General features: G+C 37.7%; 19 protein-coding genes, 5 long non-coding RNA genes and 8 other non-coding genes across 39 annotated transcripts; 19 read left to right on the forward strand and 13 right to left on the reverse strand.

Annotated features, from left to right (window-relative positions):
* Window positions 1-10,542: 10,542 nt before the first annotated feature.
* Window positions 10,543-11,791, forward strand: LOC115562587 (uncharacterized). Its single transcript, XM_030384382.2, has 2 exons — window positions 10,543-11,028; window positions 11,090-11,791. The coding sequence occupies exons 1-2, from the start codon at window positions 10,605-10,607 to the stop codon at window positions 11,668-11,670; spliced, it is 1,005 nt and encodes a 334-aa protein (XP_030240242.1). The 5' UTR covers window positions 10,543-10,604; the 3' UTR covers window positions 11,671-11,791.
* Window positions 11,792-13,265: 1,474 nt separating this feature from the next.
* LOC115562583 (uncharacterized) lies at window positions 13,266-20,120 on the forward strand. 2 transcript variants are annotated; one of them, XM_089258580.1, is made up of 3 exons: window positions 13,266-13,401; window positions 17,795-18,867; window positions 18,955-20,120. In XM_089258580.1, the coding sequence occupies exons 2-3, from the start codon at window positions 17,796-17,798 to the stop codon at window positions 19,881-19,883; spliced, it is 2,001 nt and encodes a 666-aa protein (XP_089114706.1). In that variant the 5' UTR covers window positions 13,266-13,401; window position 17,795; the 3' UTR covers window positions 19,884-20,120. The 2 variants fall into 2 exon arrangements, with proteins under 2 accessions (XP_089114706.1, XP_089114707.1); XM_089258581.1 differs by lacking the exon at window positions 13,266-13,401 and having other exon boundaries at window positions 17,796-18,595; window positions 18,632-18,867.
* A 1,043-nt stretch (window positions 20,121-21,163) lies between these two features.
* On the reverse strand, window positions 21,164-23,906 carry LOC115562590 (adhesion G protein-coupled receptor G2). The gene is made up of 2 exons (XM_030384386.1): window positions 22,835-23,906; window positions 21,164-22,251 (listed from the first exon to the last, which is right to left on the reverse strand). Exons 1-2 carry the CDS (start codon window positions 23,904-23,906, stop codon window positions 21,164-21,166), a joined length of 2,160 nt encoding a protein of 719 aa, XP_030240246.1.
* A 5,209-nt stretch (window positions 23,907-29,115) lies between these two features.
* TRNAD-GUC (transfer RNA aspartic acid (anticodon GUC)) lies at window positions 29,116-29,187 on the forward strand. The gene has a single exon. It is a non-coding gene; the product is annotated as a tRNA-Asp (tRNA).
* A 279-nt stretch (window positions 29,188-29,466) lies between these two features.
* Window positions 29,467-29,538, forward strand: TRNAD-GUC (transfer RNA aspartic acid (anticodon GUC)). Its single transcript has one exon. It is a non-coding gene; the product is annotated as a tRNA-Asp (tRNA).
* Window positions 29,539-29,802: 264 nt separating this feature from the next.
* TRNAD-GUC (transfer RNA aspartic acid (anticodon GUC)) lies at window positions 29,803-29,874 on the reverse strand. Its single transcript has one exon. It is a non-coding gene; the product is annotated as a tRNA-Asp (tRNA).
* Window positions 29,875-30,135: 261 nt separating this feature from the next.
* On the forward strand, window positions 30,136-30,207 carry TRNAD-GUC (transfer RNA aspartic acid (anticodon GUC)). Its single transcript has one exon. It is a non-coding gene; the product is annotated as a tRNA-Asp (tRNA).
* A 5,532-nt stretch (window positions 30,208-35,739) lies between these two features.
* Window positions 35,740-58,369, reverse strand: LOC115562591 (uncharacterized). 2 transcript variants are annotated; one of them, XM_089258579.1, is made up of 12 exons: window positions 58,107-58,369; window positions 51,867-52,542; window positions 51,699-51,779; window positions 51,507-51,620; window positions 50,367-50,563; window positions 50,175-50,295; window positions 49,980-50,114; window positions 48,881-49,012; window positions 48,318-48,461; window positions 46,173-46,774; window positions 44,788-44,954; window positions 35,740-36,175 (listed from the first exon to the last, which is right to left on the reverse strand). In XM_089258579.1, exons 2-12 carry the CDS (start codon window positions 52,275-52,277, stop codon window positions 36,105-36,107), a joined length of 2,175 nt encoding a protein of 724 aa, XP_089114705.1. In that variant the 5' UTR covers window positions 52,278-52,542; window positions 58,107-58,369; the 3' UTR covers window positions 35,740-36,104. The 2 variants fall into 2 exon arrangements, with proteins under 2 accessions (XP_089114705.1, XP_089114704.1); XM_089258578.1 differs by having other exon boundaries at window positions 51,867-52,546.
* A 2,636-nt stretch (window positions 58,370-61,005) lies between these two features.
* Window positions 61,006-61,499, forward strand: LOC115562592 (uncharacterized). Its single transcript, XM_030384388.2, has 2 exons — window positions 61,006-61,307; window positions 61,367-61,499. The coding sequence occupies exons 1-2, from the start codon at window positions 61,044-61,046 to the stop codon at window positions 61,475-61,477; spliced, it is 375 nt and encodes a 124-aa protein (XP_030240248.1). The 5' UTR covers window positions 61,006-61,043; the 3' UTR covers window positions 61,478-61,499.
* An 11,405-nt stretch (window positions 61,500-72,904) lies between these two features.
* On the forward strand, window positions 72,905-73,751 carry LOC115562584 (uncharacterized). Its single transcript, XM_030384378.2, has 2 exons — window positions 72,905-73,415; window positions 73,481-73,751. The coding sequence occupies exons 1-2, from the start codon at window positions 72,996-72,998 to the stop codon at window positions 73,613-73,615; spliced, it is 555 nt and encodes a 184-aa protein (XP_030240238.1). The 5' UTR covers window positions 72,905-72,995; the 3' UTR covers window positions 73,616-73,751.
* Window positions 73,752-89,503: 15,752 nt separating this feature from the next.
* LOC115562593 (uncharacterized) lies at window positions 89,504-90,094 on the forward strand. Its single transcript, XM_030384389.2, has one exon. It carries the CDS (start codon window positions 89,526-89,528, stop codon window positions 90,090-90,092), a length of 567 nt encoding a protein of 188 aa, XP_030240249.1. The 5' UTR covers window positions 89,504-89,525; the 3' UTR covers window positions 90,093-90,094.
* Window positions 90,095-104,987: 14,893 nt separating this feature from the next.
* On the forward strand, window positions 104,988-106,262 carry LOC115563632 (uncharacterized). Of its 2 annotated transcripts, none has more exons than XM_089258262.1 (2): window positions 104,988-105,345; window positions 105,389-106,262. In XM_089258262.1, the coding sequence occupies exons 1-2, from the start codon at window positions 105,071-105,073 to the stop codon at window positions 106,098-106,100; spliced, it is 987 nt and encodes a 328-aa protein (XP_089114388.1). In that variant the 5' UTR covers window positions 104,988-105,070; the 3' UTR covers window positions 106,101-106,262. The 2 variants fall into 2 exon arrangements, with proteins under 2 accessions (XP_089114388.1, XP_030242791.1); XM_030386931.2 differs by having other exon boundaries at window positions 104,990-105,345; window positions 105,398-106,262.
* An 8,062-nt stretch (window positions 106,263-114,324) lies between these two features.
* Window positions 114,325-115,787, forward strand: LOC108658079 (fibrinogen-like protein 1). The gene is made up of 2 exons (XM_030386930.2): window positions 114,325-115,448; window positions 115,531-115,787. Exons 1-2 carry the CDS (start codon window positions 114,400-114,402, stop codon window positions 115,673-115,675), a joined length of 1,194 nt encoding a protein of 397 aa, XP_030242790.1. The 5' UTR covers window positions 114,325-114,399; the 3' UTR covers window positions 115,676-115,787.
* A 2,239-nt stretch (window positions 115,788-118,026) lies between these two features.
* Window positions 118,027-118,098, forward strand: TRNAM-CAU (transfer RNA methionine (anticodon CAU)). Its single transcript has one exon. It is a non-coding gene; the product is annotated as a tRNA-Met (tRNA).
* Window positions 118,099-120,219: 2,121 nt separating this feature from the next.
* On the forward strand, window positions 120,220-120,291 carry TRNAD-GUC (transfer RNA aspartic acid (anticodon GUC)). The gene has a single exon. It is a non-coding gene; the product is annotated as a tRNA-Asp (tRNA).
* Window positions 120,292-144,676: 24,385 nt separating this feature from the next.
* Window positions 144,677-146,835, forward strand: LOC115563637 (uncharacterized). The gene is made up of 2 exons (XM_030386937.2): window positions 144,677-145,430; window positions 145,492-146,835. Exons 1-2 carry the CDS (start codon window positions 144,821-144,823, stop codon window positions 146,595-146,597), a joined length of 1,716 nt encoding a protein of 571 aa, XP_030242797.2. The 5' UTR covers window positions 144,677-144,820; the 3' UTR covers window positions 146,598-146,835.
* Window positions 146,836-149,126: 2,291 nt separating this feature from the next.
* Window positions 149,127-153,001, reverse strand: LOC115563634 (uncharacterized). 2 transcript variants are annotated; one of them, XR_003980420.2, is made up of 3 exons: window positions 152,638-152,749; window positions 151,294-151,829; window positions 149,127-149,245 (listed from the first exon to the last, which is right to left on the reverse strand). It is a non-coding gene; the product is annotated as an uncharacterized LOC115563634 (long non-coding RNA). The 2 variants fall into 2 exon arrangements; XR_016196603.1 differs by lacking the exon at window positions 149,127-149,245 and adding an exon at window positions 152,913-153,001 and having other exon boundaries at window positions 151,227-151,829; window positions 152,638-152,681.
* A 1,471-nt stretch (window positions 153,002-154,472) lies between these two features.
* LOC149091810 (uncharacterized) lies at window positions 154,473-179,616 on the forward strand. The gene is made up of 4 exons (XR_016196570.1): window positions 154,473-154,618; window positions 160,897-161,099; window positions 161,219-161,357; window positions 178,744-179,616. It is a non-coding gene; the product is annotated as an uncharacterized LOC149091810 (long non-coding RNA).
* LOC149091811 (uncharacterized) lies at window positions 159,110-159,366 on the reverse strand. Its single transcript, XR_016196597.1, has 2 exons — window positions 159,302-159,366; window positions 159,110-159,221 (listed from the first exon to the last, which is right to left on the reverse strand). It is a non-coding gene; the product is annotated as an uncharacterized LOC149091811 (long non-coding RNA).
* On the reverse strand, window positions 171,840-173,738 carry LOC115563630 (alpha-1,6-mannosyl-glycoprotein 2-beta-N-acetylglucosaminyltransferase). Its single transcript, XM_030386928.2, has 8 exons — window positions 173,451-173,738; window positions 173,335-173,394; window positions 173,166-173,269; window positions 172,869-173,110; window positions 172,658-172,803; window positions 172,409-172,584; window positions 172,141-172,355; window positions 171,840-172,081 (listed from the first exon to the last, which is right to left on the reverse strand). Exons 1-8 carry the CDS (start codon window positions 173,539-173,541, stop codon window positions 171,886-171,888), a joined length of 1,230 nt encoding a protein of 409 aa, XP_030242788.2. The 5' UTR covers window positions 173,542-173,738; the 3' UTR covers window positions 171,840-171,885.
* LOC115563633 (uncharacterized) lies at window positions 174,682-175,315 on the reverse strand. The gene is made up of 2 exons (XR_016196534.1): window positions 175,068-175,315; window positions 174,682-174,995 (listed from the first exon to the last, which is right to left on the reverse strand). It is a non-coding gene; the product is annotated as an uncharacterized LOC115563633 (long non-coding RNA).
* Window positions 179,617-186,665: 7,049 nt separating the features above from the next.
* LOC115563635 (TBC1 domain family member 19) lies at window positions 186,666-189,089 on the reverse strand. Its single transcript, XM_030386933.2, has 7 exons — window positions 188,664-189,089; window positions 188,404-188,590; window positions 188,248-188,341; window positions 187,947-188,196; window positions 187,261-187,730; window positions 187,116-187,197; window positions 186,666-187,052 (listed from the first exon to the last, which is right to left on the reverse strand). The coding sequence occupies exons 1-7, from the start codon at window positions 188,925-188,927 to the stop codon at window positions 186,879-186,881; spliced, it is 1,521 nt and encodes a 506-aa protein (XP_030242793.1). The 5' UTR covers window positions 188,928-189,089; the 3' UTR covers window positions 186,666-186,878.
* A 758-nt stretch (window positions 189,090-189,847) lies between these two features.
* On the reverse strand, window positions 189,848-190,268 carry LOC149091812 (uncharacterized). Its single transcript, XR_016196341.1, has 2 exons — window positions 190,076-190,268; window positions 189,848-190,013 (listed from the first exon to the last, which is right to left on the reverse strand). It is a non-coding gene; the product is annotated as an uncharacterized LOC149091812 (long non-coding RNA).
* Window positions 190,269-200,872: 10,604 nt separating this feature from the next.
* On the reverse strand, window positions 200,873-206,739 carry Hydr2 (abhydrolase domain-containing protein 2). The gene is made up of 6 exons (XM_030386943.2): window positions 206,542-206,739; window positions 206,127-206,494; window positions 202,488-202,657; window positions 202,071-202,425; window positions 201,653-202,002; window positions 200,873-201,197 (listed from the first exon to the last, which is right to left on the reverse strand). The coding sequence occupies exons 2-6, from the start codon at window positions 206,279-206,281 to the stop codon at window positions 201,028-201,030; spliced, it is 1,200 nt and encodes a 399-aa protein (XP_030242803.1). The 5' UTR covers window positions 206,282-206,494; window positions 206,542-206,739; the 3' UTR covers window positions 200,873-201,027.
* Window positions 201,338-201,419, reverse strand: TRNAS-AGA (transfer RNA serine (anticodon AGA)). The gene has a single exon. It is a non-coding gene; the product is annotated as a tRNA-Ser (tRNA).
* TRNAG-GCC (transfer RNA glycine (anticodon GCC)) lies at window positions 202,857-202,927 on the forward strand. Its single transcript has one exon. It is a non-coding gene; the product is annotated as a tRNA-Gly (tRNA).
* Window positions 206,740-207,233: 494 nt separating the features above from the next.
* Window positions 207,234-208,909, forward strand: Tango14 (transport and golgi organization 14). The gene is made up of 3 exons (XM_030386944.2): window positions 207,234-207,392; window positions 207,456-208,081; window positions 208,261-208,909. The coding sequence occupies exons 2-3, from the start codon at window positions 207,584-207,586 to the stop codon at window positions 208,600-208,602; spliced, it is 840 nt and encodes a 279-aa protein (XP_030242804.1). The 5' UTR covers window positions 207,234-207,392; window positions 207,456-207,583; the 3' UTR covers window positions 208,603-208,909.
* On the reverse strand, window positions 208,805-213,881 carry LOC115563638 (uncharacterized). Of its 4 annotated transcripts, none has more exons than XM_089258693.1 (5): window positions 213,691-213,881; window positions 212,839-212,951; window positions 210,492-210,711; window positions 209,831-210,422; window positions 208,805-209,773 (listed from the first exon to the last, which is right to left on the reverse strand). In XM_089258693.1, exons 2-5 carry the CDS (start codon window positions 212,931-212,933, stop codon window positions 208,995-208,997), a joined length of 1,686 nt encoding a protein of 561 aa, XP_089114819.1. In that variant the 5' UTR covers window positions 212,934-212,951; window positions 213,691-213,881; the 3' UTR covers window positions 208,805-208,994. The 4 variants fall into 4 exon arrangements, with proteins under 4 accessions (XP_089114819.1, XP_089114818.1, XP_030242801.1 ...); XM_089258692.1 differs by having other exon boundaries at window positions 212,839-212,957; window positions 213,691-213,880; XM_030386941.2 differs by having other exon boundaries at window positions 212,839-212,985; window positions 213,691-213,880.
* Window positions 213,882-214,411: 530 nt separating this feature from the next.
* On the forward strand, window positions 214,412-216,306 carry IntS14 (integrator complex subunit 14). The gene has a single exon (XM_030386939.2). It carries the CDS (start codon window positions 214,514-214,516, stop codon window positions 216,257-216,259), a length of 1,746 nt encoding a protein of 581 aa, XP_030242799.1. The 5' UTR covers window positions 214,412-214,513; the 3' UTR covers window positions 216,260-216,306.
* A 337-nt stretch (window positions 216,307-216,643) lies between these two features.
* On the forward strand, window positions 216,644-217,360 carry LOC115563642 (uncharacterized). Its single transcript, XM_030386946.2, has 2 exons — window positions 216,644-217,031; window positions 217,087-217,360. Exons 1-2 carry the CDS (start codon window positions 216,681-216,683, stop codon window positions 217,258-217,260), a joined length of 525 nt encoding a protein of 174 aa, XP_030242806.1. The 5' UTR covers window positions 216,644-216,680; the 3' UTR covers window positions 217,261-217,360.
* Window positions 217,294-220,141, reverse strand: Plap (phospholipase A2 activator protein). Its single transcript, XM_030386938.2, has 5 exons — window positions 219,864-220,141; window positions 218,928-219,794; window positions 218,477-218,866; window positions 218,169-218,408; window positions 217,294-218,098 (listed from the first exon to the last, which is right to left on the reverse strand). Exons 1-5 carry the CDS (start codon window positions 220,022-220,024, stop codon window positions 217,387-217,389), a joined length of 2,370 nt encoding a protein of 789 aa, XP_030242798.1. The 5' UTR covers window positions 220,025-220,141; the 3' UTR covers window positions 217,294-217,386.
* A 374-nt stretch (window positions 220,142-220,515) lies between these two features.
* On the forward strand, window positions 220,516-222,067 carry LOC115563639 (NAD(P)H oxidoreductase RTN4IP1, mitochondrial). Its single transcript, XM_030386942.2, has 3 exons — window positions 220,516-221,165; window positions 221,226-221,831; window positions 221,897-222,067. Exons 1-3 carry the CDS (start codon window positions 220,650-220,652, stop codon window positions 222,008-222,010), a joined length of 1,236 nt encoding a protein of 411 aa, XP_030242802.1. The 5' UTR covers window positions 220,516-220,649; the 3' UTR covers window positions 222,011-222,067.
* The last annotated feature ends 21,726 nt before the right edge of the window (window positions 222,068-243,793 follow it).

A 243,793-nucleotide genomic window follows, 5' to 3' on the forward strand; every position in this document is an offset into this window, starting at 1 on the left:
AAGTTCTCCGGTAATTAGTTGCCCGGCTATGCAAATCCGTTTGTCGGCTCCAGATTCATGCCCGCGATCTTCGGCTACGCACCCGCAGCCCACTGGCATCGCGTGCCAATGCACGTAAACGTTTACCTATAATTTTATGACTTTCTGAGCGACGGCATTGGCGGTAAACAAACTTTTTCTTTAGCCGTTGTTGCTGTTTCCACTGTTGTTGTTGTTGTTGTTTTGCCACCATTCCCCAGCAGAAAGGAACTTTTCTAATTATAATCTACATAACTTAAAATGCGAACAGAGGACGAGAGGGCAAAGTTTAACGCCAGCAACGCATGTGAAATTAAATTATAGCCTTATGTATCTGTGTGTGCGTGTGTGCGAGTGTTTGTTTGTTTCTGAATGGAAAAGTACAACAAAAAACGGAGAAAAAGAGAAAAAAAAAAAAAAGCAGCTGTTGAAATGAAAAATAAATACGAGCAATGGCAAAAGTCTAGCAAATGGCAACAAATGCAGCCAAACAAACTGCAAAACTTGAACGGTTGCTTGGCGACCGTCTAAATTAAATTCAAAATTTTTATTGATGGCTTCATTTGCATGGCAAAGGCACAAATACACAAGCAGACAAACACACACACATACAAAAGTACGTGCTCAGTTTGCACCACATACGCATTCATGTGTGCGTGTGTGTGTGTGCTGCCAAGCAAAGTGCCCCACAACTTGCCGCGTTTATCCTGAAAAATCATCTAATCTGAGCTAGACTTCATATTTTTCTTGTTGCTAAGCTGCCTGCCATATGAATATGTATTGTATTACAAGCATTCCGCAATCGGATATCTCTGGTATTTCGCCACTTGAGAAAATGTCATTTCCATTATGCATACAGAATATATCAATGAACATTTTCTTTAATATATACGTATATTATGATTGATAAATTCTAAATTCTCTGTATTACACATAAGAATGTTAATTATTTATTTCTTCGTTCAATGCGATATCTTCTCATTCGTTTGTTATCTCTAGTTTCATTCTTTTACTCATGGCAGCCTATAATATCCTCCACACACAATTTATATTTTTGTTAAGTATCGTCCTAACAATTATATTCGTAAGTATGTTTTAAAGTTTCTTTGTTAAAAAATTTAAAAAAAAATTAAGTAAATAACATTTTTTAAAATTTATTTATTAACAAATAAAGACAATCAAAATTTTTAATTTTTGTAATTTATAAATATTTTGTATTAAAAAATATTATTACAAAATTATTACTGTAAACAAATATTAAAAATTTTTATTTATATCCCCATAAAATTTTATCTCTAAATATTACAATTTTATAATTGTGTTTTATATATAATTTTATTAATTTTTTAATATTATTTTTTTTATAATTATAACACATATAAACGTAAAATTTGATAAATAAAATAGAAATATATTTTTCTTATGAATTTTTATAAATGTGCATAAGACTTGTATATAATTTAAAGTATTTAAATAGTTAACAAACTATATTCAAATAATTTATTTCTAATATTTTTTTTATTATTTCTATGTATTTATTTTATATCTATAATTTTTAGACTTGTATTTTCTCCTTATGAATATCTTTGTATCATATTGTGACGTTATCGAGGCGAATGATATTTGTAGAGCACGTGCATGTGGGCGATGGCGTGTAGAGCTAATGCTTTTTCACTTTGGTCCGGAGGCTGTGTGTCAAGTTTTTGGCCAAACACCCAGGGGCATATTTTAGAGGCTCATGTGACAAATTGCTGGGGCACGTGTATTGCATGCTTATTGCGATGTATTTCGCTATGCCTCTCTGATATTTTCTTGCTGCTCTTTTTGCTTTTGTTGTTTTTGTTCTTCCATTTCATGTTGCCTGTCCGTGTAGTTGCCGTTTGCCGCGATGACAAATCCAATTCATTTCGCAGCTGGCTTACGTGGCGTATGCGTAATGTGTCTCAACTAAAGCTAATGGGCACAGCATGCCTGCCTGCCTGCCTACCTGCCTACCTGGCGCTGATTTCCGCTCATAATGAGCACCGAGATCGAGTAGCGTGCATGCCTAGAAATTGAAGCGCAATTCAATCATTTTTTATGGCCATTTCCATGCCGCGCTCAAGTGAAAGCCAATCAAAAACTTGCGCTTCACAACAAACAGCTCAATGAAAAGGCCCCACACACACACACACACGCACTTCTGATGTTGATGCTCTGTTTTTTTTTTCTCTCTCTCTCTCTCTCTCTCTGCCCTTTGCTGCTGTTGCCATTGTATTGTTGTGCATGCGATAGAGCATCAATATCATCTGCAACTGGCAACAATTACGCGTTGCCTTAATTGCCAGACACACACACGCACGCACACACACAAACACACGCACACAAGCGACCGTTAACAAGCAGCAGCAAGTGACCTGTTCGGTCGTCAGCTGCTGCAACTGGGGCTGAAATCAAAATCATTGGTGTGAAAATAAACTAATTGAAGAAAAATTTCATTTGCAGCTGCAGCAGGCAACAGCAACACGGCAACACGGCAACGGCAACAGCCACACGGACCACGACATGGCGGCGAGTGCGAGCCATGTTGACCCATCTTGTTGCATTTGACCCGAGGTCAAGTTGCAGCAGCGCTGTAAACGGAGACATGCGTACCGGAGCCCGTTCGTGCTTGTTTATCAGTTAAGCCCATGCCGTTGCCCCAAGTGCAGCAGCAACACAACAGCAGCTGGAGCTGGAAGTTGGAGCTGGGAGCTGGGAGTTGGAGCTGGAGTCGATGCTGGCAATATTTTGCATGAACTGCCGACGGGCCGGCCATCAAAATGAATGCATGAAAAACTACAAAATGGTAATGTGCCGTTGCCATGCAGCACAAAAGCAACACCAACAGTGACACCAACAGCAGCAGCAATGGCAGCAACGGCAGCAGCAGCAGCAGCTCGCTGGAGCGCATAGTTGTAGGCAACAGTTTTTGTGAGCCCTTTGGGCTTATCCTTGTCTGTTTATCTACCGTTTGGTGCCCGCCTCGAGAGCCGCTTACGCGTTTTCATTGCTGTTGCCAGCAGCAACAGCAGCAACAACAGCAGCAACAACAGCAGCAACAACAGCAACTGCAACAGCAACTGTTGCTGCCATCGTTGTAGCTGCTGTTGCGTGTAAAAAATTGATGGACATGTGTACAGGCCGCAGACAGCGACAGCTGCTGCCGGAGGGGACATGGCATGCAGCGGCAGCTGCTGCACGAGTTTTCAATTTCCCACCTAATTGGCAGCAAGTCAATTGCATTGCAAGTGCAGCAACAAAGCAGCTCAATGAATTCGTTGGCAACATACGTGGCTCAAGTAGAGCAACGATTTCCTCTTTTATTTTCTTTCAACTAGCTTCAATTGTATTTTCCCACAGACTTTAATATAATGCACTTGATGTAAGATTATAAATTCGCCATAATAAGCTATAGGTGGAAAAACGAGAATTGAATTGATTCCCATAAAATATTATTATAAATGCTTTGATAATAATTATTATTTTTATTTTAAGCTTTTCAATTTATTTTTATTTTATTTTATTTTGTTTTTTTTTTTTGTAATTGTAATCCAAATTTTTTTTTTTTTTTAATTAAGGAATACATTTTTTGTTTGAGATCATTAAACATATATTTTTTAAATATACCTATATATTTTTTAGTTTATTATTTGGCTAAGTCTGCTTAAATGTCTCTCTCTATATATGTCCCTCGCTGTCTCTTTCATTATGCCTCTCTATTCACATATATACATATCTCTCTCTGTGTGTCTGTATATGTCTTTTTTTCTCTCTCTCTCCATTTCTCTCTCTTTCTCTCTTTCCCTCCCCCCCTCTCTCTCTTTATCTCTCTCTCTCTCTCTGTCTCTCCCTGGACCGCTTTTATCAGTATCTCTGTCTGTCTGTGTCTCTAACTTAATTCTCCCAGTCTCCGTATCTTCTCTCCCTCTCTTTATCTCTTTCTCACTCTCGCACCGTCCTTCCTACTCCTTTAGTCAATTTGGTGCAGTCCTAAAGCAATTTCTCTTTCGCTTTGGCTTAAATTATGTTACTTTAATTGGCAACCAAAATGAGACCAGGCGCACGATTTACATGAATCTCGATGTTCCTCTGTCTCTCCATCTCTCTCTCATCTCTGCCCACAACTGGGTCGCCATGGAATGGCAACAGCATCCATACACACACACACACACACAGGCAAAGTGCGGCTTTTTATTAAAATCTAAAAACATAAATCTTAAAACTGAAAACCAAACGCAGTGGCAGCGCGAAGGCAGACAACAGATGAGAGCAGTTCGTGGTTTCGATGCTGGGATCGTGGCTTGCCTAGGCGGGCAGGGCAGGCAAGCAAGCCTAATTGAATTCTGAAACTCAAGTCGAAATTAAAAAATTACGAGCAACAGCAGAAGCCATTGCTGTTGCCGCCTGCCGCAGTCTTGGCCAGGCCCTAAATAAACAGTAAAACGGAAATGTATTCGACAGGTGGAAATTGAAACTGATTGAATTGTAAAATGTGGCATAAAATATTATTGTGCTTATTAATGTTTGTGTGGCGCAGCTGCTGGAACGCCCACACAAAACAAAGGCCCCTTCAAAACAGCAACAGCAACAGCAACAACAACAACAACAACAACAAACAGAAACAACAACTGTAAAAGGCAATGCCAATGCTAACGCCAGCGCATTCAGATAATTTATGCTTTTCGATTTTAATTGGCGCCATTTTGGAGCGTGTTTTATGGGCCACTTTTTTGCATAATTCCCGGCCGGCAATATTTTTGTCACTAAAAAGGCGAAAATTATTGCTGCCAGGCGAGGGGTGTTCCAGAAAGTATTAAGATTAGATGTTTCATGTGATGTTCTAAGCGATTCATAGTAAATTTATTACATTTGTCTGTGAAGAGTATTAAGGAAATTTTATATAATTAATATACTAGACTTTACTATATTATACATAAGTCATTGAAGAAATTTTAAATACAATACTATATTATATAGTCACGTTCTCACTTCTCATTCGTATATTAATCGATTTATGAGAAGTTTACATTAATATATATTTATATATTTAAATCTGATTAATCTTAAGTTAAAAAGCTGCCAAATCGCAAGCTTTTTAAAAATGAATTGCTTAAGAAAGCAGTAAGTTTCCTTTTCAAATCCTTCTAAAGTTGATCTATCCAATGAATTTAAATATTTGTGTCAGGGATCTTTGATGATAATTTTTCAGCTAACAGAATGAATCGCGTTATATGTATTTTATCTATTCCCCCCTCTATCTATCTCTCTGTCTGTCTCTCTCTATCCATACCTCTCTATATAAATCTCTCTATACATATCTGTCTTGTATTGCTCTCTCTCTCTCTCCCTCTGTCCATATATCGCTACCTTTCTGCACATCTATTTCTGCCTATCTCTATCTATGTCTATCTCTATCTCTATCCGTCTAGTCTCTCGATCTCTCTGCCCATCCTTTTCTCTTCTCCTTTTTCCAAGCTGTTTTCTATCTTAATACATATTCTATTTATATATATATAAATATATAACTTATAGAGAACCCAATATACATATATTCTATGCTTTACCTACAAATTATATATCCTAGATATCCAAGATTATGTAATTTCTCTCAATATATCATTTGCATTAAAAACGTATACTTTAATTTGCGTAATTTGCATTTCTGTAGACCCAGAGCCCTAGGATTTGCACTCCAGCCTCGGCTCTGCAGAGTTTATTGATTTATTTGTCTAAGCTGTGGATGCAACACATTAAGCGCTGACATATGTACGCAATATATGCTTGGGGCTGTAATATATGATTGGGCTTTCTGTATTGTGTGTCGCCATAGACTCCTCCTCCCCCAGCCCCGCTCTACTTTTGGGGCATATGTATTTTTATTAGAGCTATAATTGAAGTTTAACTGCGCATGTAATAAAGGCAATTTTAGCTATTTTCAACGCATTAGCGGCATAAATAATACAAGTCGAATGTGAATGTGAATGTGAATGTGCGACATAAAGACACGCTATATGGCTGGCCATTTCTCTCAGCAGCGAAAGTGGACGAAATGCGATATATAGGCAAAGGCGCAAAGCATTACCAATTGCTACGCAGTACAGTTACATATAAATATGTACATGTGTGTGTGTGTGTATGTGTATGTCTAGCATTTGCCACACCCATCAAGTAGCTGGTTGGCCATGTATTGCCCGCAGCTCGACGCCCACAAACAAACGATGGCGACTTATTCATTGCGCTTGCCATTAAGGTGGCTCTGATGCGGTTACTTTTGCCGCTCTGGCTGCTACGGCTGTGATATATAACACGCTCATAATTGGTCATAAATCTGACAAATGTAATTTGTCATCACTCAGGCTGCAGCCAGGCGAGCGTGGCGGCGGCGTGTGGGATGGGCCCAGAGTCCGACTTGGCCACGCTTTGCTGAGTGCCAAAATGAAAAAGGTGCTTGACACAAAATGTCAGCTGGATATTTTTTATTACACAATCACAACACACACACTCACGCACACGAGCACACACACAGACACCAGCACAGACACACAAACACCCAGAGCAATGCTTTTCTATGAGCGCCTAAAAGTATGCTCAAGCTCTTGAGTTCCACACACACAGACACAGAGAGAGTGAAAGAGAGAGATATATATACACACACACACAAGCTGCTTGGCTATAGCACCACACGTAAGCCACAAAGTAGTTACTTTTTATGCTTTTCGCTTTTGGCCATTGTTTTTGCAATAGCTTTGGTCACTTCAGCTCGTAAATATTTTACAAGTTCTCCATTGCGCCAGAGGGTTCTGTGTGCCGTCCGCCATTTGCCTTTCGCCCTCCCTCGCCCACTGCTTGTCGCCTAACTAACTAATTTTTGCTTTTATAGATGACGTACGACTTATTCGGGTGCAGGTTCAGCATCTACATTTCATTATAAATGACTTTCAAAATGGCCTAAACGTTCCAAATGAAGTGACTGCGTGTGGCTAGCCCAGCCGCACCCCCCTTTCCGCCCCTCCCACGACAATAGCCGCCCGTGCCCACCCGCATTCGATTTTAATGATGATGCCACTTGGGCGGCAATCAATAAACCGTTGCAAATTTATGGGAATTAGGCTGCCGCATAATGAGTAAATAAGACTGCTGCTGGGTAAGAAATATTTATGTACATATATACGTTAAATAGTCTATGTAGATATATGTATATATCCTAAGTCTATTGTCTCTGTGGAAGTAAAAGTTTGTATATACCAAATTTATATGCATAGTAATATGATAATATTTATGTGGGATTCTTTCGCCATATTATATTTCCCTAACCATAAATAGATGAATTATTTTTCCTTACACATACATAAATAGATCTCCTTTAATAGCCAGCCAAGTTCAATAGAAATTGTTGTCCCCAAATAATAACAATGCTTTGTGGTACGTCCTCTTCTTCAACAGAAAAATGTTATTTTTACTCACACAAACGCATATATGTCTTACTAATTATTGTGAGAACTGCAGAGAGAGAACCAAAGTTCTTCGATAAGATAAAGTCCATTAAAGGTCAAGGCATACAGGTGTAGCTAGCTCGCAAAAGTTGAAAGGTCAGAGACACTTGACCTTTGGCTCTTATGAAACTTTTCTCTTTTATGATTTATTTATTACACAGAAAAATTGAATTATGAAATGTACGCATTCCACAACTTGTTAGGAATTAAGCAGGTTATTCGGAAAAAATATTTTGTACATACCCTGTAATAATTAAAAATGGGAATACGGGGTATATTACCTCTGAGAACATTTATGTAACATGCAGTAGGAGGACACAGTAGTTCCCACTTCTGGCTTAGAATGACGAGCTAGGTCAATAGAGTCTATTCGTTGTTATGAACGAAGGAATCTCTTAAACTAAGAGAACTACAGAGTGGAAACTTTGAGTATATATTCTTTTGAATCAGTCACAGCGCAGACTTATTTTCTTTTTTCTTTTTTATTTATTCATTTTTTTTTTTTTTATACGTTTTGTTTTCTAGGTAACGAAAAGAACAAAGCATCATAAAATTATTCATAATATTGTTATATATAAGATTGATACTATTTATTACCTTTGTAGAAATACGATGAGTAATACACAAACAATATATTGAATTTTTACATTATGTTCAATTTTATTTATAATATATTTAACAATAATAATTATGCTATAATATTATTTGATAATACTCAAATTTATAATAAATTCGTCTGGAAAATACGAATTTAAATTGTCGCACTCGCCACACAAGGCTCAAGGGGATGCCTATTCAAAAGAAGAAGAAGCCAGACATGTAACATAAACTCAACTGAAAGGGAGGAGGTCCATTGCGTGCGAATGGTATTTAGCAGAAACAAATTTTGTTTTTATCAATGAAATAAAAGAAATGCGAAGGTGTAAAAGAAATGTAAAGCAAAGTTGAATTAAAATTTGAAACTGAGCAGCAGATCTGAGTCAGCAATACAAGCGTCATAGCGCTCTAGAACAATCCAATTCTTGATTATAGTTCGAGTGACTATGTTGCATGCTTTGCAAATTCAATAAAGAAATAATTAATAGCTTATGCTAAGGAAAAGTATGTACAAAAAAGCACCGCCAGCCCCATTAAAACAGTTTAAGTTACTGGATCAACAATGAAGCGACTATATACAAAGTATTTTTATATATATCAAGAGTACCAGCTCTATTACGTTTTATCTAGGTTAAAGATCAACAAAAGGCCTTAACAGACTTGCTCCAATGTCGAAAGATAAAGTACGCATTTGCAGCCTTTCATTTATTTATACATTACTCCGAGAACTTTCTTCGCTTTCTAAATCTCTTATTGAAGATTATGCAATTTGATCTTGAAATTTTAAATTGATGGCATAATCAATTTTACCCAAATGCGAGGGGCTACGTGCTAGATAGCAGAGCTCAGGCAGATGCAAAACAATCATTCCAGGCTTTTATTTAAGCAATTTTGTATTGATTGCCTGTAATGAACCCCAAACGCCTCGAGTTTGTTATTCTCTGTTGTTGTTTTCTTTTTCAAGGCGGCGCTGGCAATGCATTCTCATAGTAGTTGACTCGAGGCCTTTGCTACGTGCTTAGACATGCCCGGCAAATGGGTCAGCGCATTCGCATCTTCAGTCAGATCTATGGATCACGTTGTACGTGACCCTGCCTACTGTATATAGTATGCATATACATATATGTACATATGTATATATAGTATTGTACGTCAAGCAGAGATCGCGTATGCTGGAAATTTTTTTTATAAATTTAGTTAGCCGTGCGGGGCAAATGAAATTTGATGCGACACATTTGGCAAATTGGCTCTGAGATACATGGGGAATCAACACACATATACATATATGTATTTGTATATACATATTGATAAGTGTATGTATCTTTTGCTCCTGCTTTTTATGCTGCCTGGGCTCGAGAAAATCCGAGAATTTGAGTGCGACTCAATTGGTGGCAATTGAATTATTACACGACGACACTCATTCAATTTTCTCTGATATGGAGCAGGAGGCGGCTTGAGGCAGGACGGGTGCACACTATATACACGCTACACACACACACATACACACATACATGCACACACACATGGTTGTATTTCAGTCCCTCGCAGTGCTGTCAAATCCCAAATTGTGTGACACGTAAAATGGTCTGACATCTGACATGACTGCAGCTATTCACCTGATGCCCTACTCAGATTGTCAATTTTATTTACCAATTCGCAATCGATTCGAAACGGATCAAGTTCTTTGAAATGTGTATTGTTCATTGTATTTGTTTACTTAAATGATAGATTGCATTTATTATGTATTTTTTTCCTGGCAGTTTTATTAGGTTTCATCGCCTTGTATGCAAAGATTTAAAATCTAAAAAGTTCTTCTTATATCAAGTAATATATACCTATATAGAAGAATGTATTTTTACTATTTTATAGTCTCTACATTTTAATATATTATTCTTTTTATTTTTTGTCGTGTGATATTATTAAATATAATAATAATAATATATCATTGATGTACGTATTCTTTGTCTTCTACAATTTTTTCTCAATTACATATGTACGTATTTTCTTATGGTAGTACCGAAGTTAACGCTTAAGGGAACTGCTATTTTTGGGAATACAGCTACATGTATATCATATGATAGGAATATTTATATATAGATTTCTTGACTAACCCTTTAGCTTAACTCTATTAACCTACACTTTATATAATAAAATAAATCCCAGGACATAAATCTCTTACTACTTATTATAGATCAAAACATAAAGTTCTATAGCTCAAAGAAATTCTTTAAATAGAGCAAACACTGGTCGTAAAAAAGAAGAGTTTTAAGATTACAGAAATATCAAAAGAGCTAACATTTCAGCAGAAATACCCAGAAAGAAGTCCCGCCTATTTATATGCCCCACACGTGGCCGTGCAGCGCATCTGCCCACGCATTCGATGATTTGCCGTAGATATAGGCGCCTAGCTGCTGCCTTCATGCCTCCAGTTTGATTGTGCCTATTGCCAGGTGCAGTTGCGATTCTCCGAAAAGCATGAAACAGGCGTACTCTCTGCTCTGTGTGGTGCTCTTGACAGCCAGCCTGGCGGTGCCCAGTGCGGCACGTGGCGGCCGTGGACGCGGCGGTGGCTCATTCGGTGGCCTCTTTGGCGGCTGGCGCAGCAAGTACGGCAGCAAGTCGTCGTCGTCCGGCGGCGGACGTCGCGTGGTCAGCGGCTCGCCAGTGCACACGGCGATGACGGTGCCAAAGCTGCCGCCACCGCCACCGCCGCCGGTGTCGTCAAAGGTCAAACCACATGTGGCCAGCTATCCGCGTCAACAGCCGCCGCCACCGCCACCGCCGGGCTATGGCTATGCACCAGCTGCGGGCCAGGGCACGTACTATGCCAACGCCCAGGCACTGCCCGCCGGCGCCTTCTACTACGCCCAGCCGCCCACGTCCATGGGCATAGGTCCAGGTGAGTGGGGCTGCTCTGCAGCTCTTTAATGGCCGTCGCTAACGGCTCTGTCTGCCTTCAGGCACTGGTTTCCTGACTGGCCTACTGGCTGGCCGATTGATGGACAACGTGCTCTTCGGCCATCACCAGCATGTGTCGCATGTCTACCATCCGAATCAAGAGGGTCAAGCAGCTTCCGGCAATGGGCGTGAGATCATAATTATCAACAATGGGCAGCAACAGACCGAGGGCGAAACGCAGCAGCCGCCCAATGACTCGCTCAGCCCAGTGGACGCAGCAAATCCACTCGAGAATAAAGATGAGCAGCAGGAGGGAGAGCCCAGTGAGGCAGTTACTTCCACGGCAATGCCCGTGGCTCCCGCTGGCGGCATCATCTGCTTTCCCATCATGATAAATGAAACGGATCCACAGAATCCGGAGCTGGTGAATGAGGTGCAGCGCGTGGTCTGCTTTCCAGCGCCGACCGCAGATCCACAATCCGCAGACTGTCAAAATGATCCCATCTGCGTGCTGCAGCATGGCGGCAGCACCACCAGCACAGTGCCACCGATTGTTGCAGGCGATATTGGTGGTGCAGCCGAAGCCAGTGATTCCCTGGAATTATCCACTCCCGCGGCGGCTGACGATGCTCCACAAGATTAGTCATTAAATTAGGCTTTAAGCAAAACTAAAAATAAATTTGCAATCAATTGCGGATTAAGTTAGGGGATCTTCTTGTTGTCTTCGAATTTAGTTTTAGAGAAATATAATCATTTAAATTAAATTATAATATTTCAATTGGCCATGGTACCAAATAAATACTGAGTATTTAATTCATAAACACTTTGCAAAGCAGCTGAGCTTTCATTAACTGGCAAAAGCTTACTTGCGAAAGCGCGGTCAAGCTTTAAAAGCTATAAAATCATAGCTTCAAAGTAGTTCGCGCGGCAGCGTTACAAATGATGACAGTTGTTCCTGCAGGCACGCCAACAAAAACAACAACAACAACAACAAGAGCAAAACCAGCAGCCACAACATCAACAATAACAGCAACAACAGCAAGGCCGCAAACAATTGTAATGCTAGCAAAAACAACAAAAGCGAAGGCGCAGCGCGCAAAACCAGAAAGACAAACACTGCGACGTCAGCCATGGCAGCGACGTCGGCAGCGACGCGTCAGCTACGACAGACGTTGCGTCGACCGCAGTCATAAACTGTTCAGCACGACCACCAATACAAAAGCAATTACATCCTAAACGTGTGTGTGTGTGTGCGTGAGTGTGTTTGTGTTTGTGGATGTGGGTGATGATCCAAGAACACGAATAAAGCTCACTTGCGTTCATTAATCCCGCAATAACAAGGGGGAACTGTAATAAACAAAGTTACGTCGCGCACACTGAGCATCAGCGGCTGGACGCAACTGTGCTAATCATTCACATTTTTAAAACTCGGCAAATTTTTATTCAATTGGATAAAAATTTTAAAAATATATGCATACATATATTAATAAGAATTCAAATAATAATTTTAATTTTAAAATAATTTGAATAGAAATATGTTAGTTTATGTTACACCCAAATTTATATATTTTATATTATTTAAAAAAAATTTTTATATATGTTCCACTCAGCTTAATATTTAATTTTCAAAATAAAAATAAATCACTTTGATTAGTACACACATACATACGTAAATGCATGCAGTCTTGCGTGTGTATTTAGCATTTAAGATTCTTATCAATCAAGCTTAATCACGCGCAACTAAAATATATATATATATTTGTATACATACGTATAAACGTATGTATGTGACTACGTAAGGGTCGTTAACTAAAATGCGTGAATGATATCATGGCACAGCGAATGCAATAGCAGCAGAGCTGTCTGACACCTCTTTAACGCGCCTCTCTCTCTCCTTCTCTGTCTCACTCGCTCCTAAACACTTAAATTAAATAAAAACGGTAAAACTAAACAACTACCATGGGACATAAAATTCACATACACACACACACACACGCAATCAAAATATTCGCGAGAGAGATACTGAGAGAGAGAGAGAGAGCGGGAGTGAGAGCAATCAGTGATGACAAATACAGCAAACGAAATAAAAATAACAAAAACAACAGCTATAGCAGCAGAGGCAACAGCTGAGGCAGCAACAGCCGCATCGACAACAACAACAAACAAACGAAAGCCCACCAACAAGTTGCGGCCGCTGCCGCTGTCGCCGCCGCTGCCGCTGCCATGCGACGCTCGCGGTCCGCGGCGAACTGAACAACAAAACACACGTCAAATAAAAAATGCTCAACCGCATTTCAGTTGTTTGAGAAACTTTGCACGGAACTAAGCTCGAGCGCGTCAACCAAACAAAAGAATTAAACAAATATTAAATCAAGTAAATACATGGCATTTTAATAATACGTATAGATATAAGTAAACTGCTGCAAGAACATAAATATAAATACACAAGTAAATAAGTTGTGCACTTGTTGCGTGGAATTGTGCTGAAACCAGTTTTGTGAAATGAACTGATGTATATATGTATATTTATATACATATGTATATATGTACAATTGTGCATATGTGTATAAAATTATGTGTATACTCTTCAGCAAGTGCATCGGATAACTAGAGTTTTTTATTTTTTACGTTGCGTTCCAATAAACAAAATGAAAATTCAAGGTCGACAATGCGAAATTTATGCAAAATTGAATTGATATACATATGTATGTATGTATATATGTTTGTATGTATATGAGTAATGCTTATTAGGACTTGGCAGTGCGGACAAAGCAAAAGCCCAAGCAAACCAATTAAGCAAAAAAGAAAACACAAAACAAAACACAAATGCAAAAACAAATCAATTTAAGCTTTTTGTCAGTTTACATATATTTATGTATATACATACATACATACAGACATACATACATAACTCAACAATGAGTTAACTGTATGCTTTAAAATAATTGCCTAAGCATTATTTTATATAGAAATACTTTGAAAACACTTCAATTTTCGCAAGTGTTGAGTTCTTATCATTCATCATTTCCTTATCATTTTAGATAGTATTTATCTAAGATAGTACCTTCTAGCTGTAAAAACAAAGTATAGTGTGACACTATTTTTTAAGCATTCACAAAGCCTTTTGTTCATTTTGATTATTCCAAATAGCTTTACAAGCTTTGAGAGATCTGCATAAGATATTCTTCTAGAAGAATTCGCTTACAAAGCTTTTGCTACATAGCTTATAGCGGTAAATGATAAATTTCCAGCTTTGACATATATTAATATTCTTAATCCGACTTTTGATATATTAGCACCTTTCAAGAGAGTTTCTAAAATAGATTTTATAATGTAGACCAAATATTTTCCCTCTTTTTTTCCATTGATGCAGTAATTCGAATAAAAACGTCAACAGCTGAAACCAAAATATTTCTCATTTATTTATTTATGGCAATATTTTCGTGCACTCAAATGTTTGTTTGATCCGTTTCGTGCATTCAACAGGTATGTCTAAATTTAGACAGTTCGTATTTAGACATATTTACAAGGGGGAATTTCAGCGAAACGATCTACCTAATGGATTTATACCAACTTTTGAGAGATTTTAGATCTTTTTTGACAAATACAAATGAGCGGTTTAAGTGGTAAAAGAGGTACATATATAAACTGAATGAGTCTTGACATATTAATATATATATATATGTATATTTTATGTAGGCTGATGTATATATGTTTACCCTTGTATTCTTAATAGTAACAGCTGCTTCTAATTTAATTCGAAATGTACAGTCATGCATACCCGTTCCATATGCTGACAACAGCTGACTAAACAAACTGAGCCATGAGCGCAAAGAAAAAATAAAAACAGTTTCTTTTGCTTCACCCGCGCATTACGAACCGGTTAGTAATCCACTTTTGGCAGTCCAATTAATTTTACTTCTCTTTTTTAACGTTTTTTTTTTTATATATATAAATATATTTATAGTTGCTTTTGATTCGCTGATTTGGCCACATTTAAAGTTTGTATAACATTTGATTTTCTCCCGAAATTTAGACAATCTTACGTAACACTGCAATTTCCCCAGCTCCACAAAAGCTTTGAAAAATATTTGAAAATCAATGGAGACTATATGAAAAGAAAAGTAAATAAAAACTTTTAATTCATATAAATTTATTAGTAACTGAAATCTTTTGGTTCATAATATTTACGATTAGCGCAGACCCATTGAAATAAATTAAATAAAGCCATGCTTGACCTTTTGAAATCCCAACAGTGATAAGCCCAGAAATTTTCGCTATGTTCTATAGAAAATATATAGATAATATAATAATATATACCTACTTAGCGATAAGATTGTAGAATTCCAAGAACTTTATATTTCAAATACGTAAAAGTGGAAAAGACAATTGCGAGATTTTTCGATTGCATCCGCTGACATCACAAAACAGCTTTCTGGTTCCATATCTCGCTCTGGATGAGTCATAATAATAATACACTTTATAAACACTGCTATAAACAAATGCACTTTATTATAAACAATTGCCTATTGTGGCTGGGGTACAGACTGCAAAAAAGATTTTTGCTTACATATTGGAAATGTGTATATACAGAGTATAGATGTAGTATAGATTACAATAGCAATGGTGCATTGTATATATGGTATATCAGTTGAATATATAAATATATAGATTTTGACACAACCGCAAAGGTTCAGCTTGCTACAGATTTATTTACTTTTATTTTTCAATTTTGTGGAATACTAGACCATGACAAATCAGTGAAACTCATGAACCAGGATTATATATACATACATATATGTATATGTATATGGATCATACAAGAACTCATTTGTTATAAGTTCCTTTGTTTGATTTTACTATTTTCTATAATACGACGTTACAAAAATAGGCCGTATTCCATACATATATATTTTCAATATATGTATGTATAATTACATAGCTGATCTGTAATACACATAACCCGAATTGATATAATTGATTATCGCAGAGATCATAAAGCCAAAGAATGCTACGCTATTCAGAGCTTTCATCAAGCAATTAGATTTCAATCAATTTAGATTTTTTTTATAAGTTGGAACTTTTTTCGACGCTTTCAATTAAGATAGTAAATTTTGTCTATATATAAAGTTCGATTAATTGGAATTTATGAGAACTTAATATTTTAATTTCAAATTAACTTAACTGGAATATCTCTTCTAATTGTATTAGCCAATCGAATATTTTACGAAGCATAAACAGATTTAGAGCACGATCAAAATAGGCAATCCATAAATTGCCCACCTTATGAGATTTCAGCCATATTTAGCTCAGCTCAAGGCTGAAAACCTGAGCTCGTGTAACGTCTTTAAATGCTAGGGCGTGTGAGGCCTGTGAGGTAATTAGCGGAAAACCCGAGCACTCTGACCCAATATGGATTTCAATTGTGTATAACGCTTATAAGTCTGCCAGCTAATGCTTGACCTAAGACCTATGGAGTATGCCTGAAGGTGAGCAAAGCCAATGGAGTGTGGCCACGCGACAAGCCAAGCAAATCGCCAAGTTCGTCAATTATTGTCATGGATAACGCGCCCCGAAATTGGGGCAGACGCCCAGGGCGTCACATTGCGTCAGCGTCAAATAATGGGCTGTGCCCTCCCCCCAAAACAGTGACGCAAATACCACTAGGAATATATGCTAGAATATATATATTTTTATATATATAGCATAGTATATGTATGTAGAACAATCAACTCTTAGCTCTAATAATAATACCCCAATGTGAACTAAGCGTGAATTTATAATCGAGTGGCAAATGTCAGAGGTATTGGATCGTAGTACAGCCACTATTATGCCCACTGGGCAACTAGAGGGACTATCACAAGCGCAAATTGAATCAATTGTTTATGCAAACAGCAAATTAAAGCGCACGGGGACAAATGAAGACTGACACCGGGGGGAAATCGCGATGCGCAAAAGTTATTTTTATTTGTATATATATATTTTTGTAATATAGATGTAAATAGTGATGGGTAGGCAAACGAGTTAACACTCGATGAGTAATCATCGATTGAATGTTGAATAGATTAATGCAATTAGACTTGGGAATATCACTAACCAGGGAACTCAGGATCTACTAGACAGATTTGTTCTACATATCTGGTCTATGTGTGCTCTGGTTAGTGGGAATATGCCTACAATTAAATAGTAAAATATTTAGCCGTGCTCAAATATGACTAAATAATAACTTGATAGACATATTTAAGAGATTTTCAAGTGACATAAATTTCGATTTATCGATAACATATGTATGATAACATATGATCCTTGAATTCGTCCGCGTTCACCAAAACATACTTTAAACCATTATTAATATTTTTAACAAGTTAATTTGAATATTAACATAAAATTATTGAACTATTCATCGATTCATCGGCATTAACATATATGTATGTATATATCTAAAAAAAAAGAACACATACACACATACATACATATGTATGTTATATTTTTGCCATCCCTAGATTCCTAATCGTACATCTCTGCGCACAGGCAAATCTGTGCAGTTCTAGTGGGATTTTTTTGTATTATATGTATGTGCATATTTTACTCTCGTTCCTCGGTCGGACTAGAATCAGTGGATAATCAGGGAAAACTATTTAAGCGTTCCAGGCAGGCAACTGCCGCTTAGTCAAAGTCAAGCGGCCAAGCAGCAAATAGAGATTGTTTTACAAGCGAGACTTCTCACTCTCTCTCTCTCTCTTTCTCTCTCTCTGTCGTTCTCTCAGCATGTCGCAGAATCATCCCTGGCGACTTAGCAGTTGGACTCTGCTATTGGGTCTGCTGATCCTGTTGCTGGTCAGTCCAGATGCCCAGGCGAAGCGCTGGTTCGGCGGCAGCAGCAGCAAGAGTCGCTCCTCCAGCTCCAGCAGCTACTCGGCCCGTCGGCCCTCCTCGTCGTCCTCCTCATCGCACTCCGGCTCGTACAGTCATGCGGATAACACGAAGCTCAGCTACGGCCCTGGCAGCCATGCAGCGCCCAGCCACACGCAACATTCGATGTCACGACCCGCGACGGCCTCGCCCATAGGCTGGAATGTGCCGCCCAAGGCGCAGGGCCCGCCGCCCTCCTATACGGCCCACAATCCGGCTGGCGGTGCTCACACCAACATACATGAGCCGCCGCCGGCTTACAACCCGTCGTACAAGGCCAATGCCCCGCCGCCAAGCTACTCGGCGGCCAACAGCAATGCGCGACCCGCAGGAGGCAGCTCCGGCAGCAGCAATCCCCACTACACGCCCGCCAGCGTCTACAGGCCACGCATGAACGCCACTGGCGGTGGCGGTGGCTTCCACACCCCCATCACGGCCACCAATACGCACGGCGTGCAGTCGAGCTATCCGGGCGCCACGTACCACAGTCCTGGACATTTGCCCGCCGGTGCCACTTACCATCCGTCTGGACAGCTGCCCGCTGGAGCAACCTATCACAGTCCTGGCGCGCTGCCCGCCGGAGCTACCTATCACAGCTCATTGCCGGCTGGAGCCACCTATCACCACAGTCCTGGAGCGCTGCCCGCTGGAGCCACCTATCACAGTCCTGGAGCGCTGCCCGCTGGAGCCACCTATCACAGTCCCGGAGCGCTGCCCGCTGGAGCCACCTATCATCCCGGAGGCTATGCACCGCCTGGCGCCAGTTTTCATCCGGCTGGACAGATGCCACCTGGCGCCACCTATTATCCCCAGGCGCCGGTGGCAGCAGTGCCTGCCGGTGCTACCTTCTTGCCAGCAGGAGCTGGACTGCCGCCCGGCGCCACCTACTATCCGCAGGCGCCCAAGTCGTCATCTGGTTTGGGTCTGGGTAAGTGCTACTCTATGTGATTCAGCTTGAATTTGCCTAACATCTACCTCACTCTTTCTCTCCCTCTCTCTTTCACTCTGTGTGCAGGCACTGGTCTCATTGCTGGCGCTTTGGGTGGTGCCATTTTGGGCCACGCCCTCACGCCCACGCAGACGCGCGTCGTTGAGCATGCGCCCATGCCGAGCGGCGGAGCTGGCGGCTCTGGCGGCGGCGACGACAAGATCATCATCATTAACAATGGACCACCTGGCTCGGTGACCACTACGGATGCTGGCTCCGGCACCACAGTCATCAACACGGGCGCCGCACAGCCCGCCGTGGCACCAGCAGCCGCACCTCAACCCGCTGCAGGTGTTCCAGCAGCGGCTCCCGCAGCTGTGCCAGGCCAAACTCCACTCGCTCCGCTGACACCGCCCGCTGCTGAAGCCGCCGTGCCACCAGCTGCAGGCGCAGCAGTTGCTAATGCTGCAGCTCCGGTTGCTCCTGCTGCTCCTGGTGTACCCGCTGCTCCAGCTGCAGCTCCAGCGGATCCGAATGCTGCACCACCCGCACCCGGCGGCATCATCTGTGTGCCTGTGCGTGTGCCCGAGCCCGACCCGAACGATGCCACCAAGACGATTGAAGTGGAGAAGATTGCGTGCTATCCGGCACCACCACCAGAGGCAGCAGCACCTGCAGCAGCAGCGAATGGAACAGCTGCCGCTGCTGCACCCGCTACTGCTGCACCTGCTGCTGCTGCTGCCGCTGCTGTGCCCGCCTCGACGCCCGCATCGGATGCGGCGCAGCTTGCGCCCTTCCAGTCGACCACGCCCCTGACCGTGCCGGAGGGATCGGTGCCACTGGCGCCGCTGTCGCCCGGCGGCCAGCCGGATGTGATGCGCATGCCCGGCATGACGTCTGCGCGTCTATCCGCCGAATCGGGACTCCATGATGCGCGCAATGGAGAGAAGCGAATGTCCGAATTGAGTACGCTCTCCGCCCTGCTGACAGTGCTCGTGGCCTACTGTCTGCACTAAGCAGCCAGCAGCCAGCAGCCAGCGGCCAGTGGGCCAGAACGGGTATTTAAAGCCAAATGGTAGCCAGTCAGCAGAGCGGAATCTGCACTTGAACAAGTTTCATACAAAGTCGCTGAATTGATATTTTCCATATTTTGTAAAGTAAGCGAATTTCTGGATATTCATTTATGCATATTTGTACTCATATTTTCTCTATTAGATTTACATAAAATTAAATAAACCGTAATTAATAATTAATCAATTAAAAATTAATCAATTAAATATTTCCATATATCATTTATTGATCATTTTAGCTATTAGCAAATTTTGTGTACTTATGTCTTAGCGGTAGCCATCTACCGTAGGCTATACACAGTTTAAAGCAAAGCCATCTGTCGGCTGAAATTTTAACATAAAAGCATATTCGTTAAGTTTCTTATTGTATTGGCGATAACAACTTTAGTTTGTGCAACAACCTTTCTGAGCTAACTTCACGAGTGTATAGCTGAATATCTTATATATAGCCAATACACAAACCATAACTCCCATACTTTGTGTACAAGCTTAACGATATTATTTGGACATAGTTCGCATCAATAGTCTGTACACGAACCATTTCTCTTATTTGATTGCTGCGTTACATTCACGTAGTTCTTATTAGACTTATTAGATAATTTTATTATATAAATAATTCATTTGAGTAAATCGAAGTTGTTAAGGGCAATTAGAAATATATATTTACACTTTTAACAGCAGGCTAATCTCTCTCACACTCCCTAGCTTTTATCTATTTTCCCACTACATTTTCTGTTATTTCTTCTGCTCCATAGATATTAACGATATTTAAATGTTGTTTACAAAAAAGTTCTATTTGTGCCTTCGCCCATGCCGATAATGTACAATCAATAGCAGAACAGTCTTCCAACACTTTCCTTTATAAACGCCAAGTGTGGGCGTGAGAAGAGTTTTCCTTTGGCAGCAAAACAAGCTTGATTGAAATATTAAATTAATTTAGGTGAAAATGCAGTATAGAAATTTTTATATTTTGATTAAAAATGTGAACGATTTGAAATATTTCTAAAAGAAAAAAATTGTATTTCATAATATTACATATAAATAAATATATATTTAGAATATAAATCGAAAAAGTAGAGAAAACGCAAAAACTTGTTTAAGTTTGTATAAAAGTGTAAAAAATTTAACAAATATTTTTAAAATTGACAAACTTTTATAAGTAAAAATATTTTTCAAGACCTTTTAATTGATTTCTGTGCATTCCATTGATATCTACTCTTATATTTTCATCTGAAATCAACATTAGCTGTCGGCTGTCCCATCAGCAGCTGTACCCATGCAGCTCTTGCGTATCTATCAAATACCACAAAGTAAACAAAGACAACAAAGCCCTGAACTGTCGCCAACAGGCAGAAGAGAAACTTTAGCGAAAAGCCCAAGTTGAAGTAGGCACAGAGGCCGAAGATCCAGGTCAGGCCGAGCAGAAAGAAGAGCAGCAGAAAGAGCCGGAATTGCTGCCAGATCAGTTGGCCGTTGCGATGCCGCAGCCGAGATACCCGAAAGAGGATGCAGCCGAAGGTGAAGACATTGGCGCCCAGCACCAGGCCAATGGGCAGCAGGATGCCGTAGATCAGACCCGCACCGGCCGGATAGCAGACCGATGCGAATTCCCCGGACAGGACGGGCGAATACGCCTCGGGATCGACGAGTAGCAATGCGAGAGTGGGCAGCAATGGCATCGTCCACGCAATCGCAGCCAGGCGCCCCACAATGTTCTCCGTGGGAGCGACGAGCACTGTGACGTGCTTGCGGTACTGCAGGTGGCCGACGAGCAGCATCCAGCTGAAGAGGAACAGTACGGCGTACTGGAACACGGCGCCCAGGGCAATGCAAGCCCAAGAGCCCCGATCGAAGGAGTAGCGAATGGCCCACTCATTCACGTACAGCAGCAGCATGAGCAGGAAGAGCAGAGTCAGGGCCACGCACATGTTGAGCAGCAGCTTGGTGGACTGCAGCGAACGCCATCTCTTCGAGATGGCCGCCGTCAGCCAGATCATCAGCAAGCCGAACAGCGACAGGCTGCAGCCGACGGCTGTTGTCGTATCCAGCAGGCATTCCAGGCGATCCAGCCCGTACCTACAGTTCCGGTGCTTGTTGCTGGCACCCACCAGGAAGGCAAACTGCGTCAAGTGATGCGTGAAGCAAGCTACGATCGGACTGCTGGACAAATTCATTGTGTCGGTAGTTATGCCTTGCTGCGTCCAGTTGCCGTAGTTCCAGTAGGCGCAGTAGCCATCGAATCGTTTCCTCTTCCTAAATGCCTCATCAAAGTCCTCGTTGCGCAGCAGAAAAGCCAAGGGATAAGGCAAGTGTGCTAGAATGAACGGAGATGCCAGAGTTGGATTTAATTTAGGAACTAACTTTAGTTAGGGCATCTTAAATGTTGGATAAGTAAACATAGATTTACTACTAGTGAATAGTTTTACGAATAGTGAAGAGAATTTTGGCTTATGTTATTTTTGTTGTCTTCTGTCATCTATGCTATCTGGCTATACATCTCCAGTATCTTTCCATTCATCCATCCGTCAGCTATCCATGCGCCGTTTGTCTACTTTTCGGTTCTTCTCTCCGATCGTCCGTTCGTGCTCTATTTGCGTTTACCTCTAATCTCCAGTCCGTCCATCCGTCCGTCTGTTCGTCTGATCGTTCCTTCATCTGTTCCCTCATCTGTGCTTTCCTCTGATCTCCCGCTCGTACGTGCGCCTTCTATCCATCCGTACAACAAGTCGTTTATCTGATCTTATATCAGTTCACCCGACCATTCGTCCGTCTATTATCCCTAACTGTCCTCGTCCGTCCATTGGCTTACCAGTCTTTTATGTGCTCTCCCTTCGCCTGTCCGTTTGTTCTTGTAATAAAGCGCACAATGTTCGATATTTAATCATATATATACTCACGGGAAACTTGAGGTATATTAATAGAGAGCACATGACTCGCTGGCTTTGCGCCTGTGTTGCTCGCTGATAGATCCACAAAGAGGGCATTATTCGCATAGATCTTGAAAACCATATAGGTAGCTCCGGCAACTTGGAGAGCTTCCCACAGCTCTCTAGTTAAGTAGCTGGCCGTTAGGAGATCGGGCTCCTCTCTGAGCGCGTTCAGACTCTGATTGGAATAGAGAAAACGATACCAGAAGCCATGATGTGGACAACCCTCACGTCCCGGACCTGGCTTCGTGTAAATGGCAATGCCCGTGAATGCATTGCACTCGGGAAACAGATAGAACACACTCAGCACTTTGCCAATCAGGGCCTGGACACCATTGTGCATCTTGACATCGACCAGCTCCTGCGTCGGATCGACTGCGATGGGCTCGTTGCAGCTCTTCAGCTGCGGCGCCAGGCCATTCGTGTAGTCCTCGAACTTATAGAGCAGATCGTTGGTGGCGTTCAGCCGAGCGGAGAGCTCCAGCACGGAACTATTCGCGCCCATGAGATCACTGTAGACACGAATCATTTGGATGCAGGCAGCCATATCCTTCGGCTCGTTCACCACTCGATCGATTATTTTGTTGATAGACAAGACATCGACAGGCTCAATTTTGGCATCCATCTGAGCGATCAGATCGCTGACGTTTCTCATAACAGCTAGCGGATAGTCGATGAAGGAGGAACGCTCCGATATGCCCATGCTCAGCTCGTACTGCAATTCGCTTAGGCTCTGGCTCTCCACGGCCATTCCCTGGCTCGGCCGGCAGCCGATGTTCCTGTCCAACTGCGCCCACTGCTGATTCGCAAGGCATTTTCGCACCAAAGGCAGGCCATCGCTCTGCACGCACAGCTCCCTCGTCAGGGCAAACTCATTGATCGGCGTTAGGGGAAAGGAATAGCTGTAGTTCTTCCGACTGTTGCTGCCATTCTCGTTCTGGCTCTCATAGTAATCGATAATTTCGATGGGTGGACAGTAAGATAACGCTGCGATGCCCGCGACGAGGCTGAAAGCGAACAAAACGAAGCGATGCGAATACATCTTGAGCTGCCAGCGATCGATGCAAACTGAGCCCACGAAACGAGAACCACAGCCACTGCACAGCCGCAATTCAACTGAATTTAGTATGTGAAACCAAAGTCATATTTGTGATTAATACTAAATGAATATATATTTAGAGCTATGAGTTGACTTTATACATATATTGAAGAAATCCATAATTCTGTTTTAACGCAGACAAATCTATAATAATAATCTATTAAAGATTTCTATTAAAAATTTAAATGGATGATATCTAAAATGTGTTTATCTAGATTGTATTTATAGAGATTGTTTTAGAATATTTATTCATTTTGTATACAAGGTATTTATATGAAAACTCAGGGTATTGCAGAGTCTGTCATTTCATTATTTAATATTTGATTGTTGGAAAAACTTAAACATTAATCATAGAATTGGAATCAAATATTTAAATAAATCATCTTTTGCACTTTATAATGCCAAAGAAGCTTTGGGAAGTCTGCAATACGAACTATGTATGTAACTAACATCCGAAATGGAAAACTTAGCAAATTATCGCTGCTATTGATCATATAGATATTCAATACATAAATACAAAAACAGAACTTCTAAAAAAAAATCAAACAAGCAAAAAAACACAGCTCTTAGTAAAATTTTGTCTGCTCAGAAACCAACTGAGAGAAGCTTAAGAACTTATTCAAAATCCATTTTATGTTTGTTTTCTTCAGCGGCTTAAGTTTTCTCTTGTGATACTATCTACACATACACACACACAGACATCTATAGCTAGCTGTACTTGTAATGGCATCTGTCTACATATTCTCTAGATTTTTTTTTTTGCTTGCTAACTAAACCCACACGACTTAGACTTAAAACTTTGTGACAACATCAGCTAGGCAAAAGATGGGCAAAAATAAGAGGAAGAAGAATGTCAAGAATTTACTCAGTCAAAAAAGCGTCAATAAAACGCAGTTACTCCTAATGGAAAATCTGAGCAGAAGTTTTTAGCTAAACTTTTTGCTACTTTTCCATGCACTTGCAATGCTAACGACGTTGAATTCGAACTTTTTGGGCTCTGGACACAGATTTGCAAGTTTATGAAATAAATACTAAAAAAAGGAAGAAGAAATAAATAAAGGGATTTAGATTTTTGAATGACAATTTGACTTGTTTTGCGGGCGCTTGAAGTATTTACAGTTATAATTTAAATCCAAGTTGATTGTGATTGAATTGAGTTTTTTTTTATTAAGTTAAAAATGTATTTATATGAATTTCATATTCTTTATGAATATATGTATTTATACAAATAAATATTTTCATAAATTTATAAACGTATTTTATATAAATATATTTTATAATTATATAAATTATATAAATACAAAAAATGAAATATTTACATATGTGCATTTATTAAAATAAAAAATAAATATATACAAAAGTAATTAAATTAAAATATTAATTTAAATATATATTTATATTTCAACAAAAATATATAGAAAAACAGAAAATAATATAAATATATTTCTTATTTATTTTTTATTATATTTAAAAATATTTGTATTTATTTGAATCTATCAAAAACATATTTTTGTTTGTTAATTAAAATAAAATAAATATGTATATCTTTTATATATTTAATATTTACTCAAATAACATTTTTAAACATTATTCCCCATATATATGTATTCTCTATTCCATAGACCTTCGCTTGTTAGTCCAATAACAAGGTTCGGCCGTAACTTTATCAGCCATTCACATAAATCCATAAATGTTCCCTGCTATATTGTATATTGATGGGAAACTGAGTGTATTGCAACTACTATTCCCGCAGGTAATACGCATGCATGCATAATATTTCAAGCAATCATAGCAGAGGGGGCAAAACTCAGTAGCAAGCGGCGTATAAGTAATTGGCAACAATTGGCTGCCAAAAGTTGACTTGTCGAAGCCATCAAATGGCAACAGCATGAAATAGTCGCAATTCATAAAAATAAATAATAAATATATGTATGTACATATATGTATGTGTATATATGATATGGGCAATAGAGCAGCAGCTGGCTATGAGCGCTGTTTGATGGAACTGTTAAAGATTTTATGCAGCTGAAGCCAGAGATAACGCAGTGAATCAAATAAATTAATCGGATCAAAAAAGTGGAATAAGTATATATGTATATGAATAAATGTATATATGAATAAGTAGAAAGATTATGTGATAGACAAATACACATACCCCAATTCAAAGATAAACAGAGAGAAATGGATGATTTCGAGGTCAGATGAGTTTTATAGCATAAAAATAACAATAGAAAATATAATTAAAACAAGTAAGAAAGCTCTAGTCGAGACTGCTCGACTACGAGATCCCCTGAACCCTACAAGGAACTGATATTTCAATAATAATTAGCACACACACGCGCACACACACACACACACACACACGCATACAAACAACACACACGCACACACATACACATACAAACAAACACACGCACACACACACGCATATATAGGCGATTGCGCTTGGGTTGCGCTGCAGTGTTGGCAATAAATGAAAACTTATTTGTTGAATAATTTAATTTCTAGACGTACGATCGTAATGAAACTTTCAGAACATAATTATAATGTTTAAATGTATGTGTATACCGAAGGACAAGTCTATAGTATTTGATATACGACTTTTACAAAGATGAGGGTGAGGGGGTGGATTTAGGAGTGGGGGGTAAATTTTAACAAAAACCGAAATTGTATAAAATTCATCTTAATATACATTTTAAATTTGGAGACTCTATCTTGAAAGATGTAGGAGATATAATTTTTAAACTGATCTTCGATAAGGTTTTTTATCGATAAAAAAGTATCGGAATGAGTTATCGTTTTTTAGTGATAAACTCGATATGCGCGTGATATATACGGACATTTTAAAAAAAAGTTGAAGTCTCTAGCTTTTATATCTTCTGAAATCGACGCGTTCATACATACGGACGGACGGACGGACGGACGGACGGACGGACGGACGGACAGACAGACGGACAGGGCTAAATCAACTCAGCTCGTCGCCCTGATCAAGAATATATATACTTTGTGGGGTCTGCCACGCCTCCTTCTGCCTGTTACATACTTTTAACAAAACCATTATACCCTGATTTCCCATTTTCAATGGGTTCAGGGTATAAAAAAAAAATTATTTGTTATTTTTGCGTAACTCAATAATGGGTAAGTTTTTGATGATTTTTTGTTTTTAATTTATTTATTTAATTATTATTATTTTTTTTTTTTAATTTAGAAGATGTTTACAAAACTAGAGTCAACTAAAACTATAGTTAAATAGCCTACAAAAAGTGCAGAAAATTATTAAAATAGTATCACCAACCGGATGGGGCTACAATAAAAAATAAATTAATTAATCAAATTAAACTTTACAAACTAATATAAAATAAATTTAATTTAATATATATTTCAGTTACTCAAAGCGTAACTTTTGAGCCTGGCAAAAATCAAATGAAATTATTAACCAAGTCTCGTCGGAGTGCAGCCTGTGCCACAATTCAAATTACTTTTGGGTCATAGCGATAAATGCTTATAATGTCATATGCTGGCAACAGTAAATAGAAACAACAACAATAGCAGCATGCAACAACAGAATGCTGCATGTGATATAAACTTTGTTATGCGGGCTTCTGTTCCAAAGAGGCGAAGGAACTGCTGCAGACGCGACCTCCGTCCTGCAGCTACAAAGTATCCCAATTTGCATCCTAATGAATGGTGTGAAGCTGTTTGGGCTTGTGCTCCCATGTATATGTGGGTCTCCGTGTGTGTGTGTGTGTGTGTGTGTGTGTATGTGTGTGAGACTAGGACAAATTCTCAACAAATTGCAGAGGGAAAAATTCAAATGGTTGAAGCTAAAATGGCATCACAAATTAGTTGCATTAATTGCATTCAGAACTTTGGGTGGTTTCTCTATCGTTAACAAGGAGCAAATAGCTGAGATGTTTCAGTGCAGCCAAAGACGATTAATGATTGACGAGTATATACCCTAGGCAATAAGTATTTAAGAAATAGTGAAGAATTAGATCTAAAGTCTTTCTGTTTCATTGAAAACTCAACATCACGTTCAAGAAACTCTGCAACAATTCTCTACGCCCTACAGGGTATATTAGGTTTATCATTCAGTTTTCGGAATTGGTTGCATTTACTGACAGTTGACCACATCTAGTAGCTGACTAGTTAGCTCGCTTGGTCTGACGTTTTACTTTTAGCAGAGTCGGTAGACAGTCAGACGAGCTAATTGAATTTGGCTGGGAAGGACAACAAATATGTACGTACATATAAATAGTAGATATGTATCTATGTATGCCTATTTAGAATCAATTCATCTAGGTGCAACAACCAGTGGCTTTGGCGAAGGACAATGGCTTACGGCCTACTGCTTGCCTGCCAAAACTTGCCTTATAGAGGCACTTGTTCATCAAGCCGCCTGCTCACTGCTCGCTCATTCACTTTGGCCTCCATGCTGCACTTTCCGATGCATTCAGTTGAACACGTTGCATTTGCATTCTACTCGAAACGCAGTCAGGCGTTGCGCAAAGCAACTTTTAACCAAAGTCAAGGCAGCCGATACGATGCCTGACCAAAGTGGTCTAGCAGCCGTCACAGAACAGAGCAGAGTTCGATTTTAATGGGAGTAGGTGTTCATTGTTAAAGTTTTTGGCTCAACAGGAGCAAAGTCAATTGTTTGTGTTTGTTTGCAAGGTACTGTGCATAAATATTTCGCAATATTCTGCCCAATTTAAATGAAAAGCGACGGACGTAAGCAGGGTGCAGATGGATATTAACAAGTAAATGATGCGCAACAAATATATCTGCTAGCAGTCGATGACGCAAAACAACGAGAAACGAGGTGAATGAGAAGGTCAGTGTGTAGAAGTAATAAATATAATTAAATTAATTTAAGAATAAAAACACACATATAACACAATATCAAACTGATTTATTGTTAACATTTATATGGTAATGAATAACAAATTGACATGCCATTATGTAAAACTCTGCGTCACACTCCCTGAACACTCATAATTATTATATTATTCGAGCTTGATATTATTAAAAGGTGATAGCGATAATGCATTTATAATATATATGTATATTCTTTTACTTTGCAGTTTATCACTGCATAGCAATTCACATGAGCCTAACTTCATAATCAGTGTTTGACAGACAGCAAACAACATCCTCGATAGTATAGTGGTTAGTATCCCCGCCTGTCACGCGGGAGACCGGGGTTCAATTCCCCGTCGGGGAGAGATGTGAAATTTTTATTTTTAATTTAAAAATATTTTTTTAAATAGGTCAATAATAATATAAATCCAAAAAATCATGTTATACCTTGTAAATATGCCTTCAAATAAAGCTATCAATAAATTTTAATAATTTATATGTGTAGTACAAAATGTTAATTTAACTATATTTTATATGCTTCACTTTAAAATAGAGAATAAGATTGCTAATGAATTTAGATTTGAACTCAATGGTAACAATGTGCTCAACCTTATAAACAGCTTTTGTCAGACAGTGTACAACATCCTCGATAGTATAGTGGTTAGTATCCCCGCCTGTCACGCGGGAGACCGGGGTTCAATTCCCCGTCGGGGAGATCTGTTGAAGTAATTCATTTTTATTAATATTTTATTGTAGCTTAAAGTAAAATACATACTTTTCCACACTTATATGTAAATATTTCTGTATCTGAGAATATTGTGCTTCTTTTTAAATATTGTGACCTATTTAAAGACACATGTGTTAAAAATACAAATTTATATTTTTAATTTTTTGAGTTTGCAGAAGGAATATATGAATTTGTTATTACTTATTGAACGGGACGAAATTTAGAAATTAAAAAAAAAAAATTCTTACACATCTCCCCGACGGGGAATTGAACCCCGGTCTCCCGCGTGACAGGCGGGGATACTAACCACTATACTATCGAGGATGCTGACAGCTGCTTGCCAAATGTGCTATTTGTGATTCACTATAATGATAGTTAGTAAAACTTGTATCAAAACGATGAAGCAATCGTGTTCATCAATAAAATAAAAAAACATACATATTTTACTTTTAGATTTTTTCAGGCTGCAGTTTTATATTGAAGTAAACAAAAATTCGTTTTTTGATTAGGGTGGGTATGTTACAAATAAAATAGTTCTAATAAGATCATTCACAAAAATGAAAACTGGCGAGAACAAACACAACATCCTCGATAGTATAGTGGTTAGTATCCCCGCCTGTCACGCGGGAGACCGGGGTTCAATTCCCCGTCGGGGAGGACTGTAGATCATTTATTTTTATTTATTTAATTTTGTGCTATTGTGGAATGAGTCATTACTAATGACTAACTTATTTGATTATTATATATTTTATTCAGTGTTTTTTTTTTTTTTATTGACAAATTTTAGATATATAAATCCATATAGCCTTAATAAGCTTACCGCTGCGAAGTCACAACTTTTTGCTTGCTTTCAATATTAAATTAGAGCAAGAAGTCAAAAGAGCAGCAACAACAAACAAGAGTTTCTTAGAATTTATAAGTTTCTAGCCACGAAGTACACAAGTTGAATATATTCTTGGCTGCTCACTCGCCTTAACAATCTTGATGCGAAAATAGTAAATAGTCAGCGATGCAAGGGAATCAAGAAGTTATGGCAACTTAGTTAGTGTGCATGCTAATTAGTTGACACAAGTCAATTTAAACTACACAGCAGTAGCACGGAGTAGGCATGCCTGCACATGAAAGAAAAGTTTTGGGCAAAGCTAATGCACTTACTACAAAGATGATGCAAGGAACTGCAAATGATATTGGATAATTCTGCAATAAGTTTTCATATCCATATAGCTGAAATTGAAGAAAAATATGATATCACATATTGAGAAGTAATAAATAGTCCAGGCATACATGTGTTCCCAAAAACTCCCCTTGCTTACAAATAGATTGGCCTGGTTCGCATTTTGACCATCAATTAGTTGGTTAAAAGTTTCGCTGCTTTTGGCAACCCTTTCAATGCGGTTTCATTAGTGGCCAACTGAAATGGATCGAGAGCTGTGTAGCTGGTACTTTTATTTTTTTATTCAATCTTCGTTTTTAGCGGTTTTCTTTTAGCACTGCACTGGAAAAACTTGGCCGGTGCCAATTTTCTGTAGAAAAACTTTTCCGTCGCATTCTTCCTTTTGTTGCGTATAAATTGCTGTCAATTAGTTTAATTGTTTTTCTTGGTGTTTTTTGTTGCGTCTCCTTATGTTCTCTTCTCGATTTTGCTATTTTTCTGCTCTATTTGCTTGATTTCTTTTGATGACTATTATTGATAAGTTGTGCAATTGTTTTGCAACTGTTGTTAATTGCAATCAGCCCGAGACCAATAAATACCGACTGACCATGAGTTTTTAATCATCATTCATTCTTAATGTTTCGATTGCAAAGATGCAATCAACAATATTTGTATTGCACAAAAGAATTTTATTTGCAAATAAATATTTGTATAAAATGCTTTAAAATTGCGAGTAAATCGAATGTGAATTTGTTGCTCGAAACTCATGTGGAAATGCCATTTGAAAGCATTGTAGCAGCAATTATTTTTATTAATATTGATGATGTGCTCCGCACGGCGGCGTCTTGTGGAAGCTGTGCTCCGCAATATATCTTTGTCAACTCTGGCAAGCAGGAAAAAATAAATAGCTAAAGCAACTACTAATGATGCGACCACAAAGCTCTCCGCTAGACGTAGAGGTAGAGCAGACATAATGTCATCAAGACTGAGAAGATAAATTAATTATTAATTTACAAATACATATGCTTAAAAAATAATAATAATTTTAAGAAATTAAAAAAAATTGTCTAAAAAAGAATATATGTATATATAATCAAAATAATTTCATAGCTTTAACTTAAAAAAAAAAAAAAAAAAAAATAAATAAATTAAAAAAAAATAACTTTAAGGATAAATCATAAATTAAAAAAATAATTAAAAATTAATAATAATCAAAATAAAGAAATAAATTTACTGAAAGATCTGTATTTATTTTGCGATAAATGTATTTAAAGCAAATAAATTGATAAAAAAAAAACATAAATATTTGGTAAAAATTATAAATACCACAAATCGTTATAAAGTCATAAGCAAACAGAAAAAAAGCGAACATATTTCTGACTGTGAAATACTCTCTACGTAAATCCCCAGCTTAAAATTTGGTCCACGCTCTTGATGGGCTAAAGAGCCAGAGCAACCAACAGGACGTAAGCTCAAGTACTTAGTGACACACAATAATAGCATAAATCCTAATTAAATCCCAGCCAAAAAGATTTAAAGAATTTATGTGCTACCTTGAAATTTATTTTTTGTTTTCCTCCAGTGATATACTTATAGCAGATTATGCAACATTTTGTCTTTAGGCATATTATAAACAACTTTTTCCTTTGCGCTAGTCCTCCTAACGCTAATTAGAAAAGTTTTGTAAGTAACGCTTAGCTCAACTCTGACCAAGTTGATTGATGGAAAATATGAATAAGTTAACAAAATAAGAGGGAAGCAAATATGGATCAGGCAGCTGCAACAATTTCGAATCGCCTTGAGTTACATTAATTGGATTAATAATATGCCTTGACTGACTCCTGTGCATATAGAGTTTCCCATTTGCAAGTCGGATGCGAACACAATCTTTGGTTGTTTTACTAGTTTGAAGCAAACTATCCACTTAACATTTTCACTGGCTGCAATTTCCATTGTGCAATTGGGATATGTGTGGGAATACATGTTGTGTGAGTGTGTGTGTGTGTGTGAACTTTGTCCTGCCCTGCAGACATTTTCTTATTCCTGCCCTCTCTCTCTCTCGTTCGCTCTCTCATATTAACATAATATAACCCTCAACGAGGGCCTCGAGCTAGAGCGCAATAAAAGTAAATACAATGAAACTAAACACTGTCCACGTCGCGTCGTCCGTCCGTCCACGATAACTGTATAACTGCGCGAAATTCCACAGCTTGTGTGTTCATAAAAGGGGCATAAACGTTTTTATGGCCTTTGGCCCTACGTTTATTTGAGTATGTATGCATTCATATTACATACACACATATATACTTACGTATACACATAGTACAGAAAAAAATGTTTATCTGAATTAGAGCAGTGGGAAATGCTCAGAAATTATTGTGCATTAGACAAGCTTAAAAATATGTAAAAGAAATGCATATTTGATTCGGGCTGAGCGAACGCAAAAATATTTCAAGTGACTTTAACACCATATACATGTATATATGTATGTATGTATGTATGTTTTATATATATTTGAATTAAAATTCCTTAACAAGTACTCGAAATTTCAAAGTATTTTGCACATATCTATTAAATTTACAAGTACAAACATATAAAGTTTTCATTTAGAAAGGATAGTTTGCATAGCTGGTTACTAGATTCTAATTTTTTTTAAAATAATTTATTATGCGTTTAGTTATGATTTTATATTTATTTATTCTTTTTTCTTAATCTAAAATATTTATTTATAAAATATTTAATATCACATTTGGCTATATCTCAAATTAAGAAGTTAAACTGTGACAATGACAAAAATATTTGAATTATTATCCAAGAAAATTAATATTATAAAAAATCAATTAATTCTGTTTCGTACCGATGTACTATAGACATTGCTTTAATTATAAAAATAAAATATATTACTGTAAAGTGTTTGTTCAGCTTTCAGGGTATTTTGTAGTCAATCTGTTCCCTCTGGATTGCTTGGAGATACATTTCTTTTATTTTATAGGTATAATATGCACTTCATGTATTTCGTTTAGAAGAGTAGAACTTAGCTAAGAGTTTTATCCAACTGAAAAGTTCGCCTAAACGATAACGCACGACAGTTCCGTCAAATGCAGAACAAAGCCACAAAAAGTTGAATGCAAACTTTAGCATATGGAAGCCGCTCTGTGATTATGTCAATATAACTAAATGCAAGAAAATAAAGTTGCTTAAAATGTGAGCTATGTGTGTACATATATAAAATATATAATAGGTATGTATATTTAAATAGTAGAAATAAATATGATATATGTATGCTTAACATAGAATGTAAAATACATACAAAAACTGAAGTAAATAAGATTTATAGTTTAGATAAAATAATTTAATTCATTTAATTACTCTCTATGTTTGATAAATTCTCTTCATTTCATAGCCAAATTATTCTATCCTGTATTCTTATACTTTTTCACGAATGTTCACACAGCAGTGCTGCATAAATTCAAGTTGAACTCAGATATAAATTTCTCCGGTTTGTTATCTAAAACAAATGCATTATTTGCTATCTGTGTTCGAGTTAAATGTTTATGTTCGGCCAGCAAATTGCTTTAAATTTGTTGGTCAAGTGCATTTAGTCGAGCCGAACAACTAAAATAAACCCGCTGCTGCTGCTCCTGCTGCTGCTGCTCCTGTGAAACTTTACAACTGAAACTTCTGCGTTTTATTTAGTTTGTGGTTGCTTGGCAAGTGTTGCAACCGGCTACCGAATTTATGTGCAACACTTGCAACACTTGCCACACTTGTTACACACACACACACATGTATACACACATGAGACATGTGGAACGTGTGCGCGGAGTTGAAGACAAATCGTTTGCTCTTACAGTGCCACATCTCATGCTGCACAATCAAGACCTTTCACATAATTTATTGATCCTTTTGTGCCCAGCCAGGTGAATGCTCTTCAATTTAATCAACGGCACGTGTTTGTGTTTACTAAGCAATCAGAGAGACAGAAAAAACCCAAAGAATTCGATAATTAAAACTGTTTGTAAGAATTTGAAAAAAAAAAAAAACAAAATTATATGAAACTAAAAATCTGACATTTAGTAATAAGAAAAAAATGAAGAATTTTATAGCTGTTAAGAATTTTGTTGTGATGAAATTGAAAGTAGATATAAATATTATTACATTCTAATATAAATATTCATTTCTTATTCATTATACATTTCCTTTAAAACTATATTCCATTTCTAGAAGCACTTAAAATATCAAGTATCAACGCATACAAAGAGCAAATCACTTAAATTATTCATGTTTCAGTATCACATTTAAGTGAATTAATTAATTCTCTAATATTTTTCCACTTGCAACTTTCAATTAAGCTCTTAGGCAAACTAATGCATTCAGTTCGCTGACTTCGTTAACTATCCGCGCCACGCAGCTCATCTTAGCCACATTTGTTCACGTGGCTGGCAGAGCTCTAAATCTTTAAAACCTATTACATGGAATGCATTAGGCTGCATAAATATCTGCTGACTGTAACATAATTCAGAGCCTGGCAAAAGACATTACTGGCACACACGAGAACAGACAAAGCGAGCGAGTGAGAAAAAGAGAGAGAGAGAGAGAGGGGAGAGAAAGAGGGAGATTCATTCGAGTCCTTGGGAACTATGGCTGATTTTGTGCTGCTATCTTTTTGCTTTCAGAATCTTCGACACTTGGTGCTTTGTTGCGAAATGCGCTTGGCTTTCATTTTAGGCTCTAAATTCACACACACACACACACACACACACATACATACATATGCACACATAGGAAATGTGGCAGGCTTCTTGGCACAGCTCTAAGTTTACAAAGCGACTGCAGCTGAAGCGTGTGTGTGTATGTGTGAGGCTGTGTGTGTATGTAATGTGTAAGTAATGTAAATTCCGGCTTTAACTTTACAGTGAGAAACGAAAATTTGTCGATTGTCAGAATTTAAAATATATATTTATTTGTAATATATTTATTTATAGAAACTTAACAATAATTTCGACCTATAACAATCAAGAGAACTAATATACATATATATTTATATAATTCACATATATATTTATACAAATTGTTATTGGTTTTTACACTTTATTCACATTGAGCTGTAGTCAAATCAAATAAAATTAGATGAATGCCTCTTCATCCAGGACACCGACATCAACATCTGTGCAGATCTGATCGCCGCTCACTTTGGCCGCTTTGGAGGCATTGGGAATGCTCGTCAAAACGTTACCGGAGGCCCCCACGGGGAGGAAGTGAGTCGACTTGAGACGCCTGAACAATAAGGATCGCGCTGGGTATACCCTGTAGAAGCAGTCAGCAGCTGTGCCCTATGAGGTACGCCTCCATGGCCTCCATGCGATGGTATTGCGTTATATTACATTAGTTAGTAGTTCATTTAATTCAAATCATACATTAGCTTCTCAGCATTGTTTGGTTCCTCGCAATCGAATGAAGCCATCATGAGCTCTGGAAGAACAAAAGGTATTTTTTTTTTATTAAATATATAATAGGAGGATTCAGATAAATATTAATAAGAATTTGAATTTCATTACGATTAAATAATAAGTTTTTTTATTTTTAAGTTATCTTTTTATTATTTATTATTATTAAAATAAAATTAAATTCCTAGAATTTAATTAGAATTATAAAACTGAATTATATTTTAAGTCAATTCAAATATGAATATAATATGGATAGTTCAGCTACATTTTAGACCATTTTTGACTTTCATTAAAAATGATGTGAATTAAAATTCAGGGTTATTTCAGGATATTATTATTATTATTATTATTATTATATAATATAATTATTATATTATATTTGATTATTATATAATATAATTATTATATTATATTGTATTATATTATATTATATTACATTATTTTATATTAAATATATATAATATTTTGTTTTATTATATTACCATAAACGTGACTTATTTTTTGCCAAATAATGCAGAATGTGTGAAAATAATAATAAATTCAGAATAAATCAGTTTGGCTTATATGAGCACATTTTGCCTCGATTCAGATTGAAGAAATGAAGCAGAAGCTACCTGAAAGTGACTTGCAGATATTTTAGCCCACTCACGCACTGTGTCGAGGCAGGTGTTGAGGTATGGAATAACACATTAGTTAAATATATATAATCATTTCTTTTTCAATAAGACAGAGCTGAAGACATTCTAGATCTATATAGAAAATCTGTAGACATTTTAGTGCCCTACAACTCAGCTTATAAGATATCTATAGATCTGCATTCATTGACTCTCTGATGCGCTATATATATGTAGCTCTGGATACTCTAAGCCAATGTAGAGTAAGCAGAGGTAATGTACAATAAGAAGAAGTTACATTATTGCCTATTAGAAACTGTTTCGAGACAAATCCTTCACCTATATTAAATCTAGACTTCTTTCTTTAACCAATCCCTGTAAGACTTTCGGCTAGTAAGCTCAAAGTGTTTCTCGTCAAGTGCATGACAGGGTATACAAAGCAATTTCATACACACTTCAGAACTTGTCTAATCGTCCCAAATATATGTATTTAGTTTTAGTAAACGGCCAACAAGCGCCGCTTGACCCGAGCTGACTGTGGGTCGCCCCGTGCCTTGTTGACTTGCGGTCAAGTGTTTTAGAGCAGTGGCCAAAGAAACCGGGCTTGTAACATTTTAATAGAAAAACAAAAGAACGCCAAAAAAACATGGTTTAATAAAGTTACAACAAACTGGCAACGGGCCAAAATATATATGTATATATATAAAAAAAAAAAAACGATGAGAGATTGAAAGATATGTGCCTCGAGTGCGTTGAGTGTGTGTGTGTGTGTGTTGGCTGAGTGTTATGCGGCAAAATGTGGCAGCCATGTCCAATTCACACCATGAGACCATTAGAATACTGCAAAGCGCCTGCTTGTTGGTCAGCGTTGGTCAACAGATGTGTTCTTGACTTGCCACAGAATGCCAGAGCCGCTCGCCTTCCTCCTCTCTCCACTCTACTCTCCCTCAAGCCTCTCCCCTTTGGCCACCATGACTCTTTACGATTTGAGCCCGCATTTTTAGTATGCTACAGCACAATACGCACATGCTACGAACAATACAAAAAAAATTGAGAGAGAGAGAGGGAGAGAGGGAGGGAGGGCAGGAGAGTGCGAGAGCGAGAGAAAAAAAGGGCTGCCCTTGTTTGTGAAAGGATTAAAGCGTTGGTTATGCTATCTACTACTTTTTCCTTGTTCAGTTTTAATAGAGTCGTGTGGGTAAATATTTGTGCACCTCCTTCGTGCGTTGAGGATTTTGTGAAGCGTTTTGTATTGTAGCCGCTCTGGTTTTTGCACACACACACACACACAGAGATACATATCCCCTATGTATGTGTGTACTCTTCACGAATATTTTGAGTGTTGGGCCTAACAAGCGGCTCTCCGAATGGTCAACAGCAAGTCGAACAAAAAAAGTAACACAATTTTCCTGTTGTTCAGGTTTTTTTGTTTTGCCTTTTTTTTTTGTCACTAGCTTCTCTTAGCTGGTCGTAGGAAAGACCACAGCCTGATTGCACTACGGCTGCAAATGAAACCACTTTTGATTAAGAATTGTCCCAATAAATTTGGCTACTGATTGGCTAGCCAATGCACTGTTGATTTTCTGTTGAATTCGAAAGACATAAAACTGCATAATTAAAGTGTTAATTTGTTGATTGTTTACTCATAGTGCAGAATGCAATTGTTGTGCCAGCAGCTGCCTGCCATTTATTTTGCATAAATTAAATTAAGCTTAGCCGTTTTAATAACCAGGTTTGATTGCTCTTAGATGACTTGACGTATGCCAGGCTTAATTCATCAGATTGCAGCTGAAGCTTATCATAAATAACAGAGCATTGAGTAGCTCAAAGGCGTCACATGCACTCTCTACATAAAGGCGTTTAGCTTGTAAGTAATTAAAGCAATTGTATTATTAAAGTATAATATGAGTGAACAGATTCCACACACTTTACAGTAGACACAAATTAATGATTTAAAATTACACATACAACGATAGACATACATATGTATGTATGTATATTCAATGAGGCGAGTGTTTCAAGTGAAGTGATGCAGCCCTTTAATATTCACAAACATACATATATAAATGTATATTCAGATACATCTACATACCTACAATTATGGAAACATTTATGTATGCATATACATACATACATATATGTACATATACTATAAATATATATATGGCATACATACATATCCGTACATAAGTGTTTTTCACCTGATTTTCCGTTCTTAAAGTTTATTTACAATATAATACAAAGTACATCTATTCAATGAAAAGTGAATTTGCTTTATTTATTTCTGTTTACCAGACTAGGTGTAGTTATAAAAAATTTCAAGATGCTGAATGGCTCAATTAATAGAGGTTAAATATTTTCAAATATTTTATCTTTAGTATATTCTGCCTTATGGCCACTAATATCAAGTGTACGTCTCGGTAAACTATCGAAATACATATATGCATATATGTACATTTATATATACCTATGTACATAAATATATATAATATGTATGTAAACACTGGTAGACATACATATACCCTTACATGTACATATACATTCAGATATACATATTCATATGCACCCATACATATAAGTGAATACATTCATGCCTACAAATACATACAGATGTATGTATATATGTGTAATATGTATGTGTGTAATATGTATTACACCTACATCTACACACACACACACATACATGCTCACACATTCATATAACACCATTTATACCTCGCTCTATGCTAGGCTGCCTAATGACATAACCGAAACACACGCACTCACACACACACACACACCTGCTCCTCTATGGAACTGTATAAATTAGTTGAATTTAACTAGAATCTAGTTTTCTGCTCTGTTCAGTTCTCCTTTTGCGGTTAGTGAGCAGGCAATTTGCTGTTGTTGCTATTGTTACTATTGTTGTTGTTGTTGTTGTCTGGTCTGTGGCTTGTTTGTATGCTGCATGAATAATGTCTTTCATATTTGGCCAACAATTGATTGGGATGATTGTAATGAAAGTTCAGTGTGCCTGACCTTACCGAGCGAGTGTTAAATGGCTTCTGGCGTGACATTTTATGTGTGCGCATAAAATTGTCATATAAATTGCCATTAAATTTTGAGCATTTAACAAGGCCAGCACCATATATATTTATATGTATATATGTATTCCTGTTGAGCATTTCATAAGTGCAGTTACAATACTTGAATATTTCAATTTGAAATTCCTTGGCGCTGTTAAGGCAAACACACATTATTCATTTCTCTCGCTCGGCAAACGTTTTGCTGATTCATTTTGCTCAGCTTTGGTATTTGCTAAATTCATTTAGTTCTCACAGACCTTCAGCTCGCATGGGCTGCTGTCCCTGGATAACCTTAAGGCAGCCAAAGGCTGCTTGACATTAAGCAATGTAGGTGTGTGTGCATGTGTTTGTCTCTCTCTCTGTGTGTGTGTGTGTGTGTGTCAGCAGGATATGTGCCGGCACGTCCGACGTTAACGCCCTTCAGACTGACAGTTGTTACAACAGACAGGCCTCCAGCCAGCATGCCGTGGGTCTGACCAAAGGAAAGCCTCTAGATGGCTTTCATGTGGCAGCTGAAGATTTTTCCCTTTTTTTCGAGCCCAACTCAAACCAAGCTGCAAGCTGATATACAATCCTGCTCGCATATCCTTAAATTGTGGCATAAATATATATATATATTTAGTTTTTTGAGGACAGTAATTAAATTTGCTGGCACACATAAAGTTTTCGTTGAAGGCAATTTATTTGTAAAACAAAAACATATTGTTTCTGTGTAATTTCTTATCAGAACATTGGATTTTTATTTATGGCCTTAAATGCTTGAGAAAATCCAATGAAAATATTCATTACAAAGAGCTTACACTTGGCACATGGTAAAAATATTGTTATATATTTTATATAATTTGTCCAGTTCAGAAAAGTTTTTTTCCTATAACTTCAATTGAAATTTCTAGCATATGCGGCTGCAGTTGCTTGGTAAAATGTGGCTAAATTTATAAATAAACAGCAAAAGCTGTATATAATTCTCCGCTCAGCTGCCTTTCGGATTATCTGTGTGTGTGTGAGTGTGGGTGTAAGCTTTGTGGAATAAAAGTGGCAAAAACTACAGGTAATCCGCTTAAATCACACTCAAAGCTGGAAAAAGTTGAAGAAGCGCTACTGTAAATAATGCAATATGAAATGAAAACTGGAAATAAAATTTCGATTTTTTGTTAGCTATATTGTTGGTCTTTTATATTGAGTGCTCAGTAATTAAATTATATTCAAATATATAGTAATGAAAATTATTGTATGGGAAGTCTAAGAAATTCAGCATTCATTCGAATGAATTTTTGAAGCACTTTTGATTAAAATTAAACTCGCTCAAAAGCTACTTCAAAAGGCTTACCTACAATTAGTTTAACGCACTTTTTCACAATAAATCGTTTTCTACTCGGTTGAGTTACGGGCTTATTGCCTAGAAGATTGTATAAATAATAAAATGAAAATGAAAAAAAAAAAAAAAATAAATAAATAAATAAAGAAGCAAAAAGATGTTAATAAAGCATCATAAAATGCCTGCAGCTTCGCGGTTTTCTAGCTGCTTGCACCTGGCCGGCTACCTGCAGCCACTTTCGGCTTGTCAATAATGCCAAGGAAGAGCCTTGAAGCTAAAGTGCATTTTCCAAATTCCAGAGCTGCGCAAATTACTTAGATAACAACGAAAATGACTTGACTGCAAAAATATTTATTTATAGCGAGCAGCAGCAGCAGCAGCAGCAGGAGTAGCAGGAGCATTTTGAAGGAAAAAGTGCGCTCTAAACGTGACAGCAAAGTTTTTAGGACGCCTTTTGCATTTCACGTCGCTGACGTTGACTTCAAGTATTCGGCGTAACTTTCAAGTTAGAGGACACTTTTGGATTTTGTGGCTCGAGCGAAACCGATTTAGAAGTTCCCCTGTTAGCTGGACCATGGCAAAAACCCAACTAGCGCAAAATAAATGACTTGGCCAGCGACAAAAACAGCTTGCTGGAGTCAAGACAAAGGACGAGTTTCAAAGATAATTTCTTATAGTAGAAGACAGTATCAGTATATATAATATTTATACCCGGTGGGCTTACCAGTTACTTTATGTTGCACGCAAAACTAAAGAGGCGAGTGAGAGGATGACGTTACAGAAACATTGGCAGAGGATCAAAAAATCACAACCGACCTTTATATTAACAATATACCTAACTTAAAAATTGTTTTAAGTATATGCTAACTTTTTTCTAATGCAAAAAATCGTAGTAAAATGATATCATAATTAAATTTAAATTTTTGAGAGCAATAAAGTACAGCCTGCAGTGCATATTTTAGTCCTGCACGCCCTCAATACTTACACCTATAGATCTTTACACAAACTCCTCTTTACAAAAATAAATCAGCATTTATTTATTTTTAGTTTCGTGACGGCATTCGCTTGAGCAAAGCTTTTGCCATAATAGCTTATGAATACTTTAGTGCTTCACTTCTTTTTTTGAGGCACATTGTTCGACTGTTTTGGTAAAGTTTTATATCTTTGCATGAACTGAAAGAAGTTTGTAAATTGCATTCACCTCACATTAAGCTGCACATCGGGCGTTTTTTAATAAACTTTTGGGCGACATGTTAAGTCTCAGTTGCAGCTGAGGCTTCGCAATTCGAAGAAAATGAGAGAGGGAAAGAGAGCGAAAAAAATCATAAGAAAAAATACAAACTGAGCCATAACTTTTCATTCTTTTGCTTGACGTTGGCAGGATGCGTTTTTGCAAAGAAGACAATTTTTTTTTGTTTTCGCCTTTTTTTTTTTGTGAACGACTTTGTTGTTTGTCGCCTGAGGCAAAAGCCTTCAAAGTATCTTACGCTTCCTGGGTTTATAATGAGTTCGGTCTATATGGACCTTTCATTTCAGCACTATGGGTCTATTTCTTCTTTTATTTTCTCTCTCACTTTTGATGTCGTCTTGCAACGACCTGTTTGTGTTTGTGTATGAGTGGGTGTCTGCGCGTGTGTGTGTGTGTGTGTGTGCATAAGCCGTGAAAAATTTCTTAACGTGCTAAGCATACTGACAGCTCAAAGAAGGATTTAAAAACTTTTTTTGCTTGTGCCTTGGTTGCAGTGCACGTGGTGTCAATGCAGTTGTTGTTGTTGTTGTTACTTATTCGCATGTCCAGCTGCATGAGCTCAAAAGACCTGAAAGACATTCCCAGTGTTTACGTATTGTGCACGAAGCTTAAAGCGCAAGGAAGACATTAATTGATATCTTTATCGTGTACTAATTTATTAATTTCCCGTTGCAGCATTTAAATTCCCTATATTTTTTTTATCAGGCACATAAATTCATAAGCTGCTTAGCAAAGAAAATCTTTTAGAATTTTCCATGAAAATTTGTTTACAGCTTAACGAGGCGAAAATGAATTGTTGTTAAAAAAGAAGGCGAATAAATGTGCGAGGCAAGCGCTGCGCGTTAAGAGAGCGAAAAGCAGCTATGAATAACGCAACCCTTTTGTGGCCATAAAGTTTATTTCTGGCATTTTATTGCGGCTATTCATACAAATTAATTAGCAACAAATTGCTGTGCCACTGGTCCTGAGGGATAGCAAATTATTGCCTTGGATTTCAAAATGGTTTTACCACAACTCTGCGCAAGCTTAAAGAGTTTGAAAATGTGTTTCAGCCCTTGCCAGGCATTATTTATAATAGTTTTAAGCCACTTGCGCTAAGTAGCTGAAAGAAATGAATTTACGAATGCAAGTGCAATTAGAGATGTGCTGGATTGAGAATTTTTATGAGTCGTGACACGAGTTCGAATGGAATAGCATCTCTAATTGGAAATGTGCAACATATAAGTTCATGCACCTCCAATTAGTGCAACGATTCTATTTGGCACTCACATAGAATTGAATTTCTAATTGGAAATGTGTAATATATAATTTCATGCGTTTCCAATTAGAGCAGCGATTCTATTGGGCAGAGCTAATATGAAGTGACCGAATATTGTGAAATTAATATCAGTTTCCCAATACGAGTTTGCCACCTGCTGCAGTAGTGTTAGTGTGAGACAGACAGCTTGCATAGTGTGTTGTAAAAATATCTGAGCTGGTTTGTGTCTTAGCTACACGTAACGTATATCTGTTTCGTATCTGCTCTGATAAAGAGAAAGAGAGAGAAAGAGACAAACATAGCTGTTGCTCATACACTATCGCTCAATCGTGAATGTTACTGAACGTAGCAGAGACTGTTGCTGTGTGAGAGCGAGATGGCTATTAGAAAATATCATTCGGCAAAAGCCAATTGTAAAAGAGAGCACACCAAAAGATTCGTGTATGGGGCTCAATTAAAATAATATTTAATTCATATGAAAAGCATATATAATTGTTAAATAGACATATTTCTAGTATAGATCTTGGCTCAATATATCAAAATACCAAAACACTTATAAAAGTACTTAAATTTCTTCTGATTACAGAATGAAATTCTTCTTATCGTAATTACATATATAATTTTCATGCATACAATTATTTAAGTTGTGCGCGTAATTTCATATAATTTTCAAATTATCACGTGCGAGCTTTGGGTCGTTCACTCTCGTTTACATTTTAATTGCCCCGCTTGTGGAATTACGCGCAATGTGCAGTGGGCCAGCTGCAGTGCATTTAGTTTTACATTTAAAAATGTAAGTAGCACACACACACACTTGTACACACTCAGCCACACACACACATACACACAGTGATGTACTCTGTTACTCACTCACTCTCCACACACATATGCTCATTCATGGAGGCACTTTTCCAGGCCACTTGAAGTCATTGCCAGTTGGCCGAGGTGCACTTAAAGTTTCCACCAAGCAAACAAAAACAAACTAAAATGCCGACTTGAGCCCGTGGAAAATGTGAAAAATGCGATAAAGCACGTGGAAAGTGCAAAGAATAAAATGTGCAGAAATAAGTAAATGAAAAAAAAAAGCGAGGGGAAAATGTTGCCTAGCGCTAGGTTTGATTTACAATATTACTTACCCGCTTCGCTAAGTTTCGTAGTTCGCTGCATATGGGTGCAGAAGTGCTCGTACTCGCCGCTAGATGGCGCCTGTGTCGATTTCATTGCCTGCATGTGCTTGGTAAAGGCGCCGACAATGGCCGCCATTCGATCGAAGGCAATCACATTGATGTGGCCATTCGGTAAGCTGAAAAAGAGGAAGAGCGAGCGAGAGAGAGAGAGAGAGAGAAGGGGATATTACATTTGCTACTATAGTATGCAAAACTGTTAGAAATATATGTGTAAGGCGCGAGAGGGAAAGGGCAGTTCAGGGGGCCATATGCATATGTATAATGTGTGCCGTGGCCGATAAAATATTCCAAAGCTGCAATTTAATGCATATTTCACTCGTCTATGCAAAGTGCTATTAAAATCAGCGACTGCTCGGTAATTGCGGGTTTGATTAGCGTTTCCATCAGCCGATTTATGTGCACACATCAATTGCTTTCAAGCGCTGCTCTGTGAATAGTTGAACAGACGATTTGAGATACGAGCTTAAGCTCGGGCGGGCATATTAAAGTGAGGCATCAATGAAATGAGTAGGGACTAGGGTTTTCAGTAATCAACTATATAATGTGCTCTATATACATCTGCATAACTTAATTCTGATTTTGAAATCACATGACCATTACGCAATGAAAGTCTCGCCTAGACCTAGAGTAGAATATTTAGGGTCTTTAATTGGTAAGCCAGAAAATCGGAAATGTCATTGTTTATAATTGGGAATCTGCAGAGAATTAGCATACGTAGATGCAGCCGCTTGGAAGGCGCTCGTGAAGGCCTATTTAAAGCTATAAATATTGATTCAAGAATATATTAAGTTTTCATGAACTTAATAAATTGCTGTGGTATAAAATGTATTACATAATCTGTATATTATTTATAGACTTTGTCAGCTTCCATGCCACCTCTTATATTATTTTTAGCTACAATAGTTTAGAATTTTTAATGCCCTGTCTCACACATGGCGTATGACAATGTTTTTTCCGTAAATGTTTAATGCTTGTATAATAATATGAATAATTGAAGAGTGCAGAGGATATGCGTATACTTGATATGGCTGAACCTAAACATGATTTCAGCCGTGTCATTTACACTTGCAAATGTTTCAAATAATTATTGTTTATTTTGTGTGGGTCTGTGGTTAATTAAATAAAACAGAGACACGCCCGCTGCACACGCCCAGAATTCATCAAAATTCGTGCTGGCAACATGGCGTATGCGCAATGCTAATCATGTAAAGAGAATTTATTTATTTATTGTCATATTCCTCGCAGAGTTTTCCAATAAAACGTGACAGGTAAAGTGAATGGCTTAAAATAAAATAAAATAACAATAAAAATGAAATGCAGGATCAGAAACTCACCATTGCAAACAGTTTTCCCGTTCGGCCAGCGCCAATTTAACAATATCCGCAAACACTGGAATAACAACCCAATCATTGGGCTTGCCACAAATAGTTGGGGCTGCTGCTGTTGTTGTTGTTGTTGTAGTTATTGGTGTTGCTGTTGGTGTGGCTGTCTCCACGTTGCTGCTGCTGCTGCTGCTGCTGCCAGCCGTGGGCACCTCTAGCGATGCCTTCTCCAATGACGCTGGCATTGCATTGAAACCGGAAATGCCAGTTATGCCAACTGGCTGCCCACTGGCACTTGTCGATGGCTGCTCAACCAAATCTTCCACAGCACCGGATGGCGAGGAGATGGAGGGGTTTATTTTTGTTGTTGTTGTTGCTGTTGTTGGTGGCGGTGCTGCTGCTGCTACTTCCACGGCTGCCGATGATGCTGTTGATGAGTTTTTCGTTATCGATGATGATGATGTCGATGATGCGGCCCTAGGCTGCTTATCAGTCTTTAGACTTTGCTGCTGCTCATTTAGAACGATTGCCTGCTTCTGCCATAAATGCCCGTGTCCTTCGGCATGCCGTTGCATGCAATCCAATTGTTGACATGTCACTTGCAATTTGCTCCACTGTAATAAAATGGAAATACGTACATAAATGAACAGACTTTCAGCGCGCTCTCTATACATGTGAACATGTGTGTGTGTGTGTGTGTGTGTGCTGTGCTTTATCCAAATGGAAAATATCTTTAATTCGTTTTATTTGCGTTATTCGTGCCTTGTTTCGGGGCGCTGTAAAAGTTTATGGTTTTGTTTTTGTGCGCCGCGCTTTATGTCTGTAATTTGCGCTTAAGCTTTCTATCGCATTTTATGGTGCGACATTTGGCTTTAGATAAGATTTTAATTTGGATATTCTTAAATGTGACAATAATTACAACAAATCTAAACTTTAACTTCAGACACACACGCATTCCATTTATATTCTGGGTATTTTTGCTAGACTTTAATATACGAATTAAAGTTTGGGAATAAATTTGTATGCTCTATGCTGACATATTTATGGTTATCGCTATTCTGCATTCCTAGTCATAAACATTTCACTGGCCTGCAGAGAATATGTAAAAATAAAATGAAAATAATGCCATACAATGCCACGCCGTTGCACAAGTTATTCCATAGGTCTCTGAATTTATGCAATTCGGTTTAATTTTCTTTTCTTTTTTTTTGCTTTCGACCATCCATTTTTTCGTGCGTCCTTTGTGCATTGTGCAATTTACTCTTTTCACGCAGACAATTCAAAGCAGGAAAAAATATATATATGTAAAAATAAGGGAAAGAGTGGAAGTTAAATGAAAAGAACTCTCAACCTGAGTTGTGTAATGAATACAATGAAAATGGCATTTAAAGTAGCTAAAGTTGAGGCCCAAAATTATTATTATTTATTTTTTGTTAAGGAGCCTCAGAGTTACGGTGAATCCATTAACTAATTACAAAAAATTGTTATGAAAACTGGCTTCATTTAGCGAACGCCCGGCCGCAATTAAAGCATTTGCGGGCGACATGCCAAGTAAATAGGAGAATAAAATACAAAAAATAGCTAGAGAAATATGTAATTTTGATAAAAATTGTGCCAAAGCAGCGTGGGCGAATGCTTGATGTGGTTACGTGGGCGTGGTCAACAATTTATTCTCTTCATATTTATTTGGCTGTTTGGCTTTTGGGTTTTGGCAGGCCTAAGAACAGCAAATGGAAATTAAAATTTGTAGGGCTAAATTTTGTGGAAAGTGAAGGTGTTGTTCGAAAGGCTCTTAATTATTTTAAGTTGCAAGAGATATCTTAAACAGATCTATACTGGGCAAATCATTTTCAACTTTTTATAATGTTATGAGTCAAGCTGGGAAAACAATAAAACATTTTTATACTAATTCACGAAAGTGAAATGAGTATATTGTGCATGTGCGTCTTATTTAAATAAATAATTCTCGAAAAATACACAAATCTCCATATCATTTGAGCACATCTCGTAGCACAGACACTTCAACATCTCTCATTTATAGAGATATAACACTAAACTAGAAATTGCTGCTAAGCAAATTCTACTTTCAGCTAAACATCTCACAGTGAAAAGTCCACATCCATATAGATTATTTAATGGCTAGCTGTCTGCACTTACCGTTATTTTGAGTCTCGCTATGGCAGGTGATTCGAGTGACTCCAGGATGGCCGTGGCGCTGTTGTAATTGCCCACGAGCAGGCAGTACTGGGCAACGCCGCTCCAGAGCTCAACCGTTCGGCTGCGGTCCTCAATTCCGGTGCACTGTAAATCAAGCTGTTAGATCTTGTTTGTTTGCTTGGGATAGTTTGGGAGGCTCGGACTGGACTTGGACTGGATGGCAGCACAATGGCAACTCGGCAGACCACGTGACTTCACTAAAACTTTAACGAGTCACTCACACGGCCAACTGACAAACTGTCGATGGCCAAGTTACGAGCGGCATAAATTATATGCCAGCCTCGACCTGCTCATCTATGCACACAGAGGCGACTCATGCCTGGGTCCATCAGGGAGACACGTATGTGTGTAGCTGTGCATATTTGACAGCGCATGGGATTTTAATTCAATCCGTAGGGTCGACGGCAGCTACCCGAACACCCTCCACATTCGTTACGAATATGTTAAGTTGGGCGCGTGACAAGCGGCAGCGGGACATGGCTATAAGCTGGCGTATACCTCACCTGCAGTATCTCGTTGCAGACAAACAGGCGCAGACGTGCCGACCAGTCCAGATACGTTTCCAGATTACAGGTCTTCTTCGGGTCCTGGACACCCGGTGGTCCGCCCGACGAGATAGGTTGGTCCCATTTTTTCTGTGCATAAGCGATTTGCTGTGTTAATGAGGCTAGTTACGGAAGGTGTGTGTGGTCCTGTGTGTGTGTGTGTGTGCGTGATTATGCTAATGTAAGTATGTTAGGAGAGTGGGCTAAGCTAGTTAGCTTTGGGAATTTGAGTGCTTGGGGGCTTGAGAGCACCCTGACACGAGGCATAATCTTCTGTATTATTTAATATAATATCTGCGTGAATAATTGTATGACTTATTGACTAGCATTACTGATGAATTGATGGAATGATAACGATTTATTGATTGATTGCGCTAACTGTTGCACTGGCTGATTAATTGCTCGATTGGCGAACTTGACTGATATAGCATTTGACTGATGAGCTATATAACTGACTGATAGACCAGTTAATTGGTTTACTGATGGATCAGTTGATGGTTGTTCCAATTAACTGATTAATTGATTGATTGAAAAGCTAGTCGTTGACTAATTTATCAACTGATAGATATAACTGATTGATGGACTGACTGACATCTCAGTTGATTGATGTACTAGTTGACTGACTGAAAGAGAGATTAGTTGACTGATTGACTGATAACTTAGTTGATTGATTGACTGATTGATCAGTTCAGTGATCTCATTGGCTGATTGAAATACAAAGCACTGATTGGTTTGAAAGATAAGTTGATTGATGTATTGCCTGATGGATCAAATGACTGATATATTAATTGGATTACTGATTGAATGATAGACTGATTGATCGACTGACTCTTTGGGTAATGACTGATATACTATGACTGACTGATTGATTAATTGATCGAAATACTAAGTATATGAGTAGAGTAATTGATGATGATTGATGGACTGATTGACTGATGTACTTGTAGGATGACTTATTGATTAACCTACAGATGAGTTATCTGATACACTCGCTAGCAGACGATAGATTGACTGATGGTCTAGTTGGTTGATGCATAATTTAGTGATGGCTTCTTACCTGCTTGTCCAACAGCACCATGCTGCTGCACTGCACAAACTCCTCTGGGCCAATGTGCTTGGCCAGCTTCTTTTCCAGTCGGCACAATATTTGTGCATATTGAGTGGCTGTGGGGCAGTTGAGTGGTGCAACGACCTGCCGCAAAGTTGAGTTAAGTATGCACTCGTATATCAAGTCGAGTCAGGTCAAGCTCACCTTGTCACTGTTGGTCTGGCAGGCACGCAGATCGGCCTCGTGCTGCTCTAAATCAGTCAAACGTTGAAGTAAGGCACTTAGTACTTGGGAGACTATGGCTTCTAAATGTGAATTGGAACATCTACAAGCAAACGTAGTGGATTCAATCCATTAGAAGGCTGCGCCGCACTCAGATAAACAAATCCTGCTCACCTAGCAACGATATGTTTTACATGATTCATCATGCGCTCGTCACGATAATCGTATGGGAACTTCTGCGTCCACTCGGCCAACAGGGCGACCAATGTCTCCAAACACTTGCCCTCGGTCACCGAGGCCAGCAGTTTGCCGAGCAGCTCGTGAGGCCGCATAAACAGACGTGACGACAATAAAAATGAGAACAGAAATTCCTGCAAAAGATAAACACAAGTGCGAGATTAGTCTAACTCAAATAGGGCGACCCACTGAGCCACCACTGCGGCCATCCACAACAATTGAGCTGAGGGAGCAAAGTATTCCATTAGCTTCATCTGTTGGTTATCGCCCCGACTGTGTGCTGTGGCTGTGCTTTGCTGCCTTTTCCTATGGCTCTGCGTTCGCAATTTCCTTGCAATGAGCCAATTATTTTTTACTCTTGCTGCTAGTGACTCATTTCCTCTCCACATTCTTGTGGAACTCCTACTCTTACCTCTTTCTAGTTTTTCCTTTTCTCTATGTCTCTTTCCCTCTGTCTCTCTCATTCTTTCAGTTTATTGAATTATTTTCCTATCTTTCTTGGACTACTTTACGGGTTTGAGCACTATCTGCTCTTTGTTTTCAGTTTTCAGCTTCTATCAAACCAATTAGATCTCAGCTGAACTTTAAGTTTGGGTTGCAGCCTTTGCTTTAAGGCATTATAATTATAGGAATTTTAAAATGCTAATCGAATTAAGTAAGAGAGGTCTGGGCGGTTTGCTTTTGTCATGGATTGTATGGGGGCCGCAGAAGCAGCCACGCCCGTATTCCTTAGGATTGGGGTAAGAGTAATCGCGCTTCAATTATTTTCTGCTTAAATTAAGTTGTATATAAGAAAAGCAAAATAATAATAATAAAACCAAAAAAAAAAAAAAAAAAAAAAAAAAAAAAAAAAAGAATTAATTAATTTAAAAAAAAATTAATTAAGTAAAATGAAACATATAAAAAAAATAAATAAAAATAATATCAATATTCTAAATAAGTAAATAAAAATAAATATTTATAAAACACATATATGCAAACATTTAAAAAAAAATATAATAATTTTGTAAGGTGATAAGGCTTAATAATAAAATGTATTTTATTTATTTAAAATCTCTATACCTGCCCAATTCTTACCTTATCTAAGTCCATGACATTTTTAGGATTGAGCACCTCGGGGAATGAGTCAAGTGGGCCGGAAACGATTTTACCATTTATATACATGATGCCGCCGGAACCCAAAACAGAGCTCTGCAAGCCGAACGAAGAGAAGCAAACAGAAGTCTGCGTAAAAGTCATGAAATCAATAATTTGTTTTTAATTGATTACCTCAAAGTTGATATCACATTGGCTGCGCTTGTGCGTATTTTTGGGCACGTCATACTGAACGGGGTCATCCTTTGCTGCGAGCTACAAATCACAATCACAAACACAATCCCAATCAGAATCGGAATCACAATCAATTCAAACTCATTTCAATTCAATTTCAATTTTCACCTTGAACTGCTGCAGTCCCAGCTCCAAATCGTGTGCGTTCAGCTGCTCGGCGCTGTGGCGACGCCGCAGACGCATGCCCTCGTTGTTGAAGCCCAGCTCGAGGCCGAGCTGTGCGGCCTCTGGGTTCGCGCTGCTGGCATTGAGCAGAAAAATGCCCACATCTGGCTGCGCTGTGGCATCGTCCAGGACGTTGTCGTGGCCACAGCAGCCATCATCGGCGCTCGTCTCGCTGTCGGAGCTGCTCTCTGGGCAGCGGCTGGTGCGTCGTCTGCTGCGATGGCGATGCCGATGTCGCCGGCATTTGTCCTTGTCACGATCCCGCGATCCACGCGACTTTTGCAGCACGGCTTGCTTGCAACGCGCGCCGCAGACAATGGCCGATATCTTATTGGCATAAAAGTACATCGCCATGTGTCACGTTCTTGGTGCCGCCCGTAGCACGGTCATGTGTGTTTGCTGTGCGACTGCCTCTGGCCGGGGCTCCGTGCAATTGGGTTCGGGCGATGCGCGAATTTAATGCACAAGCACGCCCAGCACACCTGGCAGCCTGTCGCTGCTGTGAATTTGAAATTCAAGCAATCCTATCTCACGCTGCACGTAGCTAAATTCGTCAGGTGCGTGCGCAATCACATGTCATTGGCGTCGAGCTGAGTTTTTCCTTTCAGGCATCTCTGCACTTTCTGAAAGCAACGAGAATATCAGACAAGCAGTTTATGACTCGCTGACGCGGCAACAAGTCAGCGTTGCGGTCAATCGAGCAACATTACTCATACGCCGCATAGCCCATAAAACAGAAGCAAAGAGGCAGAGAGAGAGAAAGAGAGAGAAAGTCTGGGAGCACTGAGTAAATCACATCCGTTAGGCTCGGACTATTATCCCTTTGGGGCCACTTGGCACTCATCAAGCCACAGATTTCTGTGTGTGTGTGTGTGCGGGCCATCAATAAGGGCGTTACCCTTGAGGGTGGACAGCCTTTCAATTCAATGTTTCTCTATCAACTCGATGCAAATCATTGAATCTTTGCCGCTACTGAGGCGAAACAAAGAGGATTTTGGGAGTTGATTCTTTTACTTTAATTTTAGCTTTAATTTAACTTTAGTTACCACTTATGAAATTTGTTGATATTAATTTTTTTTTTACATAAAATAAATATGAATAAAAATTAAAAAAAATATGTAAATATGTATAGATAAACTAAATTAAAAAGAATAGAAAAAAAATTATGTATATATGTATATACATACATTCATACATATATGTTCAGTTCATTTTGGGTTTCATCTATATCAATTATATTTCTTTAAAACTCAATTCAAAATTATCATATTTTTGTTTTGTTATGAATTACTTTGACGTAAAATACATAATACAAATTTAATAGTGTTCAATTTTGTACTTTAATACTTAATTGAATTGAATAAAATTATAATTTTAAAAGTTGTTATTAAACAGACACTAAGTAAAAATATAATAAAAATATATTAACAGAATTAAGATTTATTTTCTGTTTTATCTATTTAATTTTAAATTTGATTAAAATGTAGATATTGATTTAATCTTAATAAATCAGTTCCCATTCACATACAAATTAATGTAGAAATGCGTTTTTTTCTTTGAAAATTGAATTTATTTCAAATTTAATTATTGATTTATTAATCATTGTAAATCAGTTCCCATTCACATACAAAAAAAGTTTATTAACACATTAATGCAGATTAAGTTTATTTCTCTTTTCACTTATTTAAATTTGTAAACTTTAATAGTATATGCAGTTAAACCATAGTTATTAATTTATTAATCTTTGTAAATCAGTTTCCATCAACATGAAATAAAAGTTTATTAACAATTGTGTGCTTCAAAGAACTTTCACCTGCAGCCATAAAAACTCAGCTGCGCGAAAAAGTCAGATGACATAATATATATTCATTTGATATTCGATATGCTGTGGCATGAGTGTATTCATGAAAAACAAACTGAACACGTGCGACTGGCAGTACATATTTATTTATGACTTAATGGAAACGTGTGAGTGTATCTGACTTTTTTTGTTTTTTGTCCACCTGCTCACTTGCCCACCTGCGCAGCTGCTTATGCAAATGAGATTGGATGGCTGGGCGAAAAAAAAAAATCAAATACATCTGTTCATTCTCAAGTAGCTGAAGAAGTTGGCACTCGAACAGTGATGCGACTTGACAGTTCAAGTATGACATACAATCAGCGATAAATTAGAAAGCAGCTGAGCTGATAGCAGAGCGCTCAGCTAGGCAGGAGCTATTTATTTTGTTTATCAACGAACAGCAGCCGCATGTGAACAGCTCTGACAGCAGACACGAAAAGGGTAGGCCTGAATAGGCAGACATATTATATATTATAGAAAAGAGGGAAAACAGTTGTTGCGTGGCCCTATCTTTATGTACATCTACTACAACTATATATGTATGTATGTGTATGTGCATATAGATTCATACATTTACATATTGTGTTGCCAACATTTTGGGGCTGGACATTGTGATGCTCAGGCGAGCACATAACTCATGATATGATATGTGCCATAAGCTTGTATACGTTTCGCTTATGACAGAAACTTATTAAAATTCCAATCATGCTTACGGCGAACAGCGAGCTCAACATGTCGAGTGCTGAAAATAAAATAAATAAATATGTATATACACACACATACATATTTATATATATGCATGAAGAGGGGCCTGTCGCCTGGCATGTTTTCAATTTGAATATTGACAACGCACTTGTCCGGCATTAAGGCAGCTAATCCCGAACTCAACTCATTTCAATATTTTCTCGATTGGTCGCACAGCGCTGAATAAAAAGGAAAATGAAATTGGTTGGGCATGTTTTATGCCAACGCCTCCGACATTGTCAAAAACATGGAATAAAATCAATCAATTACATATGTATGCATACACTATATGTATATGTATATGCATATATGTATACATATATCTATCTGCCAGCTCGCATCGTAATAGCGTAAACTAGCGTCATTGGCTACTCTATAATATTACAGATACCTGAGCAGCTCAGATATCTATTGATGAATATTGTATATGATATTATGCGAATATTTATATTACATAAAAATAATTTAGCTATTATGTGAATATTTTAACAATGACATATTCTTAAATTGTCCCCTTACAAAAATGCTTAGAATAATACTTAAAGTAAGTGAATAAGCAGCAAACTGTCAATAATAGCTTAAACAATTCAGCGATTTTAATTTATTCATTATTATTATGTATTTGCCTATTTCATATTTTCCACATAAATGGTAGATAAGCATTTTAAGCATAAAATTTATATTCAAATAGCTAAAACTATAAGCTGAGGTCTGTGCTTCCTTCCCCAGTAACCATTACAGTTGCGCTCTAATAACTACAGAATTTAAGTTTGTTTTACTTTTTTTGTGAGAGCTTTATTAAACTTCCGGTAATAAGGCAAACAGCAGTTTTTATTATAGCATGTCGAAAAGTAAACGTAATCAAAGCGAAATGTTTGCTTAAATAAAAATACTGTTTTTGCTAATCTCATTAAGTACAATGGGTTTTCTAGTAATGTAATAAATTAGCATTAGCTTAGCATTAGCAAATGAATATTTAAATTTATTTTCATTTTCATTTCAAGTAGATAAACAAATTGAGAAAATAAATTAAAAATGAAATTATTTTCCCTATTTTTTTTTTAACATAATATTAATTAATTATATTAATATAAATAAATAATCATTTTATGTATTTATATTTCAAAAATATATTTATATATATATTTTTTCACTCAATATAATTATATAAATATAAATAATTCTTTTTCATAAATAACTTAAAAATTCCAAAAATATATTTAATTCAATATTTAATTTTCATACATTTTCTTTATAATTAATTTGATTAAATTTAAAATAAAACACACTTCAGCATAACTTAAATTCCCTAAAAAATTTATATTTATACAGAAGGCAAAATGTTCATTGAAAATTTACCAAAATGTTATGCAAAGCAGAATTTTAAAAGAATTTGTCGAACTTGTGTCAAACTTGAGCGAGAAATCATTATGGGTGGCTAGAACGGCAGCAGCTGCTGTAAATTTGTCGAATCTATTAGCATAAAAAGCGAAGCTCAAGATAAAATCAAACTTATGCTGACGATGTTGTCAACAAGGCGAACAACAAGCCAACTGCGAGCTGCTGTAAACAAATGATAATAACAACAAATTGCGTGGTTTTTCTTGCCAGCAAGAAAAACTTTTTATCAGAAAAAACAAAGCAAAAAAAAAAAAAAAGAAAACAAAAATAGATAAAAGTCTCTTCTTTTAGCTTGCAGCATGCAGTTGCTGTACGATGTGTGCGATGCTTCTTTTTGCTTTTTTGCAATTTGTTTCATTAGTTGTTATTTAAATTGTTTCAAAGACTCGAGGTTAACTTTTGACCCTGTTGGGACTATCGCTGTTGTCGCATGTGTTTACAGTTAGGCAACATATTTTCTTTATGCTCATACATATATTTTAAGAAAGCTTTCCCGTTTTGTTTCTTTTTCTAGTTTTTGTTTTGCTTCCGCTCTGTCGATTATCTGCATTTGCGACGCGGCACGTTTTGTCTTGGCTCGATATGATTTTATTTCTCTTGCTCACTTATTGTCGAATTTCCAGATCCTCTTGTTATTCATGTTCTCCAACTGTTTTCTCTGTTTTCTAGTATTCTTTTCACCAGATGCACTTTATTTCCAAGCTGTTAAGAGACACATGCAGAGTCGTTGGCTGTGTTGATGCGTTTGACAATTAAATAAATTATTTCGTCGCCCTTGTTCGCAGCTCGAGATTTAATTTGTTCTGTTTCTCGGTTGTTTGTCCAAGTCCTTGACAATCATCATTTGCATTAGATTTAATTAGCATTCTTTATATTCTCCGTTGTCTTGGCCACCCGAGGGTGCCAAATGAGTGCTAATAAAAGTTGAAAAGTTCCAGAAGTTTCATTGACTCTGTCTCGTCCTGACGCACCCTAAGCACTCTTAATGATGCTGGCCCTTTAAAGCGTTGTCGAATCGCGAATTGCACCTTTTACAGTTTGTCCCTGACACATTTCTCGATGCGCCTGCTGCCGTTTAGGCCTGGCCTACAACATTTTATTAGAAAACTCAAGTGAGAGGGCGTTGCCGACTGCAAAATATTCATTCACTGACTAAGCGCTGCCAGACACATTTTACAATGTGCCACACCCTAAATCGGTAACACCTTGTTACTGTACTCCTACACGAGTATATGCTCCATTTCTAGCATCAATAGCGATGAAGTGGCATGCAATTTGACGAATGGATAACGAAATGGATATTCAGTAAAGCCAATATGCCCATTCGACTTTCGTGAGTGAGTGTAGAAACACAGAAAAAGTTGTCGCAACTTTTTTTTTTCAACGGTCAAAGGAAAATGAACATTTTTTCGTTGAGTTATGGCAGTCGTTAAATATATAAAGAGATGTGCAGAAAAAGTGTGATTGAATAAACGTTGCGTTAAGCTTAAAAGGGTCAAAATTTAATTGAGTTTTGAGCTGAAATTAATTTTTATTGGTTTTTAAATTATATTAAATAAAAATTTATTTTAAATAAAAACAGTATTATATCAAATTATGCACTTGATTGCACTCTATTCATTTTCGATTCATTTTGAAAGTAAATATTCTATTAAATTGAATATTATTATGCAGTGGAATTAAACACATGTAAAAATATTATATAAAATATTCTTGATTTATGAATATAAGTAATTATATTTTCGGTAATTTAATTCGGAATTTTAACTAAGTAAAACAAAAAAATTTGCATTTGATATTTTATTTATTTATTTATTTAGATGTTTGTTTATTTATTATTAAAAATTGCATTTGATATGCAAATGGAAAAATTTCCATTAAAATTTTTGTCACCAACTTCCATACCCATCCTTTTTTCATGGGAAATCTACATTAGCGTAGTCTTTATGACTAAATAAATAATCAAATCATTTATGCACAAGCACAGACCCGAAGCCTTTGTGGGACACACCCGAAATTTCTTTGAACGCCTGCTTAAAGATTCAATAGACTTTAATCGAAGCGTGATATTATCTCTTTTATATATATTTCTTTTTTTATTTTTCGCACATAATCTGTGTGGCCAGCATGCGCCATATGCGGCGTATGCGTGTTTTTCTCTGCCGAGTCTACGGGTTAATCGCATGTTGCATACTTACAGGCGCAATCGGTTGGAAAGAGCATTTCTTTTTTCGCTTTTTTTTTTCCTTTATAAATTTACGTTTATTGTGTCAATCGACTCTTGATGGCAGCTGACAGCTGTTGTCAATATTCATAACGGGCACTGCTTTCAGAATCCGGCAACTCTTTGTTATTGTACTTGAAAACCTTGGATTATTATATATATTATTAACTTTACATTATTTAACTTTTATTTTCTTGCAGCTTTTTTATGAATTCTTTCACTTATTTAGATAATAATTAAATAATTTTTTTCTATATTTATTTATGATTTAATAGTGGTGTATGTGTGTGTGTGCTAGGTCTTATTGTATCGCTGTGCATATGCTTTAAATTCTTATTAAATTTATTCACTCTAGAGACTGAAACGCTGCTGGACGCCCGCCAATTCGAACCGCGCACTTTGAAAACCGACAATGAACTAAAAGTGGCAAATGTATTGTTGCAGCTTATGTAGTTGAAGTGCTTGGGCGATGGCCTAACACCGTTGTTGCATGCAGCCATAGTGGGAAATTTCGCTGGCGGAAAGTTCGAGCGAGAGCTACGAGCACGTTGCCAGCGAACATTTCGTCTACAACACGTTGCACAACTTGTTCGAGCGCATATATTTGGTACCGGATTTTGATGGCCAAATGATGGGTAGGTAAGATTAGTATGCCCACATCTTAGATCCTAACTCTTACGTGGTTAAGTCAACTCTGGCAGCAGTCTAGCTCTTAAGCAGTTTATGTAACTGATACCCTTGTTTACGCAGCTGCCTTGCCAAGTGTCATTCATGGTATTTGTTCTCTTAGCCAACTGCCCACGCAAGCTGCCAGCATTAATATTTCTCTACAAAGGCTTCTCCTAACCCTAAGTCTATTTTGCGTACATTGATGACTAAAGTTTTACTTTAAATTTCTTTTTTTAGTATATATTTTAGTATATAATTTAGTATGCGCGTTTTATTCAAATGAAGAATTTTCTAGTACAAATATGGCAACATTGACCTTGTACTGATATTGTTCCTTATATATAGTACTTTTGACATTGAATATTAACTTCTCTTTAATTCGCAATTGACATATTGAATATTTTTTTTTGTACATGTAGTTGAGGCAGAAAACAATCGTTAAATATTTAGCACGTACTTCAAGTGGTCTTTGGTCTACGTTTTTCTAGTCAAATGCCTGATAAGTGCTAAGAAGAAAGAAAGAAGAAAGAAGTTGATTATCTATTCATCTTATATGCCTAATGCTCTGTTTGGAGAATCGATAGAGAGCATAGCATTTAACGCTCTAAGTACGAATTTTGTCTTTATATGTGGGCCACTCTTTAGGTTAGCAGTTTGGACTGAAGCCTTTGAATTATAGATTTAAGTTACATACACATATACATATAAATTTCCTTTTTTTATTTTTTATTATTTTTTAAATCAAATTATAGCTACATTTTAGTTAAGAAAACAGAAGCAAAATATTAAGATTATTACCACCTTATAATTATAATTGCTTATATACATATATTATAATGGCTTATAGCCAATCTAAAGTCTAAAGTGCATTCATTCAAAGAAGTTGCATTTGGCTTAATTCCTGGACGGCAGGCGCTCAGACATTGAGTGTATGAATGTATGCAAATAGAATTGATACGTCTATGGTGGTAGCATCTCGTGGCGCAGTGTCTAATCCAAATTCAATTGCTTAATCCGGTATGAGAGAGACAGCGCGTTGCGAGCGACGTTGAAAGATGGCTGATGGACTGGCTGGCAGGTCGCTGGGAGAGAGGCTACTGGGTGGATGGACAGATGTCTCTTAGCGATGCTGCTGCTCAGCAAGCTTAACGCATCAGAGCGTTTGCTCGAGTTAGCTATTGAATTACGCAGATAACATACATATATACATACATCATTGTATGCGTATATGTAAGTATGTGTATGTATGCAGAGACAGCACTCTGATGTGTCAACATATCATGTTGCAATCGAGTTTCGGGCGCTAAGTGAGCTGTGCTTGTAGTTTCATCCGTGCTAGAATGCCAAATGGAGCTGGCCAAGATGCTTACACAAAATCACACTGTTGACCCTTTCAGTTTGACCAGAGCTGCTCTCTTTACTCACGCTTTATGTGTGTGCACAGATTTTTATTGTATGACGTGCCATAGCAGGATCTTAAGTACATTATGTTCTGGAGAGCTTCCTTTTTTTAATTATTTCAAGATACTGTGGCATGTCCCTACAAACGTTTCCATCACCTTTAATTAATTAAGAGGTGTGCGTTGACATTTAAGCATATTTTTGCTAGCGCAATATGTACTCAAAGAGCGCTTCAGTGCGGTTTAATTAGCACGGATGACAGGATGTGTGAATATTCACCTTTATTAATTCCGTATACTCTTTGCACAAAGTCAGGGCTTACGGAGCGCATGGTTGGCTTTTAAAACATTTTTTCAATTACCGCAACGATGTCATCTGTCGCACGAGCAGAGCTCATGATGAGTTGACAAATATCAGACGTTTGTAAGCAAGCCGAGAGCCAGCTGAGTTTTCGCTTTTATGCGAAGCACCTTTTGAGGCATGGCTGGGCTTTGCCACGTACGTTGCCAGCGATACGAAATGAAAATGGCATTTTTGCTTTGTCCCTCAAATTTTCACAATTTTTCCATTGTGCTAAACAATTAACAATGCACTGGGGATATGAATATTATTATTGTTATTCTCATTGCTGGAGCTTGCAGGGAAATGTTTTTACTGACAAACAGTCCATGCCATGCCCCAGCATTCCACAATTGTTTCTGGAGCTGCCTAATCAGCTGTAAGGCAATTTGGTGTTTAGCTCGAGCTGCACATGTTTACTTATCATGCCTCAGCTCTGGCAGTATAAAAGCCGCTGAATTCACTGAATTGATATTATTATTCTAAGAATCATTGCGACAAAATGTATTTCACTGTCAGCGCTGTGTTTCTCTCATTGAGCTTGCTACATTTGCCTGTGGATGGCAAGAAGTACAAGCTATATCATCTGCCCGATCAGTATACGAGCACATTGAAAGTGGGTCTCGTGCCGTATCATGAGGTCAAGCTGCCCGAAGTTGTGGAAGACCCGTTCATTGAACATAGAGCTGAAGATGTTGTGGAGCATGCGGATCTTTCCAAGTTCATTGAAACGTCATCAGTGCGTATGGAAATGATAGTAAAAAAGGTATGGGGAAATTAATTTGAAGGAGTAAACCTCCCTGAAGCTATGTATATTATCCTTAGATGAAGCTCGAGTCGTTTGCGAAAAATTGCCATAAGAAGGGCAGCCACTGCCTCAGGAACTTGGATTGTTGCTCTGCGCTTTGCTTACGGTCGTCGAAAAAGTGTGTGTGAAATGAAAAATTATATATTTATAATTAAAATGCTTAAAAAGTTTTTATTAGTTGTGATTAATGTACATATAAATTAAATATAGTAAATGCAAATTGTATTCGCTGTATTTAATAATATGTATATAAAATACATACGTGACAGACTTTATGAAGTATATATATATTCCTGATCAGAACCATGAGCTCAGTTGGTCTGGTATTTTAAGCCTTAAATTAATACCTGTATATATTAAACCCAGTATCTTTTTTGCTCATATTTATTATAAATAAAATTCAATTTTATTTTTTTATTATTATATTTTACTTTTTTTTTTTTTTTTGAAATTAATTTTTTAGTTTTTATTAATTGATTTAAGTACCGCAAAATCAAAAATCAATCTATCAACTTCTTCTGTAGTGAATAATTTTGTACTATTTGCCTCGTTTCCCCCAATTGAAATAATTCTCAAAGGCTGTAAATAAAGCGATGTTCTTATCCCTCTCTAAAATTCAAGCAAAGAAATAACTTTCGAATGAATTTTATAAAAGTTCAGGCAGCAAAACTTTTACTATGATATAAGAGATATGAGCTCGTCGTAGTACTCAGGGTATCTGCTAGTTGGGCAGCCCCGAGTAGAACGGACTCGCTTATGCTTTGCTAGTTCTATTCCACAAATGTTATCTTCCGTTCAGCTGTTGTTCTATCAGCGTATTCTAAATGTTGTGATTTCCGTTAAAAATCAGCTGCATTATGCTAAACACATGCCAACTGCAGCGAAGTGTGAAATGGAAAATAATGTAGAGAAGAGAAGAGAACTGAAAAAAAACTAAACTAAACTAAACAACAAAACATGAATATTTTGGCTCCAAATGAGACTCAATGTAAAACTACAACAGTAGCACACGAAATGTTGGCGGAGTAATATGAACTAAATATTAAGTATACGCCACGTGCTGTTAAGAAGCTCGCTCTACTCTCCACGATTGGCTGTGGGAGGCGACGTTGCTGCTCTTCCTCATTCGGCAAGTGAAAATGGTGTGCAAATCAAGTCTTATGGCCAACAGGGACACACGGACTACCCAGTCAGATGGACGCAATGGCCCAAGCAGCTGTGCGAATGCTAATCAAGGCAGGTCGCAGCAGAAAATGCATATATAATAGCCGCATAAGTTGAAGTGTGGATGGAGTACATGAAAACTGTGAAGCAGCTGCTGCTGTGGGAGATGAGTGGTAGATGAGTGAGCTACACACAAGCACACTCTCTCACACACACTCAGTCAGTCAGTCGTATTTCAATTGTACCAGTTCGGGCAGCAGTTTTATAAATTAATAACAATAATTTATACACAGCAGCGAGTACAGCAAATCATAATAAATTCAGTAAAACTTTCAACATGCACAACTAGTAGAACAACAATTACAGCAACAATAAGTTGCATTTGGGTCCGAAGTCGACAATTCTCACCCGTCGTGCCCAGCCTCTGCCATTTCGCCTTGCCTTTGGATAGCTTGCCTGAATTTCCATGTAGATTTATAAAGCAGCCCCCAGTTTGGCATTGCTTGGGGTTTGCCGTTCAGTGTGAAAAACTTGTTTATGAGAGCGAAAAATGAGCGCTTCGAGTTTAGTTGCTGTTGCTGCTTTCTCTCTTTTTGTTTTTTTTTCAGTGCTTTTTGTTGCACTCCCGCAGCAGTGTTGCCACAATAACAACACGTAAATCTGGCACCAGCTGACAAGCACTGAATTTTCTCTTGTTATGCCGCTCGGCAGCCCGTGGCGCAGCTCAAAAGTTGCTGAATTCAGCTCGGTTCAGCCGCACCCGGACCTAGCGCAATCCCATTCATTGAAATATTAATGCTAATGGCTAGAGGGAAACATTTGTTGATTGTGTTCTACAGTTTGAATTTTGTGCGGTATTTCGGCTCGAGCACCAACACCAACACCAGCAGCCATAGCTGCCAGGCAGCGCCCTGCTATGCTATGACGAGTTTTCCAATAAATTAATGAATCTTGCAATAGCTGTTGCAGTCGCTAGCAATTTCCGGAGCACATGCCAACTATCGACAGCCAAAGAAGATCTACGGCAAGGCGGCAAGCGCCAGCCAAGCTGTGCATACCAAAGTGCTTCACATAATTTCTAATGTGTTGATGAAAAACTCTCAGCCGAGCTGCTGCCAGCCCATGAGCAAAGCATCACAGATCAGTCATAATATGCACCAGAAATTCAGCAATTTTTGCAAATCTGATAAGATTCAAAACTGAAATGTTTCAAATTACCCACATTCTTTAGATGGCATTCTTTAGATGTGCTTTTAGGAGAAGCCTTCACTCTATGCATTTCCCTTTTACCACAATAATTTCACAAAATTGCATTTCATTGCAGAGCAACAGACGTGTGTGGCAAGTAGAAATATTTTCGGCTTTGATTTGTGCAGAGGTTCTGTTGCTGTTTACCAACAGCAAGTGGACTTTGCATATAGATGTGTATGTCATATAGATGTGTAATCAGCACTTACAGAGGGAAAGGAAGGTATATGGTGTGGTTGATAGCGAAAGCTGGGGGATTTATAATGATTATATTCAACAGATCGACATTTCTTTGAATATACATTTGTAATTTGGGGGTTCAACAAGTCGTAAATATTCTGTATTTTCCAGCAGACTCCTCATCATTAGAAATCTTCAAGTTTAACGAATAAGTTAATGTGGATTTCCGCATTGGGTAGTTTACGACTTTCCTAAACATAGAATGCTAGGCAGTAAAACCACAGGGGAGCAGAGTACATCCATCATCATAAATCCTGTAAAAAATATCATTATATGCAGCATAGAAATATTGCGAAAAACAACTAAGGAAGAACGACGAGAGTTTTTTGAGGCATTAAGTCTATGTAAGCTTCTTCTTTGAATATTTGAAAATATATATGAATTAAAAATTAGAGACTAGATAAAGTATTATGTTTGGAAAAAGATATTTTTCGATAAATATTACTGCTATGAAAATCACCTAAACACCTAAATTAAGTTATTCATTGTATATTTGTAATCAATAATGCCTTAACTTAAAGTTAAAATTATGGTTGTGTAACTTGAATTAAGGGCATATATGAATATTATATTTTATATTAAATTATATATATTATATATTATATTATATATTATTATATTATATATTATTATATTATATATTATATTATATTATATTATATATTTTTATGTTTGATCTAATATTTATGCTAACTGATTTACATTTACAGCTCGAATTTTATCCATATTGTATATATATAAATTTAGAGCGTTTAATATTTATAATAATTTACGTAAATTATATGCTAGCACTCTTAACTTACTTATGATAAAAGCTTCAATATAAAGTTGAAAATATTCCTTCAATTTCCATCTTGAATTTCAGTCATAAGAATTAATTTATTTGCAGTAAATATTTCATAAAAAACAAAAACAACTATGTGAGTTGAAGCCAACCCAATGTTTGCAACATTCCACAAATACATACACACAAATATACATATATATGTACATATTTGTTGCATTTGGAATTGTTTGCCAACCAATTCAAGTTCCCATTTCCGCGACTTTTTTAAAAGTTTACTCCCAAAATATTCCCAAATGTCATTGGTGTATATATTTCGTGTTTTGTTGGCACTCGAGTGCGACGAGGCCCCAATAAAATGGCTGACCAGCAACCGCACGGTCACGTGCCGGCCAGGACGTGCTATGCATTAAGAGTCTGCCAACTTGTGCTCCACTACATGGAGTTGAGTGAAGTAACATAGTGTCAAACATCAGCGCTCCAAATGGCCAAGTCGAGAGGCCATGACAAGCAGCAAGAGTCGTAAAGCTGTTCGCGCTGTCACCTGCTGCAGCCCTAAAAAAAAAAAGAAAAGAAAAGAAAGAAGAGTCGAAAGAAAGGAAATGCTCGAGTTTCAGTGCCAAAAAGAATGCTGCACATTTTTATGGGCGAACGCATCAAGTAATTGAATTTTGATGAATTCACTTTTATAACATAGTTGTTAAGAATTCAAAAGCCGACTTCAGCTGCTGCTCGCATAATTTTATAGCTGGCCCCTGTATTTGTATACAAAAAAGAAACAAATAAATGCACAATTGCCGCCAGCTGTGGCCTGTGAAAGACATCAAACTGGAAAACTTTAGTTGGCGGACTGTCGAAAACCTTTGCCAGCTGCTGTCGCCTCTCCAAGGGGCTCAAGTCACGTGGCATTTGTCAGGGCCTGGCCCAAGTGCACATCAGTAGGTGTAAAAGTTTGCGCCAAAGTTCAACCATTTTGGCTCGTTTTAATGAGCTTTTGCTGCAAAATTAAATGGCAAAAGGAAAGTTTTTATAATTAGCCCAAGGATTAGTTTTACCAAAATGGAAAACTTCGACTGGCAGCTGCAACTACAAAATTTCCTTTGCTGGATTTATGCCAGTCGCATTCCATTTCTAGTTGCCTTTAAGACTGATATATAAAATTAAAATGTATCAAAAGCATTTTTAATAAGTCTTCAAAAGAGTTAGACTCTGGGTAAAGTTTCAAAAAGCAGTCAAGCATCATTTATTGTCTGAGAAAATGTTCGTCGAGCACGAATGCATTTCGCTCTGGTAGCAAAACCTTGTAAAGTTTGTCTTGGCCTAAGAACTTGAAGACTTAGCTAATTAGCCAAGTTTGTTTTACCTGATGACAGAGTGGAGCATATAAATATAGCAGCACAATTGGTCTGAAAAAAATATTTAAAACAAGTAAGAACGTTGCAGTCGGGCGCTACCGACTGCGGAATACTCATTCACATCCCGCGGAAAACTCTTTTTTGTAAATTGCAAATTTTGTTATTTTAGCTTATTTTATATTTTTTAAATATTTAAATTTTATTTTTATATATTATAAAAATCTTTCCTTCCGTGTTATCAATGCCTATTAAGCCTATTTGTATATACATATACATACATACATATGTATGTAGGTAGCTCAAGCATATAAATGTCGCAATTTGATAATACAAATGCCGATTGCCACGCCCCTAGTGGCCGTAGACACCTCATTTTTGGCCAGTTCTTAGAAAGAGCTAACGGTTACGTAAATGCGAAATTTGAATGCTTACGCTCAAAAAATGTGAAAATTACAGGGTATTTTTCGATATGCCACGCCCCCAAAGAGGCGTGACAATTATTTTTAGGGCATCGATAGAGGACGTTACCAGTAACTTAACTATCCAAACTTGAAGCTTCTAGCTCTTAAACTGTCGGAGATATAAAGTTTTGCGGTTTGCCACGCCCCCTTTGGACGGACATATATCCACTATAGCTTGTTGGACTTGGGAGGTCAACTCGCGTATATATACCAAATTTCAAGTCTGTAGCATCAATAGTGCCTAGAATATAGCCAAATTTGAAAAATCACTATATCTTCAGGTCCGATTTGCCACGCCCCTAGTAGGCGTAGACATAAAAATTTTTCATCAGTCATTATAGAATTATAGCATTAGCTCACGTGCGAAATTTCAACGTTCTAGCTTTAGAACTTTAGGAGATACAGTTTTATCTGATTTGCCACGCCCCCAATGGGCGTAGATATATCCACCATAGCTTTTTGGACTTGGGGGGTCAACGCGGATCTACATACCAAATTTCAACTTTCTAGCTCTTCAACTAACATGATTTCTGGTATATCGGAAAATGCATTTTCCGATTTGCCACGCCCCTAGTGGGCGGATCGGGAAAATTTTAACACTTTATAAATCGGAGTTATACACGAGTATGTGTTCCAAATTTCAAGTCTCTAGCTTCAATAGCGGCGAAATGAACTGCGTTCATACGGACAGACGGACAGACGGACAGACGGACGGACGGACGGACAGCAAGACGGACATTGCACAAAACCAATATACTAATTCACTTCGTGAATGAGTATAAAAATTATAAAAAATATTAATGTTTTTATTCGAACTGTTTTTTATGAAAATCTGCTTTTTGACTCTAATTTGCATTTCATTGCATTTATTTTTTTCGCATTGGTTTTGTGGAGCATGAAAACTACAATTAAATTCATTCGATCTGGGTTTTAATTTGAGAATTATTTTTATATTCTTCGTTAGCCGATTTTTTGCTGTCGTGCAAATTAATGCCAATTGCAAATTGTAAAAAGGAAAATTCTTTTTGAGCGCACTCCCAATAAATTTGCATGTAAGAGACATTCAGAGAGCAAGCAGCAAGGAGCAAGGAGTAAGCCGACCAAAAAGGACATTTAAAAATTTAATTAATTCAATTGAAATGCGACGAGGCGACATGGCGAATTGCAATGTGAATGCGCGCTCTATAATTTGACTATCCCTCTCTCCCATTCTCTCTCTCCCCCTCTCTTTCACTGCTTTATTAAATTCCCCTTTTTGAGGTTAATTTGGACTGCTGTTCGGCTATTGTTACAGCTGAATTTTAATTGCAATGGAAGTTTAATTCGATTTATAAGAACGTATAGCAGTTGGAGAGTAAGCGCAATTAGATGGGCGAAGAAAATACTTTAAATTTATATTAAAAATATATGCAGGCAAATCACTTTTAAAATTTCAACAATTTTCATCAAGAGCAAACAGTTTACATAATGTAATTAATTTTCTATGAAATAACAGCTCGTGTAATGCGTAAATTAAGTGCACAAAATTGTATTTTGCGCAGTAATAAATTAAATAAATTTACATTAATGCCAACGCTGTAAATTTTATTGACACTATAGCAAATGTCTGTCCGCCGGCTCGATAATTAAACACATTATTGTCTTTATGGAGCGTGAGTCAATCAAGTAATATAAAAGCGAATTTAATACTCTGCTCGGCACTAATTACCATATAAGGTTCTGGCCGAGGTCAATAATCAGCATGGCATTCGCATTAATCTCAGAGATTGTCGCCACATGCGATAGCTAATGCCACATTCCATTCGATGGATGCAACAGATTATTATGCTAATTATTGAACTGTTAATAATAAAGCTGCTCATTAGACCTGAGGGCCGTCTCCAGCTGGCATGCTGGACATGCAATTAGACAGTTAATTATCATTTGGATGTGTGATTTATATGCATACGGATTCCATTCACGAATGCAAATCGATCAGGTATTTGTCCTATTTAGTGTAATTACCTGTGCACTAGCTGCACTCGCGCTAATTATTATGCCACCTTCACAGGGATCATAATACAAAGAACTTTCTCCATTTCTGTTGTTTCGTATAACTTCCCATTGTTGCTCGCCTGTAATTAGTAGTCGAAGTAATTGTGGAGCCCCAATTTAACGAAGCTATATAATGGGAAGCCCCCCAAAATATTTGTTGGCAATTAAACTGTGATTTTTACGGATTCATTACTTCAAAGCGAATCCAAAAACTTTGCATTTCTCATTAAGATGAACTGAGCATTGACCAGTTGCTGGGCACACCATTTGCCTGTGCTTCGATAAGCAAAGCCTAAATTGTAGCTGTGCCCAAGGCGACGCTACTCTGGTTGTGGTTGTTAGTTATGTTGGTATATCTACTTGTTAGACTCTCAACCTAATTGATTGATAATCCGTTTTCATCAAAATTGGTGAACAGGAGTAGTTCTCGAATTTTCTTGATAAAATTCTGATATTTTACATATTTATCTAACAACTCATTAACTTTTGAGAGAGAGGGACAGACAAATAGAGACGGAAATATATTATATTCAAATTTAAAAAAAATATGGGCAACCTTGCAGAGTTGCCAGATAGATTCGTCGAATGTGAACTGCTCTGCTCTCTATAGGCTGCCCATTTCAGATATATTCTCTTTTATCTTTGAGCATATTTGCCTACATGCATTCCAGCTTTCACAAGAAAATTGTGTTGAGTAAAAAAAGAAATGTTTTTTCCGCGCTCAACGACAAAACGCCCATTCAGCGACTTGACACCGCCTGATAAATGGTCAAATATACAAAAAAAGGAGAGGCAGAATGAAAAGAGAAGAGGTAAATTATTCAGTTACTGGTTGATTTTTCTTTTGTTTTGTGCATGCTGGATGTGGATATTATCGGGAATGCAGCGTACGCCTCATTGAAGTGAAAGTATTGCAGCATATAAGCCAGACAGTGGCAATAACCATGACAGTTATGAGTTTTTCGCAAAGCGAATGCGAATGCGAATGTGAATGGGAATGAGAATGGGAATCGAACGAGCTACTAGAGCAGTGTAGCTCTAGCAATGCTATAGAAATTAATTTGACGCTTGATATGGACTCTTGAGGCAGAGAGCATAAAACTCTAGATGCAATTTCGATTCATTTCATATGGCCTCAGTGATTCTTGTGCTTCATTGATTTTCATGGCTTGGCCTGGCCTGGTCTGGTTGCAAATGACAAAATACGACGACGATGACGACGACAAGTGAAGGGCGTTGGGCGTTTGCCTGAGTGCTGTGGCACTCGGCCATTAGCTGGGGCAATAATGAAAACCGGATGAGCTCATATGCGCAGACAGCCACTAAATCGGCAGAGTCAACACATCGTGTTGGACATAATATTGCATTTGCTTTTCGATCAAAATTAGCCAGACCAAACATAGATAATTGCGTGAGTGGCTGCCAGATAACTGGGTAACTGCTTTGTGGCTGCAAGCTGTGGCCATTTCATGAAATGGCAGCCAACGATCCCCAAAGTTTATTTTCTACTTGGGCTGAAGCATTCAAGTGGCAATGCAATATTCTCAAATAATCAGAGGATTATATGGAGCAGACTGCAGCTGCTTTAAGTATAATTATAAGTAATATTACAGTAAAAAATATATTTGATTAAGGTCTTTAAGCTGTGCCAGCATTAGTTTCTGTTTGATATATTTTTCCCTTTTTTTTAACACAAAAATTTCTGCCTCAACTATGCAAATGGCACACATTCCTTTAAAATTTAAATTGCTCTACATTAGTTTCCAGGTGTATCTAATTATTTCAAAGTTGTTTTTGGCAAAAAGTTGTGAATTAAGTGTTGCGCAATAAATTTATTTTAATTTATGCAGATTAGTGGCATATTTTATTTGTAAAATTGTATTTACCAGAGCTAAGCTTCATGCTTTTAATATATGTTTATTTTCATATCTATATGTATTTATATGTAGCTAAATGTATACAATTAACATTTTGCTTTTGTAAAACTAAACAACTTTTTATACAATGCTCAGTGTGTAAAAGTTTTGACTCGTTCCAAGGGCTTCGTAGAGAGAGGGAGACTGAGAGAGTGTGTGTGAAGTGAAATTAGAGAGATATAGAATAGAATATAAAAAGGGAGAGATAGAAACAAAGAGATACAGAGAGAGAGAGAGAGAGAGAGAGAGAGAGAGAGAGAGAGAGAGAGAGAGAGAGAGAGAGAGAGAGACACACAAAGGCAAATGAGCATCAACTGATTTCAAACATTTTATTGGATGTTTGCTGTTTCGGTATAAAGCTCTATTGACTTTGTTGTTGTTGCTGCAACAAACCAAAAACATGTGTCTCATATCATGTCTACCTTAAACATGTATGCATTATTTTAAATACTATGTTTATTTGAATACAGAACTTTAATTAGTCTGAACAAGCTTGGTTATGTTCTCTCCTGGAATGTCTGACTAAACAATTTAGCACTGTTTAGCTCTGATTACTAATGCAAACATGTTGCCTCAAGGGCGTTCAAGTATGTGAGATCTATTAGAGTCTTGCCTTGCTTAAAATGAATTTTAAATAATTTAGTTGTATCGCATTTAATCTGGACATGATGCAAATAAATGTGCCTGCGCACAATCTATGGCAAATTTATTTGTGTCAAAGCAACAGAGCACAATAGAAAATTGCCCACTTCAAGTTCGAACCCAAATGGTTCGAGTTTGAGTTGCGTCGGGATATCGTTTGTGTGTTTGTGCGTGTGTGTGGCCTAATTTGGCATGTAACCAAAGTCATTAGGCATTGGCTTTGGCTTTGGCATTTGCTTTTGCCTTTGGCATGGCCTTTGGCATTGGCATTCAAGGGATCAATTCGTTGTGGGAATGGCCATATCGGCTGCAAAGACTCTTATAATCTTGGGGTACGCAACCCGTAACCCGAATGAACCAAACAATCTCACACATGTTTGCATTTAATCCACTTTTATTGCAGCTTTGGGGCATGCGACCCTCAGTTATTATGCTGATTGTGTTGACACACCCATCCACACACACACACACACACACACACTCACACGTACACTCACGCACTCAGGCAGTGATTTCATTGTTTGTTGTGCGTTGTTGTCGAGCTGGATATTAAATATTTAAAGGGCTCTCAGGTTGTTTTTACCTTGACCAAGCCGTCAAGCACACTCAGAGTCTATTGCAAATTTATAAAAATTCAATTTCAGTTGTAAACAAATCAAATTGGGCCACACATGCCTTCAATGGTGACTTATATGCCAAATTTAAATACATTTTAAATGTCAAGCTCAATCGCTGCTGCTGCTGCTTGATTACCTCTCTGTGGCCGAGAGTCCAAAGTTTCGACAAAGTTTTAATTCTCTGCCCAGCTGTCGAACCATTCGCCTTTATTTAATCAATGTCAGTCAGCGTCTATGGCAAACTTTGCCAACTATGAAACTCAGATTTCATATGTTTCATTTGAGGCGTGCGGAAAATGTTGAAATTGTTGGCGAGTACAAGTTTTTGATAGAAACAACATTCATTCAATGAAGCTTTCAAATGGCTACACGTGTGGATAGAAGAGTGAGGGGGCTGTAAATAAAAGTTTGTTACCGACAACTGAATACATCTCAACAAGAAAAAGAAAATAATATTAATATATGTATATGTATATACATGTAATAAAAAATGGTCTGTAAAGTTTTGATTGCCAAAAAGGGAGAAGAAAATAACGATTTGAAACATATCAATTAATATTAAGAATTATAGTTATTAATATTTTATTCAGAATTTTTGGAAAGCATATAAACATATTTTTCTGCATAATTTATTTAAAAATGGTTTACATTTATAATCTATTTAAAATTGTTTATAAAGAATTTTTAAATAATACATACTTAAATATTTATTTTACATTTTTTATAAAAAAAAAGATTAATTAATAAAATATTAAAATAAAGTTAAATGTCCTGTAGTAAACTCCTTTAAATTGTTTATAAAGAATTTTTAAATAATACATACTTAAATATTTATTTTACATTTTTTATAAAAAAAAAGATTAATTAATAAAATATTAAAATAAAGTTAAATGTCCTGTAGTAAACTCCTTTAAATTCTGTTTTGTGATAATATATAATAATTATTTATATATTTAATTAAATATATATGTATTTTGCATATACTTGCTTAATTTGTATGCAAAATTAATTAATGTGATATCTTTTAAATTTATTATATTTAATAATAATATTTTCCATTCTATTACGATTAAGTTGTTTTTTCATTTACAGCAAGCTAATCTGAACCGAGTAGCTCGAGCTACAAACGCTTAGATTTCTCTCTCAACTTGTTTACACGAAAATTTTGATATGGTATAATTCGTCATGCAGCACAAGGAAGCGAGTAAAAGAAATGTGGCCAAGGAAGCCGACATGATGGTCACTGGCAAGTCGTGCCTGAAGAGGCCAGACCGGGATCTTGGCCATTACATGCAGCGCAATGTCAGTCAATATCGCCAGGAAGGTGGCGAAAATCAGCGCAAACTGAAGAATCTGAATAGGCAGTTCGAGCGGGACATTCTGCACCTGGAGAACTCAATAACCAGCCTGGAAGTGTCCGAAAAGAGTCTAGCCAACGAGTGGATGAACAAGCTGAAGGCGCGACCCCCAAACATGAACGAAGCGATTGCTCGAAACTATATCCTGGCATATATGCTGAAAATGACCCACTTGGAAATGTTCAAGGTGAAGCCGTTCAATGGCCCGCCCCCTCAGAATGCGCTCTCGAATATCAGTTCAGCAATTGTGAGTTGCGAAGAGTGTAAGTAGGGGGCAAATATGTACTCTATCTACTTTTTTCTGTTTTGCAGCCAGTACTGAGCACCAATACGAAGAGCATTTCAGATCTCTACTGCGATTCGATGGACAACGGCGCCTTCTTGAACAAGTTGCCTGTGGCGCGCGATGGCGCCTTTTTCGTAATGCACCTGCTGCCAAATTTATGAGTAGATAACTGATTTCACTTCATTGACAATTGCACAAAGTGCGACATTTATACAAATGCTAACGAAATTATTTAGTGTTTTTTTCTTTTATAAATGACATTGATGCCATATTAAAATTTTCAACTAAAGCGACAAATATTGGACTGTTTGCATCATTTAGACAGCATAGACTGGCAAATCTGTGAACAAGGGTCTATCCATAATGAAGGTATTTGTATTAGCTGCAGCAAGTTCGCTCAACAACTTCGGACTCTTGGGGCTGATTGGTCTCTGATCGATCAATTTGTAGCCCATGTTGATTATTTAATCGTAGCTCTCATTTCCGGCATGTCAAAGTTGACTTCGTAAATATTAACGAACAATCTAAATGACAATTATTTAGAACTTCCAATGCTCGGAGACGCATACACATGTGTGTAAACATTTGCTATGCACTGTTTCCGGCTTATAGAGTTTGATTTTGAATATTTACTGAAACTCTGACATATTTGCTGTGCACTCGCTTAGATTAGATTTTAGAGAATAGAAGCAACAAATTCTTTTACTTCCTGTTGCCTCAGGTAATATATTGTAGATTATATGTATAAAGAGTCATTTTACATATCTGTAGATATATTGATTTATTACAATTTATAGCTTTGCGATTTGCATATATCAAACTACGAAAAGAGTCGAAATCAAATCAAATTAGTAATTGCAACTCAGTAAAATATTGCTAGAATAAGATAAAAGAAAAATAAATTCGGAAAATATTTTATAAATTTATGTCAATGTATAAACTTGCAATTTTCTACACATTTATATCAAATTGATTGCTATTTAGCATTATTTATAGTTGTTCGTATTGAATCTAGAGAGAGAGTTGAGCAAAATCGTATTACTAATTGCAACTTTTAATTAAATATCGAGTTACCATTGAAAGATACGCAGCGAGTGCAATTTCAAGCAAGAGTAATGGCCGTCTGGTCGGGTCCTTTCAATTCGATTCTGGCAAAACATTTCCGTTTTTGAAATATTGCTTTCCATTTCGTCGTTTGTTTTTCCCCCTTTTTTTCTGGCTGGCTGCTTGCTGGTGACCCAATGTAAGCCACAGAGAGAAATCCTTTGCTGCTGGCGTTGTTGTGGCTCTGAGTGCCCCGCCCACTGTGCAGCGGAGCGAGGTTAAACAAACCGGCAAGCGGCAGCGCTTTAAGCAATCGATGCGAAGTGGAATGTTTTCGACAACAACTTAGCTGCTTTAGCCGAGCTAAAACATCTTGTATTCCACGAAATAACACTAATTAACTTTAGAGGCAAGCTAAGTATTAGCTGACAGCGCGCTAATCAAATGTCAATTACCTGCCCAGCTTCACTTCACCGTCAGCCGCTACGATTGGGGTTTTTCACAGGTATTGCGGCCTCCACACATGACCCGCTGACAGTTTTCCAATTGTGGAACTTTGGCATTCAGCCTCTTGCGCTCGTTGGTTTTAAGTTTTTGACGTTGTTACACACTTGCCGGCGCTGTGAGCTGACAGCAACTTTGTAGGCTTGCTTCGTTCTGTCTTCGCCCACAGCTGAGCAGAGCAGAGCAGAGCAATTCGCGGCCCTAATGGAGTTTCTGCTCACATGTCTCTTTTGTTGGCCTACGTTTCTGATTGCCTGTTTCCCAGGAAATATTCAGCTGACAGCTGCGAAATTTCAGCTAGATTAGTTATCAAGTGTGGACAATGCATATTTGTATATTTAAATGCGTATATATCTTGGCTGAGTTGTAAATTTTGAATTAAAGCCATTTACAGATTTATTCAGTCTTTAATCAATTTAAAACATTTCACAAAGTTGCCTTTGGCATTTACAAATCTACAAGAAAAATATTTATGTTTTGGTGAAATGCTGAAAGAGAAGGCAAATGAAAAGTGAGCAAAGGGAGGAGCAAAATATATAAAGAATATTTAATTCATAATAATCCGATTAATTGCATGTGTGCATGTATATATAAATAGGCTTTCTCTCAAATGTAAACAGCCCCGAGGTGGTATAAATATTGTGTAGTTTCAGATTTTATTTGTTAAACCTTTAATAGCATGTATTTGGCTTTGGCTTTAATAGCGTTTGTTCACGGGGAAGGCATTTTTGATGATGATTTACTTACGGTGCATAGTAGGGGAGCAGCCTAGCTATATTAAGTAACTAAAAATTAAATTAAATACTTCTAAATATATACATATGTATATACAACAGAGATCTTATACACTGCATAAAACTTCGAAAGGAAAATCTTGCACTGATTATATATACATCTTTTATTTTTACTATATCTGCATAGCTTTTAGCTAACAACGTATAACTTACGAAGTTTCGCCGTCATATAAGCAGTATTTTATTTAGATATGTAAGAGAGGTACTTGGAGTAAAACTTGTAAGCTCCTACTCCTCAATAAGGTTACTCCTCATATACAAAATAACATTTATGTCTTGCGAGTTCTATCCTCGTCTCGTGTTTATTATTCACTCAATGATTTGCTGCCCATTTAATTGTCCCTTAAATATTTCCATGCTAAGCATTAAATAAAGTAAATTCCTCTTCTTCTTCTTTTTCTTCTGCTTCTGCATGTCCTTTCTAAGCACTTTGGCTTCTCGCTTTGTTTCGCTTTGCTTAGTTATATTTATGTTGGGCCTAAATCTAGCTCAGCTGTTTAGATAAGTGCAGCCTAAATTTGGGATTAAATTCATTTTGCTTACTCTACAAAGCTGTCGCACAAATATTTCACATTTCTCTGCTCTCTCTGCTTTCCTTCTGTCAGCTGAGCCCAGACCCAATTTCATTGCCAACAATTTGCAGTTCATTTTGGGCTTTCACTTTATTTTATTTTTTTTTTTTTTTGGCAAATTGTTTTAAATGTAATTTTGTAGGCTTTTGTTCGCTTACCTATTTAATTTATATGTATTTTATTTACGTTTCTTTTTCTAGTTTTTTCTTTTTTTATTCTATTTCTGCTTTTATTTCAAGCCACAAATTAGCGCAATCAATTTGAAAATACGTTCGATTTTCTCTTAGAGCTCTGGGCATTCCGTGGGCCGACGTAATGAAATCAATTCGAATTTAATGCTGCCCAGTTCACAATTTGTTTGTCTCTTTATTGGAATTTGTTTGAAATTTATTTTCGGAATTTATGTCGGCGCATTGGCATTTGCATTTGCATTGCGATTTGGCATAGACGAAAATAAATTAAATTTTTGCGTTCGCCAGCCACGAGCCGAACCAATATTTACCTAGGCCTCAAAGGCCGTCTGCGCCTTCAATTTGCTGTCTAGACTGCAGATGCACAGCAAATCGTTATAATTTTATTGAACTCTGCACAAGTTGGCTGCATGGAGTGAAAAGGTCGTTTACCAAAATAATTTACAGAGACTCAAAGAGAGAGAGGGGGAGGGAGAGATAGGGGTAGAGGTCATTCTGTGATAAATTACAGCACATTGTAAGTGCCAAAGCAATTGAAAGAGATTTGATTGAATATTCACCTTGCACAGACAATCATGAAATCTGCTTGTGGTCTCACCTGGACCAAAGGCTGCCCAGGTAACAATCGCAATTTAAAATTGCCATAAACTCGTTTTTGGAAATTAATTTGCCATTTGCTGCCTTGGCTCGGCCAGCACGTGTCGCAACAGGAGACGTGCCACATCCTGCTTTGTTCTAGCCAGCTGCAGGCGGCATCTTGTTGCTTACTTCGGCCAGGCGGGCACATGTGATGGAATGGCAATTTCAAAGTCATTAAGATGCGAGGGTGAAAGCTTCTCGGAAAACGTTATTTGAACTCATATAAAATCTTTATGGCTTGCCACACAGCCATCACTCATTCATTTTTTGTTGTTTTGTTGGGTGGGCGAGGGCACGTGCCCTGCCATGCCATTAAATGTAGCATACTTTCTAGCGCTCGCTTCAAAATAATTGAAATCACCTGCTAAATGGCAAAGCTAAATTGCATTTTAATGAACGTTTTGGCCGCTGTTGGCCCGAGTGCCAAAAGGAAATAAACAAACACAAGCATTGCCAACTGTCGAATGGACAACTGGGCGAACCAGTCAAGAGTTTATGTGTGTGTGTGTGTGTGTGTGTGTGTGTGTGTGTGCTGGCAGTCTGCCTAGTTGATATTTGCTCTGAGCAAAGAAAAGCAAAGACTTCGATACGAGCTGCGCTCTGCTCAGGCTAGTTAATGGAATTTCCTGCCACAGATGGACAACTGCGACACGAACAGCCCCAGGCCACGGCTAGTTTTCTCTGCATATTTCAAAAATTTGCGTTTGCCTTTTATTTGCCAGCACTGGAATGCGAGTACTTCAAGGCATTTGCCTGGGGTTTGCGCATATTGCCAAAACACTCCGTTAGTCAAAAGTTGTTAGGCTAATTGAATATTCAATGCGACCACTGAGAGCGCCTCAAGCCGCAGAGCAATTAATGCGCTCTCATTACAGATGCAAAATAAATAATTCAAAAATAAACTGTGGATTTTCATATTTGGTAATTTGCCCAATAAGATACGAATTGCGGCAGGTGGCCCAGGCAGCCCACGTAGAAATTTGATTGACTTTTGCATTATTCAATTTGAGCCTTAATTATGAATTATCTATTTCCATGCTATAATTCCGGCTGCATTACGCCAGCATATTGGCTCTGCCAACAACTGGCGGCTGCCTGATTATTATTACAAGCGCCATTCCACATCGACAAATTGTAATTTGAATGCAATTTGTATGCAATTTGCATGCAAAATGCAATCGAATCTCATGATTAAAGCGTGTTGCATTTGCCTGCCAATGCATTGTGGACAAACTGGCGGGAATCGAGCTGTGATCAAAGAGCTAAGCTCAAAATATTCGTTGACGTTGATTAAGGGAAATATTTCTGACTTTGTTGACGTTTACTCTCAGCTAAACTTTAGTTTTTATTTGAAAGAGAGCGAAGAAGAGCTTGACATTATGATAAATGATGTGCTATAAATTCGTATAAAAATATCATGTGGCAACATGCCTGAAGTTGACGGATTGGCTTTTCGCTTGTGCGCCGTATGAAAACAATAAAAATATTTTATTATTCTCTTTATTTAAAAACATTAAATAAAAAATATATTTATTTAGCAAGCAAAATTATTGCAAATTTCAAGCCAAAAACTTTTAAATAAATAAATGTTATTCAGCAAATATTTTCCTTCTTAAAATCCGACTTTGTGTTCGCTCATAATATTTAAGTAAATATCACATTTAACGACTTGTATTAATATTTAAAAGCTAGCACTTAAATTATTTAAATGTTTGCCAAGGAGCAAAAAATATATTTTCCTCATTTTCGTCTGCGAAAAAAAAAATGAAATGTTTTTCTTTGGAATGGAAAATGTTTTGATAACGAGCAACCGCAGACTGCAATTATAATTATTTTTTGCAAAAGTGTGCCGTTGTCACAACAATAAAAGCCTCGGAATAATAACCAGCATTTTTATTATTATAAAAAAAATGGAACGAAGCACTGCAAAATGTTGGCACATGACGGCAAACTGTTGATTTTGTAATTTTTATTTTTATTTTCCCTTGTGCGTCTGACTTTTAAATCTTTAATTCCGAACACAAAGTGACATTTTTTTTGTTGCTTCCATTTTTTGTTCGCCATATATATACATGCATATATTTGACAGTCAAGTTTTTGTGCCGTGCCCCAATCATTTTTGAATATTAATCGAGCGTGAGAAGTGTTCGCATTGCCAAACGAATCGAAGCGCGGAGGCGTGGCAGCGCAGACACCCACAAAGGCAATATAAATGCATAAAACTTTATTGAAATCTGTGAATGACTGGGAAATGCTCTAATTTGAGCAAAATAAAAGCAAGTAATATGTATTTTATGATGTATTGCATTATTGTAGTAGGCGGATATGATATCATCCAAGTAAAGAGAAAATGAGAAAGCAATTGTAAATAATATCTATGATATATATATATATATTTTTTTTTATGGAATTGTTTGACTTGAATATGTCTTCATTATCCACAACTCATTATATTAATGCCGCCCACTCTGTTTTAAAGCTCGCCCAGTTGCTCTTCGCATTCAAATTTCATTCGCTCTGGCTTCAGCTGACAAGTTTATTTTGTGTCTCCTGTTATTGTTTAGTAAAGCGACGCTCGAGCATCCGGCCTGTCACGCGGCTGATGTGCGGCATTCAGACTGTCAAGTGTCACTTATTGAAATGTCAATTACCGTTTGCTTATGCGGCTCGAGTGCGGCTGTACGGAGCGTCAAATGCTGTTTGTAACGTGTCAGGTGTAATGCAAGGTGTAAGCAGCGGGGCTACAAACGGCGGTTTGGCTAACAGTTCACAATAGCACGGAATGGCAACTGGCAGCTTGTCCATATCCGACAATGATTCATACCTGAATGATTCACATTCATGCATGCATGATTCACATTCATGATGCATGTAATTTAATACAAGTTTAATTAAGATATTTGCAGTACATTGAAGATGCAGCTTAACTGGGAGTTGTGTTAATGTTGAAGAGAGAGAGAGAGAGAGGGAGACAGAGAGGGAGTTAGAAAGGGAGTAAAAAGAAAGCTAATTGGCAATAGACAACAACCAAGTAGATCAGCCACTAGTTGCGCTCAATGGTTTGATTGCTGTTGCTACAAAAAATATGCAGTTAGCTCGACCTCAACAGCTCGAGGACTGCCCCAAGGGCCACTTGCTAAATGCATGCATGACGACATTGCTTTGTGGCTCACAGGTGAGCTCATCAAATAGTCGATGCAACAGCTGCCCAGCCTCAGCATGCTAACACGCCACGCAGCAGCAAGGCGGGCGGCAGCCAAATCAAACCAAACAACAATTTTTTCACTTCGCGCTGGGCTAGAACAATGCATTTTACAAAAGCCATTGTGATGCGATTGTTGATGGTGCGCTGTGGTGCTTTAAAGGATTTGCATGACAACTGCCCACTTTAAGATACCCTGTAATGATTTAAAGTGAGAGTTGCATTCGTTAGTCTCTGTCTAATCTCGGCCATGGCGTCGGCAGCAATTAAAAAGCCAATTGAGAGTTGATTTATTGATTGATGCAAGCAATGAGCAAATGCAGCAAAAATGTTCAGTTATTTTTGGATTTTATGTCAACAAGCACTCGACGTGTAATTAAAATAAATACATTGCATTTGTTTGCACAAAATCGAATATTAAAATGTGACTAAAATGTTTGCACACACTACGATTTATTTATCAAGTAACAGTGAATGAATTCCTATTTGTTTATTGTCTAGATGCAAAATAAAATATTGACAATATGTAAATGCAAATTGATTTCGCAGTTGCCCAAACTTTATTCACTCTCTCGATATAAAGTAAACTCAATTGATAACTTTAGTGGCTACGAATTTTAATTTAATCTTTAACTTAATTGTTGAAAACTCTTTCTCTCTCTCTCTCTCTCTCTCTCTTTATCTCTCTTTGCTCTCCATTTGTTTTTTAGAGTTTTAGTTTGCTTGGAGCACTGCAAGCATTTGGCACACCATTAGCGCACGGCGTCTGTTTGCCAAAATATTTGATAGACGTTGCCAAAAATGTGACTAAATTAAGCCTATTACCCGACAGACCGAGGGACAGACAGCGTTTTCGCTTAAATTGTTGGCAAGCGTTTTATAAAACACGAAAGTGCACTCACAGCAAATGCTGACAGGCAGTTCTCAACTTTTTCGAAAGGCAAACAAAAAAACAACCAAGCAAATGTCGGCCACCAAAACTTAATGCAATGATTAACAGTCGACTACAGGATGCTTTGTCTTAAGGATTAAGAATATGCTAATAAGGAGGTAACATAAATCAGGCAAAATAAGGTTTAGGCATTGATGATAAATTGCTGCTCAAAGTCAGCCAGAGTATTTAATGCATAGTGCTATATATGGAAGCATATGAAAAGTCTTATCGATGTAGTAGTATGAACCAATGGTATATTGAAAGCTACTTAGCCTGATATTATAGAGGTTACAAGGACTGTTCATATTCGATTGCCTATAAGATTGTCAATTTTTGATGGACTCATATTTTTCCTTCTTTTTTTCATGATGATGATTATAATCATTTCATTTGCTTCAAGTAGATTCGTATACTTTACCTTTTGGGTCTGCTTATCTCTGTCAAAATGTATGGGATTGTCAGATTATTTCATTAGTCTTAAGTAGATTTGAATATGACATCTCTTAAATATCCGCCTTGAGCCAAAATAGATATGGGTCTGCCGGATAGATTGTTGAATTAGTAAGTTAAGTTAAGTTAAGTGTTAAGTCCCATGTTCCACTTAACTTATTAGCATATTATTGTTTTGTAAAAGGCACCAAGAGCTCCTTAAAGAGCGATTAATATATTATGCGCTAATATATTAATTACGCTATGATCAACAGCAAAAGCAGACACAGCATAACAGCAGACTTAACCGTGTATTTTGAATTACAATAAGTAGAAGTAAAATTTATTCATTGGCTTGCACTCGACCTGATTAAAGCAATGCTGGCAGCCATTGAGTGCAGATGATAAATTCCATGTTGCTATGGAAGCCGAGCTCTGCTCTTGTAACAGCTGGATATTTCAATGAATTTTTAAACTGCAAACTACTCCATAATATTGTATGCTATATGGCACTCTTATAACTGAAGATGTCTGGAGAATAAAATCAACTCAGCTTCCACTGCTTGGAATGCCAAGCAGATCTAAATGCTCTGGCTTTTTATGCGGCTTAAACGGCTACACGATTAAGGGCCATGATATTGTTTTATATAAAAATATATATATGCATATACATACATATATTTATATGTATACGAAAATATTCACAGCGTGCACAGCATGGCGTATACGCAACGTCCCTGGCAGCTGTGTTTTTGGTGGCGCGCGCGTGTTCGTTCGACTTGTAGGGGTGCACACTCGAGTTATTAGCATATTCTCAACATGCTGAGCTACTTAATGATGCAGAAATGTATCAAAGTCATGAATGGAGCTTAGATTCGAAATCCGTGCCAGCTTTAGCCATTGATTATGCATATGTCGCGCATATCTGACACAGGATTTCGCCAATTGCTTGCGAGGAACGAATGAGCTGAGCGCTGCTCATGACGTGGCGATTTGGCTGTGTGTGAGTGCATGTTGTGTTATGGCTGTCCGTCGTAATATTTCGCTATTTATTCATGCCAAAAACGTGCCGCGTAACACAAAGTAAACTATTTTCGCAGCCTGATCGGAATTCAATGGAAGCAGAGCACAAAAATTCCTCGCAGCCTTATCAGCTGTGCTGCCAATTAAAATCTGGCTTAGTCATAGACCGAATTTAATTAATGCCCAATCAAATTCAGTCTTTTATTGCCATTTCCATTCGCCTTTCTTTGCTTGTCTTTTGTGTTTTACTTTTTGCTTCGTTCACTTTTGTTTGCAAATCACAAAGGATTAATTTAATTCAATCAAATACTCGGCTAATCAGGCGAAAAGATTCGCTTCCATTTGATATCTTACGCTCCATTCTGTTTGCCGTTCACACACAGAAAAAAAAGTCGAGAGGATTTCAAATGAAATTCGCGAGATTTTATTTAGAAACTTTTGACAGAGCTCAGGAGTGAAATATTTAATTTTCAAGTGCGAGCGAAAAACAGAAACTCATTATAGTCGTAATTCAACAAATGAGTACAAAGCGCCCCGCATTAAAACTGACACTCGAAATTACTGAGCTAAAAGGATTAAACCATACAGAGCGGAGCAGCTGTAAATCCTCGAGCCGTGTAATATACGTACGTGCGTGTGCATGTGTGTGTGCGTGTGTGTGTGTGTCTCGGTGTGCATACGCTCAGCCAGGTGCAAATGCCCGACCCGGAGACTCGGCCACCCGGCGATACTTAGAAAAGGGTTGTACCTAGAAAATAAGTGGCAACCGCTTAACGAGCTGCCGGGATTCTTGTGGCTTTAGCGAAAATGTGCGCTATGCCAGGGCTCAGCACAGCACGCCGCGCACACAGCATTTATGGAAGGCGGGGGTGGGCGGGTGTGCGGGTGCGCAACGCTGATTTATGCAAACAGCCAACGAGATGGGAGTAAATTAACGCCTATGCAGCCCAGCAAAGTCTGCTAATGGAAGTGCCAACGACTGGAATGCCACATCACACACATCTGCTGGGGAGTAGTATCTGTAGCAGCCTAGGCTGGAGCGTGTTAAAAGCAAAACAACATTTCTAAAACCAACCAAATTGATGTAAGACTACAGAGTTTTCCAGTTTGTGCAATAATCAAAGCAAACTAACTATTGCTCCTAAAAGCTTTTTCTTCTTGCCCTTCTCATTCTCATTCTCATTCTTATTGCATTTTGCACAGCAACCAAACATAATTCAAGGCAGAGTGCTCAATCAAATCGTGCTTTGTGCCATCTAAATCTAATAATCCAATTTGAAATTGTCAATATAGGCAGAACTCTTATCGAGCCCCTATTATCGAGGCTTACGCTCCAGCCTGGGCATATTTATGGGGAAAGTTTGACGCACTCTGTTTGCCTGTGGCCAGCCGCCTCTTCCAGAGAGTATTGATATTTATTGATATACATATAATCCCTGGATTATTAATCAATTTGGTAAACAAACTGGCGCAAGTCTGTCTATGCGTATATATTCATTACACTTTCAGATTGTTCGCAGGCGTCTTGGCTATCAGCTGTCGTCGCTGTCGCTGGCGCTGAAATTAATGTCGGCAGCAACAGTTGCTTTTGTCATGCTTTGTCATCATTATGGCGCACAGACTTTGATGTCCAGACCCAGACACTGAGCTGCTGGGAACAAAAGAGTTTTGTGTTTCGCTTAGTCGGCCCAGGGCTGAGCGAAAGACAAAAGAAATGCCAGAAAGTAATGAGGGCGCCTCCACTTAAAATGCCAATTGTAATTGCAATAATGCGGCTCAAGGTGGCTCATATATCGCCTGAATGCATTGCGACTTCAACTCAGCGCAAGTGAATGCATCTGGCAGCGGCCTCAACTGAATGCTTGAACAGTTCACTGGATAAACAAGTGCAGAGTGCAAAGCACTCAAGCAACGCAGCAAATGTCCTTGGCTCTGGCATCACAATGAAAGCAGCTGGAGTAGAGTCAGGGAAAGCGCTCTGAACTTTGACTTGACACACGAAATTAAATTGAGCTCAAGATTAGCTTTAAGTAAACAGTTCTCAATTCTTTAGTCTCCTGCCTGCATAACTCATACGCAGCGTATGCCAGCGGTACTTGAGGCTAATCTGGCCCAAAGCCGCATAAAACATTTGTCTAAGCCATGCGATTATACTTATCTATATAGGCCACAGCAGTGTGGCTCCTCTGGCCACTTCCCGCTGGCATTTTTATTTGCTGCTGGCATTTTTATTTTCCAAGTCAAAGGATTCACAACTAGATTTCATTTCGCAAGCTCGCGCACAGCACAGCATGATGCGAAAATTTCCACACATTGTCGCTGTCATATGGCTTCTGATGGCAAACCATGACGCGGCGCATAAACAGTGAGTCGCCAAAAAGAAAATATATATATTAATATATATGTTTTATGTTTGCTATGTGAATGACATCTGAGAATAAAGCCTCAGTTGTTGATCATTGGGTCACGTTGAAGGTAGCGCTGCATAAACAATTGTAGTGCCTACACTCGATTAATATTTTTAATTATTAAACTACCGATACTATCGGATTGTAATATTTATTTGATTTATAGAAATCTTGGCTGATTAGCTAAGTAAAGTTTGTATTGAAGTAAAACATAAATTTTTATGTATAGAAATATATATTTAGTATGGTATGTTATTTGTATAGTATATACAGTAGAATCCAGCTATAACGACTCTCAAAAGACTGTCCTTATAAATTTCCCCAAATAACTTTGTCTAAGGTCCTAAATTTTCGTCGTAATATCCGTATAGACCCTATAAGGGTAGTCTTTATAGTCAGATTCTACTGTATGTAGTCCATTTGTCTCTTATGAGTCTTTAATTATCGTGATTTGCACTTAACCAGATTATTCTATGGTTATTTTATACATATAAAGGCATTTCTCCATTTTAATTAAAGCTCAACGGATAAATAATAATTTATTTAAAATCTCTTTACAAATTCTACTTCTTATCAAGTGTTAACACTGTCATTCTTATCAGAGCTCATAATCATTCCGAGCTCATAATCATCTTAGTCTGGGGCTCAGTAACATATTTAGGGATTTGCTCACCTTGAGTACATATTTGTGCAGCTCTCGGACCGCATCAAAGCAGCCGCAGCTGAACTATTACCTTCATAGCCCCAGTCGGCTGCTCCTGCTGCTGTCGTTGTAGATGGTCCTGCCGATGTCCTTGACAGGTTGAATGATGGCCAGCAGCAGCAGCAGCAGCAGCAGCATCGGCTGCTTGTCTTCAGCTCTGTTTGCGTTTCTTTCCTTGCTTCTTTCATATTTACTCAGTGGCCGAGTATCTGTGGCGAAGGGTAGCTAAATAAATGTGGCCACAACTGAAATGCAATAACGGCATAGATATAGACTCCGACTAGTTGTTGTTGCTGCTGCTGTCGCTGTTACTTATTCGTTTACAGGTTGTGACCACAGTCATCAGTGCGGAGCTGGCTTTAAGTTTATTTCCAGGCAAGGCAGCAAAAGGAAAAACATATTCATTTGACGCACGCTTGCAACTGCTGTTGGCCCATTGTTGAGCTCTGGTAGCCGAGGCGCAAATGAATTGCTGTAAACACTCGAGGCGCCACTCTGTTGCCGTTGCAAGTGCTTTCTGTTGATTTCTACTGTTTAGAGCTGCTTCCTGCTATTTAGCCGGCAGCGCTTAGACAATGGTTAAGCGTTCTCTCTGCACCCACTGGGCCGCTGAGCAAGGAGCCCGGGCACAAGGGGTTGCCCTTTAGTGTTTCATTTTTCATTGGAATATTCCTACTTTTTTCTTGTGTTTTTTATTCAGCTCTCTTTTTTTGCTTTTTTGCAAAAGTTGTCAGGCGCTTGCTGCTGATGCAGTTTTTAATTCATCTCTTGGGGAATTGAATGCACGCATTGTTCGAATGCGAAAACGAGTACGAACCGGATGCAGTAGCAGGATATTGCGACATTTGGGTAAATACTCAGCAGCAGCACACGTCAACGACTCTTACGCTGCCATGTGGCATAATTGTGGCTCCTGTTGCGATTTGCTGCGAAATGCTTGCAGCTTGTCTGCCTCGCATTTAACACATTTGACTCCGAGCACACGAGCCCCTGGCTAATGACTCTTCCCATCGGAAGGTTGATTCAAACTGGAAAAAAAAAGACTTTTGCATTGCATAGACATAGAACAGACTTACGCCTCAGTAACTCTTTAAGCTGTTTACATTGTCTTGTAATTTATTTTAATATTGTGCTCCACTGCGAAAGTAATTTCATTAAAGCTCTACTCTTGGCACAATTCTGCTGCTGTCGCCAACAAGTAGACGACGCCAACAAGTGGCAGAGGACGTCCGAATTGCTTTTAATTATGCGGCATCCGCGGGGTATCTTCCAGCTCTTGGCAAGCCGTCCTGCTGGTCAGAGCCGGAAGGGCAGTTAGTTAGCCCCCCCGTTGAACGCAGCTGAGCGGAAATGAATTGTTTGCTTTAAATTCACTCTGGGGTGTTGAGAAAAAATTTAATTTCTCCTATGAATTTATCTCGGTTAGCTTTTAACGTTAAGATGGCTATAGTACAGAATATATACACAACAAAAATTTTAAGTGCTAACAAAAAATTAGAAATAAAGTTTGTATAATTTCAATTTTGGAGTCAATTGAAATTTCTAAAAAAGATTTGCTTCTTTATTATTCTCGATGAGTTCTCCTTAATGCAAAAAACCTCTACCTATTGCTTACAAATATATGTGCTTAGAATAAGCCGAAGGTCCCAATAGAACTTTAAGTTTGTATTTATTTTATGTCAACTCTAATGTGTAATAAATAAATACTTAGAAGTACATCCATAATCTACTTTTTCGAACAGCTGCTGACAAGAAGATTATTTACATTGAAAGAAAACTAAAAACCCATAAGACCCTATTTTCTCTCACTTCAAGACCTCACGAGCTGCGACTCACCATCGTCGATGGCTTGCCAGTTTTATATTCGGCATTTACTTTTGGCCAACAATGTGCACATGCAGCTGTCACCGTGTAAAACATTTTACTTGTGCTGCCAAAAGATTTCAGTGGGAACGAGTGGGGCTTTAGAGAATTTACAGCCCGAAAAAAAGCTGAACGAAAATTTAATGTTTGGTTTAGTTTGTTTGGCTGTTCACGAAACAGATGTAAATGTTGCGAAAAATATATATGCATGTGTGTAAATAAATCCACCAAAGAAATAACAGACAGGCAAACCAATGTAAGTACATAAGAGAAAATCTGTAAAATAAATAGTTGTATATAATGTACATAAATTAAAGATTAAATTAATATGCATATATATCAAAATATTTAAATGTATAACAATTATTGCCGATTTTCTACTCAATTCACTATAAATATACCATTTGATATCATTTGATTTATAAAGGAAATTCGATTAAAAGTAATTGTTTTTTGAGGCAAAAATCAGAAATAAGTTCCTTTTTTACCTTACATAATTCTATGTACATACGTCCTACTAATGCCTGTAAAATCCCAATCCGTATGTATTCCAGCTCTTCTGCTTTACAACTTGTCCGCAGCAAACGTGTTTGTTGATCCTAATGTGAAACTCTTTGTGTGCTTAAACAGTTTCGTTTGACTGTGTATACAACAGGCGGACCTGTTGCATTCTGGTTGCCAACATGTTGGCGTCTAAATGAAATCAAATTGAAAGTATTTAATAAAACTAATATATAATGGATATATTATGTACTTACGCTAAAAAATTGATATACAAAATGTGCATTAACTGGTATATCAGAGATTCATATGTATATTACATATGTATATATTACTGCCAACCAATTGGCGATAATCGAACACTTTGAATATTTATATTTATATTGCATATTCAGTGTGCACAAGTCGTAATGATACGAGCTGTCATAAAAAAGTCAGTATAAATAGTGAATGTATTTATTAGTATTATATTATTACATACAGACAAGTTTTGTGAATGGAGCTCCACCAGCACCCTCTTAAAATTCGGAACGTTCTGCAGTGTGATTCCCAAATACGTCGTGCTGCATTAGTACTTGCGATGTTGATGACCACGCTTTAAAAGCTGTTTGTCAGTGATGAAATCACGTTGATTTCTTTCCATCTAATGACTGCGCTTCACGATAAAAGACAATTACTTTAACTGTTTTAACTAAATGAATCGACAGTCTCTCTCTTTAACAGCCATGTGAGATGGAATTTATAAACACTTTGAATTAGTGACGTAAGCACGAAATATCGATATATCGAATCATCGAATACTTACAAGTTCCAAAGCCACTTGTGCAAATATCGCTTATTAATATATCGAAATACCTGATATGTCACAGGAATATATTTTTTATTTAAAGAACTTATTTATATTTGATTTAAGGTATTAATATCAAGTTAGAATATTAACTTTAATTATTCATAATATTGAATATATTCACTTCAATCAAGTTTGGATATATGTAATTTGTAATAGATGTAAATCTCTTAATTCAATGAAAAAATTATATGAATTTTAAGGCACATTTAGGACATAATTTATTATTTTTAATAATAAAACTAATAAAAGTATAATTAGTGCATTTCTTTACTCGTGCTACCCAGCACTGGAACTGCTTCTTTTAAGCTTTTTATCGACCAATCGATAACTAGCTTCCGCCAGTTAATATTTTCGAAGTATCACAAGTGAACGGAGCGTCCTAACCTAATTTCTGATTGTCAGCATTTAAACAAAATGTGCTCTAAGAAAGTGCGCGAGTGGCTCGTCATGCTCACCATGGAGAAGTATGTGAGCTGCTTTTCCGAACGTGGGTACACAACCATTGCCCAGTGCAAGCAGATTCTGAGCAGCGACCTCATGCTGTTGGGCATCGACGACCCGAACCATCGCCAGCTACTGATAACAGGCGTGCAGCTGCTCATCAATTCGCCGGAGCTCTTCGATTGCCACGAGCCCTGCGAGCTGCACTTTGAAGATGACAGCCACGAGTTGGCCGACGATTTTATGGACTCCTGTCAAGTGGACTTGCCATCTGTGGATAGCGAACCGAATAATGATGGCGATTTGATGTCGCTATCTTTTGACTCCCTGGACCAGTTTGCTCTTAATATATCGGCTAGTTTCACATGCGTCGCCTGTCCACATCTCAAATTCAGCGAACTGTACGAGCTGGATCAGCACATAGCTGAACAGAGAGAGAGTAATGATCCCTCGGCCTTCGAGCATAGGTATGGCGCTGTCTTCAGCAGTGACAATATAGTGCCAGTTGAAGCAATTAAGCCCACTCTAATAATGGACTAAATGACAAAGCAAATAAACAAGAACAAACACTAGAGACTTGGTCAATTCTTTTTTGTTAAACCAAATGTTATTAATGGATTCAGTAGGTTAGTCAACTGGCATGCAGAGGCGTCTGGGGCCCAAGATGTGCTTGGTACGATGCAGTCACGATCTTTAGTCTCGCGCAGGTAACACTCATATGGACTTGAAAGCGAATGTCTCTGCATCATGCGTCTTAATCATGCGCTGCCACTCGATGCAGTGCGTCTCTGATCAATGTTTTCTTCATGCAAGGCATAACAATTGCTCAAAGCAGTTAGGTATATAACTTGCTATGACATCCTCTAATATATGTACATATTGATGGAATGTCTGGTAGCTATCCGAACTTGCAAGCTTGCAGCTAGCGGGCTATTAAAAACAGCGCGGATGAAATTCCATTTTGTTCGACTTAACATGCTGGACGTAGAGCTTATAAAAGTGTTCATAGTGCATCGAATCAGACTGAAAGTGCTTGCCAACAGTTAGAATAAAAGAATATTGCGTATGGCATTCATATGAGAACTGAGGCTAGTAAGGCTCAGACATGGTGAGAGCAACAAGCAGATAAAAACAAACTGACGTAAATAACAATGTGTGTATGTATGTATATAATTTTATATATTTTAATGAGAACTGCTCATCAGCAACGTTGCATACGTATGTGCGGAGCAATGAGCCAAGAAGACAGAGCAGAGCAGCGCTGCGATGGCCCAAACAGTGAGAATGGTGACCCATTGGAGATGTATGATGGATAAACTTGAGCGAGCGTCATTCCGCCTGAATAAGTTATACAGGCGACGCTAAAATGACTTGAAGATTCCAATTTTCATCGCCTAGTTTATATTGTTCGTTTGAAGTGAATAAAGCCCGCATTAAAGCCCGCAATTTCATGATGGTTTGCTAATTTATATTTGTAAGCAAATGTCCGCATTATTTTACTTTATGCTCAAATCTTAACAGGTACAATTATAGATATATTTACTAGGAACACCTAGTACACAATCTGCTCTTTAATGTTTGCATATAGAAATGTAACTAGGTACGAGTAGAACTGTAGCATATTTAAAGCCAAATCACAGAGCATAATTATAAAAATTATTATTAGACTTCAGTTTATTTCTTTGCTGTTAACAAAATATATGTAAGCGTAAATAAATATATTGGATTGGTGAGTAAATCTCTTTGAATAGAATTCCGAAAAAACAGACAAATTTTTAGACAAAAAATAAACGAATTTTATAAAACTAATTTATGTAACCAAATTTATTTATAAATATATTTAAATATGAAAAAGTAACTACCGACTTTTTTTTAGCTCGATTGTGAAGCCCATGAATAATTAACTTGGATTAAAAATTTTAGTCGAAAATAAGAAAATAAGAATTTATCCCCTGAACCCATTTTCAATGGGAAAGCATTGGATTTAGATTTATATTAAAAATAGTAAATAAAATATTTATAGATTCAAAATTTAATCAAAAGCCATATATAAATCTTTCTTTTTGCATTCACACAAATTTATTTATAAATCTAATCAATTTTGTAGGAGCTGGTATTAGAGCTCTCCTGTATTACAACTTGTGTGCAGCCAACGTGTTTGTTGATTCTAATGTCAAACTCTTTGGATATTTGCGGATGTGAACATTTTCGTTTGACTGTGTATACAACAGGCGCACCTGTTGCATTCTGGTTGCCAACATGTTGGCGCCTAACTGAAATCGAATATTAAGTTGATAGGAAAGCAAATGTATGTAAATAAATGTAAAAAAAATATGTATTTGAGTTTTCTGACAGATTAATACATTACTTATTACTGTCACTCGATTGGCGATAATCGACCATACTTAAAACGCACTTAAATTGCATTTTCAGTGTACATAAATCGTGTATGACACGAGCTGTCAGAACCCAATAAGGATTCATTAACTTTGCCAAAAGAGAGAGTTTTTCAGATAGCTGCAAATTACATATAGCCAGATTAAATGGTGAAAATTTATTAATGGAGCTGAGAGTACGTGCTTGTGGCGACGACGATTGGGGATCGAGACGCGGCAATTTATGGGCAGCAAACCCAATTTCAATAACGAAATGTTGTTGCTCAACAGCGGAACAATTAATGTCTGACACTGTCAGCTTTTTAATTGAAATTTATGTCGGGGATTACAGCCTGAGATTAAACACGTATGCATATGCGATGACAGCTGACATGCCCCTCATATCTCTCTCTCTCCGTTTCCCTCACTCTCGCGCTTACTAGCTTTTGCTATTAAGTAATTTCACTGTTTGCTTAAGGAAATAACAGAGGTTGCATAAGTACGTTTCAAACTATAAGCCTTTAAGCCGGCAAACAACTCACATACATACAACGTTTTTAAATACAGATTAAATTTGTATTGGGTTAAAGTAATTAATGAATTATAGTCTGAGCGAAAACTTTGTGGTTGAAACTATATTCTATCTAGCTATTATATCTGTATCTGTATCTGTATCTGTATCTGTATCTGTATCTGTATCTGTATCTGTATCTGTATCTGTATCTGTATCTGTATCTGTATCTGTATCTGTATCTGTATCTGTATCTGTATCTGTATCTGTATCTGTATCTGTATCTGTATCTGTATCTGTATCTGTATCTGTATCTGTATCTGTATCTGTATCTGTATCTGTATCTGTATCTATATCTGTATCTGTATCTGTATCTGTATCTGTATCTGTATCTGTATCTGTATCTGTATCTGTATCTGTATCTGTATCTGTATCTGTATCTGTATCTGTATCTGTATCTGTATCTGTATCTGTATATGTATCTGTATCTGTATTTTTATCTGTACCTATGTAATTTTTTCCAACCAGAAATTGAAATTAATATGAAATTATGTTCCCTTATAAATTTAGTAACAAATTAATATATAAAATATTTTTTTCCGCAATTAAATACACAGAATATTGTTGCTGTCAACACATAATTATAAAATTGAAAGAAAAAAAATGTAGTAAAAAAAAAAAAAACAATTATCTGAAAATACCGTTAGCGCCGTACGACCCACAAGCCAACTGCATAAAAAGTTTTTGGCACTTTTAATGAGTGTTTCTTTGGCCACTGGCAATGGCAATTTAAGAGGTGGCAAAAAGTTTTGCCACAAGGCCGGAGGCAACATCATCTGCTGGCCCGCAAAACATGCGCTTAATTGGGGGCATTGGGGGCGGGTGTTGAAGGAAATGAATTTTATATGACAATGAGTGCTAATGGCTGCTCGCACGCAAAGTGCCTTAGAATACAGACTCTACCTTATCTACAAGGAAATCTTGAGCTCTCGCATGTCTGGTAATTATTAAATGCATGTCTCTTTGGCCTTTCTCTTTGCACAAATTTAAAAATCTATTAAATATCACACCTTGGAACTTGGTAAACAAACGTGTAATAAATTTTGCAGCAAATTCCCTAATGCGATTGCACAAACAGCAGCCACAATGCGCGCCACAAGCACATTGAGAGAGAAATCGCCCGTCCAAGAAACACACAAACACATATGTTTGTGTGTGTGTATGTGTGGGTATGTTACATATGCACTAAGGATATCTGATCTGCCAACTGGCCAAGGAGCCTTGCTCGCCTCTCGAGCATTGTTAGCCACGATTTATGGCTGCCCCGCATTGGGCAGTTATTTATTTTATTTTCTTGTAACAGAAAAACTGCACATGGCGCCATATATGGAAGCTGGCTATTTTCTTGTTATAATTTGAGCACAAGTTTTGTCTAAGCAATTTTAGTTTTAGTTGGAATAAATTAATAAACTATGAAGCAAATGAATAATTAAATGTCAATTCCAATTATATGCCTGAGAATGTATAAAGGACATATAATGAAAGAATCATGCTCTTTAAATATCTTCATCTTCATCAATTCGTAACGAAGACCCTGAAACTGAATCCAGCATATAATAAAAGTAAACACCATGGCATCTAACAGTTGTCCAGGATAACTGTATCCAACGGGTGTAGCCCGCAGCTTGTGTAACAATAAAATAACCCTAAATATTTTTATGACTTTCGCCTCGTTAGGAACAAAGCGATGCATTGAGAAGCAGCAAACAAATATTACATATATATATACACGTATAGTACATATATTTTGGTATATTCTTGATTTTGTCTTTTTTGGTTGTTTCAATAAAAATCTTATGACATATTACATTTCTGATGGTTCATTTGGCTAGACGCGAAAAATCTACTGAGTCTGTTTTTTCTGAAATATTCTGAATTCAAACTCAATGAAAATATATCAATGAGAACAGCATTAGTTCAAGTTCTTGATTTCTTTGAGTTTGTCTCACACTTGAATTCCTTAAAGCTTCTCAGCTCCATTGAATCTCTGTGCTTTTTATTAACTCTGCCACCTTCCAAACATTCCACTGAGAGCATTTCATCGTTAGCATCCATGGCCACCCACCGCCAACCACATCTTTAATATTTCGGCCCGAGTTGTTCACTATTTGTAGGTTCACTAATCACCTCTCCGGCTGCCCGCATCCGGTTTTCACGCTGGCAGCTGAGGGGAAAAAAGCAAAAATATTTGTGCTCGATATTGATTTATTTATATGGAGAATGGCGCCAGAAACAGGAAAAGGCCACCTTATCAGCAGAGTAATTTTTTATAAATTTCCCAGCGTTTACTGAGCTGCTGGCCATAGATCAACTCAAATTGCATCAACTTTCGCCCTATATATAAGATAAATTTGTGACTTTAACTAATATTTCTAGCTGCTAGGAATACAAATGGCTTGGAAGTGTTTAAATTTATTTATGTGGGGGAGGACCGTAGATAAGTATTTCAATTCCCGACAATGCAAAGCAAATATTATTTTACTGAGTTTTGTCACCCTCTCGTCTCGCGTTCGCATTTCCTGCATATTGTTTGCCCTCAAAGACTGCGTGTTGGCATTTCGCCTGTCTCTGTGTGTAGAGACGTGCACATTTGCAATAGGCATTACTGGTTGACATTTACCAGCACAATATGTGTATGTGTGTGTGCGTGTGTGCACTAAATGGAACGCCAGATATTCGCATCCTTTTAGCTAGCTTAAGCAGGCAGCTTCACAGTCACAAAACTCTTGGAAAAATCATTTTAAAGTGGAAGATAAAAGTTTTATGCAGCTTTGGTCTGGATTATCTGTGGTCTCAGTATTAGGACTCATACAAGCAGCTCACGTGCTCTACATAAGTTATGCAAAAGCTGAGTAACTAACATTTAAGTGAAACACTTATACTAGCTAAACAATAGATTACATTTGATAGAGATAATAAAAACTAAAGCAAATTCAAAATTAATAATAAATACTCAATTTTCATTCAAAACTACCTTCCTTCTATTAAATTCTCTCAGCCATTCATGCTTGCCGGCTAAGCCAGCCCTAAGTATGTTCCTCACTTCCTGTGGCTTTCGCTTTATTAAGCGCTTGTATTAACAAAGCCTTGCATAGTAAATATATAAAAATAGTTTTCGAAGCCAACAAAAAGTGGAATGTGAGGCAGACAGTGCATTATGCTGTGGCCAGCTCGACTTGGGTCGCGTTTACGTGCCACGTTATGTCAGGTAAAACTTACGGGAATGTAAGTCAGAGGGCTTACGGAAATCCGCTTGTAACAATGTAAACGGCAACAAGAGGAAACTGCGGAAAACTTTTGTGCTCTCTTTCGAATGGAACGGAAAATAAACGCTTAACAAATTAAATTAATTAAATAGTGTTTAGGGAATGCACAAACGGCATTCACAATATAGAATATGCTAACAGGCAAGCGACAGGCAGCAGGGCAACTAGTCCATAGGTAGGGTCAAATGTGGAGAGGAAGCCATCTAGGTTGGTAGAATCGGAATAGGAGAGAGAGAGAGACAGAGAGAGAGAGAGAGAGAGAAACTGATTAAGAGTTCTTTGATTAAAAAAAACTTGATTAGTTAAAGGCAAATTTAATATTCATTTTATTATTATTTTATTTTTATTTTTGGCTTTACTTTATCTAATTCAATTTATAATTCAGGTTATTTTATTGTTAGTATTATATTAAATTTCATTTTAATCTAATCCTATTTTATTTTTAAGTTACTCTTGTATTTTTTATTTTCTATGAGTTATTTTATTTATAAATTTTTTAATTTAGTTTAATTTGTATTTAAGCTATTATTATATTTTTCTTTTCATTCTCTGATTGAATTTTGTATATTATTATATCACCAGACAACATATTGTGAACGTAGTACTCTCAGAATATTTTTCATACTCTTGATCATGATAATACTCGCAGAAAGTAATCAAATTACATACATTACGTAGTATCTTACAGCCACATACTTTCGATTCCAGTAAAGATTCTCCCCATCTGAAACTCTCTCCTCATTTCACATTAATTGGCAGATCTGAAATGTGTTTCTTTTGGTTAAACAGGCGATACGAATGTCAGCTCTCCACGGCCACAATCCGCAAGCCGCAGCCCTCAGTCAATTTCCGATTTTGCATGTTTTTTTTTTTTCGATATCAGCTGTTCTGTCATTTCGGTCGAGCGATGGCGTTTGTGCCTTAATATGTATCACATATACCCTGCTGGCTTTATAGATATTTTTTTTTATTGTTTTATTTGCGCTGTCCATCATATGGCAAAAAAAAATATTTTTCCTGTGCTTTTTTCGTTACACAGCCATTGTTGGGCTCTTCTCTGCGGCAACAAAGTAAGCCCTGCTTTTGTATCATGAAACACAGTTTACGTTTTACTCGTGTATTTTCGCAAATTGGCGAAATTTCTTTGTTGCGGGCTTCAAATTGGGCATACAAGTGCAGCTACTCGTCGCTAGATGGCGCTCGTGCATCCACACTCACCGTAATTGGAATGCAAGCAATTGTAAACTAAAATCGCGCAGCAGCTGGGGCATAAATCATTTGCTGAAAGCCATCGACAATTGCTCTAAATGAACATTGTCTGTCCGGACTAATAAAGTATTCCCAGCTTCACCGATTCAATGCAGAGTGCGCGTTTCTATGCGGCGCAATTAAAATCAGCGCCTGCACTGAGTGTTTGATTTGCGCATAGAAATGTAAATTTATGCACACGGATCGTTTCACTGCGAATCCAATGCGGAATTGAAAATCATTGAGCAAATGCATGCGCTCGCTGGGAAAATAAATGACATTGATTGTGCCTGATTAGGTGTGAACATTGCAGTGGTGCTCAAATAAACTGCAATACGATACTTTTAACTGAAAGATAACAGATAAGCGATGCGGTCACGGAAACATTTTGGTTTTAAAATAATTTTTGAAAGTATTGTTGGTTTTTGTTTATTTTTTATTTAAAAGCACATGAATTTTTTTGATTTATGTCAATAATTTTGTGGATTATAAAACGCGTTTCTCCTCCAAAAGTATCGTTGTCAAATACTATTCAAATTCTTTTCTTGAGTCTTTCCATCAAGTAAGCCTAAAAATTCTATTGATTAATTATACATAGATGTATATTTATTAAAAAATATATAAGATTAAGATTAATAACATAGTACAATTATTTATTAGTACTTAGAATAAAATCAATGATATTTAAGCATATACAAATATATAAATAAATATATGCAAATAATTTTAATTTCCATGCGTATGCGTAATATTAGATAAGTAAAATTGTGCCCATAGTATGCAATATTCTTTATAAACGTTTCTTCTGATTATGTGCACTTCGCATACATTATAATTCTGGCAGCTAATAAACGTGTTAAAGATTTTAGCAAGTATGCTCAGGGATTACCATAAAAATTGAATTCATTGAAGGCGAATAGTCTTTGCCGGCTCCCTTGAGCTTAGCAGCATCAGTTTTATGAAATTTCCGCTAATCTCCGGCTTTGTTTGTGGCAAATTAATTATATTTCCACGTGCGCGCTTTAGGCCCACTGCCAACTGCTATAAACAAAGCAGAGTTAATAGAACAAATATACGAATATATAAATATGTTTGGTATAGAGCGGAATTCAAAAAAAGCAATTATTAATAATAAAAATAGAAATTTAGCTATTGTATTTGTATGATATTCAATGCGAAATACTATTTGTATTGGGCTAAATAAAGTATTTATTAATTTTTATTTACATTTGCCGGTTTGCTTATTTGATTAGAGTAATGTGGCTTTAATTAAAAACTCGTTGTATTTGTCATTATTAATTATTTATTATGTATCATGAGCGCTGTTTGATGTGAGTGGCAGCGAAGCGAAAGCAAAAGCAAACAATATCTATATGAAAAGTAATTGAACTAAATTAAATCAAAAACTAAACAAATTTAAAATTATTATTTACGAATGAAGCGTAAGAGGCCACAAATGGATTTCGCTGCGATTATGTGGCTTTTCACTGTTTTACCAATTAAAATGTACACAAAATTGTTGCCGAAAATGCAAATAATATTTTTATAATTAAATACAATTATTTTTATTGCATAAAATTGCGGCTTTACTGTCAATATTGCAATTTTTTTTGTCAATTGAAAACAAGTTTGAAAGCCCCCTTTCCATTGACTTGACGCAAATAAGCTGAAATATTGATTTTAAATTATGTTTTGTGAGGGACTCGGGCATGCGGCACTGTAATATAAACACTTGCGTTTCATACTCATTCGCAAATAGAATTAGGCTTAAGAACTTATGTTCTTTCTTATCAATCAATCATACTTGGCTTGCGTCTCCTTCGATGCGTGTGCTTATTCAATTTGGCTATTCAGTGCTCTTTTGATCCTCTTATAATTCATTCTAAGCGACAGATTGGCACACACCAGCCGCAAATCGTTGCCCCACTTCACACCAAATGCAAATTGAAATATCGCGTGAGTGAATTACTGAGTTGCCCTTCCATCCAGCCTCAAAATTTATGAACGGGCTGCATAAATCATTTCTGAGCCCAAGTCATGTTACACATATTGGATCATTTGCATGAAAATGGATGTGAGCACAATCAAACTGATATCGAATAAGTCATGTAATCTACTCAAATGTGTTATTAGTCATACTTAGACTAGTTAATGCTCAGAGCCGATTACAATAGATAATATTTGTGCATAATTATTGTATTTGATATGGCCTAGTCTGGCGCATGACAATAGAAAATATTTATGCATAATTCTTTAGCTCAATTCCTCAGCTCAACTCAACTCTGCTGCTCAAGAGCAAATTTTTCGATATGCTTCACTTGTTAGATGGATTTTCGCCTTATACATTTCCATATCAATAAAACATTTTCTGTGTTTCTTCCCTCTCGGTCCATTAGGGCGCGTTTGTGAACCTTTTGGCTAGCACAGCGCAACGGAAATCCAGCTTGGGACCAAGACATATTTAAATTCCGGACATGTGCTGAAAATGTCGAGCAGTTCGATATACATAAGTGTATACGTTAAGTGTATAGTATATTTACATTGCTTGGGTCGCCAATGGAAATATTGGCGTTGCCATTGCCATCGCCCTTGCCAGGCAACGCGGAAACCAATTCGTCCCCTGGCACGACTGGCTGAGCAAGAAGAATATCATAAAAGCTGACACATTTCATGCCATTCGAGCCGAATTAGCAACGCCTCCAATATTGTCTACATTTTTCTGCTTAAGAGCACAATGAAAATCAATCAATTATATGCCGAAGGCACAAAACTTTTCCACTCTATATTATGTATTTATATATTTACTCGGAAGTAGACTGTGGTTGCAAAAATATGATATACTTTTATCATACCTATAGCTAAATAAGAATATAGCATGATAAGCATGCTATACAAAAATTGCAGTAGAGCAGGGGAAAGTCTATTAGGTAGTGGCCCAAGTTTGAAGAGGAAAAATAATTGAAGGTCAGACAGTGATGGGCGTGGCACATAGCAGCTGTAGATAGAGGGACTCATGTCTGGGAATTTTTTGATCGATTGCAAGTAATTTAATAAAGACATATGCAAAGGCAATATGCAAACATGACAGTTGAGCAGAAGAGAGTAGGGTCAAGCTCGAAAATAAAAGAAAAACAATAATTGAAGGTCAGACAGAGTTGGGCGTGGCAGCTTACAGCTATAGACAGAGGCACTTCTGTTCATGATATGGAATTCCATAATTCGTGATCCAAACGAGCGCTCACCATATAAAGTAAATGCCTTATCGATGTAGAGCGCATCCGCTCAATGGCATAACTTAAATTTAATACGAACTCAAGTTAATGTTGCTCCCCAGCGTCTGTTTGATAAGCCTAACTTTGTCATGGAAACCGAGCCGAAGTCAGTTGAAAGTTTGTGCAAAGTTAAGCGATTCCTTTGTGACAACAAATTGTTTTAAATTCGAGGCGAAACTTTGCAACTGGCCCTTATACAACTTGGCCATAAACTAGACAAAAGTGGTAAGAGAAACACTGTTTACTCGACGTAACGCATACGCCATGTGTGCACAGGAACATAAAGCCTTTTTCTTATACTTAAAGTTGACTTCAGTTTAGGTTTCAGTCAGGCAACCAACGTGGCACAATTACTGTAATTGATCAAATTTAACCAAAGACGGGATTTAAAACGCATTTTCAATTAGCACCGCAAATGTCATCAGTCAAGCCCCAACCGCAGCTAATAATGAGCTGACAAATTACGGGCATCAGCAAAACAAGCGAACAAACAAACAAATAGAGAAACAACAAACAGCACGTGCCCGGACAGACATCTTACTGCGGGTGCGTGACATTGTGTGAAAGCAGGCAATTCCTGCCCTGACAGCCTGTATGAATAATGTCGCCTGCTTGCAGCACAAACTTCAACACAGAAGTGCCAGCTCGCATAGCTTGACTAAAGTGTCGCGTAATTTATTTCTCACCTCTTGCGACCGACTGACAAATGGTCTGATAATTTGGCCCCGCACCAACTGCCGTATTTTGTGGTATCCTCCATTCTCACAGGCATAACATAATCATTTCGGTGAGGTATAAATGTATATAGACGATGACAGGGCTAATTAATTGGACTATACGCCTTACCAGAGCACTGATATAGTATATTCAAATCATGGAGTTTCACTTTAGAGAAGCTAAAAACTATTTGTGAGCTCTTTTAGTTAGGGTAAAGCCCATTGTAATTTTCAATCTCCCGAGTTAGAGTATTAACAATTGCATCTTCTTGTCATATTCCTCACTTTATTAAGTCGTTTGAGATTCTAAGACATTCAAGTCGCCTGCTGTTAATGCCATTTCCTGTTGGCATTTGCATAATTTTACAACTGCCCTGAAAATTTGTCATCAAAAAACTATCAAACAAATGTCAACAGCTGTGGCTCTAAAGTTTTGCCTTTTCCCAAAGACATGCTCAGCCCCAACCCTTGTGTTGCATCCTTTAATGTTCTTGCGAGTTGCCATTGAAAAGGCTGTTAGGCAAGGTTTCTGCATATAGATAGCGTGAGGTGTAAGCGCTTTGCATGCCTTGAATTATTTTAGTGAAGTTTTTCGGCTAGCCGAAGCTTAATTTATATAATTTATTAATAATAAATGCAGCTGTTGGCTTTCGTAAGAAATTTTTAAAATTAAAAAATTATATAATAGAAATAAAATAAATATAAATATAAAATAAATAAAATAAATATAATAGTTATACGTGTGCTCGTGAAGAAACCTTTGCAATTCTCTGTTAGAAAATACTTATTACATATATATGTGTACAGTATGTTCAGGGGCTCATTAGGCATTCCATTTCCGCCCAGAACTATCATGAGTTACCATTAACATATTTGTGTTCTGAATTAAATGGAAGCCGTGTTAGGCTGGCAGCCAAACTTCCTGTGCCCGGAAATGCCTTAGCGCACATCATCTCTCAAAGCAAATTTGATCACGCAATCTTTGAAGCTAAAGAAATACGATACAAATATTAAACAATAAAATATAACAAAGGTTGCATTCATACAATTTAAGACTACATATTTAAGACGTACAATTTTGCTCTTTATATTTGATTCTAAAAAACAAAATTAAATAAAATTCAAAAGAAAATATATTTTTCTTTAATTATTTATATGCGTATTGATGCTCTGGTGCCTTGCAAATAAATGAACTGAATATATTATTTAAATATTTCACACCTTTTTAATTTAATTGAATGCGAAGACAACCGCCGAGCAGCTCAGAAGAAGCTCTGATAAATTACCGAAGAAATCCAATTCAAAGGAGAGCAAATTATACAGAGTCTTGTGGCAAGGATTCGCGTTGCACTTCGCATCGACGCGCTGCAATTGAATTAATTAAATGTTAAAATGCTTTTTTCCCATTCTCTGTAAATGTAAATTTATTGGTTTTTGCTGCACGAGCTGTAATAAAAAACTTTGCTTAAATTGCAATCGACGTTAATTGCTTGAGAGAATTCAACTAACGAGGCCATTTAAACGAAGGGCTAACTTAAATATGTATATACATATACCAACTATATTTAATACTATTGATTATTTAAATGAGGTCTAATGAATCAGGCTACAATTGCAATCTCACCACTTCCGATGCAAATTCTCTAATTAATTCGACGCAGCAGGCATAAAATGCAATTTAATATTGGAAAATGGTTCGCATGATGAAATACTTTGCGCCATTATTAGATAATTTTGATTTTTGGCAAGCATCAGTCTATGAACCATATTCAGTTAATTGCATTTGCCGATATCAATGTAAATTATGCTGCTGGAGTCGGCCATCAATTGGCAGTAAATTCAATGGAGAAAGTCAATAGAGAAAGTCAATTATCAGAATTAATCACAAGCCATTATGTCAATAAATAACGTGGCGACTCTTGGCAGAATCGGCGCCGAAGGTTAGCCAGAAAGGTCAGCCAATGAAGCGAAGATAATTTTCCATTCACACACAGCTGAACCACATGATATAAATTTCATGCGGGCGCACATCAATCATAAAGATGGATATACATTAGGGCCCTTCGGCAAACACATTAACCGGGCGCATCATTTCGTGTCGTGTGTTTGAGTTAACAATCATTAGCTGGGTGTGCGAGCGATGTATGTGTGTGTGTGCGACTCTGTCTGCGGCTGCTGCGGCTGCGGCTGCTCCTGCTCCTGCTCCTGTTGCTGCTCCACTCAGATTTTATGTTATATATCGAAGGTTATGACTTTAATTGTAGACAAAGAAATGAGGTCAAGCCGTGCAGCGTTGATTTATTCAACTTCTATTACATACACATCTGTCTAGCAGCTACTCTATTATAGGCTGAGCCATTGATATGGAAACTTTGGGCGTAATGGTTATGTCGAAATGTATAGAAAGAGGCATCAGGAGGCGTGGCAGATGAGCCTACTTTAACTGGAGAGTACAGAAATTTATTATAGACCTGTCTGTTGTACAAACTGATCAAGTTTATTTTAAATAATATATGACTATTGCCATTGTATATACACATTTCATTGAGGTATTTCCTATAACTATTCCATTAAATGTTACTTCTTAGTATTTCTTCTAAGTATTGCCGCTAAGTATTGCCGCTAAGTATTGCCACTTAATATTGCCTCTGAGCAATGCCTTCATTTCTTCCAAGTACTACTTCTATGTAAGTATTTCTTCCCAGTATGTGTAAAAATAAGTATGTATTTACCTTGATAATGCTCAGCTGATCACACACTTCACTTCACTTCACTTTTCTTCACGACTGATCCTCACCTCCGACTGAAGAAATGATGCAGCTGCTGCCCTTTATATAGGGCGACTTTCTCTCAAAGCTCAAGGCGCTCTCAAATGCTTAGCCCGGTGCCAGGTAGACATCGTTGCAGTCGAGCTGTAAATGAGCAATGGGAACACTCTCAGTTGCTTCAAGCATTCGAGCTTCGCTTTACTGAACTATAAATACCAAATGTATGCTGCATACATACATATAGACAACTTAAGGATCTCTTGACGTTCTTCTTCATCCCCAGGCGGATAGACAGTGAAGTAGACGAAGAGATAGATGGAGAGACAGACTGTAAGATCGACAACGAGACAGATGTACACAAATACATACGAACATAATACATACATATGTATACAAACAAATACTTTCATTACGCTGCTCAAGAATATATATTTGCGTGATAAGACTAAATGATGATATGATGCTAAATAACTTATATACACTAATATAAATATTATTATAATAAATTCAGTGGTTCCCGTAGTCGAGCATTCTCGAGAATTTATTCATATTACTATATACATATTATCAGAAATAATAATAATATGAATGCCATGCACAAAATATACTCTCTATTCAAGCTCGTTCCACGGAATTGAATTCCATTTTCACTCAGTGTCTTTTATTGCATTGAGTGTAAATCGCATTAGGCTGGCGCCTCGTGTTGGCCGGGCCACAAATAACATTTGCAGATTTTTCTCTCTTTTCCAAATAGAAACAGCGCTTATAGCTGTAAATGTTAGCCGAAATGGGTGACAGACATACATTCGCATATATGTATGTATATGTATCTCTGGGGTAACCAAATTGAAAGCTTCTGCTGCTCGCTTTTAATTAAAATCATGTGGAATTATTGCCCGGACGTGGTGAGGCCCTACACCACCTGCTGAAGCAACCCCCTTTATTACGCCCTTGCGCTCGTTTCAAAGTCACAAATTCGTGGAATTGGATGCTGGGATAACTATAAAACTATAAAATGACGTTGCCCATGCTCCCATATATGTGTGTAGGTAAATCAATGTGAAGTTAAGCTGGCGGCTGTTTAATTACATTCTCTAATTGAAAGTTACAATTTACCGCAATTACTAAACATAAAGTAAAGCTCTTAATTGCTGTCAAACACATGCATAGATACCTGAGAGTGTACAGATACGTTGATTAGTAGGCCTTGCCTCCTAAAAGGTTCGATTCTCGTCCTTTTTTATATTTTTGTATTAAAAAGACACAAAAAAAATTCTTTTTTTTCAGCCTTTTTTATTCAGAATGGAACCCTGGATATCGTCAACCTTCATCTTGATGATTCTGCTGGTCCACGTCCGCACCGGGAGTGTTAGGCATGGACTGTTCGAGCTGAACTTGCACAACAACACCGACATGGTCATGGACATGTACTTGCGGCCGGCCGAGTCAATGTTATCGGAATCGTATTGCAGGCTGTTGCTGTTCAAGCTGCAGGGCTCCGAGTGTCCTTTTATGAGAGTGACCTTTCACATCCTTATAGCGCTGCCGATCTACAACTTGATGTTGATTGTGATTTGGTACGTTTTGGCCTTACGATTTCTATCCCTTCATCTCAATTATTTGCCATAGCTGGCAGCTGAACAGAAGTGCATCCCATAGCGCTGAGCGCATTGTCGTGGTGCTGCAGCCCATTGTTCCAAGTAGTCGGCTCGATCCACCCGCCGTGCTAGCCCCGCTTGAGTCCCCTTTGCCATCTTTTCCCCCTCTACCTCCGCCTCGCTGCAGGCGACGTCAAGCTCCTAAGCCGCCGGCTCGTGCTCTGCGACACCAGCAGAGCTTCGCCAGCGGCTATCCCAGTCAAAGGGATCCCTTTGCAGCAGTGCAAGGCTCTTGCAATCCGGATCAATACAAAATCCTACGCCGGAATCTAAAGCGCGTGCTGGAAGGACTGCAGCAGCCAGTGCCCACACCCACAACTCCATCGCTGCCATTGCCGTTGTGCTTGGCCAAAGAAGACTCCATCCAATCCTCATCGACTGTTCTAAGTCTCGAAGCGCCCAAAAAGAAAACAAAGTCGCGAAAATTATTTGGTACGCTGTTCAAACGCTTGACCAAGGTTTTTGTGCGTAAACCCAATCCGGCACACGACGATGAAATAAGTTCGAGCAGAAAGAGCGCCGACAGAGAGACCAACCGGAGCGGCATATTTCATCCGATTTGGAAGCGCATAAAAACTCGAGCCAGGCGCAGACCCGAGGCCCAACCGATGCCCTTGAGCAGCAGCGAATCGATAAGCACCAATGGCAGCTCCCAATGCATATACTCCTGCTAGAGCAGCAGAGAGTTCGACTAGAGAATGCTGCGTAAGAGGATTGCGTATTCATGGAATGTTTCACAAAATGTGATTTTACTGAGGTACAAAAACTTTCTATATTTTGTTACTATTTTATCAGATTTTTTGTAATAAAAGCTTTTAGGCATTTGATTTTAGCAAGCATATAAAATCTATTCGAATATACCTCTTATTTAGTTGCACCTTAAGCAGAAATATTTTTAGCCAATCTTTATTTAAGTTTGATTTTGCGCTTCGCTTGCCGAGAGTCGGCATATCCCCCACAAACCTCTCACATATTTGAGCGTAATCCAATTTCATTGCGGCTTTGGGAGCTGGCGGCGGCCTTCAGTTATTATGCTGATTGTGTTGACACGCTGATTGTTGTTGGCGAGCTGCTTACTAAATATTTAAGGGGCCCGCCGCTCGCTCTGCGTGTTACCTGAGATTGAGCCCAAATACATAAAAATTCAATTTGATTTGTGCAAATTGACCGACAGGTTCACCAAATGATTCACATAAATTTGCAAGTGTGAATGTGTGAGTGAGCTGAACTCAAATCCATTTAATGTATTCGAAAAAAGGTTAAAATGTTTGACGATGGCGACCCGAATGCCGAATGTCCTGAAGATGTCTTTACTCTATACAGAAGCTGTCAAATGTTTCACTTCCCCTTTCAGGCAATGCCAATAAAAAATACTTCAACTATGCCGTAAATTTTTATATTTTCTATAAATTCAATTCAATTTCAATTAGGCAAATTATTAAGCTGATTTCAGGGTAATACTTGACTGAAGATTTGCCATTCAAATTCAAACGTTCAACTCAATTTTATTGGGTTCTCTCATTGAGCTCAATAAAAATAAGAATTTACATTTTTATTTGCATTTGGCATGAGCTAGGTTGTAGCCATTTGATATATGTATACTACGTTTTACTGTTTTATAACTTTCTATTTCGTTTCTCAAATTGTTGTAATTTTTTATGATTTGTTTGAGGTAGGCATATCATTACTTTTATATTTATTGCGCGTTTCAAAACTTTTTGGTTTTTAATGGGCTATAAAAATAGATATTTTCGAAAATCAAAATTGGCATTTTAAGTCGTCTAAGCCGGAAGCAATTTAGAAATCATCCCCTCTTGTAGACTTACTTGAATAATAAATAATATGTATTTGGTCGAAATTTGTGTATTTATTAAATTAATTTATTTTCTGCCAAACTTTGAGCATTTAACCTTGACTTGAGAATTTTAAAAACAAAATATTCATAACATCCGAATTTTATAGCTTTCCAAGTGTCAACGAATTTTTCTCGCCGCTATTAATCAAAAGTGAAAAGTTGTTTTAGCCTCCACAAATTTGATTGATTATGCGCGGAAAATTCAACTTTCCGCTTAGTCAGAAGTCAGTGAACAAAAAATGAGGTGCGCCTAAACATTAAAGTTAATTTATTTATAATATAAATATGAACTCCAAGTATATTTGTAACATGCAAATTTTTCAAAACATAAAATTACCATTATCACCTTTTTCTATCTAATATATATTAGCTACAATTTGTTGCGCACAGCTCTTTGAGGAAAGTTTTGAGCTTGGGTACGAAACATCTCCGCCTGACATTGCGAGAGACTTGACATTAATTGCGCTTAGCAGTGCTGTAATTTTGTGGTTAGCCCTTTTTGGCCCTGCACGTGTTACTCCCGCCTAATGGGCGGCCGCATTAGCTCATTGTCGAGCTGCCCAGATTTGCATAATGAAAGGAGTCTGCCGGCAGCGCAGCATTTCATAAATGCTGCCCCAGGGCTACATTTGCTGGCCTTTGTTTAAAGAGGAGCAGCGTCTTGCTCTAGCGAATGTCTCGTATATATATAAACACCCGTAACTGATAGGCATGTTTGCACAGCTATCATCAAGGACCCAGCGCAGCCTTGGGCGGCATGGCCCGGCCGTGTGGCTCTTAGCCTTTAATCAGGTGCCTCTTACAAGATGTTTTGTATACTTTGGCTCATTTCAAGGGCCGCTGTCTGCCGTAGATAGGCCCAACTCCCCTTTTTATTTAGAGTCTTGCCTACTTTAAATTTTGTGCCAAATATTAAATTTTTTAAATTATTAATCTAATATATTTCGACATTATTACATTGAAAACTTTTGCTTTCTGCACTCAAATTTGTCATGTGTGGCATGTTTGGCTAACACTTCGTCCAGCAGCTGGCTGTAAAACTTTCGCCATGATACAGTTTGACATAATGTGATGATAAATGGAGTGACCCAAAAATAATAATAGTTTCAGCTTCCTCTTCTTCCATAAGGGCTCATGCATGCATAAAAGTTCACATAGTCCCAAATAGTTGTTTGTAATTTGAAAATTAAAGGCTTTGAATATGCATTAGTTTCAAAGTTGTTTCGAGTTAATTCACACATAAATAATAGATGAAAAGTGTCAAGTGTAGAGAATATAAACATATTTTGCACATTATGATACATAAGTTGAGAGTGCGAAGGCTCATATAATGATGGCCACAATTTTAATGAGAATGGCCAACAATTTGCTGGGTTGCTGAAATTGAGACGAGCCAGATCTCGTTCTAGAAAGGCAACTCAAAGGATGACAGCTTAAAGGATTTAAGGAGCAGCTAAACAGAATCACAATATATTAGTTTTTGAAGTGGTTGGGGAATTAGATAAAAGCATTCAGACCTGCTTTGCACTGGACAAAATAAATATTTTAAAATAAATAAATAAGTAAAAACGAAATTCTTAAAACAGAATTTCATGCCCTTTGTTTGCTGCATGAGCACTGAATGTTGAATTCCTGAATTATTCAATGGCCACAATGGACTCTGTGATTTTTAGCTTGTGACCAAAATTAAATTTCTGCTACGCACAATTAATTATGCAAAGCATTCAGGCAATATTTGGCCTTTCAGAGAGCGTAAAAGAAATTCGAAGAAAACTTTTGTGCCTTTTCAAATATTCCTTTGTGTTCAACAAGAAAATGTTGAAATATATTTGATAAAATTGTTGTCCTTGGTTCTCGCGCACTTGCTCTAAAAATATTAAATTTCCATTCATTTGAGCGAGAATCTGTGGATGCAGCTACACTGTCCAGTGTTAATTGAGGCAAACCTTTTAACGAGCTGTTTGATGTCCACAGACAAGGAAAACAGCAGTATAGGGTGGCCAAAGCAGCGCCGAGCTGTTGCCATTGGCCACGTTAGTGGATTTGCCCAAAAAATTGGTGTTATACACACACTTCAAAGTGGGGCTACAAGTGACACTCAATGCATTGAACGAATGCATGCGAATCCACAATGGCCTTGTGCCATTGCGGGTGCGCTCGGCGTGCGTCATGGAGCGGCAAAGTGCGTCAAATGGATGCCGGGATAGATGCACATTTTTGCTAGATATGCAAATATGCAAACTCGCCGAAAGGCAGCCAAATCAAATGGATACAGCACACGCATACACACACACACACACACAGACACACCCGCACACAGTTTGGCAAAGATTTTTGCTGACCGCGCCAAAAACCAATATCACATTTGGCAAAACAAAAATGCGAAAATAGAAAAAAAAAATCATTTTTAGTCATGCTCTCGCCTTTGTTTGTTTGAATAACTTCTGTGTGGCTGCGAACGCCGTATAAATTGCATAAAGCTGCGAAAAAAGATGAGTTTAATTTGACTTTAAAATTGCAACATTTATCAAATTGCAAGAGGTCTTAAAACTTAGGCTGCCAGCTAATTGGTGATAGAGCTGCAATCCAGATATATATAGAGTAATCCCAAAAAGAAAAATCCAATAAAAGTTGCTCTAAATATTTAAGTGATTGAAAGTGCAAGGTAAATGCGAAACGAAAGCTGCAACAGATAAAACTTGCTAGCCAAAAAAAAAAAAAAACAAGTAAATGCCATGGAAATCGACAATGTTGCAACGTAAAATGAGCAGCTGGTAGTCAACTAACTAACCACTAATGAAACCACAATGCACCACAACAAAACTAGCAATAGAACGAAAGAGAAAGACAGAGAGAGAGAGAGAGAGAGAGAGACGAAGAAAGAGAGAGTCGTAGAGTAAGAGAGAGACAACAATTAATTAACAATGCTGGCCAAAATGCGAATTGGGTCAGCTAGGGCCAGCTCGCCGAGCACGAGATAATTTTGTAAAATTTGTGGACATTGCTGTTGTATAAAACACCCACTCGACCCAACCCTGGGGTATTTGTTGACAGCACCAGCACTGCTGCAGGTAACACAGTTTTCCAACCAAATATGTCACCAAATGTGAACTAAAGAGAATTGAATTGGAAATGAAAACTAAGAGCTGAGAGCAGAGAACTGAAATTGAGCTATTAAGCTGCTTTAGTGGGTTATTAATCGAGTTCCTATTTAAGCGGGATCTATAGAGAATATCAAGTCGAATTTGAGCAGCCAATTGAGCTCTATTCAGATTAAATGTCAAACGTACTCTCTAAGCAGTCAGGGTATTCATTTTTCTATATTATTCACGCTAATTTCCGTTCAGCTTTTCATGAGCATTTTAAAATGTAATGAAATTTTAAAGTGTTATCAAATAACATATGTCCATACACACGCACACAGGCACACACAAATGGATATACACTTGTATGCCTTCTAAAACAGTTATTTACTTTGTCACTGTATGTTGCAGTTGTTGCACTTTAAGTAAGTGCAGCTGAATTCATTTTGAGCTCTGAAACGCTGCCGCCACATCGCAACACACACGCCGTAGCCAGCCGCAACGTGACATGAATAGGGCGAGCTAGCGAGCAAAACTGTTGCCACAACCTCAGCAAAGCCGTGGCCATATTTCTGATGTCTTCATTCACATATTTGCTATTCCAAAGGCACTCGCAACAGCGAGACGGGCATTAGCATTTGTGGCACATACATACATTTTGGTGGCATCTCAAAACCAAAAACAGAAAAAAGCAGACATATTCATGGTTAGACTTTTGTCTGCTGCCTCTCTCTCTCTCTCTCTCTCTCTCTCTCTCTCTCACTCTCTCCTTGATCTACCTTTCTCGCTCTCTCTCTCTCTCTCTTTGGCCAACTCATCTGGATAATTGCAGTGCGACGTCATGCCATATGCAGCATGAAAAACTTGGTCATTCAAAGCAATTCAAAAGCAATCAAAACGAGCTAAGAAAATCCTTATGTGCCACACTCAGAGGAAAACTAATCCATGTATATAATATATGTGTATGTTTTGTATGTGTGCATGCACTCATATGCATGTAAATACTTTCACTTTACTTTCAGTTTACATGCCTTTGGACTTATGGCTTATTAAGAGGTTAAATTTGATTTTAAATTATTTTATATGCGATTCAGTATAGTTGTATAAAAGTATAATAGTATAATAGTATAATACTATAATAGTATAATAGTATAATAGTATAATAGTATAATAGTATAATAGTATAATAGTATAATAGTATAATAGTATAATAGTATAATAGTATAATAGTATAATAGTATAATAGTATAATAGTATAATAGTATAATAGTATAATAGTATAATAGTATAATAGTATAATAGTATAATAGTATAATAGTATAATAGTATAATAGTATAATAGTATAATAGTAGTATAGTATAGTATAATAGTATAATAGTATAATAGTATAATAGTATAATAGTATAATAGTATAATAGTATAATAGTATAATAGTATAATAGTATAATAGTATAATAGTATAATAGTATAATAGTATAATAGTATAATAGTATAATAGTATAATAATAATAGATATAATAGTATAATAGTATAATAGTATAATAGTATAATAGTATAATAGTATAATAGTATAATAGTATAATAGTATAATAGTATAATAGTATAATAGTATAATAGTATAATAGTATAATAGTATAATAGTATAATAGTCTCCTCGTATCCTCTATATCCTCGTCTCCTATAATAGTCTATATATCGTCTCCTCGTCCTAGTATAATAGTATAATAGTATAATAGTATAATAGTATAATAGTATAATAGTATAATAATAATAGATATAATCAGCATATTTACTCAGACTTATGTCCACAGCCAATAATTGCAGTTAACTCAAGACAACAACAGGATAATGTGCAAGGCCAACTTGTTGACAGGTTGCACAATGCCAAAGCACATCAATTTAGGGGCGTGTCATGTTGGGCATCTTGCCTTCACTTTGGCCAAAAGTCAAAAGTTGGTCATGCAACGCATGAATGCACAAGGAGTGAGTGCAACGCAGGACGCACGTGTTTGAATATGTGAATGGAACAGCAAAGCCACAAGTGAATGGGTTAACAGCTCGGTGCATCGCAAAGCAGCCAAAGGCCAATTTCGATTCGACATGACAGCAAGCAGAGCAAGACAACTGCAAATGAGTTATTTAATTATTGAGTGGAAGCGAATGAAGAAACTCATATGCAATAAGACAGAGTTAGCGCACTCAGACTGGCATATGTGCCAATTTTAAGATCTGAAAGTTTCAAACTCTTCATTTCTCTGAGTTTCCTTTTGAACACGTTTCTCATTTCCAGTTTCTCGTTCGCTGCCAAAAGTGATTCTCACTCAGCTTCCATTTTTCCGAGCAGTGATAGCTGCATATTCAATTTCTGCACTTTTCTGTCGTTGAACTTTATAAAGGAACTGTGAAATTTCTATTTTTTCTCTTTCACTCTGTATTTTTAGTTACTTTTTTGCAGTCGGTCGATCCGATTGTTGGCATATTTTGTATGGGTAGCCAAACTACTAGTTGTGTTTCATTTATACACGTCAACTGGGAATTTATTTGACCGAATACAAATGCTTAACATGGGGTAGGGCGATAAATAAAACACGTCAACGAAACTGAAAGCAATTAACAACAAAAGCAACCAACTGCCAGTTACAACAACAACAGCGAACAGCAATAAAAACAACTACCGGCCATACTTCAATTTCAGTCTGTGGTTAGAAGATTAAAAGGGCAACGAGAAACCACAGCAAAGCTCAAATTTAAGCCAGAGTCACGGCTCTGCTTCAATTGTTTATGGCAACGACGACAAGCGCTTTAACCAGACGCTATATAGGGGCAATAACTTCAGAAGATATGCGATTTTCAGCTGTATTTATATTTCAGCCAAAGCATATCATGCGCTGCCACGGAGCTCGCCTCGTTGCGGTTGCTGTTGGCTTTCAATAAACTGTCAAATACCTGTTCGTGGGTCCACAACGCATAAACTTTCAAATTTACGGTTGCCCGCGTCACTCATTAAAATGCAAATTCGAATATATAGCCGTTGTTAGCCGAAAAGTCCTGCTGCATGGCGCCAGCTGTAAAAACCACTTTCGAGTGTCCCAGTGTGCAGGGCAAAGTTTGTGCCACAAACTAATCATGAACAGGAACAGGAACAGATAGCAGCAAACTAGTGTGTCCTGCGGCTTATACAAATATATACATATATAAACATACATATATATAGACGATAGATATCGCTGCCAACGATAGCTAGTTTATGATACGCCGCTGCCTCATCAGAGTGAGTTAAATAATTGGGATATTTGTGCAAACAGGTGCAAGATATTAGTTTTGAAATTGATTTAGCTGCATATAGATGAAAAGTTCTCAGAGAGCTTGGCTTGCTTTATTTATATTTTAGCTGTAGTTGCTAAAGATTGTATTACCTGGCTTGTATCAGCAGAGCTGCCGCAACATTTCCCACAGCCTGGCCGCGGTCTGGGCACACCTAATTGCTCTTAACTATGCGCAAATAAAATTCCAACCAGCAGCCAGTGGCGGATAGAGAATAGAGTAATCCTGATTGGAAAGTAGAGTTTGAGATTTAAAGAAGATATTCAATTAAATTTATAGACAGGCAAATGTGTGTGTGCTAATTGGATTGAACAATAGATTCGTTTTACATTTCTTCCATTACTACATCGCGCTGTCATTCCCCTCAATTAATAAAATAGTAGAACAGATGTAAATTACACCCTAATTAATTTTGTACAAATATTTCAGACACTGATAACGCTTGACATTTGAGCCCAGCTCTGTGAAAGTGTGCTATAGCTCAAGCTCCCCCTCTCCCGCCTCCCTCTCACTCATTTAATATTCTCTTATCGGCAGCAGCAAAAGTAAATAAATACCATGTGTAATATATATTCCTATATACATTGTGTTCTAACAATAAGATTGCGTAGATGTTTATATTCTCTTGATGGCTGAGTTGGGCATTTCGTTGTTTAGTTTTGTGTTGTGCGATCCGAGCGACGGTTGTCAGTGGCGAGTGCGAAGCAAATATGACGAACAAATTATGTACTCTACTACTTATAATAGTGCTAAATATTATAGCAACACAGGCGAATTTATTGGAAATTTTGCGAATACAAAATCAGCTGAAGAGCTCGTACCACGAAATAGAAAAGTTGCAGGCGAAATATAAGAGTAAAATCGAGGAAGCCATCCTCAAGGAGAAGCAGTCGACACTGCAAGACCTCAGGATCAAAATCAGCGACGAGCTGAACAGCTGCCGCGAGGAGAAGTCGGCCCTGGAGGTGCTCAACAAGATCTACTCCGAGCAAATCACGGAGCTGCAGAGGAAGGCCAATGAGGTGACAGCGCTGCAGCTGGAGGAGAAGGATCGGCAGATAAATGAGGGACTGGCGACCATGGCCACCTTCACGACCATCATCAACGAGCAGGCCAAGCAAATCCAGATGCTGACTGACGACGCCGCTGTCAAGTCGCAGATAATTCTCAACATGGAAACGAAAGCCAAAGAAATCGCCGAGCGGCTGAAAAACAATTTGGAGGAGTTCGAGACGACAACGAAACAGGAATTCGAGGCCAACAGCTGTGCGGCATTCCCAGGCTCAAATGGAGTGCATGTCATCAAGGTGGATCAGGGAGATGCCTTCCCAGTGGCCTGCGACTCCAGCTTGGCTGGCCCCGGCTGGACCGTTGTGCAGCGTCGAATCGATGGGAGCGTGGAATTCAATCGCAATTGGCTGGAATACCGCGAGGGCTTCGGCAATCTAAGCGGTGAATTCTTCATTGGGCTGGAGAAGCTGCATCGTCTGACAGCGTCGCAGCCGCACGAGCTCTATGTGCACCTCACCGACTTCAACAATGAGAGCAGCCACGCCTACTATGACAAGATCGTCGTCGCCGGCGAGAGCGAGGCGTACGCGCTGAGTGAGCTGGGCGAGTACTCGGGCAACGCCGGTGACTCGATGCGCGATAATGAGCACCAAAAGTTCACCACCTTCGACAGGGACAACGACCAGAGCGAATTTAACTGCGCCGAGACCTGCTTGGGTGGCTGGTGGTACAACAACTGCGGCCTAAGGTTGGTTGCCTGATCCATTGGCTTATCTCGATTCTCTCTCTCTCTGTGTGTCTCTCTCTTTCTCAATCGATTTCGCTTTCAGCAATCTCAACGGACGTTACACCATGCGCGATGAGTACTACGATAACTCCGAATATGGCATATTCTGGGACGAGTGGCAGGGGCCGGGCTACACGCTGCAGTCTGTGCAGATCATGATCAGGCCCAAGATCTTCACGGAGAAATAGGCGAGTGAAGAGCGCCAAATTCAAAGTGAGCCTAACTACTTTCAACTCGTAAATGGAAATTTGTATAAAGTTATTTTTGTAGTAAATATATAGAACAAAGAAAATAAAACAAGATTTTTTAACTAATTAAATGTGTTAGCATATCAGATTAATGCTTGCTATAAATATTATTATCTATACACATATTGTACTTTCGGCTATTGTAGGCTCACAAAATATGACATCTGCTACGAAGTCCAGCATTTATTATAGTCTGATTTACAGCAAAATTCTCGTCAAGAAATAAATAAATAAAATATATAATTACTTATATGCAATATATGAAATCTATTAAAGCAGCAGTTTAAGTTTTACTAGACATTTGAAAATAGGGCTGTGCAAAAGTAAGGGCTGTCATAATATTACATCTGCGGCGCAGCACATCACTCATTGTAGAGGGAGCATCGTTTGCTGCCGCTGCCGCTGCCGGTGCCGCAACGCGTTGTGCAACTGCTACACAGGTATGTGGCACGTTTCGTGAGCTACGTGTGGTGCCACAGCCATGTCGTAACTAGGAGCTAACAAAAATGAAAAGACAACAGGTCGACCTGTGTGTGTGTGTGTGTGTGTGTGTGTGTGTGAACCGTTGCACGACCTGCTGGCCCACGTTGCTGTTCCACATTTTCGGCCCAGACAAACAGAAGCCAGCGTCGTGTCAGGCACGATGTTAGTCATCGATCAAATGCCAATTAGGCAACATATTCAGTAGCCTCTAATATGACAGCCAAACGGAGCTGTCGAGACATGAAGTCGAATTTGAATTGGCCTAGCTTTAATTTTGCATATTACGCATAGTTCGTGGAGGACTCGCAAAAAGTCTTTAAGCTTGATAAGCATATATTCTACTCAAATTAAATTGAAATCGTTTTCATATGACATTTACATAATACTAAAAATTGGGCAGCGCAACAGTTGGCTGGCATCAATGGAGGGGCGAAAAGAGAGCATCATTATTTAAATGCCCACGCTCATGCATAAACATGCTCGCATCTACATAAATAACTTAACTTTTAAGTATATGCACGCTCCTGTTCCGTACATATACTGCATATGTAAATAAGCGTAAAATCGAATTTCTGCACGTGTGTGACGCTCCTCGCCAGGCGTGTCTCTTCTTTTATGTGAGCTGGTGCTGCTGCTGGTGCTGGTGCTGGTGCTGTCAGTTGTCAGTCGGCTGCTGAGCTTGAAATTTGTTTACCTTTCACTTCAAGTTTCCAATCAACGCCCAAAGCACAGACGAGGGCAGACTGGCAGGCAATTGATGCAACTGCTCTTTTGATCTGTTTAGCATTCACTCGCTCGCGGCTGAGCAGCTCATCACAAATGGATAAATTGGTTTACATATGAATACGAGCATCACAGGGCAGCCGACTTGAACATTAAAGTATTTTTTCATAATATTGCAAAAATTTATATTGAATTTCGCAGGGGTGACCAGAAAAGGTTGACTTTGAGCTTCATTGCGAATGGCATTTGGGGATTTTTGGGCGTAGAGCGGCTGATTCAAAAATACAAAATAAATTAAAATTACTTAAAAATATTTCATAGGTATTTAAATAGAAATATTTAGGAAATATCATGGACTAAAATCAATTTGTATTAATAAATATCGTGGACTAAAATCAATTTGTATTAATATTTGATTTCAACTAAATATTTAAAATAAAAGAAAAAACATTATTATTAAAAATTTTTTGACAACTAAATAGCTCAATGCCTAGCTCTTATTATCAGCCCCTAGGCAAAAACAGTTTCAAGCACGAGCAGTAACAAACTCACATATGTATATATCTAACGGCATAATAACTTTCTTACTTGCGGCACTTTAAATAAAAGAAGCCGAAACTATGGTAGGTAATGTAATTTAGGAAAATGTAATTACTTTTAGTTACATCAGTGAAAAGAAGTTCTATTTTTGAGTTAATAATTGCGTATTGTGGCTCAGCGAAACTTTTCAGCTGCTGTTCACGCAACCGAGCACATATACTCATCCCTCATGAAACATCAGAAAATGTCTGGCAAAGTTTCTGTGCAAGCCACCACAACTAAGATGTAGGCGTGAAACTGAACTTTTTTTTTAACCAAAAGCCTAAGGCATTTAGATAATCGCCAAGTAAGGCAAAACTTTACAGGCAAAATGAGTGCGAAAGTTTTATTGAGCTGTTGAGCTGATCAGTGAATATTTGAATAAATAATAATAAATGTAACTAAAAATAGCAATTTAATTCTAATTTCATTACTAACCAATTGAATGTGCTCCAACTGCTATCCATTCCAATTAGATTCTGTAGTTTCTCTGAGCTGCTCGTTGAAGCAGAGTGGCGCAGTGGAAGCGTGCTGGGCCCATAACCCAGAGGTCCGAGGATCGAAACCTTGCTCTGCTATACGATTTTTTTAAATAAATTTTTATTTTAATTTTTTTTTTTTTTTTCAATTTCATTTTTAATATTAATCTATTTTGTTTTACTTATATATCGAAATGTTTGCTTTTGATGAAAGTACATAAATGCCGATTGCAATCGGGCAGCTCAAATTGATTTTCAGACAAACACAAAAACCTTTTATTAAACGTTTTTTAATCGCTTAAGCTGTTTAAATATTTACATATCGAAACTAATTTAAATACAGAATAAAGTGAAGCATAGTTCCGCTGCATCCAATACACCCCGCTTCAATATACATAGACTCGTTTGAGCAGCGGCAGCTATTATGAAACGATTTTGACATTAGTCCCATGGGTGGACGATAACATATTCTTCGTACTAACAAAATCACATAAAAATTTGCAACTGTAAATTGCATGGCATAATTTGATACACAAATTGTGTAATGCTTCCCCAGTTTCATATATTTCCATGACGCAACTGCAAATTGCCTCAAGCATTTCGTTTAAGTGCACTTTGGTGTTATATTAAAATTGTTAGCTGCCTTCTGGCTGCTGGCTGCGTAAACATGGCCAAATTGCCAATATACAGTACATGCATATACATATTTCGCAGCAACACTTAGTTTAATTTTTGCAGGCCTTGCCTGAAATGAGTTTATGTAAATAAATTGATGGCAGCTCCCCCAATGCCGCTTTGCCGGCGATTACATTGCTTGCGCACAAACAAAGCAGCGATGCTACTATAACAACAGCAGCCAATATTATTAAATTTACAGTTCACAGATGAATGGAGTCAGTCGATGTCTTAGTCTAGTCAAACTGGTCCTTTTATTATATCATATTTGGTTATTTTTATGAATTTTGCATTCCACATTGAGAGGCAATTCCCTTTTACTAACTAACAGGCATATTTTGAACAACTAGCATTATATCCACTCTATTTACTTTCAGGGGCCTTAGTTCAATTTACGACTCGAGCAGAGTAATAAATAGTTATTACAGCATATGCGATCCATGGTAGAACTCAGCAACTTAGTTCCTTGCGTTAAACTCGAAATATTGCCGTAGTTTGCTCAGCTAGCAAAGCTGTGCATAATTTGTGTGACAAAGTTTGTCATGCGAGTTAATGCAGTTAGTGCAGCGGCTGGCACTACGACAAAGCGAACTCTCGGCGAGCAGAGAAATGGGAGTGCGACTGGCTTCGAGTGGAGTGCAGGCTTCCAGCCAGTAGCTGAAATATTTTCAAATTTGCATGCTAATGAATGGTGTGAAATCGTTATGAATTATGTGATGGAGTCATATGTGTGCATCACGTGAGTGTGTGTGTGTGCCTGCAGGACCTCTGTGTGCAACGACAACAAGGACCATGAATTTTGAACATTTTCAATCGTGCAAAATGCAACCGGGTCGCCAGCTAGCTTGACATCACAGATTAGTCGACTTAATTGCATGTCGAACTTTTTCACTGGCAGCCAACAGCTCAGAAGATTACTCTCGCTCACTGACTGACTCACTGGCTGGACATGGAACAGCGTTGGAGGTGGTGAACCCAAAGCTAATTCAGAAATTGAAAACTCAGGCTGGCAACTAGCCACAGCTACAGCCAACAGTCAACTGGTAATCCAACTCGAGCTGGCAGCACATGTGTGATTTTCTGCACAGAACAATGTAAAATGCTTCGCTCACTTAGCCATAACAGATGTTGGCAAGCAAGTACCAAAAAAAAAAAAAAAAAAGAAAAAAGAATCATCAGAAATTGAATATTAAATAAGATAAACAGAGAGAAATAGTGAAAGTGAGAAAGAAAAGGAGACAAACAGCTAGTTTAACTTTAAAAATTTTAAATCAATGCCAAATATATTTTATTACTTAAGCAAAGACTCTTAATTAGAAAGATAATAATATTCTAATACACCTTTAATATACATATATACATATGTTAAAAACAGCAATAGAAAAAACAACACAAATATTTACTGAAATGCTTTAAATACATTTCTATTACATACCTACATATATATGTATGTATATATTAATAACTATGAGATCATTATTAAGCAACTCTAGATACATATTTACAATACATTTAAGTACGATATTTGCTGCCGAAATACCAACGTCCTCGATAGTATAGTGGTTAGTATCCCCGCCTGTCACGCGGGAGACCGGGGTTCAATTCCCCGTCGGGGAGAGATGTTTGACATTATTTTTTATTCTTTAAAAAAATACTTTACCAGTCTTTTAATAATATTTTATATATTTAATCATATTTTTTAATTTTGTAGGTTTTTTTTAACTTCCATACCAACATAGCCAATTAAATTCTATTTCTATTACATGCTCCTACGCATGCTTTCATAAGCATAGGCCAAGAAGGCTGCCTCACTCATTTTATAAAATTCACGTAGATCCACCACCGATATGTTTTATGACCTTTATTTTGAGAACGATGAACAGCCCTCGAGTCGCATACAAATTGATTATTTAATCCTTGGAACGATTTGCGAATTGTCGAAGCAATATACTCATCAGATTTGCGCCCCAAGATGGATAACGCGCCAATCGACGATAACGTGAGCCAATTTATCAGGCGACACGATGAACTTTGACATTTTTATTGATGCCCCTAACAGAACGGAATATTGATTTGCATAGACATCAAATTTCGTCGAAACACCCATTCTGTGACTGCAATAAATTTAATTTCAAAATAAAGAACAATTTTCTGTATGTGGAAGCATGTGAAATGACAACAGCAGCTTAAGATTTTACACAATTTATTTTTAGAAATCAAATGTCGAGCAAAGAATTTGCAGAAACATCATGCCGAGCATTGTACTGGTGCAGCACAAAAATCGTAAATCAACATCTGAAGCAAACATCATTGAGGTTTTCAAAATATGCAATTCAATTACCAATAAATTCAAATGAAAAGTATTTGTAAAATGTTGTAAGCAAATGTATGTAAATTCGAAGCAAAGCAACATGCAGCAATTCAATAAATGCGGGATTATAAATATTTGAGCTAATATTATTACAGATATTGGATATGGGATAAGTCTTTCAAAGCTATTTGCTGAATATATGAAATGGCAAATAGAGAAAAGTAGATAAAGAGATGTTCTTTCATTATTGAGGCTACTTGTTAAATCAGATTGACTACTTTACCTTTTAAAATATATATATAAAAATGCAATAAATTTATTTCTAGTGAGCATTTAATAAATAATTAATTATTAACATACAAATAATATATATGAAAAGTCAGCTTATATATATAGCTTAAGCAACATATTGGCTATATTGAGCAATAGTACGGCCTGCGATAAATACAGAAAATATATTGGGTAATGAAAATTGGCACGCCCAATGCTGCAGTTCACTCAAAATCCAAAAGAATGGACATTTGATTGAAGGCGCAGTAAGTGAGCCTAGCGTTAAGTCGGATGCTACGTGCCAGCTGGCTAATCCGAGTGCTTCAATGCTGAGGCACACGAAGTGGTTGCTGATGCTTTTCTTATTGAGCCTGAAAATTGCCCCAGGTAGAGCAAGCTATAGGCACCTTAATAGGCTATATTCTGGCTTTTCCTGATGTATGAATAAATTTTATTATATCAATCTGTTTACACATTAATTCTGAATCACAGCAAGGCAAAATATACATATAAACTCAGCTAACTGAACTGCCTGTTTTAAAGGGAAAAGCGCAAGCAGGAAAAATGCCAGTAATCGGCCTGGAAAGTGAGGTGATAACACTTTAAATGGCGCCCAAGTCGTTACAAGCATCTCAATTACCAGTGTGAGCGTATAAAAGAGTTTATTCACAAAAGATATTGAAAAAGGTATATACAAGTAGAGGTGGCTAAGCCAATTTAAAAAGGATGTGAACTCACTACTAGTTAGCTTATTCCGATCCTTGCATGCAATAATAATGCATATATAAGTAGTCTTCAGTACTTTTGATTGTTATGACAGAGTTCGTCAAGCTAAGTAGATGCAAAGGAGCCTCACAGATTCCGACTCTGATTGGTATATTGTGCAGGTCAAGGACATGCCAGGCGCTGCTGCTGCAGCTAACTCTGCCTCCAGTGGTGCAGCTCTAGTGTGTTGTGTGTTGGGTGCTTTGTGCACTTGTTTAGCCAGCCAACTGTTCACGCATTCACTCTTGACCTCTGCGCGCCAGTGCCTGACGCAGCCGTTCAAACACGATGTATTTGCATTTTACTCGATATGCATTCAGGCGAAATTCCTTCTTTTTTCTTCTGGCTTGACCTACTGTCGATGTTTTCTAAATTTGCACTGCCGTTAAGTTGAACTGTTAACCTTGGTACACTAACTGAAGACCGGATCATACAACAATGTGGGTCATGATACGGAGGCCGTTTGAAATAAGTTCAAAATGGAGGCGGAACTTGAAGTTTTACATGTATATTACTGATATTTCTTTAGTTTTATAGACTTCAAACAATAAATATTTACATGTTCATTACAAGCTTTAACTTGTTCTGCTAGGCGTATACGTAACATTCCAGCTAATGCAAATCCTATTTGATCTTCTTCATGCCACAATAAATAATTGTGCATACCTCATGTCATCTGAATTGCAGTTATGACATTGTTATGCATGCATACCCAACATACACACATACATACATCACACATCACACACATTACTCACACTGCGAGCCTTGCAGCTGCGTGTTCGAAACACCCGATTTGGTTTTGATTTGTAGTTTGCCTTGAATTTCTGCTCACGTTTTTTGGCATGAATAAATAAATCCGGGATCAATATGCAAGGTTTTGGCATCACTCGCGTCAGATAAGCCCACAACGCTACATCACGCTGCAAAAATTCGGGGCGAACAATCCGTTCAACGGCGAGTGTCATAACCCCTGACAGACACTGGAAAAGGTTCTGTTTTAGACTGCAGGGGTTTCTACCTCATTAAATAGCTCAACATGTTGAGAGGCTACAGCGATGTGGGTTAAAGCATGCAACATTGCGCATACGCCCTACGGTGCCAGCACGTGTGTGCATATTGCGTAAGACAATGGCGAAATCCCTAAATGACTCTGTTACTGAAGCCCCATAAAGTGAATTGAGCGTTTAGGCAGCTGTGCGAAAGCATTAACTATAAAAGAATTCACATTATGGGAACTATTGAAGCTTCTTAAAACTTGCCTTGCATTAAAATATCAAAATGGTCATATTACATTCAAGATTCCAATTTTGAAATATAGAAAATTTCCATTAAAATAAATCATATTTTCCACAAAGAAAAAACAATATGCAGAAAGAAGCCCTGCAGCCAAGCACAGATTGCCTATTTGACACGGAAACAAAATGCGTATCAGAGCGTCAGGTTACACGAACATTATTCACCTGCCGTCTATCGCCATGACAATAGACAAAGATGACCGACAAGAAATTGCTTTATCACATGGAATACACATAATAAATAATTAGTTATGGCTTCGCTTAAAAATAAGATATGCTTGAGCACATTTTGAATTGATAAATAAAAAACTTTGAGAAAAGACTACAATATATTATTTTTATTATTATCTTAATTTTATTTTATTTTTTTATTTATTTATTTTATTTTTTTGTAAGTTGTAGGAAATTGTTTCATATGTCACTAATACTGAGAAATATATTTACATTTTTATATTTCTGTTGAATTCCAGGAAGGTATCTCATTTTCGAATATAGTTAGGGGCCGTTTGCAAATAATTTTCTTCTAGATTGATAAATATTATAATGAAATGTTACGATAGTAAATGATTTTCAGGTCGCTTCATGTTTGAGTCTGTTGAACAATTGGCTTATTTGACCTGGAGCTCGACCAACTAATAGAACTTTGAGCAAATAGTTGTCAACAAAGCATTCGAGCCACATTGTATTGTCTTTCGTTTGGGTCAACAGCAATTGTTGCTGCCAAAGTAAGCATACCCCCAAAGTCTGCAGCGTGACAGCAACTCGTGTCCTTTATTTGTATCACAATGTAATGGACACGTTACACGGCGTATACGTTATGCGCGGCATTATTAGCTGAAAATGCGAAGCAATGTGAGAGAGAAATTTACAATGGCCAGCGCTGACTGAAGTTTGTTGAATTACAAATAGTCAATAAGCAAGTTATTTACTTTGTGCTCTCATTTGATATACAGGTGATCTAATTAACTTTATGGCAATAGAAAATTTTAATTAAAAGACAAAAATTTAAATGTAAAAGAGCTGAATATCTTATATTTCATATAAAATAAGCCAACTAGACTTACTTTCATATTAGTTTAATTACTTTAAACCGCATTTTAAATTAAACACATCGATCTTAAGCCCTATACCAACCTAGAGCAACTTAATAGCTCTCTTATCGTTTTGACAATCTCTCTTAAGCTTCACTGCAGTTCTCCGAAATATTCGCTTCGCATAAATTTCACCTTTTGACAGGTTGTTCCAATTACTTGATGTCACGTGGCAGCTAACGCAGGCAGGATGGAGCTGGGCGTGTGTAAACTACTCAAATCGACTGATGGATGGCTGTCTGGCAGCTAACGTGAGTTTTAACTGACATCAACTGGCATTCTAGCTACAATATTACATTTCTCCAACTATTTCAACTCTCATGTGTACTCCTTAAGATTATTTGGTTTAGTCTTTCTTACCTGAAACACTCAAGATAAGTCTGTGGCTGCATGCTTTAAACCAGAGCTGCGTTCCCGTGGCACGCCACAGTTATTTCAGCTGCCTTAAAGCTGGAAATTTTTCCCTTCATCCGTCTGAGCGCCATAATTTGCCCACGGAGCTGCTTTACGTGCTTGACATGCAATGCGTTGAAACATCCTTTGAGCTGGCTGTGAGCAGCCAGAGTGCAGCTGCACCCAGTTTGCTCGACAAATACTTAAATGTATCGCCATTTCCGGGTGGAGCAACGTTTTCTGCCCCAGCGAATTCGAAAATTAATTACCCATCTGGCAAAGAAGCTGGCAGCGGCAGCAGCTATTAAAGTTTTATGTAGTCTAAGGCATGTTCTACTTACAGATTGCTGTAATGAAATTTAATTCACTTAAATATAACAGAAAAATCGTTATATACATGCATATGTATATACAAAATATAGGGGTTAATTTCTTATCAATTATCAGCCATTAGTCATTAATCATTAGTCATCAATCATTAGTCATTAATCATTAGTTATCTATCATCAGTCATCAGTCATCACTCATCGTGTATCAGTCATTAGTCATATATCATTACTCATCAGTCATTGTTCATCAGTCATCTGTAATCAATCATTATTCATCTATTATCAGTCATCACTCATCCTAATTATACATATCATCATATACCATCAGTCATCACTCATCGTTCATCAGTCATCGGCCATCATTAGATATCATTGTCCCTAATTGTATATCTTGTCCTATTAATAGTATATCTAAAAATCTCTTATTAGAGTTTCTGTTTACTTTGATTTTATTTATCATCTACAAGTCAAATTCTAATTCAATAAATTCCTTAAGAGTTGCAGCAGGAAACAAACTCTGATGAACTTCAGTCTCTCACTTTACGTGACTTCCTTAGCATTAGGGATTCGCTTGCCGTTCACTTTTGAAATGTCTAGCTCACATTTAACAAGAGCGGAAATCTTTGAGGCATCTCCTTGTTTTGTTTACGCCACAGCTGACAGACACGTCAGGACATCCGCCAATGCATTGTCCTCGGGCAGCCTTAAATGCTACAGCTGTCGACCAATTGTCTGTGCATTAATGACAAGCCGACAAACCTTCTCTCTGAAGCTGCGAGCAGTACGAGCAAATACTTTTTTCCAAGCAATGAGAGATAAAAGAAGTTCTTGCTAATAGAGCTATGATAAGTAGAAATACTAAAAGACAACGTAAATAGCTATTACTATTCTATATATGTCGATTGGATAAAAAGGTAGGCAAGCTAGTTAGATTGAAAGCCAGTTAGATTTCTTCCATAATAAACTCTTTATACGCTCCGCAATACGACTTTTGTTTTATTTGCAATCAATTTTATGTGATTTAACTAGCTACGTTCCATTTGAAATTTATTTACTCTCAAGTTCATTCCATAAAATAGAAAACTTGACAACAATGTATGCAAACTACAATCAAATAAAAAATTAAATGTTTTACTATGTTCTGTTGTTATGAAAAGCAATAAAATAAAAATTTTCAATGAAAAATTCATCAGAAAATAAAACAGGTTCAATATACATTGTATTCATCTATATGTACATACAAACATATGTCCATTGTATACATTTATATGTACATACATACATATGTATTTATATGAGTTTGCAATATTGATTTAATGCAAAATAAAAACATTGAGCAACTTTAATTGAATTTCAAACTCTTGTTGCATATGCCAAAAAGTTTGCCTCAGCCCGGTTGCCATTGTGGAGTTACCTGAAAAAGCAAAGCTGCTAACACGACACGATTTTATCTGTTGTTCGCTTTCTGCGGACAGTTATGCGAAAAATAAATGGACAAACGAATTTTTGTCAAAAAGCGGAAATATGCATTTAATTCCCTCAACAATTTCCAATGAAACCAGATTGTTGAGCAGCCAGCGCTGTGTTTCATCCAATATCAATTTGTTTGTCAATGTCGAGTGTAGAAAGGGATTTTGCGTGGTAGCGATTGAAATACTCGAATTTTTTTATTTTTATGCTGAAGCTAATAAGTGAAAAAATATAATTTTATAATAAACGTACTTAAGCAAAACAGAGACGTAAAAATAACAATTTTCCCTTGGCTGCCTTACAAAATCGAGCTCGTGTGCGCAAATCTACATGTGTGAGCACTTGTGCATATTTTTAAGCGAACTTGTTACACATGCCAGCCATAAAAAAATAGCATAGCAACAGCGGGAAAGCAAGCTCTATAGTATATATATGTACATGTATATATGCATGTGCTCACAGCGAGGCAGCACTGCGTGGTGATGTTGAAAAGAATGTTACATGACTCTAGCAAATTGTATGACAGATTGATCATGCTCGGAGATGTGTGAAGATATGTGTGTATATGTATAATAGAGACTATAATTTATATGGTAGCAATATAATATTATGACGTGATGCAGTGAAATTAATAAGAGTCTATTTGCTATCCATTTGCTGTGTGGTTGATTTATAATATAAAAGCCTGAAATGCGCTTTCTTCAAATTAAATTTCATTTCAACTAAACTGGCTGTCGAAAATGTTAAAATTTAGCTTTGACTCGACTTGAACTACGAATGCGAGCCCAAAGGGATATCAATTTATCATGACAGCCTACACTCGACCTTTTGCATCGTTCGAAACGTGTTAAATCAACAGTCGAGGTACGTGCTAGATTAGCTAATCCAAACTTGATTTGTGTACAGAAAAAGTTAAATTTTTACATTTATTTTCTTTTTCTCCTTTTTTTTATCTATTCTGTATCTAACAGCAAGAATTGAGCTGACATTCCATGAAATATTTACACCTCAGACTTCAACACAACACAAGCACTCTGCACAACAGTCGCAGTGTGTCAACACAATCTGCATAATAACTGAGCGCCCCACCCACACAGCTGCAATAATAGTGGCTTAGACTGAGACATGTGTGAGATGGCTGCGGTGAAAGTTTTGGAGCCACATGAATAAATAACCGAACTGGCTGCACTGAACGATTCCAGAACTTGGCCCACAGTTTGTATACACAAATTGGCCAACTAGGTATATTTACTGGTATATGCATACATATACTTAACTAGGAAAATGCGAAATGTGCTGCTTGTCAAATGGAGCTAATTGAAAAAGTTAAGCTTTTACGCAAAAGTAATTTACGAATTGACATTTTATCAACACTCTCTAGTTCTAGGTAGTCACTATAATCGGCTTTGTTGCCATTGCAGACAAAGTAATTTATTGAACGGAAATGGTTTGCCAATGAAGTTTCATAGCCAGATGAAAGAGGAAACGGAAGCGTAAAGCTCGCTGCAAATTGACAGAGCGAACGAAGAAAGTGGTCAATGCTAATCAAGACAGCAGCAGCATGACCAGGAAATGAATAATAAGGAAACTGTGAAATGAACATCTAAATTCTGAAATGTGCAACGTAATTGCAGCAGCAGGAGCAGCCACAGCAGGAGCAGCCACAGCAGGAGCAGCACTTCATGGGGGGTCAACATGCTTATATTTCAATTGTGCTCGCGCTGCTGGCGAATTTTCTAAATTAATAACTATAATTTATGCAGTAAAAACTACAGAAACTCGTTATAAATTCAGCAAAGTTTGTACATGGCAAACAACAACAATAACAACAATAACATCAAACAATAACGAGCTGCATTCAAGTTCTTATGCGACAATCCTCAGCAGCCGTGCCATGCCCCATGTCCATGGGGTAGAACAATAAGTTTTGCATGTCAGCCTAAGCAGCCCTCGGCGTCCCCTCATTGAGCTTAGCATACTTCATGGCCGTGTGGTAAATTTATTTATGCAACATGCCTTGGCAAAAAGTGAAAGAGTCGAGTTATTAATTTTTTCTCGTCAATGCTGCCGCATTAACACGCATATGTGGCAGCAGCAGCTGACAAGTACAACACTTCCCTTGTTATGCCCCCGGAAAACTTACCGAGCGAGTGGGCCTGTTTGTGCTCGAGCTTAGACGCAAGCCGCACAGCGTTGCCAACATTCGACAGCTATGGCTGACGTGCCACAAAATGCAAAGTAACCAAGCAGCCACAACTTATGCATGCCAAACTGTGCTCCACTGGCAACTTATTATCAAATTCCAATAGGGAGTGCTCGAAACTTTTAAACAGAATATCTTCGACTAGAGTATGCGCCATAAGCGAACTATTCGAATGGATGTCGGGAAGACTTGATAGAATGTAAGCTCGTTATTCATTATGTTTAAGGTAAAGTTCAGGCATAATATTGCTGTTAGAAATTCCAAATATTTATACAAGGGCGAAGCTTGTCGACGATGATGAGATGATTCTTACCGAGATACCTTTGACGATGGCGGGTAGACTTGCTATAGAAATAAATTTACAAATCCACAAGTTAATATAAAAATTGTGTTAATATAAAAAATAAATTAAAATAGAGTATGATTTGCCAATGCCTTCACTTATGCTAGTTTTTTCCCTTCAAATCTGGCTTTTTTAAATCCCATTTCAGTTCAATTCCCTTGTGGTTGGTTGAGAGCTTCGCTACAGTTTTTAAAATATTATCCGAGTGAGTTTGCGTCTTGGCTACACGCTTCTCGCTCTTACTGTGAACAATCAAGCTCTTACTCCGTGAAGGAGAGAAGGAGACAAAGATAACTATTGCTGAACGTTTAGCTAGATGTTGCTGAATGAGAGCGAGATGGCTGCTTTTCTCTTTGTTAAAGTACTTTTTAATGCAAATGAAAAAATATTGAAATGGAGTGTAATTGGCATCGACCAGACATATATAAAAATGTATGCAATGTGTAAAAAAAACTGGCAGAGAAAATCAAATTTAATTGTAGAACAACTCAAATTAAACTCTTGTTTGCTTTGCTAGAATAATGTTAAAGCGAGCTATTTTTTTCCTTTCTTTGTCAGTGTTTGTTGTTGTTTATTATTTATAGAATTCGATTGTACAGTCAATTGAGTAAAGTAAATTAAAGTTTTGCTTTGACACGTCACCTCTTTTAATCTGCTATAATCTGTAAATTTGCTATTTACAACAGTTACAAACAAATATCTTAATTAACTACACAGTAAATAATATAAGCGTGTGTGTGTAGAATTAAATAAATAAGCTGCTCTGAAATGTGAATGTAAATCAATTCAGTTGGCCCATATTTTCAGTTTATGATCTGGAGGGCGGGTGAAAAAACTACAAATATAATTTATATTTTAGTTGAGGTCGAAGCACTTGTTTGAAAGCGTACTAGCTGGCTTTTTATGGCCAGGGGATAAGCTGGCGACCGAACGACAAAAGTCAGCCATAAAGAATTGCATTCATAATAGCCCCAACATAAAAGTGGGGCGAAACTTTTATTTCACGCCAAATTGCGCTCAACGGCAAAACACTTGTTCAGCAACTCGCAGGCTGATAAATGGCAGGACCAGCCGACAGTCGGATGGGGCGAAAGTTTGTCACAGTTTTTTCTGTTTCTTTTTTTTTTCTCATGTCTTTTATGCAACCAACATCGGGTTATTTGTGTGCAGTTTATCAGGCGTGAAGCCAGCGCCTCATTGGACACCAAGCAGCACAATATGGTCCGAGAGGATAGCCAGAAAGACAATTACGAGTTTTCTCCATCAAATTGAGTAATCAATGGATCTAGTCAGCAATTTAAATCAATTAAAATTGCTGTAAACATAAATCAGCAGAGAACAAAGAGAATTTTATGCTGCTTTTGTTTGAGATTTTTTGGAATAACTTTAATAATTTTTATATATCACTATATTTACAGCAAAACCGTGTTGTCATCATCCAGCAAAAGTTAATTTCAGCACTCATAAATAAATAATAGCCGATACAGTAGCAGTTGCAGTTGCAGTTTCAGGCCTCGATTAAGTTGTTTTTCCAGCGAATTGAATACGTATACGCCATGTGTGACGTGTGCGCTGCGCAAACTGCAAATGTGCCACATTAACCCCCATTGAGAAACGATGCATAAATTATGCGTATCCATGTCCGGCTACCTTTGCCCAGAATGGCGATAATGTCAAGCTGCATTATGACTGCAGCGCCACGCTTAAAACTCTTTACAGCTGCGCAACGAATTCGAATCGAACATCTGTATACAATGACGCCTGTAAATAAAAGTGTTTGCAGCGGCTTATTGCAGCGGAATTGAGAGCCCACACAGACATTTTTGATTACTGCATGAATTAAATTACGCAACGATTGACATGGGATTATAGAGAGTTTACTTGATGTTTAGCACGAACTGTCATTGACTGGGAATATTTTAATTGCAATCGTGTATATATTTTCTTTATATTTTTATATATTTATTTCTCGTTTACTTTATTAATGTATTACTGCATGATATATCTGTGTGAATGCCGCCCGCATACTGAAATCGATTGCCAGATGAATCTCAAGTGCTCCCCAAAGGATAATGAGCCCAGCCTAAGGGTTGTGATTTACGCTTGTTGCTTGACGCCCTCGGCGCTTAAGCGTATTTATGAGTGTGTGAGTTATTGTGTCTGTGTGTGGCTGCTCTGACTGCTTGCGTATGAGTAACATTGTGCGATTAATGAAATGACTTATTGGCATGTCAGTCAGACATTAAATGACAGATTCATTGCCAATTTTAACACTGTTTCCATTGTGATTGGAGAAAATGAAAATGCTGCACATTCTTGAAGCACTATTTATATGAATTGTATACGGTTGTAGATACTCTATAAATTTGTTATATTTCTTATCAATATATTTGATGCTCAGTGCTTAATATGAAAAGATAAAAGAATAGTCAAGCAAACTTTATTTTCAGTATTTCGATACGTATACGCCGTGTGTATCGCTTGAGTAACATGCGGATAATTATTTGCACGCTTTTGTGTTTAAGACATCAATACGTCCTATTATCGTAACATTAATCTGAAATTGGAGAAACGTATTTTATTATTAACGATGTTAAAAGGCGAAATAAAATTGCTTTTTGGAAACAAGTCTCGTATTGGTAAGTGCTTCATGCGTACATATGTATATCGACTGATGCTCAAGTATTTGCGTCTTGCATTGCATTTGCAATTGCAATTTCGCAAAGGTTAGTCGACTTTGAAAAACTCTGAGCTGAAGTCGTCTGAGCTGCAATCACATGAACTCTTCCACATAACTTGATCTCAAAGAGATTCCTTAAGCAACTACTGGGTGGGCACAGTAGGCGTCTCACTCTCTCTCTCCCCCTCTCTCTAAGTGTGTGTGTATGTGTGTGTGTGTGTGGTCGTGTACTTAAAGCACTTTCCAGCAACTAGTCGCCGTTTCTTCTGCGAAACGCAATCAAAAATAGTCGAGATTGAAAACATATTTAAGCAGAGCTAGGAGATGATCGACTGGCATATACTTTTTAGCTCAATTTCTTGTTCTGTTATATTACACTGCCTTGAGCTTAAATACCTCTTTAAATTTAACGCTGTCAACGTATAAAAAAAGAAACATATTTTCAGAAACGCAAATCAGTCGATTTCAATTATAAATCATTCCTGATTTGTATGTGTTAATAAGATTTTTACTTTAAAACGTTGGACAACTGCCAGCTGGACTCAAAACAAAATTATATTTCTTTACTCTCACTTGAAAAGCGCAAAAGCGTGAGAATAAGCAATCATAAGCAGCTCTTATCACAACTGTAAATTAGTACGCACTCGTTTCAAATGGAAAATTGAATTCACGTTGCAAATTGATTTTAGACACCACAAATTGCTGGAAATAGATAGCATCAAACGGAAATGGAAAATATTTTAAAAGCAAAAGCAGCAAAAGAAGAGAGAATGCGAAAAATTGTTGGCCAAAGCGCCCCAGCGAAGAAAACAAGTGGAAAGCAAAGCACAGCGAATAAAATTGACTATTAAGACAAACAAAATGGTTGGCATGGTAAGCGGAGATAAAACTCACAAATGAAAAGGAAAACACCAAATTGATAAACGCTGCCTTTGTTTCAGAAATTGGCAAACCCAGCCATGCCCAATGGTCGAAGCGAGGGTGAAACCAGAAACAACAACAATAACACGGGCATTAGAATAACTTAGCGCGGGGCTGATAATCTTTGACAGGCTAAAGTGTCCTTGCTGCCAGCTTCCCAAATGACACGCGTCATAAAAGGTGCCCAAAAGTTTTAGACAACTAAAAGTCAGAGAACAGCCGCATTTTGCAACAGTGCCCTACAGCTATATTTGTCCAAGGTCTGAAGCCTTAAGATAGCTGAAAGATCAATACTCTTAAAGCTAATGCAGCAGTCGTAAGAACTGTATTGAATATGAATCAGTTATTTGCTTACTTCCGACTCGTAATAACTGGAAACGCTTAGCTTCCTTATTTGTAAGCTTTATTCGAAAAACTTTCTTGTAGTACTTACAACATAAATTCATGTTATGTCAGCTATCTCACTCCATCTCGTAAATTTTTATACCCTGTTCTATTTTTTTGCTTTCGATTCTTGCATTAAAGAATTTTCATATTCCAAATCGAAAGTTTGCATCGTCTGCAGCAATAGTAAAAAGTGTTCATTAAAATGCAGTCGAATTTTGGCAGCTTACGAGAGAATTCAATTTCGTTTTGTCACATGTGCAACGCACAAAAGTATGCAACATTTTATGGAAGACTTTATGTGTCATCAAGTTGGGTTCGCCTCTCTGTTAATGACGTTGTGTGCGTTTGTTGAGAGCAAAGCACTTTAATCACGTGAAACGGAGTTTTTTATACTTGCCCTCTGCCCTTTAACTGCAAGGCATTTGAAACTAAATAGAAATGCCAGAGGATATGTAACGCAGAAAGGAAATACTACGAGTCTTTAATTTGAAATGTTATCAAATTTAATTTAATATATAAATATGCAATTATGTATATATATTATCAAAAAATTCATATATTGTTCTCTTATTCGAATTGTTGAGAGACGCATCAGTAAGTGATATTAATATTTAATTGAATTCCAAGTGGCCCATGCGGCTGGTCAGCTTTGATGTGGCGCATGTAAAAGCTATAATTAGTATGGCATATGAAACTACATAGGATGCTGGGCAAAGTTTTCAACAATTTGCATATGAAAAGTGAGCAACTTGAAAGTTAAGCACAGTTACAAATTCATTATGTAAATAATGTTGAGAGTGAATACCAGAAACCAGAGCTACCAGACGAGCATATATGCTGTAAGTAAAGCTGAGGTTTATATGGAGTGAGAAAAGTAAAAGACAAATTTGACCAAATTTATTTTCAGTCATTTAATTAATATATAAACTGCAATATATTCTATTACATTTGACAATTATAGCTATTTTATATGAAAACAGGGCATGTCGAACAGATATGAATGGAATGCTTTAAACATACGTATATTTAAGTAAATGAGAGCAAAACACTTCCTGGCCTCACTCAGCCAAGAGTGATAGCAAGAACTGTATTTTAGTATGCAAATAAAGATTATTTGAAAGTGTATAAAACAATTTATTAGGCAATATATAATAGCTGCCAATTAAAATTATCTGTGTTTAAGCAATTTCTGTGAGCAAAATACATATATATATCCCATATAGGGGAGCTCCATAACATATACGCATATCTAACATTAGACTTTAGTCCCCGTGAACTGCCTAACGGCTGATTCATTGGCCAAATGCGCCCAGCACCTGAACAATCATAAACCCATTAACATTACTCAACGAGCACGAATGTCTGAAATTTAAGCGCTTCTGGGCATCGTAAAGCCCGATTGAATTTAACATGCAGTCAGCTAGCTGACTTTGTGATATTCAAGAAGAGTTCCAGTCAAAAAAAAGTTCGAACACAAAGTGCGCAGTTTACAAGGCGTCTAACATATCTTACGACCCCCAGCCCGACAGCCACAGACATAGTTCCAGAACAGAGATGCGGCTCGTAAAAAGGCCACAAAAAGAGCGTGTAAAGACAAATTGCACACGGGGCAAGGGGAAAGGGACTGGAACGAAGTGAGCTACAAAGCCAACTGCTGCAAAAGATCTGCCAGGACCTTGTGCATGCCAATGCAACGCGATAAAAGCGAAAAACTAAATGTCAAAAAGTACCAAGATTTAAGCCAATGCCAAGCCGAGTCGTGCCGTACCAGAGAGCCCTGCGCGGCCTCGAGGCAAACCAAGTCTAGTTTCAATGGGAGTCCCAAGACTCGTTACTCCCACTTTGGAGTCCGCTGCGTAATTGACATTTAATTAACGCATAGCCGCGCTTAGAGCTGTCCAGCAGCATCCAGCTTGCTTGCTAGCTGCAAGGCAGCTGCGTTAATCACATCAGCAATCAGACTCGGATATAATGAGATAAATTGTTGCCAGAGGTAAGAAGGCGCTGTCAGGCAGCGGCTCACATTCAGGGACCGTGTTAAAGTCTAATGAGTTTAACGATGTCACAAAGTGAGAGAAACTTCAGTTACTTGAAATGCATTCGACACAGCTGCAACTCAGTTCTAGCTGAAAGTTATTAATGTCTCACTTGCTGCTTTATACAGAGAGTATACAGAGAGTAATGTTTTTATATTGATTACTATATCTTACCTTACTTTACTCGCATAGCCATATTCGCACTCAATCATTTTGATGGCCCACACGAAATGTAGTTGACAGAGTTGACGCTGCACAGCCATCACGGCTGGCTGGCAGAGCTCAACCAGGCCGAGGGACAATCAAATGGAAAACATTCAAAATGAACTAGGCGAGCTATGGATTATCTGTGCCGTCTAGACACCAAACAGTTCTCACCCGCTGTAACTGTCATAGTTATTGCTTCTTCAATATAGCGACTTCACTGGGCCCATAAATATCACTCACACATATACAGGCGACTATATTTATATTGTATGTGTGTGTATGCATGAAACCACTCTGACAAATTCGTTTTTCGTCCATAATTTATCAGCCAGCAACATGTCCCTCACAGCACGCTCTGTCCCTGAGTGTAATTTAGCGTAAAATAAGTTTTTTTTCGGCACTTTTTTTTATTTTTATATGCATGTCAAATCTCTAGCTGAGTGTGTGTTTCATGTGTGGCTAAAATGTATTTTGTGCAATGAAAATTTTTCAAAAACTATAAATGCATTTATATGTACTTAAATATCTAAATCGGGTTGCTGATAAATATTTATGTACGCACTCAAGTAATTTGCAAGCACTTAAATCCTTTGGAGGACTGACTGCTGCCTGCTTCATAAGCCACAGGAGTAAACAGAACCGCAGCCAAGACCTACCTAGCTCCAGGCTAGATTGTGGCAAGTGCGAAATTAATATATTCGTTGTAAGCAAATTCCGAGATTATCGCTAATTTAATAGAGCTGATGTGTGAAGCTCTGGCATAAAGTCATACAACAGCCATGGCAACGTCTAGAATGAGGGCTTTATAAATGCCATTAATTGAGTCGATGTGTGTGTGTCAGAAAAACTATTTCGATTGCGGTCGCCTCTGGCTGTAGTTGGGTAAATGATTTGCAGGCATTTCTGTTTTGGTCTCTAGATTCTCAAGCACAACATGAATTGGCCTTTAAAGTGTCTCAGCAATTATTAAGACGAGTAAATCCTTGCGGAATCACAAACATTTCTATGAGCCCAGACCCAGCGAAGTCAGACATTAACAAGCTCCCAGCCCTTGGGCAACTTATCTTAAGCACTTGATTGATTAAATAGATATAAAGGGCTTTGGTGCGCAGCAGACGGACAAGCATGCGAAGAGCTCTCGAGATGCCTCTTTTCTAATTGGCTTAATGAACTATTTCTGCTCGAGCTACAAGCAGCACTCGACTTGGCTCGACGAGCCGTAAGCCACAAGGTCTCCGCATATCTGAACTAAGCAGTTTTATTAGTTTCTTTTAAAGCCCAACTTTTAGCATTATGTGAGTGTTATATACATATGTATATATTTTGTATAAGCAATTAATATATAAATATATTTTGCAGCAATTTGTCATTGGCCTCAGCTTTCAATGTAAACCGTTTTCAGTGGTTAGCCCAAATGGTTAGGGGGTATGAACTGAATAAAATAAAATTAAATAAAAAAAAATATGAAGATGAAATAATAAAAAAAATGTCATAAATCACCCATTCACACATTCTAACAATGTGACAATACTTTTATTCACCTAAAAATATTTTTACCTAAATAAATATACCATATTCTCATCCATCCATCCATCTATCCACATTCCAGCCATTCACAAACAGATTTTTATTTTTCGCCAAAAACTTTGAGATTTATTGATGCTGAAAAACTTATTTTCAAGACGTCTTGTCCACAAAACCAGATGTTTACACAGTTTTTCCTTTCGAGGTGCGTTGCTGCTTATGAATCAGTGTGTTTCAAGCCACAGACAAACTCAAAACTGTCTTCTCGACTTGAAAGTTTATCCAAACTTAAGACCAATGCCAGCAGAACGTAAACTACAAACGAAACCACAAATAGTTTACGGTCAAAACTTTATTTTCGCCTCAATGCTATGCGGTTGCATAAATATTTTCTCAATGAACTTCTCTTCATACACATTAAAGTGAATTGCAAATTCGCTGAAGACTTTGACAGTGACATATTATTCAGACTTTTAGATAAATATATATACTTACTTCACTTTTTGTGTTTAATGTAACTATACTAAACTATATAAATATATTTCTGAAATATTTTTAATTATAATGCTTAATAAAGAAAATCTTCCATGAATCAAGCAAAGAAATTTTGTGTTTTCAAAGAAAATTCACATAAAGAATATTGACAGAATTTCAATACATTAAATATAACATCAATATTAAATTTCTCTCAAGCTTATTAATTCACTTCTTAAAGTGTAAAATATGCTAATTGAATGAGAAGACAGAAATAAATTGCATAAATTAAAATACGTAATGGGCGAAACAGGAAGCATAATTTTCTAGCGAATTTCACAATATCAAATTTAAATTTGCAGGTTCATAAACCTTAAATGTATTCAACTTATTTTTTGTTTACACAAGGTCCCAGTGGAGGGCATCTGCGGTTATTGGGCGCCATTGTACGTGATAAAAATAAATAATCGAATGTCGAACCCACAGAAGTGTTGAATAATATCAAACACGCGCCGTGCCGGACCCGCCGCAAAAAAAGAAAATGTCAAATATTTTCATACAAAACATAACGATTTTTAGCCTTTTGTTTGGCTATTCGAAATGCCCTCTATGTGAGTTCAAGAGCTTTGATATTTGTGCTGAGAGAATTGATTGTACAGTGCAATAAATTGTAATATTTGAACTATTTATATTGAAGAAAATTTAATAATTAAAAAAACTCTATTAAAATAGCAGATCCAAAACTCAGGTAAATAAACAGAGATATGTGTTTTTAGGCTATTGTAACTATTTCCTGGGAGCACAAACTCAGGCGATTCAAAGAGTAATATAAACATGTTATTGTTCATTCAAGCATAACTATTCGGGGTCAGCTTCAATATTGTCTCTTTTTATTATGTTTACGTATATTAGGTCTAAGTTCAGGGCTCTCAACACACAACACAAATAAGTTGTGTCTGCATAGTTGAAGCACGCAGCAAGTTGAGTTACCTCTTAAGTGGATATTATGCTCAAAACAAAAGGTAGACAGACAAAAGGTGTTCAAATGGCACAGAAATGACAAAGGGAAAGTAAAAAGTAAAAGTAGAGAATAGGAGCTGCAGGTTATCTATTCAAAGCAAAATATTTACTTAGCCCTTATATTGGACAAGTTTCGCTGCTTTTCTTTCTATAAAACTCAAACTGTTGCAGAGTTTTCTATATCAGCATTGATTTGTATGCCATGCGAAATTATAAATTTATTAATTTCCGCTTGATTACATTTCCTGGTTATTTTATCGTCTTCCTGCTTTTCATTATGACTTGGATATTTTGCTGTCTGTAAATTTATTATAAATAATTTGAGTGCATTAAAAGCTTTGCCTCGAAGTGATTTATTCTGGTTTGATGTGATTTGTGTTTTATATATCACTCAATATTATTCTCTATATTCTTACATCGGCTTTAATATTAAATTGGTGCATGGTCAACCTAGTCTAGCCTAATTATACAACAATGAATGTAGCTCGACACTAAACTCTGGCTCTGTTCCCAATTTCACTCCCTCTTCCTAAATGGCCATTAAATTGAGTTTGCGCTCAGAAAACTTTGCCGCTGTCAACACAAAAGAAAGTTTAACCGCAACACTCGCAGAAGAATGCAAACCAGTGAACCCATCGCCGCTGTCTGAGGGGTTGACAATCAGCCAATTATAAGTTGCTTCCTGCAGCTCTTTCCTCACCTGCTCGATGGTTGGTTAGGCACAGTTTACCTTGGCTACAGTCGCGAGGTGAACTCGTAAAACGCTTGACTGCATTTCGAGTGAAATTCAAATGAATGCAACCCAAAGTGGCGAAACGAACGAATGACGAAATAGTTGACTTGATAAACAAGTACGAGAATAAAGGCCTTCACAATGCAATTCTCCATGCAGTTCTCAATGGGTATCATCACGCCAGGCAACGCCTGCACTGCAGATGCTTGAATCAGTGCCCGGGGATATTTCACATTGCTTTCGCTCGCTTAATACTCGCTCGATGCTTGATTCGTCGTGCATTTTAATGTAGTCAGTCAGCTATAATTGATTGGGCTCAATGCCGAAAAGGCAACAGCAATTAAACAACGAAATTTCATCAATGAGACGTGGCTGTCACTTGTTCGCTCAATGAGCAATTGATGGGAAAGAGTCCCTGAAGCACTTAAAAATTTAAGGATAATAAGTGCAATTAGGCAGCAATTAAAAAATACGTCTTAAAAGGTTTACGATTTTAAATTCACATATGCACATAAATCGTCAATTTGTAAAATGCTCAGCAAAAATGTTGTAAGAGCTTCTATAACATAGATAAAGAAAATAATTATTTTGCAAACAGTATTAGCTATATTTAAAAAATACAACACAAAAATATATGAATTTCTTAAAGCCCAACAACAATGAAATCCATTTTTCATATCATCCAGCTCCACAATATTTATCAGATTTTTTTTAGCTTTTAATTAAAATTCACGCAAGAGTCGTGCAAGAACATTCTGATTAAGTTGGGCACTCAAAGAACAATGCACATGAGAAGCTTTTGTACGCCACAAATGAATCCGTTTTTCATATGTATATTTCGAGTGTAAACAAATTAATTGCCGTGCAGCCTCTTTTTGACCGTTCGTTCGAAATTGAAAGCCAGCACTGCGGCTCGTTAGTAGGACTGCGTTAAGCTCTGCCATTATTGCACTGTCTATCGCCATGGTTATTTAAATACTTCACATTCTTTATTACCAACTCCATAAATATTTTTTATGAAGGCATTCCTCAAGTATTGTCCGTCATTGCGAAAATTGTCGATAAGGAGAGTATATTGTATAATCATATGTGCGCGATATATGAGAATCATGATAAATCAGAATAAAATTCCTCTGTTGTCTCGCCAAACTTAACATTCTGTTAGTTTACTCCAAGTCTTCATTTTATCCTGATTGGCTGCGACTATTGCAGTAGTATTAGTGTGCGCATTCATGGCGCTGTTGTATAATTGTTATCCGAGTGAGTATGCGCAAAGCTACACGAGAGAGAAAGGGACAAAGATATATGTCGCTGAACGTAGTCAAGAATGTTGCTGTGTGCGAGCTAGATAGCAGCATAACGTAAATGCTGGGTAGGCTCGTTTTGATTTGTCAGTGGATCAATAAAACAAGTAGACTCGCTCGATCGCTGATTTTGGCATTCGGCTGAGCGCTTTGTTTTCGTATGACGCTCTTTTAACGAACATTTTGTTGGGAGCGGTACGATTGATAACCTCGGCCTCTTACCTGTAGCTACTATACAAAAACATATAATTAAGACTAACTTGTCTAGAGACAAAAACAAAAATATATATATGCAAGTTTTACAAGCAATTAAAATGTGTCACGTATATAAGTGACAGTTAGTGAAATAAACCACTAAAAGAACCATAAAGTACAAACCAGGAAAGCCAGAAATACAGACAAAGCGAGCGAGAGCGGAAGTCAAAAGAAGAATAATTGACAATTCCGACTAAAATGCAATTTAGGTCGCAATGAGGAAAATTTCGACCTACACGAACACTATAAATGGAATTCGAATGGCATATGAGAAATGTTTTCCCTAGGTGTGCATAGAAAGTGTTTGGCTTTCATTAAAATTGCTCAAAATGCAATTTTTGATGCTGTTTGTGTAATTATACTTATCGTTTATGTAATTTCCCATAGCACAGCTTTCATTATTGTCTGATTTGAAAACTTCATTAAAGTAAATCTGTTTTGTATTACACATTCATTCATGTGTTAATCGAACCTGAAATGCCAGCGAAGCAATGCAAAATAATCAATCGAACATCAATCAGTTGCCAGCTTTTTCCATTTCCATTCGAATAGGTTCCGTTTCTGTTATGTTTTCATTACAGCTGGCAGCGAAAAGGGAAAAGAAAAGGAAAACCTAAAGATGTGCATATTCATTTCTCAAAGGTGCACCAGCATGATGGTTGAATTCCTTCAATAGGTTTCAATTAAAGCGTGGCTCGGCTGATTAAATGGACAATGATTAATTAATTTGACTCGTTGATTCGCCATTCGATTATCCCCTAATTAAACTCAGCTCTTTGTTCTGATTGCCTTGCTCCATTTTTGTAGATTTTCCTTTTCGATTTTGCTTTCGTCGCTATTCACAGAGGATTCAATTAAATACGCTGCTAATCGAGCGTGGATATTCCTTTGCATAGATTGCAGCCTTGAAGTGAACAGAATATTTAAATGAATTTCCCTTTACAGTCCCAACTAGCCCTGCAGCCCCTTGAAATATAAGTCCATGTGCCTTTAAAGTTAAGTCTACAAACTGATGTGCAAAAATAATCTAAAAGACAAATGCCAAGTCTATTCCGCCATGGTAATCGTTCTGCAATTTGCACCGGCAGTTCCCCAACTTCATTTCAAGCATATACGAAAGTTGAACAAAGTTAAGCCCCAAAGCAACTGACGTCATTTCGCTGGCAGCGCAAAGGCTGATTTATGTTAAATGTCTACGTGATGGGAGTAAATTAACGCAATCGTCTCCAAAATGGTTCCAGCTACGGAATAAGAGACGAGCCAACAACTAAGTTTTCGCCAAAATTGAAAAACTAACTAAAAGAAATTTGCGTTTTCCTTTCGACTTTAAAAATGCTATGAGAGAGCAGTATTTTCTCTGCAAGTTTCTTAAAAATTCAACTCCATGAGCTTATAATTATAATAATTTCATAGAGAAGCTTAAAGCATATGAGCGTCGCATACCTTTATATATTTGTCCCCTTGTGATCTGATTGTTTATGCAATGGAATAACTTAAAAACTTAACGGAAAACCTTGCGGACTCGCGCCATTCATTAGCATGCGAGTCTGAATATTTATCAGGTGCTGACTGTACAGGTCCTCTCAGGAGCGCCAGCTGCAAAAGCCACAGCAATCTGCAAGCAACTCGCAGGACAAAGTTTGAAACACGAATTATGCACGGAAAGGAAACAAACTAGTTGAATGGCTCGCTAGTTAAGCTCAGATACGGTTAGAGCCAGCATATGAGGTAATCATAATTATCTCTGTATTATTTATTGGTTTGACTTTGCCGGCCCTACGATACATCGGTTTACAGGCAAAGGTCAATGAAGCCTTTAAGCAATGTTAATTGAGCTATGCGTGAATTTTTTGGGCAAGTTATGAATTGATGGAAGCTAAACAATATTTATACTTGCAAATAATTATGTAATTTACCTCAATACTAAGCTAGATTTTATTTCAAAAATCGATATATATATATATAACTATAAATTTCTATGCTCTAAAGCAACATTCTATATTTATTACAGATATTTTTCCGCCATATTTATCATGCAGTAAAAATTGCAAGTCACAAATCACATTTTACCTGATTTTTGTTTTCTGCAGACTTTTCTAAATCAATTTTCTTTCCCTTTTTTTTAAGTTTTGGCACATATATATATTTTTTTTTTTGGTTTTCATGATTTTTCCTCCGTTTGCTCGCAATTAAATAAACATTTCACCGTTACTGTAGACACATAAAAATGATATATGACGCTCCGAAAATATTGCTACGTTTGGCAAATAGATTTGCGCACAATCATAACTCATGTGCGCTGAGCAGTTCATCTGTGAGATGCAGAAAATCAATTTAAGCTGCATTGGGAATATTTTAACCTTTTTTATGTAAGCTCAAGTGATTTAGTAAAATTTTACTTTTATATTTAAAGAATAATAAGTAAATAAACAAATGATATAAATATAAAATTTGAATTGTTTTTATGAAGCTCTGTAGAGAATTATTGAGAAGCAGCTAAATTGCTTAGATTGACTTCTATCAGAATTAATTTATGACATATACTAAATATAATTTTATTTTTACGAATATTTTATTTTTATTATTTTTTTTATTTATTTTTTTTATTTTTATTTTTTATTTTGTCATACATCCATTTTTCAGTCATATCCCAGTCCTTAAACACCGAGGCAGTCCTCATGAAATCTGATAAAAGAAAAGAAAATATATGTAATTTCGTTTTTTGTTTCATATACTTAAGGCTAAGGCTCAGATTGAGTGTATAATGTATCATCATCGGTTTACAGCAATTTTTTGTTGTTTTGTCTCTGCTACAAAGTCTGGGGCGGAGCAATTGACAGACAATCACATTTTAAAGTATTTTGTATCATATTTCAAACAGGAAAGCGACGAGACAGGTATGGATACAAAACAGTCAATGCTATTTATCTTCTCTGCCAGACGAAGCTTTTTTACAGAGATGGGGATGTGACCGAAAAAAGAAATAAGAGTGTCCCAGATGGGCGTAGCTGACTATGAGATACCGATTATGGCGAAGCAGACATTCGTGGCATATAATTTTATAGCTATTATATATCGAATTTAGTTGATTGTACAGTAATAATGAAGTTAAGCAATTGAAGTGACAAATTAAAGGCTAGAGCTATTTCTACTGATCGAGTATATCATCTACATCTCTGTTACATATACGTTAATAAATTCAATAGACCCAATTCTATAGCCTCTCGGTAACAGAAGTAAATTGTTTTCGCACCGTCAATAGTATGTAGCTACTGTCGCATATCTAAGCGTAAGCCTGACTCATGGGAGGTGTTTTCCAGCTGCACAGCAATTCCCGTTACCTGATCCGACTGTCTGGACTGTCAGCCAGCGTAGCAGGACACTCTGTTGACAGCTATTATCACAGCGGCATACAGACAAACACAATCTGGAGTGCAAGTCCTGCAGGTGCTGCTACTCCGGCATACCAGCAGCTAAGTGGCATTTAGCTCCATTCCATCCCATTGTTGGGTAGTTAGCATTTTGCAATTCTGGGATTCCTGCCCCGCATTCAACGAATACCAAATGCACATTTGCTACTGCGAATAAGGATACAAGGACGAACAAGATGCATAACTAATGAATGGGTCATCCGTTTGCTTGGCTTTCTAATCGTTACTTAGATTGCCGTAAGGCAACGCATGTGCCTAATGAGCAAAAGCAAAGCCTTGCACATATTTACATATACATGTGCACACACATGTCTACGTATTAGCTAAATTTAATTTGTATATTTACTTGTATAGCCTTACATCTCAGCCAGCTTGGGAATTTCCGTGTCTGTGGCATTTGTGTGCTCTCCGAATGATTTGTAAATTTATCTTTGCTTCAGGCAAATAATTAATTGGGGAATTTCAAGTGGGGCTATCTCCATGACTCAATTTAAGACAAACGACCTCACTCAGCTACTCTCTCCTATTTCTTAGCGCACTTTAATTCATCTCCTCTCGATTGGCTTACGTTACTAGCATAGATGAGAAAATCGATATATATAAAGTTCAGTTGGCGTCGATTTGTAATCTTATAAATGAGACTAAAATCATATCGGAAATTCAGTTAGCCAAAAACCACTAGAATTTGATTTCTTGAAGAGATGGCAAGCAAGTCTAGAACAACATTTAAAGTGCCGAGCAGACATGCCTATAGCGGCTATAGGCTTTATAGGAGATCTGGTCATCGTAGAATTCCAATGGAAATAGCCAGGAGAAATGCAATCATCGAAGGCAAAATAAGTCAGCGGACTCGCTCATTATCATTGAACGAAGAACTTAATAAGAAATACTTGAAGCTGATCGCTAATTGGAAACGGAGTCTGATCGAGGAACCACATTTGAATAGGACACCAGAATCATTTGGTTTCTGGCTGCCGGAAACTAGCGAAGCCTGCTCCTCCTCAGATGAGGAATCCTCTGAGATCGCTCCGGATCCGCATGAGCTATATGCGGACTGTGCCGAGCATCACGAATTCTTTCCGCGTCTTCCAGTGATGGTTTGGTCAAGTCTTTACTCCCATGCCGCCCGAGAACATGCCAAGGCCGGGCTGCTGGAGCCGGTGCAGCTGGAGATGCTTGAGGTCGCCAAAGCCGTTGATGCGATGGAGACCCTAACGAGCGTAGAGGTCAGGGATTGTGCTCAAGCACAGCGAATGGTATCGAATATCACTGTAGCCCAGTACTTTTCCAATGTAGAGGGTCGGGAGCTAGGTAGACTAAAAATCAATGTTATCATATATATGACACATATTTTATGACACATTTATTGTAGATGGTAGAGAGGTGTACCTGATTTCGTTGCGCAACTTCTGGTTTAGCACGTTGCAAGTGAAAGTTGGCAAACTTTATCTGCATGTGGATCGGTATGTGTTCTTCCAATATCTGAAGGGCTTTGGCGAATACAAGAGTTGGTCCCTGGAATTTCCCACTAACAAGGTATCGATGATGCTGTTGTCCCGCATGTACAATTGGATGGTTGCCGGAATCAAACCGCTGGTACTCGGCCACGACTTTGTTGAGATGTACCACTTGGCTAAGTATCTGAATGTGCATCACCTGTTGGAGCTCTTCTATAACTCTCTTTCGATTCATAATGGGGGCGAAGGGGGTGTCTGGGAACAGGAAGCATTCAGAGGATACCAGATATGTCGTCGTGTGAAATGCAGCGATTTGATGGCCATATTTATGCACCGAATACAAAAGGTGTTCTTGCCGCTGGTCGCATCTGAGGAGTTCCTCGCCATGGAAGCGGGCGAGGTGGCCTATATGCTCAAAATGGACTCGCTATGCGTGAACAGTGAGGACGAAGTGTTCTTTGCAGCCGTGTACTGGCTAGGGCACAACTGGGAGGAGCGGGAGCAACATATGGAGCAGGTCATGGCCAGTGTGCGTTACTCCATGTTATCGCCTTGGCTGCACCACTCCATTCTCTACAAACCGGAGAACGAGATAATCCAGAAGGTGGGCGAAAGCCATATGATTCGCGCCCTGTTATGGAAAGGCAACTGGGTTAGGCTGGCGACATTCGCCAAGATTCAAGAACCGGAGCTTGCCGATGACGCCCTGGTAATTCGTGCCATGCAGGTGAAAGACTACGATCGGGCATGGGGCTTCTGTGCAGGCATTCCCCACCATCACGCCCCCGATTGCTGTCGATTCGCAAAACTCAGCTTTAAGATGTTCGTAAGATTCCTTAATATGATGCACAGCCACGCCTTAAGGTATATGGCAGAAACACAGTTCGTACCGTATAAGCATTTCGAGCCACTCAAATGCTGCTCCAAACGGGATTATGTCAGGACTGTAACCTTTGCAAGAAAATTTCGAAACAGGCTGGGTAAACTGTTCCCCTTCGAATTTCGCTATAATATGGACTAAATGCTTCCCAAATATCTTTCATTAAACTGGGTGTGGTGTGTGACTAAATAGTGATGTGTGAATAAAAGAAGAAGAGAGCGATTCGATGTCTCAAGAATCTTAGTATTTCACTTTAGTGCTTATCGAAATAAGCATTTTAAATTATAAATATTTGTATATATGTATATGTATATGGCTATCTGAATGATTTTATTATGATTTCATATTATTTACATACTTATTTTATTAATTTCATTTATATTTCCATTGATTCATTCAGTTGATTGCTCATCAATATTTATATCACACTCAATAAATATGTGCACTATCAAAATTTAAGTGAATTAATTTGCATTTGCCACACAGCCAGCAAATGAAAATAAATTTCGTATTAATAGTATGCATATCAATGAAAATGGAACAAGAGCTTTAATTATTTGCACACTATTATTTTTATTGGACACACGCTGGTCAATTAAATTAAAGCAGGCTGATGTGAAAGTCGCATGAATTTGATTTATATTAATTTATGCACGTGAGACGAGAACTGCCTGGCCTCGGTCCAGGATAACTCACCAACTGCAAAACAGTTTTCGCGCTCGCCCAGTGCCAATTTCAGAATATCCGCCAACACGGCGATGGCTGAGACCCAATCATGCTTCACTGATGGGTTTGTCGTTGTTGTTGTTGTTGTTCTTATTGATACTGCATATGTCTGCTGCTGCTCGGCACTGCAATCACAAGAGGCTGCTCCTTGCACCGATGCATTGCATATTGCATTCGCATTCATATCGCACTTGTCTTTGGGTTCGCTGCTCGGCGGCGGCTCATCAACGTCAACATGCCTCTGATGACGCGATGGGCACTTTGCTGTTTCCACACTTGCGAGTGGTTCCTCGGCTTTTGATGGGCTGGATGGTTCATACATTATCCAAATTTGTGTCCATACTTCGATGATGAGATTCTGCTGGTGATGCTGCTACTATTGCAGTGAGTCTGCTGTTGCTACTACTGCAATTGTTGCTTCTGCGGATTGTGGTGCTAGTGGTGCTGCTGCATTTGCTGCTCACTTTAGAGAATTTTCTGCCTATGACATAAATCATCATGTTTCGTTGCATACAAACCAATTTCTGACAGACTTCATTTACTGCACTGCAATTAAATAAGCAGAAAATAATTTAATTAATTTTCCGGAATAGCATAGAAAGTATTCAGCAAAATTTGCCAAATAACACATTAGTTTGAAGTATATTCCATACATTTAATACTATATAATTTAGCTTCGGAATCGGCTAAATTTAATCAAAAAATTTTATTGCATAGCTATTTCCTTAATTTAGTTATTTTATTATACCCTGAACCCATTGAAAATGGGAAATCAGGGTATAATGGTTTTGTTAAAAGTATGTAACAGGCAGAAGGAGGCGTGGCAGACCCCACAAAGTATATATATTCTTGATCGGGGCGACAAGCTGAGTCGATTTGGCCCTGTCCGTCTGTCTGTCCGTCCGTCCGTCCGTCCGTCCGTCCGTCCGTCCGTATGTATGAACGCGTCGATTTCAGAAGATATAAGAGCTAGAGACTTCAACTTTTTTTTAAAATGTCCGTATATATCACGCGCAGATTGAGTTTATCACTAAAAAACGATAACTCATTCCGATACTTTTTTATCGATAAAAAACCTTATCGACGATCACTTAAAGAATTATATCTCCTACATCCTTCAAGCTAGAGTCTCCAAATTTAAAATGTATATAAAGATGTATTTTATACAATTTCGGTTTTTGTTAAAATTTACCCCCCACCCCTAAATCCACCCCCTCACCCTCATCTTTGTAAAAGTCGTATATCAAATACTAGAGACTTGTGATTCGGTATACACATACATTTTAACATTATGATTACGTTCTGAAAGTTTCATTACGATAGTACGTCTAGAAATTGAATTATTCAACAAATAAGTTTTCATTATATTGCCAACACTGCAGCGCAACCCAAGCGCAATCGCCTGTATATGTGAGTGTGTGTATATGCGTTTGTTTGTTTGTATGCGTGTGTGTGTGTGTGCGTGTGTGTTTGCTAATTATTATTGAAATATCAGTTGCTTGTAGGGTTCAGGGGATCTCGTAGTCGAGCTGTCTCGACTAGAGCTTTCTTTCTTGTTTTTTATTTATTTTTATTTTTATTTTATTTATATTATACATATTTTTTATTTTCGCCTAATAAATTTAAAATTGATTTTATTTTAATCTATTTTCTATTTGTTTATTTATTTATTTAATTTTAATTTATTTTCTAACTTTCAATAAATTTTTATTTATGTTCAGCATTTGTAAATATTTCTGGTGGACTATGGGATATTTATCAAGGGGATATCTATCACGATTTAAACTAGACGTGCTTATTAACGTAGCCCAAAGTCACGACTGAAGCGAGCGACTTCCTTGACCACTCTACGCATTAGGACTTTAAAATCTAGTAAACTTACTTGGACTTTCACTCCTTTTTGTATGAAATCAGCGACAAAAAATACTTCTGCTACCAATATCTAACGACTTCAATATCGACCTCTTGCTGGCCAATCGCAGTTGTCAACAAGGCAGCAGATAATGCCAACACACGCCTCTGCGCAGCTTTACCGCCCTGCTGCGCTGCTCTATTCCCGTGCACTGCAAATAAATACAATGGCAAATGTTTGATTATGAGCACAAACAGGCGGAAGTTAGTTAGACATTGTCGCAATGCAATATGTCAAACACGTGACTTGGCAAAGTTTTTAACAAGCTGCTCACGTGACCGCCGAGGCCGTAGAAAAGGCTTCGAGTAGCAGCAGCTCTGGCTCGAGCCGTGCCCCGACGAAAGAGGCCAGTCAGCCAGAGAGCACAGCCACGTAGAGCAGCATATTTAACGTATGTACTATACATGGTAATTTTAATGGAATCCACTGGGTCTAGTAAGTCGTTCGTCATGTTGACTTTAGCTCGGCGCATGGCTGACCTGTGTTACCTGGACGAGTAGACACGGCACACAGACAGACACACAGACAGCCATGGCCTAGCAGCAGCTCACCTGCAGTATCTCGTCGCATGCAAACAGACGCCGACGTGCCCGACCGATTCAGATACATTTCCAAGCTTCTCTTTGGAGTCTGACCATTCTGCGTGCGTAAAGTAGACTGTGACAGCATTGTTAACATAGCTGCTAGTCATTACTTTTATATGTATGTATAAATGTACATATATACATATGTATATATATAATGTAAGTACATTTATTTGTATGTGTATTTTAAGCAAGAGTTTAAGATCTTGCCTGTATATTCACAACACGATGCTGCTGCATTGCCTGAGCTACTCTAATCGAAATTTTTATTTTCAGTCTGTACAATATTTAGAAGGTATAGTATTCATACTCAAAGAGAGAAAGAGCGAGAGAGCGAGAGAGACAGCCAGAGAGAGAGAGAGAGAGAAATGAATGGCTTAATCGAAAACTGGATGGGATGCAAAGTAAAGTAAAGCTTCACCTGCTTGGCCTGGGAAACCACGAAAATTCAGCCCCACTATTAAATAAAGCACTTTAGATACATCAAACATTACGACTTACAATTGATTATCACAGCATCTGCCAATATCAGCTCAATTAAAAAACATTTCCAAATTGATTGGCTGAACAATTCACCAGACTACAATACGCTTTGGTTAACTTATATCAATAATATTTATTTTAAATTCTAGCTCGCAGTTAGACAGTCCAATAATATGTGGTCACAGCAATAAACGTGACAATAATACAAATGAGTGCAGAAATTACTGCAAATCAAGCTGAACTTTAAGATCAACATCAACAGTAAGAAGATAAGCACATGGCTAGTCATTTAGTTCGACTAGAGACTCCATTAGTTTTGTCTGTCTAGCCTCTTGAGCTATCTACCATTAGCCTTAGGACTTGTGTTCCTTCCACTCATCAGACTTGTACTTGACCTCGGGCTGCTTCTTGCCGTCTAATCCTGTCAATTTGTGTGTCTTATTTGTTACCTTGCCCCAGGCGGCCTCTTAAGGATGTGTGTCCTTCGACTCAAGTGGTAAGTCAACAGAAATGTATAAGTGTTCCAGTTAATAAACTTAGATATATCAATTTTTTTTTCTCTATAGACAAGCGAATATCTCTTTAAAAGAGAGGCCCTAAATTACTGGAAACAGTTAAGTTTTTCATAACACAACTCATTGCGTATTATTCTAATGTGAACATTTTTATTTTAATTATTTTATTTTATTTATTTATTTTTTTTTTTTTAAATAAATTTTTAATCTCTTCATGCTTGCATTTGTTCATTTATTCAGTTGATTAAACAAAGTTGATTGCGAAAAGCCGCTGCGATATTTATTATGAATTACCTTATCTGAATTATTGAACAGCACAGTGAATGAACCCAGTGCAGTAGAGAAGCTCTTCTACTACGTACATATATTAATGATAATATTTTATAGAATGATATTTTATTTAAATTAAATATAAGTAGTTTTGGAGTTAAGGATGTGTATATAAAAAATAAATATATGCTTGTCTATGATTTGACTCTGAGATGATGTAATATTTAGTACATTTTTTACAGAATATGTTGTAAAATAGAAGAAATATATGTACATATGTGTTAGTTATATTTATATATATTTACATATTGCATGACATTGTTTATTTACATTGCTAATCGACGCACCTGCTGTAGCTCTGATTTCAATTCGTGTTCATTCAGCTGCTCCACTTTTCAACCCAATTCAATACTTTGGCTTATGGAATGTTCCAGCTGTCGTCGCTAGGCGTGAAAATGTTCAAGTCAGCAGTTTTAGCTGGCTTTTTAGCTCCGGCCGCACTGCTGTCTAACTGGCACAGATGGCAAGGCGTATGCTGCCGATATACGTACATATATGTATGTATATGTGCCTGCCACGATCCCGTTGACCGCGCGACTTTTGCAGCACGGATTGCTGGCAACGCGTGCCGCGGGCTGCGTCAGATATCTTACTGGCATAAAAGTACATCGCCATATGTCACGTTCGAGCTGCTGCTGCTCGTGATGCGCTGTCATATGTGTGTGTGTGTGTGTAAGTGTGTGTGTGTGTGTTAGTGTAACGACAGTAGCTGCTTACAAATGGATTGCGCTGTGTTTGATTAACGCACAGACACGGACCGAACAGGTGACAGACTGTAGTCGCCGTAGGATGTGTAACCATCACGTCGCCCGAGATACGTGCGCTTAAAAAGAATGAATAGTTAGATGGTGAGAATGTGAGGCATTTATTATGATTCATTGACTTGTCATCACATTCACATTGTATGCAATCGATCAAACGGGTGGGAGTTGAAAGACTCAGATATATACGTATATAAAAAAAAAAAAAGAAATACTTAGCCTAAGTGTAACGACAATAATGAAATCATAAATTCAGTAATAGCAAATTAACTTGAGAGTCGTAAATTAGAATAGTTTTATTGTCAATAAAAGCGATAGTTAAAGTAAATAAAGCTGGCTGAGAGTCGTCAAAGCCGAAACGGTTTAATAGTAAAATAAAATGTAATCAATTTGACATGAGCATAAACTTTTTATCTCTAACCAAAATAGAATATATTTGATTGAAGCTTGCTAAGTTTTAAAGCTCAAATTATTTATATTTCTTTTTAGTTATTTAGTATTCCAGTCTTTAACTTTTTTTTATTGAAAGTAATGTTTTTTAACTTTCTATCACTTTAAAGTTTCTAGGATACCGGATACTTTGGTTTCTGATTTGCCATGGCTAACACCTTTTCATACAAAAGTACCCAAAAATACATTTTCCGAATTTCGGTTCAATGCTGCCAAGTTTGGATTAAAGTTAATAGTAAATAATATGAAAAATTGTTTTTAAATTAATTCTTCAATCGAATACAATAGAAGACATTCCAGCGATTTATTAATTTATATTAATATTGATTTTATATTCAGCGAAATATATCCATCTGCATTTCATACAAGTTTACGGTGCGTATGAGTAATATTTATGACACAATTCAGCTGCATATTTACATAACCCAGTGTGCAGCGGCATGTTCACGATTATTTTTTTATGACTGCCAATTAATATATAAATATTGAAAATTAATTTTTTATTTAGTATGTCTAAATTGTCCTTAAGAATGTTTTTCTATATGACATCAATCAAGGAAAACCCTATTAAATTTTTTAAATTTTGATTTAATATATGTAATTTAATAATATTACACAATTTATCACTTTGCTATACTGAATTTCTTGTTACTTCAATTCAGTTAAAAAAAAAATAAATAAATAAATTCAATTACATTATTTACCAAATGTACGTATTAAGAAATAAATTAGTACAATAAAATTCAATTGCGCCTTTCGAACATCTCGCATCAAACAGCCGTTGTGAACTAAATTTTAACATTCGCATTGACAGCCTTTGTGACATCCTCTGTTAAATAGTGGGAAATGTTATGCACGCTGTTGACATGCTGTTAGTACATATAGTGAACCAGCTCATGCAGAGCCCGTGCTTTGCAACATGTTGCAGACCAACGATGAGTTTGCTGTTCGACTAATATGACTTGGCTGCGCACTCATTGCTTGAATTGTCGGCGCTCGTGTGTGTTACCTTGCCCGAAACTGGGCTGGCCACATGTCTAATGGCCCTGCCAACACATCTTGGCGGAGAGTCTTTGGGGAACGCCACAAAACAGATATCTGGCTGGCCACACAGCTGTATTCCCACATGTTGTTTTCCTTTGTGAAATATAGGCAATTATTTAGCTGCATTATCATGTGGTTGGCTTATCTGGACTCCAAATCTATATATAAATGCTTTAAATGTCTGAGTCACAAAAGTTCACACAGCAAATTAGCGAAATCAATTCGCATTTTCTTTTCTGTTTCTGTTCATTTTTTTTCTAGAGTGCTCTCTTTGACTTGGGGTCAAGAGTCTTTAACACCCACACAACCACACAAACACACCACACAGAAGCTCTCACAGTAGCTATACATTGGCTGTGGTGGGGGCAAACATTTTGTGAGGTCATTTGGGAAATTGCTGAGCAAAACTTGGAGCCAGCTAAAGGCCAAAGTTTCAACCAGTAGCTTAAATTGCATATTTTTGTTGATTTTTGTTATGGCGTAGTAAAAGCTGAGTTTGATATAGATATATATGTCAGTATATTTATATGTGTATGGAATAAAAGTCTTTTTCATATTTCAAGCTCATTTATATTTAGTTTGCTTGCGACTTTCTGCTTCAGTCAGTTTTATATTATATTTATGTTTATACATGCATATATATTGCCCCCAGAATAATTCCACTCTCCACATTCAAAACAACAAAACTTCTGCTCTCAAGTTAAGCTATAATTCTAACTGCATATATTCTTCCCTGAGCAACAAGTGGATTCTCACAATAGTCACGCCTTTATTTTCAGATATTTAAGTTAGTATGTTAGATTCGTTTATTGTGCCAAATTGCAGTTGACTGAGAAAGAGTTGCTCATGTGTAAGCCGCTCACACAGGCATCAGCGGGTTCGTCGTCGTATTTACATATGCAAATGTGGGATATTTGAACACACTTGGCTCCGTGTCTAATCCAATTTCAATGGCGTAATCCACCATGACTGACACTAAAAGCAAAGTCGAAAGACGCCTGTCAACTGGTGGGTTAATGCCATTGCCGAATGTCATTCGCCATTTCTTGCCCAAAAGATCTTCACGCACCAGGGCACTTCAAATGCTTGAGTACTCAATTGAATTACTCAAACGCATCACATCCTATGCGTAGTTGTGCGCCGCATCTCATACAAAGGTCTACAATACATCGTGTTCGTCCTCGCATCGTTCAGTTTCACTTGTTAAGTTAAATAAGTTGTGTGCGGTGCTTTAATGCCAACATAAAAGCTCAAAGTTGACCACTTTATTTCGACTTTTGCTTAAGTTTTATGGACGCTGCACAGATTCCATGAAGATTTCGTACTCGGAATGCTTGCAACGTGCTCGGCTTAACAGGCAAGTTGGCAACTTTATTAGACCACAAAAATGGCTGCATTCAAAATGAAATTGCATTTCATAAGTTGCCTCAAGATGTGGCCAGACAAGCGCAGAATATCAAATATCAACTGAATATAAACTGAATTCAAAAAACAACAAAAACTATAATTTGCTGATATAGTATATATGCAAAGCTGTACATCATTTTATATTGTTTTGATGAACAGAAAAAATGAGTTTTATATAAGCATAACTTGAGTAAGTTCTCTTTATATAATTGGTATATAATTTAATAAGTGCTAAAATCATTTTTACATCCGCAATAAATGCAAACCTAATTTTTAAATAATTTAATAGTTATCATAAAACATATATTTGCATGTATGAAGTGTAAGCAGGCTTCAGCAGGAAAATACAATTTAATTTGACAGGCAAATGATAAAAAAAAAAAATAAAATAAAATAAATGAAAACATTAAACTCGGGTGTCTCCCGCCCAAGAATACTCATTCACAGTCCAAGCGCCTAGCCGTATCCATTTCCCGCCTCTAATCGGTATAAACACGAGTTTTATTCCACTTGCCTAGCCCCTAGGTGATTCAAGAAAATCGTTAATTTGAGGACATGCACGAGGATAAGTTTCCAGCATAAGAACTCTACCTTTAATATACTCCTTTTACTTCCGTGAGTGTGTATAAAATTATAGAGAAGTTATATGAGATTTCATACGACAGTCTGCTATAAATATGGCACAAAGCCATTTGTATTTAATGCATTCTTAAGTTGTGTGAGCGAGTGCATGTGAGAGAGAGAGGAAGGGAAAGAGAGTGCCTGTCGAGGGCTGTGTAAGGCAAATGAGTGTGTGGAAAAATAAAATAAAAATCGTATTCAACAAGAGATTCACCAGTTTAGAGCACATTTTGTCATTCAAGCACTACTATATGGAATGATATATGTACATACGTATGTATATATATATATATATATTCCCATTTTAATTTCAACAATATGAACAGCACAAAATTCTTTGTTTCTGTATATGCGAACAATCTGCATATTGGCTTGGCATCGCAGTCACTGAATAATTGTGCTAATGGCGCAAATTTCCAGTGAATGCAGCAACCTTAATTTAACTCTGCACTTTTCGCTCTTTCGCTTATTTTCGTTACACTCAACAGCAATTAAATGAAACTCATTTGGCGCACCTGTCTTGCTCTATCTCTGTCTCTCTCTCTCTCTCTCTCCCGCAGCGTGTCTAACTTTTAACTATTTATTTATCTTGCCAACTTTGCGCTAAAATTAAACAAGTTTGAAGTTTAAACATTCAGTTAGCATATAGCTTCTTTTCATTCTGGGCTGATTGATTGTCTTCAGTTTAATTTATTCTCCCTTTCAGTTTGTTTATTTACTGTGCCTAAACAAAAATGAAATAAAGAAAAGCTAACGCCCAATTTATTGTTATTACAGCTCGGAAATTAATTTGAAAAATGTTCACCATTTTATGACTGCTTTAATTGCAGCCATTTCATTTATTAGGTGAAATTTATTTTACTCGACAACATTTTTATTCGCTGCCATAAAATTTTTACTGTGCATCGCTTTATGCTCATTACAATTCAATTTCTGGAGCTGCATTTAGCCGATTATTTTTCATTGCTTCGAAGAGAACCAAACTAATTAAATTTATATAATTTGTATATGATTAAATTTTTAAATACTGAATAGACAGATCGTCATTTAAATTAAATTGGGCAATTAAAATCTAAATATTTTTATTTATTAAAAAAATAGTATCATAGCTTAATATCTTAAATTTTCAATTTCAGATGCTCTTATTTCTGCTATGTACTTTTTTGTTCGCCACACAGCCTAAAATGAAGTTTTTCCAATGATTTGAATTAAACATTTGCCTATAGAAAGCACTTTGCTCCAACGAAGAAGTTCTTTGTGCACTCTTATGCAAAGTGCATGGCCTCGTTTCGCTTTTTTGCCTCCCCCCCTTTTGGTCTAGACGACATTTAAGAGCAAGTTAATGTCACGCATACAGCTTTAACACACTCTGGATTCCCTTCCGGCTGCCCTTAGCAAACAGCGACACAGTTGTTTTAGTTGTTGTTGTCTTTGTCTTTGTTGTTGTTGTTGTACTTTTAATGTTGTCATTGCTTTTACAAGTCAGCTACATAGTACTTAGTGAAATATATGTATGTATGTGTGCGTTTGTGTGTGTGTCTGCAACTGTGTACATAGCATGCTCTGAAGTGTGAATTGGAAAATGAGTTCGCACTTAAGATTAAAATCAGTAAACACTGCGGTGGACAGCCTCGGGCAAGCTGAGATTCTTCAACTGAAATTGAAATTATGCTTATCTTAATTAATATGTTGTACAAAGGTGTTAAGAAGAGACAAATATATGCATTAGCATATCAAATATTGTTTGAGTGAAGCAAATTAAATTACGTATATACATATGTAATATTGTTGGAGAGTAGCGCGCTTATTTACGTATACGTAATATTGTATGAGACTATGATGAGTTTATTTGCGTATACGTAATATGTAAGCAAATACAATGCGAACCGTCAATTGACGAATTGTTGATGGAATATGCAAGAGACAAATCAATAATAATTTCATGTATATTATAGAATAAATATGAAATTATTTATCGTATCAATTTCAACGAGAAAAAAAATATTTTAAAAATATATTATTACCAGAAAAATCAAATTTGGTTGATGTTGACGATAATATTAATTTTAGTGCAAGTAGATCTGTATATATATAGTAACTGCTTACCAACTAGTTACAGGGTATCTATAAGTCCATCGACAACTCCCATAGAGTACTGTTAAAAAAACTTAATAAAAGAATAGAAACAAGAGCTGAGGAGTACAGAGTCCGCCATGTAGAAGAGCCGAACATAAAAACAAAGAAGCCCTCAGCTGTGGCTCTAAAACTTTTGCCATTCGCTTGGCAAACGCTTTCCACTCAGCATTTCACAGCTCGCTAGGCGGCAGCCTAATGAGAGAGAAGATTACCTTTCACAGCCTTGTGGCTCTTACTATTGTGGCCCTTGGTATTAGACTAACACCAATCTAATATTTTATGTACTCGTACATAATAATCTGCATATTAAATGAAATTCGATTAAGTGCTGTCTAGGCCAGACAATGAAATTAAGTTATAAATTGGTAAATCATCGGCTTAGCCACTGAACCGAATATTATCCTAGCCTCGCACACTTGATTCATGCATTATTTAACGGCCAGACATAAAGTAGGGACATATAATTTAGTGAAACAAGCAGAGGGCTGTCTCATTTTATGAGCACTTTTATAGAGCATGTGTTTGCTGACTTGGGCAGTTGGCAGGACTTCTCTTAAAAGTTTTATGTACTACGCAGAGTCAGACAGACGCTATTAAAAGCCTAATTAACTATGCTTTTGGTGCAGTTTATTATAATCAGCGCAAGATTTTCGCAATCTTTGCCCTTTATTTTGATATAAATTTTAAATATGTATAATAAAAAGTTCCCGTTCAAGTAAATAGCAGCATATGGCCTATTCCCAGCAGCTCATAAATAATCTGCTGTAAGGATACTTCTTATTGATTTTAATAAAATTTAATGCATATTTGCAGTGCATAAATATAGCGCATAATTAATGCCAGTGCTGTATTAAAAAGCATTATACATGCATAAGTATTTTCATATTTGCCTTAACATTAATTAACAAACTTTTCTGTTACACGACAATTAATTGAAAATATTACAGTTGACCTCTCTGCGGCCCATTCCATAGCCAACAAGTTTATTTTATTGTGTAACTGTGTGTGTTGGTGTGAGTGAGTGCTGCTGCTGCTGCTGCTCTGTATAAGGCACAAGTTTTAAATAAACCTTCAACTGCAGCGCAAAAAGCAGACGCTGAAAAAAAGATGTGAAAAATCAGCATAAAAAGAGATTGACATATGCTATTTTCTCTCTGGTAAAAAACTATACATATTTGCACACCCTGCATTTGGAGGGATAATGGAAATGGTAAGGTATACAAGACTGGACTTTGACATATTACAAATATATTTTATTTATTTATTATATTACATTTCGATTAGCTTAGTTGAATCACTCACTTTTGATGCTCTTTATCCTTCTCTATAAGAAACTTTCCCCATCTCAACTTCCATTTCTCTCCTTCTTTTTACAGGGCATCAACAGTTGTATACTAGCAATATGCCCGCCCAGATTATTGAAGTTGTTATAAATTTGGTGCAACACGCTCTCTAGCTGTGGACTGACAACCATAAGCCACAGATGTTGCAATATCGCTATGCAAAAGGCTTTTGCTGGCTGTTTCAATAGAAATGAAATGTAGCTGAAAATGTAGGCTAATGAAATTTATGTTGTTGCCCAGTTGCCCTTGGCGTTGTTTTGTTTGAAGTTTTAATTCAATCATGACACGATTATTAAGCCTTAATAGCTTGGCGCTTAAGCGCAATATCATACACTCATGAATTTTGTTTAATTAAATTAAATGGATAATTTTTGAAGAGCGCAGGGTGAACTTTAAACGGAATTGATTTTGTGGGCAGCCTTAAAAGTGTTGCCAATCGATGGTGTTTGATGCCTACCAACGCCAATTAAGGGAAATGAAAAAACTTTTCAGTTCTAATTAAAATGTTGTTAAGGCTATCGATAGGAACTCACGTAAGCTCGCGTTTTGCTTGAATGGTCAACAAATTCCCAGTCCTCATTCCCTTCCTCTATTCGTTGTTCTCCTTCCTCTTTTATTTTTTTTTTTGTCCAAGTAACACAATTGATTTGGGGTTTTGTAGCCCAAGTTCTTTATTTGTTTGCTCCACGCACAAGTAAATTGGTTTCTCAGCCTGGGCCAACGAGCATTGGTGGGGCACAACACACAAGGATGTGGCTGTTGGGGGCTGTGGCGGGCAGTTGGGCTTGGCAACTTGGCCACTTTTCCATTAAATAATGTTATTAGCCGCAGCAATTTCACTTAGCCTTTTGTGTTTGAGCCTTTTTGTGCAATTGCTCGGTGTTGGCTGGCCATTCACAAAGCATTTTCACTTGGCCTCTTAGCAGTTTATTTTAGCTGATTTCATTGTGATGAATTCTGTAAGCCGTAAGCTTAGCCGGAGCCAAGACTAACATTACGAGTATTTACTCAGCTGTAATAAAGATTTTCGTCATCATTTCCTAATGGATTTTGCTCTATGAATTTCCTCAACTCCCACCCACAAATAGAAAGGGGTGGAGGCAACAAAATTTGATGATGCGTTGATTACTTTGTACCAAGCGATAACCAGACTAGATAAACGATAAACATTGCCATTGCTGAGGCTCTTCAAGTGGAAATTATCTACATTACAATTTGCTTTCATCAACTGTGGACATTTTTAAATACACAAAATTATTAACTGAATTGATTAAAATGAACTTTCACTTCAATCCAAATCGCTCACTGCCTGACAACATTTATTGCCACACTTGAGACAGTCTCTTAGTTCGTAGAGTAGATGGGCGAAATGTAAGAGAAATGAAAAGTTTAGACTGTTATTCAGATCAACCTAATGACCAGATGACATGAAATACTCAGAAATGCTCGAGAGCCAAAGCCTTGATAAATACGTTTATCGCCTTGCCAACCAGCCTAACCTTTATGAAAACTCATCTTTGGCAATTACGTTTTCGGCTTGGTCAAGAGGAAACACATTTATCTAATATCAACTGACAGACAGTCGCCCCTAATTAACTATGAACAGGCAATAAAATTTATTTGCTTGACTGCTCTTCATGCTGGCCATCAAATTGCATTAGTCCTTGGGCTTTTGTTGGAGCGTGGCTCAAATAAGCAAATGATGTCGCTCCTTCTGATTCAGTTCGAAATGCTTAACGCAGCTAATTGAAAGCATGTCAATTTATAATAGCCTTTATCATTTACGCATTTGTTAAGGGCTTAAGCAAGTACATTTATTAAGAAAATGGAAATTAGGCAAAGCAGCTTCATTAATTGTATAGGTAGTTCTCCATAGACCATAGACCATAGACCATGCATAGACCAAAGACCATAGACCATAGACCATAAAAAAATATAATAATAAATATACACAAATAGAGACACTATCCGAAAAGGTGCTTTCATCTGGTGTCAGCTCAATTAACCATAAGCTTTGTGGTATTCACGACTATTATCGAACAAGTTGAGAATTATACTGAAAATGTATGCAGCACTTTCAGCACAAACAATTAGACGCAAATTCAATTTTAATTTATGTAAATTGCAGCAATATTTTACTCCAAGTTGAACACTTGGGTGGACTACCGAAAACAATTTCCCTCTTCTGACTACGCACTTAAAATGAAATCCACTCAAATATTTTCCGCCAACAGTGCAGGGAAAACACGCCAAGGAATAATTTTGCGGATGAAGACAAGCTGCCCTTTTGCAAAATTCTTGAATTATATATAAGGCTGCATCAGGATGTATGTAAGTAGAGTATAAATAAATAAGAAGCAACAAAAAAAGTTTCATTTTTTACACTCTCCTTACTCGCTATCTCTCTCTCTCTCCCTCTCTCTCTCGCTCTTTGGGCTGACGAAAGGCAGCCACAAAATTGCGCCAATGATGAAAGCCAAAAGTTCTGCTTTTGGCGCCCCATAAAAACGATGGCGTTGCCCTCACGGATACCCTTAATTGAGTGGGAAAAAGGAAATTTCCATTTGTCTGCATAGCGTCTCAAAATGCGTAAGTTGAAAAATTTAAATTCGCAACTGCTAACGGCAATTTCATAATTATTATTTATGCGAACAACTTTCTTTCATAAATTGTTTTTCCGTTGGTGAGCGAAAAATCTTAAAAAACTAGCAAACGAAAAGTTTTGCCAACTTGATGACTGCTGAATGTCCTTGCATAAAACACTCATAAATATTATTTTATTGTCTTCAGTTACACTTTAGATACGCTTCATTCAGCCCTTTCACATTCGCATTCCCATTCGCCCCAAAGCCTTTGTTCTTGGGTTCTGCCATTGTTGCCTGTCTACCGATTCTTTCGCTTTATGTGGTCAAAACAAAGGCTAAGAGGGGGAGCGAGCGAGTTAATTAAATTAAATTGCTTCGAGCCATCACATGAAATTAGCAAACAGTGTCCTGGCCAGCATAGAAAGCGCTTTGACAGTAAGATTAATGTTTTTCTGACACGTTTTAATAATTCCCATATATAACCGTTATAGAGGAAAAGCAAAGCAAGTTGCATTGGCGATTGGGTCTAGAATTTATTGATTTATTCGAGAATTAGCCTTTACAACTACTTTAATTATATGTAAATTAAGACGTGTTCATTAAAATTAGAATTAAAATTTTTAATAACATCAATTAAAATTTATAAATAAACAAAAAATTGTACGAGTCGATTTAAAAATTTGTAATTTTAAAAATTTCTCTCGAAATAAATTTCTAAATATTTTAATAAAATTTTTATAAATATTCTTTGGAAATTTCATTTATTAAATATGTAAAAAAAAAGATATGTGATATGAATAATATTAAAAAAAATGGTTATAAATTTTAAGTATTCTATTGAAACAATTTCTTTAATATTTAATTAATATTAAATTACTGTCTCTAATAAAATATAGTCGACATTTTTATCAACATCATATACCTGGATAGCTTATTCAATTATCCAGCTTCCACTCAATGCTATTTATAAGAAATGCAATTATTTATAAATCATATTGCTAAACATTGTGTGCTTGAGTCTGTTGCTAAATTAAGACACTTTTTCGTCGCAATTCGTGCATCACTAATTCGATATAACGCCAAGTTGAGCAGAGACAAGTCAACATCGAGATTTATATCGAATCAGCTTGAAGCTGTCCGCACTCTTAAAGCTCGCTTGACTAAATCTATATCAGAGTCAATCTGACACACACAGGATTCGGCTGTCATCTACAATGTGATTTCCCCAAATATTACGCAGCTCAGCTTCTGCCTTGTGTTTGGTTTCGTTTTTTTCAATTTCTTTCGACTTTTCGTGTGCAGCAACTGGCATTTGCATGTCAATTTATACAAATAATTGTCTTCAAATATGTTTGCATCGTATGTATTTGTTAAGTTGCAAGATATCTGCCTCAAGCTAACAACAAAGCAATCGATACAGAAACACTTTATTTATATTTGTTAAGATACTCGACAAATACATGTGTATTTGAATTTTTGCTCTGTTATTCTTTATTGAAAGAGGAATCTAATATGACTCAGATAAGATATAAAATAGTATACATATATTATGTTGTACAAATATGTGCAATAAAATTATTTGACTGTATATTATTATGATGAAGTCTGATATATACGTTTAAAATAATCTAAATAAAGCAATAGATGCAAATCGTAAAAAATTTCAAAAAACCGTCTAATAGGAATACATCAAGACAAAGAGAAGAGAGGAGAGACAGAGAGAGGTAGAGAGAAAAGCAGAGAGAGAAAAAGAGAGAGAGAGAGAGAGTGAGTAACCTCGTCACGGATATAAGCAAAGTTACTTGCTTTTCAGTATAAATAAAATATATGCATATTTAAAAATTTTTAGCATTATCAGATAATATTATGTACATTATACTCTCATAGTACATAAATACAAAAGATTGTTTATTTAATTAATAATTAATTAAAAAAAAAAGCAGAACTAAGCAATAATTGAAAATTGAAAATCAAATTAAATTAATTGAATTAATACCCAGGGAGCTACCCACATGAGCATTTGTTGTTTTCCTTTTTAACGTCGCTTATGTCATTAAAAAACAAAAACGTTTGCCTCCATTAAAATGTCAATTTGTTTGACTTTATTGCATTACAGCATCAGCAGCATCAGCAGCAGCAGCAGACCATTAAACTCATTAAAATTTGACACTGTCCACGCGACATTGTGGTTGAGGTTGAGCCGAGTATCGTCTGACAATTGTGCTAGAGAGCAGCCACACGGCCGCTCAGCAGACGAATCGGCCTGGAGTTACGCTTTCAATTTATCTATCGCACAATCCGTGAGCATTTCGCATTGTCTCAATTGTTGATGTGATTAACGTTCGTCGTTGCCCGGCATTGTCTGGCCGGTCAGCCAACCGGGGACGACTGGGGGACTCCTCGGGCAGCATTGCGCTGAGTTGTGCGTTTATCAAATGTCAATTAAGCTGCGGTTGCCAGAGCCATGCCCGCCTGCTGCCCCAGTGGCTTCACTCCAACTAGGCCCCCCGCCACTCTCCACTCCCTCTGCCATTGAATTGTTGTTGTCTGCTCTGGCGTTAAATGTTCGGGCGCCTCGCTCTAGGTTTTCCCCATTTTACGGCTATGGATTGGTTGCCAGGCAGATACAGCGGCTGCGTGGCTCGACCCACCCACTGCACTCGCCTTATCCCGTATGCAATTCTTCTTTATGCAAGCCCTTTTTTCTGCGCTGCCCTTACAAACTTGGAGTAGCTGGCAATCATAAGATACGCTCGTCCTGGCGGAGACTGAACTTTATTGGCCCTTGCTGAACTTTTGATTGCTTTTAAATTTCTCTCAGCCAAAGAGGGAGAGATTGTTGCAGCGACTCAAGCTTGTGTGATTTATCCTCCAGTTTCATAGGAATTTCACCAGGAACCAGGAACCAGGAACCAAGAACCTGTCCAATTCGTTTTCTCAGTGTACGGCTGTGACTGTGTCGCGGAAGTGCTCCAAAGAGCTTGGCACAACTTTGTCGCTGGCAAACAACTTAGTTTTATTCGGACACTTAACGGCAACATTAAATGCCTAATGTAGTGGAGTCGTCAGGCAAGTGTATGTCGTCGGCAAAGTTTATCAGCTTGTTATGATCTCTCGCAAAACAGACAGCTGTCGATGGTCGCTTTGTCCTTGGTACATTCCAGTCCGCCTTTGTCCGAGCCATCAGCGGACATCCTGTCGTGTCAGTGAGCTCTGGCGTAAACAAGACAAGGATATGTCATGTCCTCTGCCTCTCTGTCTCCCTCTCTCTCTCTCTCTGTCTTGTCTATCTCTCCCTATCTCTCTCCATTTCAGCAGCAGGCAAACACGAAAATTGTTTATCTTAAGAAAGTCACGTATAGTCTTCAACTTTGACTCAAGCAAACAGCCCGAGGGGGGTCAACATTGCCATCCATCCAGCTCGGACCTTGATTGGCCCATCAGGTTCCTGATTTAAATTTTAATCTCAAGTAGCTGCTCACTAGCCAAATGTTGCCCCGAACCCCTTTTACGAATTTATGGAAAGTTCAAATGGCGTTTCCTAATTAAAGCAAAACTCGTCTCTGACCCACAAATTATGCGTACAGATTTTTCTTGTTTATTATAAAATCTGTATGAGCGGGGTATATATAGAGATAAGAATCTCTGAGTTAAGCTGCCCAAAGGTTCTTCATCTTGCTGATGAATTAAGGCCTTAGTGCTCTACTCTCTGCTCCGCCGGAACACAATTTTCAAACTTGTATAATACTTCTTTGTTTCCTCTTAACAGCATAGCGCAGTAAACAGGTTTTGTTTCTCTCTTTGGCTAGTTAAACTCTTTAACTTTTGCTGCACTCAACTAACGGATTTTCCAGCCTGCTTCGCTATGCCAAGCACGTGCTGGACTCATGGCTGCTCATGTACAGCAAAATTATTTGTTTTGCGTTGACTTGCCAACACGTTGCCATTGAATATCTTTTTAAATTCAATTTGAAAACTACTTGACAGCAATTAAGTGAGCTGCAGTTCGATTTTTTGCTATATATGAACTCAAGTTCTATATATATTCTCTCCCGCGCTTCGTTTACTTTTCTGATTAAAATAATTCGAAAACCTTGAACCACCCCGCCGTTTTGTTGCGCTTTTATAACCCACCGCAAGTAGTTGTCTGAGTGGAAGCTTCAGAGTCATTAAGTCGAAGCAGTTAAGCTGGCGAAAACTTTACTGAATGCCATATACGATCCATGGGAGTTGTTGCCACACAAGGCCATCATTCATTTTCGGCGAACTGTGGCAACTTTGCTGCACTCGTCCGTGTCCCGTGTGGCCACGTAGCATAAAGTAATTGAATTCTCCTGAAAGCTGCCAAAGTTCAATTGCATTTTAATGAAATTTTTCGGTTGCCATAGACGGCTCAAGTTTGCACGGCGCTGCCCTCGGGAGCGTGGCAGCAATGGAAATAAATAAACACAGATGTCAACTGGCGAATCGAAGAGCAAACAAATATCTTTTGGTCTAAGCACAAGTTTATGTGCTGGCTTGTCTCTCTCATGGTGGTTTATCTATCTGTGTGAGTAGGTGTGTGCGTGTGTGTTGGTTGGTTTTCCTCGATTGGTATTTGCTGTGGGTAAAAGGAAACAGGCACCACTGCAATTGACAATCGACTACAGACAATGGATCCCACCAGATGCTAGCTTTGCATTGGCCAAAGGAATTTTATGGTAAAAGCAAAAATGTGTGCTTTGAGCCAAGCAAATTTGGCTATCAAATGGCCCACTCCTTCTACTCGATCTAGGTCAGTAAATCAACCAGAGAGATTTAAGTCTGATGAGGCACCAATTCTCATATACATGTATGTGGAGCTGTTGTAAAAGTTTGTGTATTTTTTATAGTGCTAGAAATATGTTCTTAGCATAAGGAAATGTTCCTGATGCGATCATATTCTTACATAAGGAGGTGATAAAAGAATATAGGATAAAGAAGAATATAGATGTATGAATCATGCTCATCACCGAACCCATTGATCTGTCTATTTGGACTAATAAATCCAGTTCAAAACCTCTTCATTATAAAATTTCCTGTATCAATAACAACTGCAAGTGTTTTACCTGAAACAAATCTCTTCAAAGGCCAGCTTAAATGACTTACTAATTAGAGAGCATCAGTATTTCAGTGCTTCTATTTGACTTTTCCACAATGCACACACATTGAATCGCGCCTTTTGAAGGCCCATAACTCAATTGACTCGAGTTCGCCGTTTGCAGGCATTGACAAAAATGCGTTGACTTGCTTGTGAGCGGAGGCATAAAGCCAAGCTAATTGGTACAGCCCCAGGTAGGCTGGAGTTTTCAGTGAATAGACATGTTTGCCATCTGGCCAAAACAAAGGACCTCGCCTTGCCCAGCCGAAAGCCAGCTGAACTCCCATCGAATTCGTGTTGCGCTTTGTTTTGTTGTTGCTCGACTTTGCCATTGCAAATTGCGTCAATTGGTAACCACCAAATGGCCAACTGCCCATTCGGGCGAGTGGCAGGAGGCGAAAGCAAATAGGACTGGCTAGGAGAACAGTTTTCAATTTTAATTTATGTAATGCGCACTGTGTTTCTGTAAAGATGATGTCAGAAGAACAAAAAATCTTGTAAATAAATAAACATACTATAAATACATATAATATAAACTCATAACGAGAAATTCCTATATTAATATTATCAGATTGTAAATTCAATCGGCTTTTACTCTTTACGGTGAATAGTTAAAGCTATAACAAATTTACGAAATTTATGATTGAACTAGAATTTTCAATAAAAGTAGCTTCACGCTAAAAACAAGGTATTTTAGAAGCTTTTTAATTTCAACAAAATTGTTTCAGTTGAGCCAGCAATTTAAATAAACTATTATTATTAATAACAATATGTGTTACTTCTAATTGAAGCATTTTTTCAAGAAATCAAACTCAACAAAGCAAATTTTGTTGGAATTTGTAACACAAAACAAACTGACAGAAGTTTTAATGATAATTAATAAAGAATAAGAGTATGAAATTTCCAATAAGCTTTGCTATCGAATTACAGTAACAAATGCTGGCATTCGCATTATAAATTATGTAAATATATGTGTATGATATTTATATATATATATACATATCTCTCATATATAATATACATACATACATATATAGTATTACAAACAACTGTTAAGAAGAATAAATGATGCATAATTGATAACAATTAAAAGCAATGCAATGCAAGAGCAATCAATTAGACAAATTATTGTTATAAATATGATGTTTACAAAAGTTGATTTCATCTTCTTATATAGGAAATCGCGAATATCACAACTTCGCCCAACCAACCTGACTATCAACTAAAGAATGCATTTATTTAGTGAGTAAACGCATCGTTAACGACTGAGGAAACCTATGTGTATGTATATGGAGAGCGAGTGTATTGAATGTGATCGTGGGAAGAGCAGGTATAGGGAGAACGGTCATAGGAATGCAAGAGTAGCATTCGCAGTTGAAGCAGTTAGAAAAGACATAATATGCTGCTCTTGCATATTCAATTTGAGTGCCGCTCTTTTTACTTTTAACTTCATCGAACTAAGTAGCTCTCAAATGATTTACCACAAACTCGTTCTCTTAATATAACATATCTGTGCTAATAAGTTTGCCGTATCGGAGAGCCTTTCACAGATTCTCAATCGTTTTGTATATATAATATTGTCCACTGTTTGCTCATCGAAAATTTGAGAAATTTGCGAACCTTTACACATATTCCCACGTATTAAGCCCATATTATACTTAAGTACATTTAGTTTAAAGCTGGCCTTTCAAAAATGAACTCAAGGCAAATTCCCATTTAAATGCTCCATCCCTTGATACGGCAGACGGCGGAGTAGGGCTCAAGAGCTTTACGCTTGACTCAAACAAAAACAAAATAAATATTTTCCACACACACACACTTAGCCAGACGCACAACAAGGCGTATACTTCGCTCTGCTTGCTACTAGTATTTTTTTTTTTTTTTGCCAGCTTGTGTGGTAACAGTTCTCTCAGTTATTAGCATATTCTCGACATGCTCAGCTACTTAATGATGCAGAAATGTAAAAAAAAAGCTGCCAAATTCACATATGTGTATCCCTAGCAGTTTGTAGCCATTGATTATGCATGTGTGTGTGTGTGTGTGCTTGTGTTTGTGACGCAAATGTGGCTCAGCGGGCAGAGCTGATTGCTGGCTTTGCATTTTTTGTATCGCCTTGGTTTCATCTGGTTTGCTTGACGAATGGCAAGTCTGCATATTGATCCCGGTTTCAGCAATTTATGTTAAATACGTGCGCTGAAATATAAGGCAAAGCCAAATAGTGAGCAGCTCCCCCTCCCTCTCGCTCTCTCCCTGAATATATGTATGTATGTATGTATATATACCTTCAATTTTCCGCTATGCTAAATTACGTGTCTGTCTCTTCGCTGCTCGGCAAAGCCAAAGGATATGCATGCATGGAACAGATAAAACACGTCGTATCTCTTCCGGCTTGTTTTATGCAATTAGTTGATTTGGATATATTCTTCTTGCAGAAATGAGATTCAATTGATTTAATTTGTGTGCTTGTTTAATGGACGAAATCAAATGTAATTTGCACCGTTTCGACTATGTTAAGGAATGCCATCAGACATGTAACAACCAAATCTATAAAGTAATGAAGAAAGTTGTATGGAAAAGTCAACATGTACTAAACTAAAATAAATAAATAAATAAAATACTATAAATAAATAAATACTTTTTTATATTTAGACTTCCTTCAAATAATGCAAGATTTTACAGAGCTTTGTATATCATAAAAAGAACAAAATAATTAATAAATAAAATATTCATTCTGCTTTTTCTTTAAAATCCCTTTTCTCTTGAATTTGTTCAGATGAAAGAAATAATGTGCTTGCTTTTCAAAACTTCCACATGCAAGAGGGTACACAACTTTAGGGGTCTAATGTAAAAAACCCTCCATCTACTTAACCCTAATAACAGCGCATGGTAAAAAAAAAACTGGCTATTCCATGCTCAGCCTTTCAGGCAGCTATAGGGAAACAAACGTGAATAATTTATGCAAAAGGGTATATACAATTTTAAAATAATTAATGAGACACTCCCTGGTACTCTCTCTATCTCTCCCTCTCTCTCTCTCTCTCTCCTCTCTCTCTCTCTCTCTCTCTTCTCTCTATCTCTCTTAAAACTTATTAAATTAGACCAGAGCTAGAACTCTCTTTTGTCTACTCTGATCTATATTAAGTTCTATCAACAGCCAACAGGAGCTTAGATTATTATTGCATTTATTAACGCTGTGCCTTTATATTCGCTGTCATTCGGATTTTAATAATGTCAGACAGTGCACAATATACACAGAGCAGCTCAAAAACTGAAAGGCGCTGCTAAAACAAAAGAAGTTTCGAAATATTTATTCCTGTAGCATAACAGTGGAATATAATTAAGCCATAGTTGGCCCATGTACTTGGCTGCATCGTACACAAACTCACCTGGCCCACTGGCAAGGTTAACAATTGGTTAGCAGCATTGGGTCAACTCTGTGGGCCCTGCGGCACACACGTTCGCTAGGCGGCGAAAGAGTCAAACGTTGCCCGCCGACAGTGGGTCATAAAACGCTTGAATGCACAGTGAGTACGTGTTTGAATGAATGCGACCGAGAACTGGAGCACTAGGCCAAAAGTGAATGCGTGAACAGTTGACTGAGTAAATAGCTGCACAAAAGAGTCAACGGGCATGCAGCGGGCAAAGCGGGCAAAGGGCGCTGCCATTTAAAGAGTGCCTCCACAAAGTGTCCTTGGTTTATCAATATTGAGATAAGTGCAATTAAATAGCTGGCGCACTCTATTGTCGCTAGACAGTTAAAAATGAGGAAGCGTACATAAATTATTTGCTCAGCCTGATGCAGACATTCGCAGACAGAGGCCATTTGCAATTGAATGACAATTTGAAGCACTTTCTTCTCCTGGAGCTACCTAAACATTTAATGTAGCTAAGCTGAGTGTAAGCAAATGGCTCAGGCAAGGTCGTAAACCGCCAAAAGTTTCACTCGGCAACGCTGTCGAGCAAAAACAAAAACAAAAAAAGGAGAAAGAAACATAATAAATAACTCATACGCAGCGTTTGCCACAGGCACTTGAACAAAATACGCAAGGCTAATCTAGCCAAGTGGAGCACATAACGTTTATAAACATAAGCCAAGTTTTAGCAGAAAAGTCATCACATTTTCCACGTCTCAGCTGACATTTTCATTTGCTGGCTGACTGTGCGTCTCTCTACTTTTTGGCCAAGTGTCAAAGGATTCCAATTTTCGCCTAAACTCCGCCAAATGCTGACACAGCGGCAGCACATGCATATTTTCACACATTGTCAGTGTCAGGACTATGAAATGTGATTCAGAAATGGCAGGCCGAAATGCAATGAAGACTCTTGTGTTGCAGAGATTAAGATTTAAGATTTAAGATTTGTATACTGATTCCTATCTATATATAAATTGCTGAGTTAAATACTTTAATTTTTGTAAATTGTTTTGATGGTTTCATTTTCAATATTTTATACTGATTATTTATTTAAGCAAACTGGAATTCATTTCAATTGAAGTTACTTACTTTTTTATTTGTTTAATATTCTGCGTGAATTCACTTATGCTCACCAGTTGGCAATTAATTTATAAAGAATATGCTGCCATAAATTAAAACCGTCAACAGTGCTCAACCAAATGGCAATCAATAAATTAACAACATGCAGTTGAAACAAGTGATGCACATAAAGATTGTATTTGTATGTATTTAAATATATAAATAAATGTTTTTCTACTTTTTTTAATATTCAACCAATTAATTTATATACTGTATTGTTACTTAATTTACTTCATTTATTTTATTTTATTTATTTTTGATATGTTTTTATTATATATTTAATTTACATTATTATTTATTTTTTATATTTTTTATTTACCTTACCTATTTAACCTAATTATATATTTATTTTTTTCATATATATATTTCTTATTTCAGTTATTTAATTATATTTTTGTGAATATCGTCAATCGTATCTAAAGCTATAAACTTTTCCCTTTGGAAACACTTGCCATATTTTGTCGGACTGCAGAAACTTCAAAACAATGGAAAAATATAGTAAATAAAATTATAGCTAATATTTACTCTGGCGGGTCAATTCGTGATGTTGATATACCCAACTAAACAAACAACTAAGTAGTCGAAACTTCAGTCACCCTTTGACCCTCAACGGCATTCATTTAAATGCAAATTTAAAGTAAAGTATGTTCGAGGTTCAACATTTGGTTTGCTTTCAACGAGAAAGTTTGATACCCGCATTATGCACAAACAGAAATGGATAAAAATGGAATAGATTCAACTTTTGAGATGCTTGAACTGTAAATATATTTTATTTCATTTTATATATAATCTGAATAAAATTATAGGTATACATACATATACAAAATTATTTTTAGTACCAGCATTTAGAGCTTGAAAAAAATATTAAATTGTATTTACTATTAGCCATAAGCTAAGTTTAGGCAAAGCCGATGATCGCGTGGATCGCTCCAATCCCCACTTTTCATGACCTCGATGGGCGGCTTGGTTGCAGCTTTTAGAATAGAACTGGATAATTTAAGTGTGGCCGGATAAAGCTGGCCAAGTTTACTGGCTGACCCAAGCTCAAAATTTGCCTTGGACATACTTAGGTATGAGCTGCATAGAAATATGTATATATTAGTTGGAAATATTATGTGATCAAACATTTTCTTCACCAATTTCGAGTGGAATAAACTCGTGGCTTCTTGACAGTAAGCACATTAAGGCCCCCTTTGATGCACGTCTCGCCTATGTGTTGCAATGATTTGTCCCAATTACAATCGTCGTATGTGCAGAAGTCTTGAGCACAACTAAGGATTTCCGACCAGGTGCTTGCATTGAAGGCGACTGCTACAGCATGCTCTTCACTTGACCAAGCTGCATATTGAACCTAAAGAAAAGCCAGACATGACATTGCCAGACTCTTACAAATTCTCAACTCACCTTGGAGTACGCGTTGTCATCTCGTTTCGAATTGACCTTGAGAGAACTTAAATTGCCACCCAGACTAAAGATATTGCAATGAGCGCATAACTTCTTGGCCGATTTCTGCATTTTGTAGAGCACAAACAAAAAATCTTCAGCCACTATATCCTCTTCCTCCAGGAATAAAACTAGACCTAATTGCATACAAGAAGAAGAAGTTCTTAATTATCAGAGACTTAAAGAAGATTCTCTAAGTCTATTGCGAACCAGTAAAATTCTTGGTTACTTCAAGCTTATGGAAAACGTAGTTCGCCTTCCACCACCAATGATGTTTTCTCTCCGTATATCGGGCATCTCTATAGTTACCATGCAGATCTGGACTGAGAGCATTATTACAATTCTTGATTAAGGCCCTGAGTGAAATAAGGAAATTGAAAATGGAAAATCGGCGCTTTGAAGAAAATGGAATCGAACTTACTTCAATTTCGAAATGCTTCGAGGACAGTCATTCGGATCGGTGCCAGGAAATCCATACGGATTCAGCTGTATGGAATGTGGATAGAAGATTTGCATCACCTTAGAGAACTCAATTTCTAGCACAGAATCATAGACTTGCTCATTAAAAACATCATAAGAGAATATAAGCAATGCATCGGAAATGCCTTTGGCATGAGAGAGGCTCTCTATCAAGCGCGGAAGATAAATAGTTCCCTTGTGCACCTGTTGAAAAAGTGTAATGTGTGTGCTCAAGTCGCATTTAGTATATGAGCTGTACCTGTATAACAATAACAGCCGAGCTATTTTCCAGAGGACTAAACTTTCTCTCATTAGATATCAACTGTGCAGCGTTGACATCCCTCATAAGAGGGTATATTATATCTGAAATTGTAGAACCACGATCAGCGAGATATTAATGAAAATAGAAAATTACGTTCGCCACTTACTTAAATATTTAGTTATATTACGCTCTGAATCGTCTCCCAACTCATTGTCCTCACCGTCCACTAAACAAGTCGACGTCAATTGATTTACACTGCATAGATAACATTTGAATACTTACTTAAGTAAAAGCTGCAGCACTGCAGCACTACATAGCCTAGGAGCAGTAGCGAGATAAGACGGCAATACAATTGACTCGGCTTCCTAGTCATGATTCAGTTGTTGACCAATTTACAAATATTTCAAACTCATTTATAGTTTAGTTACCATTAAACTGTTTGCAAAGCCAACTAAATATTTTTGTGTAGCTCATTTCCGGCTACTAGCTCATTTTCGTAGCAAAACAAATTGTTATCCCCAATATGGCCACTCAAGTAGTCAAGTGAGCTGCCCTTGGGTAAATATTGAGTGCACATCAAAGCAGCCATCGAGAGGCAAAGTCAAGTGAAATTACTTTTCTGCCCTGGAGCAGCAACTGACGATGGCCAGGCCAAGGCAGTATTTAGACAGGTGAATGCTGTCCAGGTTCATCTATTGACTTAACAAACGAAAATAAATGTGGCCACAACATTGGCATTCAGTTGGAATTCGGATGATGTACAGATTGAAATGAGATTCCAATAGAATTTTATTCGTTATTCTAATTCAGTTTCATTGTTTACTGGCTGCGTAGACTTCATTAAATGCTTGAAGTTTATGGCTGCAGCTGAAGAAGCCTAAGACATGACATAACTATTAAAGCATAAATGAATATTTTTCTCTAATATACAAATATTAAAGGTAAGAAATACCTTGAAATTATTTTTTAAATATTTATAAAAAATGCATATGTCTCTGATAAGTCTAGCTATAATCATATGACTATTCTGGTCTCACATGTAGCCTGAGCTCTGATGAGCACAGCAGTAACAAATATAATTTCCATATCATATCTTCAGCACTTGCGAAACTCTGATTGCTCATCTTTATTTCTTATACAAATTTCTTATGCACTGACATTATTTATTTTAATCTATAAAATCTAAGCCATCAATACTTGGCAGCTGACTTTACCACCATCCTTCCGCTTCAGTGTCAATTTGTAAATTGCTTGGCATTTTGGCACTTGGTGGATTTTAAGCACAAGATTGATGATGCCGATGATGACGATGGCTGAAACCAAGAGCCAAGCTTCTTGTGGTATAAATTGCCGCATTTTTATGATTTGGCCAGAACATAATAGAAATTTGATGCTCTGACAACGGTATTAAAATTCCAGGCGTTTTTTATTTCTACTCGATTATGCATAAAAGAAGATGACCTAATGCAATTTTCAATCTTGGTCCTATACACGAAATAAAAAGTAATAAAAATAAGATTTGATTCTAAGTACGACGTGTTATCTGAAACAGATTTAAAGCGAAATTTAAAGCTCTAATTTTGGAATCCAGACAGTCAACTTATGTTTATTTAAACACCGCCAAATCATATTTGATTGTACTCTATGTATTCAACTATTTAGTAATACAATCATTGATAAACCAAAATAAAACAAAATAATACAAATTGAAGTCTAGAATACGCATTCGTTGAATCGCCTCAGGCAGAGGTAAGTGCAGCATTCCTCGGCAAAATGACAATTCATCCCAACTCCTTTGCAGCTTTTCTGCGCCTTCCACAGAGAAATCTGTATGGAAATTAAGAATTCAAATAATAAATGAATCTGATTGGTCAGATGAGAATCATGGTCAGCTCGTACCTCTTCTTGGTTCTTAGATGGACTCATTACTAAATCACCGAGCGCTCGTTGTCTGGACGTCACAAGCTGTGGCGTTACCATGGCTTCAAGTCTTGCAAAAGTTTTTTCTCTTGCCGTATTTTTGGCCGGGTAGACCCATGGAGCCAGCACGACTAACAATAGACCAATGAACAGCCGCATTTTAATTTGTTGACTGACTTCATTGCATTCAATCTGAGTCTTTTATACCCGATAGTGAGGCAGCTTTATGCTGCATGTGCCAGCACATCTGCTGGAATAATTCAGAAAATTTGTGTTAACTTGATAATGCAGCCACAGCTCTCAGAACGTACATCGAGCTATTCGCTATAATGTGTAAATTAAGAACGGCAAGCAATAGCAAGAATTCATATATGGAATTGCACATTTATATTTCTGTGAAGTAAATACCTTTGTGTTCATTTATTTCAATTTTAATATTATTTCTGCTGCATTTTGTGTAGTATTTGGTGAAATTGTAGCATTTGCTGAAATATTTAAATGGGATTAATTCAAGTATGTAAGAATTTAAAGATCGATATATACATATATGTATCTCCTTCTATGATAAATGATGAATATATTAAAAAAATAACTTAAATTCTCCATTATAAATTATCTTTACCAATTTAATTAGCAATTATAATTACCATTGGGACAATTAAAGTCAAATATTATCCAATTTAATTATTAAAATCAATGGGTCAACGATATTAGCAGACTGCTTCTCCTTCCTCTGTCATTGGTGCTTGCTGTTTACATATTTGGTCAAACTTTGTTGTGATTGGCTGAGAGATTGCATACAGTTTTTGTACAAATATTATCCGAGTGCGTTTGCGTATTAGTTGCGCGCTGCTCATCTCTGGCTTGTGTTCGCTAATTCTCACAAGAGCGATAGAGACAAAGATAGCTGATGCAAAAAGTGGTTTCTGGCGTTAGTGAGTAAAAACGAGATGGCTACGCGCGCCCTTCGGGTAAAGTCGTTGCAATTCGAGTGAAAGGGAAAGCGACTAGATATGGGTAGATGTAAATATCGCACACACTCAAAGCCAGCAGACAAAGAAACTGATCTTGGGCACAGCTATGAAACCGATATGAAATTTTTAGTGACATTGAAGAATGTAAGAATGTATTGCAGAACTGCTATTTTCTAAATAATTTCAATTTTAAACTACTTTTAAGAAAAATAAAAGCATTATATTCCACTATTCCATTCCATTGTATAAACAACTTTACTTCAATGCAGCTAATATGTAAGCATCTTTTTAAATAGCGAAATATATTTATTTAGAATAACAGTAGACACGAAATATTTGTTTCTCACAAATAGAAACTTAAAGCAGCGATACCTAAATCAACAATCGCAAAATGGAAAGGAGGGATGGAAAATATGTTGGCTCAACTGCAATTGATTTTAGATCCCCCACCCCAAATACAAACAACGGTGCACAGTTGAAGCAAAGTGAAGGCAAACAAGCTGCAACCTGATAACAGCAAATGGGAAATGTTTTGAAAATAAGCAGAGGAAAGCGCAAAGAAGAAATAAAGCGGGAACAATATCAGATTGTAAGTAAATCAAAATATTGAAAGCTTTCTATAAAGCTGAACAAAATGCTGCACTTCTCACAATAGTGATGATAAAATACTCAATCAAAAATCTAAATGCCAAATTGCATCACTTTGAGCAATTTCATTGGATCAAGACAAGCTATCGACGTCTAGTTTCATTCAAAAGAAAATTTAGAGTGTTAAAATTCCTCAACAATGGCATCTGGCATTGGTCAGAATTGCATGCTTATTTGGCATAATTGATTCGTTTGAAGAGCTACGATTTGAGTTTTGCTTGAAACATTGAGTGCAACGTGATCATTTTTCTTTTAATTGTTCTCTACAATCTCCGATAAGACAAATCGCATATTAAAAGCTGAAATCCATATAACTAATCACTTTAGAGCTATTATAGCCGATTGCACTCCCCTACACACACACACACACACGCACAAGAGGTCAAACAAAGCTTTTAGAGCGCTCTCCATATGAAACGAATTGAACCTGAATGCGCTGAAGAGGCCGTCAGCCAGTGTTTGGCCATTCGAGCAGCTCTGAGTGGTGAGTGTCATGTGTGGCACTCGAGCGCAAAAACCCATCAAATAATAATTGAGCTGCAAAGTGTCCATCAATGGGGTGGCTAGCACTAAAATCGAGCTGACAGGAAACATAAATCAAAGAATTTTGCAAATTGCAGCGAAATTGGAATTTTCGAGTACAATTTTGGTGTCACACATATTTATTTTTATTCATTTTTAAAAGCAAAGCAAATGCTAAAAACTGACAAAACTGAAGATAGTTCTTTAAGCTAATAAATGTTACAGCCAAAGAGACTTGAAATATAGAAAACCACGGAACGAGCACGTAAGGACAAATTGCGTAAAGGACACGACAACTGCAGCAAAAGGAATTGAAGAACGGATGTATGTGTGCAGAGAGAGAGAGAGAGAGAGAGAGAGAGAGAGAGAGAGAGAGAGAGAGAGAGAGAGCAAAGGAAAAAGAATGGAAAGCAAATTGGCATCCTGTCAGTTAATCTGATTCTTTGTGCAGAGAAGTCACACAGTTGCCATTTGTAGCCCACATCTAAATTGAAATTTAATAAGCACACGTCTCCGGGACATCAGAGGGTTTGCGGATGGCGGCTGAGGGGAGTGGGTGCATGGCAACTGCACTTATAATGGCAACGTAATATGGCTACGACAAACCAGTTGGGCAGCGTCAATTTGTAATGAGTTTAATGGCCCCAGAGAATAATGCAATAAACTACACAAAATTGCATTTTAATGGCTGCAAATGTTTTGTAATTGCAATTATGTCACACGGCCAGCCCTTTACATCCAGTTCCACATTGAAAATTATAAAATATACATGTGTATAATTCATGTTTAACGTTGCGTATTTTAATTTCACACAATCATTATAATCAAACCGATGTTGTTTTATTGTAAAGCGATACTCAAAACGCATTTTGCATTATTAATGTAGAAGGCTTTTCAAATTTGGAAAAACTACACAATTGCTAAAAATGGATATTAGTTATTTTAATTCATTTCTGTTAAAGAACCTTACAGTGTGGATGGGAGTGAATGCAATTTTGTCATGAATATTTATTGAATATATTTAGTTTAAGTATTATTATTATTATTATAAATATTTTATTATTTTTATTATATTTGCTATATTAATACTTACATTAAGTAATTTTATTTTTAATAATTGTGAAATGTTTAAAATTTAATCATATGAAATTTTTATATAATATTACATATATATCAAAATTTTTAATAATACTTTAAGATTTCTTTATTTCATATAAAAATTTTTTAAATTTTTTAAAAGACATATTTGTTCATTTTTTCTGCTATCGAAGCTTGATATGACTATTCAGAACTCCGCTGCCTTTGAATAAAGCATGCTGGTCATGTCCTTAGGTGCTGCAATGGGTAAACGTATTCACAGTTATATTTGTGTATTTCTGTATAGAACATGACCACAACATAGAAACAAAATCTGTTCAAATAGCTTGGAGTAAAATACCTAGCGTAAATGCTTGGTTCCTCTTTTTTACTTCACTTAAATTGTTTTAAAATTATATTTACATATTTGAGAGCGTAAAAGCATGATAATTGATTTCGACGCCCGTAAACTGTGAAGTGGCTTTAATGTATTCGCCTCACGCAGCTGGCGCGTTAACAGATTTGCCGTGTTCTTCTAGGCTGAATGAGGGAAAATCACAAAGATATCAGAATATGTTGGCGCGAAGGCGGACTTTGTCAACTTAGAGACTTTTATATATTTGTGGAGAATAAATCCTTATGAATAAATAAAGCGCAGCGAAAATGCTTAGCAACTTTTTATTTTGGCAAGAAGCTGTAAAAATGCCACAAAATAGCTGCGGCGGCATGACATGAATATGATTATGATGCCAAAGATGTAGATGATGAACATGATCATGATGATCAAAATTTTCATTTCCACCCACTGGCGTTTAGCTGACCTTTTGGGACTTCGCACGCTAAGTGGCTGACAAATTTTTTTGATCGCTGCAAAGTGAATCCAACGGAAGTTCAACGCACCCATGAAGAGAATTTCGTAAACTTCTGTTCTAGAAATGCTAATTTCATAATTACGTTTTATTATAATTCATAACGATTTGCGCTTCGTTCATTGTTTTCGCAGACTCGACTGCAGAACAGGCGCCGCGAAGACAAACAAAAACTTTTACAGACCTCTCAACTTTTTAATGTCCTTGGGCCGAGCATTTAAGGCAAACAGCAAAAAAAGAAAGGAAAAAACTTTTTCTGATTGTCTTTTGTTCGCATTGAGAAAATAATTCCTTTTCAGGCATTTATTCTTTTTCTTTACATTCAGCCGGATTGCCCCAATTTTGTGGTTGACACAATGGAAGTGTTAATAAAATAACTGTACAATTGCACAATGTGAACAAAATGCCGCGAGTGAATGAAAACTGAACAAGCAGAAAGCGGGGTATAAATCGAGCATAATTCAAATTAATATGGAGACAAGAGAGGTGGAATTTTCAATGCTATGCTGTCTGAAGCTATGCTAATTGCGATAACTATATGCAAGCAGGTTTTTCAGTTATCGATAACAACTTAATTTGCATTTAATTGTATATAAATTAGGCTTTATCTCTAAATTACTATATGTAGTAATGCATGGGACCATAATCTAAATATTTGTTGTTTTCGATAGGCCTAAGGCAGCTCTTATTTTAGCTATCGATAACATATTAGTTCAAATTGACTCGGCATTAAGAAAAGTTTTATAGCCAATGTCAACACTACAGTCATATGGTGTAAGGTAGTTTAACCAGATTGATATTTTTATCGATAGCTAAGCGTATGAATTTAGCTATACGTTAGTTATAAGTTATCGATAACATATATACATATTATATAGATATATTTATTATATGATAGCTCTACTTCAATATCAAACAATGTATTATTGATATTGAGTCATTCTTTATTTGATAATTATATACCAGCACCTGTTTAAATTATTGATAGGCTCAGATACTTAGATAGTTCTGGAAATAACGCCTGAAGCTCCATAAACATGTCAGATTTCTTACAGATTTAACTTTATAATAAAACTATTGCTTTATTATATTATTGGTATTTATTTTATCTTTTATATTATCGATTATAATTATATCTTAATCTACTCAAATTTGTATTATCCTATTCCACAGTAATCATTTTATCAGCTAGATTAATGGGCCAAAATAATTAAAGATTATCTTTACTAGTAAACCTTTGCTAGTTAACCAAAGACAGTTAATCTTTTCATTTTATACCTATTTAATGTTTTTTTTTTACAGTCGACTTTTTATAGTGTAGCTGCATAATTTGGAGCATGGCACACGGCAGGTGTAGCAGATTCTTAAGCAACGAGAGCAATGAAAAGAATTCATCAGGATTCAATTACCAGATGCGCTGCCCTCGAATAAAAAGAGTGCAACATTGTGCTGCCTGCAACGTGGTGCACACATACGAATACGAATTTGCACCGGTTACAAGGCTGTCAAGGGGAAGTCGGCTTTACGACCTTTGCGGGGCATCCTTAAGCTGCTCTCTCATTTCTTGACTTTCCATTTAGTGTGACACTAGACGCCATCTCCCTGCTCTACTTAGTAATCCGGAACTTTGTCATGCTTCAGCTTTTAGCATGTCTCTCCCTGTGGCACGTGACAGTGCGGTCGGGTCAGCTTTTATACGGTTTTTTTTTTTTTTTTGGCACTGTGCAAGCCAAAGCTGCCACAGGAATGTGCTATTTTTTGGTCAGTTGAAGGCAGCTAATGCTCTCTACTTTGTAAGCGTCAATTAAAAGGCATGGCATATACCTGGACTTTTGGGCAGCTTAAAAGCGCTAATTGAGCGAGAAGAAGCTGTAGGGAATATCAGTTAAATATTTTCAATGAAATTTTATAAATAAAATGAAACAATTTTTTTTATATTCTACAGAAAATTTCTTTAGCTTGTTTAAGTTCGACTTATCTAATTTTCAATATATATCTTGCAGCTGAATGCTGTTTGATCAGACTGAGAAAGCGTGCACAAACAATGTCCCCAAGCTAGACTGTATTCAGCCAATGTTTCTATTTGTATTATTCCTTTCATTCTTTAGGTTATTTGCTCGCCAAGCATTCATCCTTTGCTTCTCTTTTCTTTCTTTTTCTTTTCTTTTTTGTGTGAATTTGCTGTGCTTGACAGCTGTTGCCAGATTTATGTGTTGTTATTGCGGCAGCAGCAATGCCAAATGGCTAACTCGACTGCTCGAGCAGTTGCACACTTTGCGCCTCGGCGTATTTCATAAAAATAGTATCCATTTTATTATTTTTTTTTTTTTCACACACAGTCAACTTTCAATGTGCCGCCATGAAACTGGCACAGCTGATGGGAATTGTCCAGGCAAATATAGTTTCTGTTGTCGTTGAGCTGAATTGCATTCAGTATTGGGCGAATTGTTTGTTACGGAAATGATGTCAGAGGAAGTGACGCTAGCGGAAATCCCCCGTTGATCTTAGAGAACTGAGCTAATTAGTGATGCGCGCAGGCAGAGAAACTCCAAATGAAATACATTAAATGATAAAACGTGTTTAAACTGCTTTATAAATGAGCTACATGAAGCGACTCAAAGGCACAAGTGTAAAAGTCATATAAATTACAGTCTGCAATATAAAATTCTCTTACAATGTTTTCAGCTGAATAATAATTTTTCCAGAGTTAATCCTGTCGAGAATAAACTGCAAAGAAAATGCCGTCATCATTAAGTAGTAATAAGAGAGCAAAAAATAATAAAAGGATCACCTCAGGCGACGGCCTCGTTACACAGTAGCGAAAAGAAGCTTATTTCATTTTCTCTTTGCACACGCACACACAGACAGGCAGACACACCTTAATACACACACGTACACAAATTAAAAATGCATTAAAAACAAATTGCTGACTGGCCTATAAACAGTTGCAATGCGATAAATGCCATTAAGAAGTCTGGGGAAAAATTACTGCCAAGAATTTTCTCATTGAGATGTGTGAAGAGGTAGTTGAGATGAAGTTGAGTTATAGCTGAGATTTAGGCGGAAAAGAGCATAATCATCAATAATAAACAATGAATCTGAATATACAACTCTTTTATTATATTGTACTAGAGTTCTTTAAGACCTTCCTTTGATCATTGTTTGCCAATTTATAAGAGCCTTTTCAGCTTCACTCTTCCCGTCAGTTATGCTGACTTGAGCAGCTGAATTACATTTTAGCTCAGTTTCAAATATCTTAAGCTTCATCTCCATTTGCATGCGTCTGTAAGACGTTATCCGAGTGACATGTGAAATTTCAAAGGATTAAAAGCATACACACACAGACACAAACACACAGACACACACACACACACATGCGCGTTTACAAATGACTGCAAATGCAAAAAGGGAAAGCAATGCATATATATGCTTTTTGCAAAGTGTTTAATAAATTATAGTCAACTACAAAAACAATAACAACAACAACAAATGCAGCATTTTTCGCTTGCAGCATCTATTTGTCCATGTTCTGGTCCCACATGACGTATGAGCGATACAGAAGCTCAGCAAATGCGTGCCATAGAAAGTTACGGCAAAAAATTGATAGCAATTTATTTAGCTGGAGCTGGAGAAGATAAAAAAACTTGAGCGAAACTTTCAACTGGTTTCGGTTAACAGTTAAAAGTTGAGGCAATCAAAGTTGAATCCGAGAGCTATATCAACTTGCGGCAGCCAGAGTTTCGGCCCGAAAACGTTTAAATTACACAATGCTAATTCATATATTGCACATCAAAATGAATGAAACATGAATTAAATTTCCACAAGCTCATAATGGAATCGGCAAGAATATATAATATTTAAGCGAGCACTTGAAAGTTTTGCCTTACCGTCCGCTCGAAGTTTCATAGAGACAATTCCCCAATGTTGCTCCCATGGCCGAAATTGCCCGAGTATGGTGTGTGTGTGTGTGTGTGTGTGTGTGTTGAATGCTTTTGACCCAAAGCCAAAGTTAGAAAACTCGACAAGAATTTCAAATTGATTACTATAATTTGCTGTGGCAACTTTTGTGGCCCAGACATTTTCGGCATTTAAATAAAGATTTGCAAGCCAAACACGCCCAAAGCGTTAGCTAGAAGAAAAAAAAAAAATCAACCAAAAATGTTAGCCAAAAACAGGCCAACTAAACTTTTCAGCTAAGCAGCAGCTAGACAAGAATTATTTAAAATATTTATGAGAAAGTTGACTTGAAGTCAGAGGATGCAGTTGGAAAATGACGTAATCTGCAGAAATCCAATTGTGATTATTATGATAATAATGATAATGATTATGACTATAACTTTTCCGCTTTTTTTGAGAAATATCTCTAAAAAATGGTCTCCAATCTCTTGGCGAGGTTTGTGTCTTATATGTGCTGGCGATTCATTACGTAATCACGTAATCGTCAGTTACAGTGATGTATGCTAACGTAACGTACATATTGCGTAAAGCCATTGTAAATATTTTTCAGGTCTACATAATTACTTAAACGTCTGTTTATAACGCCTAATATAGATTGGACTTGATATAGATTGGAATTAAATTAAATTTAGGTATTATAAAATGTAAACAAATCCAAAATAAAGTTCCATTTGAGTTTAAGTTTAGTTAAGTTCAATGATAATTTAAAAAAATAAATAAAAAACTACACACACACACACATTAGTTCTATTGCAAATATTAGAATCCCAACTTTTCGAAAATAAGTCAAAAATAAATATTGCAATCGCGCAAACTAGACTAAAGCGTTAGTCAGACTAACTAACAGAGCCTGGGAGGCAGACGTGGCTGACAGTTATGGCAACATTATTGCAACATTTTTATAATAACATAAATTATTTGGCGAATTATTCATTAGCAAATGTTTGTTGAATTTGGCAATTGTTGACGCCAGAATGAGAAATGAGTGAATGGAAATCCACAATGTTGAGCTTTCTAAACAAATGCGGGTAAACTCTGCATTTCATTAGTAAATTGTATTTGGCAATGGCTTTATTTGGTTTGTTTGCAATTATAATGTCTGTTTGTTCGTGAAGTGTTGGCCAGTGTTTACATTGAGGCAAAATAGTTGAAATGTGCGTGACAAGCCAAATATATATATGCAACTTTTTAGCTATGAGGGAACTTAACTTCAATTTGACTAGAAATATGTGTATGTGGAGAGTAAAATCAAAAGAGAGAGAAGAAACCGAACTTCAGTTTGACTAGGAATACATATAGATGTACAGAGCTAGAGCGCAGTCAAAGGAGAGCCATTTATGGCCATTCCTGACAAATGAGCAGCCTCATCAGCGCTGGCCAACATGAAAGGCTGTGTAAGCTGAGCTGGACGGCATTAGCAGCTCTGCCGGAAGGGTCATTATTAGCATCGACTGAGATTGGCTGGTTGGCTTTCTGCTGTTCATTTTAGGCATGGCCAGCACTTCCGGTATTTGCAGTCAGTCGGGCCAGAGAGCAGCTGCCTCCAGTTCGGCTCGCGGTTGCCAAGAGCTGAGCGGAAGCTGTGCCAGCAAACCAGTTCAACTAAGCCCAATGATTGGCTTGTTATTTCACTTTTTGCGGATATTTGGCCGTTTGCCTTGGCTGAACACATACAAAAAAAAATATATATATATGTATTTCTGAAGCTGCTTTTACCAACTCTATTTAAACAGCTTAAAATTAACATTTTTCTCCCCCTGTCCCTGCGCCTTTGCATATATTTAATATAATTTATATTCATAGCAAAATTTGTATTGCTTTACGTTTTAATTAACCGCAGAGTGGCAAAATAAATGACAAAATATCGGATGCTGTCCGTGTCTCTGACAGCTGCAAATGATTTTTCATGACACCAAATAATGCAAATAAATAAGGTTTATTGCAATTTTTTTATGTAAGTTTTTAATAATATATATTTAATTGGCAAATGTTTGTTTGTAATTATTTCAATTTACTGAAAACTTTAAACTGTTTATTTCGAGAGCCGAATCAACAGTAATTGCATTGATTAGTTGAAATCATGCAATAAATTAAGATTTTAATTAGTGTTTATCAAATATTTTTTTATTGCCAATATACATATAATATATTATTGTTTTATTGCTAAAATAAATCAAGAAAATTAAAGAAATATATTAAAATTAAATATTTTACAAATTATTGCTAAATTCATTTTCTTAATTAATGTCTAACACAGCTCTATAATCCTAAGCAAGTTGACCACACTTGATTAAACATTGTAGAGCTTGAGAGCACTCTAGTTAAGTTCTCATAGAAAATTATCCAATTAATTTGCAGTTGTTGGCCATATCCGTGTGGAGTACGCAAATGCGATAAAATCAATAGGCCAAGCAATTTCGAGCAAACACAAAACACATGCTGCATGTAAATGGACAGGGCTTGTGCATTGCATAACGGATTTTCATTTAACCAATTTCTAGATAGACGCACACATGTACGCACTTGGGCAGGTGCTCATTAGTCGGCGGGCAGTAGCTGCAGTCGAACAAATGAACATGGACCAATTATTAAATTATAATACAGCCCGCTCAAGCAGCAGCAGAGCGCTGGGGCTGCAACATCTCAAAGTTTGGCCAGGCGAATAATTAAGTTAGAGCACAGCGAGGGCAGGGCATGGGATAATATGCATAAACACAGACATGTCTTGCAGGCAATGGAAATTCAACAATCTAAAATCCAGGCTTACCCTTGGCCCAGCCCAATCGCGTTGTCAGCTCGCAAATGGATTTTTGGCTGGCTTCCGGTAAAAAATCAGCGGCATATCCGGTGTGGCAAGTGCACTAAATGTTGCCCCGTTAACAGTCCCTTGACACGCATGTCGACATGCGAAATAGCGAAACTGTTTCTATTTGAATACTCTACTCCCCATACCCCCCTCCCTCACCCCTCGATACGGCTTAAGCCTGTCACGCGCTCTAACTGACACTAACATATAATTGGTAAGCATATCCTCGGCAAATTCAATTTATATTACGTTAGATAGTGAATACCTTTCCGCTATTCTGCTTATCCATTACCTGTCCGAATTGTCAAGGTGTTGAATATGCTATTATATATTGTATAAGAAATTATTTAGCCAGAGTGAAAGAGTTCTGACAGCTGAGATGAAAGCTAGTTGAGAGCTTCATTATAATGTAAAATAAGAATTTATATATAAGAAATAAGAGATTTTGGGTTTATTAATATACTATAATTAGCACATTAGCTCATATTTGTGGCTATAGAGTTTTAAATATAAAGCTTTTTCTAATGAGAAAATATAAAAAGAAAATAAGCCTTTGTTTTCTTTCATTTGACAAAATTAAATATATTTTTATTTATTTATTTTATTATTTATTGTATTATTAAAATTTTAAGATTTTAAAAAGTTCATTTGAAATTTTTTTGTATTTATTTATACTCATTTATATTATATTATAATCCTCGTCTTATAAAAAAAACAACAATGGTTCATATAATTTACATATATATTTATTCATATTCGCTTGTCTGGAACATTGTTCAGATCTTGTCACAACTCTTAAATACACATATTCTCTGCGCGCACGCATGCGTTTGGGCAAATAAAACAATAGAAATTTTTGATATTTTTAACTATCGAGAAGTGTCTGAGATTCATCGATAATTTCGCACTATCAATTTGTATTGGACGAGGCATACACCTAGTCGCGACTCAATGCCAGCTGCACCAATGGCAAGACCCTAATGGACGACAAGTCTGCCAAAATAGCCTCGATGCTGTCCAGTGAGGACACCTGCATGATGCTCTCCTTGCGAAAGCTCAATATAATTATGGCGAACAGCGGCAGAATCTCCAAGCTATCAAAGCCAAGTATCTGCAAAGGGAGTACCATCGAATGAGCAACGCCGAATGGGCGAAGGCTTGGGCAAAGGCTTACCAAGTCCCACAGAACTAGCAATTGATCCGGCGGCAAGTGACCCGAGAAGCCACGCATAAGCCATTTGAACACAACTCGGAGTCTAGGAAGAGAAGAAAAGAGATTGAAGCTACAAATACAATTCCAACTGCATGTCCATACTTACGGCTGTATCTGCAGCTCACGAAAGTGCGACCACAGGTGAGGCTCGTAGGTCTGCAGCAGCTTCTCGAACAGCAGGCACAGGCTGACGATGCCCTGCGGATGCGTATTGATCGTGGTCAGTCGATGGCAGTACCGTATGTAGAAGGCACGGAATGTGTAGTAGAGGCTGACGGGCGAATCGAACAGATAGCAAAAGGGTGCGGCAAACATGCAGATGCCATGGAATGGCACCACGCCGGACGGCGGGCCCTCGTAGGTCTTGCCCTTCACCGGAAACGTTTCATACTCCACACAGTTGGCGATCTCCGTGTCACGCGAGAAGCACAGCAGCACCTGATATAGCACGTCCTCGAATACGAAATACTGGTCATCGTTCGACGCCGTCAGCTGTATGTCCTTGAAGACGAGCTTGTCCACAATGTGATCGGTGGTCCAAACGCTGTTGCGCAGCTTCTGCCAGTTCTCAATGTCCTGTTGGGATGAGAATGAGTTCGTTTTATAGTTAAGAATTGAGGAGGAGGCGGAGGAGGAGAGTCAAGGGAATCCTTTACCAACGTCTCTGCTATATTCGCATAAATTCATAAATATTCAATGCACATTTAAGTGCTTTAAACTTAATTAAGCCTAACTCAAATTTAATAATATACTTGCGAATCGTTATTAATGAATTGATTAAACTGAACTCACATAGTCGTGCAGCTTGCTGTCGAGCACAGCCGCCCAAAGGGCTCCACGATAGGGAGCCGGTGTGGCGCCCTTCTTCAGGTACTGCTGGCACATGGGAGCGAGCTTGCTGTCCAGGATGCGCTGGCACTGAACCGCCAGATCGTGCACGCCGTAAGGATCGTTGCGCAACAGATCCGCATAGTGCGTGCGCAGCTCAAACAGATTCTTCACGGGCAGCGCAATATGTGAGAACTCCCACTGAGGTATTTGACTAAAAATAAATAAGAATAAACACAAGAAGTTCTTAATTTTAAGCACTTACTCGCTGTTTTCGTTGGGTCTCGAGGGTCCCTTGAGCGATAGCAAGACCTCCAACAAATCCTTGGGCGCATACACCGGACGATAGTTGGCCAGATCTATGGAATGCAATCGCATATTAGATATCGCTTAACAGATATGTATTATATATATGGCCTACCCATGTTGTAGTTGCTCAGCTCATTCCATTTGGTAATGAAATCCTCACGATCGGCGCTAATGCGCGGCTGGCCATGCAGCGGCACCTTCAGCTCTCCACACATGGCGTTCAGACTCTTTCTCACACGGCGATCCCACAATACGCCAGCACGCTTCAGATAGCTCAATGGATCGCTCTGTGACGATTTCTGAGTAAAAAGAGAAGAAATTCTATAGGTCAAGTCCTCTCACTATCTCAGCTCTCTCCCTCTCAACACTCACCGGCGTCAGTCTGGCATCTGGTAATTCGATCTTCTTTAGGCGACTGCGCACCAAATTGTATATCATATTGCGTATTTCTGTCTCCAGGCCCGCCGCCCTGATCGCATCCTCCAGCGTGTTGCGCATATCGTTCTTATCGACGCTGGCACTGGCAGCCAGACGCTGCAATTCATTATAGATGGGCTCATAGCACTTGGTATTCTTGATGGCAGCAATCACTTTAGCTGTCATATGGTGTATACTACTGTCCTGCAGCTCCTCCATATCTGCTACTTGACGCTCTCGTCCGCTTTGACTCTATGTGTGAATGTGCGCTCGCTGCCTTCCTATAAAGCCGAAAACATTGGCGCATCGAACAGTCGCTAGATTTCTATCGATCAAACTTCCGTCGCCTGTTTTGATTTCCATTTAAGTGTGTATGTATGTGTACTAATACACGAATACACATACCTCAACTTGTAGCCGAAGCAAAAACTTTCAAATGCTTCCTAGTTACGGAATGCAACCACTTGTTTGGCAGCTTTGCTTCCTCGCAACGGACACGCCCCGTAGCCTGACGGCCCTCTCCCATCGCAGAGCCATTGACAACGGCAATTGCCAACGTTTAATTTAACTGCTCAAAAACTCGCATTTGCGCTGACAGTTCAATTATTAATCAACTATTTTTGACAGCGAGCTTCACAAATTAAGAAACATTTTTTACATTTATTATTCAGAGTGAAATTAATCATTATATTTTATATCAATTTAAAAAGTTTTGTTGGAACTCAATTTGTCTTTTACAAATATTTTAATTTTGATAAAAAAAAATTAATAAAAAATAAAAATTAAAAAAATATATATTTAATTTCATTTAAGAAACAATGGAAATTCTTACGAATATATAATTTGATAAACAAAAATTTTTTAAATGGCCAATTGCAGGCAGTAATATTCAGTAAAAAGTCCTTTGGAACCCAATTTGTATTTTACAAATATTTTAATTTTGATAAAAAAAAATTCTTTAAATAAAAAATAAAAATTAAAAAAAAAAAATATTTCATCTCATATAAGAAACAATGGAAATTCTTAAGAATATATAATTTGATAAACCAAATTTTATGGCCAATTGCATGCTAAATATTATATATTATATCTAGGGTCAAAACAATCAACTTATGCTCAATAAATAAATAAATAAAATCTTTTAACAATTAACAAAACTTTATTGATTCAATTCAAGTTTTAGGCAATGCATTCTTTGGTCATCCTTAAGCACAGGAGCGTGCAACAATCCTCGGCATAACGACAAAAAGCTCCCCCTCGTTTACAGCGTTGTTTCATGTTGGCGGATCGAAAAGTCTGTAAGATCTGTAAGAAACAAATTAAATTATAAATATTTATGCAATATGAACTAATTCTATCTTTGTCACATTTTTCATGGGTGGTACTACGATGTTTTTGAATGTGTTATATCTCCAGACAAAATGATCAAGTTGGGATTTGTTTCTTTTCTCACTCAGAGCGCAGCACAGCCCGAAGACAACTACGATAATAATTATTGAAACTTTCATTTTGAGCTGTAATTTGTCACTGAATAGAAAGTTTGCTCTGTTGCGCTTATATAGGTGGAGGTGGCTAGACACATCTTGGAAAACATATGTGAGAAAATTAACGACTCTCATTGAACGACTTTTTATGGGGCATTTAGTTAATGTCAATGTGAAAATGCTTTTTAAAGACCAAACTACTTTTCATTTAGTAAATAAAACAGATTTTGCTGAGGAGCAATTGAAGTAAATAATTTTTTTTTTTACCACCACCAGCTCTATAAGAGGCGCAAAAAATGTCGATCTCTAGTTAGTATAGGCAACAGTTTCGATGGGCACACAATGAAATCTCTCCAGATTATTCTATTTGCTGTGCTGGGTCTGATGCTGTTTGCAGAGGCAAGGCGCTTCAAGTCGTCAACACACAAAATGCTGCCATGGAAACCAATAACAACACCCAAACCTGTAGTGATGAAACTTTCCAAGAGCTTAACCAGAGTAAAACAGAATTTTGTTATTTTCTTACCCAACACCATCTCTCCTACTTATATATTCACAGGCTCAACGCTTAGAGCTGAGCGATCATTGTAAAGCCAACGGCATGGAATGCCGGCTCGCCGAGGAATGTTGCAACTTAAAGTGCGCGATTGCGACTAAGCGGTGTATAGAGCTGATAAACCCCCAAGATGTACTGGCTCAGAACATATATGGTATATGAGCATTGTGCTTGATATACTTAAATAGCCTTTGATATAGCAATTTAAGGAGAAGAGAAAAAAATAGAAAATATAAAATAAAATAATTTGCTATCTTACGTTATAGCTATAGTTAATTCGATGATACGGAGCAGCAAATGATTCAAGTGATCTTCTGATGTGAGCTGATAGTGCCTTGAATGAAAGCTAAGAATATTTATTCTGAAGAGTTTTCTATTCAAAACATATGTTTTAATCTAAAAAAAAATATATACAATAATTATTTATTAGGATATAAATAATATAAATATGAATAAGCACACTTTTAAATCATATATATGTATATTTATTTTAATGAGGAATTTTTCTATTTTATATGAAAGTTAAATTTCAAATTCTATGTTTAAAAAATAATATATAATTTGATTAATAATAAGAAAAATTATACAAATTTTTTTTCCTGCAATCTGTCTTATACAAAACAATAAGCAAATATTTAAACAATGATTATCAATAACCGGATGGTTTGAACTCCAGTAAATGATAAGAATATATATGCGCACATTTTTAAATCATAAATGATATAATATATATTTAATCTAATATGGAATTAATATATACAATAAAATATATATAACTTAACTAATACTTGTTCATTTAAGTCCAGAGGTGAATACACCTGTTGTAGCGTTTCATGCATTGCAGCGAGCAACACTCCTCAGCGTATTGGCACTTTTGGTGCACCTTCCTGCAACTGGCCTGCATGCTCTCCTTTTGAGCCTGCAAAAATAGAGCTCAGCTGATATAACAAATTCCATATTTACTAGACAATAGCTTTACCAGGGTTAGATTGTTAGACGGATCCATGATAGGCTGCTGCAATGTCTTAAGCTTATTCGTCGGCGTCGGGTGGTATTCGTTCCATGGCTTCTTTAGCAACGACGGAGCCAAGTTTGCATTTTGTAGAAAAACCAAACAAAAGAATATGCCTAGAAATCGATGCATTTGACCAATGGCCACTGCTCTGATTGACTGCAATCGACAATTAATGATAGCTTTTATAGTCGACTGGCAACTAGCTGCTTGCTCTGTGTTTCAAAACACATGTGGGCAGCAGCAGTTGCTTCGCTATCGCTTTGCAATAAGATATATTCCACTTAATAATAGAATTGGTTTACATTTTTTATATATATAAAAATTTAACTGTCAGTAAAAAGTGTTAGAGGAATAGGAATATGATTGTCTACTTAATACTCACTCAGGATGTAGATTCATATGTACTTTATAGAATTTGGATTTTAGTTAAAATCTGGCCCCACCCCCAAGAAAGGAATTTTTAAACTAGTCTCTGTTCCCTCTCTCTTCATCACTCGCTCTCCTTCCTATACCTTACTTGTTTATATTATAATTATTATATTATTTATTCTATTTACACATTAAGAAGACTTTGAAGATGGTGATCATACAGAGAATTACAAACCTAAATTAAATAATATTTACTTGCGCATAGTAGCGCCTTTAAGCATTTGCATCATTAGCAGCTGTTTATCGAGTACAAATGTCCACGTTTTTGCCAAGTGGACAAGCAAATTGAATCAGCATCCACTAGGAGGAGAACACACATAAATTTGCAGCAACACTTTGTAAATTGTGCATTATTTATTTGTTTGTGGCTGTTGCCAGCTGGCGAATTTATGTGCTGCACTTGTTACTCATACGACACGTTGTACGCTGGACGTTGGCCGTGTGCGCAGTGCAAGACAAATCGATTTCACTGCGCTGTGACATTTGGGTTTTCTTCTCTTTTATTCAGCGTTAATTTATTGAGCACTTATTCCCGCTCAAGACGGAAGAAAGTCCAGAAACAGTTAAGTGCGAATAAAATTAAAGTAAATGAAAATCAATTTGAAAGTTAGGTAAATATAATATTAATTATACAAAAATTAAAAATTTTTAAATAAAATAAAATATATCAAAAGTTATAAGCTGAAGTTTATTTTCTAAATATCCTTTCTTATTTTATTTAATTAATTAATTAAATTATTTTTTTTTATTATTTTTTTACAATATTTAATTAATTAATTAAATTATTTTTTTATTAATTTCACAATATTTAATTAATTAATTGAATAAAATTTAATGTATTATGTTTTTTGTAATTATATATCAAAATAAATCTTATAATTTATTTTATAATATATACATATATTATTTATTTACAGTACATCATAATATAATATAATAAATACCACAGCATAATATATCATATGATATAAGTTGTTGTCGGAGCTTGTTGCTTGGTTTGGCTGCAGCAAGTTGCATGCAACATGCTTGAGTCAGTTGCTAGGCGAGAACTTTTTATCTTACGTTGATTTAAGATCTATAAAACTTCCCTGTATCATTCCATTGCATAAAGTCACTCTGCGAAAGCCAAGCATCAATATCCTTGCAATGCAAACTCTCAGTATTATTTTTTATATATTTGAAAAATAATTTATTAAATATATAAAATTATTTTATAAGAAATTAATCAATGTCGCTTTTCACATTCAGCTTTATTAATAGTATATGTATATACATACATTATTTATATAACCAATATTTCAATACTTCATTTGCTTAGTTATATTACATACACATTTTAAGTCACCTAGAGATCCTCAGATAGATGGAATACAACCTGATACATTCCCTAAATACATAATTGCATATCCATTAAATTCCAAATATGGCTAATGATGTGTGCTTAAATATATTTTTTCCTTTCACAATAAGCCTCATCAACATGTTTTCAATCATATTTTCTGATCTTGTTCAACTCCTACTTAAATGCACGCTTTACAGAGCCTTCTGCTGCTTTGAAGTCACATAGTAAAAGTCACATGCAAACAAATTTTGGGCGGTGCTGGAATCCTTTGAACACATCTCGTATAATGATAAAGCCCAGCTACGTTGAAGAACAGACTCCAATGGTAAGCCTTTGCCCTGTATTTGCCACAGAGTCCCTCCCTAGTAGAAGAAAAAGCCCGTCTGTTGCCTTTGCCCACTTTGCACACAGAGTTGCAAAGTAACAAGGATATGTAATTAAGGGCCTGACAAGCAGCTTCATTAACAATTCTCTCTCTATCTGCAGCAGCAACAAATTCCTTCATATCCTCTTTTGGCTAGTGTAGAGAATCCAAAGAAGTTGTGCAATTCGAACACATCCCCGGGCTGGTCAGCACGTGTGAGCTACAGTTACAGCTGCAGGTAAGCCTATAGCCACGTCCTATCTGGCTAGCATGTCCTGTGCATGTCCTGTGGCCAGCCATGCAAGTTAAGCATGCCGCAGGCATCCTTAGACTTCGTGGATTGAATTAAGCTCACCAAGCATTTTAAATATGCAGATCAAAGTGTCCTGTGTGCCGCTCCTCTGCCCAGGCGACCCAGACAACTGCTTACAAATAAGTAATGCCAATCGAATCAGTTAAGCGTGTGTTAAACGAGGCTTAGCATTTCAATTGGAAACTATTTACATTGTCAATTCATTTTAAATCATTGCAAATTATTTACAATTGCAATTTATTTGCTTTTATCTTCATTTGTTTATGCTAATTAAAACATTACTAATTGTGCATGTATATTCATGATCAAGACAGCTGGATATACATATATATATTTCAAATAATCAATCCGTTCTTACTTTAGTATATTAATTCATACATATTCTTTATCTTCTTCCACAATTTCTCTTGAACTTATTGACTTTCCGCATTTTTAAATCTTAAGCTTAACTGTAAACTTTATGCGTTTCACTTTTTAGCTAACCAAATTATGGCCATTTCCTTGCCTTGCACGTAGTTTGTCTATAAAATTTCAGTCGATTTAATTTCATTCAATTTACATATTTCTATAGCTGGTACACACACACATACACACGCACACTCAACCGGAACTGGCTCAGACTTTGTCCTCACATTGTTGTTTGCCTCGCAAAAGGATGTGCTGGTGCATGGAATGTTTAAAGACTGAAGAAGCTGTCTATCCGCATGAATGAATTGTGTTGACTTTCAGCAGTAAATACCCTTCACGAATGGAGTCTAGCTAGTATAATATATAAACAGTTGGCTAGTGAATATTAATCAAGTTTTGGACTCAATATTTAATATTTTTCAATGCAATTTAATATTTAGTTTCAACACTCCTTAAATATGCCTACTGTCAAATTATCGATTATTATCGATATTAAACATTCGGATGAGTTATCGAAAATATGTGATAGACTTGTGCTACGTAAGGCATACCTTTAAAATATCGTGTCTAGGACTCTTGTGGCTTTCTGCCTGATACATTTCATTTTTTGTTTAATTTAATATATATAATAATATGTATTTAAAAAGTCACTGAATTGTGTATTTTTATATATTTTTCTATCAAAAAATATATTTATGTATAAATGTTAATATAAATGTTATATTTTTCATTACGAATTTCACTAAAATTTGTCATACTATTTTTCAATTTTGTTTTATTTTATTTTTTATTTATTTATTTTTTTATTTATTGTTCAACTAACTTAAATCGAAACGAAATTGAAATTGCATAAATTTATGATATTTTGCCAAGTTTGCTTTTTAATAACAGCTCATGGTTAAAACATTTGATTGCATTTTTTTTAAATTCACATTTTCTGTTCGTCTGCTGCAATAAAAAGTGCTTGATGTCTATAGTCAACGTAGATTTTTTTGCGAACTCGGCATATTCAATTTTAGATTTTATTTGTAGTGATTTTTCTTGTTCTTTCTATTTTCTCTCTCTTTCAAAAATAGATGCAACTATTGATGATATACTATATCTGAAATTGCAATAAAAGTCGCAATATATTTATACCCTTAAAGAAGCAACTGATTCACTTTATGGAGATATACTCTTTAACTAAGATTAAGCTGAAGCAAAAACCAAATAGACATGACAGGATACATACATGACAATTTGTAATCATGACTATATATGACATACATTTCGTATACATATACATTTCAATACCAAAGAACTTTAAGGAACGAATCAATTTCTCACTTTAAGCCACGCAACGCCGCACAACCTGTAATTGATTGTGGCTTATCGCACGATACTAAATACAAATCTTAACTCGGCAAAGAGTCAAATGTGACATCATGAAAATTCGTTGCGAGGACTTAGCACAAATTACAGACATAAAAGTCGCACCCACAGATTATCGTAAACTTTTACAGCAACCCAAAAAATGAGAAGAAAAAAAAGTCAGGAAAAGGAACAAACAGAGCACAAATAAAACCAAATAAAGATTATTTTCGATTTGTGGTTAACACACAGAGTATAAGAGAGAGAGAGAGAGAGAGAGAGACGCGTATGTGCCCAAGCAGCTAGCGCTATGCATTCATGTATTTACCATTGATTAGAGTTAAGCAAATTGCAAGTGACGTGTCAACAATGGGATTGCATGAGAGCACATGAACATTTATGGGGCAGTCCTCTGAGATGGGCAGGCAACGACTCGAAGGCTACATTATCTATGTACATACATATATATATGTATACATATATATTAACGAAAGAGTCATTATTAACAGGAACAATGCCTAACATCCTCTCGGCTCGGTCAGCCTCAACGATTGCCAGTTGGCATTACAAGCACTTCCGGTGTGAGGGCAGGGAATCACAGTCCATCTCAAATGTTTTCCTGCTGTTGAGCAACAACAACAATATGAAAGTTGTACAAGCAATTACAATTGCAACTAGCTATGAAACATGTAGGCCTAGGGGATAGACAAGCACTGGCTGCTTAATATTTAGACAGATTATACATTCACTCAATATATTGTATAATCAATCACTCAATAATCAAACTCTAATTTTATCGGAAGCCAAAGAATGTTAATCTCTTTTAATATTACATGATTTATAGGTTACGAATATTAATGCTACTCACTGTATATATGTATATTGTAGAGTCCCGCTAATTCGAAATGGTAAGGGGATCCGTTTTATTTTTATTTACACAGAAATACAAATTATCGATAATTATTGAAATCGAAATGCTTTCAAGGGTATCGAATTTTTTCGATTTATCGCAATTTTCGATTTAGACTATATGTTTAATTAGTTTAATCAGTAACTTTAATTATGCCGTGCTGTCAACTCTCATCGCATTATCTTGAAATCTCGATTTGCCTTCAAGTGATAATTACTTAACAAGTTTCTATTTGTTTGCCACTCCTAACCTAAAGCTAAACAGCAGCACATATACATACACACATATTTTAAAGGACACTTTTTCTATAACTATATAGTTAGGCGCCTACGGTTGGCGACGTCAAAAGAAAACTGCGCTCACCGTGTGCACAAAGAGTTGATTGTACTATGCACTCTATAGGCATTCTCCTGCTCCAGCTGGAGCTGCGCTGCGCTGCGTTGGCTGTGCTGCTGCCTCTTTCCAGTGCAGCGTCCTTTGGCACTGTTTTTTGTCATGTGCACTTTCCGTGAAAAATATATCAAGCTGCAGATGGAGCTGACAGCTTCAAGAAGAATTAAACTACTTTGCTCGCTTCCAGCACACAAAACAAACGCCCAACATGCTTGTTCGCAAAATAAAAGAAAGTATATTGGTGCATATCTATTTGTTGGGGACTCTTATATATGGTAAAAAAAAAATTGAGTATTGTTATGCTCAAGGCTGCTGTATATACAGATGCTAGAAATCTGTAAATACTGCTAGAAAGTTAAGAGAATTGAAGATTTAAGGACTATACATACCTAGATCAGATATGTACGTATATATAAAATTATATATACAGCAGACGATAGAGCTCTATACTGTTCATATAAGTTTGTCTGGGCAACAGAATTTTCATCATAATAATCGTACGGACGCAATAAGCGTCGCCCTTATAACCGGATTCTAATGTGCTTACTTTAGACGTCCTATAGACATGAATCAAAGAATTTATCAAAGATATCTATAAAAATACTAACATTCTTATGAATAGATTATTTTCAAGGTGTACCAAAAACCATTCTGTATGCATTTAGCTTTTGTTAATACGGATCAAAGCAATACTATAGAAAACCCGAAATGATATATATAATATGTGTTAACTATAATGCCTATCAATTCTTTAGATATTAATTCGGCTATTCGATCTGCTCTACATTATGCAATTATAGCTCTACAAATGTAACTTTAATACACACACATGCACACATTCACGCATACAAACCTTCGCACACGCCCACTCACATACACGCACGCCTCTCGCCGCACTTTTTCTGGCCTCTTGAAGACGCCGCCAACCGCGACGCATTCACAAAAAGTTGCCACATGGAAAAACAAACACTGCGAAAAACCGAAGACAGCTCATGAAAAATGTGAACAAGAAGAAAAAGAAAAACAATAAAAGACAGCAAAAGCGGAATGAAGATGAACAGAGCGAGAAAAACTGAATTTGCACACTTCACTCTGGCCTAACCAAAGTAACTTATGCGCTTCCCCAACTTTTCAAGTTTGCTGCATATGAGAGGAGTTATGCGGCTGGCCGACACTAGATGGCGCCTGTGGGCACATTCAGTGCAAGGACAATGCCAGAGCAAAGGGAACTTATATAGAGGAGTGGAATGGCAGGAGATGGAAAAATGCGAGAAAACAAATTTGTGCAAACGGAAAAGCCAAAAATTAGAGCAGAGGAAAAAATAAAGAAAAGAATGTATCCGAATCGAAAACAAAATTAAATGATTAAATGTTTAGCTATTGCAGCTAGTTCAATTATATTTTAGGATTAAATTTCTTGAATTTAGATGTTTTTCAATATAATTGAAGCTCAAATTTCTTTTAAAATTCCTTAATAGTTTTTGTAAATTAGGAACCTCGATTGAGAAATCTCTCAGCTTGTCGCCATAGTCAAGAATTTATTTATATACTACACAATATATATGTATGTACATATATATACTTAATGGGCTCTGCCACGCCTCCTGCTCGGCCAAAGCACTGCTGATGTCTGATCAGACAGGCGACAGCTCGAAGAGCCTCAAGTGCCACAGTTTGTGGCACATTTCGTGTGGCAAGCGTGGCTCACATTTGTTGACCAAACGAGCGCGTTGCAATATTTTAATGGGTTGCTAGTGGAACTTGAACATGTCTGAACATGTCTACCCCATTCAAATGCAAAAAGTGCAGCAAAAGTTGCTGCCATTTGGTTGCAAAAATATTACAAATATTTACGGAAAACAAGTTTCCATTAAATTTGACTGTGAACAGAAATAAATCGAAACAAGGCAGAGCTTTGTATTATTTTTTAAATTAAACTGCAAACAGTTATGCTACATTTAAAGTTGAAAATCCAAAATTCTTTAATTTAAATGAAGGTAGTCCTCATCATTTTTTTTTTAATTTTTGTCCAATTGCATAACAAACTATGATTGTACTTAAGTCAAAGACCTCGACAAAACTCATCTGCTTTGATTTCTAACTTTTTTCTCTCCAAATTTCATACTATTTCCTGTTGTTCAGTGTAATGTAAACAAACTTCCTGATTTTTGCAAATTTCACAATATGAAATTTAAAATCGTTTCTTTGCAGCCCCATAAATTTTAACAACTCAATCGAATTTGTTGTTTACAGAGAGCAATCTGTATGGAGAGGGCGAGGCCATCTAGCATGCTAAAATATAAATAATCGAGCAAAGTGTAGTCCAGCACATATACATATGTACATACAAACATTTACATATACAAGTATATGTGTATGTATGTGGCATAATGGGGGAACACGTGCCGGACCAGCAGCCATGGATGAATAAATGTCAAACATTTTGCTACGCATCATTGCCACTTTCCGCCCAATTTTCCGGATATGAGAGTGTTTACGTGTGGTGTACGCACGAGTTCCGTTTTTAATCAAGTGGACAGGCCATTTATGTGCGCTGTGCCTACAGCCGGCAACAGATCAACGACTATTTGCCAAACAACTCAAATTCAATTTTAGAAACATCAAAAAAATATATATACGAAAAAGAGTAGAGTACTTAATAAAAAATAAATATAAGATGTAGGAAAAAAATATACATATACAAAAAATAAATAACTTCAATTTCAATTTCCAAAGTAGATATTAGGCATATAAAATTATTTTATCAAATAAATAGATATAAAAGTGATTAAACGATCTTCAAGTAAAGCTCAAGCATGCTAAGTTCAACTTTATATTTGAATACAATTAATTTCTGCTTGTAGTTAACGTTCGTTTATTAAATATATATATATTTTCAAATACGCCATATGTTTACATATAGAATTGCGTATTTCTGGACAATTAGGCATAAACACATACAAACTACAATGAACTGCTTGGCATACAATGCATACAAATATAATACAGACATTTATGTTTGTTTTCGGTATACAACATTTCATTGATATTTTGATTATTAAAACACATCGAAAATATTACACGTACAAAACAACTTTTCTTTTCGTTTGGTTTCTCTTTTAGATATTTGAATATGCTTCATCGTCAATAGTAGACGTACAATTGGATGTATGTATATTTTTCTTTATATATTTATGTATATAAATTGATTATAAAAAAAGATATTGTAAATCATATACACATATAAAAATCTACAATAAGGCAATTCGCTTATAGGTTTCGGCCAGGGAAATACAATTTATTTTTGCTTCATATATTTCTGTTTCATCCATGCATCTTATGTTTGTTTCGTTTCGTTTGCTTACATGTTTGTTTCATAATTAACATTTAAAGCTTTTTAAATTAGAATTCTCTTACAAATAAGTACATGGAATGTGCGTTACTAACTACAAACTAAATTATTTCGCTTTTTACATCATTTGTTGATGTTGATGCATAAAATTCGTTTATAAATTATAGAATTAAACGTTATGCACTAGATGCAATACTCTGTTTTAAATGCACTTTTTAAAGTTTACATTTGATATAAATGTCCGTCTGTTACACCAAATATGATAATGGTTTTATATGCATTGCGTTTTACTTTCGTATAAGACTTAGTTTGACAGCAACATGAAATTTTGGCAAAAATTAAAAAGCATTTTATAGTTCTGCGGCATTCATAATTTTGACAGGAGTGTACACAATTCGACTGTCTATGGTGCCACTTTGCTTCCACCCGCATGCATCATGACCAGAGAGCCAACCATGGCAACCAGCGTGCGATCCAGCCAAGTAACCGGATTTGGATATAAAAAGCCACCCTCATAGAATCCGAGGTGACCACCATGAGCTACCTCCACGTATGCTGATTTTGGGCGAGTGGCTGTATCGAAAAAAGAAAACAATTATTCTAGTTAGAACACAAATATAAAAAAAATTACAAAAACAAGAATAAACCAACTTTTTAATAATAATTAAAAAATAAAAAAATTATTTAAAAAAAAAGGAAGAACTCAAATTTCTCGCAGCCGGTAGGATTCGAACCTACGCTCCCAGAGGGAATCTGATTTCTAGTCAGACGCCTTAACCGCTCGGCCACGGCTGCTTCTGTCCAATTCATTGCAGTGTGCCCATTTCTATCACTGTTAAAGCACTTGTGCTGTCCATAAAATAACGTAGCATTACGGTAACAGAACACCGGTATAACATTACGATAACAGAAACACTGTATAACATTACGATAAAATATTATGTTAATTAACATGAATGTTAACTCATGATTCGACCATATGTTTCTGATGAAAATTAAAAATTAATTGTAAATTTAGTTTCACTTACTAGCATACTCCTTAATTGGATGCAACAAGTCAACCGGAACCAGGGGATCATCTTTGGCATTTATGTAAATCATTGGTTTCTCAATGTTGTCAAAATAGAAAAGAGACGAGCTCCACTTGTACAATTCCTGTGTCGATGCAAAATTATAGACACGTCGTGTATATGCCTCATCTAGTTCCGGCAATGTTGCAGCCGCTATAATATCTCGTTCGTTGAGATTATGACGTGCCTTCACCTCATCCGACAACAGCACATGACGATGGCGCAAAATGATGCTCTTCACATTCTCAGTCATGATATACAAATAGAAACGACGGAAGTTTTGCCAGTTCAGCAGCCACTTGGTACCCCTGTAGATAACACCAAAATTCAATCAGTAAACGATTCACGAACATGAAGAAGAAAATCGTTTACTCACTCGACGGCATTGTAGCCCTGGCAAATGGAAATGCCGCCAATCACACTATTGGGCTTTTCCTTTTGCATTTCACCCATGTACTTGGTGACCAAATTGCCGCCCAGGCTGAAGCCAACAGCAACAATGCGACTCTGCTGGTACTTCTGATGCAGATGCTCTACCATGGCAGCGAAATCGTCTGTGTGGCCATAGGTAAAGATGCGTGTCGAGGTCACCTGTACGGTGCGCAGGGCGCCAATGTGATTCATAACGGCGCAGCGATAACCGTTGCACTGGGCCAGGTGCACAAAGGTGCGAATATAAACAGATTCCGAACTATTCGCTATTCCCGGACAAATAGCCACTGTAATATCATCTAAAAAGAAAGAGACAGAGAGTTAATTATAGTTGCCCATAGCAGCTTAGTTCAACGCTTACCTTCCTGCTCCTTTAGTGGCTGATACAGATCATAAGTTAAGGTGGATCCATCCTGGAGCGAGAGATAGACGCGCTCACCCAGAGGCCACGGGCAACGAACTCGGCCAACAATGCTATGCAATACGGTCTGAACATGACCACTGAATCCCCATAGACGTGGTGGAACATAGCTGCAAATTGTATAATCATTGAATATTATAAATAACATTTAAGATAAACAGCTGTCAATTCATTTGAAATATATAATTGTCTAACTTAACAGCAACCAACTGTTGCATTTTAACAGCCGTAATAATGTTAAGAGCGACACTTCGCAAACAGTTGCGTATGAGTGCATAAAGTTGAATGCATGTTACTCAGCACTCATAAGCATCGGTGGTTCAGTGGTAGAATGCTCGCCTGCCACGCGGGCGGCCCGGGTTCGATTCCCGGCCGATGCAAAACAACTTTTTTTTCGATGATTTAAAATTTCTTTTTTTTTTTTAGACATACATTAGTTGCTACCTTGACAGCAGCCGAAAATTGAATGACAAATAGCACATATGAAGTTAATGCAATAAAAGACAACGACATCATTTTGCAGAAACACACTAATACGAAAATGTGTCACAGGGGCGTACAAAGCAGCTGTTAGAATTAATTGAACTCAATTGAGCTGCAAAATCAGCGCCATTTCTGTCAGGCGTTCAAAAACGTGCAGCACTCTCTCTCTGTGTCATCTCTCCTATTGTCAGTTGTCTGGTTTTAAACGCTTTCCCCTTTTCAATTACTATCAATAAAGAACTAAGTTGTTGCGCATAGGTTTGGGTAAAAATATTGAAGGAAATATTCATAAATTTGAAGGTAAGTATTGTCTCTCGGTGTACATATGAGAATACTTAATCTGTAAATTATATACATATTAACAAAGGTTATAGTATAATTACTTGATCAATTGTCGTTAAATATTAAAGTATTTTAATGGGGACTGGCTGGGGTATAATAAAACGTTGAACTAACAAAACAGCTGCCAAAATTCCCAGGCAACTCAAGTTTAGCATTTTTATGCCATTTTTTTCTTTTATTACTAAACGAGTGCAAAATATGACGAAGGTAAGCGAATGACAACAGCAAAAATTATACAAACTTATGTATGTATGTATATAAATGTAGCTCTCTTTATATACATGCATAAATGCATGTATGCATGTGTGTATACACATGACTCATTCATAAATTCGCACCCCTTTTTCAATGAAACGAAAAAAAAAAACTCAGAAAGAGCTTTCAAAACAAAAACAAAAGCTATGTAACTTCGGCGCGTGTGGAAGCAGTATTAGGCGCAGAGAAGAAAAGAAAGATAAAGGCAAAGAGAAAGAGAGCGATTGCAAGTGCCGTTGCTGAGGATAATGATAAGTGGCTAACCGTTCGCGTTCAATACGCTTACACAATCTTTGTTGTCAAACAACAGTGGAGGACCGACTGACTGGGCAATGCGCCAAAAACAAATCACAAACAGGTAGCCAAACAATATCGCCAGCCGGCAAAAGAGAGTGGAAAAGTTTCGCCGGTTTAATTGATACCCTATAGATGTGCCACTAGATATGGGGTATATAATTATCGTTTCTGTGTCACATATATAAACATCCAAATATACATCAATATACTGTCATATACGTCTGTATATGTGCCTATCGAACAAATTAGCACTCAATCTAAGTTTTTATGTTGTTCAATGGAGAGCTGTTAACTATTTCAGAACTAGGTACAGGGCATTAGCTAGTATATTATTAATTTGTATGCCCCTTTTGTCTTGTTGTCTTCACATATCTAAATGTATGCATGTACATTTATGTGTAGATACACACATATATATATATATACATATGTATGTATGCTATTTTGTGTGTATACCTATTATTTATTTATATAGAGGTTAGAGATAGTATGACATTAAAACCAACTTATAAAATAAAGCACTGGCTATAGTAGAGGCCCCCAGCTTGTTATTCCTTTTATTCCCGAGCGCCCCTCACCAATTAAATTGATAGTCTATTGAAAGCTACTTACTAGGCGAAGATGTTGCTAGGCGTTATTCGCTTCGCTTAAACGAACTGCGTAATTATGATTTACTCTTTGCACCGTTCGCTTATCGCCGTTTGACCAAAGGCAGACAGAATGGTAAAGTGAAGACAGAGCTTGCTTAAAATTGTCTAATCTGAACCGCAAGCCAAAAGAAAAACAAATACATACACACATATGAATGTACGGCTGTCTGTATACATATGTTTGTATGTATCTATCGATTCTTGGGGAATATCCAGGCGCAAAACTGTTGCAAAAAAAAGTTAGTATACTGTAAATAACATTTATATGTACAATTAGATTACTGTAATAAATTGTTATGTGATTATATCAATTCATTGAAAAGTACTATATAGCGACGATGTTCAAATAGCTCATATGTACTACTTAATTATTGTATAGTTTTAGTAAACCTATACACATGTCAAATATACAAACATTTTTTATAGCTTTTTTATTATTATAGTAATCTCAGCACTCATTCTTGACTAAAACCACAAAAGGTGACTATTTTTACTTATAGTGCTATAAATACTTACACTTGTGAAAAAATTTATATACATAAATACATACATATACATGCATATTTATGAAATATAGATAACTATTGTTGTTTACTTTGATATGAATATGATAACATTGACTCGATAAGTAAGAATTTTGAAAATTAAAAAGTTGCCTATGGCAATTTAACGGTTCTATCTCTATACACTTGAATGAGAGCTATGTGAACAACCGAGATTAATCAAACCATTTAATTTAATTGACTCATTATTGCATATTTGATAATCACAGAAACAAAACCAAAATGAAAATAAAAGTTTGATGTGACTAGAGGCAAATGATTCACTCGCCGGGGCAGCTGTTGTCAATTACTTGAACTTTATGCATGTGACGCGGTAATCTATACGTATGTCTATATACAATTGCATATATTCATGTAAAATGTTCATTAGGGTTTTGCTTGCAAATGATTTAAATTGCAGCAATTATGCAGTTACAAATTGCCAGCGGAAAGTGAATGACACCTGCTTATAACTGAACATCAATGCTAATGATGATTTAATCATTAAACATCATTTCATTCTAATTTAATTGATATTAAAGTATTATGACTTAATAATATTCAATAATATTACCAACTGAATATTGTAAAAATTAAAAAACAAAATTAAAAGAGTATATCTTTATACAATTAAAGATTGTTCTAATTCAATTCTCGCTTATTCATTCCTGCACTGTAATCTTAAATTTGTATTTCCAGTAAATTCCATATCATTGCATGCTGTTAGCTAACATTTTAGCGTGGCTGTAACATAGATGCCACATACACATAAATCAGCTGAGCTGAGCTGAAGCGTTAGGCGCGGCGCACAACACGCAAACACAGCATACACACACAAGTATGTATGCATGTATGTACATACATATGTATGTGTGAAATTTGTCTGAGGCAAAACAGAAAAGTAATTGTATTGGTTTGCACATCGATATTGTGTGAGAATACTTTTTTCGTTCACTGTATTATTATCATTAGCCGAAAATCATATGTTTAATATCTGTGTATCTACTTACGGTTCGCGCAGCACCGGCGCAATTTTGTACAAACAATCGAGAAACTGCTCGTCGAGGCACCACACGCTCGGCCTCAAGGGCTGGCTGTGGACATTTAGGATGCGGAATAGAATGCACACGATTACGGCGACAAGCGTTAAAAAGGCGGTAGACATCTTTCTTCTTTTCTGCTGCTGCTATTTTTCTTGAGTTTCGTTGCTCCGCACCTGTGGGTGTCGCTGGCGACGTCAAGGATGCTCTTGTATCCTTAAGCCTTGCAGTTGCAGTTGTTTCTTCTGTGGTTTGTACGCTTGCTATGCAACTATTTTCTGCACCCTGACTGATTCAATTTTCTGGTTTTCCTAACAATAAGTGCGGCATATGAAATACTTTAAAACTTATGATTTTTCTTTTCAAGTGAACATAAAATGCTTACTATGTTTCTTTACATTTGCAGATTGTTGGGCGGGCTGCAACTATAAAATGTTTGCGATTTACACATACACACACATAGACAGTGTCACTTTTGATGCGGCAATCGCCGCTTTTATTTTAAATTCGCTATGCTGGATGAAAGCGTTGTAAAAAACTGCACTTATAAAATCTTTTATTTATTTCGAACACAATACGATTTTGTTAACGCCAACTTTGCAATAATGCTCACACAACAGTCTTCAGACGTCTGGCACTGTTTTTAACCAACTGAACTTCATGTATACATGTTCTGTTTTACTCAAAATGGCACTACTAAACATTTGTCAATTTTTAGTGCGTTTTGTACACTCGGGCTATATTAAATACGATAAAAGATATTCTGGTTTCAAAATTGAACAATTCCCCTAGCTGGTTTAAAATATTTGCTATTTTACGATTCACAAGAAAATGTAGTAAATGTCTATTATACGCAAAGTGTAAGAAATTATTGGGTACATTTAAGACACCCCTAACTTATATAGCGTGTATACTAATAAATAGTATTAGTTCATTTTTTTTTTTAAATTTATTATTTTGTTATTTATTATTTAATTTAAGCAAAGTATGCATATTCAAAAAGCCGTTAAGGCAACAAGAGCATTGAAATGCAGCTGCATACAGTAATCATCTGTCGATAACAGTTTGTAGATAATGTTGGCGATACATCGATGCGCATCGATAGCTGCGATTCATCCAACTTAGAACACGTATTTGTATAGATATGTGCGTGCGCCAAAAGGGGTAATGAAAAACTAGAGTTCAAGCTATGTTGCTTCTTAGCAGCACAAGTAGACCATTTGTTGCTTAACATACGTGAGTAAGTGGTTAAATTTGTAGTTAAGCTAAATATTTCAACGTTTATGTCTCTATTTGCAGGTTATGTGCGGGCACAGCAGCAGCAGCAACACGGCAACAACGCAAGCAACAGGAGCACCGTTGCCCGGCACCTCAACAACACGACTTAAATATAAACTAACAACAATTACCATTCCGACCGCACCAAAATGATGATGCAATTCATATACCAATTGCTTGGCCAACTCCTGATAATATGCATTGCGGCCTTTGATCTACTGCAACAGCTCTGGCTGCGATTACACGCCCTAGCCAGCAGGTCATATGACTACTGGCAATGTGATCAGCGGTCGTTGCTAAGCAGCGCACTGAGCGGGCTGGAGAAATTACCAAAACATCTGGTGTTAGTTGTGGGCCCGGATGATTGCTATGTGGATGTGGCGTTGCTTAAGCGAATTTTCAGCTACGCTCAAATCGTTGGCATACCCTATTTAAGTGTCTACGACACGCGCACCCAGGGCAACGGCTACGTGGATCTGTCGCTCTTCTGTCAACTGGACGAAAAGCGCGAAAGGTGCTACCACTGGCCATCGTCGTCATCCAAACACGCCAAGGAACAAAAAGTAATACAGAATGGCCATAAGGCTACCCAAAATGGCACTAGCAACGGCTATGCCAGCAACGGTACACATCAGAGGCAATTACAGGTAAGTTGGGGTTAAAGCAACTGATAAAGGCGTTATCAATGGTCATTTGAGCTGTTCCTCAATAAGCGTTCATTCATTTCGCTGGAAAGATAACTTCACATGTATCTAGTATTCCCATGAAAACGCCTAATCAGCTTTGAAAATGTATATTTCTTATCTTTCAAATTGTTAAATTGCAGGTGTATCAAATTAGTAGAGCCGATTGCCATGCGCTAATTGCCGATGTCTGCCACGAGCTGTACGAGAGCCGAAAAAGCGTCCAGGTGCAAGCGATGCTGGAGGAGCGCCAAAAGCTAACCAATGGCATCAGTGCTATGCTAAACCAGAGGCTGGGCTTCGTCGTGCCGGAGCCAGAGCTGGGCATAGTGTTCTCCAGGCAGACGTGCACGTACGGCCTGCTGCCGTGGCATGTGCGCTTCACCGAGTTCCATACGCATCGCAGCGGCAGTTACTTCGATGCCAAATCCTTTGCCCAGGTGCTGTACAAGTACGCGCGCTGCGAGCAACGCTGGGGGAAATAATGTGTTGCTTCTTATGTTCTGAATAAGTTACTAAGTTATGATAAAATTTGATGTATACTAGGTTAAGCTAATTGCCTGCAAATTGTAAACTTGCAAACTTAAGCAAAAAGTGAAAAGACACACACACACACACACACACACACACATTATATATATATTATATATATATATATACGTCTATATATATAAATATTTATATGAATTTTTGTTCGCAATTGTTTGTTATTCATAAACGAAATGTATTTGCAGAGATTTACACATGAAGCATGTTAATTTGAGTTTTGCATAAATATTTTATGTATTTTAATTGTAAGTTCGATTACTTAGAGGCTAGTGTTAGGCATTTATTGTATATATGTGTGTATGTTGTTGCCTGGACGCATCCGGCGGCTCTACATGCTGGGCTCGGGCTGAGCGTGTCGCTTCGACAGCAGATTCACATCGGTCAGATACTTATTCTTCTCGATGTTGTGCGGCCCGGCACTGTTGGGCATGCGCTCGTGTATCAATTGAAAGGAGCTGCGCAAGTCCATCAGGGAGTCGGCCAGGCCCTTCTTAATGTTGGCAAACTCGCTGGACATGAGAGAGAGCTTGCCCAGCAGATAGTTCAGATTATCATCCATGTCGATCATATGCTTCTTAGTCTCCTCCACCTTGCTGCTCAGGCCCATCATTGTGGTAAACGTGCTGTTCACATAGCCGTCGTGGCCCGCCTGCATCAGGCCGAGCATCTCGCGGCTTTGGCCGATTTCGGAGCTCATGATCTCGATGCGATGCCACACCTGCGACAGGGCCGTATCCAGCAGTCCGCTGATATTACGAGTGGACTCCTCCTGCGTCTCCACCAGCGTATCGTTCAGCTCGTTGAAGCGCGCCTTCACCAGGCCCGTGAGCTCCGCCACCTGCTGCTCCAGCAGCAGGCTCACCTTCTGCACAATCTGCAGCGTGCCGAACTCGACCTTGCGCTGGGTGTCCAGCACCACCTCCGAGTTGGTCATCATGATGTTGTTGAACTTACCCAGCGCATCGAAGCCGTCGTTCAGTTTGCTATGGCTGGCATTGATGCCCTTGTAGAGCTGGTTGAGCAGCGTCAAGTCGGCCGACAATTGCTTCAGATCGCCCTGGATGTTCGCCTCGGTCTGCTGCATGTGCTCCGTGGTCTGACGCAGTGCTGCACATGGAACGCGAATAGATAGAAAAGAAGTTGACATCTTTCCCTACCACTCACCTGTTTGCTGACCCAGCAGCGATTCGGTCTTCAGTGCGGTCAGAGCATTGAGTGTCTCATTGTTAAGCTCCTGCATATAGGCGCGATCTTTCTCGTTGAGACCCTGGGGAGCAGCTGGCGCCTGCGCCGTGGCATTGCGCAGCTCAGCCACTTGGGTGCTCAGTTGACCCAGACGTTCCAGCAGCTTCAGCTCGAGCTCATCATTCTTGGGCGGAGCCACAGTGGTGACGGCAGCCGCGGCGCTGTGCTGCTGCAGCTTGGCCTCGATCTGGCTCAGCAGCTCGTCGGACTTGGGCATGCGCTCGAAGCCCTGCTGGGTCTGTTGGGCGGCCTGTTTGCTGTTGTCCAGCAGCTGGCTCACGCTCGTCCTCAGCTGCTTGAGCTCGTCGAGCAGCTGCTTATTGATCTGCTGTTGTTCCTTCACAAATTCATCGGGCAGCGCAGAGGCGGGGGCGACAGCGACCGGTGGAGCAATCGCCTTGGGTCCACCGGGCGGGTTCTTGAAGCATTCGTCATTCTCTCGCATCCATTGGAACATGTGCTCCATGGCCCGATTCAGCTTGTCCGTTTCCGTATTGTACTTCTCCTCTTGCTGCACAATGACAATAATAATGGTAATAATATTGACTAACACTAACGCGAATAATATGAATCCACTCACTGTGATCAACATGGTCTCTATCTGACTGACCCGCTCGTCCAGTCGCCCGAATATGCCGCTCATCGGCTCCAGGCTCCGCTGGCCCTTCTGCAGGGCCTGCATTGCCTTCTTCAAGAGCTCGCCCAGTGCACGCTCTCGATGCTCATGTCGCTCCAGCTTGTTGTCCAGCTGATTATACGAATAGATCAGGGATTTTAGGGTTCCACTTAAGTCTTCATTGCTGGAACCACAATGGAAGAAGAAGAAGATATTGAAATAAATGTGGCAAAAAAGTCTTCATAATTTCTAATATTAAAGTATTATTAGTATATTTATAAAAACTATTTTTTTTTTTAATTTAATTTATTTTATTATTAATTTATTTATTATAATAATGCCTAATGCAAAACATTACGCATTTAAACATTGTTTTTAAAGCTTGTGAATAAATATTTAAAATTGTAATATCGAAATTTTTGAATTCTTTTGTAATATTTGTGTAAAAATTAGTTTAAATTAATAGAAAAAAAGAAAAATATATATGTATATCTGGTCTCAGAAAATAAATAAAACTAATATTTTATTTTAATTAGTTTGGGTAACAAACGTTATCAATTTTTTTTAATTAAAAATATATATATATACATATATATATTAACTTTTTAATTTTAAAAATTTAGTTTGCTTTGAGAATTTACAAATATATTTTAAAATGTATTTATCTAGAGCTTCTTTGCAATAAAATCTAATGAATTCAAAACTAAAAACTTCACTTGAAACATAAAATGAAATTTTGATTTGAAATTTTATTTGACAATTATTTTTTCTGTTCAACATTACATTCCAAATGTAAGTTGAGAAGCAGAAAATTCTTGTGTCAATCATGAGGAAGACATGGGCCGTTTTTATGGCCGAGTCATCGACAGCTGTAAATGCTGATGGAACTGGGACGGCGGCTGGGCCTGTGCCTGGGTACGTCTGCAATCGCCATAAATGACTTGTAAAGATCGAGATCAATTCTCATAAACATGCGCGGCCCACCCTGCCTGCTAATAATCTACAACTCGGCGCTGTCTCAGGGTCAGAAACCCTTTTAGATGCGTTGCATATTGTATGTATGTGTGTGTGTCTGTGTGTGTGTGAAATGCATTTATGCTGATAGATATGCAGAGCAGCAAGAGTTCCAAGTGCCAAGCAGCGAGTGCCATGCGCCCCGATAGGCAACATATGTGCCGCAAGTTTCCCTGTCGCTGCCCATTCCCATTACGCTATCCCATCCCATCCCATCCCATCCCATCCCATTCCCATTCTCATTCCGCAGGCCATTTGCATGAAGTGTGGGCCAAAAATAAATAAACAAACAGCCGGAACAGACAGACAGAGCCACGTCTCTATCTGCCTCCCTCTCTCTCCCTCTCACTCCCTCTCACTCTGTTTCTTTGAAGGCAATAGTCATTAGTTTTGGGGGGGAACTGAGAGCTCTGTCGAAGGCGTTGCCCTATGCATGCCCAGCATATGGCACCCGGGTCTGGGTCTCTGGCATTAGGCATTGGTTCTTGTGTTTACATCCGAGAACTGTGAACGTCCTGGCGCCCCATTCGATATCTACCACATTTCGCAAAGAAACATTTCAATTTCAGTTTTCCACTGCATTATATTTCACGCTTCGTTCCGAAAATCGGAGGCAAAGTGCGTGCGAGTGTTTGACATGTGTCAAACTGATTGCAGTTCGAATAAGATGTATTTGATTTTAGAAAAAGAAACTAAAGAACTCGAAAAATTTGAATACATTCTAAAATGTTGCAATGTAAAATCGTTTAAATTTATAACAAATGATCTATGTTTATACTCAAAAGAGCTTTAGATATTTAGGTAATTCAATATATGATATGATATTAATCAAAAAGGAAAATCATTGAAGTCTCAATTTGTGAAATATTTGTACGAAAATTTACAGCAAATGCATAATTATCAAAAGCTTTGGAAAACATGTTCGGTTTTGAAAACTTGAACTATACATAGCATATATGTATGTATGTACATATATATACACTAGATTTTATTACAGTAATACAATTTTAAAAGTACTAAATTTTTCAATAGATTTTCAGTTTATAACATTTGTAAATTTTAAAAAATTTAATGCATTTCTTTAAAGGAGATTTTGAATATTTAATATATAATTACTCGCTTCAAATTGCTTTAAAAATATTGAGTTTAAATTTTAAATTTTAAGTTTTTTTTTCCTTCTATCAAAGTGTATATAAAATGGGATATTATAGAGCACATTCATACATATAGATACTCTGTATATATATGCACATGATCTATAAGCAAACGATAAAAACTTTGGATATGTTGCACTTACGTGACGGGTGATGCTTCGACATGCATCGGCCATAGGCTGAGACCAATTAGAGCTAGAAATACTAAAGCAATTGATGGATGGTTTGCAGTTGCCATTTTTCGTTCTCCAATTAGCTGCGGCTATGCAAATCCGAATTGGGTTGAAGTGCGTGCTCTGTGTAAATTGAAAGCAAAAGAAGAATACATAGATGTATATAGTAAGTATGTGTATAATTAAAAATTGAAATAACTGCATAGTTCGTATGGAAATGCATTCGTTTATTGAAAAATTTGTGCAGCTGTAAACATTGGCACATTTATGACAAGGCAAATTGTTTAAACAATGCTGAATGCAGCGCCAATTAGTTCCTCGTTGCCATGTCTATCTTTGCATTGTTTATATTGAAATCTGGAGCTCTGCATATAGAGCGCCATAAAATTTGCCAAGAATAAGACGCATTTCTTTCATACCAAGCATGCACCAGTTTTCCGTTGATTGCATTTCGTGGACGGTAGTAAAATGCAAGCAGGAAATTGGGTCAGAAATATGTAAGTGAAATGATTAAATGAGCACGATCTGGACATTGTATAAATGTATAATTACACACATCTATATTTATATACAAAAATTTATCAATTTGTTTATGTCTTTGCCTTATATTGAATTCAAACAAAATCATATGTCCTTATCGCATTAACGAATTGGGTTAAAGGTTGATAAATTGTGAATGCTGAGATAGAACACTTTAGTATATGTATATATATTATATAGAATCGAGTACATGTGCTGCTGGGCAATGTTAATGAATTAAAAATGTATTAAATATAATATATTCGTAAAACATATACATATATAACTCTTATAAATACACACTTGTATCAGTTGGAGAGTAGCGATGGGATTATTATTATTATGGAGGAGCTGAGCAGCTCTCCAAGTCTCAAGACCACTGATTTGGTTGCACTGCACTGGGAAATTTAACTAGAATTTTTACTATTTGCTGGAGCTGGCAACGTCCTCACTGCACGAGCAGCGCACACTGAATGAGCCGAAGATGCTGGCGCCTGGCACATAGAGTTCTGTCTGATAATTTCGGTGCTCAGCGCCGATGCTGGTTAGTTGGAGAGGGTGAGCGAGAGTGAGTGATCGTGCTCAGATGTTTCTAATTAAATGTAATTAAAAGAGCGCAGCGTGACAGTGAAGAGCATAAAGTTGCGTTTATAGCTTCCCGCATCCTAAGTCGAACTGCATAGCATGGCATACGTAGGAAGTGCAATTGAATCAAAATTCAATTTGTTTTAATACAAAACTATTCAATGCATATCAATCATGAGGCTGATTAATTTGCTGCGGCGGCAATGCTCAAGCCAATCAAATTCTAATAAATATACATTTAATATCACACAATTGACTGCGCTCATACTCACTGCAATTCTGCAAAATTTTGATCAAATCTTGACAATAGTTCAATTGACATTTGAATATTTGCTTTGGCGCCATTCGTTAAATGCAAATCATGCTACAAACACTAAGCAGTCTAGACAACTTTACTATCGATAGTTCTTGCTCGAAGTGAAGTTTGCTCGATGTTTATAGCACAGCGACAGATATCGATAGCTTGTGAGAACCAGCTGTTGCCGGCTTTTGTTTATATTACCAATCAAACGTATTTATTGCGCTAACAAAGTTGGGAAAAATGCCAACAATAATTGCTTTGGATACATCGCTATCCATGCTACGTCCTGTGCCAGGGCGCAACGACCACACGTACCAATCGCTAGCCCTGAAAGGCATTCAACACCTGCTGGACAACCTGACCGCATCGGGAAAACTCGAACATGTAGCTTTAGTCCTCTACACCACAGTTTGTGAACTGAAGGTGGATTTTACGCGCGACTATGATCAGATTCGGCAGGCGATCAAGAAAATCGAGCCCCTGGACAAGGCCTGTCTGTTGACCATGCTGAAGACGTCCGTCAGTCTCATGGCCACCTGGGGCACCCAGAATCTACTGCAGTTGGTGGTGTTCACGGACTGCGGCCCGGGCTTTGGCAGCACATCGATTGCCGGCTTCCTGGATGCATATGCGGGCAAAGAGGCTGAACCGGAATACGCCTGGCTCAAGGCGCTGGCCACCTACAATCTGAACTTTATTTGTCTGGGCGTGCACAGCGACCTCTATTTCACGCGTGGCGTGGCACTGCATCAACAGCTGCTGGACGCCGCTGGCCTGAAGGGTCAGCTGTTCATGACGAAGCCGGTGAAGAATGTGGAGACGGGCGACGCCAACTCTGGCTGCAGCCACAAAAGCGAACTGGGCCGCACCGCCGTATTCGAGCTGATCGAACGAATGTGCGAATGTAGCTACAAGTTGACGGAGGTCACGCTGAAGTGCGGCCACTACTTCCGCCTGGAGGGCCCCGTGCTGCTCTGGCCACCACCGATGCCGTACGAGGAGAGTGCGCTCTACGGCGGAGATCCCACGATTCGGCACATCGATCAACGCATTGATGTGTGCGGCTTCCTGGCCCTGTCAGATATCGGCTCGCCGGCTACCCTGAGCCGCCACTGGGTTCTGCCCAAAGTGGAGCGAGAGAAGCCGACGCGACGCTCGGGCGGATTGGCGGCGGTGGCCAAGCCGCCGAAGCTTGCGCTCGACGCTAGCAATCCGCACTATGAGCTGGAGAAACTGGAGCAGGACATACGCGAATTTTACATGAAGGACACCAAGGAGGCCGAGGAGAGCGGCGACGATGCGGACGTCAGTGTGGTGCTCAAGCACAGCCAGCCCCAGACGGAGCAGCAAAAAGACAATCTCTGCGTACTTCTCCATGGCGCTCTCAAGCAGGAGAATATGGCCGCTCTGGTGCTGCTGGGTGACAAGTGGTACGGCTTTATGTACTCCTACACCGACCTGAAGAAGAAGTCCAACTTCATGCTCAACATACTGCCGCCGGGCTCCCATGTGATACCCTGGCTGGGTGACCTTGAGCTGCTCGGTTTTCCCTCGGACCTGGCGCCCGGCGAAACGGCTAGCTTTCCGGTGCGGGCGGAGCGGCGTTCGTATTCGCAAAGTAGCGTCGTTTGGATACGACAGGCTAGCCTCCAATCCGATGTGCAGAAGGTGCTGCGCCATGCCAAGAAAATGCCCGACAAGACCCAGCATTTCTACAAGGAGCTCAATCGCATTCGGCGCGCCGCTCTGGCCCTGGGCTTTGTGGAGCTGCTTGAGGCATTGGCGCTGCTGCTGGAGAAGGAGACCACACAGCTGACACTGAATGGCGTCAGCACCGAGTGCACCTTGCAACTGCAGCATGCGGCCACAGAGCTGCGCAAGACATCGAATCGTGACATCAAATCCACCATTGTCCCATTGCAGAAGGCAACGGCTGCTGATACCGCAACGGCTCCAGCGCCTGCTCAAGGCGGTTATTTGTACTAGAATTTAGGCTAACCCTTTTAATGTTAATAAACATATTAAAAATATAATTTCTGTTAATTCTTCATTGCTTTTGTTTTGCTCTGTTAATAGATGTAACGGCTGTTTATGCAGCTTCTGATTTTGCAGCACTATCGTGGCGATGTAATCGACCTATCGATTAGCTTGTTTTGCTATGTTAACAGAAATAACGACTGTTTAGGCTGGTTATTATCACTAGCCATCGTCTATGTACATATGTGTTGTATGGTTAGTGATTCCATGGTTTGTTTCTTTGAGTAGCCATCTATCAGTTGACTTAACAGAGAGTTGATTTAAAACGGCTATTCTGCTGTTTGACATTTTACAGCACTGTGGACTGTTCATTAGTCATTATCGATTATTTTTGTTTATTGTTTATTGCAAATGAAGATTTGCACCAACAATGGGCGGTCCAGAATTACCCACAGATCCCGGAGAGGAGCACACTTTTCAAGCGCCCGCAATTGAGCATTCACACATTGGTGAACAGAGCGATGACAGCGCAGATTCGGATGCATATGATGGCTATCAGCCGCTGGCAACCGACGCTGACGAGGCGGGTGCAATGCCCAACGATATCGCAGCTCCCGAAACACCTGATGAGGACATCGACTTGATGACAGCGGAGGTGACACACGGTGATCCGAATATGCCAGCCATTGAAAGCGCCGATGCGGAAATCGAGCGACAAGTCTGGAACGAGCCACGGCCGCAGGAACTGCAAATGGAGCTGGACAAGACGCGCACAGAGCAGGTAATGGATAGCGTTAAATGGGAATTATGAGAAATTTAACCGTGATTTCTCACAGATACTTAAGGCCATGGCCAAGATAACATTGCCTAACATAACAGTGCCTGACTGGGCCAAGGGTGTGCCTGAGGAGCGCTGGAAGCACGAATTGCTGGAGCGGATTCAAACGCGTAGAGCAGCGCCTGGAACGGAAACTGGTGCTGGACAGCTTCCCAAGACGTCTGCTGATTAACACATTCCCCACAAACACACACTTACACACATATATATGTTATAAGCTAAGCATAAATGTATTCATTGAATTTGACTCCCGAATATATAATCTTTTTAAATAAATGCACGCCAGGATCCAGAGATCTTAGAATACGGCGAGAAGCGCCTGTCCAACCATATTGACCTTGGCGAAGTTCTCGTCCTGCGGTGTGTTTGTTAGCTCGCGCAGCTTGTCCATCACATGGTCAACGGAGACCACTAGGGCAATGACCTCCTGACTGCAGGGCGTTGTGGTGAGATTGCCAATGGCCTGCATGGCGCGATACCACGCCTCCAGGTCCTTGGCCCACTTGAGCAGCTCCAACAGGCCCGAGGTGGCCACATGGCACACCTCCGACTGGGCGACGCTCAACGTCTGCGAAATGGTCAGATTCAGGTAGAACGTCGCGATCGCAATTTGTAAATTGGGGCTGCCCGCGCGTATGCAGCTAACGAGCTCCACGATGTGCGGCAGCTGCGTCTCCAGCTGCTGCCGGCCACTGCGATGGGTCAAGGCGTTGGCCAGGCAGCGACAGACCATCAGCTGATTGGCCGCCGCACCGCTCAGCTGCGGGATGACGCTGCTCAAAAAGTTGTGGCTGTTGTGGAGCAGACTGAAAATCGCTTCGTGCCGCACAGCCAGGCGCACCACGTCCAGCACTGGAAAGAGCATGCCCGGAGGCCATTTGAGCAGCAGCAGCAGCGCCTCCAGCGCCGTCGGATCCACCTCGGGGGTTTTATCTGTCAGTCGTATGACCGCGAGCAACACCTCATCGCCCACCTTGCCCTCGCCATTGGTCAGCTTATTGTTGAACTCTCTGTAAAAAGGGGATGGGCAAAGGATTAGCATTTGCTGGAACAGATCAAAGAGCACCTACTGTCCTTTACCTCATCTTCTCCAGCACCTTGTTCGCGTCGCATGTGTCGAAGGTGCGATAGGTGCTCACGGGGAAGTGTTTGTCGCTGCCGCTCACGAAATTGACATCGATGTTGGATGGCCGCTGGCTGCTGCTAGTGGAGTAGCTGGAAGAGCCGGTGAAGGGATCCATATTGCCACTGCCGCTGACATTGCTGCTGCTCGAGCCGGGCACATAGCGAGAGCCACCCGTGAAAGGATCCTGATATCCGCTGTGAATGTAATAAGAACAACCGATATTTATCGATATACTGAAGTGGATATGAAATGAGTTATTTACGCCGTGCTTTGGGTCGCGACGACGGGCGCACTTTCGGAATTCTTGACTATGAAATTGGCCACCTGATCGAGATAGGCCTGGGGAAGATTATTTCGATGGATGAACTGCTGCGCCGCCTGCCAGGGATCCTCACCGCGATTGTAAGGCAACTTGATGGGCGGCTCCGTATCGGAGATATCCACATTGAACACATAATCGTACTCCTTGCCCTCGTGCAGGTTCTTGCCGGAGGTTTCTTGAGTGCCGCCCGTGGCGCCGGTCACATCACCCACCAGCGTCCATTTGCCCAGCTCCCAGGAGTAGCACTTGACGGAGCCATCCACATGACGCACCATTTTCGTTTGGCCCTCCCGCGTGCCATTGGACAGCAAAGCCTCCGGGCCGGGCAGGCTGGAAAAGGGAGCTCCAATAAATATACAAGTATTTTGGATGTAATCCCAGGTGCACTTACTCCGTCTTCTTGACACCGCCAATGTCCTCATTGAGCTGCGCCTTGTGCGTGCTCACCGCAATCTCGAAGCTGGCGCGAACACTCTCAGTCGCTTGGCGCGCTGGATCCTGACTGAAGACACGCACAACGCCATCGCTGCATCCGGTCACAATGTCACCGTTGCGCAGACAGGCCACGGACCACACAGAAATGGCTGGATGCAGAATGGGCGCGCCGAGCTGGTCGCCGGTGATCACATTCCACATGCGCAGCGTGCTGTCCTCGCCGCAGGAGACGACAATGTGCTCGCCCAGCGCTTGGTTGCGAGCCATCGCATAGATGTAGTTGGTGTGGCCGTTCAGCTCGCGCACACATTCGCCGTCTTCGTTCCAGAAACGGAGCACGGCATCGTTGCCGCACGAGAGCAGCGAATTGGCGGGCAGTGGGATGAGGCCACGCACGCAGTCCGTGTGGCCCTTGAGCAGTCGCAGCTTCTCACCTTGGGCATTCCAGTAGTAGATGCACTTGTCGGCGCCACCGGTGATATACTTCTGCTGGGCAGACTCTGTGGCCACGGCCCAGACCGCCGCCTCGTGGCCCTGGAGCGTCACAAATGTGACATCGCCCGTTTCGCTGATGAGCCAGACGCGCGCCGTTTTATCCCAGCTACCGCTGATGATACTCCGCGCTTGGAGGCCGCCGGCCAGGGCGCACACAGTCGATTCGTGGCCCTTCAGGGTGATCAGCGGCACGAATGCATCATGCTGATAGACACAAATGGTGGCATCGTTGCTGGCCGTGCAGATCCACTGCTCGGACTCCAGGTAACAGATGTAGGATATGAAGTTCTTGTGGTCCTGCAGGGTAACGCTCTCGATGTACTCGTTGCTGCAATTGCAAAATATGTTAGAATCGAGCTGGAAGTCATCTTTGCATTATCTTTGGCTTGCTACAGACCCGCTGATCGGCTTCCAGAGTTTTGTACTTTTGTCCCGCGAGCCGGACACGATAATTTGGCCAGCGCCTTCTGCATTGCCACCGGCAGCAACGGCGCGCACATCCAAGCTGTGCCCCAACAGCTCGCAGCTAATCTTGTAATGATCCAAAGTCGGCTCCATTTTTGCACTACTACTGACTTTGCTTTTTTTTTTTGTCGGCGTTTTTTGCTAATAATATTTGAAGTAGAGATGGGAGTAACTGTCTATCGATAACATTTAATATTGGGTGATTTAAGCTATGTATGCAGTTCACAAATAACGGGATTTGTGTAAGATTTGTATATGCTCAAATTAATTTACTTGCTTGACCATGCCTTGCTAACATTTTGTCACTTTAATAGATTTTTGTTTTATTATTTTACACTGTACTATGTCTACTACTCTTAATTTTAATTTAAACAATTGTGTAAATAGCAATTGTATACATATTATACTGCAATTTGATAAATAAATTAAGACTTTTTGTTATTAAGTTTTTCTGTTTGATTTAATGTTATCTTAAATGAATAAATAAATAAAATTTCTAAATTTCGCTCCTATGCCTATTACAATTTTAAGTGTTAACATTTTACTCGATAAGTTCTGCTGAGCAGCATACTATTCCTTTTACACTTATGTATTTGCTCTGTTTACGTTAGCATGTCGCAGTTTTACATAAAACAGTGGAGAACTTAAATAACAAACAAAACAAGCTAAATAATACAAAAATAAATAAATACAGAATTACAAGTGGTATTTAATAATAATGCAGGCCGCCGGCGCGACTGTCAAGCGTTTCGGCGTGCTGCCCCGTCTATTCCCAGCCCGTCGACAATTTGCAGCGACAGCTTCCCAATGCGAGCCAACAGATTCTCCGCAGTCGCCGCCCCCGTCGGCCAGGCTCTCCATGAAGATGAGCGGGTGGCAGCTGCACAATTATGGCGGCATCGAGGAACTGCAGCTGTCCGACAAGCTTAAGTTGCCTCAGATACGCAGTTCTGACGAGTGCCTGGTCCGAGTCCGCACCACAGCAGTGAATCCTATTGATCTGGCCATGCTCGGCGGCTACGGATCGAAGCTGCTCAATCAGTTTCGCTGCCAGGCCAACGATGATATCGAATTCCCCCTGACGCTGGGCCGCGAATTCTGCGGCGTACTGGTGCAGAAGGGCATGGGTGTGTGCCATCAGCAGCTGCAGCTGGGGACGCGGGTCTGGGGCGTGGTGCCCATACCCAATAGCAATGGAGCACACTCTGAATATGTCGTGGTGCCGGCATCCTGTGTAAGCATCTCATTTCATTAATATGTAGAACTCATAAGAAGTTTAACCAATCTCTTCCAGATCGCGCCTGCGCCAAAACTCCTGGACGATAGCGAGGCGACCAGCGTTCTCTATGCTGGCCTGACGGCCTGGTCGGGAATGTATATCACCGGCGGACTGGGTGGTCCCTGCGGCGCCGCCACCTCGGCTGGCGGCGGAGCAAACAAACGCGTTTTGGTGCTTGGTGGCAGCGGAAGCGTAGGCTCGTTGGCCATCCAAATTCTGAAGTCGCAAGGCGCCCAAGTGCTGGCCACGTGCAGTGAGAATGCTGTGGAAATGGTGCGTCAACTGGGCGCCGACTGCGTGGTGGACTACACAAAACCGGACGCCATGGAACAGCTCTGCACCTATGCGCCCTACGATATAGTACTGGATTGCGCCGGCCAGGGAGGACAGGCTGCAGCCGAGTCTCCGTACGACTTTCGACAGTACATCACATTCAACTCGCCGCTTCTGGCAAACATTGACAAAAAGGGACTGTGCCTGGGCGCACTGCAGAACGTCTCGGATCTGGTGCAGACAAACGTGAGGACAGCCACGCAGCGCGGAGGGGTGGTCAAGTGGGGCTACTTCTATCCGGCGGCGCATGGCATTGAGTTTCTCAGTGGTCTGGTGGAGCGGGGCAAGGTTAGCTATTATTTATTTTATATTTATTCATTAATGCAATTTGAAATTCGATGACTTATTTACAGTTAATACCGCAAATCGATAGCACGTTTGATTTCAAGGATATGCCCAAGGCTTTTGAGCGGCTCAAGTGTGGTCATATGCGTGGTAAAATTGTGGTTAAGCTACAGACTGAGTGATGGGTGATAATTATTTTGTTAAACAAGTAAAATAAAGTTTTGAAATTCATTAAATAATTGACAGTTTGCATAAATGAATTAACATTACTCAACAGTTTCGCAACGGTTACTACTAAGCAATCGATAGGCTATGTGCACTCTCAGTTTAGTTTATCGGCCGGCCTGCATAGCCCAATTGGTTAGCTCGCTTGCAAATTGCATATTTACGTATTTATTAAACAAAAAATAAATTGGAATATGTAAAAATGAGGCGATAATTGCAAAGCTAACAAAATATTTTTTCAAAATGGCATCATAGGTAAAAAAGCTAAACAAAAAGAAGTTTATTTTTAAGCACTTCAATGTTTTGTTTTTGCTAGTGCTTTAATACTAGTGCCGGTTAACTGTGATAAGTGCTTAATTAGTTGAGTTGACAGTTTGTTTAAAACAATAAGAAACACAATCTTTTAATTGTTCTTCAACACTTATAAATTATAAATAAACAAGTACATATGCACCGCCGGCAAAAACAGAGAACGCGTTTTTTGAGAGCAGCGAGAGCGAATAGACTAGAGTTGTCAGCTGCATGGAAGTGATTTGTTTTGTACCATTCAAATAAACGGACTTGTGATATGATGTTAGAGCTACAAATTAATTTGGTAATTCATCCTTAATGCTCTACTAAAATTCTGCATATTTTACATTTTTTAACTATATTCAACTGGCACAACGAAATAAAAATGATATAGTGTACCAAGGTGTTGGTGAGGCGCACACTCGCACGCCCACCAAAGGTACGAAACTTTGGCAATGAAACGGCAACACATGGGTCTCTTCGACTACTAGAGCTGGCGAAAGCCGAAGGTACGCACTGCCTGAGAGAAAGAGCGTGGAGAGAGTGAGCGCACGAGAGAAACAATAACAAAAATGGTCTGAAACATGCTCATCAACATGCGCGATGCGGGGCAACATGTGCCGCAACATTATTAGCCTTTGTGTTTGTTGGAATTGTGTGTGAGCATGTTGCTAAATATATTTGGTTTGCTTCGAAGGGAGATGAAGATTTTCGGGAAACGTGCTTCTCTCGGCTGCGTAGCAGCATGTTGCCCAACATGTAGCTTGCATAGCATGTGTGGCTGCACTCAGTGCCGTTGTACTTTAGAAATGAAATGAAACTCCGGCTGAGTTGTTGTTACGTCGTCGAGAGAGTCGCGTGTTCATGTGTCGCGTTCGCGTTCGCGTTCTGATATGTCCGTTGTTGCCACGGGCTTTGTCTGGTCGCAATGCATCAGCAGCAGCAGCAGCAGTTCTGACTGACTGACTGACAACAGATAAACAAATCGGCAAGCCGCGAAGTGTGTCTGAAAGTGCGTGTCGTTCATTTAAACGGTAAATGGTAGTCCCGTTAATCAATTGCTTTACTTAAAGCATCGTGTTGTTCCGTTGCTTTTGTGTGCATGTGGCTCCCTGTGTGTGTGTATGTATGCGTGCGTATGTATGGGTGCCTGTGTTGCTAAACAATAATAATAAAGTAATCAATTGGCACACGAGCTTCCATAAATTGTGTTTAATTCGAATTACGCTAATATACAAAATATGCATAATATTAAAGAAAACATAAGAATCGAAGCAGAAAGCGCAGAGAACAAAAGCGGCACAAACAAATAATAGAAACATTTTTTGGATATCTTTTTCAGATATTTTTCATTGATTTTTCTACTGGCGCGCCACACACACCGCCACATATTATAAGAGCGAGCGAGAGAGATTACGGGAGAAAGAGAAGAATAGAGCAGGGGACAGGGAGAAAGAGCGAGAGAACGTTTCCATGCCGCCTAGTGTTTTGTGCACATTTTGGCATTGGAACACATTGTGGCACTGTGCCTGTGTGTGTGTGCGGATTATCCTTTTTTATATATTTTGTTTATTTTCAAGTGCCTATTTCCATTTTGTTGCGCACGTTTTGTGCTGCCCATTCGTTTCGCTGCATTTCATTCTCGCCGCGTTTCAATACAATAAGCATGTGTGAGAGTGCTGGCAGCTGCCCTATGTAAATTTCTCTCTCTCGTCGGCGTTCGCTCTTGCTCTTGCTCGTCGATTAACCCCCCTTGGTGGCAGAGTTTTATGTTTTCTACTCTGCTTTGCTCGCCCATTCGCATCGTAGCTGGCGCCGCTGTTGACGCTGGCGCCGCGCTCTCTCGCTCTCAGTCTTTCGTCTCTCTTTCTCTCTCTGTGCCCATCGTTCGCCTGGCGCTGGCTGCAGTCGTTGTCCTTTGGCCGTGCGCTGCGCGTTGCCAACCAATTTGCCGTGTGTGTTGTCATTGTCATAATAAGAAAATTCCTGCTGTGGCTGCGGTCTCCGCAATTGTTTATGCGTCATTTCGTCAGCAAAATGTGAAACATTTCATTGTCATCTTTCCAGTGTCCTGCCGCCGTTACGGCTAATTACGTTAACAGGAGCAAACAACAACAATAAAAAAAAACGGGAAAAATAAATGAAAACAAAAATTTGCAAAGGAAAAAAACCCAATAAATCGTCATGAGGCTATTGTATTGACAAAACATAAGTGTTGCATACTTTTCGCGTCGCGTGTTACTTATTTAATTATTCGGTTCGTCGTCTACCCCGTACGCCCTCTAACCGTTAATAAATCTCTGATATTCACCTCTATTTCTATCAACTACGTGTGTGTGTGTGCTTGTGTATATTTTATACTGCTCTGTACATATGTACAATATTTGTCGTCATTATCATCATCATCATCGTCATAGTTGTTGTTGTTGTTATTTACTCGGCATTCGTATAAAGTAAAAATATAAATAATTTGTGTTCTTCGGTGTTGTCTCGTGTAAGTGTCTATAATTTGTTAAACTACGACAAGCGATCGGCGAAAAGCAAAAGCAAAAGCAATCATAATAACACTTATCGATATTCAATTACGATATGGCAAATGTTCCATTGTGTGCGCATCGATTTGAATGTCAACTGCCCAAGCAATCGTCTCCCCAACAACTCCAACAACAACAAGTACAACTACAACACCAACAGCAACAAGCCGTTCAACAACAAGAAGAAGAGAAGGCTAGAAACGCCTAGCAGCTGAAAATTCTTCAATTCCCATTCCCAGTGTAACTAACTAAATTTGGGAATTTCCAACAACAAAATTTGATGAACTCTTGAAAAGGTAAGCCGAAACCGCTTTCATAAACTTGAATAAATTTTTGGTTAAGGTAGTGCAGATCAATATAATATATTATTGAAAAAAGTTATTAACAGACTTCTATAAAATATAAAAAGTAATATAAAAATCCATAAAAATTATTATAATTGCATATGAATAATATAAACAAGTTCAAATTAAAATAAAATTATATTTTATTATTTATTACTTTAAAATTTAATATACACAGATTTTTGTACTTCTCTTTCTGGTCAGAGATCTTGAGCCTTACGTTTCGTCTATTGTTATTAAATTAAAATATATATAATTTAGGCGAAATGATGTGATTTCTTAAATAAGAAACTTGACGAGATTCGTCTTTTATGATTTCCTTTATAACAAATAGCCCAATTAAATTATCATAACAATAAAAGTCTATGTATATATAAGTACATGGGTGTGAAATGAGATTCAACTGAAATGACGGTCAGATGATACGACGTTTTCCATTAAAAGATTAAAAAACAACAAAAATGTTGACGGGCAGCGCTTTCCGAATGAATCGCCCGCTTCTTCGACGATATCTAAAATGCATTTGCATAGCGAACCGATCAACTGTGAAATCAGTTAAATAATTTAGACATAAAACCAATCAAAATCACATGCATAATAGATAAAAGATAAGCGAGGCGCAGGTCGCTCGGTAATCAGATGATTAGAATCGTCACAAAAAAAAAAAAAAAAAAAAAAAAAAAATCCAAAAACTCTTGTTTTTGCCTGCACCAAACGCTTGAGATACAGATGCAGATACAGATGCAGATACAGATACGCAGTTGGCCTGCGACGGCTCCGAGTTGTACTATCTGCATCTCTTAATGACATCGCAGGCGGCGTTTGCTTTTGTTATCCACTGTGGCCGCAATGTGCGGGCAGCATGTTGTTGCCTTGTTTACTCTTCGAATGGAAAACGCACTGTTCGATACCAGATGTGTGCATGTGTGTGTGTGTGTGTGTGTGTGCGTGTGTGCGTGTGTGGCAAGCAAAAGATACGAAACGCTGCTGCTTGTTGTTCTCGTTGCCGATGTCTGCAAAATGCATTTGGCTATTTTGGTTAACTACTTTGGCTCTGGGCCGAACGCACAGACGTCCACTCCTAATGAGGCAAAATGTCGTCGTGCGTATCGTGTGACACTAGGCAAATATCGAGACGACTTTCAGAGCCATTACACAACTCTGGCGCTGCCTCTCCCCCTCGCTCGCTTCCTTTAACTGTATCGTCATCTCGTATCAGCGAGTGTTTTTTTTTTCTTTCCATCTTTGTTTTCGCTAAGGACTCAACGTGCCGCAAATAAAGATTGCCTCTTACCCATGCTCTTTGTGTTGTTGTACAACGCATTAGCGTTTGACGAAAAGAAAATCAGAAAAAAAGGAAGCAAGTGAGAGAGAGAGAGGGACAGTGAAACTAAAGCTAGGCAGGGCATAATATACATCATCAGGAGGACGTCAGCAGCAGAAAACATCACGTCCAGAGTCACATTTGAAATTCCAATATCCTGAATATCTGGCTACGTAGTGGACACACACGCCGCACAATACACACATGCACACACACACACAGACACACTTGCGTCTCGCTCTTTGTCCAATTAATGAGGCTTTGTTGATAAAATGCACTTAAGTCTGTTTACAGATGATTAGGAACAATTCATGCAACATGAATTCGCCTGAATGTACATATAGCTCTATACATAAGCTGTTCTCTGTGCATCTCAGATTGCCTATTCATATGAAATGTGTTGGTTTTTGGTTTCTTCAAAACTCACTTTAAGTAGGACTTTTGACACATAGCAAACGATTTTGAGTAGCAGCAAATGTTATGTGAACAATTTTAGCAGCGATGTTAAGAAATATTAACAGCTGTTAAGCACTTGCCTCTTTATTTGTAACTATGTTGATATTAAACTGGATGGAAATCTCTTATTGGGAATATTTTCGGTATAAAGTTCAGAATTACTTAAAAAATGTTAAGTTATAACAGATGTTAAGCAATCCATCTCTTTTTTAATATATACTTTTTTCTGACTCAAGAAGCAAGAAATGTTATATTGGAAATGTTAGCATAGGTTAACTGTTATGTTGACATCAATGTCTGTTAACGTCAAATTGTAATTCTCTTTCTTGGAAACCTTATGAAGAAAATTATGCATGAGAAACTCTTTATCTTCTGCCTGTGGTTCAAGTTCTGGGACTGATTTGCCCCGTTGCTGACTCAGTGAGTTAAGTCAGTCGCTACTCAATACTGTGATTAACTCATCTTATGCTGGTTTTTCTTTTTATTACTATCTGACTGAAGTGCTATTTGATAATTGCCTCGAGTATAACTGGCGCGGGGCAATCCAATGTGCATTCTGCTCCGCGATTATCTGGCAAGACTTTTGGCATAAACATGGTAACTGTAAAAGCAACGACTGCTGTCTCCTGCAGGGCACCGACTTGCTTCTACTTCTCCTCGAAGCGCGTCTGGGCCTGGCTATGGCCAAGTGCGAGTATCTAAGCTATGTATCTAAGTATAACCAAAGAAGCCCGTATGTTTTGTATTATGTTACACAAATATTTAAGCTGCCTTAAGTAGATACAGCGAAACGCGTTTAAGATATACAAATAGGCGAGAGACCGAAAGAGCAGCAAAGAATGAAAAGCGAGGAAAAGCGCTGCAGCAACAACAACAACAACAACAACAAGAACAACAGCGAAAGCAACTGAATGAAAAGTTACATTAAACTTGTGCCTTAGCCTCCTCCTGAGTGTGTGTGTCTGTATGTGTGTGTGTGTGTGTGCGGGTGCCCAGTAGGAGGCAAAAGTCGTGAAAGAAGTTATCACTACTCAAGATATATGTATATATGATATATATATATATGTACATATATATATACACACACACACACACATGCCTCTAGTCTGACTTTGGCTCGGGACTCGAGCGGGTCTTAGTTTTTATGTGCTATTTGTATAAGTTGTCGGGCGATGCTCTGTTTTTCTATTGATACGCATATCGTTTGCCATTTGCCAGCCACTCCCCCACACACCACACCCCACCACACACACACACACCCGCCCCCACCCAACGGAGTCGACACAATTTACTTCGATTCAATTTCTACGATTTCATCTTGGCAAAAAGTCGTTGGGCAAACGTTTGTTAGCCACTCGGCCAGCCTAGACAGTCGAAGGAGGTAAAGTTGAACGAAAAGTTGAAAATATCTGCGAAAGCAGAGAAAGAGAGAGTGGGGCTAAGCTGAGAGATACCCTGTAAATGCACTGTAAAAAAAAACTTCTATTCAATTTGCTTGAACTTTGCCTTTGTAGCAGAATTGCAAATTTTCACACTTGAATTTTTGCATATTTTAGAGCTAGTTCTATACTCAAACCTATTTTGGGCCTCATCTTGTGCAGGGTATTTGGACTAGCTGAAGACACAGTCAACCTGCATCCATGAGTTACAGTTGGCTTTAGAGTTTAGGCCATTTCCATGCATGCTTATGCCTTATAAATTTCAATAAATTCATGAATTATTTTGCATGCTATTAGTAGCTGTATCGTTTCTGTCTATACTACATGTTGTTGTTGTTGTTGCTCTTGTTATAATCCCCACTAATACGCAGTACAGTTATTTGGAACTTGAATTTATAGGCAGCAGCAGCAGCAATGAAAAAGAATCGATTGGATTTAGTCCGTCTGTCGCTCTCGTGGGCGTTTTTAATCAAGATACACGAGCCTCGACTCCTCGACTCCTCCACTCTTCGTCTCGTCGACTGCCACTGACTGTCCCACCGTTCTAAAATATTATTGTTATTTGCTTATGCAGCTCCACGGCTCTGCAGTTAGTTCTCTCTGTGCTTGCAGTCTCCGCACAGATATCACTAGTTCGGCTGAATTTATGTGCCTTATATGTACTATCTCTTTTTCTGCCTCTTATTTCAATTACCGAAATGGGTGTGCCCATTGTTGCAGAGCCAAGATACGCTGCATCTGCCAAGGTGCAGCATATCAAATTGGCTTTCAATTTTAAAATTCATTTCATTTGCTGCTGCTTGCCTCTCGATGATATTTAAGAGTTGATTATGTGGCTATTCCATGAGCAATTGCAACTATTTTAATACTTTACTAATAAATAACAATAAAAATAAAAATACTTTTTTTTAAGATTCACATTTTCCAAATATAAAACTTGTTTTTAAGCACAAACATTTAATTTCCATTAACTATTAAATATTGTTTCTATACATATATTTGTGAAGCCATCTAAATCAAAATAAATGCCAGATATTGGAAAAAAATTGATCAATGATTGCACACATTTACCTGAAGAACTTCTGTGTGTGTGTGCGTGTTTGTGTGTGTGTGTGGGAGGTGACGGCGCCTTCATTAGTTTAATTATAATCATTTTTACATGTCAGCGCAACGCAAATGCCAAAAATAAATAACAAAAGCCAATGGCAAAATGGCCAATGGGCAGGCGATACTGGAATATATAAATAAATATATATATACATACATTAATATATATATGTATGTGTGTATCGCTGTTGACCAAATTAAGTTGCAAGTGGCTGACTGCCCAAAAATGATTGATTTAATGAGGCTATCATTGACACTCGGAACGACCACACCCAGACAGACAGACAGCCAGCCAGCCAGCCAGATTAGGCAGCGATTCGTATTAAAAGGCAAGACCTTGAATTGGGGACATTTTCGTAAGGCAGCGCGTGCCTGGAGTGCCAAAAGAAGGAGAAGGAGAAGGAGAGAAGATAGGAGAGTGTAGAAAACAGAAGTGAAATATAATTAGCTGAAAAAAGTGATTTATAAGTATATCAATATATTAATAATTTACAAGATAATTACTAGCTATTTATAAGTATATGCTTTAGCTAATAATTATAGTAGACTAAAAATGCTGCTGCTGCTTTCCCTTCTCCTGCTCTCCTCGCTCATTAGCTAATTCAATGTATTTGTAATTTAACACAAAATGATTACAAATTTTAGTTGTTGTTTATGTCGTATTTCATTAAGTATTTACGTTAAATATATACTATATTATACTATACTGCAAACGACCTTTGAGCGAGCATATCATAAACATGGGGGGCACACGAACTTTTTCTGATTGCCCGCACAGTTCCCAATTTGTAGTATTTGCTGGCTGCTTTTGGGGAACTTTTCCATCCAGTTTATTATGCCATAAACAATTAGGCGAAAAAGTTGCCTGTCCTTGCGTGGCGAGAAACCATTAAATAACACGCAAGTGGCAAGCGGCAAGTGGCCAGTGGCAACTGGCCAAGGCTTAAGGAACTGACAGCTCTTCCGCACCCGTGCAATATAAGCCCGCATTGATTCGAACCAAAGTACAAAACAAATTGTGAATGTCTGTTCAAATGGAACAATAAACACTTTAGTATCATGTATTATATCACATGTGTGTGTGTGTGTGTGTCTGTAAGGTGTGTAAGCGGCGGCTAACATATGCTAAATGGGCGATTGTTCTGCCTTATAAATAGAAACATCGATAACATGCTATGTGTCTAGAGGAACTAATTAAATTATTAAATATTTTTAATATAATTGAAAATAATTTTCAAAATTATTATTATTATTATTTTTATTAAAATATTCATTTTGCTTTAGCAAATTAATTCCACTCTCTTTGCATTTTTAATCTCGACTCAAGATAGTTGAATTATTAATCAAGAAAAAAATTGCAATGCATAAATTAAATGTTTGCATCTTTTTGTGGCTTATGGAGTTCATATAAAAAAAAAAACTACAATGCCGTTCAGCGCACCAACACAAAAAGAACAATAATAATTTCGTGCACTCGAATGATACAAAAAATTCTTTTGTTTAACCATTAAAATGCAGCATTTGCTTCGTTCTATTTGCTTTGGTTTCATTCGAGTGAAAATACATTTTACACGGCTGATGCGATTATATCGTAAAAATTGTGAACCATTTGAAAGTCCGGTTACAGAGTGCGTGTGTGTGTGTGTCTGCATAATTTGTAAAAAACATAATTTATAATATCAATAAATGACAAAAAAAGTAGAATGATATATAGATATAGCACTGCATGTAGTTAAAATAATAATCGAACGCAAGAAAAACCAAAAACAGAAAGAATTTTGCGACTGCTGAATACTCGTCCACGATTTAAATGATAAATAACTCAGTTTTGTAAAGCTCAGTAGGAAATCTACAATGGGTAAACTGTCATAGCTACAAATCCTTGGAATTGTTACGCCTGAGGAATATGAGGAATGAGGAATGAGGAATAATATATAGAATGTATAAAGTTTGAGCACGGGAATAGAAAGGAGTGTCTCATTTGACTGATCTCAAGTATATCTTAGATATGTATACTGTAGAATCCCGAAAATTTAAAAAAGCAAGCAAAACAGTTTTTTATTTTCGATATACACAAAAATTCAATTTATCGATAATTATCGGAAACGATTTTTTTTTTCAAAGGGGATAGCATTTTTTTAGTTTACCAAAATTTTCTTCCCTGTGGGTTAAAAATTATCGACTGTGTACTCAAAATGTTCCAGCGTATTAAGTAATACCTTTACTTTTATTACTATTTCCGTCATGCTTTGGGTGTATTAGAAAAATTGAAGAGATCCTCCAACTATTTCAAATATTTTATATTCGCTTCAGCCTGCATTTATACTGACACACGGACGGCTGAGTGGACATGGCACAAAACCAATATTCTTCTCTTTTACACTCAGAGCGAGTATGAAAAGAAGAAAAATATTTGAGCAAACATTGAATTTTTAATTGCTGGAAATTTGTGTTTCTCTGGTCTGAATACATTGCCATTGCCACATATGTACACATATACACATACATATTTATATACAAAAATATTTACATCCGCTTTTTTCTGCGTTGCTATTCAAATTATTAACTGCTTTTCATTTACGCGGATTTTCGTTTTGCAGCTCTGTTTTTCTTTTGCTTTAGTTAAATTCGTCGCATGCAAAATTTATACGTGCACGAAATATTGTATGAAATCTAAATTGTTCGTGTTGAAACATTTGCCCTAAATGCAAAAACACATTTACAAAAAAAAAAAAAAATAAATAAAAAAAAAATATAGGAAATTTATTTGATATATATTTTTATTTTCATTCACAAGCAAATTTCGTGTGTGTGAAATTAGTATAAAATCCACATTTTGAGGCTGAATGAAAAGCTTTATTTGCTTCATTTTTGTTGTTGGGATAAATTTGTGTAAAGCATAACACCAAAATAATTTGAGCTCGGAATTTGATAGCAATTGCAATATAGGTGAAGTAAAGTACTTTGAAACAGGCCGAAAAAAAAGGATAAAATTAAAATATAAATAGGGATTTAGCTTTATTTATTTTTACTTTATAGACAACAATTTGATTCAAAACAAGCCACAAAAGCCAAAATGAAATTATATAATTATAGTATATTTAAGTTTATGCTTTCAGTTGGCGCTTTGTGCGCAAATAAATAAATTGTTAATCAATCAAACCAATTAAAAAGAAATATATCTATATATATTGATCCATTTACAGCATATGCAACGAAATCAAATAAAATTCAATCAAATTACAAATGCATGGCTAAATTGCAATTTCAACTTACTGTGGTTTCACTGTGGCTGTGCGATTATATAAAAGCTACACACACATAGGCACACCTGATGCCTGAGGCCTGTGTGTGTGCTCTGCTGTTGTTGTTGTTGCCGATGATTTTCTGGCCGCTTTTATGTAATTTATCATTTTAATTTACCGCCTAGTTTGTGTATTTCGTGTTTAATTAGCAATTCACTGTGTATAAATATTTAATTTTGTTGCTTTTAATGCTCGACTAGTTATCTTGGGGTATTTTTATTCATTTTCTTTTTTTTATTCTGTTGCGGTTGCCGATGTTGTTGTTGTTGTTGTTGCTGTTGTAAGTACTACATAAATAAATGCATTTGTTTCATAGGTTTTACAAAAGTGTTTTTGTTAATCCTGGTTTTTTTTTATTATCCCGTTGCTGTTGGCGCTACAGTTCGTTGCGCAATTAACTGCACAGGCGGCTTTGTGGGCCCACACAATATGCAACTTCCTGCGACTGCTTAAAAACTTTAATTATAATTTAATTAATTTTTTAATTACACAGTCGGAGCGCACATGATTTCAGCGATTTTTAGATTAAGTGGACATTTTAATTGGATTTCACAAGTTTTTTTTTTAGGTGCTACATTTTTTTGTTTTTAATTTATTTTAATTTCCATTTTTTTATATTGTTGTTGACGACTTTGTTAAAAAATGAAAGATTTGTGTAAGCAACAAAATTGTGACCTATATTTAAAGAGATAATTTTAATATATATATGTATATTTTATTTTTATATTAAATATGTGTTATTAGGTTATAAAGTTTCAATGAAAATAAAAAATATATATATATTTTTTTAAATATAATTTTAAATTTTTTTTTTGCTTGATATTTAATCACACAATTTCAATTTCTTTTAATGTGTTTAATTAGATTGTAAAGTTTTTGAGTTTAAAAATAATTCATTTTTTTGCAATAAATATTGCTTGCACTTAAAATTCGAATTCTAATCGAAAATATGAAAAGTAAATAATTATTTTAGGCACTTTTGCTGTTTCGAAAACCCCTTCAAAATAAATGAACGTCTGCTTGGTTACTTCTCGAATTCATTAAAATCGTTGAAGGGCATTTGTCTGAAAAAGATCAGCGGCAAATGGTTGAATGGAACTTGATGTAGTGCCCTTCAGAGTGAAACGAGTTGTGTTTTGCATTTGTCAGCGAAGCATCATTAACATGGCGCAAGTCTCAAAAAGGGTGCAACTCCCCTCAAAAAAAAAAAAAAAGAAGAAAAAGAAGAAGAGAAGTAGTAGTGTTCCTTGAACAACCCCCGAATTCGTGCAGAACGTACATATTTCATAAAGTGCACTCGTCGATGAGGCGCGGAATCGAGGAACTGCGACAGCTGCCAGAAATGGATCAGCGAACGTAAGCCTGGCCAAAAATTGCGTAGCATGCGGCAATGCCAATGCGCATTTAACCCATATGCATGCCTCGGGCTATATTGTGGCACCCATCAAATTGTCGTCGTCGAAGTAGTAGTAGCAGTAGTACGAGTAATTGTCTCGTAATTGAGTTCAAGTCTAAGCACAAATGTCAATGCTAAGATGAAAAATATATCGTAGTAGCACGGAATTGAAATGCAAATTGAAAATGTAAATTATTTTTGTTGAAAGGCGGCGCCATGGCCAGCATGGCCAAATTTCAGTTTTGCATTCATTCAGCCAAATGTGGCTGGGGTGGAGTTAATGGAGCTGCATTTTGTACAAAATTAACACTTAAATGTTTCCAGATGTTGTTTTCCCGACTCCGCATGGCCGCCGCCTAATGGGCAATAGATCAATATGTGCGGCACATGCGGCCAAATTGTGCGCCTGCTGCAGCCAGACAGCAAAACTAATAAAAATAAATTGTTTTGCCAATTTTCTTAGACACACTTGTCAACTTATCATATTCGTTGCGGTTCTGCCCGAGATAAGCTGGCTGGATAAGCTGACAGGAGTGTGAGCGAAAGAAATCCACAAAAACTTGGGCTCTTAGGTGAAGGAAAGTTTATAGATTTAATAAATATTTGTGGAATTAAAGCTGGGCAAGTGTTTGTAGTTTGTGGAATTTAACTTGTAAATTTAATTTAACTTATTATTATTATTATTATATTTAATAAATAATATGTATATATGCATTTCTATACTTTCATTGATATAGTATGCTTCATTGTAATTTATTATTACGATTCATAAATATTATATCATGTGCACTAATATATGGTAACAATTTTATTTTATGGTATATACGATTAAATTTAATAAAATTTCCAATATGTGCTGCCTTCAATCATTCGTTATTAATCTCACTCAAAATCTCATTGATCTTAATCTCAGCTTATATGCACTCGAAATATGAAATCTGTAATCTGAAATCCTTAATCATTTCGCTCATTCCCTTCTCTTACTTATCGCTTTTAATTCGTCCTCTTATCACTTATAAATTCATGCGCTTCCTGACGAGTTGTGGGAAAGATTATAGTTTATTTATTTTTCCATTTTTGCTGCGGCTTACATTGCTGTGGTTCTTTCCTTTATTCTTTTTTTTCGAGTGCCCTAATCTTTTGATTCTTTTATCAAATTTATTTTGGGTTTTCTGGTTGCGCTGTAAGCAGGAAGAATATGATACAAAAATTCTTGGAATCACTTTAAGAAGACTTTTCAATATTTGTTAGTCATTCCAAATGAAGTACTATAAATATATAAAAATTAATTATAATTATGGACAGCCTCTTCTATTTGTTCATTATCTTAGACTCTGCTTATATATCTGCCTGCATTTTTTTGTTCTTTTCCAAGTGTTTTCAATGCTTAAAGCTACGTCCGGCACTTGACTCGCCCACACTCTGGCAGAGACTTCTTTCTTGTTTGTCTCATTTTGGCCAGACTTTGGGCAAAGTGAGTGAAATGCATTTGGCCCGCATTAAATAACTCAAAATGGAATATACAAAGTCCGAAAATTCTGTGTGGAGGAGTTGTGAAAAGTTTTCTTTTAAAAAGTTACGTACGATTGGATGACACTTCTGTTTTGCGGGCCTGGCACGATGGCGACGTCGTAGCTCGATGCTTTTCCAGATGTTGCAACGTCAAAAGTGCAATGCCGGACTGAAACTTATTTAGTCCAGTTTCCACATTTCCACAGAGCACTTGACTTGTACGAGATAGCCAAGTCTCTGGTACCGTCACCCGACACCCGTCACCCGTCGCCCGTCGCCCGGCGCTGAATCCATGCGTCTTCTTTTTGTCTCATTTCGCTGCGGATGGCACAGCGGCTACTCTTGACAAGTTTGAAATTTCAATTAAATTCATTTGAACTGCGGCCAGAGTCTGCACCGTAATGAGCTGTGGACAAGCAGCCATTTGCTGTTGTCGTTGTTGTTCTTGCTGTTGTTGCTGTTGTTGTGGGGCACACTGAGTTGACAACTCCATTGGGGTAGAGACACATGGTCAGCCGCAATGAACTCTAGTGTCCAGTGGCTGAGCTCGTGGGCGGTGCGAAATTTGTGAGCGGAAAATGTCTTCATCAATCAAAGAGTGGAGCAGCGACTGACGCAGTCACTCAACTCAATTCAATTCCATCTACAGCCAGGCAGTCAGTCGCCTCTGGCATTCCCCGTCCTAAATGTTTTGTTGCTAAATTTCAATTACAACTGTAACTACTAAGTACATTCAAGTCCAGTCAACTTTTCAGCGTAAACTCTTCACTCACACACACGCACATACATAGAACGAACAGCTTCAACGGCAAGTCCAAGTCTTTGATTCGTTACATCATCAGTCAGCCTGGTTCTGGTTCAGCTGTCAACGAGCCGAGCTGGGATAGCCAAAAGTTTTTTTGGCCAACAAATTTACCATCAGCTGCAAGTTGGCAGTCCACAAATTGTTTAGCTTTTTGGCAACAACATTCGCAGTTTGTTGCCTAATTGCTCATGTGCGGGCATTTAATAAGAAATACGATTTGGACCAAAAGCAATTTCAGACCAAGTTAGCAAATGCATGTGAAGATGTTTAAGCTGAGAAGTTTGTCTAGAAGACTCGTACGACTTTAGTTGAGCTTTGTTCTTGACTTATTATAGATTTCTACATGTTTTATAATTTATAAAATATATACAGTTAAGTCCCAAAAGTTCGAATTATACAAAAATTCGATTTACATGGAAATTTAAATTATCGAGAATTATCCAGAATGAGAATTTTTTGCGTTTTCTCGCGGTTTTCAATTAACAAATGATCAAGAGTCGATTGTGTAGATGTTATATATTTATAAAATATATACAGTCAGGTCTCGAAAATGCAATTTACATGAAAATTTAAATTATGGAGAATTATCCAGAATGAGAATTTTTTGCGTTTTCTCGCGGTTTTCAATTAACAAATTATCAAGACTCGACTGTGTAGATGTTATATATACATATGTATGTGATTAGATGCCTATACATATCTATAAATCTGCTTAGAATCGACTACTTATTACGTTTAATTGCATAATGCTGTTTAGGTTTGTGCTTTTTGGGTTAATTAACAATTCCACTTGCGAGTCAATTTCAATGCGAGCCCAAGGAAACACTTAAAATCGTGCCACATCCACTGCCATGGGCATGTGTGGCTCCCGTGCTGGCTACAAATGTCGACCCGTTCGCCAAACTGCTTGCCAATTTCAAGTCTCTGCTGTCATTGTGGTCGAGTGATGTGCCCTCGGCTCCCTCCGGTGCTGCACCGCATGGCGTCTTCCAGTCCGTAAATTGTCAAATGTGTGCATGTGTGTGTGTTTGTTTGTTCATCTCCCCACCTCTCTTACTCTCTTTCTCTCTCTCTCTCTCTCTCTCTCTCTCTCTCTCTCTCTCTCTCTCTCTTTATCTGCCGACTGGCCGCATTTCCGTTCCCCAGCGACATTTGCCTGTCAGTTTGGTTTGGTTTGGTTGGGTTTGGCCTCGCTGGCTGGTGCTTAATTATTACAGCATAAATTATCGGTAGCTCGTCCAGCGCCAGTTGCATCTTGAGATGCGTCGGCGGTTAGTCTCATCCTCAACCACCCCCCGTCTCTACCTCCCTCTCTCTGTCTCTGTCTCTGCATCATTCACATGATTCACTTAACGACTGGTCGGCTCTCGATTTGCATACTAAGAGGCTTTTGTTGCCGGCCCAAGCACACGCGCGGTCAGCGTTCTATATGGACGGACGCCGCTGATAAGCTGCAACCGCCCTCCACCCAGCACCGCCTCCTGCCTGGCCACCGCCTTGCCCTGGCATTTGAGACCGGTTTGCAGGCCTTGTTCCATTGTTCGATTCGATTTGGAAATGCTGCGCTTGCAACCGACTTCCATTTGGCACTGACGTTGTCATCCACTCCACAGATAACGCACATTATACTCGGCTTTGTTTGCACGCATTTAACTGGATTGTTTATTGAAATCGTCTTTAATATATATTCTATATGTGTAGATAAATCTATCTATTTTATTATTTTCAATATGGTATATCTGCAATGCGCTGCTATTAGACTCGACGTTTAGGCAGACGGCATTTGGTTTCCTGTTATTCCTTTTTTTTTTGATACCCTGTAAATGTTTAAATGGGCAAGCATAATAGGTATTTATTGATTCGAGCGAGGTTATTTATTATTGATTATTATTATTATTATTATTATTTAATTATTTATTATTTATTATTTATATTTATTATTTATTATTTATTATTTATTATTAAGGATTTATTATTTAATATTTATTGTATTCTTATTGATTTATTTTTATTTTTATTATTTCATATTTATTTATTATTTCATTATTTATTATTTCTCTTTCTCTTTCTTATTTATTTTTCTTTTTCTTATTATCTTATATTTTCTTTCTTCTTTAGTATTTTTCTTTCTTATTTTTCTTATTTCTTCTTTATTATTTTCTTCTTCTTTTCTTCTTCTTTCTTCTTTCGTCTTTTCGTCTTTCTCTTTCTTTTTCTTCTTATCTTTCTTCTCTTTCTTTATTCTTTTCTTTTCTTTCTTCTTTCTTCTTCTTCTTTCTTTTCGTTTTTATTCTTCTTTTTCTTTCTTCTTTCTTCTTTCTTCTTTCTTCTTTCTTCTTTCTTCTTTCTTCTTTCTTCTTCTTCTTCTTTTCTTCTTCTCTTTTTTCTTCTTTTTTTTCTTCTTTTGCTTTCCTCTTTTCTCTTCTTTCTATCTTTCTTCTTTCTTCTTTCATTCGTTGACTTCTTTCTTCTTTCTTCTTTCTTCTTGCTTCTTTCTCTTTCTTCTTTGTCCTTTCTCTTTTCTTCTTTCTTCTTTCGCCTTCTCTCCTTCATTGTTTCCTTTTCATTCCCGCTCTCACATTAATTCAAACAATTTTAAATCCATCCACACCCTCCTCCATATATACCTACTCAAGGGTATCATTTGGTCGGCGACTCACATTTGTCATCCGCCTACATTTTTTGGGTAACTCAGTTTTTTATTGAACTCTTTGGCAGTGGCACGTGATTTATTGATCTGCTCGCACTTGGTTGCCCCGCTGCCTGCACTGGGAATCAATTTTTTATCGCTAATGGCAGGGAGTTGAGTTAGGTTCGGTTACGAATGCTTCAGACAGTGCCACGGTTCTCAGTTCTCAGCTCTCAGCTCTCAGTTCCAGTCAACCCAGTCAGCCATCTCAGCCAGCATTGATGAGTGTGTTAGCGAGTGCTAGAAACATTTACCATTTACCATTTACCACGCTATCTCCTGATGGATTTGCCGTGGGAATTTGTAATTTCGTATGCAAGTTGTGTCTGTGGCGGTGCTTTGTGTGTGTGTGCTATGTGTGTGTGTGTGGATGGATTTGGTTACCCTCAGATCCTAAGTAAATATGATGGGTAATTTCTTTTTAAAGGTTTTCCGTGAGCCATTAGGCAAATTGCAATACGAGTAGGCTTTAAAGTATTCTAAATCAAATTAAATAGCTGCCGTCGCATTGAATTTGTAAACAGACCCTGAGCGAGGGCGCTTGGGGGGGCGTACATGAATTTTCTATTTATATAAACGCAATAAGAAAACTTTTTGTTTGATCGTTATTTATTCAATTTCCTTTACTTTCTGTCTTTGCAGGTAAAATTCAGCCTAATCAGTTATGTGAGAATAATTGAAAGCGTGTGTGGGTAAGCATATAATTAGTATAAGAAATATATTAGAATAATCATTTAAAAGGTAGAATTTAATAAAACAAATATAAAATTTTGAGTTAAAATTTAACTCTTTATAAGAATAGTAATTATAATAATATAATTATATATTATTTTTACTAAAAGTTCGGCTTAGAGCCAGATCTTCTTTATGCCTAAGACCTGGCAGGATTTTAGCTCTAAGAGATCTTCATTTCCCATACACAAATTCAAGTAGCTTAACTAAATTGAGCAAAAATCCAATGGAATTTCATATTTCAATATTTCAATCAATCAAATAAGATATTCATTAAATAATTTGTCAGTGGCATCAGTTTGATTGAAAGCGTGTGTAGAGAGAGAGAGAGAGAGAGAATCTTTGCATTTTTAATAGCACGCAACAATTTTTATATTTATGTCAGGTGAAATAATTCTTGAAATTCATATATAGCACACACACACACACACACACATACGTATTCAAAATATTCTGCTGCTTCTGTGATTGGATGCTGTTGGCTTTAAATGTCTGCATGGCACAAGCGAAGCTAAGAAAACCAAAACGCAAGCATTCTAGAAATGACAACAGACATTTTGCTAACCCTCCAGCCACGTTCCCCTCTGTTGACATTTCGCCCATCTCTCGAACGTACACACATACATACATATATACACGCGCTGCCAGATTTTTGCTAAAGAAAAAACTAATCCCCTTGGCACGCGGCGGCGACACTTCCAAGAAGCAAAAATTCGCAGCAAACAAAGTCAAAGAGGAACCCAAAAGTGGGTTGGGACTTCTCGGAGCTCGGAGCTCGGAGCTAGCAACTCGAAGCTCGGCGCTGACACAAGGACACACAGGACGCACGAATCTCGTACATGCTATGGACATTTGGGCGACTGGGCAGGGCGCGGCAGGGCGGGTAGGGCAGTAAAAGCGTACCGTTATACAAACATTACATAAAAATATTAAATTTATGATGCAATAAAAAAAGAGTGTTAAAAGGGAGAGAGCTGCAAGAGAACAGCGAGAGAGGGGTGCATCGAAAACAGGAGGCGAGGCAATGTCAGCATGCGTGTTGGAAGGGTACGTGACTTAGACGTGGGTTCCGGCCTGGCCATGGGTTCGCCTCTTGGCAGCGACTCGTTGGCAAAGTGGAAACAAATTAAAGAAAAATGCGCCTCATGAAAATTGGACAAAGCCAAAGAACATTTCCATACATCAGCCGTGACACAAACGACCCGACACAAGTGATCAACTGGACCGACCAACCGGTCCGGCGTATCCCAAAAATGATCTCTCTTCATACACACAAAAAAAAAGTGGAAAACAATATCAATGGTAACTGTTTTTAGTTAAGCCCTCACGTCAATGTTAATAAAGGGATGGCAGTCGCACAGTGAGACGAACCAAGGGTTGCTCTTGGGCCGGGGGTTGTCTGAGAGAGAGGGAGAGAGAGAGGACACTGAGCAGCAGGGTGAAGTGGCAAGCAACTCTCTCTCTCACGTACAATTTGTGTCTGTTGTCTGCTTTTAGGCAAAAACTGTCACACGCCGTCCGCTTACTTTGACTTTTGACAGGCCAAAGTTGTGCGAATCCATAGTCTGGGGTTTTTGCGCTTCGAATCAACGTCTGGCTGGCAATTATATATGTGAGCACGTGCCAGCCGAAGCTGAGGGCACATCAATTTGATTGGTTGTGCAAAATTTTCATTATTCTTAATATATAATCAAATTCCATGTGCATGAAAAGAACAAACGTACGAACGCACGAACGATACCATTGACAGCTCTGTAAGAATTGTAACTAGGGGTTTCACTTAATTTCATTAAGTGGATATTCTTTTATTGTGAAGTTCATATGGGATTAGGCCGCAGACTGATTGAATCAATTAGTATATTTAATTGAACGCAATGAAATTTCCTTTTCTAATGCGCATGAGAGTGTAATTAACTATTTAGTACTATCATATACTTAATTTAAAATTTAAAAGTGCATTGAAATGTCAAATATAGGCAGGAGTTAAGGTAACTTCCAGTCGGTCAATCCCAGATGGGGGAGTCTTTTTCTTGCTTTTCTTCTAATCGAATTATTTTAACTGTGAGTGTGGCTTTATATATAAAATTAGATTTCACCTTGAAGTCTCGTTGACAAAAGGTCTTACAAAGTTACTTAGAGCTGAAAAAAATCGTAGAATAATAATAAATAATGCACAGCTCTTTCACTTACTAATTAATTAAAAATGCAGGCAAAGAAAATTTATAAAACAAAAGAAAAGATTAGACAATCAAATATTCCTTTGTAAATTAATAAAATATACTTGGTGAATATTTGAGCTATTTCGACTTGCATTGAATTTTAAATTGAATTCGCTTTAAGAATTTGTGACTTTAATATTTATGCTCAGCTTCGTTAATTTAATTACAAATGTCAATATGCGTGCATAAATTTCCGCAGTTCGTTGTTTTAACGCCCATTTGGATGTCCTCAAACACACACACACACACACACACACACACACACGCCCCTCTATATAATTTGCATGATTTGCATGGATTATCCCGGCCCATTCCGAATATTTTCACCGCTATTATGCAATCACGGACATGTGTCCATGCCCCGCCGCTTGGCTCAGGCGCAGTCGACGGCGGAGGTAAGTAAATAATCGTAAACACGCGACATTGCAACAACAACAACAATAACTTTGGCCATTGAAAATCTCGTAAATCAATTTTTATACATTCTAATTATGTGATTAAGTGATTTATGACCTTTCTGTGCCGTTGACTGTGACTGTGGCTGTGACTTCCACTGCGTCTGCGTTGCGCCACCCGGTGGCACACACACACCACCACACACACCTCGTTCTCAGTCCACACCTTCATGTGCCACCGCTCTTCCCTTCGCCTTTTCTATTTTATTTTCTATTCTATATACATTTTTTTTGCGTGCCACACGTCTCATGCGTCATTTTATGGTCAGCGTGTCGCTGCGATTGTCCCCCTCCCCCCCTCTGGTATATAGCATCTTTTGACTTCGGCTTGAAATGCATTGACCCAGCTCAAAAATAGAAATATACAAAAATTATGATGCTCCACATTTGGCTGTTTGTATTGCGATCTCGTTTCATTTTGTTTGTTGTTTACGCTCTTCAAAACATTTTTACGGTCGCATTAAAACGCACAAAATGTGTCCGTGACATTTATGATGTGACAATGTTACCTAACTACCCCCCACACACACACACACATACATATACATACACTTAGGCCACGTCTTGCGAGTGCTGTCCCAGTCAAAGTCACAAAAATTCTCCCCTGTCCATGACCCACACAAATTGTTTGCTCTTTGGTTACTTTTATGCGGCTCGTTTAGTTTGTTTGTTCAGTTTTTGTGGTTCTTGAAGTCGTTGAGAGAGTGCAGAGCGTCTCGTCTGCATTGCTTCCCATCTACTGCTCATCCAGACTTGAAATATGATTGGGTTCGATTTAATTGATGGCTTGATTGATGTATTAGAGTGGAAGCTGAAGCTATATATATATATGTGTGTGTACTCGTGCATGTCTAAGTATCCATTTCCCGCTGATTTATAGTGGCTCGTAAAGGAATCAGAGCGCGTGTGGCATTTTCAAGTGTTTCACTTTCCACATCATACCTCGCTGTAAAGTTCATGTTAGTATGCAGGCTAAGTGGTAACTAATTTGTGTATTTATTTGCCCATTCTGGCTTTGAAGTCACTCTGATATTAATTCATGTGCTGCTCTGCATTCAAATAAGCCAAAGCCTCAGCTAAACCATCCTTAGTCACTCATTAATAACTCGGCGGCAGTTGACAGTCTTGTCTA

This window comes from Drosophila navojoa, chromosome 3 (genome assembly GCF_054131105.1).
Source record: "Drosophila navojoa isolate 15081-1374.11 chromosome 3, UAZ_NAV_1.0, whole genome shotgun sequence".
Taxonomy (NCBI): domain Eukaryota; kingdom Metazoa; phylum Arthropoda; class Insecta; order Diptera; family Drosophilidae; genus Drosophila; species Drosophila navojoa.

What these genes read in the sequence shown, in the direction of transcription:
- LOC115562587 (XM_030384382.2), top strand. Translation starts at nt 10,605, where the DNA reads ATGAAACAGGCGTACTCTCTGCTCTGTGTGGTGCTCTTGACAGCCAGC. An exon ending in GTCCATGGGCATAGGTCCAG is followed by an intron (nt 11,029 to 11,089) that starts GTGAGTGGGGCT and finishes GTCTGCCTTCAG; the next exon opens with GCACTGGTTTCCTGACTGGC.
- LOC115562583 (XM_089258580.1), top strand. Translation starts at nt 17,796, where the DNA reads ATGTCGCAGAATCATCCCTGGCGACTTAGCAGTTGGACTCTGCTATTG. An exon ending in GTCATCTGGTTTGGGTCTGG is followed by an intron (nt 18,868 to 18,954) that starts GTAAGTGCTACT and finishes CTCTGTGTGCAG; the next exon opens with GCACTGGTCTCATTGCTGGC.
- LOC115562590 (XM_030384386.1), bottom strand. Translation starts at nt 23,906, where the DNA reads ATGTATTCGCATCGCTTCGTTTTGTTCGCTTTCAGCCTCGTCGCGGGC. An exon ending in TAATATACCTCAAGTTTCCC is followed by an intron (nt 22,252 to 22,834) that starts GTGAGTATATAT and finishes CGTTCATTCTAG; the next exon opens with CACACTTGCCTTATCCCTTG.
- LOC115562591 (XM_089258579.1), bottom strand. Translation starts at nt 52,277, where the DNA reads ATGGCGATGTACTTTTATGCCAATAAGATATCGGCCATTGTCTGCGGC. An exon ending in GTAAAACATATCGTTGCTAG is followed by an intron (nt 50,296 to 50,366) that starts GTGAGCAGGATT and finishes GTTTGCTTGTAG; the next exon opens with ATGTTCCAATTCACATTTAG. An exon ending in TGGTGCTGTTGGACAAGCAG is followed by an intron (nt 49,013 to 49,979) that starts GTAAGAAGCCAT and finishes GCTTATGCACAG; the next exon opens with AAAAAATGGGACCAACCTAT.
- LOC115562592 (XM_030384388.2), top strand. Translation starts at nt 61,044, where the DNA reads ATGTATTTCACTGTCAGCGCTGTGTTTCTCTCATTGAGCTTGCTACAT. An exon ending in TGGAAATGATAGTAAAAAAG is followed by an intron (nt 61,308 to 61,366) that starts GTATGGGGAAAT and finishes TATTATCCTTAG; the next exon opens with ATGAAGCTCGAGTCGTTTGC.
- LOC115562584 (XM_030384378.2), top strand. Translation starts at nt 72,996, where the DNA reads ATGCAGCACAAGGAAGCGAGTAAAAGAAATGTGGCCAAGGAAGCCGAC. An exon ending in CGAATATCAGTTCAGCAATT is followed by an intron (nt 73,416 to 73,480) that starts GTGAGTTGCGAA and finishes TCTGTTTTGCAG; the next exon opens with CCAGTACTGAGCACCAATAC.
- LOC115562593 (XM_030384389.2), top strand. Translation starts at nt 89,526, where the DNA reads ATGTGCTCTAAGAAAGTGCGCGAGTGGCTCGTCATGCTCACCATGGAG.
- LOC115563632 (XM_089258262.1), top strand. Translation starts at nt 105,071, where the DNA reads ATGGAACCCTGGATATCGTCAACCTTCATCTTGATGATTCTGCTGGTC. An exon ending in TTGATGTTGATTGTGATTTG is followed by an intron (nt 105,346 to 105,388) that starts GTACGTTTTGGC and finishes CATCTCAATTAT; the next exon opens with TTGCCATAGCTGGCAGCTGA.
- LOC108658079 (XM_030386930.2), top strand. Translation starts at nt 114,400, where the DNA reads ATGACGAACAAATTATGTACTCTACTACTTATAATAGTGCTAAATATT. An exon ending in TACAACAACTGCGGCCTAAG is followed by an intron (nt 115,449 to 115,530) that starts GTTGGTTGCCTG and finishes TTTCGCTTTCAG; the next exon opens with CAATCTCAACGGACGTTACA.
- LOC115563637 (XM_030386937.2), top strand. Translation starts at nt 144,821, where the DNA reads ATGGCAAGCAAGTCTAGAACAACATTTAAAGTGCCGAGCAGACATGCC. An exon ending in TGTAGAGGGTCGGGAGCTAG is followed by an intron (nt 145,431 to 145,491) that starts GTAGACTAAAAA and finishes CATTTATTGTAG; the next exon opens with ATGGTAGAGAGGTGTACCTG.
- LOC115563630 (XM_030386928.2), bottom strand. Translation starts at nt 173,541, where the DNA reads ATGACTAGGAAGCCGAGTCAATTGTATTGCCGTCTTATCTCGCTACTG. An exon ending in AGTAACCAAGAATTTTACTG is followed by an intron (nt 172,585 to 172,657) that starts GTTCGCAATAGA and finishes GTATGCAATTAG; the next exon opens with GTCTAGTTTTATTCCTGGAG. An exon ending in ATGACAACGCGTACTCCAAG is followed by an intron (nt 172,356 to 172,408) that starts GTGAGTTGAGAA and finishes GCTTTTCTTTAG; the next exon opens with GTTCAATATGCAGCTTGGTC.
- LOC115563635 (XM_030386933.2), bottom strand. Translation starts at nt 188,927, where the DNA reads ATGGAGGAGCTGCAGGACAGTAGTATACACCATATGACAGCTAAAGTG. An exon ending in CAGATGCCAGACTGACGCCG is followed by an intron (nt 188,591 to 188,663) that starts GTGAGTGTTGAG and finishes CTTTTTACTCAG; the next exon opens with AAATCGTCACAGAGCGATCC. An exon ending in CGTGAGCTGCAGATACAGCC is followed by an intron (nt 187,198 to 187,260) that starts GTAAGTATGGAC and finishes TTCTCTTCCTAG; the next exon opens with ACTCCGAGTTGTGTTCAAAT.
- Hydr2 (XM_030386943.2), bottom strand. Translation starts at nt 206,281, where the DNA reads ATGTCTACCGCCTTTTTAACGCTTGTCGCCGTAATCGTGTGCATTCTA. An exon ending in GCGCCGGTGCTGCGCGAACC is followed by an intron (nt 202,658 to 206,126) that starts GTAAGTAGATAC and finishes TACAATTTGCAG; the next exon opens with CTATGTTCCACCACGTCTAT. An exon ending in CAGGGCTACAATGCCGTCGA is followed by an intron (nt 202,003 to 202,070) that starts GTGAGTAAACGA and finishes TGTTATCTACAG; the next exon opens with GGGTACCAAGTGGCTGCTGA.
- Tango14 (XM_030386944.2), top strand. Translation starts at nt 207,584, where the DNA reads ATGATGATGCAATTCATATACCAATTGCTTGGCCAACTCCTGATAATA. An exon ending in CACATCAGAGGCAATTACAG is followed by an intron (nt 208,082 to 208,260) that starts GTAAGTTGGGGT and finishes GTTAAATTGCAG; the next exon opens with GTGTATCAAATTAGTAGAGC.
- LOC115563638 (XM_089258693.1), bottom strand. Translation starts at nt 212,933, where the DNA reads ATGGCAACTGCAAACCATCCATCAATTGCTTTAGTATTTCTAGCTCTA. An exon ending in GTCGAAGCATCACCCGTCAC is followed by an intron (nt 210,712 to 212,838) that starts GTAAGTGCAACA and finishes TTGTGGTTCCAG; the next exon opens with CAATGAAGACTTAAGTGGAA. An exon ending in GCTGCTGGGTCAGCAAACAG is followed by an intron (nt 209,774 to 209,830) that starts GTGAGTGGTAGG and finishes TTCCATGTGCAG; the next exon opens with CACTGCGTCAGACCACGGAG.
- IntS14 (XM_030386939.2), top strand. Translation starts at nt 214,514, where the DNA reads ATGCCAACAATAATTGCTTTGGATACATCGCTATCCATGCTACGTCCT.
- LOC115563642 (XM_030386946.2), top strand. Translation starts at nt 216,681, where the DNA reads ATGGGCGGTCCAGAATTACCCACAGATCCCGGAGAGGAGCACACTTTT. An exon ending in ACAAGACGCGCACAGAGCAG is followed by an intron (nt 217,032 to 217,086) that starts GTAATGGATAGC and finishes GATTTCTCACAG; the next exon opens with ATACTTAAGGCCATGGCCAA.
- Plap (XM_030386938.2), bottom strand. Translation starts at nt 220,024, where the DNA reads ATGGAGCCGACTTTGGATCATTACAAGATTAGCTGCGAGCTGTTGGGG. An exon ending in GGCGGTGTCAAGAAGACGGA is followed by an intron (nt 218,867 to 218,927) that starts GTAAGTGCACCT and finishes TCCCTTTTCCAG; the next exon opens with CCTGCCCGGCCCGGAGGCTT. An exon ending in GTCGCGACCCAAAGCACGGC is followed by an intron (nt 218,409 to 218,476) that starts GTAAATAACTCA and finishes TTACATTCACAG; the next exon opens with CGGATATCAGGATCCTTTCA.
- LOC115563639 (XM_030386942.2), top strand. Translation starts at nt 220,650, where the DNA reads ATGCAGGCCGCCGGCGCGACTGTCAAGCGTTTCGGCGTGCTGCCCCGT. An exon ending in TCGTGGTGCCGGCATCCTGT is followed by an intron (nt 221,166 to 221,225) that starts GTAAGCATCTCA and finishes AATCTCTTCCAG; the next exon opens with ATCGCGCCTGCGCCAAAACT. An exon ending in GTCTGGTGGAGCGGGGCAAG is followed by an intron (nt 221,832 to 221,896) that starts GTTAGCTATTAT and finishes ACTTATTTACAG; the next exon opens with TTAATACCGCAAATCGATAG.